The following is a 281,624-nucleotide window of genomic DNA, read 5'->3' on the forward strand; positions in this document are numbered from 1 at the left end:
TATATTCATGCAGGTGCCCATGGAAGACAGAAGAGGGCATCAGATGCCCTGGATCTGGAATCACAGGCGGTTTGGGCACTAGGGACAGAGCTCAACTCCTTCAAGAGCAGCCAGTAGTGCTCTTAGCGCTGAGCCATCTCTCCAGCCCCGTATTCCACTTTGGTTCCTTGCTACTCAAGTTCGGAATCATAGCAGCTGTGCCCCTGGTGGGCTGTGTGCCCCACAGCGTGTGTGGGAGACACGGCTGTACCGGAAGATCCTTGAACTGCAAAGCTTCCCTCCATCAGGACTCTAAACTGGATTCACTGAACTCATTTTCCTAAACAAATTGCTAAATCCTACTATATATGAAAACTGAATACATAGAGCAACATCGCATGATTGGCTGCAAAACTTGGGAAAATGATTAATGAAGTTTGGGTTTTCAAGATGGATTACTTTAATATACCAAACTCCTGCGAAGACCTGAAGACTTAAGAAAGAATTGTTAGATAGTCTCTCTCAGGTGGGCCTGCTGTTATAGTCTTGTAATACCAGCATCCTGAGAGGCGGTGGCGGGAGGATTGATTGCTACAAGTTCAGGGTCAGCCTGAGCTATATAGCTATATAGCTTGTGTATGTGTGTGTGTATGTATGTGTGTGTGTGTGTGAATTTCCCAACATGCACAAAACTGCAGAGACTAGTACACGAACCTCTACATGCCCACGAACCAGACTCAGTTTTTTACCACCATGGTCAAATGTGGTTTGTTCTCTTCTTCATCGTTAGCTGTGATTTATGTTGAATCAATCCTGTATATCTTAGTACTTGTACCTGCCAGCATTTCTTTATGTATGTCAAAATTTCAACATAGTCACCATGATATAAAACAGACAATTTTTTAGTTTTACAAAACTACTAGTGCTTGAATTCTATTATTTGATATATATTCTATTTTTCTTTTCTTTTCTTTTTCCTTTTGAGACGGGGTCTTCTTCTGTAGGCCTGGCTAGCCTGGAACTTGTTTTGCAGACCCAGGCGACCTCATACCTGTTGCGGTCTCCCTGTATTGTCCTCATGAGATTACAGGTGGACACCGCTACACCAGACTCATATTGTATTTTACATAATTTTCTTTTTCTCAATTCAGGGTTCAAACAAACTCCACACACCAACAATTTAACCAATGTTCCCTAAGTCTGTTTAAATGTATATATTCCTGTTGTTCTACTGCCTCCGACTCTTGCAATTTGTTGGCTGGAGAAACCTGATTATTCCATTAAAAAGAGGAGAAGGATTTTTTTTTAAACCTGCAGCAGGCAAGAACATATGGAGTCATTTCCAAAGGGCTTTCATTCAGGGGGCCTGCGCACATTCCTGAGCATGCTCAGTTAACACCATGGAGCCGACAATTGAACAGTTTGAACAATTAAAGTGGCAGACATGCTCAGTTTGCTGCATAGAGTTTAGCTGCAGATAAAGGGGGGAGGTTTGAAGGTGTGTTGGTATAGGAGTTTGTCCCCAAAGGTGCTTGGCTCACTTAATGGCTAACATTTCCTCCTCCCTCCAGCTCTCCCAGTTCTTTCTGTCTCCAAGCTTCTGGGACTCTCTGCTTCTTCCAGGGGGCTTGGCTCTTCAGAGCAGAAACTGGGAGCTACAGAGATAACAATGGGGACAAGGCTCTTAGCCACACATGGCTGGCCTTTGTCAGTTCCCTTGACAGTGGGCAGAGGCAGTAAATATGCTTGTTCTGTATGAACACCCACGCAATGCTTTATACAGCTATTATCCATTTGAATTTATGGTTACAGATTTTACTTAATATCTTGGATTCAACATTTGGATCTGTTTTGTATACCTTGGCTTTAATAGTGTCAACATAACGAATCTGGTTATTTCTTCTTCAGCTCTATTGAGGTATGATTTGGCAAATGAAAATTGTGTGTATTGGAGTGCGCAGTAGCATGACTTTAAGAAAACCTGTGTGTGTACATACTTGTGTGTGTGTAAGCGTGTATGTGTGCGTACCTGTCCATGCCACAGCAAGCGTGTAGAGATCTGAGCACAGCCTTGGGTGCTGGTCCCTGCCTCCCACCGTATTTGAGAAAGGATATTTTGTTCACTGCTGCATACACGGGGTTAGGTAGTCCGTGAGCATCATGTCTCCACCGCCCACCTCCCCCGTGAGCACTATATTATGGTGCACACTACCGTAGCTGCCTTTGTGTGTTCTGGGTTTGTTTTTTTAAACTCAGTTTCTCCTACTTTGGAGCCTTCTCTGCAGCCTAAGCCCGACATTTTGACTTTTATATGCCGTGAAATGATCAGCATGCCACCCCTCCCAATACTTCCATTTGTTTTCTTCTGATGGTAAGACTACTTGGATCTACTATTTTTAAAAGGGTTTTATTTTTATTTGTGTGTGTGTGTGTGTGTGTGTGTGTGTTTGCATGTACATGTAGGTGTCTGAGGAGGCCAGAAGAGGGCACTAGATGCCCCTGGAGCTAGCGTTACAGGGATCTGTGAGCCACCCAGTATGTGTGTTAGGAACTAAATTCAGGTCCTCTGCGATAGAAGGACATGCTTTTAACTGCTGAGCCATTTCTACAGTCCCTTGAGATCTACTTTGATCAAATTTAAGATAAACAATTTTTGTTATTAACTATAGTCATGATGCTGAACATAAAGCCTCCAGGGATTATGCTTTAATTTTATTCATATTTATGCATATTATTGGGAATATATGTATATGCACGCGCCTAAATATTGTCATTTACATTTTGCATGCATATATTATCTTTTTATACATACACTATTAATCATATTGGTATATATGCATGTGTGAAAATACAGTAACGATGTTCTTAGAGTTTGACCTTAATAACGTGATCCACTCAAGATACACAACTCAATTATCACATTTAAAAATCATTCAAAATAACTTCTCTCAGGGGAGGGCGAGGTGCATTGGTAGTTAAAAGTGATTGTGCCAAGCGTGATGACTTAAGTTTGATGCCTGGAACCCATGTGGTGGACAGGGTTTCTCTGTGGCTTTGGAGCCTGTCCTGGAACTAGCTCTTGTAGACCAGGCTGGCCTCAAACTCACAGAGATCCACCTGCCTTTGTCTCCTGAGTGCTGGGATTAAAGGTTTGTGCCGCCACCGCCCAGTTTAGCTCTTACATCTTAAATTTCTTTTAATCTATGGGTAAGGTTTCTGTGAGTCTTTCTCCTTCTGCAGCTACATGGCATCTTCTTGACTCCTCCTACTCTATCCATGTTTGGATGTCCCACCTGGCTTTATTGTGTTCTGCCATAGGCCAAAGCAGCTTTTTTTATTAACCAATGGTAATAAAACATATTCACAGTATACAGAGGGAAATCCCACATCTGTTTATTTATTTTATGACACTTTCATTTTTAAGGACTGCTTGAATTTTCTTAAAATTTATTTTATTTTCTGTTTTATAGTGATGAAAGTTCAATCAGCTATTCATTGAGCTTCCATCTGACTCTGAACTTGTCTTCTGCATGGCCCTTTCAGTGGCCCCGTTTGCATTGCCGCCGAGCCCTAATACACTAAACACGTATACATGTTTATAAGGTACGTTCCTTAGATCAAGCATGGATGTGAAGACACACATTCCACACCTTGCTTTTTTAGTTAGTGATATACCCAGGGGTCACTTCATGGTATCCGTTTTCTTCACAATCACCCGGAATCCCACGGTACAGACAGTCCGTTGATTATTAAACGATCTGCGCACACCCCGGCCTTTGGGCTGCAGTTATTTATGCGATGACTGATGTTGTTGACTGGACGGGATCTGGAACTATCTAGAAAGCAAGGCACGCCCAGGGACCAGTTAGCTTTAGGCATGCTCATGAAGGATTTTGTTTTATTTACGTTCTATTAAATGATGTTGGGAAGACCCATCTTCACTGTGGTGGTGTGGGGACCATGTTCTATTCTGGGGTCCTGAACTGTATGTATGCAACCAGGAAAGCGAGCAGAGCGCCAGCTCTTCTCTCTCCTGCGGCGTCTGGACCAGCAGCCTCGAGTGCCTGCCTCCTTGACATCCCTGCTGTGATGGACTTCGAATCGTGAGCAGGGCGAGCCTTTTTACCTTCAGTTTTGAGCAGGGTATTTTTTTGTCACACGAAAGGAAAAGAAACTAAGCGTGGCTGCCTGTCCACAGTGTGTCACGTTTTGGCGGATGTGCCTTGCGGATAGTTCCCCAGAAGCCACTGAGCTAGGTCAAAGGTCAGGCGCGCTGGCACCCGAGGGCCCCACTGCTCCACTTCACGGGCTATTTTGTGTACCACCCAGCAGTTTCTCATCATCCTTCATTTCCCACAGCAACACCGACAGATCATTTCTGCCGAGCAAATCCGTAAGCAATACTTCTCCTTTAACCCAAATGTCAGCTGGTCAGAGCAACCTCAGCAGAGCGTAGTTCCTGCCTGAGGCCAGGCTATGCTGACGATTCAGAACTGACACGTGCAGCAGCAGCAGCAGCAGACACAGTGTGAGTCTCTGGACGCGCCCCAAACCGTCAGAGGCGGCTTCCAAAGAATAATCTCTCTCACACTGGAACACGTTTCAGTGTCAGGACAAGAGGAATGCCAGCTCAGAGCAAGCCAAGTGCGGAACAATTTCGTTTCGGTACCCTGTTAGTCAAGGGGAGGAAGAATTCATAAGACCCCACTTCCATCCTGCAGAGCGCTCTCTCTCTCTCTCTCTCTCTCTCTCTCTCTCTCTCTCTCTCTCTCTCTCTCTCTCTCTCTCTCTCTCTCTTGTAAACTATTTATTTATGTTAAGCAATCTAAGCAAACCAGGCAGATGCCTGTAGCAGCATTGGAACGCAGTCTTTAGAAGGGGGCTGGCCTGAGAAGGTGGCTCGGAGGGGAATGGCATTTGCTGCTGAGTCTGATGGCCTGAGTTGGATCCCCAGGAACCGCATGGTGGAAGGAGAGAGAATAAACTCTCGCAGGTTGTCCTCTGGCTCCTGCAAGCACACCATGTTATGTACACTCCTGAACACAGGCGCATGTGCAGGCGCGTGTGCACACATACAATAGTACAGAAATAAATTAATACATACATACACAAATAAATTAGTGTAACCAATTAAAAGGTATTTCTGAGGAATTCCAGCGCAGAGCCAGACAACCTCAGACCCACTACCGATTCTTCCCCTTTTTCTCAGTCTTTTCAGTGCTGGGCAGAAAGCCCTGATCCCAGATAGCGCCAGGCCATACCTCCAGCCTTAGCTTTCCTGTGGGATGAGGTTGAGCAGGCTGTGCAATATTCAGGGTCTATTTGCATTTCTTCCTGTGGGCCATCTGTTCAGCCCTGCATTTTACTTTTCCAATAGAATTATGGAGGGTTTCCCCCCTCCTTGTTTCTCCTTATGTCTTAAGGGGATTAATTCTTTAGTCTAATTTGCTCATAATTTCCCCTATTTTGTCATTTTTATTTTTACTTTGCTTATAGTGCAGGCATTTATTTTTAAGTAGTCAAATTCACCAGTCGTTGCCTTTTGGTGTGCGTCTGCGTTTTAAATTATAATTAGCAAAACCTTCTGCGGGCTCAAGTTGTGGAGATAGTCTCCCAGCTTCCCTCCTGGTAGCTGCATTCTTCTGTCTTTTCTTAACATAGAAACCTTTGACTATTTGGATATCGTCGTATACAGCGTAAAAATGACAGTTAATTTTGTCTTTCCCTAGGTTACAATGCAATTATTTCAACAGCTGGTATTGAAACATCCACCTTTGTCCAGTGCAGTGAAAACTGAGGGGTTTGTACTCAAATTGGCATAAATGATTGGACCCATATTTGGATTCACTTGAGGGCCCATTGTTTTATGCCTATACCCGACAATACCATGGTACTTTATTTTAGAAGCCTTACATAGGTGTAATGGCTAACCTTGGTTGTCAACTTGATACACCTGGGAAGAGGGACCCTCATCAATGGAAATGCTGCTGTAAGACTGGCCTGTGGACATGTCTGTGGAGCATTTTCCTGACTGCTTATTGATATAAGAAGACCCAGCCCACTGTGGGCAGTGCCATCCCTAGGCAGGTGGGCAGTGCCATCCCTAGACAGGTGGGCGGTGCCATCCCTAGGCAGGTGGGTGGTGCCATCCCTAGGCAGGTGGGTGGTGCCATCCCTAGGCAGGTGGGTGGTCCCATCCCTAGGCAGGCAGGTGGTCCCATCCCTAGGCAGATGGGCCTGGGAGGTATAAGCAAAGCAGTCGAGCAGGAGCTGAGAAGTTAATAAGCAGCATTCCTCCATGACATCTGCTTCAAGCTCTGCCCTGAGTTCCTGCTCTGGCTTCCCTGATGATAGGCTGTAGCTTGTTAGATGAAAGGAGCCCTTATCGTCTCAAGATACTTTAGCTTATGATGTTTATCACAGCAACAAAGAGCAAGAGAAGACAATGTTTCAGTATGTGGTAAGAACCAGCCATTCTGTATCCCACTATTATTCTGACTGCTTTTACTGTTATCTCTGCTAAACAAACGGCACAATACCCTGTCTAGCTCTAAGAAAAAGTACTGTTGTATCTTTCACTAGGACATTGTGTAATTAAGTCCCCAAGGGTGGATGTTTCTATGGTGCTGTGTCTCCTATGAAGTCACATCTTTTCTCTTGCTCAAGTGCATCTCCATGTTTCTTGGAAGTGCTGTCTAGTGTTCTGCATGGTTCCGGAACACTTCTCTCCAAGTGCCGGTTTATTCATTGCTCCTTTTTGTTCTCTTTCTCCCACCATCTCCAAGAACTCGATCGGCCTGAGGACTATATGTGTAAAGGCCACTGCTCTGGGATGTTGACTTTATACTTGCTATTTTATTAGATTATCTTACCAATTGCAGACATTTTCAACTAAGTATTTTTTAGGGTTTTCCAAATGTATAAATATGTGATCTGAAAACAGGCATAGCTTTGCCTGTTTTTTAAAAAGTCTTAAGTTCTGATATTTTTCCTTATTGTGTCACAATTTTCTAAGCCACAAGATGAAAACAGTAATTGTTATTTATTTCATAATTTTATTGTGCACAAAGAGTGGTATAAAATATGGAAAATACTTGGAGTCATGCCTGGAATGCAATAAGCCCCTGACTAATATTGCAGTTATTTGAATATCTATGTTTATGTCTGAACTCGCTTCATAGAATTCGTGTTATAGAATTAAGAAATTCTTCCTAACACTAGACATTACATGCCTTTAATTTGGTATTATACTGCATTATGAAATCACTTTCTGATTAGTGTCTAGAAACTTTGATATTTAAGTGCTATCTTTGCAACATTTTATCATATTCACTTCTCTAATTTCCTGTTTATTAGATTTTTGGGGATGGGAAATGAGTAAATATGCAGTATTATTCAATTAGATCAGATATGTTTAAACAAACAAACATTTCACTAGCTTAGATGAAGAAATATTTTCAGATGTATAGTGAAAGACATGTATTTTAAAACTTTATTTCATGTCTAGAGGGTTTAGTGCTACAGGACTTTGGCCTCAGCTGTGTGGGAGCCTGAGGCAGGAGGATCATTTGAGCCCAGGACTGACAGATCAATCCAGGCACCATGACTGAACTGTGTCTCTTTAAAAGTCACTCCACAGCTAAGGTTTCAGGAAGCATTAATGAGTTCAGACAACAAGATAGGGGACTTGTTGTCTGTCTCTCAGGGACTCCGAAGGCTTAGCTTCAATATCCTGCTACCAAGCTGCACAATTGTGCTAATTATTCTACACTCTCATCAAGTTTATGATCAGTCTTAGTCACTGTATCACAGATGGGTATTTGATCTCGGTAATCTGTAAATATTGTAGGATTCACAATCCATCCATCCATCCATTAGCTGACCTGGGAATTCATCCATCCATCCATCCATTAGCTGACCTGGGAATTCATCCATCCATCCATCCATCCATCCATCCATCCATCCATCCATCCATTAGCTGACCTGGGAATTCATCCATCCATCCATCCATCCATCCATCCATTAGCTGACCTGGGAATTCATCCATCCATCCATTCATTAGCTGACCTGGTTCTTGTTCTTTTGCCCTGCTTTGTGCATAGTGATGGGTGACTGGGAATTGCCCCAGTGTGGTTTCTTCAGTTGTCCACAGTTACTGGATAATCTACATTAATGTAGGTGAAATGGCAGAGTCACAAACATACCAGATTATTCTAGAAAGTTGATAAAGAAGGAAGCCAGGTATGGTGGTGCACAGTTGTAATCTCAGTCCTTGGGAGGTAGAGGCAGGAAAAGCAGGAATTCAAGATCTTTCTTGACTACATATTGAGTTTGAGGTCATCCCAGGCTACTTGAAGCCCTGTTTCAAAATAAGAAAGAAAAGAAAAAAAGGAAAGAGGGAAGGAGGGAGAGAGAAGGGAGGAGGAGAAGGGAGGAGAGAGGAAAGAAAGAAGGAAGGTAGTGCTGATGTTATCACAATGCAACTAGAAATTTGGAAGTGCGGGGTACGATCCAGCTAGGGTGTATTTGGAGCCATCTCCATGATGAACACAATCAGCGGTAATTTAGTACCAAAGCTGAAACTGTAATTTAAAAATACCCCGTTCTTCTCACGGACCAACACTTTGCAGCCTTAGTTTACAGTTTCTTCTATCAAGAACGGGTGGGCAGCCTGTTGTGACTCACAGAAACTGTCTCTTTAAGAAATTAAGATTGGGCTGGTGAGATGGTGCAAGGCCAGTGACCCAAGTCTGAGCCTTGGGACCCATGTAAAGCAGCAGGAGAGAGAGCTGACTGCACAGCTCCGTCCTCTGACCCTCAGATACACCCCACGTCATAGTGCTCCTCCCCATCCCTTTCTCCCCAGCTCCCCCCTTTGTCTCTCTCTCACACACAAATAATAAAGTTACTTTAAGAGAATAAGGGCACCTTGTAAAGCAGGCTTACTCCATTCTGCTTTGTTAATTTGTTAGTTTGTGAGTTTTGAAAGAGCCATCTGTGGGCTATAACTCGAACAGTAGATTTTTCTTCCAAGTGTCTCACAAATTAAAGGATCCCAGGGTCCCAATCATAATGTCCCACAGGGTATGCTTAGTGTTAGAAATGGCTACATGTCTCAACTCGAGATGAGGACAAGAATAAGGCTAAAAGGAGAAATTCCTAGACTCGGGGTGTGCGAACTAGAAGTGCAAGCTGTGACTGAGTCCTTCACCACCAGCCTGGGGTCTCTCTGTCCCTGCTGGGCCTCTGTTTCTGGCCTGCAGAGTAGGATTGCTAGGGTTCAAGTCTGAAATGTTCCCCCACAGGCCCAAGGTCTGAATACCAAGTCCCTAGTGACAGTTTTGAAATTGTGGGACCTGGGTGGTGCAAGAAGTTGGAAGAGGTGAGCCTTTGAAAGCTGCCCTGTCCTGAGTCTGGCCTGGCTTCCTGTGAATACCATCAACCTGATTCTGATCTGGCTTCCTGTCCACACCATTGCCTGATTCTGATCTGGTTTCTGTCCACACCATTGCCTGATTCTTGTCTGGCTTCCTGTCCACACCATTACCTGCTTTTTGTCTGACTTCTTGTCCACACCATGCAAACTTTGCCTCTCACATCATGACAGTATGAGAGCTCTCTGAAATCCTGAGCTCAAGCAGCTCCTTTTCCCTTCAGTTGTTTCTCTCGGGTGTTTTGGTCACAGTGACACTACCATGACGAACACAAGGGAACAGGAGAGCTGTGCAGGCTGCGATGTGTCTGACTCATCCCTAAGCTAGGGACATGTAGAAGCGGGGCAGTCTTCTCATCCCTAGGAGGTATGTGGTATATTCTGCATTGTAGGGTAAAAAAATAATGACAATTATCTTAATGATAAGACAACAGTACAGAAGGCAAGAGTGTCAACACATAAAGTGAACATAGGTGAGGGCTCCTACTTAGATGGACAGTCATGTCCTCATTTGTTTATCCACAGGGATCATTTGACAGTCTGAACTGTCAGAGACAGATAGGGACTGGTCACCGTGGAAGCAAACAAAGAGCCTCAGCTTTCACGGTGTGTACCATCTCCCCTTTTCTCTCTCCCTCTCTCCAGCATCATAATCACCATCATCACCACCACCATTATCATTACCCTCATCACCACCATCATCATCATCATCATCATCATCATCACTACCACCATCATCACGATCATCATCAACACCGCTGTCACCACCACCATCATTATTACCATCACCATCACCACCATCACCATCACCACCATCGTCATCACCATCATCATCACCACTGTCACCACCACCATCATTATTACCATCACCATCATCACCATCACCACCATCATCATCATTATCATCATCATCATTTTGGTGCAGGGTTTCACTCTGTAACTGAAGCTAGACTAAAATTTGCTTTGCAACCCTAGTGGAACTCAGACTTGTGACAATCCTCTTGCCTCAGCTTCTAAAGTGCTGGGATCACAGCAGTCAACCAGCATGCCTGGCAGGCACCTGCCATTTCATAAAAGGTGCAGCAGCAGGCATGAGGACCATGAAGAAAGATAGATGTGGGGGTAGGGGAAGGCCTCTGGGAGAAGATGCTACATGTGCCACCCAGACTGGAAGATGTCAGGAGAGAGAGACCGAGGGGGGATGTCTGTTCCAGATGCTGGAGCTATGACCTGTGACCTGCCACTATGCATATGGACAGAAAACGGCCATGAAAATGGCACACGGATGGCTCAGGCTACAGTCAAGAGGACAGATTTTACTTACTGTAAAATCAGGGCAATTCTGTGGTTTCAGACTTAGAGTGATGATGTATTCGGGCTGGTGCATTTCTAAACAGGACCTTCATGGCTTTTGTGTGAGGCAAGGGTACAGACAGGGAGAAAAGACAAGGCACTTGGACAGAGAGAAGTTACAACTCACAGGTGTGACTCAGTGGAGGGAGAGAGCTAATTGAACACCAGCAGGACACACCCTTGACCTGTCAAAGCTGAAGTACGCAGGCCCCCTCAGTGGCCCACGGTTAGCAAAGGTTTCAGCTGGTGATGAGGGAAGGGTGAGCTGTATAAATGGGCGAAGGAAGGCAGCAGAGGTGGGCATTTGTGGGGAGGGGCTTCTATGTTGAGTAAAGAGCTGAAGACCACACAGGGTCAGGAAACCACATGACCACAAGGGTTTTCATGTGACTTCAGAGAGAGGGTCTTGGTGAATGCTTCATTTTCTTTAAAGATTTGTTTATTGTTTATTTATGTGTATGAGTGTTTTGTTTGCATTTAAGTATGTGCCTAGTGTCCACAGAGGCTAGAGAGGATACCAGATCCCCTGGAGCTAGTGTCATTAATAGCTGTAAGGTACCATATGGGTGTTAAAAACTAAACTGGAGTCTTCTGCAAGAGTAGCAAGTGCTTGTAACTGCTGAGATAGTTCTTCAGTCACAATCTTGCTTTTTTTTTCTTAAAACTTTGTCTCACTGTGAAACCTAGGCTGACTTTCAACTCTTCGTCCTCCTGCCCCAACCTCCCAAGTGCTGGGTTCTTACTTCCTGCATCCCCCTGAGCCTCCTCTCCATCTTTTTTTTTTCTCAAAAATGGTGTAATGTGAGACAACTCTGATATCTATCTTTAATTCTGGCTAACCCAATATCCTTGGCTTTTTTTTCATTCGTGTATGAAAAAGAGTCTTAAAATGTTATATTTCACAAGAAGGATGTAAGATTTCAGTGGAATGGAGTTTTGGAGATCTTAGAAGACAGCTAGATATACATCAGGCTACCACGTTGCTAGCTACTATCTCTACCACCACCCAAAACAACTTCATATCACAGCTACCATTACCACTACCATCATCACCACCACCATCAGCCACCACCTCCATCACCACCACCACCCCAACCACTACCACCACTACCATCAGCCACCACCTCCATCACCACCACCATCATCCCATTAGTGATGGTCAGAATAAAGGTCCTCTTTCAAAACTATGTCTTCTGATTCTTATCATGTGATCTGTTTTTTTAATCACATTTTAACTCATCAGGTGAGGTAGTGTCCAAGAGCTCAACAGTGTCCTATCAGCAATCAAATTTTTACTGTAAGACATTTATCACCCAGTGACTGCTGATGCCCAACAGCTAAAATGACAGCATTGACATGTGACCATTCTGTCGTCTTATTCCCATCCAGTAGATCAAAAGGCCTGAACGTGGGTGTTTAGCTTTTCAGAGCATTTGGGAACAAACCCATGGGGCCAGCATCTTACACGAGACCATATGAAAATGTTATTTATTTTTTCTTTCTCATGCTTGTAAATGCTGGATGTGTGTCCTCTGCTGTCCTGTTCCCAATCATTCTTCAACTTTTCTCTCTGAGGCAGGCCATGATTCTGAGGAGGGAAAGAAAAACCCACACCTGTATCAGAAGTCTGACTTCCACTAACCCTCAAATATAAAGCTTACAGTGCCATGAATTCAGACCAGTGAGAGATGTGGATGGAAGATTTTTCCCAGGACTTCAAGAGCTTCGTTTAGATTCGTGTTGGCAGAGGCCACTAATTCCTTCCCAGCTGTTCAGACTCAAAATAATCACACAGAAACTATCTTATTTGCAATACTGTTTGGCCAATATTTTAAGCATATTTTTAGCTAGCTGAAATCCTAAACTAACTCATCTCCATTAATCTGTGTATCACCATGTGGCTATGGCTTACCGGCAAGGTTCTGGTGGGCTCCGGTGGAGGCATCTGTCTCCTATGGCAGCTACATGACTTCTCACTGACTCTGTCTTCTCTCTCTCTCTCTCTCTCTCTCTCTCTCTCTCTCTCTCTCTCTCTCTCTCATATTCTCTTAAGCATTGGCTGAAAGTAGCTTTATTCATTAACCAATAAAAGCAACACAGATACAGGAGGATTCCCACACCAAATCCTCTTTGTTTTTCTTTCTTGTTTGGAATAGAGATACGATGAATAGACTCACAGTAGTCATTTAACTATTGTGAGGTGATCTTGAGGGTTAACCCACCCACGAGGAAGCGCCACACGGAGAAACAGGAGCATACAGTTCCAGAGTTGCTGTTCTGCAGGCCTCATACTAAAACAAACAAATAAGCAAAAATAAAGCCATGCATTAACGTACAGGTTTTCCTTGGACCTCTTAATCTTTTCTATCTATAAGCATTTTGCCCAAAGCCAGGCATGAAGACCTGTGTCTGTAATTCCCACATTCAAAATGCTAAGGCAGAAGGATATCATTTTGAAACCAGCCTGGGATATACAATGAGACTGCACCATCCCTGCCCCCAGACCAAAATCTGGTTCTTTTCCCATGGGACTAGTTAACACTAAAATTATTTTTTATAGAAAAGTATTTTTGTTTTATAATCAATAAATTTACCAATCCATACATTTATGTTAATAAACATATGACATCCACCCGAGATGTGATAAATGTGCTGACAAAGACTGTAATTCTTTTAGGCTGCATATAAACTGCCATTAGTCTCAATCACTCCGGTTCCATTATATTATACATCTGCACCCACAGGCTCCAGAGTGCAGAAATATTGCAAACACCTGAGCAGCATTCCTCTCAGATATTAGTGACATTATCTGCACTTCATATTTAGTGGGAACTGAGCCTAAAATATGTTCCTTTTAGGGCATCATGATTTTTTTAAAAGCCCCTCTTGCACTACAAAAAAAAATCCATTTTCAAATGATAAAGTACATTTTAGATGATTGTGCCAAAATGAGTCATTTTCTGTGGACTATATTACTATATATCAGAAATGTCAGGTTGAACCATCAACATCTGCCAGCACATCTCAAAAACACATTAGTAAAAAGTTATCGGCACACCTTCATTTCTTTATTTTTCTGTACTCTGTGGGCTTCTTAGAGCCATGGTCCTTTCTCAACTCCTGTGCTGTTCTTAACTCCCATCAAGGACCCGAGCCCTGAAGGAAGTAGAGGTGGAGGGGCTGTGATTAGCACCACCCCATTTCCAGGGAGCCCTCTGCCGGTTCATGGGGGTTATCTTTAACATTGAGAGAACGCCACTGCACTGTTTTCAGTTTGAACACCGCAAAGAGGTTAAGAAACTGTGTTTTCCACAAGTCACTGGCCTGCGAGAAATAAGCATTCATTCCGGAAAGCCTGGGGTTGCTTCTTGCAGTTGGATATGTAATGGGTCTACCGTCTTGTTTCTTTAATGCCTGTCAATAGAATACTCTTTTATTGATTTGTCCAGGAACACAGCAAAAATCATTGGCACTCTTTTTAATGCAAAAGTTTGAGCGGTTAAAAATAGAACACACAGGGCTGTCAAAGGACTGAGTGCGTCAAGGCACTAGTGGGTTAAGCCTGAGGATTTAAGTTCGAGTCCTGGGACCCCCATGGAGGAAGGAGAGAAATGGCTCCTTCAAGTTGTCCTCTGACCTGCACATGCATGCTGTGCCATATTCCCATCCACACACATACATAAGCACACTGAGTAAATAAATAAACAAATGAATACATAAATGAGTGAAAAACTAAAAAATATATATAGTGCATATCTTACCAAAAGGTAAAATATCAGAAAGAAAACTTTCTAAGCAAATAAAAAATACTAGCTTAAGATAATTCCATGAAAAAATGGAATAAAAAATTGTCCTTAAATGAATCTGATAGAGTGACCAAGGCTGGCGAAGGGAAGATTGAAGCAGAGAACTGAACCATGGGTGGTAGCGTGAGCTGCAAACCTCCACAGACAGCATTCTCCAGAGCAGGAACAGCAGGCAGAATGCCTTCTTGGCTTGTCCCAGAAGGACAATGAGAAGCAGGGCAATCTGAGCATTGAGAAAAGAAAAGCAGAAAACAAGGCAGAAGCCACCTGTCCTGTGATCCTGTCCTTTCTCAGGGCTTGGAGCGGGAAGACGTGTTCTGCTTTCTGAAGCGATGTTTTGACTGCACTGTGGGCAATGAATCAAAACAGAGGCCGACTGCAATCAGGGAAGCTATGAGGAGACTATCGCCACAATCAGGGACGTTATGGGGAGACGACTATTGCCTCAATCAGTTGGCAGAGAGACCAGGCCCTTTCAGATGGAGAAGCCGTGCACACCAGAGGCTTTACAGAGGGTTGGATCTCACATTTGTGCTGCTGGAATGCAGCCACTCCTGATTACACTCTGAAAGATGGGGTCTTTGTCTCTGTTTTCCAAGTGAGGATGTTGGAGCTGAGAGGTTCAACAGTCACACACAGAGTTACACAGTCGGGACATGCAGACGCAACACTGAGTGAGTTTATCCTTAAAGGGCGGTGCTCTTGGTGGCATAATCATGACTTTCAAGAAACTCAGTGCCAATTTTCATGGGAGGAATGGTGGGACCAAAGATAAGGGAGCATTTTGCTCCAGATCCTATTAAGTCTGCTAGAGTCTGAGACTTTATTTTGTCTGTGAACATTTCATGTGTTTGTATATGTGTGTGAATGTGTGTGCAGGTGTACTGGTGTGTGTGTGTGTGTGTGTGTGTGTGTGTGTGTGTGCGTGCATGTAGAGGACAGAAAATACATCAAGAGCATCTTCTGATCCCCACCCTACTTTTGAGATCGTCTTTCTCACTGACCTGGAATGTGCCAGCTAGGCTAGGCTGACTGGGAACGTCTGTTGGCTTCTGCCGCCCTCCATGTAGGAGGACAAGACTTGTAAAGGTTTTCCACATAGAGGTCTTCAGGCAGGCTGCACTGCATGGAGGAGAATTGCAGATTAAGAAGTCTTTGCTGCTATAGCTGTTGGTGGCTGTTGGGATCCTCATGTTTTGGGGGTTGGGGCAGTAAGAGGGAATGACACCTCACCCTTTGGAGTCCCTCACTTCAAACAGTTCTGCCAAGTGACCTGGGCGCGGAGCAGTCATTGATGACTTTGTATCCAGTTACATTCAAGGGAGCATTCAGGGTCATGACCAGGACTCCTCCACCCCAGACTTCCGGCTTTCTCCAGAGGGCGGCAGAATGACTATCATCGCAAAGTCGCTTCTTTGTCACTTCTTTGGAATTCATACACAATCCAACACAACGATTACACTGCCTTGCCAGGATGCAGGGTAACACAGAAGAAGGAAAGCAGGGCACTGGGGTGCTGTGGAATATTAGTTGAAGATGGGTTACCTTTGTTTACGTCGTGGAACATTTGTTTAATGGTGCAAAGATGGGTTGCATTCTTCTATGTTGCATTTGTTTGACTCTGTGAAGCTGTGTTACTTTGGCTGTCGGAAACACATGACTGGTCTAATAAAGAGCTGAATGTTCAATAGCAAGCAAGGCATAAGAAATAGAAGGGAACTGGCATGCAGAGAGAAAGAATAGGAGGAGAAACCTGGGAAGAGAAAATTGAGGAATGAAAAAGAAGGAGAGGAGGACGTCATGGGCCAACCACCCAGCTGTATAGCAAGCCACAGAGTAAGAAGCAAAGATATACAGAAACAGAGAAGGCTAAGAGCCCACAGGCAAAAGGTAGATGGGATAATTTAAGTTAAGAAAAGCTGGCAAGAATAAGCCAAGCTAAGGCTGGGCATTCATAAAAAAGCATGAGTCTCTGTGTACTTATATGGGAGCTGGGGGGTGTAGGCCCCCAAAGAGTAAAGAGTTAAAAGAGCCAAGGACACTGGTGTAAGTGTGAACATTCTATGCTGTAAGAGACAGTCAGTCTCTTGTTGGGCTCTGGAGAACTTCACACCTCTCCCACCACTTCACACCTCTCCCACCACACATTTCCTGACTCTGTGAACAGAAATGCTTTTCTGCTGATGAGTCAGTGGTTCAGCAACACGAAGGCTCCGGGCCAGCCTCCTTGAAATCCTTTCAACTCCCCTTCTACGCACAATACCATTGCCCTACAATTTTGCAAAGAATGAGAGAAATTGACTGCCCCTGTATCTTTCTCAATGCCAAGCTTTCTGCAGAAATTCAAATGCACTTTTCCAGAGGCCACTGGGGGAATTTCTACTGCCTTCTCAGTACCTGTGTGTGGGTCGCATGGGTGTTAATAGGTAGAGAGTCCTTTGTGTTTCCTAAGGGGCTCTGTTAGCCATAGGAATAGACAGAGGTTCTGTGTCTCAGCCCTTAGGGCTTTGATGATGGAACACCAGAAACTGCTTTGCTTAAAAAATGATGCATACCCATTTCTTGCTGTTCTGGAGACTTAAGTTCAAGTTTACAGCATCAGCCCATTTGGTATGGACTGAGAGCTTGCCTCCTGGCTCACGGATGGGCTTCTTGCTGTGTCCTCATTTGGTGGGGGTGGCAGCAAAAGAAACCAGTTTGTTTTGGAGGATGCTGATCCCTTTCATGAGCCTTGCTCTTGGAACCAATCATCTCTTACAGGCCCCTTAGAGTGATGTAATATCACTGTGGGGGTGGTCAGGATTTAACACAGGCATTTTGAATACGGACCTGGAAATCAGTATCCAGAGATTGGAGAACAAGGATATTGCGTGGGCTCAGCTGGCAGCACGCTTGTCCATGAACCTGAAGACCTGAGTTTGAGCTCCACGCTCATGTGAAAAATGTCAGGCATGGTGCTGTGTGCTTGTCATCAGAACACTGAAAAGAGAGAGACGGAGATCCTTGTGGCTTGCTGGCCAGCTAGGTTAGCCTCCCTGGGAAGTTTTGGGTTGGCAAAAGATACTGTCTCACGTGAACGGTGGATGATACTTAAGGAACAGGAACGATACTTGAAGTTGATTTGTAGCAAACAGTGTTTGGATCTTAATCTGTTTTCTGTTTCTGTTTTCAAACCTTTTCTGTGCACTACTCTGGCACACACACACACACACACACACACACACACACACACACCCATGAACATACACGCACAATTACGCACGCACAAGAAATGGTCCTTGGTGTGGGTATGCTTCTACCCCTGTCACCCTCTGGATTAGACAAGGTTCCTGAGAAAGAAGGATCATGGGATTGCTATGATCTCTAAGTCAGTGTGACTTTGGAGGCCATTGTCTCCCCAGGTAATGGTAAGGACAGCTCTGGGCTTCGATGCAGCATGGTGCGGTGTTAGATGTAGAACCTACCACTCAGCCTGGCTGAAGGGATCATTTTATAATCAGACTCACGATGTGTGCTCTCCAGAGTGCTCCCTGGCATATGACACCAGTGGCTCTGAGCAGGAGGCGGTAGAGAGAAAGCTGTCCCGAGTCTGGCACCTGCTGAGGACGTTCCAGACAATGAGACCTGGACATGGGAACATGGTGCAGGCTGTGTTTCTCAGTGGGTCCTGCAGCCTGTGTTCAGCTTGTGCTGTCCCATGGGTTTGGCCAATGCTGTCTCCTTCATTTCACTCATTGCCCCCACACTGGGAGTCATCGGTGGGGCGTTCTCTTATTCACACATGTTGTTCCTACTGAAGTCATCTTTTTGTTTGCCCCGCTTGAAACCTTGCTCAAAAACAAACAAGCAAACAAGAACCAAAACCAAAATGAAACAACAACAACAAAAAACCCACCTGGGTTCATACAAAAAAATGTACATTAATCAAAATGTCTGTGAAATTCTCAAGGGCTTTGTGTGTGCAGCAACTGCCGTCCTATTGAAATCACAGCGGCAACATTGAGAATTTATGGTTAGGCTTCAGATTTGTAATCATGGGATATTTTTCATGGAGATTTATTTTACGCTATTTGGTCTATATTCTTTTAAAGGTTTAAGAAACTCTAGTTGTGTTTTATATGCCCAACTCAGCTCATTTATCATACAGAATCCGTTACTGTGATTTCATTAGAGATCCTAACTGTACATAGGATAGGCATGTTTTTATGCGGATAAACTCTGTGTGTGCTTGCATATGTGCACAGGTGTTTGTATTCAAATGTATGTATGCCTGGGCATGCATACGTGTGTGTTTACATGTAGAAAATCTTTAAAAAGTATATACTTATATATGTATATTATGTGTATTTCATATATATGTATGTATGTGTATATATGAGTTCATATATATGTATGTATGAAATTAAGCTTGTGTGTTGGGGAAACTGGTTCATATTTCTCTGAGCTGGGCTGAGGAGAAGGCTCAGTAGGTAAAACGCTTTCTACACAAGTGTTCGGACTTGAGTTTGGATCTCCAGGACTCACGTGCATCTGTAATCCCAGTACTCTGTGGGGGGATTAAAAAACTGAGACAGGAGAATCCCCAGAGTCTCCTGGCCAGTTGGCCTGACATGCGCACTGGCAAATAACCAGAGGCTCTGTCTCAACAACATCCACCAGTGTCCTCTGGCCTGCACATGCTCACTGCCCCACAGACAACCCAGCGCTCACACACTGGAGCATACATATACACAGAAAGAAAAGCTCCTGGAGTCAATATTAACAGCTTAATAACAGGCCCCACACTGACAGTGGGGCTGGGTATAGCTGACCATTGGAGAGTCACTAGTTACAGCTAGCCATTGAAGACTCGCTGGTGGTAACTGACCACTGGAGAGTCTCTGGTTACAGCTAGCCATTGGAGAGTCTCTGGTTACAGCTAGCCATTGGAGAGTCGCTGGTTACAGCTAGCCATTGGAGTGTCGCTGGTTGTAGCTAGCCATTGGAGAGTCGCTGGTTGTAGCTGACCGTTGGAGAATCTCGAGTCCACACACTTGTCCCATTGTCACTTAGTAATAGTAATGTAGAATACATCTATTTTTACTAAATTCAGAGAATATTTCTACACTAAAAATTTTCAATTATTTTTCTTAGAATGCTTACCAAGGTCAAAAACATATTTCTGCATTTGTTTAATATTCAGCAATGTAATACATGTAAACACTGAAATTTTGGTCATTTTTACTCCCTCATTACCCTCGCTCATCCCTTCTCTCTTCTGTTAAAGCCATTCTTCTCAACAGGACCCTCCTTCTTTCTTGTCTTTTCCCCCTTGAGACACTGAGGGTAATTAAGGTTGCTTGGGTGAGCATGAGTTGGAAGTCAGTTACTACTGAGATGTGGGAAGCTAAGTGGGGGCTACAGCACTCAAGAAAATGGGAGAGCCCTCTCCACTCAGCTCCACTACTGGGGGAGCCCTATTCACTTAATTCCCACCACTGAGCTAGCACTATACACTCAGGCCCACTACTGAGGGAGCCCTATCCAGCCCTATCAGATCCACCTTGCCCAGCATGCTCTCCACTTTGACAAGTGGTTCAGCTCAGATATTCTTTTTTTTAGGAAAGCTGTTCTTCCCCGTCACTAAAAGTTTACAAGCGCCCACAATAGTGTTAGCAATGAACTCATTTAAACCATTGATCTGATGGTTCTACTCTGGGCAACTCTGGTCTACTCTTACTTAGAAGGAAATTTGGGGGTAGAATCAGAACCAAGGAGAATTAATGAGCTTCCAGACAAGCCCTTAAAAGCAAAAGAAGCAAAAGCTGGCATTAGGAATGATGTGTTCAACTTGAAGAGGCTATGGTAGGCAGGTAAGCAGAAGTCAACTCAAAGAAAGGAAGGGCAAGGCCTGCGGCTAATTGTAGCCATGCCCCACCTGAAATAGTTCAGATTCGAGAAGAAGTAAAAATAGCTAGAGCGTCTGTCTGCCACCCATGTGGCTGGCTGCTCTGACCCTTGACGAGAGTCCCCTGGGCGCCTTCCACGCGTTCTTTCAGTTACCAGCTGAAGAAGACCCTGGAGAGGAACTGTGGCTGATGTCATTGACACATGCATAGCAGAGCAAACTTCCCCCAGGAGGAGCCCCATAGTCAACATTTTGCTCTCTCTACGCATGTCTTGCCTCCAGGGTCCATCCAGGTGCACAACAGACACTAGCTAACCCTGCTCACTCTGCTCTGGCTTCGGAGAAGCCATGCAGCTCCTCAGCTCCACCACTGTAGCACACAAGGAGCCACAGGTGTTGCATCGACAGACCAACATGCCCCTGTTTCAGAAGCAAGCAAGGCTGGCTCCGCCCACTCCCCCTTGTGGTGCCGTGTGTGGTGTGCTGTGACTCTCCTGCCTGCTTTAAAATACCCATGATGTAGCTAGACTTTGAAGTTAGTTTTGTTCTGATCCCTGAATCCCAGATTTTGAGTGCTGTACTTATATACAAACTCTGCTACTGCGGACCCATCACATAGTGCTTTGTAATGATCTCAATAATAAATCTGTATTGAGTGATTAATACATTCTAGGGAGAGATCTGTATGTATGTATCTATCATCTATCTATCTATCTATCTATCTATCTATCTATCTATCTATCTATCTATCTATCATCTATCTATATATCAATTTGTGCATGTATGTATGTATCTATCATCTATCAATGTACCTGTGTATCAATGTATCCATCTGTCTGTCTATCTGTCTGTATATCTTTCTACTTACTCACCCACCTAGCTATCATCTATCTATCTATCTATCTACCAACCTACCTATCATCTATCTGTATCTATCTAGCTAATGCACGCTCATTACTGTCGTCATCATATCATCATTATCAGTCTGTATCCAATGATCTGTTCTTCCCATCTTGAAGAAAGGCACCTACCATTCAGGATCTACCACCAAAAGCTGAGTTTCTAGTGTACTAATCATGGGACCCCCCCCACTCCCCACTAAGGCTCATGAGACAGAGATGATCTTTGTAGCATTGGGAAAGTGTAGCACTTAAAGAGTGCATGCGTGAAGAGATTAGGGAAGCGGTTCAGAGGCACAGAGCAAGGGCTTATGGGTTGTCAGCTGCGGGGCCATTGACTTTCATAAAACTGAGCTGTCATCATTTGGGGGTGGATTTGAAATGATTTTTGGTGGTATGGACTCTAGTGAAAACAGTTACAATTTTTTTCCTCTTGAATTTTGATTCTAACATATCTTCTAGGCTGTAAGGAAGGCAGTCTTAATACACTTTGTTTGATATATGAAAATAACAATCAGATGGCCAGAGAGACAGACAGGTGTATCAGACTGTACAGGTGTGCCAGACATACACAGACTAAATGCATCACCCAGTCTCTGAGGTGGCTGAAGGGTAAGGTCAGGAGATTGACAATGACCTATCTGACTCCCCTTCGGACCTCCTTGTTAACAGGACCCTCTCAGGGCTTGTGCTCTGTGAACAACACAAGCTGAACACTTGCCAGCCTTCAAGTCTGCCCCTACTTTTAAATTGGGAAATTTCATTCCCTTTAGCTCTTCATTTGCTCCAGCCCCATTCTTCCTTCTTTAGGTAACAGGTTTAACCACTTAGGAAAGAACACCCACAAGGCCACACTCCTTGCCAGGTAAAGCACAGCCATTTAAGGTAATTGTTTCTAGTATTCTAGCTTCTAACCAAAAAGTCAGGTGTGCTTTTTCAGACAGGTTAATAAACTGAAATTTTCATTCTGATATGCCAGGACAGACTGACGGTTCCGTGAAAGCTAATGGGGAATCACAGCCTAGCTTAACCTTGCTGCTTGTGTTGACTCCAAGTTCAACCTTACAAAAGATTAAATGGAAGATCAAGAGAAAGGTGAGCCTTTGTCCCCATAAATCAGCACTCCGTGTTCTATAGCTTAGAGGACAGGGCGGCTGCAGTCACCTGTTCAAGGGGAACTGGAAGACTAAACTAGAGATTTCTAATTGGACAGCGTAGTGCTACCACTCAGCGACAGTCTGACCTGGGGAACGGGAGAGGCTGGCTTAGGTGGGTATAAAATCCTGAGAAGTGGATTCCATTCCCCTGTGTGTGTGTAGTTTGCCAAGGTGCCTTAGCTATGTGGTGATGCAGCAAAATAGCCAGTGTGTGGCTGGAAAGGTGTACTGGGCAGTTCCCGTCAACTTGATATAAGAACTACCTAGGAAGTCTTGACAATGATCTAGGCCACACCGTTCCCCAGGCAGAATGTTTTCAACAATGTAAAAGTGGAGAAGGTGAGCAAGCAAGGATTCTGACATTTATCTGCTCTCTGCTCTCGACTGTGATATGACACTGTAAGCTCCTGCCTTTACTTCTCCGCAGTGACTAACTGATCTGGATCTGGGAGCCTATAAACCCTTTTCTTTCTTACAGTGTTTTAGTTGGGGGAAAGATGCTTCACATAGAGTGGGAGCCATGCCACACAGCCGAAGATTGTTATTAACTGTGCATCCATCACCCAGCTAGTTACTGGGTTATCTGTTATCTCTTTCTTTCTTTCTTTCTTTCTTTCTTTCTTTCTTTCTTTCTTTCTTTCTTTCTTTCTTTCTTTCTTTCTTTCCTATCTATCTATCTATCTATCTTCTAAATACATATTGCCTATCTATCATCTATTTCCAACCTATTCATACCCATGTATTGTCTAGCATCTATGTATTATTTGTCATAACAGTATATGTATAGATTGGTGTCATTACTCTCCCTGTGGTTTGCAAGGAAGGCTCCCTTAGTGATGGGTTTCCCATAGAGTGTCTCTGTCCTTAGATAATACATGCCTGCACTGTACAGTGGGCAGTCCTAGCCAAACAGAAACTCGTGATCGTGTAGTTCTGGATGCCGGAGCATCTGCAGAGCCATGTTTTTACTGCAGCCCTCCTGTCTTTCCTAACTTCTGGGATTTGCTCACCTAGCACTCATTCTCTGGTATGTGTATCTCTCCAGTCTCTACCCCTTTCATATGTGTGGCATGTCTATACTTGTATGTGTATTTATGATCATACATGCAGTGAGACATCATGTCATCGTCCTGGAGCTCACTCATTAGGCTAGGCCGGCTAGCCAGTGAGTCGTAGGGATCCAACTGTCTCTACCTCCCTCCTCCTGAGATTGCAAGCATGTACCCCAGATGCAGCATCTTCCCACAGCTTATGGGAGTCAAACTTGAGTCCTCATGCTTGCAAGCCCTTGGTTGACCATAGCCCTACCTTTCTTTTTCCCCCTTAAAGTGTCTTCAAAGCTTCCATTAAAAATTCACATCGTTATTTATTCTCTTTTAATGTCTTCAGGAATTGTGGGTGACACCATTTGCTAGGGAGATTTCCAAATGCCTTCCCAGTGACGTTGTTTCTAAATGGTGTCACCTTGAGAGGTGCTGGGTCCAGAGTCTTGGGTACCATCAAGATCGCTTTTGCTGACATTTTCCATCTTCGACCTTTGGAAGCCGCAGAATAATCTCATCCCTGTGTATTTCAGCACATCATGTGACTCATAGAGGCAAACACGCAGTTCCCTTTTTATGACGGGCAATTTTAAGTAACAAATGGAAACAGAAATGTCCAAGTGGATGAGGAATGCAGCAAGTCTGAAACACTGCATCTGTTTGCTAAAAATAAGTGCTCCTTTAAATTTAGTGTCTGAGCGTGCCATGTATGCGATGCTGGAGGCCTCGGAACGCTATAAACAGTGTCATCATGAGACACACCAGCCTGGATGATATGAGAGAAATCTCCATAGTCTCTGAAAAACAGATCTTAGACACAAATAACACAATATTGCATCAGATTCCTTTCTTGAAATTTAAGATAATAACTGCACAATTAGAATGGCTCTAAGTGGACCTGACAGGAATTAAGTAAAAAGGTTATACACGGGAGGAGGGCCTACTAGACTCTTGCCTTTCTTGTCCAACACTGAGCTTCTTCATTGTTCCAATGCACAGTTTGTTACAATTTTCATAGTATTTGATAGCATTTAACAGATTTCACTCAACCAGGTAGTTTAAACCCAGAAAGATTATCAGAATAATTTTCTGGCCTTTGACTTAAGTTAGTGACTACCTACCATAATTTTCAATTCTTGCTATATAGCAGGAAAAAAAAAGCATTTAGTGGTGTACAATTTTCAATACAGGAAAAAACCCAGTAACATTCATCTGTGATGGTGTGTCAGCCTTCAAGGTGGAGTAAAAATAACCGCATAGAAAAAAAAATCAAGTTATCTATAAGGAAACAAAAATTATTTTAGACCCACCTCTGTTCTGGCAAAGCATGGAAGGATGTTTAGACGACTTTGACCATTACTAAGGACAGTTTTCAGGAAAAGATTGAATCATAATTTCTGCAGGAACTGATTTCAAATGATGCGTTGATGTTTTATTTCACAGGTAAGAGGATCCAGCTGATGTTGTAGTTCGTTCAGGACAGCACAGAGACGGGCTGGGGTATAGGGCTCTGGTAGAGCTCATGCCTCATGTTCTTAAAGTCACGTTCTTCTGGAGGCTTCTCCACAGATGGGAGGGATGACAGCGGAAACTATCAGATGGGATAGGTTTTGCCATCAGTTACCTACAGTGTACAACAAGGCAACATAGCTGGGAATCAAGGAACAGAGCTAGATCTCGAAACTCCAAAAGGATGCAGTGTGGCTGGTGAGATGCCTCGGCAGGCCAGAGCCCTGACCAGCAAGTCCGACATCAGCCTTCAATACCTGAAACCCACAGTGAAGGGAGAGGCGAGACTCCTGAGCCTTGTGTGCTCACCTCCACAGCATGTGCGCACAGACATTCATTGAACGTAGTGCAAAATGTTTAAATGTACTTGTGTGTGTGCATGGGCGTGCGTGTACTCACCAGTATGCATGCACACTCACACACCATGACACACAAGTGCAAATCAGAGAATAACCTGTAGGAGTCGGTTCTCCTCTTCTGCCATGTAGGTCCCAGGTATAGGACTCAGGACATCTGGCATCATAAGTGCCTCAACCTGCTGAATCATCGCACCAGACTCCAAAAAGAAAATGTGGTTAAGGACCCATAGGTGGCTCCGCGGTGAAGAGCACTTGCTGCTTTTGCAGAGGACCGGCAACCACCTGTCACTCCAGCTCCAGGGGACCCGATGCCTTCATCTGACTTGCGTGGGCATAGGCATACACGAGGCATTCTCTCTCTCTCTCTCTCTCTCTCTCTCTCTCTCTCTCTCTCTCTCCCTTTCATACACACACACACACACATACATAAATACAACTAAACTTAGAAAAAAGCAACTATTACCTTTATTCAGCTAAAATGCTAATGCAAGGCCCAGAATGTCCTCACTTCTATCAGGGACAGTTTTACTTCTTGTGGTTATTTAAATGGGCTGATGTGAGAGGAGAGTTTGAAGCTTACATGGGAAATCAAAGAAATATTTAAACTATATTAGTTTGGGTTAGATTCTCCCTGCAGAGTTTCTGCAAAAACAGACTGATTTTATTGCAGTATTTCTTTGGAAAGCCTGTGGAGTGCTTTATTTTATTTTACCAGAAGCCCAGGAGCACGTGGATTCCTTACGAACCTGATATTATATCCGTGATTGCCAGTGGTGTTAGAGATTTTTAAGGAAGACATTATTACAGCAGGGCTCTCATTTTACAGTGTAACCGTAACAACTTCGAGACTGTTGCCTTGTCATGGGAATACAATGAAAATAATTTAAACGTCCATCCAAGGAGGAAGAAGAAATAAAATGTTATTGTCATGTGATGGATTGTGATTCAGCGGTTTAATAAATTAGATCTACATATATTAGTCTGCCCGCATCTCTGCAGAAGAAAGACAGGGAGAAGGAGAGTCCTAATAGAAACTAACGATTTTAGATTTAACCGCATATACAGTTTGACTCTCATGAAGCATAGGGAAGGCACACACAAAATCACCTCTGTGTCTTCTCTTTAAGAGAGACGGGGTTGGAGGGGTTTTTAGCTTGACTGGTGTGATGCTTAATATCAGCGATCACCTTGGTGAGCTCTAGACTCACCTGTGAGACAGATTTCTGAGCATGTCTGGGAGGTTTATCTCGATTGGGTGAACTGCAGCAGGCAGGCTGCCCTGTAGTGAGAAGGCCGCTAGTTAGTTCCCGGCCACTCAGCCCCAAACTAACCACACAGAAACTGTATTAATTAAATCACTGCTTGGCCCCCATAGTTCTAGATTCTTACTGGATAACTCTTACATATTAATTTAACCCATTTCTATTAATATGTGTATGGCCACGTAGCTGTGGCATACTGGCTAAAGTTCCAGCATCTGTCTCCGGTGGGGCTATATGGTGTCTCTCTGACTCTGCCTTTCTTTCTCCCAGCATTCGGTTTAGTTTTCCACACCTACCTAAGTTCTGCCCTGCTATTGGTCCAAAGCAGTTTCTTTACTCATTAATGGTAATCACAGCATACAGAGGGAAATCCCACGTTACTGCCCACTGTGGGCAGCACCACTTCCAAGATGGGATCCTGGACTGTGTAAAAGGGAGGAGTGAACCGAGCACAAGCATGCATTTCTCTCTGCTTCTTCTGTGGGTGGACGGTGTGCCGATGGATGATGTGTGGATGGATGGTGTGTGGATGGACGGTGTGTGGATGGACAGTGTGCGGATGGACAGTGTGTGGATGGACTGTGTGTGTGGATGGACAGTGTGCGGATGGACAGTGTGTGGATAGACAGTGTGTGGATGGACTGTGTGTGTGGATGGACGGTGTGGATGGACTGTGTACCGATGGATTGTGTGTGGATGGACAGTGTGTGGGTGGATGGTGTGTGGATAGATGGTTTGAAAGGACTGTGTGTGGATGGACAATGTGTGGGTGGACGGTGTGTGGCTGCCTTGCACGCCTGCTGCTGTGGCTTCACCATTGTGACAGATGTCAGTACCTGATACCCGGACACTGTGAGTCAGAATAAACCATCCTTCCTTTAGTTGCTTTCATCAAGGTAATTTTTGAAAATGATTCAGGGCTGGGAAGATGACTCATTGGTTAAACGCATTTACTGCTCTTGCAGAGGATCCAGGTTCACTTCCTAGAACCTGCAAGGTAGCTCACAACTGTCCCTAATTCTAGTTCCAGAGGCTCCAGTGCCCTCTTCCAGCCTGCGTTGATTTCATTACTTATTATTATCCATTTAATTTATTTTTAATTAAATACATGTGCCTGCTTTTATCCCTGTTCACATTCAGTCTGGTACTCCAGCTCATAGGACGGGGCTTGCCACATTCAAGGTGATCCTTTTGTGTTCTGCAATAACACCTTACAGACGTGAGCAGAGGTTTGTAATCTGCATGGTTTTAAATCGTGTCAAGTTGGCAATACACAAGATCCATCACAGTTAGATAAAACACAACAAAAAGGTAGACAAGAAAATGACCACAATGTGGAGTCTAATGAGAAAGAAACATGACATCATAGAGCCCACATCTATGTTAAGGGCCACCAGGGAGAGGTGCACAGTGACCCCACAAAATGAGGCTGGAAAACACTGATGGTGTCAGGTCAGAGTTTCTGTGAAGAAAGGTTAATGGGGCTCCAATGTGTAAAAAAGGAGTTTGAGAAGAGTGAGATGACTCCTAACTGAACAAGGTAGAACATTTAAAAATGTCCCAGACCAGGCCCCGTAGTATAGCCCTGTGACTGTAGCTAGCTGTGGGGCTGAAGTAGGAGAACCACACGTTCAAGGATCATGTGGATTTCAGAGTGAGTTCAAGGCTAGCCTGGGCAGCCTAGAGACATTATCTCAAACTAAAACATACAAAGACAGGGACTGAAGGGCTTGGGGGGGGGGCTAAGTGACTGGGGGCCTGGAGGTCTGGGGGCTAGAGGGTTGAGGGCTGGGGGTATATCTTGATAGTGCATCACCTGCTTAGCACACATGGTCCTCTGGTTTCAATCAAAACCTGGCAAAATGAGGTAGAAAGAGATTGGGTGGGGGAGCAGGAGGAGAGGCTGAACGAAAGCGGTCCCGGTAGAAACCAGCTGATTGCAGCAACGCTCTCCCATCTGGCTGCAGCCCCCTCAGGAGGGGGCGGTTTTGCTGCTGTGCCTACACTGCAGATCCTACAGTGTGGCAGCTGGAAGGTGTCACAAAGCCAACCCTGCACACAGCAGTGTGCCTGCCACAGGCCTGCTATGGAGAAGGGTCAGGTGACCTCAGGACTACAGATAGGTCTGTGTGGTGGAACAGAAGGAGACATCCTGGGGAAGCCTTGTGCTGCCTGCTGTGGATGCAGGCCAAAGCAAGGGCCTTCATCAGCTGTCTCGTTATCACTGTGACAAAGTAGTTTAAACGGGTTGTTTTAGAGAGAACCGGGAGGCATTAGACTGACTGCTAGAAAGACAGACCGCTAGAGTGTCCATGGAGAGTGGACTTCTCATTGGTCAGGTGAGTGACCCTCCCATCATTAGTTCAGCTAAGAGACGCAGGCATGGTGCTCAAGTGGACGGAACTGGAAGCATAGAGGCCAGGGGCAGGCGTCTAAGGAATCTCTGAGGACTGTTGATAAACACTCGATGGCAGATTTGATGGCAGCGATGTAGAGGAAGGCAAACATCTGGATGCTTCCCACACTTTCTGAGTTGTGTGAGTAGCTGGATGACAGCAGAGGATGTGTATTTAATAGAAACTGACTATTGTCTAACTTGTTTTCTTTCTCTCCCTCTCCCTCTCTCTCTTCCTCCTTATCTCTTCTTTCTTCTTTCCCTCCACCCCCCCCCACTTGTTCTAACAAACAAGCTTCGAACTGGTCTTGCACACATCACATACAGAGGATGGCCTTGAGCTCCCAAACCTCTTTTCTCTCCCTCCTGAGTGTTTAGATCATGGGAATACACTATAGCATCTGGCTTATGGGGAATCGAGGGTCAGACCTAGAGCTTCGTGGATGCTGAGCCAGCACTCGGTTAAATGAGCTACACCCCAGCGTCACCAAAACCAACGCCTAATATAGTTTTTGCTTTTTAATTACAGAGGCAAAATGCAGTCAAATAGTCAGTTCTCCATCCCCCTCCCTGTAGCCAGGGGCTGCGACATATGTCAGAGGCACACATCAGAAACCTTATGGGGATATATTTGTTCTCAACTAAAAGGAGAGCAGCAACCTCTAAAATAAGAAGATGGATATTTATATCTGAGAAGCCATCAGAGAAAATAAAAGGATCATAAATACATTAAAGTAATAAAAATGAGAAAAAGAAAAGAGAAAAACAAATGAAACATATAGGAAACCAGGGTAATAGACCTAACAGCAAACACACGAGGAACCACAACCACATCACATTAAGACCATCTGAGCATGTTTATCTAGCCACTAACAGCATTAGCAAGCACACACAGAACAGAAATATCAAGGGAAAACCCCCAGACAATTGCACAGCGAGAGCCCGGAACTTCAATACTCTTCCTCCAATAGTCAATACAGCAAGCAGACAGAGAAACATTGACCTGGCCTCATATTTTAGAAGTCTGTCTCCAATAACAGCAAAAGGGACATTCTTCTCAAAGCCATATACGTTTCTATCAAGGCAAGACTGTATTTTGTGCCAGAAAATAGGTCTTAGTAAAGAAAATGTACTCAAAGATACAAAATATTCTCAACAGTAATGGGATTAAAGGAGAAACCAATAGCAGAAAAATACCTGGAAAATTTTCAAACCATGTAATCTCTGTGCCTCGTTTAAGGTTCAAAGAATAAATGGAAACAGAAAGCATTTTCAATTTAACATGAGAAAATGTAACATTTCAAACAGATTGGATAGCACTGCAATTCAGCAGTAATTACAGGAAAATCTACAATTCTGCAAGCTAATATCAAAAGAGAAGAAACAGGGCTGGAGAGATGGCTCAGGAGTTAATGACCATGGACTGCTCTTCCAGAGGACTTGGGTCTGATTCCCAGCACCCACGTGGAGGCTCACAACCATGTGTAACCCCAGTTCCAGGGGGTTCTGATGCCCTTTTCTGGCCTCTGTTGGCACTACATGTATTTAGTGCCTGCAGGCAAAACACCCATACACATAGAGTTAATTTAGAAAACCCTTTAAAAGCAGCCAGAAAGGAATATCTACAGGAGCTTAGCTTCCATGTTGAGAGAGGGAAAGGGGGAGAGGAGAGGGAGGAGAGAGGGACAGAGAGACAGTAAGACAGAGAAGAGAGAGAGGGAGTGGGAGGAGGGATACACAAGGGTAAGCTGAAGAAAGGAAGAGTAGAAATCAGTAAAACAGAGGGAAAGAACAATTTATCCTATCTCAAAGTAGAAATAATCTGAACTTCCATTAGTAGGAAGAAGAGCGAACACATTGTGGTATATCCATCTACTGGAATACTACTACACCATTAAAAAAGGAACTTTTACTACACAGCACTATGGGCCAGCATCAGAATGTTTAGATATACTGAACGGGCCTAGACAAGATGGAATGTCTTCATTCTATTCTATCCATGTAAAAAATTAGAACACTCACAAGTAACTTACAGACATGCAAGGCAGAGCAGCTGCTAGAGACCAGAGTTCTGAGTGAGACAAGGCTTCAGACAGAGGGGGATGGGTGAGCTCATTATATTCCTTATGGCAATAATTTACCAGCCTATAGTTAGGTAAAAATTAACAAATTTTATACTTTATATGTGTGTAGACTGGTTATGCTCATCATAAAGTTACTTTTTAAAACATTTGATTGCTACTTGATACAAAGAAGTGTCAAATGTGCTGTATTGTCTCCTGTGTGTGAAACGGGGCTGTGTATTAAGAATCTGAGTGTCTTGGAACCATAAGACACAGCAACAAATACTTTTGACCTGAGGCTCTGGTGGTCGGGACGTAACAGTGCCTTCTCCCAAGGGATGATGTTTAGAAGACAGAAGTTGTTTTCAGACGTGTCAAGATCAGGACATTCTGATGTCAAGCCTGATAGTAGGAGGACCCCAGTTCAAGGTCAGCCTGAACTACTACGAAATAAGTTGCAAGACAGCATAGATAACTTTCTCAAAGCAAAAAACACGAAATGGGCACTGGCCCAGAGTGTGTGAGGCCCCGAATTTATCCGCAGGCATTCAAAAGCAAGATGAAGTCATTCTGCTGAAGGCTGATATGAAACCCAGGGCTTTCCTAGCTTCTCACGATTCTTCTCTGACTGCCTCTGATCCACTCTCTACACCACATCCCATCTTCCTTTGCAACAGATACCCAACCAGAGGGTGCACCTCAGAAAGCCTGATTTCCTCCCGTGTTTGTGATAAAAATGGAACCAATATATATGTTGCTAGCTATAGCCTCGGATTCACAAAATTGGTGCCTGAAACTGCCGATGGGTCTGTATTATTATATTGTAAATGTAGCTGTTTATTTTTCCGTCTCCAAAATTGATTAACACAGAAATGAAATTTTGAAAAGAAAACCCTTGCAGACAGAATTTCATGGTATTTTTGAAGTGATTTTGAAATACTTATTCTTAATTGCTAACCCTCCTCAGAAGCAGGCTTGGTGCCATTGGACGAGTTTTTAGTCTTTGTGTGTGAGGAATGTGGATCCCAGCACTGGGCATCTAGTTAGTGTGAGGACTCAGGAATACTGGCAGAGGGCCCTGAGTGGGGCCTCGTACTCCCTGGAATACTGCGTCAAGTACGTTGGTCTGTTTCTGCACCAGGTTATGAGGTAGCAAGAAGCAAATGGCCTGCCCATCGTCACTTGGCTAGTGGGGGGATCATCCAGGCAATGTCTTGGCAAGATTGACTTCTAATCTTGCAACAACCTCTGGCTGTAGGCAGCAGCGTGAGGAATGTCAGTGGGGCAGCAAGCCTTTGCTGCCGACTTGGTTCTCCCTGCTCTCTTTCTTCTGTACTGGCCTAGATTTTTCTCAAGGCAGCTTTTCCATGAGCTACAGAAAGGAAGGCTCTCCTCACCAAAACAAACAAACAACCCAAAACACAGCCCAGAAGCTATCTGGGAGCACTTGTGGTCACAAGCCTGTTTCTCTCCGTCCTCCCATTATTGATGAAACAGAGCTCTCATGATCCAGTTGCCTGCCAGTGACCGATCAACTGTCTGGACACTTCAGCACAAGCGAGAGTATTTGGGGACCATCTCAATAGCTCTCCATCATGTCTCCATCAGTCTATCTGTGTCTTCTGGGAACCATTTCAATAGCTCACCATCATGTCTCCATCAGTCTATCTGTGTCTTCTGGAGACCATCCTCAATAGCTCACCATCATGTCTCCATCAGTCTGTTTGTGCCAATACAACACACACTGGTGAAGACCGGGCTTGCCAGTAATTTCTAAAACACCATGTCACTTCTGTCCTGTATAACCCCCCCCCCCCAACATGGAGGCATACTGCCACTGCCACTAAAGGTGTTCTGCTTGGAGACACCATGGCTCTGTGACTGGAACTAGGCTTCTCACCTTTCCTAATGCCATGACCCTTTAATATATAGTCCCTCATGTTGTGGTGACCCCAGACCATAAAATTATTTTTGCTGTTATTTTATGTACTGTAATTTTGCTATGGCTATAAATTGTAATGTAAATATATGATATGCTGCATGATCTTAGGAGACCCCTGTGAAAGGGTCGTTTGACCCCCCCCCCCCCGGTGGAGAACCACTGAACTAGAAGTTTCAAAATTCCTAAATTGATTCAGTAACCCCAGATGACTCAAGAAAGTTCCAAGTAAACCTCTAGCACTTTCCAAAACGAGAATCAAGTAGAGAGCAAAAGAAGAAAGTGAGGTGGAGAGAGATTTAGACCTAGAGCCACCTTGTGGATTCCAGTGCTGCCAGCCACCCTTGAGTCTCATGCCATTCATAGGAGTGCATTTTGGTTAGAATTACTGAGCCCATTCACAAGATCTGGCAGTAGGGGGCACAAGTGAGGTTCTAGGGCACACAACTTAAGGAGGCTCTCAATGTCAGAGCTGTGTGAGTAAAGAGCTGTCATTGAGAAGACTCTGAAAAGGCATACTTCTTTAAATCACATAAATCACTTCTGCAAGCTGTAGCCCCACACTGCCTGTAATAGCAAAGTATTTACTGAAAAGGAAGGGGCAGGTTCCAGAGAGAATCCAGACTGCAGTGCTGGTCTCTGACTCCCACAGGGACATCGTATGGGTAAGATGCAGAACCACCATTCACTAAAAGAGAAACTTCTTTTTTTTTTCTTGAAGATTTGTTTATTATGTATACTGTGTTCTGTCTGCATGTATGCCTGTTTATTATGTATACTGTGTTCTGTCTGCATGTATGCCTGCAGGTCAGAAGAGGGCATCAGATCTCATTACAGATGGTTGTGAGCCACCATGTGGTTGCTGGGAATTGAACTCAGGACCTCTGCAGAGCACCCAGTGCTCTTAACCTCTGAGCCATATTTCCAGCCACTGAAATAGAAACTTCTAACTGTAACATTTCAGAGCTAGACATTATCACCAGGTCAGCTGGCTCTCTGCTTCAGGACAGCTACAATGTAACAAGAACACATCCGCCTTGCTTCAGGGCAGATACAATGTAGCAAGAACACATCTGCCCTGCTTCAGGACAGATACAATGTAGCAAGAACAATCTGCCCTGCTTCAGGGCAGATACAATGTAGCAAGAGCAACTCCGCCCTACTTCAGGGCAGATACAATGTAGCAAGAACACATCCTCCCTACTTCAGGGCAGATACAATGTAGCAAGGACATACATGCCCTGCTTCAGGACAGATACAATGTAGCAAGAACATATAGGCAACTCTTGTTCTGTGTTTGCAATTGTCATTAATGCTAGGTGTCAATGCTAGGTGTTTTCCTCGGTTGCTTTCCATTTTATTATTTTTGATGATTTATTTATTATTTATTTTAATTTATGAGTATGAGGGTTAAGGCTAACATAACATGAGTTTATGTGCAACACATGAATGTAGGAGCCTGCAAAGGTCTGCAGAGGGAGTCAGGTGCCCTGAAACTGGAGTTATAGGCACTTGTGAGCTGCCTTACGGGTGTGGGGAACTGAACTCCTGTCCTCTGTAAGAGCAATAAGTGCTCTTAACCTCTGCGGCATCTACCCCTCCACCTCAATTTATTTATTTATTTATTTATTTATTTATTTATTTATTTATTTATTTTTGGGACACAGGGTCTCTCACTGATTTCCGGATTCCTCTGACTGGCTAGGCTGGCTACTGAGTCCCAGGTCTGCTAGTCTGTATACAGCCTCCCAGCAACAATGCCTATATACTTCCACTCCCTGCATTTCAGATTCTGGTGACCTGAACTCAGGCTCTCCTGCTTGCACAGCAATTGTTTACACACTGAGGCTTCTCCCCAGCCTCTATTCTTTCAGAGGCTTTTGGGCTTTTCCAGAACAAGCGATAGGCTCCCATAGGTTCGACACTTTCATTAAAGGCCACCGAACACCGAGGCTGAGGCTGTGTGGCACTTGTCCAACACCTTCACTAAAAATAACTTGAGCTTCCACCCACCCCCTGCTGCTCCCAGCCGAGTGTCACAGAAGCACACACAGCCTGCACTGGCAGGTGAGACAAGGCTAATGAAAGCCACTTGGGAGGAGTTTGCTCCTCACCAGGTCACCCCTCCACCAGCCTTCACTAAATAAAGACTGGTGACTTGGGAGTGACACCCAACCGGGTGGAAGAAGACCTGGGATAGCTCTGCTTTCCAGCTACGCTCTGCTCCGTCCCTGCCTTTCTGTAGTCAACAATGTCTGATCATGGCGGCTCACAACCATATATAATTCCAGTTCTGGGGACTCTGACACCTCCTTCTGTCCGCTGTGGGCACCAGGCGTGCACTTAGGACACACACATACATGCAGGCAGAACATTCATGCACATAGATAAAAAACAAAACACAAGTGTGTATACTGTGTGTGTGTGAAGTGCATGCTGAAGGATGGGTCATTCACAAGTGTCTTTCACCTGCACGTGTGTGCACATACTGATAAACCAAAGTTGTCAATAATCCATTAAATATCTAGGGATGGTGATACCGAGGAAATCAACTATAAGGACCAATTGGGAGCCTTCAGAGACATTGCGGGGGGGGGGGCACAGAAGACTTCTTACTTAAGCTTTCTTTCAAGCTAAGCTAGGAAAGATGAGGTTCTTCTGTGGAATGCATCAGAGGAAACATATTCCATCAGAGAGCTTTCAGCTAAGACAGTGTGCTTTGAAAGGCTGAGATGGGGGTGAGGATGTAGCTAGCTCACTGGGTGGAATGCTCACTGCCTAGCGTGCACGAAGCCCTGGGCTCCATCCCCAGCCCTGCGGGAACCAGGAGTGGTGACTCTGATCTATAATCCCAGCACTCAGAAGGTAGAGGAGGGAGAATTAGAAGTTCATGTTCATCCTTGTCTATAAGAGCAAGAACGAGGCTAGCCTGAGATACATGAGAGCCCACCACTAGACAGACAGACAAACAATACATACAAATGAGTAATTTTTTTTGAAAAGATTGAGAACTAGAAAAGAGTTTGACACGCTGAGAGAACTGCAGCCAAGGGAATGCTTCTTAAATGTAAGCCAATTAACTCTGACCAGCCAGCTGAAACCATATGCCACGTCCGGAGAAAACACCAGTCATCTAAGAACGAGGATGCAGGACTAGGAAGATGGCTCAGTAGGTTTAGTATAAGCACGAGGACCCAAGTTCAATCCGCAGTACCCACGTAAGAAACGCTGTGGTGGCACAAGCTTGTAACTCTGCTGCCAAGTGGGGACGCGCAGCTGCCTGGGGTTCACTGGCCCAGAAAAGATTGTCTCAAAGACAGACAAGCAACATGTGCAGCTCGCAAGGTCTCTGGCCTCCACGGGCATCTGCATCCATGTGAACATGTGGGCGCACGTGTACACACATGCGTACACACACACACACACACACACACGATCATACCTGCCCTGGGAGCAGAGGGCAAGCCCACTCAATTTAAAAACCAAAGGAAATACAGTGAAGGGAACCCATTTGTATGTTATAAAAATGAGTCTTACGTTGAAACTGAACCAAGAGCAGGAATTAAAATGCTATTTTTGATGTACGGTGGGCTTCTCTGGAGAGAAAGGAACGCCCATGTGATGCTGCACCTGGCAGCGTCTAGCTGTGCATGGTGAGTACCCAACAAGTCCGTAAGCACCACGGGATTCTGCATCTCTATGGGCACCACTGGACATTGCCTAGTCTATAGAAGAGTTAGGGGTTGCACTGTGATTGGCATACCCCAGTCATGTGTGTGTGTATGTATGTGATATCAGTTGGATTTCTTTTAACCAACCACTCAAAAGCATATACTGCATTCAATCTTGCAACTAAAAAAAATTATATGTTTCTCCCAATCTAGTCTGGCGTTTTCTAGTCTGCTTCGATTTTCCTGTCTTCCATACCTGTCTTTCTCATCGATGGTTTCTGTTACTGTGAGTCACTCACTTGAAGCTTCTTATGCATTGATTCGTCCTCTGTTCCTGTGACAGTGGAATTGGTGTGCAGGGGAAGGGTTGGACAGATGTCATTCTCAAGCACCTCTGTTTCACAGTGGCCATGGGCAGTACTGGCTAATAGTGCCAGCTCTTGTAAGCAGCCCTTCAAATGACTTCACCATTTTCTCCTCTTTGGGTGAAGGACACTTAACACATCATTTTTCCCCCGTAGAATGGAAACAAGGAGACAGAGCAGATGGTTTACAATATAGCAAAGTGCTTTCCCCACCCGCATACCTACGTTCTGGTTCTAACAGTTAGTCTCGATTCTATGACACATTCGTGGGTGAGTTCTCTCCTTTGACTGACTAATACCCATCAAACTAGAATGACTAAAATGAGATTTCCCACTGAGAAAAAAAAGTCAGTCCCATGTCGTCTTAGCGATGAGAGGATTGGACTGTCATCAGGCCTAATGTCCTGTGAGATAGAGGACTCTTCCTCCACGACTCCCACTGAAGGTCGCCCAGCTCAGTAGCCTGAACTGGGGTCACCTCTAATTACTGAGAACTGTCTAGCTTTTGAGTGAGGGAAGAGGATGTCCTACCTCGGAGATCAAGAAGCAGCCTTAAGCTTATATGACATGGGCCCTACATTGGTACTTTGCAACACTCAACCCACTGTCCCTGCAGTCCTGGCCCCTGTGGTGGCCAGCTGTGGGATGGTGGGCAAGTCCCCAGGGTGTGGCTCTTCTCAGCTCCAGGTTCTGCCAAACATAGTTGCTAAAACCTTGATTATTCTTAGCAATGCCCGGCAGGATGATGTTCAGAGAGTATCAGCAGTGGTCAGCTTAATGTTGCAGCTTTGCTTAAGAAAGGTCATGGGATCAGGAGCAGGACTCGAATCCTTCATATTCCCGTCCATCTTAGTGTTCTCGGAGTATTTACAATGTTTACTGGGGCAGCTGTATTGTCAAGTTATGGAGGTTTCCCTAGGAGCTTGGTAATCACACAAAGTGGCCACACCTTAAAGGGTTCAGGGAAGCTGAACTTAGTCGATGCATACAAAGGACAGAGCAGTGTGTGCTACATGCTAGCCACTTTAATAAAGTCCTAAGATTTATTGATCACCTACACAGGGCCAGGACAGACCAGTGGCAAGAATCAGCTCCTAGGAAACTTACAGCCCTAATGGGAAGGCAGACTTAAACAAGAGATAGGGACAATTGATGGAAGCCTAGGGCTTGACAGCAGGGAGTCCCTATGGTAGAGCTGCACACAAGCCTCAGAGATGGCTGAGGTCACAGGTAAACCGCTCAGCTCAGTCTCCCTGGATACAGACACACCCTTAATTAGCTCTTCTGGGGAAAAGATAGAGCTGAAGGGACAGGTTGGGGCACACACAGCTGGTTCAAGAGTCCGAAGTCTGCTCTCTAAAGACAGGCCAGGACTGGGAGCTTCGTCCCTGGGGGTCGCAGTAATGCGCTGGGAGGGCGGAGCGCGCTCTTGGGGAAAGGAGGTGGGATCAGCGCAGCTGGGGGCCAGGTGGGCGGAGGCCGCGGGAGGGGACACCGGTGCTCCTTCTTCTGGGCCGCCTCTGCTTCCTCCTTCCTCTTTTCCTCCTCCTTTCAGGTCCTCCTCCTCCTCCTTGGAGCAGCTCCTCCTCCTGGCAGGCTGCCACCCAGTCAGCTGACGCCGCGCTCCAGTCTCGCCTCCCCGCCACTCTCCCCCAAAGTGGCTGCTGGGCGCCGGCGGCCGCCCACTTTCAGGCTTTGGGGAGACAGGGAAGCGATGTGCGCCTTCTGACGTCCGGTCTCACTGCATCGCCTTGTCAACTTTCACTCCCTCACTCTCTGTCCTGACCCTCCCCACATCCCTCCTCGAAGCCACTCAGGGTGCTGTGCAGGCTCTGGGGGCAGCAGGGTTGCTGTCTGTCTGGGATGGCTTCCAATTTTAATGACATTGTGAAGCAGGGGTACGTGAGGATCCGGAGCAGACGCCTAGGGGTACGTATTCATCCTTCCTGTGCTCCCTGCTCGCGACTTCAGGGTCTGTGTCTGCAGCCAGCATCCCCGCGCTGGGGACTTGCCTTGTGCCGTGGCTCTTGCAGCCAACATCCCAGGCTACTGTGGCTGCGGCGCTAGCGCCAGCTTCTGGGTATGTCACGGAGCTATCTTTATCTCTCGGATGGCTTGACTTTCTAACGGTGGCCACCGGAGCCAGTTGACTTGGAATAAATATTTCCCGGTAGCCATGGGTGCTGTGTCTGGAAAGTCCGGCATGGTGCTGAGCCTGCCGGATGTCCCCTACCCGTGTCTCACTCGCGCCAACTTAACTTTTCCAGGGGGTGGATGGAGGCCAGGACAGAGGGCAGATGCCCTGAGGGGGATCAAGGACAGTGACTCTCCTGTCTCAGGGACTCTGCTCCCTGGCTCAGGTGTTAGCAGAGGTGGAGAGAGCTGGCCTTGGACAGGGCCAACTCCCTGGTACCAGGTCCCTACTCTTGAGCTTGGGCAGTGGGTTTCTGTATTTTAGAAACCACATTCTGAGTCCCATTGGAAAATCATTTCATGTGGAACATGGTGCAGGTGTAGAGATCCTGGAATAGGGGAAGGAAGGAAGGAAGGAAGGAAGGAAGGAAGGAAGGAAGGAAGGAAAGAAGGAAAAGAATCCCAGTGCCTCCCCTTTTAAGATTTCCTTTCCTTTCTCTTGTTGGGGGCACTTTAGGAGAAAACCATCCTGCCTTTCTTTGAGTTTTAAGTGATGGTACCATCTTTAGGGAGGAGAGGATACTGGAATATATAAACGTGTGTGTGTGTGTGGCCACATTTCTTCTTGCCATGTGTCAAATACTGTGGTTGTTTTTGTTGGTTTTCATTTCCCAGAGGCTGGGTTTGAAGCAGGAATGGGAAATAAGTTTACTGAGCAATGACGGCTGGTGTTAGTGCAAGTGTCAATGGCCCGGCTTAAGTGAGTGATCCATTGAGTATCTTTCTCCACAGATATGTGAAGTTCACTACCCTTCTTTTATTTGGTCTCTGGACTTTAAAAACATGTGCCTTTAATTTGATTGAGAATAAAAGAAATCTTCCAGTAGCAAACATTGCTGGAGAGGATTGACCGCTGGGGAGAAACATCCTGGATTGTTATAAAACACTGGCTCCCTTGGCTTGTTTCTTTTTTGCTTCTCCCCACCCCTTGCTGGTTACTCTGAGTAGTAAAGTTCTTGTGTCTGTGGCTGTTGTAAGTGCAAAACTGAGGAGAATGGTAACAGAACTAACTAACCTTACTGGTTTGGCTACAGTCTCGTTGATTCTCTCTGGGGCCCTCAGCTGAGTGACTTCCACGTGAAGCAGAAGAAATCCCAAGAGTATCATACTTTTTTATCATCTGGTGGGTAACCAAGTGTTACAGTTTTAAAGAGAGCCTTAGAGAGCCACATCCTAAGCTTGCATTTACTCCATCATGTCAATGGAAGGGATTGGGACTCGACATTCATTCCATGCTAGCAAGCATTCCAACAGGAAGAGGACATGCATTATTAATGCACAGGATATGAATTATTCATGAGGATCAGGGTTGACGCCAAATCCTGACAAGGGTGATTTATAGGAAAAACTGGTTTACATCACTTTCATGTCTTCTTCCTATATTCCTATAATTGACACAGTATAGTATTGTGGGCATGCCAACAAATTTTGGATGGATATTAGAGGCAAAAGGAGAGGAAACAGAGCCTAGTTTGCATTCGTTTTATATTTATAGTATTTTGGATAGTCCAGTTTCTCAAGATGGAGTCATTTGGGCTGTGTTTACTCAAATATACACAAGAATATTCATTGCATTATGATTTCACTCACAGAGAGAAAAGTTAGACCAAGACTGTGTAAAACAGGCCTTATTTGTCAACCTTGGTTCGACCAGTGGACCAGCCTGCTAAGATGATCTTTTGCTATAACTTACGAAGAAGGGCCGGTGACATTGTTGTCAGAACTGGGTGCCAACTAAAGTTTTAGTAGAATGATCCTTGCAAAGGTGGGAGCTTCTTGTGGGAAGTGACAGTGAGGTCCTGGTGTCCCAAGTCGGGCATGTTGATAGTGTTAAGCCAGGCTGTCTAGAGCCTGGATCAGTACTCGATGTGTGTTTTCTAGGCACTGTGTGCATCCCAGAGAGCTAGTCAGCAGGCAGAGAGTATATGTTGATACACCCAGGGACCATACAGTGAAGGATGACCTTGCAATCAGTAAACTAATATGACAATGGCTTTAATAAAGGAATCCAGACAAGCGTCTGCGGAGGAGAGTCATGTCTGGGAGTGCTTATAATTAAACAAGTAAACTGAATTTCATGGTAAGCAGCTGTTGTGTCAAAGAATGTCCCCAGGTTTGGGGAAAGATGTGATAACAAGATAGGAATGAATTCTGCTTGTTTGACTCATTAGGTCTACGACCTTTGACCTTCCTTGGCTTCAATTTTCCAATCTCTACAGTGTATGCTATTTAGATTAGAGATGGTCTGGGGACCATGAAATAAGACAATAATGTGCACGTGCAGAGAAAGTGCACGGCCTTGATTCTGATTGCAGTGCTATCTTTAATGTAATCAAAGACGAGTTAAGGCTGCCAGACGCATCTAAGGATCATTGATTTCCTTACTTTTCTTTACGATCATGTCCAAAGGCATATTTTATCATTATTACCATTTAAATTTAAATTTACTTTAATGAATACTTCAAAACGTGAAAGTGTCCATATTTCTGGTACCATGTTGTGCTTTGATTTATTTGTGGTTTAAATGTTTAAATCAGGGTAAATATCCTCATTCAGTGAAAATTTTTTTGTGGTGGAATCTGTTTAGCTATAGCTATTTCTTTCATTTGGATAATGTTCTTAGAAAATATATGCAAATAAATATGTATGTAATATAGTTTATAATGTAAATAAGACAGGAAGCTATAACTAGGCAATTTGTCAGTGTGCAGGAAGCAAGCTAACCTCTATGAGTGGGTCATAGACAAGGCACCTTCAATGAAAGTCCTAAACTTGGTCCTAAGCAATCACAGTAGGTGTTAACCTACTCTCAGAAAGCCAAATGAAATTCGGCTCATTTAATCGAGAGCTATCTGTGTCTTCACGTCTGTCCCTAGAGTCATCTGCGCTGGTTCCTCCAGGTCTCAGGCTGTGCCCTGGGTGCAATATTTGTTCAGGAATGTGGATGTTTCTATTTGGGGAGTTGATGGGGAGGAGGGGAACAGCTATCTATAATTACCTAATTCTCAAAAGATACTCGAGATTTCTTAGATGAGTGGAATAGGCGGTGTCTGCGTCATTAACCTGCTAAGTGTGTTATTTAGATGGATTACATTCAGATCTTCATTTGCTTTGTTTCTTTGCAATGGAGAGCGTTTTCTATCCATAATTATCCTGGCTGATCCACAGTGCAATTCTCAGAGCTTAAATTTAGACCTATTTTCTTTATGGACATGCAGTTCCTCAATGACTTAGTGTTTAAATAACCTTTCTTTCCCCATATCTAACAACTTATCAGCACAGACCACTTAAGCTCCGCTCTGGCCAGTTCTCTGTCTGCCCACCTCTCCAACGGACTGCCTAGGAGGTCGTAAGCTTATTGCACGCACAACCTTGATTGACTTACACATACTTGCTTCCGCTAACATTATCTTCATCTTAGCCACTAGGCAGTGTTTTGTGGTTGCTCTGGCAAAATCAATCCTAAGCCAGAAGCCAAGGAAATTGGACACCATGTCTCTTTTTCCCTTGTCTGGCATCACTACAGCCTGCCCATCAAGAGACCTTGTGGGCTAAGTCTTTGAGATCTATTTAGACTCTACCTCCTAACACCTGGTCGAAGCTCCATTCTTTCCTCTTTGTAGCATTGGAGTAGTTCCTACAGTATCCCCCGTCTTTATCTTCGTTCCATTCTGTGTTCCCTGCAGCTGAGCCCTCCACTGACCACCTTGTGTTTGTTCCTGCTCCTCTCTGCCCCTCATGCTGCTTCCCAGGTGTTCCCAGTTCCTTACTCCTGTGCTCCGCTCTCATCTTCTCAGTGAGACCTTTCCAAGTATTCTTGTTTTTCCCTCGCTGCATCTGTATCTGTAAACATTTTTCTTTTAAGTCTTACTACCCTGCACATTTTAGCCTGTCTATTACTTATTACTTGTGTCTCCCTCCCCCCCAGGACATGGGATTTCTCTCTCTACTCACTACAGCAGACGCTCAATGAAGACTTTAGAGAGAGTGGATTGAAGAAGGTTCCCGTGGCTGTTGCCTCTGATATAAGGGTGCATTAAAAATCCCAGCAGGATGACTAAGGCTTGGTGTGAGCTTTAAGATATTTACCAGCCTGATTGTTCCGTAAGAACAGAGACTCGATATCCACCTAACATGTGATCATCATAAGGGGCTCAACACAACACTTAGCACAGAGAAAACCCAATTAATATTTATTACCACTCTGTGTTCAGTCCTCCAATTACTGCTGGGAGAGATGGCGGCACTTGGGTCGTTATTATTTTCCTAGCCTTTACCACACTAAGTCTTCTCTTCAAAGCTATTGTTTAGGTGGAAGAACCCATTTAACGTCCAAGGGATAGTTTATGTACAAGCACAAATACCACTGGCCGCTGATGCTGGGGACAGAAGGAACATTTGCCTTTATACAATTTTCCACATTATTTGCATAAATGTCCATAATGCCTCCAAAGGAAATGCATTTCTCCTCCAAATGCCAGTTTAATGAACCTGCGGGGCCAGCAGGTTTTCCTCTTCATTTAGGTGTCTTGAAAAGCAGACAGGGAAGGGGCAGATTTTGGGGAAACGTATTTTTTTTCACCCCTTCATTTCCCAGTTTCACTTGGCCCACTATCCCACAAAGCATATTTCATTTAAGATTTTTAGATTTTGACTCACTTGTTATAGTGCCCAGATATATTTGATGATCTCTTACCACTGGGACCAAATCACAGAAGCAGCTCAGGGGACGGAGGATTTATTTTGGCTCCTGGCTCAGAGGCTGCAGTCCACAGTGGCAAGGGAGGTGCAGTAGCTAGGGTAGAGCAGCCTGTAGTAGCAGGAACACAAAAGAGGCAGCTTCAGGAAGCAAGGCACTCAGTCAGGAAGTGGCACTGGGCCTTCAGAGGCCACCCTGAGTGGCCTAATGCCAGTTGGCCGCATAGCCCCAAATGTTTTACAACCTCCGGAAGCAATGCTCCAAGCTGGGGCACGTGTCCTTACAAATGAGCCAGTGTAGGTGTTTCACATTTAAACTATAATAATTGAAAACTAAGGATCATCCCATGAAGATCATATACATAGATTAGGGTCACCTGATGACTTCTGATACGTATTGAGGCACCTTCCCAGGCAAATACAATATCCAGTAGGATCTGTGAAATAGTTTGCTCTCTACAGAACAGAGGGGCTTTGGGGTGTAGTTTGCCAGTCGTGAAATGAAAGTTCAGGTAGACTTTGTGTATGCAGTGTGGGGAAAATCCTCCAGTGTTCTGGATCCGTCATCTAACTCAGTTTTACTGCCACGATTTCCACATAAGGATAGCTTTCCAGCTGCCATCTCAGTCCTCATGAAAGATATGATTAATTGCGCATGTACTCGGCTTTTAATTTTCATCACCCAGATAGATTTAGCAATGAATGACCGATTTAATGGCTTTGTATGGAGACATAAACCAAGTTACTGATACAATGATATCCAGACATCTGCCAGCGTGTTTTTAAAATTATATCCATTAGGTGACGAGCAATATTTATTTTTAGGCGACCTTGCCATTTTCGACGAGGAGTAATTTGCCTTGGGTGCTTTAAGAATTTGTTTCCCATGGGAGAGGCATCTGTGCTCATTGTTATTTGTCAACTGTCCACGGAGTGCTCACCAGTGTTGTGTCTCCCTGTGAACTGCTTCAAACTGGACAGCTCGGTCATTGTCCTCTGCAAACTGACGGTCTGACTTAAAAGTTTGTGCCGTTAACTGGTCGTTTATCCATTCACAGTGTTCAAAGGTCAACTGCTGTGAATGACCAGTCAGCTATGGGTGGCCATGATAGCCAAAGATAGCCCCCATCCCCAAGGATAGACAGAGATAGCCCCGCTTTCCCCCACACGGGGAATGCAGGAGGCTGTGCTGGAGTTTCCTCTTACTCCACGATTTTGGCTCCAGTTGGATGGAGCTCAAACCTTTGGGGAGCCTGAGCCAGGAGAAGATGAGGTTGCCGTTCCCCTCCGCCCCCATTCCTGTGGGATTTAAAATGAAGTTGTGAATTTTGAAATGCCACGAGATGCGTGTGAGCGCAGGAATGAACATAGCTCCTCTCTCTAGCACGCGGCCGGGTGGTGTTTGGGTAAGGATTTGGAAGCTGCTTTGGGGAGCATTTGTGGGCCCTCCTACTTTACTAGAGTTCTAAGCCTCAGAGTCGGTGTGTGTTGTGCTCTTGATGGAGTTCTGGGCCAGCTTGAGGGGGATGAGATTTGGCAAACTTCTTTGCGGTGATGGGCCACACCTGTGAACCTTCCTGCCCTAGGCCAACCCCAGACCCTGTCCAAAAATAATCATGATCTCATTTGTTTTCAGTGGAGACTTTTATTTTTAGGTAATTGTAGACTCACATGAAGCTGTAAAGAATCAAGGTGGAACAACAAAAGTATATGCTCTACTATGTTTATAGCAGCATTGTTTGTAATAGCCAGAACCTGGAAACAACCTAGATGCCCTTCAATTGAAGAATGGATGAAGAAAGTATGGAATATATACATATTAGAGTACTACTCAGCAGTAAAAAACAAGGACTTCTTGAAGTTTGCAGGCAAATGGATGGAAATAGAAAACACCATCCCGAGTGAGGTAAGCCAGACCCCAAAAGAGGAACATGGGATGTTCTCACTCATATTTGGTTTCTAGCCATAAATAAAGGACATTGAACCTATAATTCGGGTTCTTAGAGAAGCTAAATAAGAAGGAGAACCCAAAGAAAATCATATAGGCATCCTCCTGAATATTAAACTTCATCAGGCGATGAAAGGAGACAGAGACAGAGACCCACATTGGAGCACCAGACTGAAATCTCAAGGTCCAAATCAGGAGCAGGAGGAGAGAGAGCACAAGCAAGGAACTCAGGACCACGAGGGGTGCACCCATACACTGAGACAATGGGGATGTTCTATCAGGAACTCACCAAGGCCAGCTGGCCTGTGTCTGAAAAAGCCTGGGTAAAAACCGGTCTCGCTGAACATAGCGGACAAGGAGGACTACTGAGACCTCAAGAACAATGGCAAGGGGTTTTTGATTCTACTGGACCTATTGGTTTCGTGGGAGCCTAGGCAGTTTCGTGGATGCTCACCTTACTAGACCTGGATGGAGGTGGGTGGTCCTTGGACTTCCCACAGGGCAGAGAACCCTGATTGCTTTTTGGGCTGACGAGGGAGGGGGACTTGACTGGGGGAGGGGGAGGGAAAGGGGAGGCGGCGGTGGGGAAGAGACAGAAATCTTTAATAAATAAATAAATAAATTTAAAAAAAAGAATCAAGGTGGAGAGCTGGGGAATTGACACAATGGTTAAAGGACCTTGCTTGTGAGAGTGAGGGCCTGAATTCAAATCCCCAGAACCTACAGGAGAAAGCCAGGCCTATGGTTTTCACGTGCATTTCTCTGAGCAGGAGTACTGGTGACTGCCTTGTCGTGTTCTTCTTTGCTATTTGTGTACATATGTAAGGAAAATGCCTGGGTTGTCTTTTCACCATTAGGTTTGGAGAGTTCTTCGTGTAGTCTAGATAAAAATGTCTTTTCAGATTTGTGGCTGGTGGATAGATTCTCACAGTCTGTAATGTCCCCGACATCTTCATAACCACGTATTTCTTTTCTTAATTTTATTTTGTGTGTGTATGTGTGCAGGGCGGGCTGGGAGAGGGAGAGAGGGAGAAAGCATTAGGAAGTCAGAGGACAGCTTGAAAGGGTCAGTTCTCTCCCTCCATCTCGCAGATTCAGGGCGGATCTCAGGTCCTCACAGAAAGTGCCTTCACACGATGAGTCATCTGCCCAGCCCATAGCGTGGTCTTTCCTAGGACAAGCTTTACCTTTCAGTGAAGGATAGAGCAAGGTTCCTGTTTGTGTGTGGATGTCTAGTTGTTCTAGGGCCATCTCTGAAGTTGCATCTTCTTCACTGGGTACTTCCTTGGGCCCATCCTTGAGTCTTCTGTTCTAGCCACTGTACTATAGACCTGCAATCATGCCATGGGGGCGTCTGTGTATGTCTGAGAGGTGGGCACACAGTGCAGCATAGCTCTTTTTATCAAAAATGGTTAGCTACTTCAGTTTCTTTATCTTTCGGTATCAACTTTAAAATAATGTCCACAAGCAGAAGGCTTACGGGGAGCAGTGCCTCGTCCTTCTGCATCTTCATCACCAAGTGCTCTTTTTTTCACTCGGATCTTTTCTTTGAGTCTCAATTTGGCCACTTACTGACACTGAAACCAATCATCCAATTTCTCTTCTTTTAAGCCTCTTCAGATACAAAAATAAGCATAGTAATATACTTCTCAATTTCTCAAAAAGAACCATATCTCTGTCTTACTCCAGGGCCTGGCTCATAGTCGGTGCTCAGCTAATACTCATTTACTGTTATTTGTCTACTTACTTATTTATTGACTTATTTATATCATGGGAATGGGTGCTTTGCCTGTGTGGATGTCTGTCTACTGCGTGTGCAAAACAGCACAGAAACCCTGGGATTTTACTCCAAAATATCTTTGATTTGTGTCCAACTCTAAATGATGGCTGATAACTCTTAGTTTATCCTTTATTTTGAATCCATAAAGTTACCTTATATTACAAAAAAGGGAGAAATGGATTCTGAGAAATAAAAAAAAAGAAAAAGAACAAAAGTAAGAAGAGAGAGGAGGGGAGAGAAAGTAGCTAATACTTTACACATCTGTGGTCAAGAAGTGTGTGACATGAATACAAGAAAAGGAGTCCCCCCTGCCTCCCCCGCCCTTACCCCCTCCCCACCCCTGCCCTTACCCTACCCCCAGCCCTGCAGATCTGCCTCACCTGCCAGGACAGCCAGACTCAGCAGATTCTTGCAAACTTGTACAGCATAGACAAACATAAAAGTGATGTGGGAGTCCCCTCTGTATGCTCTGAATACGATTGGTTGATTAATAAAGAAACTGCTTTGGACCTATAGCAGGGAAGAACTTAGGTAGGTGGGAAAAGTAAACTGAATGCTGTGAGAAAGGAGGCAGAGTTAGAGAGAAGAGACAGACATGAAGCTGTGGCCAGACACTTTGCTGGTAGGCCATGACCTTGTGGTGATGCACGGATTAATGGAGAGGGGTTAAACTAAGACGTAAGAGTTAGCCAATAAGAAGCTAGAGCTAATGGGCCAAGCAATGATTTAAATAATACAGTTTCTGTGTGATTATTTTGGGTCTGAGCTGCTGAGCAGCCAGGAAACAAACAAGCAGCCTCCTCCAACATAAAAGTTTGTTCGTATTTTTTGCCCTACATGTAGACTCTGTTCTTATGTCTGGTATATTATTCCCCTTCTACTTACATTGAAGCACTTTCCAAAAAGTTATGGGTGTATTTGGCTATAAATTAATTCTTCATTTCTTAGTTTTGTGTGTGTGCATATGCAGACACACGGGTGGGCATGTGCTATGGCATACCTGTGACAGTCAGAGGACAGCTTTGTGTTCTTAGTTATTTCCTTCCACTTCTCATGGGCTCTGAGATTTGAACTCAGTTCTTTAAGAGTGTGCTGCAAGCACTTTTACCCACTGAGCCATTTTGTCGGCCCCCTCTGCCCAATTTCTTTAATTAGTCCACTAATAATAGACATCTTCAGTTACTCTATTTTTCCCCCTAAGCCACAAAAGGTGGCGTGTTTGAGCACAGTGAGATGAGAAGCTAACAGAAAGCTGCTCTTACAAGCACATTTGCAGATTGTATGATTAGAGCCTAAGTTCTTCCAGACTGTACACTTTGTACCCATGACTGACTGTTAGTCCTTACTGACTAAAGCTATGTGGCTCAGGGTATGTTTCTCCCACAGCATGCCTGCGTGCACGCACACACACACACACACACACACACACACAATCACTCACTCACCCAGTTGCTCAGTCCATCAATCTCCTTTTTAAAAAGTACTTCAAAAAATTTCTGTGACACATTAACCATTTGAAGCTATAAATAGCCTCAGGGTCTCTCTATTGACAACCATACCAACAGCACATGTATAAAATATTTCCATCACTGTGGAGAGCTCTGTTGGACGACGCTGTCCTGCATCGTATCTGTATAGCATTGACGGCTGGCCTAAATGATATGTTTTGATGATTTCCGCTCCACTAGACTGTGAGCTCCACAGGGGCTCAGTGGGGTTCTCTCTAACTTCTCTATTCCCATGTAGTCATTCAGTAACACGTGGTTATGAAATTTGCTCCTTACTGTCCAGCAGGCCTTTACAGAAGGACCAACCACTACACGCTTTTACCCATGTTCTCCTCAGTATTCCCGTCGGGAAAGACTGGTCTCTCACCGTTATCACCTAGAAAGATTTAACCTTCCCCTGAGGCTGGCATCACACAGCCCACTGCCCAGCTGTGCAAGGGCAGACAGTGACTAGCCCTGGCTTACGGGGTGTGTATGACAGTGTGCCTCCAGGACACACATCTTCCGCTCTCCACAACCCCAGTCAGGAGCAACTCTGTGAGTGTATAAACTTAAGAGTGGGGTACAGGATCTCTGGAGACTTCAGTAGAGTGTTTGATAACTGACCCGTGCACCCCACTCTTTCCAAGGCACTATTTATTCTGAGAATGCTCAACAGTGCGTGTCTTCGCACACCAACCTGCTTTCCAAGATCAATCCCCAGCAGGCTGCTGAGTAGTTGAAATGCTTCTGCGGAGGCAGCAGGAGCACTCTCGGACTTCAGGACTGAGCTGCAAGTCTGTGGCTCCTCCCTGTATTTGACACAGGATTTTCACAACTGAAGTGATTCTGTCCCTCTGGATTCCCCTTGGCTGTTCAGTCCTTCTAATCTCTGTTGAAGGAATGCCCGGGAGAATGGGGCAGAGGAAGAATGGAGTGTTCCGTCGGGAAGAGTGGAGCATTCTCAAGGAATGAGGGTGGACAATGGGCAGGTAGATTGTTGTGCCAACTTGCATGTTAAGGGTTTCTGCTCTTCTAAAGGCTCCAGATGGCTTTCCTTGAGGAGCATCTTTTTGTTCAGATGGTAGGTGGGCTCATTTGATTGACTTTTACGTGAGGGAGGTGATGGTATCTCCTGTTCTGACCAGAAAGCCTCCAGCCAGATCATAATCTCAGAAGATTTAGATAGTTATCTGTTAATGGCTTTCTAAGCCCTTCAGAGCCTCACTTCTCCCGTGTGGCCCATTCTTTTGCCTGACCACAATCTTGCAGCCAGGTTTTTGTCTTCACATGTTGCTGATCATAAAGAAGAATCCATCCCCAATGGCCTCTGAACCTGCTATGAGTTAACTAGCTAGCAAGTAGTTCTGTAATTTTCATAAGATGGAAATAAAAGGGCTTATTTTATTTGCTGTGTTATTAAAACACACCAGTCTCTTTACCAGCTTTCTCTTTATTAAAATGATTAATTGTGTGTGTCATGACATGCTTGTGACATTGCAGGACAACCTCTGAGAGATGCTTCTCTCCTTCCACACGTGGATTCCAGGAATCACACTGGGGTCATCAGGTTCACAAGCAAACACCTTCCCATGGAGCCGGCTGACTGCCTGCCTTGCTGAGAGACTGAGGGCAAGAAGATGCTGTTGTTCATGGATTTAATTCCTTTTCCTCCTGGCAGGGCATTTGACTATTAAGTATGCCAGTCACTGAGATGAGAGAATTTGACTTGTTTTTCCTTTTCATAACTGTGGGTGATTTGGGTGACTCTGACATTCAGGCTTGAACTTTTCTACATCAGTAGGCAGCTGGATTTACAGAGGTACGCTGACCAGAATTATGTTTTGATATAGATTAAAGCCTTGGGTGGAAGTATCTCCTAGGCTACTGTGTGACCTTTTAGGGAGATTGGCTACTCTGTGCATAGCATAAATGAGTTCTTCCAGTATACGGAAATACAGTTCTGAAGTCAAACGCATTTCATCAAGAGAGTCACTCACAGGATCAAGTGTGTGACAGGGAACGGGATATCCTGTTGGCCTTTAATATTAAAGCTTAATTTTCAGATGAAGTTTTAATAATATAAAATGGAAAAAAAATTTGGTCTATTGCTCCAATATTAACTCAACAAATGGGTCGGTTTCCTGTGCGCTAAGGTCATATGTTTCAGAGCCTCTATAATTTTGATTTTAGATAAGTGTCAGGCATATGAATTCAAAAATAACGGTTCTCTTTTTATCTGCCTCAAGGTTCAAGCTGAAAAATACGCCAGCACATGATTCGAACGCTGGCAGAGGATATGGGAGCTATTTTTAAGGGCTCCCTACTCCTCTTTCACACACATGCCACAAAGATTTCACTGGGTTTCAGTGCCATGAGTTCAAGTTTTAAAGTCAAGGGGGAAGTACAGATCACTGGCAGAAATTGACATGGCTCAGAGAGATTCAATGTGAATTCTCCAGAAGCTGGAGCCAGGACCTTCTGACTTCTGTAGAGCTCCACAGTGGTTCTCAGGAACATTACACCACCATCATCATCATCACCATCACCATCATCACCATCACCACCATCATCATCACCATCACCATCACCATTATCACCATCATCATCACCATCATCATCACCATCAATTTGTGTGTGTGTTGTGCATGTGCATCCATGTATGTATGTGTGAGGGAGGCATGCCTGTACAGTGTGGGACGTGTGCAAACTAGACATGAACATTATATGTCTTTCTCTATTGCTCTCCTTTATGTCTTAGAGACAGGGTGTCTCACCAAACCTACAGTTCACCATTTTGGCCAGTGAGCCCCGGGATCTTCTTGAATTTACCTGGCAAATCCTGTAGCCCGAGGCAATGCCACCATGCATGACTTTCTGCTGTAATATGGTGACATGGTCATGCCTTTTCTTTATGTGTCTATTGGGACCTTGGACAAGGACAGGGCATGCTCATCTACATGTAAATTCTCCCATTTGTCACAGCCTTTGGATGTTTTCCTTAGCAGGAAAGGTAACGAGGCACCATAGTGTAGTTACTAAGTCTAAAACATGTTCCTATCTTGATGACTGAGACAAACCGTATCATTTTATATTTAGTGGCCTTGTTAATGTTGTTTTAATTAAGAGCACTGGTAGCTTGGGGTTTCAGCGACATCTCTGTCAATATCATAAATTGGCACAGTGAACCGTTTCTCTACATATTGTGTTCATCAAGGGAGCAATGGCTGAACCAGATTACATGGGGAGAAAAGCTAGGGTTTGAATTCATGTGCTTACATAGGCACATGTCACAGCCCAAGAGTATGCATGCATCTTCCATGCTAAGAATTATATAAACCTATGACACTAATGAAGTATTATTATTTTAGTACATTCTCTTTCTCCTAAATGTTAAAGGTCGATTACAATCGCGAGTAGCACATATGTAGAATATCACCAACGGCAGTATCTGCTAGAAAGCGTACAGCCTGTCTTCCATAGCTTTGGGGTCTTCATCCATGGAATCAACCATGAACCCAGAGACTGATTTGATATTGCACCTGTGCTGGAAGAGTGCAGATGTTTCTCATGTTGTTACTTACTAAACAATCTGGGATAGCAACTCTTTACACAGCGTTTGCATTTTGCTACATGCTGTCGTGCTGTGCATCATCCCGGGGTGATCTGAGGTACCCAGGGGGTTGTGCACAGGTTGGATACAAGTTCTGCATCATCTTTTTCTCAGGGTATGAGCATCCACAAATCTTGGTATCTATGTAGTATCTTACGACCCATCTGTTGTGGATACTGAGGAATAGCTGTGCTGTGTTCTATCATTTCCAAAGATGCTCACGTCATCTTTCAGATTGTGTTTACAATGTCTATGTTGGTTTGATAATTAAGACATTTAAATTGTCCCGCATGAGAAAGAGCATCGAGACTGTGCAACATAGACCATGCTTTGTACTGTTGACTTGGGATGGTGTGATTAGTGGCTAGAGAGTTTGGGTGTCTTCTATTTTGGGGACATACTATGTTAACTTGCCCTGGGGTCATAGCCATCTAAATCCCTGCCCATGCTGCCTGAAGGGATAAATATTAAAGTTTCAGACGAGAGTACTGGGGGTTGAGGAGACAGCTCACTTGCTAGCATGCTTACAGAGTGAGCATGAGACCCGGAGTTTGGATCCTGAGAACCCATATGAATGCTGCATCTGGAAGCCTGCCTGTAAATCCAGTCTCAGAAAAGGGAGACTGCAGAGCCCCAGAGCAATCTGGCTAATGAGACTAGCTGTGTCACCAAGCCCTGGGGTGGGTTGGGAGACCCTGGTTTTGGTGGGAGACCCTGGGTTGGATGGGAGACCCTGAGTTGAATGAGAGACCCTGGGTTAGTTTGAGAGACCTGGTTGGGCAGGAGACACTGGGTTAGGTTGAGAGACCCTGGGTTGGGTGAGATATTTTGCCTCAGTGAATAAGGTGAAGGATTGATCACAGTTGACTCTTGATTATTAATCTTGAGCCTCCACACATTCAAGCTCACACGTGCTTGTGTGCATATATACAAATTAGTGCCCCCCCACACGAAAATAGGAAAGGAATGAGAGAGAAAAGTATGGAATACAGGAAGGTATCAGAAGAAATACATACAATCTGAAAGTCATGGCTAAAGGGAGGAAGCCTCTCCTGCAAACTGGGTCCAGGGAGATGGGCAGATGAGCAGGACGTCTTTCTTCCCAGTGTGACTGACAGCTGCCTGCTTTTCAAATCCATTCTCTGCCACCCAAGAGAAAGGTCACAAAATTAAGAGAGAAATCTTCTAGACCAGTGACTTCTCCAAAAATCGAAATTCACTTGAGGGAGATGTATGTCTCCTTTGGAGGCATCATTGATGCTTATGTGAGATTCTACAGAACTTATAAAGACAAACACGTCGTCATCCCCCACCTCAGTGGCCAGCAATATACAGGAAGGCACTGCTTATACAGAAATGCCTTCCTGGTTGCAAGCGTGTTTTCCCAGCCTCATGGTGAAGCTGACATTTGCTGTGTCTGCATTCCTGGCCAAGTAATAGCACCAAGCCATCCTTATAATCCTCTTGTGTGTTTTAGACCTTAGTGTGAACTACGCATGTGCATGCAAATACAGTGTTTCGTAACATCCGTGACTTAGAACCTCTGTAAATTCTTTCATTCATTTAAGAATTTCATTATAGCCAGAGGAAAATTAAGAGCACACCTTGCAAGGGTGAGCAGAGGCATCTCCGGCACATGATAATCTACCTTAAATGATTCCTGTGAACACTCAGACTTTATTTATTCCAGAACTGGGAAGAAGACATATGGTATTGATTTATGAATTTCGAGCAAATTCCAATTCCTGAATGAATGCCACGAATGCAATTTGTTCATTAAGCTTGCAGATGACGGGGGCATTGGATTTGGCTTTGTGGCTTATGCCCTGCTGATCACACTGTCTGTGTGCGCACTGAAGGCTGGGAAGGTTCATTGGCAGAGCGTGCCCCTGGTCTGTACATCGTGGGCAGGCATTTCTGGGCTCTCTGTAGGGTATTCCTGACACTGTCAGAAACCACAGTAACCACAGAGATCAATTTCATAGTCACTCTGCCAGCACCCGGATTGTTCTAGTAGTTTATAATACCTAATGCAGTTACATCTGTTTGTGGAAACATAGATCCCATTCACTCATTCCCTCTTTATTCATTCATTCTTTCATTCATCCAGCATCCTTTGTTCCCTTTGCTCACTGAGGCGCTACTCTTTAAGCCTCAGATCTTGGTACCACAGATTACGCAGACTTGCAATAAACCATTAGCAGATGAATGGTGGGTGTTAGTTCCGTGACCTGCACTCATTTAACCAATCACCTTATTGTTTCTATAACAAATGATACTATTTCAAGAAGCATAATTATCCAGTTTTCATGGCTCTAAGTTATAAAGCTGAAAGCTTAAAAAAAGGTACACAGTGAAAAATGTTTTCTGTCATCTTTTTTTCAAAGAGCTACTCAGTTCCCTCCAAAGTAGCCCAAGCTGGTTTCCTGCACATCTTTCCAGACACATTTCTGACATATGACAATATATCCATACACATATATCTGTACATTTTTACATGTGTGTTGTGTGTATATTTCATTTTCTTCAGTGTCAAGTATTGTATATACCATTCTTTCTCTTTTTCACGTAAAGCGTCTTAAAAATCTCTCTACACAGAGATCAACCCCGACAGCTCTATGGGGTACAGAATTTAATTGTACTAAATAACCTATGCATTTTAAGTCTTTATGAATATTTTCATTTTTATTGAACACAGTATTGGAATAGGTATGTTTGTGCATGGTTTTTTCTTTTTTTATAACTGAAATCATGAGTTTGAAGGGAGTGACTTTTTATGGCTATTGGAAAATAGTTTTGAATGATAGTTTGATAATATTGATACAGAGTGTTGGGGACACCTCTGTCTCAATTTTGAAGAGAGATACAGGTGTGTGTGTTTGTGTATATCTGCACCCTAGCTTCTATAAGGAACCAATTGTGAAAAGAGACACATGTGTGTGTTCCTGTGTATGTCTGCACCCTCAATCCAGGCGTGTTCCTGTGTATGTCTGCACCCTCAATCCAGGTGTGTTCCTGTGCATGTCTGCACTCTAGATCCAGGTGTGTGTTCCTGTGTATGTCTGCACTCTAGATCCAGGTGTGTGTTCCTGTGTATGTCTGCACCTAGATCCAGGTGTGTGCTCCTCTGTATGTCTGCACCTGAGTTTGCACAAGGAACTGATAAACACAGAGCAGCTCAGTGAGAGACACTGGTACGGAGGTGGGAAATGAAGAAACGGGAACCAGACTGCAGATGGTTCTGAATTAATTTTTAATGTAGGGCTGTGTGACTCTACTTATTTTTAAAAACTTTCCTTTACTTTAATTAAAAAGTTAAAAATTAAAATATGAGTTACTGTTATACTGCCATTTTCAATATATGGTTTGAAAAAGTTTGTATTTTTTAAGGTTGGTATTGGGAAGATGATGTGGGATGTCCTTCTGTATATGTGTTTCTTTAATTGGTGGATGAATAAAGATGTTTTGGCCAATGGGTTAGTAGAGAAAAGTCAGTCGGGAAATCTGAACAGAGATAAAGGGAGAGAGTAGGCAAAATCAAAAAGATACCATGTATCCACTGAAGGAGAAAGATGCCAGAACATTACCAGTAAGCCACAGTCTTGTGGTGTTACATAAATTAATAGAAATGGGTTAGTTTAAGATGCAAGAGCTAGCTAGGAATATGCCTGAGCCATTGGCCAAACAATGTTGTAATTAATATAGTTTCTGTGTGATTATTTGGGTCTGGGTGGCCAGGAAATGAAAGCACAGTCTCTGTCTACAAAAGTAGAATATCACTTGTGAAAGTCAGGAAGCAGCCAAGCTGGGAATGGCCTGGTGGGTAAGAGTGCTTATCACACAAACGTGAGGACCTGAGTTCAATCCTCAATACTTACTTAAAAACCCAGGCTTGGCTGCTTAGTACTTGTAATCCTAGCACTGTGTGTATGTGGTGGGGTGTGGAGACAGGAGGATTCCCTGGAGCTTGCTGGCTGCCAGTCAGACTGCAGTGATAAGCCCCAGACTCAGTGAGAGACCTTGTCTCTAGGGGAGTGATGGACAGAGGCATAGAATACCTGGGATCTTTTGGTATCTGAATGTGGGTACATGTGTGTGTGTGTGCACACACCTGGCCATGAGACTCGAGCATTGATGACTCTACTTGTTTTTTATCCCTGCTTCTTCATGGATAATGAAAAAACAGCAACTTTCTCCTAATCTTCAATCACTCCCACAGCCCCTCGGGTTGTGTGACATCTACAGGTTGATTTTTTTCCACTTAAATGCTTTGCTTTAATTTATGATGGAATTTTGGTGCAGGACTCTTCCACAGCACCCTGGCGTTTTCCAGCCACTGACACTGTGCTGGGTGAGGTTCCCTTGGAGAAGCTGAGAGACTTGGAGATACTTAGTGGGGGAGTTTGGTTGGAGTGTAGGTAAAGTCTGGGTGGGGGATTGGCTTACAGAGTGTGGGAGGATGGGGATCATCTTACAGAGTCTAGATGTGCTAGTGTTTGGCCCAACATCGTAAGCACAGCTAGACCTCCAGAGGAGGGCTGGATGACTAACTGGAAACCCTGTAGATGGCTGCAAGCACCCACTTCTCAGAACCTCCAGCCCAACAGAAGACATCCTTCTGAGAGAGGGTGCTTGTCATTAGGGAGTGTAAGGGGTACCTGGCTCAACCTTCTTAGGGGCTGGAGCAGCTGCAGCTCTGCTATGGGGCCATGATAACCCAGTCACCAGGCAACGCAAATAACATCTGTGATGTGCACTGCAGGGACCTCTCCAACTGTGCAAACGGCGTGGTCACTTCTCTCCCATCTCCTGCATCTTATGAGATACTATGACCCATGCAGGGAAGCTGTTCCTTCAAAATGTGAAGCCCCACCTCTTTCACTGAGTGGATGGAAATGTAATCAATCACAGGAGAAAACTATAAAATTAAGTACAGCGGAAACCAAACTTTATGATTATATTCCAATTAGATGCATTGCTTGGTGAAGGTTCCAAGCTTAAGGTCTCCATTACTGAAAAAGAAGACTGGCAATGTTTGGGGAGGTTGGGGGCGCTTTTAAGTCACTTTCACCAAGTGGATGGACTGTTCTCCTTGGCTCTGCCCCAGGCTTGGCACTCATGGTGAGAGCCTGTGATTTATATATATGCTGTGTCTCTCCGCTGTGTGGAGTGTTGATTGGTCTCCTTGGCATCTTCATGTTTTGAGTGAAGGAAGGAGAAGGCAGAGATTAAGATGTTAGCAGGAGAGGGAAGATCAGAGCCCCGGGAGGTGAGACTGTCCCTCTTTGTACTCACCTGACAGAAGGCTTGGCTGGCTGCACATCAAAGACAAAGGCTGTCAACAGCGAAGACTCACAGGCTTTGAAGAAATGGGCGGGAAAGAAAAGCATGGCTTGGCTCATAGCGCTGAAGGGTTGTCGGCTCTCTTTGTATCTAGGAAAGCACTCGGGCAGGCTGCTGTGCAAATGTTATGGTTCTGAGTCTCTGGGCTCTGTGGAGGGAATTTGCTAGATCCTTCTCTGCCATACCTTCCCTAGTGTCACTGCATGAGGGGTCTTTGAGTCCTCTGAATCCTCGAGTTGGTGCTGCCCCTCTCTCTGGCCCACGGGTTGGAGTTGGTGCTGCCCCTCTCTCTGACCCACGGGTTGGAGTTGGCTCTGCAGTTCATCAGCACTTTGATTTGAGATAAGACACTGAGATCCTCTCACGATAGGATGTGATTTTTGCTGAATCAGGTGGTAGCGGTGAGAAACACTATGTCCCAAGAGCCAGCTACTCCCATCGACCCCTCCCCTGTGTGTGTTCCCAGGCAGACTTTCACTGTGTGCTGCAACACTCATTACATATTGTCTAGGAACTGCCTCTGTGCTGAATGCCCGTGGCAAACCCCTTTGCCCTACAGAATGGAGATGGTTGAGCCTGGAGTAAATGAGCTACTGCAGATACATTCGGGCCACATGCCTTTGTTGGCTGTCGTTTTGAGACACTGAGGAGAGAACTGCAGACAGAAACAGGGGCGGAATCCCTTGCTTTATAACAGTTACTGTCCTGGAGACAACTGTGGAAGCAAATAAAAGAGACGCAAATAATGTTAGGTCATTGCGCGCTGTGGAGATGGGGTGGTTAGTCTTGACTGTGCGCGTGACACGCCCAGGGTGGTCAGTTAAAGAATTGCTACTCTCAGATTGGCCTGTGGGGTGTTTCCGTGACTGCTATTGGATAGCAGAGGACTTAGCCCACTGTGGGCAGTGTCGTCTCTAGGCAGCTGGACCTAGACTGTGTAAAAAGACCATAGCTAAGCTAGCCAGAAGGAGCCAGCCAGGGAGCAGCATGCCTCAGGGGGTTCAGTCAAGCTCCTGTTTCAGTTGCTGCCCTGGCTTCCTTTCGTGATGGATGTAGCCTGTAAGGTAAATAAACCCTTTCCTCCCAAGTTGACTTTGGTCAGTGTTTTAGCACAGTGGGAGAGCCAACTAGGACGGGAGTAAAGACAAAAGAGGGAAAGAAGGCGTGTGAGTGCATGCGCACATGCACACACACATACACACAAACGCACACACATACACACAAACGCACACGCACATATACATATACACATGCATACGCACACGCATATACGCATGCATACACGCAACACACATACACACATATGCACGTGCACACATACATACACACATACATGCATACACACGCTCACATACATACACACATGTATACACACGCACACATACCTATACACACATACACACATGCACACACATGTGAATGTGCAGGAGTGAGGTAAGGTTTAAATTGGGGCGATGAGGGTCTCCCCCTTACTAAAAGAGTAACGTCTACATCTGCACAATGTCTAAAAGAAAGAGAAATGGAGACGTGTGGGAAGGTAAAGCACAGACATGGGGCTGAGGTGGGAGTGTCTGGACTGTGGAGGGCCAGATGGTAGGCCAGCAACCCTGCCTGAAGCAGAGTGTGTGGGGGGACCCTAGGAAGATGCTGTCTGTGGGGAGGGATTTCCTCAGCCATTGCGAGGATGTTGCTTTTTGTTCTCTGTGAGCAACAGGACGCTGGAGGATTCTGAGTGGGCAACTCAGGCACTGCAGAGTACATTTTAAAATGCCATTTTAAAGTTAAATATTTTGAGCACACCGCTGGCTCTCAGAAAGTCACAGTGGGGACTGAGAGTACCTGTAGTGGCCACCGCAGCACTCGTGACGGCTTGACCAAAGTTGTGGTGGTGGAGGCGGCCGGCAGGAGCCAGGTATGACATAGACTGTGTGTGAAAGCAAGCATACAGGCTTTCTTGGCAGGTGAAGAACACTTTGGGAAAGGCTTTGACTTGGTCAGCAGGAGGAATGTGACGGCCATCACTGACATGAGGACATGGAGGCAGGGTGCTCCTGAAGTGAGGGGGGGACAGTCCCCAGTGCATCACAGTAATTCAGAGACGCCTGTTCGACGCCTAGCTGGGAATGAGCAAACGAGGAACGGCAATGCTTGCCTTGTAGGAAATGCTCAGGTGAACTTCTGTCGTGGCTGATGCTAACGCCAAGGACTTCTCCTGTCAGTGGTTTGTGTGTCGGCACTAGAGATGAAATGCTGATTGCCCGGGACTTCCGGGGTGAAAGGGAAATGCCCGGCAGTGTGACCCCAGTGGATCACTGGCTGCCGGGGTCTAGACTGTAGTTTTTCTTTTGACATTTGTCATTTAAAGATGATGTAATCTTTATATATTCTTCAGTCTGATCATGTGAGTATGTGTATATGTATGTATGTGTGAGATTGTGCAGGTATGTGTGTACGTGTGGGGTTATGTTCACGTGTGTTCACGCATCTGTGTGTGAGTTGATGAGTGTGTTGGAGGTCAGAGGTCAACCTTGAGTGTCTGTCTTTATTTAAGGAAGGGCCTCTGGTTCCCTATTGGCTTGCTGATCCATGAGCCCCTGGGGATGCTCCTCCCTCTCTCTCTCCCCTGTAAGAGCACTGGAACTATGCATATCTATCACGTACTTCATCTGACTTATGTAGTTTCTGAGAGTCTGAACTTAGGTCCTTATGCTTGCATACCGATGCTTTATCTTCTGAACCATCTCCCCAGTCCCTTAATCTCTCTATGTTCTTGTCTTTCTCTATGAAGCAGGGCCATCAACATTATTTGCGTAGTGCAGCTTGGCACTCAGTCCACGTCAGCTCTTAGTATAAAAGATTCTATAACACTGTTTATTAGTTTCACAAGCATTTGCTGGCATCACACCACACCCCAGGAACTTCAGTAGCACTGACGATGGGATGTGCACACCACAGAAAGAGATCCCATCTTCATGAGCTTAGCAGGGCTGGAAGGAGGAGCAGATGGCGGTTAGCAGAGATGGAAATAGAGCTGAGCATTATATAGGCAATCAAAACGCTCGTTGTCCAGAACAGGAATGGCCGGGAGAAGCATAATGTGAAGCCACACACAGGAGCTGTGGCTGCAGCTTTAGATTCCTAGAAGCCACGTTATGAAACCAAAGTGAAATTAGTAAAATTTGCTTTAATAACATTTTTAATCGAGTGCAACCAAAATATTTTCATTTGAACATGTGAGAATTGTAAAAATGACTTGTAAAACATTTACATTCCCCCCCTCTAAGTCTTCACAGACCCCACGGGTGTTTTATTAATGGCTCGATTAGTGTTGCTGGGGACACTCGCCAGGTAAAGATCTATGTGACCTGTGGTTGGGGTGTTGGGCATCAGGGATCTCGGGTGACTCAGAGGATGCTTGCCAACCGAGCTATCTCTTCAGCCTTTAAAACTTTCATTTATTCTGGACACACTACCACCCATGCAGATGTACACACCAAAAGTTAAATTGTTTTTCTTTGTTTCTCTGAGCTCTGTTATGGGACAGACTCTGTAGGCAGAGTGGATTACCTCCAGAAATAAGCCTGGAGGTCTAGCGAAGCTTGGTGATGGGGCGGAAGCCTGAGACCCCCAGAGGGCTGCGTGCATAGGGAGGTGAGGGGTGTCCAAGCTGTTTCAAGGGTGCTGTGCAAGGCTGCTGGGAGGATCTCCATCTATTTCTGCATGTAATGAGGGGCTACGGGGAGGGGGGGTATGCAAGAGAGGGTGTCCAGTACTTTAGTCAGCTCCTTTCATTCATTTCCCCATCCTTCTTGCCTTTCACACCCCGAAGTGAGAACAAATGGATGATTTTGAAGCAAGATGGTGACGCAGACATTTATCACAGACCAGAATGGTCTCCTCTCCGTCCTTCCCATTTTCTCTAATTAAATTCTGTAAGTTGGAGGCATATGCCGGTAAAGGCCAAGCTTTAATCACAGAGAGAAATTTCCTTCAGGACAGACGGCTTGCCAGCTTTCCCTGACCCCAGTTGCCTCCTCTGCAGGAGACGAACAGTGCCCCGAGCCAATCTATTGAGCACGGTCCACTTCCACCGAGATCTGAAACCGTGCCTTCCTGGGAACTTTCCGCCAACAGTGCTTAAGATTCTCTTAAGATGACTGAGTTGTGTTTTCCTTTGTTTGCACTCTTTATTGGCTCCTCGTGTGAAACTCTCTGGAGAAGACTCTGCCTCCAGAAACAGAGCGGCTCGGTTTGCTGATGTGGGAGGGTTTGTCTTCTCCTTTCCTCGACAAAGAGAGTTAGCGGGGGCAGGGACTAGTTAACTATGAGCTTTCTGTCACACTTTCTGTTTGGTCCTGTAATACTTGTATGTCAAATGATGTATATTTGCATTTGAAAGTATTTAAAAGTTTCCTAAGTATGAGTGTTTCCCTGCGTGCATGCCTGTATACTACAGTGTTCAGTGTTTGTGGAGGCCAGAAGAGGGTATCTGGTCTCCTGGGACTAGAGTTACAGATGGTTATGAGCTGCCATGTGGGTGCTGGAAATGGAACTGGGGACCTCTGGAAGAGCAGTGTTCTCAAGTGATGTCTCATTTCTCATTTCTCTAGCCCCCCATTAATATCAATATCAATATCAATATATGTGTGTGTACATATATGCATGTATATATGTATATATGTACATATATATATCTCCATTGCCAATTCTAAACCTTGTACTTGTACAGATTTTAGTTTAATAAATTGAAAAAAAAAGAGAAAAAGCCATTTCATGTTAAATGTCTGGTGATGGTTATGGGTATTTTGTGGCTAATCTCACTGAACCAGCCAAAACTGTAAAGCTCAAACTTTGTCGAGTCCAAAATCTCGGCACATAATAATGACTAACTAGGAAAGCGGCAGATCTGAGGGAAACCACGGAGACATGGTAGAGAGCTTTTGCAGTGGGCTTACATGGCATCCCTGGCCTGGTTTCAGAGCGAACGTTTCAGTCTCTGATCTGTAGCCCATCCGGCCTCTCTGTTCTTGGCTTGCTTTCTCTTACATCACCCTGGGGGTCTTGCGTGGGATTGGAAGGCTGCCAGGATTTATGTGCTCAATGGGCTAGCGTTACTCCGTCTGCCCAGCCGTGAACATAGCATGCCTCCAGCCGCAGTTCCTTGATTCTACTCTGGGCCTCTGGAGTGGAGAGAGAGCAACTCTTCAAAGGGGAATGAGTCAGTGGGCTCAGCAAAACTTGATTAACTTCTCTGCCCTCTGTGCTCTGTAAGGCGAGGACAGAGTAGCATTGTGGCTAAACTCATGGTTACAATTTAGATTCCAAGAAGCCAGGCTTAGCTACCTGTCTTGAAGAAGCCAACAAAAACAGTTAAACTAATGGTAGAAAGCAGAAAAAGACTAATTCAATGTGGCCACAGTGAGAAGAGGGGCAGTGAGATACAGTGACCCCATCCAGTTCATTTTCAGGGCCCTAAAGTGAAATTAAAAGATACATAGAGAAGTCCTGGACAGTTGGCTCATCAGTTAGAGTATTTGTTGCTCTTACAGAGGACTTGGGTTTGATTCTCAGTACCCATATAGTGGTTCACAACCAACCATAACTCCAGTTCCAAGGGATCCAACAGGCATGGCGTGGTATATATACATGCATTTAGGCAAAACATTCATATACATAAGATGAAAATAAATAAACCTAATATATATATATTCTCTCTCTCTCTCTCTCTCTCTCTCTCTCTCTCTCTCTCTCTCTCTCTCTCTCCNTCTCTCTCTCTCTCTCTCTCTCTCTCTCTCTCTCTCTCTCTCTCTCTCTCTCTCGGCAGGGGTGTGCACACTTCTAAGCAGTCCTGGCCAAAGGTGTATTCCTGCTCACTATTGGGGTTCCCATTATTATAAGGGGTTCTGCTCTGGCTGACTACACTTTTGTTCCCAGCATGAGATTTCTGAGGGAACTCCAGTTTCTTGCGACCCATTGTTTTAATAGTCTGATAGCTAAAGTGTCTCTTTAGAATATATTCATTTCTGCCATTTGCAGCATCTATTCCAAAGGCAATCAAAGCTACTACACTTTGTTTTTTTTTGTTGTTGTTGTTTTATTGATTTTTTTGAGCTCTACATTTTTCTCTGCTCCTCCTCCCCCATTTCTTCCCTCCCCTTCAACCCTCTCCCAAGGTTCCCATGCTCCCAATTTACTCGGGAGATCTTGTCTTTTTCTACTTCCCATGTAGATTAGATCTATGTAAGCATCTCTTAGGATCCTCATTGTTGTCTAAGTTCTCTGGGATTGTGATTTGTGGGCTGGTTTTCTTTGCTTTATGTTTAAAAACCACTTATGAGTGAGTACATGTGATAATAGTCTTTCTGGGTCTGGGTTACCTCACTCAAAATGTTTTCTAGCTCCATCCATTTGTCTGCGAAATTCAAGATGTTGCTATTTTTTTCTTCTGTGTAGTACTCCATTGTGTAAATGTACCACATTTTCCTTATCCATTCTTCAGTCGAAGGGCATTTAAGTTGTTTACAGGTTTTGGCTTTGACAAACAAAACTGCTATGAACATAGTTGAGCACATGTCCTTGTGGCACGATTGAACATTTTTTGGATATATACCCAAAAGTGGTATTACTGGGTCTTGAAGAGGTTGTTTTCTAATTTTCTGAGAAATCACCACACTGACATCCAAAGGTGTTGTACCAGCTTACATTCCCACCAGCAATGCAGAAGTGTTCCCTTTCCTCATAACCTCTCCAGCATAAGTTGTCATCAGTGTTTTTGATCTTGGCCATTCTTACAGGTGTAAGATGGAATCTCAGAGTTGCTTTGATTTGCATTTTTCTGATGACTAAGGATGTTGAACATTTCCTTAAGTGTCTTTCAGACATTTGAGATTCCTCTGTTGAGAGTTCTCTGTTTAGATCTGTACTCCATTTTCACACTTTGACAGTGGCAGCCACAGTGACAGCCTCTCCAAACAGGGTGTTGTCTACAGTGCGGAGTCCAGTTAAGCACCCACCTTTGCTCTTTTATTTATCCTTTCCTTGACTCCAGGAGCTGGTAGCACCTCCTCCCAGCCTGAGGAAGCTCCCACGCCTCCTCCCCAAGGTCAACAGTGTTGAGTTAAGGACTTCTTAGCTCCATGACCTTGACCAAATGGCCTAACTCCTGGAGGCTGACGCTGACTCCTGGTTAAAATGCGATAATGGTAGGTTGTTTTAGAACTGCTGTGCTCGCTAAGTATGGTGGTGCTTGGTGTACAATAGGTGTTGCATAAACATCATTGGTGCTGTTTTGCTAATGTGTTTAGCACATTCGTGTTTGCTCACGAAGACTTTCTCTCATCAAAAGATGCAGCTGAAACAAATCAAGTAGAAAAAGTGAGGAGAGGGACAGAAGTTCCCAGCCCTAGCTGCGGGGGTGGGGTGAGGTGGAGTAGGAGAGTCCGTCTTCTTTAAAGACTATGGTTTGCACTTCCTTACTTTTAAAACTTATCCTTTATTCTCAGGCCAGAGCAGCATAACTCACTTCTATCAGCTGGGCCTCACACCACACGTGTTCCACAACCTCCCCAATCAGCGCTATTAGCTGGATATTACATGTCTGCTGGGGACATTTTACATCCAAATAGAACAGCTGGCAATGTCTTTGTTTTGTCCCAGGGTATATCAAGAGGATGTACCTGGAAGGGGGGCATCCTGGGACTGTGAGTCAATAAGCCACATTAATTACATTTCTGCTACATTTAGCTACGTACACATAATTCCTAGCAAGTAAAATACCGCAGAGGGTGGGTAACCGGCCTTCTTGGAGCATATGTGATCTGCCAAACAGTGTGCTACATGCTCTGTGTTCATTATTTCATGTCAGTTATTGTCACAAACGCATTGTCTATGCTTTTGCAGCACAATTTCTGTTACAAATGAGGAGTCTGAGGTGAAACCGTTATGGCTAATTTCCATCTCGCGGTTTCTGTTCTTGAGCAAGATATAGTTTACTTCTTATAATGAGTAAGTAAAATTGAGAGAAACTATAAGCTCAGCAAACAAATGCACACCAAAGCTTCTAGAAATGTGGAGAACTGCTTTCCAGCTCAGGAGAAGCCTGAGAGTAGAGTCAAGAGCGCAGATGTTTGCTCAAGTCCCATGTCACCAGTCTTTGAACTGGTCAGCATCTCCAGTTCACACTTGCCTCCAGGGTCAGCAGAGTCAACCCCAGCATGGACCATGATTCATCAGGCTGTGGACCAGTTACCTAGTGGTGGGAATGAGCTCACTGCTTCTGCCTCGTCTTCAGTTAGATCACTGGCAAGCCCTTTATTCCAGTTGGAATCATCATTCAGTGTAGAAGAAAGCAGTATTTTTATGTCAGAGAACCTGTGATGAAATTCCTAGTTGGGCGGTTTAGTCTCAGGACTTCCCTTCCAGGGAGTACAAATGACCGCTATCCTTAACCAACTGGGATGTTGTGTGTAGCTTAGAAACTGATGGGTGATTGACACAGCATCACAAATGGTACCAAGTCTGAATGACTGACACTTGGTGGTTGCTCAGAAATGGGATGTGGTTATTGGATATTTTACTCTACACAATCAAAAGCTCAAACATCTTAGGGTTATTAACTAGTACAGATGTAGGAAGAGGGCTAGGAGGGATTGCATGGCAATGGAGTCTTGCCCCATGGCAGTGAAGCAGGTGCTCCTTACATTGGTAATAGACTGTGCTCAGGCTTGTCAGTTTTTCCAGTTTTGGAAAGCAAAGTGGACATCGGATTTTATGTGAAATTTGATTTAAACCTTGTCTTAATGTTCTGAGGGTCATAAACTCCAAACATCCCCGGGGTGGGGGGGACGCTCTAAATACTTAGCCCTTAGAGTTATTCATTCAATGAACTGTGGCAAAGAGGTTGATGATAACTCAAAAGTGAACTACGCAAGGTTGGAAAAAAAAGCTTGGCAAAGGAAGAAGAAAGGAGGAAGTGGCGATTGAGGTTGTAGAGGAGTGGGCTGTTTCCAGCTATGTGGAAGGACTTTAAATAGCTGGTGACTGATTATTCCCTAGCTTCTTGAGAATATTACAAAGAAAATGAACTTCAGACATTGTAACATTTTGAAGAACCATGAGAAGGAATCATTCTGTTTTATACGAAAGTCTTATTTTGTAAAGTTAACTTCTTTCAAACGAGGGCAGGTGACTAGAAGAGGTGGGTTACCATGGGTTTAGATGACGTAGGAGTGACTCCACCCCCAGCTGAGATTTTGCAGTTGGGATTGCTTACTCAGTGGCTGCACCCAGCTCTTTGCACTTGCTCCTCACTGCAGGGTGCCATGGGCGATGATGACGTAAATGTGGGTGCTGATGGAGTGACAGGATCACTTCTGCCCCTCATCTGCCAGGACTGTTCCAGGACTTGGACACCTGGCTTGAAATGCAAGCCTCATGGTGGTGTTTCCCCCCGGGAAGTCATGTTTTCTGGCTTGACAGATGTTAACTTGACATATCTTTCCTCTTTTATTATTCTGAATAATTCTGTATGAGGCACAAGAATTCAGCCTGTCCACTGTCAGACGACGTCAAGTGTTCTTACAGTCTTTGGTCCTGACTTCGGCTTACAAATAGAGCAGGAATTCCAAGGGTTTCAGAAATGGCAGTCAAACCTTTTCATGCTAACTTGGGTTCAGGTGCACTTAAAAAAAATCAAAACTCAATAGGGTCTTAAATATTCTTTTTCCTTTTGCCAAAGAATTTGAAGTTATTTTAAAATATGTGGAGGGTTGCCTGGTAACGACGGTGTCATAGCTTTCTGAGAGAAGTTTTGTTTTTTCTTTTGCTGCTGAAGGGGAGTCAGGAAAGAGCATAGGAGACAAGGTTCCTGAAGAAATGAAGGAACAATCGAATGTCATTCTGGGACTGGAAGTCACCTAAGACTGCTGTTATAGAGGACATCTGATGTGAGGTCCCTGTCTGTCGCAAGGAGGAGTGTGCTCCAGTAACTCTGGGCCATGTTAATCTTAGCTCTGCTGAGTGTTTGAAGTGACAGAAAAACATTCTTTCCTCTTTCTCCTCCCTCCCTTTCCCCATCCATCCATCTATCCTTCCATCCTTTCTTCTTTCCTTTCTTCCTTAAAAGAATTGGTTATTTTATTTCATGTTCATGCATGTGTGCCTGCACGAGCAACTGTGAACCACATCCCTGTGCCTAGGAAGGTCAAAGAGGGCACTAAATGCCATAGGACTGTAGTTATGCATGGTTGTGAGTCACCATTTGGGCACTAGGAAATGAACCAGGATTCCCTGCAAGAGCCACATATGGCCTACTGCTGAGCCATCTCTCCAGTAGATCCCACTTCCTTAAAGGAACAGGCCACACAGTGTTCCATAAGTGTGTGCTGTGGGATGGTCTTTCTGTATGCTGTGAATATGTGTTGCTCTCATTGGTTGATAAATAAAGCTGCTTTGGCCTATGGCAAGGCAGGATAGAGCCAGGTGGGAAATCAAACCAGAGATACAAGAGAAGAGTAGAGTCTGGGAGATGCCATTTAGCCTCTGAGGAAGCAGAACATGTAGAAAATGAGGTAGCAAGCCATGAACTATGTGGTAAAACATTGTTTAAAAATGTGGGATAATTTAAATATAAGAGCTATCTAATAATAAGCCTGAGTCACCAGCCAAACATTTTATAAGTAATATTAAGTCTCTGAGTGGTTATTCATGAATTGGCACATGAGAGAAATCTCCAATTACAAGTGTGATTTCAGGCTTTCAATTTTTGATTAATTATTATTGATTTTCTTTCTTTTACTTTCTCCTCCTCCTTCTCCCCCTCCTCTTCCTCCTCCTCCTTTTCTTCTTCTTCCTCCTCCTTCTCCTCCTTTTTCTTCAGAAGGTCTTACTCTATTGCCTGGGGATGGTCTGGAATTTACTAGTAGCCCATTGTGGCCTTGAACTCAGTACAATCCCCCTGCTGCGACCTTCAGAGGTCTGAGATTAAAGGCTTGAACCACCCAACACCCAGCTTGTTTCCCTAAAGTGTTCCCTCCAAGGTAACTAAAGTCTCAGTCTTCTAGGAACAAAGGGCAATAAACCTTAAACACCCTACATTTTTTTTTTTCTTTTTAGGAGGTAATTTTCCAGGGCCTGGCTGATCTTGGAAGTTTTAGGCGCGTGCCCCAGGCAAAACAAATTTGAGGGAAGGCCAACTGCTGTCTCAGAGGGGAAAAACCTCATTCTTCTGAGGAGATGTTCACTGGAGTCTCAGAAGGGAATGCATCACTGGTCCAGCCCTTGGTATCTTTTGCTCTCTCTTGATATCTTCCCAGCTCTCTGCCCGGGAGGTGTCTCCTCACTCGTACTGGGAACATATGCTGCTCTGATATTTCATGATTACCCTTCATCCACAATTAATGTGTGGTTCATTCTCACCGCACAGGCTAAAGCAATATAGTAAATGGCAAGGCTGGTATCTCTCTGGATACCTACCTTTTAGCTTCTGTTCCTCCTTGGTGGTCATGTCCACTATCGGTTTACTTGATGTTTTTACAGAGGGTATTTAAGGATTGATATAAATGTGTATATCCCTAGAAATACAATCATTTGGACTATGTATTCTTTTTATCTGTTCAGAGACAGACTCGCTATGTAGCCCAGGGTGGTATAGAATGTGCAATCCTGCCTTAGACTGTAAGTCCACATCAACACTCTTGGCTTGGCATGTGCATTCTTTTTGTAAGGGGCAACCTTTATAGAATGTTCCAGAAGATTTTTTTTTTCGCTTTGTTTTGTCTTTGTTTTTCTACTTACAGAGGGAAATTGCATGTGTGCTCTATACTAGGGTAACTACTGCGTGATTGTAGTAGTGCAAAATTCAAAACAGTGCATAAGTCTGTGTCCCCATTATCTCTAATCGTCAACTTGACACAGTAGAGAGTCATCTGATAGATAATTAGAGAACTGTCTGGATCAGATTGACCTGCAGGCATGTCCAGGGGGATTGTCTTGGTTACTCGTTGATGTAACAGATATCCAGACCACTGTGAGTGGTGCCACCCCTAAGCAGGTGGTCTTGAGTTATATAAGAAAGCTAGGTTGAACCTGCACACAAACAAGAAAGCAGTCTTCCTCTCTGGTTTCTGCTTGCCCTTCCTTGAGTCCCTGCTACTGGGATGAACTGCTTGTTCATCCCAACTTCCGAGGACCAAAATTATCACACAGAAACTATATTAATTAAAACACTGCTTGGCCCATTAGCTCTAGCTTTTTATTGGCTAACTCTTACATATTAATTTAAGCCATTTCTATTAATCTGTATATCACCACGAGCTCGTGGCCTACCAGCAAAGTTTCAGCACGTCTATCTCCAGCGGTGGCTCCATGGCGTCTTTTTCCTCTGCCTTTCTTCTCCCAGTATTCAGTCCAGTTTTCCCCACCTACCTAAGTTCTGCCTTATCAACAGGCCAAGGCAGTTTCTTTATTCATTAACCAATAAAAGCAGCACATAGACTGAAGGACCTCCCACACCATCCTGCCCTGGCTTCCCTCAGCCAAATAAACCCTTTTCTCTCCTGTGTTGATTTTGGTCATGGACACAGAAAAGCAACTGGAACCATCTGTAAAAGAGGAGTTGTTAAATGACCATCAGCTAAGCTGATATCCAGGCATTTCCTCATCTTGGAGTGGCTCAATGATTTTTCAGTCGGGTGTCTTTTACTCATTTTGTCTCTCTCCTCCTTCTAAGAGCACTTGTGGTTACAGCAGACCTAACCAGACAACCCTGAACAGTCTCCACTCTAAGACCTTCAATCGAATCCCTGCTGTGGAGCATCTTTTATCATTGTTATTGCAAGACACAGCTCTTGTCCAAGTCAACAAGTCTGAGTCAGATATGAGTTGACCATAGCCTGGGAACAGACTCAAGTTGTCTTGAAGGCTTCCTTCCACTGTTGACACTGTCTGATGGGATCCTTAGCATCAGGATTGGTAGAAGGAACCTAGCTGTCCATTAAGTTAATACATTCCAAAAGTTTACCTAAATAGTCATAAAGATGTAGGTCAGATGCAGGTGTGGGTGATAAATGGTTATCAAGGGACTAAGAGTCACGAGGCTCAAGTCAGCCAGTTTGTCTGCAGAATGTTCACCACAGAAGTGGCTTTTCCAGGGAACTTTGTTTAATAACAGATAGAGTACCACCTTCACCCCTTCTAGAATTAGAACATGGATGCCTTTGAGGAGAACCTTTTCTTGCCTGTGACCACATAGCATGTTCATGACTCAACTGTCCTTTAAGATCTTACCACAGGAAGTCTCCTGCAGGTTTCACTTCGGAGACCAACGTAGGAAGCTGTAAGCAAGTATTCTCTCTTGACATTTCAGAAAGTTTGTTTCCTCACTGAGAAAAACAGTCATCTCTTGATTGGCAGCAGCCAAGGGTGAGAGTCCACAAAAGGGGATGCACAACAAGGTGAACTTGAGCATGATCTGCATCTCTAGGGGAGATCCTAGCTTCCCCCAAGCCCAGGCTAACCCTGAGAATCACCTGAACTGCTGCTAGCTTCTGGGTTTGTCCAGAGCAGGCTTGTTGCTGTCCTGTGGTGCTAAACTACATAAGGACCGCTTTGGCTGCTAGCAGCTCCCGATGCAACCCATCTTCCCGACTCTTCTCGCCCCTCACCCTCCATACGAACAGGGAAAGCATGAGGAGATGTGGCCACCATAGTAAAAAGTTCACTGTGATATGCCATGCACCTGTAGGCTAAAGGTGACAGCATCTCAGCATGCAGCTCTCATCTCTTCCCTGTGTGCGACTCTTTGAGAGGGTGGAAGTGTATGTGGTTATATAATCCCTTTAGAGCGAGGAGAGGAGGGAGCTACATTTAAATATGCATGCAGGGCACCATTGTCAGCCATGAATACATATTTCATTGGGGTAGAAATATCTATGGACGCGGTGATGATGCGGGGGCTGGTTTTGTTCAAATCGGGATTCTAATTCAGTCTTCAGAACAACTGAGCAGTGTTGTTTCAATGCTTGCCTCTTAGGAGATAGTATGGGTGTGTTCTGCAGCTCTGTCTTATTTATAGAGGCCTCTGCAGCAGATGGAGCGACACCAGTAAGGGAAGGAGCTGGGTTTAAATTTAACCCTTCGGAAGCACTCAGCTTCACTAGATGCGGTCTGATTTTCTTACATCTTACGAAGATCATACAGTTGCATTGGAGCCTGATCTTGCTGTTCTAACATTCTCATTAAGGCATTCTTCAGCCTCACAAAAATCCAAGTTCCTCCAGGAGAGGAGATGCTATCTGGCTAAGATGGTTTGATGCTCAATGTGTGCTCACACTAATTTAAGGTGAAGCTGAGCCATAAATGATGGGAACATTACTATAGATATGTATCCACTTATTCAGTCAAGTTATACATTCTGGAAGTTAATATTTTTTTTTTACTGGACTGGAACATATAGACTGTTCTCAAAGAACACGTGGCCTAGAGTAGACCCATGCCTTATCTAACACCGAGATCTTTATTGTTAGTTTTGAAACAGGGTCTCACATAGCCCAAGCCAATATATAGCTCAGGCTGGCCTTTAATTTATGACCCTCCTGCCTCAGTTTCCAAGTTCTGAGAGTAAGCCTTCATGTCCTACTTAACAATGATGTCTTTAACATTCTTGCACCATTCTGTACCGTTGTATTTAAAGCCATTTTTTTCCTCAGAGGTGGCTCTCTTTCCCCTAATTCTCTCCTGGTCTTGAAGGTTCCTCCTATTCTCTAACCTCTTATCAGTTCTAAATACTACTGCACCTCTGGAGTCGTGTGTTTATATAGTCTTCCAAGTTCTTAATACTTGAGAATTCCAGAACAATATCATGGTGTATAAAATCCCTAAAGAGTTAGCAGCATGTACTTGATTAAAATTTGAATTCCCAGCCATGTGTGTTATCTGCCCACGAGCATGAAGATTGGCGTCCTGACCCTTCCGTCTCTCGTCATCACTTGCTAGCACTGTGTTAACTCACTTGGGCTAACCTGGCCTCAATTTCTTTACTGAAATAAGAGGTAAGAGGTATGGGCCCTGACAGGTATCAAGTGTTACTTTGTTTATGCACAAAATGGGAGGTTGGTGTTTTGGCATGGTTTAGGCAGCATGAGAGAGAATATCTCATACTTACATAGGTTTAGCCTAAATTCTGGCTTTGCCATTCAGAAGCCTCTGTGGGGATTTTGGTATTCATTTTGTATCTCTGAGCTTTAATCTCTTTGCTGGTAAGACAGAGCAATCATAGCCTTTCCTGTACAGGACTGAGTACGTGGGGATGGCATTGAGACGCCCCTGTTGTCCGGATGGCTCTGTAATAATTGTAATGCACTCCCCCACTCCCTAATGTGTATGCTGCCATCGTGACCATCAAGGCGATGGTGTTGGGATATGGGGCTCTTGGGTGGTTCCTGGAGCAGAAAGGCCTTCGGAAACACATGGCAGTCCCCATGAAGGAGGCCCAGGGACTCTTTCTTACATGTGTCACACTTGCCAGTCCCCAGGGCTGTGAGAAGTAAATGGCACTTCTAGTAAACCATTCATCTGTGGCATCTGGTATGGCAGCCTGAGCAGACAGGTCCCCTCCCAGATCTTCGTGTGGAGCAGGTCCTCCAGTAGGCTGTCCCTGTGACTGTCCTCCTGACGTTCTTGGTGGCCCTCTGTGATGGCTGCTACCAGAATCCCACTTCACCCTGAGGAATTTGGGATCTAGTTCAAGTTCACCCAGGTAGGAGTTAACCTCCCTAGGTCTTCAGAGTAACCGGATAGGTTTTCAAAGATGATATATGTTGGGTAGAGCTTCTTTTGTTCCCATGTACGCCAACCTTCATTCCCCTATATGGAGGAGATGGATGCTCCAACAATTAAAAGAGATACAGTAGGGTCAGCAGTGAGATGGCCCAGGGGGTGAGGTTCTCGCCTCTAAGCCTGATAGCCCAACTTCAGTCCCTGAGACTCACATAGCAGAAGGAGAGAATTTACGTTCACAAGTTTGCTTCTGACCCACACAACCATGCTGTGGTGCTCTCAAATGAATAAGCGGACTAATGTGTTTGAAGAGGAGACAATGTGTATTGGATGCTTAGTGCCTGTTTCACAGAAAATGTTGGAAAAAATACTGGACACTTAGTATTAGATTTATGCCCTTTTTATCAATCAATCATCATTTTAAATGATTCTGTTTCTAATATTGTCTTTAAAATCCCCCCCCCGCGCCGCAAAATTTATGAAATGATCCATTCTTCTCTATAGGATACAAAATTTGCTGGTTACTATGTTGCAAACATGAGAGGATGACGATACTCTTTAGCATTCTCCTAGGCAGAAGCACATTCCTTGTGAGGGTCAGGGCTCAAGATTGAGTGTAACCCTTTCGGCAGATTTTTAAGACAGCTCGTTTGCACGTTGAAAAGATGTCAATAAATCTGCGACACCCTTGTGGGACTCAAATAGATGATATAGGTTTGTAACTGTATTCGAGAATTTGCCCCCTATGCTGCTAAATAACCAATTTCTGTTTTCCTATGGAACGAATACTTGTTTTGACTTCAAGGAGATGCGGCACCTCCAGAACTGCAGATTATCCATGGCCAGTCTGACCTGGAGCATCAGGAATGCCCTCATTTCATGTTCCCAGGAGACAACCTCCTTGAACATTTTTGTGTTGGGCACAGCGTCCTCGCGCTAGTGTGGTACACAGACCTGCCCACTGCGGCTACTTGGCCCGTGCTGTCATTGTACATTTGAGTTTTCATCTCTGCGCCTGTGTCGCCGGGCCTCTCTTCTTTCCGACGCCCTTGTTTGGAAGACATCTCCCTGAACTTCCCAGCCCACCTTCTTCCATCTCAGCCAAGGACAGCTCTCCCCTGCTGCACTGGGTCATGGCTTCGCGAGTCGTCACCTGACGGTTGAACATTGCCTTGTCTTGTTTCCTCACTTTCGCCATTGCTCAGTTTTCATCAAGATGATGTTTGAAGTCGTTAGAGTCCAGTCACCTGCTAAAGATGGCACACACTTCATATCATATTTAGAGTAAAATGTCATGTGGGGTTTGTGGGCTGCTTCTTAGGGCTCCTCTCCTATACGGTTCTTCTTCTGATCTGCTTTACCTCTTCCTGTCATAGCAGGTGCATTTGTCTCTGGTGACTCGTTACAAACTTTTCTCCTATTTAGGGCTGTCTCTCCTTCAATCATCTGGCTGCCTGGTTCAATAATGCCTAGCAGAAAACCTCTAGGTACACTCTCTGAAAGTGTGTGAGCCCTCTGCTGGCCCCTGTTCTCTGTCATCTGACTTCATGTCACTTATCACCCATTGTGTCCTTTTTAAGCACGTGTCTTCCGATGATAAACAAATGCTGTCCTGTAACAGGTAAACCTTCTGAAAGCTCTGGAGCCCTTAGTTCTGTTCTGATTCCGACCCTGGCTACCCCGACAGATCCTGCAAAGGAAGAGTTCTGTCCATCCTATATCAGATGGCAACAACCAATGGGGCTTCCAGGCTGCCCGTGCATCTGCTCGACTTCCTTCCAATGTGGGGGTATCTCTTGGTCCCCCTTTCAGGCTCAGGAGACACACTCAGTTCCTGGATGGTTAGAAAGGTCACAGCTCGAGAGTGGCTGAGTGGAATCGATGCTCAGGGCGAGGTCTGAAGAAGGGGCTTATAGAAGATGTCCCAAGTCCTTTTGGGGGTTCCACCTTGTGTGTTCACTAGCCCAGAAGCTTCTCAAATCCTGTCACTAAGAGTTTTGTAGAGGTATCATAATAGTGGCATAAGTGATTGTGTCATTGCTCACTGGTGATGAACTCGATCTCCATCCTTCTTCACCCAGAAAGGCGTGGCTGGGGCTGAGTGTGCCACCCCTCAAATGACAGAGCTGGGTTCTCTGATCACCAGGTGTCAGGTGAGGTTAGAAGGGGCTTGCTATCGGCAATGAGGGATGCTTTTAAATCTCCTGTCACTCAGGAAGTTCCAGGAGTTTTAGGAGCTCCGTACCAGGAGCTGGGGACAAAATGGGTTACGCAGCTCTTACCACATCCCACCAGTCTACCGGACCCTCGTTATACTGAGGTGTCTAGCGGTCATCTTTCTGCACCTTCTAATTAAGCCCCAGAGAAATGGATCGCTTCTTGAGTGTTCACCGCTCAGAACATCTGTTAACAGGCCCATAAATAAGGGAATAGACCACATCAGCAAATAAATGCATGGAGAGGTGGACACTAGTGACTCCATGCTCCTCGGGGACAGAGAGGAAGGGCAGGGCTGCTCCTGATGTCCACTCGGAGTTTTTACCCATGATGTCTTTTCTTCCCTTTCTGTACTGAGTTTGCCAGCCTCCTTAAAAACACATTTCCCCGGCAAGTCTGAAAGGGTTTTCCATTTTTTTTTTCAAAACAAGGCCACGAAGGCCATGGTTTCATCTCTGTTGAAATTACAGAAGTGTTCATCAGATGTTGCATTCAGACTTTCTGACTCGATGTGCGTTGATGATTTATCCGCAGGTTACAAATTAAATTAACTTGTAAGACACTGAGTGATTTCTCCATTCGGAGCTAATCCTGCCTGCAAGCATCATCAATCCAGGTTTTAAGCCCCCCTCCCCCACCAGTTCCATTGTTCCTTTCACTAAGGTTCGCTCTGCCCCATCTGTCTCCTGCACAAGAACAAAACAAGTTTCATTTTTAACCTTTCCCCTGCATACCTCTCCACTAGGCTTGACTGGGGTCAGATTTCAGGATCACCAGAATTGCCTCCTTCCCTTTTTTTTTCTCTCCTCACCTAAGGCTGCGGGATAGAGACTAGCTGTTTAGACAGAACCTTGCCTCCGAGGGGCTTTTCTCTCCATTGTGATGGGTCCCGGACAGCTTGGCACCAGCTCCACAGAACACTCTAACTAGTGAATATTCAGGGAAGAAATCTATTTGTGCCTTTGATCTGGAGCTGGCCACCTGGGGTGCTGGCTGCAGACTGAAAGGAAACTTGGAGGGCAGGAGTCCCCTGAAAAGGACTTTAGAAATCACAGTTGTCTCCTCAGAATTCAAACTTTCTTACTAAGGACTTCTGGTTTCATTATGAACCCAATAGATGCCAGGCAGAGAGCGAGAATGCGTGGTTATAAAGCACACAGAAAACCAACCTGAGAATACAAAAACGGCACCCAATTGCTGGAAGTTCCCTAGAGCTGGGTAATTAAATTAAATTGTGTTTTCCAGAAATACCTGGAGCGGCTCCATCTTCCAATAATAGACAGGTTTTTTCTTCCCCCTCACGCAAAACTATGTCTAAACTCTCAGAGGAAAAAAAAGCACCCAGTAGGGTTGTCTGTTATGGGAAAGCGGCTTGTCCTCCCTTTCTTTGTTAAATGCTATCCTGAAAGGCCAGGGCAATTCTGTATTCAGAAGCAGAGGCGCGTTAGGATCAATCGCTTGCCACAAACAGGTAATGCCTATGAAATAATGAGATTTGATGGAACAGAGACAGTGTTGACTGAGGCCCAGTCTGCCTGGTTTATTGTTTTGCTGAGCGGTGGCTCACAATAGTTAAGGCTTCTGTATCGCTCTGATAAGGACAGTAACATAATTGAACTTTAAGTGGAGGAAGAACCCACGGGGCTTCTCTTATTAATATTTCTCTGTAAAGTGGAAGGCCATCATGGCTTGAAGGAAGACACGCCTTTGGCCTGCATGTGATAGATGAAGGCTTCCTTATCTGAACAATTGCTGCCCTAGTTTTAATGGGCAGCCCCTGGATGTTTGCCTTAACATCTCTCATCTCTTTGTTTTGCTTATTTTTTTGTTGTCTTGCATCTTTTCTTCTTTTCATGTGCATTTGTATGCGGTGTGTGTCTGTGCATGCATGGACACACGTGTGCAGATTGACATGTGTGCACATGCCAGCCAAGGCTTGAGATTGACTAGGTGTGTCTTCCTTGGTCACTCTGCATCTTATTCTTCGAGGTAGAGTCTCACAGTTGAAGGCAGAGCTTACCAGCCACCTCTCTAGCCACAAGATGTCTTTGTTGTTGAATACATAACACACACACACACACACACACACACACACACACACACGGGTGTTTTGCTTGCATTACCTGTTTCTTAACCACTGAGTTATTTTTCAAGTCCTTGCAATGCATTTTGGGTCTTACAGTTCTTTCATTGCTTTCAGGAAACGCCCCAGCTACTTGCTCTTGTCTTGGTTATCACAGTAGCCATGCTAAGTTTAAGTACAAAATTAGCCCACTCAGACTGACACATTGTGTATGATATGACATCTGTGTATTTTGTTTTTAAAGTAGAAGAATCTTTCTCAGCTCTTGGTGAGCTTATCTTGGCGATCCAGTCTGCCAGATGTCTGACAGTCACCAAAGCCACCCACCCCAAGCAGTGGCTTCCAAGTAGGTGGTCTCTCCCTGAAGAAGAATAAGCATAGACCAAGATTCAGCAGAATGAATATAGATTTATTAAGGAAAAATAAGAAAGACTTGAGAACAAGAGGGCTTCCACGGGAGATACTGATCAGCTGCAGTGCCCAGTGGCCACTTGGGAGACTTGGGTGGAAATTCAATAGGAGACTGAGGTCAACTTTATTGAGATTGGTAGCTTTTGAAAGTATCATGGACTAAGCTGCTTCCAAGCTCAGCAGGAGACACGGTCATGTATTTCTTATTCTATGAAGGCGGTGGTTTTATAGACCACCAACCCTAGGCAGGTGGGCACCAACCCTGGAGAACCTTTCACATTCAAAGCAGGGCAACTACTTTCCACCTTTTGCAGACTGTGGTATCAAGTTATCTTGTATACGTGCATAAGCAGATTTGCGCTGTGTGCAGGTTTCAGGGTCGTACAGGCTCTTCTTTGCTTCTTTCTGTATTTGGTCATTTTCCTTGGGAATAGTGAGGCCTATTCACAGATACAGAGCCGCCACTCTCCTGACCCCTGCATAGTCAAAGATGACCTGGCTTTTCCTCAACTGTCCCCTATTAGCAAATATTTCAGTTGTATCGCCTCTTTTCCTATTTCAAATAGCCCTAGAATGGACACAGCCCTTCTGATGTGCTCAAGAAAACTTCAGTTTCTCTGAGCAGAACAGCTTGATCAGGTCTCCAGTTGCTTCTATGGAGGTGGTCTAAACCACATTTTCATCTGTTCTGAAAACCCTGATGCGACTTTCTTTCCAGTCCGAGTCTAACGAACGTCGTGACCTTCCCCCTGTAATTAGCTTATTTTTTATCATATGGAAAACATGGCTCATAGCTCATCAGGTCTGTATCATGCTGTTTGCTTACAGCCATGCTTGTGGCCCACCATGAATAAGTATTTAAAATGACATTACTGGTGTCTGTGTTAGTATCACTCCACTAATGCTCACGCAGTCATACATACTGTATAAACCTCACACTGAAGCGGAATGTTTGGGTTCAGATGAATCTTGAATGCACTCCCATCTGAGCTGTAGGACCTTCACATTCCGGAGGACCAGAAGATTCTAACTGCATTACAGCTTGGATGCCAGCCAGGGAAGCTTTGAATTCTGGTTGAAGTGAGAGCAACATTTGACACGTCGTGAGATTCCGAAGGATAAGCCGATACTAGGGTGGGCAGAAAGCGCCAGCTTTGCTTTGTTTCATAACGCGCGCCGGAGTACTGATTCATTCGGGGTCCGGAGTCATTCAATAGCTACCTGCTTCTCACCCCGCGGTAGGCGGATGGAAAAGGCAGAGCACTCGCCTCCCTCTCTCCTACAAAGTCACGGGGGCCCCGTGGTCCAATTAGTGTCTGGCAAAAAAAAAGCTCCTGCCTTCTTCACAGCCCTTCTGGAGGCAAGGGCAACTCCAGCCAGACTTTGTGGAGACTAGCTTCCAAGAAAGCACAAAGAAGGGATTTATATGGAGGCTGCTGGCTCTGCTCAGGGCGCTCTTTCTCCTTTGTGTCTCCAGGCCACTTGGGAGCTACGTCTCTGCCTATCCAAGGCCACTCAGTTACAATGAGGGAGCAGAGCCTGTGGCAGGCCTCACCCCTGGCAGCACCAAGTCTCCAGAGAGGCCATTATGCAGTCACTGTGGGGGCATAGCTTCTTTATGATGGGGGTAAGCGTCAGTGTTCTCCAAGTGCAGACTCGAGGGCCTCCCACACACGCAATCTCTACAGCAAATATTTATTGACTGCCTGCAGTATGAGCGGCACTAGGCTTGAGCTGGGAGAGGGCAATGAGGAATATAGACAGTTTTTATTCACTGTACAATGACGGCAGCTGACACTTATTGAACTAGTCAGTCACCTGACATTGTTCTAAGATGTTGTACCTATTGGGGCTTCTTTGAGTCTTACAGCCATGGAGGCAGGAACTATCAGAGCTATCCCAGAAAGGATAGAGAGGTGAGATAACTTGTGAGGTCCACACAGGATTTTTATTTATTTATTTTTGCTTATTGAAGACAAAATTTCTTTGTGTAGGTAGCCCTGGCCATCCTGGAAGTAGCTCTGTAGACTAGGCTGGCCTCAAACTCACAGAGACCTGCCTGTCTCTGCCTCCTGAGCACTGGGATTAAAGGCGTGCACCACCACTTATTTTATTTCATTGCCTGTGTATATGTGTATGATGTATGTGTTTGCATGTGTGCAGGCCTCTGTGCATCAGTGTGTTGAGGCCAGTTGATGTCCGACGTCTTCTTCAGTTGTTACCCGCTCTATTTACCAATAGGGTCTCTATGAACCCAGAGCTGGGTGACTCCACAGTTTTAGCTCACCAGCTTGTCCTGGGCATGCTCTGTCTCTACCTCTTCAGCACTGGGAGCCACCACCTGGCGTGGGGATCCGAACTCCAGTCCTCAGGTTTGTGTGGCTCTCAGCTATCTCCTGAACTCCAGCACATGGGTTTTACCAGCATTTGAGATGAGGCATGCTATGGTCTTGGCTTGTCTTGCATGCCTTCTCTGTGTGCTTGGACATGTGTTGACATAGGTGTGACAGGCAGAAAGCCCCGTCTTCAGGGGATGAAGAGGTAGCTTAGTTGGTAGAGTTTTGCCTAGCAAGCAGGCAACCTGAGGTTGATCCCTAGCATCACATAAACTGGGCTTGATGTCCTTTACGCGTAATCCAAGAATATGGGAGGTGGAGCGGGGAGGGTCAAAAGTTCAAGGTTATCTTTGCTGTGGAGTGAGTTGATACTTGTGACCTTATCTCCTCAAGGAGGGGAAAAAGGAGGAGGGTGAAGAGGAGGAGGCTGAGGAGGGCAGAGGAAGAACCTGATAGTAGGGAGGTTCCATGTGGGCCTGGTTCACAGCTTCTCTGAAGCCTTTTAGTTGCATGCAGACCTGAGCCTTCATATACCTGCTACTCCAATCTGTCATTTCCTTTCCTACTGACTGATCCTGACCCTGCCGCTTTCTCTCTTGTTTTCCAAATCTGGCTAAACATGGTGATGGGTGACTAAGTGAGCCAATAACAAAAAAGGTATTTTTGGGGGGCTGCCCCAAACTAAAACAAAAAATGTGTTTTGACCAGGACACTTTCCCATGATGGGTAAGGGGTGTTGCCTAATGTCCAATGCCACCTAGACAGGCCTAGCCGTGTAATTTATATAAAAGGGGAATCTGTAGGGCCCACAGGTCTACCCCTTCTCCTGGGGTTCATCTTGAGGACAATTTTTGGCCAAACATTTGTTGCAGTTTCCAGCTAAACATCTTGTTTGTTCCTGTGCTCCCTCTGTCCCCATGATGGTTAGCCATAGGTCCATTGTTTACTCCATCTTGAGCCTGGTAATTTTCCACCTGCCTGGAGGGTTTGCCATTGTGCAGCAGCTAGGTATATAAGGTTTTTCCTTAGTTTAAATAAACGACATTCGGCATTCTCTCCTCATGAATGACCCGTGTCTCTTAGGTGTTCCTTTAATCTCCAGGCCCTCGCCCGGCTCACAGACGGTACAGTAGCGCAAAACTGTACTGTAGAGAGTAACACAGACGTTACATCTGGGTGGCTGGCATTGACTTTTCTAGCCATTTTCCAGTTCAGACAAGATGCCAGCAGATGCTGAGGCCCGAGGCTTGAATGGCATTTCCTTTAGCTTTGTTGGAACCCCCTCGCCCAAACTAATTGCTGCCACCTGAGTTTGAAAAGTCTTTGAAGTTTTGAATATTTTCTCTGGGGACAGCAGGCAAGCCTTGACTCGGAAAGCGGAAAGCGAGCTGGTGTCTGTGTGAGCCTGACCTTCAAGCAGCCCCGGCCTTGTCGGAAGTGCTCCTTCATCCCGTTGTTTATTTTCCGAGGCTAGGAGTCTTGCTAGTGCCTCCCCAGGTAGACACACCTGTCGTCAGTGATTCCTCTTCCATCTGGGTTGCAGGCTTTAATTGAGAGGCGGCTGCTTTTGTTCATCATCTTCTTAGCCTCAATTTTAAGTATTTTAAGCCCTAAATTGCGGTGGTTCGTTTCTGTAATGAGGGTTGCCCTGTGGCCGCCAGTATATTTAACAACATTCCTGTCCTCCATCCACCAGGTGTCTGCTGTACCTCCCTCGTTGTCACATGCAGATATGTATTTAGACATTGTCTCTTGGCCCTGGAGGGCAGCATCTTCTGCTACTTAGGACTTCTGATCCAGTTACAAAAGGCATTTGTCCTCAGCTCTGTGCCATTCAGATGTATGGTAGCTCGCTATTTCTGTGGCTCTATTCTAAAACATTGGATGAAAAATTCCAGAAATGTAACCAAGACCGCTCTTTCATTCCCAGGTGCCCAGACCCAAATAATCGTACATGAATTATATTAATTGCAACACTGTTTGACTTATTAACTCGGGCGTCTTATTAACTAACTCTTACATCTTAAATTAACCCATTTCTATTCATCTGTATATTGCCATGAGGCTTTGGTAAGGTTCCGACGTTCAGGCGACTTTCTCCTTTGGCAGCTACATAGCATCTCCTTGACTCGGCCTACTCTCTCTCTATATCTCTTCCAGCCTGGCAATATTCTGCCCTGCCATAGGCTGATGCAGCTTCTTTATTAACCAATGGTAATAAAACATATTCATAGCATAAGAGGGGAATCCCATGTCCCAGAAATAAATAATTCATGAATTTTAAATTGTGCACTGACCCCAGTCATGAACAAGATCTTGCAAGGCCAGTGGGTATGCTCTGTTGCTGCCCAGAGCACATATCTTCCCTTGGTTGAACATACCCATGATGAACATACGACATGCTTATGAACCACTTCGTTCAGGTAGGCGCTGCCTAAAGCTTTCTTTTCTGTTGTTGCACAGAAAACCCCTGGCAAAGCAGCTGAATGGAGAAAGGGTGTATTTTAGTTCCTGGGTCAGGGTGGGGAAGCCAAAGCGGTCAGTCACATCACATCGACAATGAAGACCAGAGGATGATGAATACAGTGCTGTTCACTTCCTCTTCATGAGTATAGGATGGTGCCCCCCCGTAGTGGGCACACCTCTCCACACCAATGAACATAAGACATGCTCAGAGACTTGTCTTCCAGAAAATTCTAGATGCTTTCAAGTTGGTGGTGGAGACGAGCCATAGTGGTAACACATTCATGTCATCAACTCGGATGCCATGGTATGAAATTTCCTGCGCTCACATCACCCTTATTCCCCTTAATCATAGCCCCAAGAACAAGGGCAGTGATGTTGATACGAGACCTGCCAAAGGGAAGCTGTCAGGTGCTCTCCTTAGAGAGCATCTCACATTGTGCAGAAAGGCAGAACACTCTACAATCTTTTTAAGAAAAGATTTGTTTTTATGTATGTGTGTGTATGCATCTGTGTGTGTATTTGCACACATGTGAGTGTGGTGCTTATGGAATCCTGAAGAGGATCTTGCATCTCCTGGAGTTGGAGCTATAGGAGGTTGTAAACCACCTGACAGGTTCTGGAACTGAACTCCAGCCCTGGGGAAGAGCAGCAAGTGCTCCTAACCAGTGAGATATTGGTACCATCTGTGGTTGCTGACATCCGCTAAGAGTCTGAAATGTGACTCTCCACACACACAGTTGGGGCCTCAGGAGGTCTTTCATCTCTTTTGAGTTTTGAGGCAGTCTTTCTGGGTAGTCCAGGCCTGCACTGAGTTCACAGAGCTCCACTTGCCTCTGCCTCTAAAGCAGTAGGATTAGAGGTGTGCCACCTGACCTGGCTTAATGATGAACTGGATGATGCAACTACAAAGGCATTTCGTAGCATTTCGGTGATTCGGGATTATCCTTGTTGTGTCTGTACTGTAATCTCGCCATACCAGTAGTAATAATAATAAAGTGTTCAAATAAGAGACAAATAGGTAACCGGTAAAACAATGATCTTTGTTAAGAGCCCTACATCCTCCTTCTCCCCCCCCCCCGCTTTTTTTCCTACTCCATTCATTCCCTTTGCCTTTTGTTTTTTCGAGACATGGTCTCATGTATCCTGGGCTGGACTTGAACTTCCTATGTAGCTGAAGATGTCTTGAGCTGATCTTTTGACCTTGACCTGCTGAGTGCTGAGATTACAGGTGCATGCCAACACACCTGGCTGATTTGGCGTTGGAGTTAGCATCTGGGACATCATATATTCTGGGCTGGTACTGTACCAACTTAATAAAACTCCAGATTTTGAGCTGTATCTCTCTTAATATTAAATTTGTGTTGTAGAAAACTAGATTTTTATATTTTCAAGATTATTATTCAGTTGACTCTACAAGATATGTGGTTGCTTTCTCACATAAAAGCCAACAACAAAAGAAGGAAATTGTAGTCTTTGATTACTGTTGTAATTTTAGATAAAATATTCTCCCCAAATGCTGACGGCTGTTTGCAGGCAGTGATGGGCACATAGAGCGGTCAGGCTGTTGCCTCTTTGATTTCTGTCTCGTTCCATCTGTTCCACAAATAACTTGGTGAAACTTCCTTTTACTGTCAAAAATGAGGGAATCGCAAGAGAAAAGGACCAGTTTGCAGGGCTGGAGAGATGTTTCACTTGCACGTAGTACAAGAGTGAGCCCAGATCCCCTTGCTCCCATGGAGTAGCTAAACCCGGTTGTAATTCTAGCGCTATGGAGGAAAAGTCAAGAGGTTCTCTGGGCTTGGTGGCCAGCCAGTCTCATTCAGTTAGCAAGTTCCAGATTCAATGAGAGACCTTGTCTACGAAACATAAGGTAGTATATGACTGAGAAAGACACCCTCCATCAGCCTCTGGCCTCTGCACACATAAGCAAACATACATGAACATGTATTCCCCAACATGCATTAACACAATTATACCACTGATGAAGGATTCCCCTCTGTATGCTGTGAATATGTCTTATTGTCATTGGTTAATAAAGAAGATGCTTTGGCCTATGGCAGGGCAAAATAGAGCCAGGTGAAAAAACTAAACTGAATGCAGGGAGAAAGAAGGTGTAGTCAAAGAGAAACCATATAGCTGCCGAAGAAGAAAGATGCCGGAAGCTTACCAGTAGGCCACAGCCTTGTGACGAAATATAGATGAATAGAAATGGGCTTATTTAAGATGTAAAAGCTATCTAGGAATATGACTGAGTCATTGGCCAAACAATGTTGTAATTAATATAGTTTCTGTGTGATTATTTAGGTCTCGGTGGCTGGGGAACCAAAGTGTGATCTCTGCTTACACACCATACACACACGTATATAACCAGTAGCTAGAGGATTAACTTTAAAAAACCCAGGGTCACAAAGACTTTCCTTGGACTAAATGCTGGCAGCTTGAGCTCATGGACCAGGGCTTGACTTCATAGTGTGATAATTCTGTCTCTTTGTCACTGGTGTCCTGAGGACATAAAATGTTTTCAGCGTACAAGTCTTGGGAGAGTCGTAAATGAGGAAGTACATGTGCTACACACAGCTGACTGACTGTCGTTTAGGAGCAGGGGAGAGCTCCTGATGATGATGACAAAATAATGACAACGTTAATAATTGATGTGTCCACATATTTTAATTGCTTTGATGCTTAACGAGCAAAACAGAATCACCTTGAAGATGCTGTCCTTCCTCATTCCTTTGATGCATGTGTAAATTTCTTTAGGAAAACAATTGTTTATTTCAAAAGTTACATTGTTTACTTTTGTGTCCATAGGTGAGGTCAGTGGACAACCATGTGTGTTCCGGGAAACGAGAACACGGGCTGTCAGACTTGGCAGTCCACCGGGCCATCTTGCTCACCTAAGAATGGAGTTTTGTAGGTTTCCTTCCTGTAAATTGTCGGTGAGAACCCAGCTGTTCTTTGTGATCATGCAGGTTTTGTTCTCTTGAATTTTTGCAACCCATCACCTTTTTACCTTCCTGCCCTTTCCTGGCGGCATCTGTTCCTTGGGGAATTTGTTTTATTTATTTTTTTAAACAGTGTTTTCTCAACCGTGGAATTCATTTCTCTTCCTTTGTTGGAGAGTGACATTCTAATTTTCTATACCGAGCCCTCACACAGAATGGCCGTTCCTCGGAGCAGCTCCAGTAATGTGAACGCTTAGAATCTAAGCCGCGGTGACACTCTCCCTCTGAGATCATCGCAGTGGTTTGCTGTAGAGGAGGCCATTTCAAATGAAATCTCTGTGACTTGGGATTTTAACATTTTGCCACAGCAGCTAGGTGCTTCTAATGTTGTTAGATCTCATTTCTAATTACAGAAATATGCTTATTTCAGCATAACTGGGGTTTTGTTCAGGATGAAGTTCCCTGGCTTTAGAACAAAACCCACCGATGTTTGAGCATAGTCATATGGCAAATGGCTGCCATTGAGGAGGGCCATTTCCACAGTATAGAAGGCTTTCTCCATGGTCTTAGAAAGGGCACTTCACGGAGGGAACTTTTAAAGGATAAATGTGTTATATGGTCACTTGAGATGATGTTTCTTTTCGGTCCACGTCTCTCCGTGTGATTGAATGTTCGCATTCTCTGAGTCTCAGGCTTCTCCCGGCTGCTTGCTTTCTCTGCCCCCATTTTTGTAATTATATCAAAGCTTGCTTGGAAACGCCAGCTGCATCCCGAGGCTCTTGGACATCCGCAAGCATCGTTTATGAGATTCTGGGAATTTTGTGAGTTTGTAATATGGTATTTCATGATTCATTTATTTGTTTGTTGGTTCGTTTACTTAGCCACTCAGATATAGAGAAATGAGAGCGGGAAGCTCTTGAGGCCTTAAGCATTGACATGATTAAGAGAGGATGATGCGTGTTTTTATCCTCTAAGAAGGAGGTGGATAATGAGACTGCAGTTGGACCAGTAACCATGACTCCCGATGTTGATCTGAAATCACAGTGTTTAGACCTGGGGCGGCTGTAGATGAGGTTGGGGCGGTGTTTCTGAGAAGGTGACACTCTGGATGATGGAGATGCTCTATAGAGGCCAGTGGTTCTCAACCTTCCCAACACTGCGACCCTTTAACACAGTTCCTCATGTTGTGCTGACTCCCAGCTATAAAATTATTTTCATTGTTACTTCGTAACTGTAATTTCACAACTGTCATGAATCATAATGTAAATATCTGATATGCAGGATGGCCTTAGGTGACCCTTGTGAAAGGGTTGTTAGGCCCCCTAAAAAGTCACAACCCACAGGTTGAGAACTGCTGCTTTAGGGCCTCAGATACTTCTAGAATCATCCGCTCTAGTTTCAGGCACAGCTGTGTGAGGCAAATGTAGGCAAAGGTTACACAAGAAAAGGCCCATGAAAACATTCAGACTTCCACTGGCGGGCAGGGACAGTAACATGCCTCCCCTGGATCTTCCTTATGGCTGTACCAAGATGTTGTGCATAAATTGAGCTGAGGGGTCCCTGAAACATGGAGAGAATAAGATAGGCTGGTTTGTTCATGCTGCTGAAGATACCAACAGCTTCCAAATAGGCACAGACAGAAGGGATGTACCAACAAATGTATACTGATAAGGGAACAAGAAGCCAAGCAAGACAGATAGGGTAAGAACTGATCTGATCTAGCTGACCAAAACCAACTATGACCTGTGATAGCGGAGCAAGAACCCTGGTCTTCAATCTCTGTGAGACCATGATGAATTTTTCCAGCATCCCTCCAAGGTAGGGTCCATGAAGGCCACGTAGGGACCTGGGGCTGTCATCTCCTCCAGTTATTGATGAGCCTTCCCTACTGTAGTGTTTCTAGACACAACATGGGGAATCTGGATTTCTACCCAACCCAAACCAAAGAAGCACTCTCCTACAGGGGTGTGAGAGAAGACATAGTGGTGTCAGCATCACCCAAAAATGATGACAGTTCCCCATAGTGAGGAACTGGTAGCGTGAACACTATAAGGTCAGAAGGAACTCCCTTCCCTCCGCAGCAGTCACAAGGGCCTCCTTAAGCATCACCGAGTCTAAGAAAAAAAATACGATTTCTACATCAGCTATGAGGGACACACACACTTTCTGTCCATCAGTCATGGAGAGGCATGCTTTCTAACCGTGCCCTTTGCAGCCGTTTTAGAGAGATCTGGCTGAAACCAGTTTAAATAAGATCCAGAATCTTGTACTGATGTCCCAGTACAAAACCTGGTCTTTATATAAAGATCTTAACAAACACCAAGTGTGGAGGTGCATTCTTGTACCCCCAGTACTGCAGAAGTGAAGGCCAAGGGGTCAGAAGGTCAAAGTCATGCTTACATAGTGATATTTAAGGTCATTCTGCGCTACCTGAGATCCTGTCTCAGAAACCCAAAGGTTATCAACATTGAGATGGCAGAGATGAGTGGTGGTGGTGCCTGCCTTTAATCCCAGCACTCAGGAGACAGGCGCAGCTCTCTGTGAGTTCAAAGACAGTCTGGTCTGCAGAGCAAGTTCCAGGACAGCCAGGGCTACGTAGAGAAACCCTGTCTTGAAAAATAAACAAACAAACAAGAAGAAGAAGAAGAAAAAGAAGAAGAAGAAGAAGAAGAAGAAGAAGAGAGAATAGAATGATAGAATACCTGACAGATATTTTAAAAAACAATGATAAAAATGACCCAGTGAGAAACTGCAATCATACCAAACACATGGGAAAAATCAATAATCTCAGTAAGGAAGTGGAAATTTCTCTCAGAGAATTGAGACACAAAGAGGAACCAAAGAAAAGTTTAGACTGGAAAAACAAGTTCCTGGGGATGGAAAGCTGATGGATGCCTTAACAGCAGGGTGGGTGAATGGAAGAAGCACAGAAAGCAGAAATTATAGAACAGTTGAAACAAAGAGAACACAGATCTAAAAAATATCACAGCGCTCAGGGCTATAAAAAATTCATAATATTAGACTACCAAGGAGAGGAAATGGCTGGACAGGGTACCCACAAAACATGGTGGCGATGAAGAAATTTACCCTTCACATACTAAAAGAAAAGAAGCCATTGGTGCAGAATTTCATGTCTAGGGACGATAACCTCCAGGAACAAAGGGGAAGTTAAGATTTTGGCAGGTGGGGCAAATGAGAACTTGCCAGCAGCAGATCTCCCTCCAAAGAATAATTAATGGAAGGTTTCTAACTAGAAAAGAAACAATTTAAGGAGGGCTGGGCACATCAAAGGAGAAGACCTCAGTAAGGAAATACGTGGGTGGATTGAACTGATTTTTCTTTTCTGAGGTTTTAAAAGTTATCTTTGAAGGTTGAAGCAAAAACCATAACATTCCTTGATGTCGTTCTAAATGTTTACATAGGAAGTATTTAAGGCACGTGTAAACAGTTGAAGTAAAATGCCATTCAAGATCGTGAAGTTTATCCCAGGCAGACCATGACTTACTTTCATAAAAAGTATCTGTATGTCAATGTTGACAGAAGCTTTTTTTTTCATAGCATCTAGAAACTGGAGAGAAGCCAGAGGTCCTTGAGAGACTGAAAGGCAGCAAACTGTGACACACTGACACCTGGAAAACCATGACAGGGGGTTAGACTGAGTCAAATCCTCAAGGCCAAAGGATGCCTGCTGTGTAACTATGCTTAGACAAGGGTCACAAAATGTAGCCGTTGCTTGAAAGGCTAAGGGATGAGTGGTGCTGAGGAGTCACAAAAACACGGGGCCCAGAGGATGAGATGATGGCCATGAAGGGCTGGTAGGGCTGCTGGGGTGATGGGAAGCCCCACATGTGTGTCTCCTGGCTGGGATATTGTGCTAAGGGGTTTTGTTTGTTTGTTTATGCATGTGTGTGCCCTTGTGAGTTTATGTCTACCATGTACATACAGATACATGGAGGCCAGATGATGGCATCAGAGACCATGGAGTCTGAGCCTCTGGAGCTGGAGTCACACATAGTTGTGAGCTGCCTGATGTAGGTGCTGGGACCCAAACTCAGTTTGAATATCCTCAACTACTCCAGCCTCTGGTCTAAGATTTGCAAGGTATTCTTTCTAAAAGAAATTAGTGAAAGCTATGCAGGATTCCTCCAGGGTGATTTCTACTGTCATATATAAAGTCCACCATTTTCTTCAATGAAAATGGTTACTTAGGCCTGGAAAGATGGGAACTTGCCATGAAAGCACGGGGACTGAAGCTTGGATCCCCAAAACCCAAGGAAAATGCCCGGTGGACACGGCTACTGCCTATGATTCCAGTGCTGCCATGGCAGAGACTGGGAATCCCTGGATCTTTATTGGCACGCTCTGGGTTCAGTGAGAGACCCTGCCTCAATGAATAAAGTGGAGGGCAATATAGGTGTACTCCTGATATCAACCTTAGGCCTCCACATGCAAGTCTGTCCATATGCTTGTAAGTGCGCCCCACATATGTGTACACATAAGCCTGCACACTGCAGACATGCACACTAAAAATGACCAATAAAATGTTTTGCTAACTATCTTGGGATCTTGCTTATTTCAAGAGAACAGCCTTTTGTAGTCATTAGAGACCATACTCTTGTGTGATCACAAAACAACCCATGGCTTTACTGTTATGTGTGAATGATTCCAACCATAATCAACGGAGCCAGTTCAGACTAAAACGACTGACCACTAAATTGCCATCATTGTTGGTATTGATGAGAAGTGATGGCATTTTCTTGTTTGAAGTTGCTAAGCTTTGGGGTGATTTGTTATACAGCATTAGTTACCTAATTGTTGTAGAAATTCTGTCTATGACCCAAAGAATAGGAAAGTATCAGCCATAAGAACTAATAGGGAAGACAGTCTGGCGGTATATTCTTTCATCCTTGGTTATGGAACTGAGCATTTTGAGAGATATATCTTTGTGTCTACAGGGAGTTGTTGGGATTAAACTATGGATGTATGCTTGTTAGGCAAACACTCTCTCATTAAACTACATCCCCGACCTTCCTTTCATCTTTGTATTTTAAGACAGGTCCTCACTAAGTTGCTTGGGCTGGTCTTGACCTCACTTTGTAGTCTGAGTCAGCCTTGAATTTGTGATCCTTATGATTCAAGCCAAGGAGCATCGAGTCTAAAGCTCCAGCATTGAGCTACATCCCAGTCCGATCATTTTCTTTTTAAATGCCACCGTCCTCACTGGATGAGTTCTACCAAAGGACTGGGTCCTCAGAAGACATCTACAGTCATCCTCATGTGCCAGGGTTAGCAATGCATCCTGGGTAACTGGGGTTCTGTCGTCTCTGCACACTAGAAAGTGAACTCCGTGGGCTTTGCTTTGTATACTCATTTGTCCAGGGGTATGGTGCCTACCATATGGCTGATTCTTAGAAACACTTGCTGAATTGAGGGAATGAAAGAAAATGTATATGCTGTCTTTGCATGCGTACAGGTCACCACCCACATGGATATTCCAAGCTGCTAACCCTTCTGGATCACTTGCTGCATACTGCGCTGGATTATTAATACTTAAAAGGTGCTAAATCCCTTCATATAGGGGAGATAGTATTAGTAGTATATTATAAAAGTTGTCCTATCATCATCAATTTGATAGCCTAGAATCCCATGGGGAAAAAAATAGTCTTGGTTGGTTAATTGTCTTTATCAGGTTGGCCTGTTGACAGGTCTGTGGGGGATTGTCTTGGTTGTTAACTGCGGTAAGGGGGCCCAGTTCACTGTGGGTGGTACCATTCTCTAGGCAGGTGGACCTGGGCTCTGAGGAAGCTTGCTGAGCACAGAGAGCAACCCAGCAAGTAGCATTATTCTATGGGTTCTGCCTCCAGACTCCCTCTCCGATTTTCCTCCCCAAGTTGCTTCTGGTGAGAGTGTTCATCACAGTAGCAGTAAGCAGGCTAGAGCAATAGTTAAGTAAAATCTTGTATATATTGACTCATCTATGCAAGGTATGCATAACTGCCTATTTGTTACTCCTAAGATTAAGTTTATATAAAATTGAAATTAGATGGCTAATAGGTATGGCAAACACAAACTGAGTGTCTGACCCTCAGTGTATTTAGTATTCTACCAATATTACATGTTGTTGGTAACTCCATCTTTCCCTCCATTGGGAAAAACCATTTCTCTGTCTCTGTCTCTGTCTCTGTCTCTCTCTTCTGAGACAGAGTTTCTCTGTGAAACAGTCATGGCTTTCCTAGAATTTACTTCGTAGACTAGGCTGGCCTTGAACTCACAGAGATCCACCCTCCTCTGCCTCCCAGGTGCTGGGACTAAAGGCACGCACCACCACCACCCAGCTGGGAGTAAACATCTTAGAATCATCCTCGACTCTTTCTTTGCTCACATCTCATGTCCCATCCCATCAGCCAATCCTGCTGGTTACTTTTTGATGACATCTCCACATTCTCAGCAAGTCTGTGCCCTCCTCCACTTCCATCCACCCTGGTTGAAGTCACTTTACCCATTGCTTTTCTTATAAAGAACATCTGAAGCAGGGGAGAATTTGTTTTATGCCATTGTTTGAAGGTACAGCTTTCCCTAGCAAGGGAGATTCTACAGTAGGAGCAGCTGGTCGCAGGAGAATGACTCTGCTTGCTTCCATTGTGATGATGGATCAGGAAGCAGAAAGGGATTGACCTGGAAGTGGACCTGTGCTGTGACACACAAAGTTCTCCCCGCTTCCCAGGAACTCACTTCCTCCATCTAGGCCTCACCTCCTAAATGCTTCTCAACTTCTCAAAGTAGAGTTGTGAGCTGGGGGAGTTAAATGTTCAAGTACAGGAGTCTGTGAGGGACATTTCACATCCGAACTGTCGGACTTCCCCTCGGGTCTCATGTGATGTCTGCAGCAGCGTCCTAACTAGCTGTTGTACTTCTGCTAGTCCCCACACTGTGGTGCATTTAGCATGCTGGTTTATGTCACACCCAATCTGAACTTCTCCCTTCACTTTCTTTCTCACTCAAAAAGACCAAGGATGCTCAGTGCAACCCATGCCCATCACTTCCCTTTGATGCGCTCATCTCTGCCAGCACCTTGTCCAGCTGCCACCTTCTTCTAAGAGCTACTGTGACAGCTATTCCTGGTCTCCATACCTGCCACAGGTCACTTCCTTGGCTGACATTTCTTCATGGTTCCTAACCCCACAGGCTGTTCTCCCCATGCGCCTCCTTCTCCACTCTGTATGTCCGAGAACAGAAGGGAAAGAGCAAGCTGGACAATGTACACACATGATTTTCTTTCTTCATACTGGTCTGCTGTGCACCGACATACTGGTCTGCTGTGCACCGACATACTGGTCTGCTGTGCACCGACATACTGGTCTGCTGTGCACCAACCAGAGAATGGCTTCCTCTGTTCAACAGGAGTGAGCCGAGCAGTTCATGGTGGATATTAACGCCATAAAAGCTCTTTCCAAACAACATCTGACTATCATTATTAGCTTTCTGTTTTTATGGGACTGAGGATCCAGCCTGGGATCTCACCTCTGCGTGGTAGACAGGTGAGCTACATGCTGCTTTGGGTTGTACGAACAGCTCCACACTTAGATACATAAGTGAAGACTATACAATGAAGAAGGCTGAGAAATAAGTCACATGATAGGGAAGGCCAGTTTTGCAGGTTTGTATACCTTGTTACATCTTTGGATTTTCCTTAAAGGGGCTAGGAATCCGTGGAAGGGCTTTAGGCAGAACAAAGATGTGGTCACATGAGCGTCTAAAGATGCCCCAGCGCCTAGGCAGGAAGCAGATTAAAGAGGTTACACCGCAAACAAAGAACTCAGAACTGCAGACAGCGCTGGTGTAGGCTAGAGTGGCCGACTCCTGCAGAGAAATAAAGACCTTCTGGGCTTGGCTTACAGAGCAAAGTGCGCAGATTTTCTGTGTATTGTGTTAAAGAGGGCATTTTCACTTTTTAAAAAAGAAAGTGGTGTGTGTGTGTGTGTGTGTGTGTGTGTGTGTGCATGGTAGAGGTCTATGTTGTGTGTCTTCTTGTATTATCTACCTTATTTTTAAAGGTTTGTTTTACGTGTGTGTGAAAGACTCAGAGAGCTTATGAGTTTGCATGAATAACTGAATTAAACCTATTTACTAAATTAATATATATGATAACATATGAGTATTAATTTGGGGGTAAAAAACAGTGATTTCATTTTTGGGTGAACAGTTTTTTTTTCATTTAACTATTTTCTGATGCGTTTTCCATGCCTTTGGTACTGTTGGACGTTATCATTTTAACGATGGATTGTTTTCAGTTTGTAGGGAGGACATGGCTGAAGCAGCCGCCTGCATCCTTTGTGTGTTGCTACTGGTTGCTTCAGAGAACTCCATGCCTATGCGTTTGCATGTTTCTTGAATTGTTTTCTAGGGGCTGGGGAGTCCCAGAAGTTTCGTTTTTGGGTCAAAGCATAGGCATCACTGTGCGTCTAGAATGGCTGTGTTAATTTACCATTGGTCTGTGTTGCCACTGCTAATTTATTGCCTATGGGTGTTTTTTAAGTTTTTCAAATTCTCTTTACACACTTTGCTTTATGATTAACTACCTTATTATTTTGCTGATATTTTTCCTTGAGTGAGCTTAAACTGCTCCTTGATACCTACACTGCTGTTTTCTCCAAATTAGCATTTTCACTTAAAACCCAAATGGCACATATAGATGAAAAGAAATCCTGTTGTTTCTGTAATCATTTTTTTCCTTCATAAAATACACTGTCTTGGTTAGGGTGTCTGTCACTGTGAAGAGACACCATGGCCATAGCAACTCTTATAAAAGAAAACCCTTTAATTGGGCTGGCGTACATTTTCAGAGGTTTAGTCCGTTATCACTGTGGGATGTGGCGGCATGCAGGCAGACATGGTGCTGAAGAAGGAGCTGAGAGTCCTACATCTTGACTTACTGACACAGAAAGTAGACTGTCTCAATGGGTGTGGCTTGAGCATGTATGAGACCTCAAAGCCTATCTCCACTTTCTCCAACAAGCCGACACTTACTTCAACAAGGCCACACCTCCTAATAGTGTACTCCCTTTTGGGGCCATTTCTTTCAAACTATCACATACGACTTTCTGAACTGGCTCATTGTTCTGTAAAGTGGTGTTGGCAGCTGCCAACAAGTTAGGACAGGGGCAGTGCTGAAGAGCCCCCTCTGGTAAGCTTCAGGTACCAGCTTCTGAGGCTCCTCACTGGCGAGTTGGGAGGAACTGAGCTAGGATACTCCCAAGGCCCAACGTTCTGCAGTCCTCACAGGCCTGGACACTTACCTGTCCTGCTCTCTGAGGTGTGCTGGGCCAGTGCCATTCTGCTGTCACAGGAGAATGTGCAGTTACCGGCCAGCAGGACGGAAAGGACCTATTGCTTCGCTCACCCTGTCCCTGTGCCTGCCGGCTTACACTCCTCTCTCTTGATTTCCGCATTGTATGGGCCAATGACACCTCCTATAGATGTTGGGGAATCTTTAGACTTCAGCATTTTATCTGTCTCAGAGGGACAGAGGACCTGACTTTGGGAGGGTAGAGTCAGCTAGCGTGAAGGGCAGGGCACTCACAGTGAGTCCAAGTGATCAGTGTACCAGGAGTCTGTCAGCCTGGACTCTAAACTTGATTCCAGTTGAGAGTTAGGTGAGAGAGGATATGGACAGTGGAGGACTTGTCTGTGGTACTTCCCAAGTCATTAGCGATGCATACTTGGACTTTGAGATTTCTGCCAAGAACACTGAAGGACTGAAGGAAAACAAGATAGAGTATGGTGTCTTGTCAGCGCAAACACTTTTTACACACTTTAGAGTCCTGGATTAGTGTCCTTAGGACCTCAATTTCAGAAACTCCCTCTTAAGACTGAAGTTGATGCCAGTGAATTAAAATCAAAACTTGAGCTGCACACTGAAATAGATGAGCTGGGAAGCAGTGGTCCAGATGGAAGCACACACTATTGCAATGAGATGTCTCTGTTCAGAGCCCATAAACAAGATGCTCACTTCCTACAGGGACTTTGACCCTTTACACCCGGGGGTTTAACTTTCTTGGGAAATCCTGATGTCCATGTTAACAGTTCATTTTCCAGAGCACGGCAAACGAAGTTGGCTTCTGGCTTGTTTCGGGTAACTCCAGAGCTCAGGTAGATGCCTAAGTTCACCATTGCTGTGTCTCTGTCCTCATAATGCAGTGTGATACTTTTCATGCCTCAGCTTTGCCAGGGGGAGTCATTGAGATAATGCATTCAGAAGGCTCAGCTTCCTGCAATAGGTAGAGGAGAAATTCAGAGCCTGCTAGCTGTTGGCATTCATATTCTGATGGGGAAAAATACTTGGTTTGTTTTGGGGAACTTTCCAGAGATTGGGGAAGGGTAGGAGAAAAGAGACTTAAGTCGGGACTATGTGGCTGAGGTTATAGTGAGGATACTGCCTGGGGAAGAGAGAGTCGATCTGCATGTAGGAAATATGTGCTGGTAAGATGGAAGACATCCATGACCTACCTGCGTCCCTACATGCGGTGGGTGCTTTAGCCTCCTAAAACAGGAGAGTTATGAAAAATTCAATATCATCCCAAGGTTAAAGAGTGATGCCCACATTCCGAAGGAGGAGGCTATTTTCAATGGCATCTACATTGAGTGTGGGACAGCAATTCTAGCCTTAATATGGACACTAAAAATTTGGCGGAAGGGATTTAAGAAGCCTGAGGCTAACATTTTAATATAAGTTTAGTGAAGTAAGATTTTCCTTTTGGCAAAAGGGGGAATAAATGGGATTCTTACACGAGGCTTATCCGCCCCCACTGTGTCCCCAAGCAGGAACTTGTCAGATAGCTTTTTATGTTCATCAAAGATGGCCCAGAGCTAAGACTTGAAAAGTTCTATCACAGAGAGATTAGTAAATCAGACCGCTTACAACCCAAATGTGGCTCACTGCTTAAGTCTGTAAGTTGGGGCTGGAGCAAAGGCTCAGAAGTTTAAAGCAGTTGCTGCTCTTCCAGAGAAACCTGCCTTTGGTTGTCAGCACCCATGCTGTGCAGTTTACAAATGATCACCTCCCAATTAGGGGCTTTGAAGATGCTTCCAAAGGTTTGTCGTCTTCACATCTGGAATCTTAGTGGGCCTGTTAATCTCCATTGCTGTAGCTGTAGTGAAAGGTGCCTAAAAGAGTGTGAAAGAATGGCTGATCTTGATCGTGGTCCTGGAGGGCTCCATCCATGGGTGCTTGGCTCTCTGTCTCTGGGTCTGTGGTGAGAACAGAACATTATAGCGGTGGGATGGTGTCACAGAGGATGTTCACCTTATAGGGCCAGAAGGCAGGGAATTCAGGGATGGTCACACCATGGTGAACAAGAAGCAGGGTAGATCTCTAAAAGGCTGAAGCTGAGGCAAGACAGAACCTTTAAGGTCTCACTTCCTGCAGTTCAGGCCAACCGATGAATGTTTCCATCATCTCTCAATGATGGCATCAAATTGAGGATCCACAGGGCTTAATTCACTAATGGAGGTCAAGTCCTGATGTATCAGTCATTTCCCAGAAGCCCATTGGCTGGTAACCAAGGGCCCAGTGTGCAAACATGTGAGGCACACTTCATATTTCATCTGTAACATGGTGACTCCCATCTGTTTTCTTTTGAAGAAGTTTGGTAATGTCTGCTGACAACTCTAGTTGTTGTCCAGGGTGAGGAGGATGCCACCATGTTCTCATTTCCTGAATGACAAGTGTGTTTCAATCTCCTTTACAGTTAGCTTACAGCCAGGCTGCACTGAATTTATTTTCTGTTTAAGTTTTCATTAAAAAAATGATATATATGTATATGTCTCTGTGTTGGGTATGTGTGTATGGGTTCAGTTCCCAAGGAGGCCAAAAGAAGGTGTTGAATCCCTTGGAGCAGGAGATATAGACTGTTGTGAGCCACCTGATGTGGGCGCTGGGAACTGAACTCAGCTCCTCTGCAAGAGCAGCAGGTGCTCTTAACCACTGAGCAGTCCCTCCAGCTCCTGTGTATAACTTATACAACATTATTATTGCTGTTATATTGATATAGCATTGCACTTTTGTGCCTTAGTGTTTAATAAAATAAAGAGAGAGGCACGGAGCGAGAAACAAAAGCCGGCTAAGCTTCATACAGATGGGTCAAAGACAGTGCTCAATGGAGGTGCTGAAGCGGAGGGCTCTTCAGCTTGTATGCAACAGCTTCTGGAAGGGAGCCAGGCAAGCCCCGGTTTGCCTGAGAAGAAAGTGAACAGATCTCTGAAGTTAAAAATGCTCTCATTAAAAACAAGTGGGTCTGAAAAGTGAAGATATAATTAGGAAATTTAAGATATCCTTCTTTGGGAAAGTATCGTTTTCTTGCAGCCGGAGTATTTTATTTTTATTTTTACCTCTAGAATGTTCACTTCTGAGCCCATTTCAGAGGCATGTGCAGAAGCAGGAGGTTGCCAATAATAAGTAAGAAACCTTTTCCACACACTTGATTCGAACAAGCAAGTGACAGTCGTTGCCGCTGTAATTACAGTCCTTGGTGGCAGGACAATTTTAGGGAGCCAAGCGCCTCATCTGCTCTTCAGACTTAATCGGGATGTTGATGGGGCTCTTCTGCCAAAAGCAGCACCCAGAATGCTAATTTTCATAGGGGGGTCTCCACCCCGAAAAGGACTTTTGTGCACAAATCTTACCTGTCGCTTTAAATTGTCTTTTTATGGATATTGGGTGTTTTATTAGATTGTGATTTAATGACCAGAAGGAGAGGGTGCAGGGGTGAGGGCAAGGGAGGACTGGAGAAAAATGGAGATGACAGGCATTCGATTTAGATTGGGCTATAAACATTCTTACATTGCATTTAACAATTAAACGCTTTGTTTTGACTCAGGGTCTCACTATGTATCCCTTTTGGCCTAGAACTCCCTGTATAGATCAATGTATATAATATATGTATATATACATGTATGTTTATACACATACACATACACACACACACATTGAACTCACAGAGATTTGCTACCTCTTCCTCTCAGTACTGGGATCAAAGGTGTGTGCTAGCAGGCCTAGCAACATTTTTTGAGGTAAATACACACACACACACACACACACACACACACATTCAGTTGTAGATTTATGCTACACTAAGATTCGCTATCTTTTGCCTAGTTTTCCTGGCAAAATCCCCTCCCAAAATACAGAAAAATAAAAACAAGCTGCTGATAGTGATACAATGAAAATTCAGAGCAGTTCCTTACTACCAGAATCTATGGAGCCACACCGATTTCCCTTCACCTCTTGTGACTACTTCCAACAACCCCTGAAGTTGTCCCCTAGTCCTATGATTTTGTCCCATCAAGAATGTGGATAGAGAGGCTGGAGAGATGGCTCAGAGGTTAAGAGCACTGGCTGCGCTTCCAGAGGTCCTGAGTTCAATTCCCAGCAACCACATGGTGGCTTACAACCATCTGTACTGAGATCTGGCACCCTCCTTTGGTGTGCGGGCATACATCGAGGCAGAATGTTGTATACATAATAAATAAATAAATACTACTACTAATAATAATAATAATAAAGAATGTGGATAGAGATGCAGATGTAACTTACTGGTGGGACATTTGCTTGGCATGCACGAGGTGTCGGTTTCCAGCTGAGTGTAAAGTGTTGTAGTATGACTTGTGTTTTCTCTGTGTATGTGTGCATGTGTATAGTGTATGCACATGTGTGTGTGTACTGGTATGCATGTCTAAAGCCAGAGATCAGAGTTGGGTGCCCTTATCTGTCTCTGCCTTATGCTCTTGAGGAAAAGTTTTTCACTCAACTAGAGGGGAGGCAAGCAGCCAGCAAGCTCCAGAATCCTCCTCTCCTCACCTCCAACAGCACTGGCATTTCAGATCCCCCTGATGCCACACTCACATTTTACAGGATGCTGGGCATTTGAACGCTGGCCCTCATCCTTACACTGGAAGTGTGAAAGGGCCCTTGCCCAATGAGCCACCTTCCCAGTCTGCTTTGCTTTGTTTACTCAGCCTCCTCCTCTGGAAAGTGACTCCGGTTGTTGCACATAACAAGAGGGCATTGTTTTTATTGCTAAGCAGTAGTCCATGCTCTGGGTGTATTGTGGTTTAACCAGCTGCCCACCGAAGTCCGTGAGGTTCATCCTAGATTCCAGCTGTTCTAAACAAAACTGCTGTGGATGTACAATGTAGCTTGTTTTTTTGTGAATATATAAGTGCATATCTGTGTGATAAATTCCTACGAGTACAAGAGTTCAAAATGAGTAAAAAATGGTGGGTTTTTTATTTGTTTATTTAGTTTTTTTTTAGAACTGGAAATGTGTCTTAGGGGTAGGGGTAGTTGCTGCCATGCTTAAGGACCTGAGTTCAATTTCTGGAGCTTCAATAATTGAGGAGAGAACCAATTTCTGCAGGTCCCCTGACCTCCACATGTATATTCTGGCACATGTGTGCATGTGTACACACACACACACACACACAGAAATGGAGCAAGAGTACAGGTGTTGATCAGTTTTTATTTGTGTTTTTAAAGACAATCCCACCTTCTTTTCCACAGTGACTGAGCCATTTTAATCTCATTGTAAACATCAGTAGTGTGTTGCTTAGGAAATTCTTCGCATCCTGTTGAGGATTGATGGGGATGTTTTTGTTGTTTGTTATTGTCGTCCTTGTTATCTTACTTCAGCCAGCCTGACGGGTGTGCACTGATGGTCCTTCTGGGCTGCTTGAGTATCTGCTCTGGTGACATCTTTATATGTCCTCTGCTCATTTGGATTTTGTTTTTGTATTATTAGATCATTGGATATTTTCTTGTTGAGCAATGAATTATTGATCTCTTCCAGATACTGGCCTTGATCAAATGCATGCCATGCACATTCTTTCCCCAGTCTTTCTGGGCTTCTGTTTTCCTCCTTTAATGGGCTTTTTCACAGAGCAAACAGTTTTAATTTTGACGAAGCCCAGTCTTCCATCTTTGTATGTGCCAAGCTTCTGACATCAACTCCAAGTCCTTGGCGCAGACCTGGATCCCCAAGCATTTCAGTTTTGTAAAAGTTCTGGGCTAGAGAGATGGCTCACAACTAACTGCCTGTACCTCCAACTCCAGGGGGTTCAGTGCCCTCCTCACGCTCCTCTTCAGACACCAGCGCACACACGGCATATAATCATGCATATACATCCTGTACTCCCGTCTCTCCCCTTCCTGTACTCTCTTTCTCCCTCTCCCCTTCCTGTACTTTCTCCCTCCTCTCTCTCTGTATGTCCAATTGCTCCATACGGTTTGTTGAAAGGTGATTTTTTACTTTTTCAAGTTGCTGTTCCAATTTATCTTTGCCTTCTTATATTACTTAGAAGATTCAGTAACTATGAAAGATGACAGCTAATAGAACTGGCTTTGGCTGTACTAATCCTTCTGAGTATTTAAGAAGTAGGGAAGTTGTAGGACTGGGAGGGTGAGGACTCCATCAACAGAGCACTTGCTGTTCAAGGGTAACGGTGTGAATTCCATCCCCAGCTGCTGCAAAAATTGTGATGTGACCATAAAATTCTTCACATGCTGTGCTCAAAGGGGTACTTATAATCACAGTATCTGGGGTGGGGTGGAGGACAGAGAGAGGCAGATTCCCAAGACTCATTGGTTATCCAGTCTAGCATAATCTATGAGTTTTGGGTCATTTAGAAACTGTGTCTCAAAGAAAGTGTTTGACACCAGAGATTGCTATCCAGCCTCTACATGCACACACACACACGCACGCACGCACACACACGCACACACACACACGCACACACACACACCTGTACATACATGCACACATTAAAAAAATAAAAGAACAAATTCTGTTTAACTAAGATATTAAATTTTATTAAGCAAATAAAAACCCCAAACCTATTCTTATGACCCACAGCATATTGTTAACAATTGATGCTTCCTTTGTCTCTTCTTCATGCATTTTAGTATAATGATGGTCATGACATTGAGGTTTTATTAGGTCATTCCTGTAACACGTCACTAACATTTCTTTTTATTCTATTAGAAATTCCTTCTGATACTTGGTCCAAGTGAGCCACCAAAATTAGTTGCTCCTAGATTGTGTACGTAGTGCTACTGTGGCCTAATTTACTATAAAACATCATGTATCATGTCTATACTGAGGTAATGTCTAACATAATGATGATACAGTTTCTTGTATATGTGTAAGATGCACTATATGTGAGAGATGTATATATATCATGTATCAGAATATGTATCACACACTTGTATGATTACTATATGGCTGCCTTTACTTTTAGTGTCTTTTATTCTGTGGCGATTTCATATATGCACATAATACATCTTGATCACATCTATCCCCAGTCCTTCCTATTTCCTCCCCGACACCCTGCAGGATATCCTCACCACCGACCTTCATGCCCCTTCATTTTTACCCTCTGAGCCCAGTTAGTGCTGCATGCTAGACTGTTGACAGGTCTTGTTGGCTTGATCATGGCCAGGTCTCATGCAGGGGACCACAGTTGCTGTGCACTCGTCAGTGCCTCAGCCACGTCATGTCCAGAGGCCAGCCTTTCGCCGAGCTCCTCCATGGCTCAGTCTTTCCACCCCCTCTTCTGTGATGTTGCCTGAACCTTGTGGGGGCAGGGCAATTGATAGAGATGTCTTACTTGGGACTGAAAATGCAGCAGTCTCTTGTTTCTGCGTTGCTGTTCACTGAAGAGACACTTCTCTTGCCGAGGGTGAGAGAAGCTCAGATCTGAGTACAAATACAACATTTGGAAGCACGTTGACGACATGACCATTTAGGAAAACAATGGCAGAGGTTTCCTCCTAGAGTCTGTTATGTCTACTTGAACAAGTTGGGTTGAATTATCCATAAGGGAAGCATGATAACTTTGTCACTCCTTATTGCCAAATACTGAATAATTTCTAATTCTTGCTGTTATGAGTTACAATGTCCTACTGTGTATCTGGTGGCATCAGACCCCTCTTGACTCTATGTCCTGCTCTAAGTTTTGGAGAAGGGAGGAGTCATCTCAGCATCCCACCTGAAATGAGACAATGATGTAGTTAAGCCCCTGGGACAGACGGATAAACGGTATATAGCAAGATGCCTGACAGTTAGTAGCAAGCCCAGATTGCTCATTCTTCTGCCAGGTACTTGCGGATTTTTATTTCTGGAATTTTTCCTGAAATGTACTAGTGGTCCATATCAAAACATGGAGAAGTCCGCCCTCATGTACTTATTTATTGGATTCCAGTAATTGTCTGAAGCATACAGCTTGCCCATTTCCCCGAGACTCTCACTGTCCGGAACTAACGTTCATTTCTGGTGTGTGAGCCTTTCTCAGGTGAAAACACCGAAAGGAAATGTTTAAGTACAAATATCAGGAGCGACCAAGTCTGAAATGCTGAACTGTTGCTGCATTTCCTTCTAGATTTATCAACGATGCTGGTTGGTGTTCAAGAAAGCTTCAAGCAAGGGTCCAAAGAGACTGGAGAAGTTCTCAGACGAGCGTGCTGCGTACTTCAGGTGTTACCACAAGGTAAGAGCCTGTGGGTGCACCTTGCCAGACCATGACTTGGAAGGAGGTAACTTGCACTTACTGGGCAAACATCTAAATTATTGACCCATGTTCTGATTGTGTTTTTTATGTGAACAAAATATTGATAATGTAATATACTTACTGCTTATTTCAAAATGGTTAATGCCAGGCAGCAGTGGGGCACGTCTTTAATCCCAGCACTCGGGAGGCAGAGGCAGATGGATCTCTGAGCTTGAGGCCAGCCTGGTCTACAGAAGTTAGTTCTAGGACGGGCTCCAAAGCTATAGAGAAACCTTATCTTGAAAAAAAAAAACCAAAACAAAAAAATATTAATCTAAAACTGTTCCTGTGGTTCCTAGTCTTTTAAGGTTACTTTTCTTGATTCTTGAGAAATTCATGCATACATCTAATGAATATGGTCATATCTGTTTACCGCTGTAATTGGAGGCATGAACCTGGGGGAAGAGAGCCTAAAAATGAGGTAGACTATAGTCTCAAGCAATAGCCAGCTTTATTCAGAGCATCGGGAAGCTTATACTCTGAGGGTTAATAGAATCGCATGAGAAAGGTGTTCAATCACAAGGACAAGCCACACATGGCAAAGATGTGTTTTTCCATGGAGGCATATGAATAACAGCTGAAGTGAGCTCACACCTATCCGCTACACATGGGAGGAATGCAAAAGCCCTTTTCAAGAGCAATTCTGTGTTTTGAAGACACTGAAGCCGCAAGACTCTTGTGTTGTTTTCTTGACATTTTCTCACAAGCACTCAGAATTTTACAGGACTCCATTCCTGGACTGATAATATGCACCTCTATTTCCTCATCCACCTTCCCTCAAGTCACCCCTAACCCTTCATCCAACTTCACGTCTTCCTTCCTTCCTTCCTTCCTTCCTTCCTTCCTTCCTTCCTTCCTTCCTTCCTTCCTTCCTTCCTTCCTTCCTTCCCCCCCTGTCCTAATCCACCAAATCCAATTAATGCTGCACATTTGTACATGGCGTGGGAACATCCCCTAGAACATAGATAACTGGGCCTGTAAAACCAATTTATGTAAAACCAGTAGACTCATCAGTACTGAAACCTGGTTAGGTGGATGTAAGAAAAGGCTTTCTTTTTTTGTGCAGTTAGTATACAAGTCCTGTGCTGTCTTCCTTGTGCATGTTTAGTTTATATAAATATGGAATACAGTGGAGTGCCACTGACCCTGTATACTCTCTAAAGTCAAGCTCTGTGGTACCATTCTAAACTACTGGTACCCAACCAAGTGTTTCCACATGTATTTGTTGCATGCCAATTTACCCAGAAAATAATGCCAAAGGCATGACTTGATCTACTTACTCTGGAGACCTTACCTTCCAAGGTAGCTTTAGGTATCCAAAGTGGTATTTGGTTCATAATTTGGATACAAGCTATAGACCCGAGTTCTCTATTAAAAGTGTGGTTGTCCTCAGCTTGTCTTGAGAATCTCTCTTCACTCCCCTCTTCTCCAAGGTTCCTTGTGACCTTTATTGAAAGAATTCCAATGAGTCAGAGTATATTGCAGAAGACAGATGTGATTTATGACAGAGTGCAGTGAAGGGGCAATAATAGGCAGCGGGCCAGAGGGACCACTGTGATGGTTTACATCATAGGCAGGGCTTATACTATTCCCAAAGCCTCCATAACCGTTAGCGTTCCCTGAGGGATGCTTTCCTGTACTGGGGATAAGATTGTCCCCTGAAGATAGACAACTAACCCTTAAGAGAGAGACACTGGCCTGCCTTTGCTCTTTACTGTAAAGCCTGCACTAGCCGGTATTCCTGTGACCATCTCCATCATTCCGGAAGTCATGTCTCTAGGGCTAACTCCCCTCCTGTTGACCATGATCAGAGGTCTGTGATTTCAATTCCCGGTTTCCTAAGATGTTGATTAAGAGGGGTGGAGGTGTGTACCCCCACAGACCTTTATATCTGTCAGTGTCTGTTACCTAGGGATCACCTCAGAACCTCAACCAGGCTCTGCTTTATAATTCAACAGATATCTGTCCTATCTGATCACGGTATGTGACCACCCATGCCTTTCTAGCCTTCCTTGTGTGTATAAAGCTCCAAGTATTTCCAGGAATAATTCATTCTTTATGAGCCCCTACACTACCTTTCTGGGGTGTAGGAAAATCCAAGAGAAAGAGACTAGTAGGTTGTATTTTTTTTTCCAGAAGGCATGAGTGCACCTAACAGAAGGATACACCACTCTGTAGGGACCTTCCCAATCCTGTCCATCAGCGCAGGGTGAAAGCTCTGTGTTTGAAGTGTGTGGGTACTCTAGATACTTCCCACAGCCAGTGCTGACACTTCTGGGGACCAAGTGGCTGGACTAGTGGAGTCACACCACTTCCCTTAGCCAGTTCTTTCAGCAGCTTGTAGGATCTCAGCATTTGTGTTCCTACGGTCTGTGCAGCCTCCTACGTCAGTTTGTGCAATCTCATCTTCTTGTGCTCCGGGGCCCTTGGCTCCTGAGGTCTTCACACATCTCTACGTCTGTACTTTCCCTTTTCCCTGGAAGTCTGTTATTCCCACACAGCCCACTTCTTTACTTGGTTCAGGCATTATTCAAATTTCTTGTAGGTGATAGTTCTCCTTAACCCGTTTATTTAGGGAATCCTATCACGGCAGCACTCCTTTCCGGTTCTTCTTTCCCCATTTCATTAATGCTCACTACTGTGATGTTCCTCACTCGGTGCTTCCCCCTCCCACACAAACTAAGATCTACAGCGACAGCAGGCTTTGTGTGGATGATGGCAGGCACAGGAGGGCATGCGTCTCAGTTATTAGTGTCTAAGAAAGGACAGGCAACTTAGTACTTTTTAAGTGTTAAGAAAAAGAATGATCAAAAGAAGCATCTGAAGCCAAGAAAAGGAATTTTGATTGGAAGACATGGGTGGGCATGGTGATGGGACCAGAAAATTTCAGGACTTGGAAGTTTTAGAATGGATTTGAGCTCCATGTCCCTGGGCTAAAAAGGGTCCCTTGAGCATGACAGGGGATAGGGAGGCCGAGGACATACTCACTTGCCCTACTTTGGACTTCTACCTGCTGGCATGTGATTTAATGTGCAAATCTTTGGGGACTGGGTAAGCTGAGTTCTCTTTCATCTGTAATCATCATTAACCCAAGTTCAAAGCCTCGCACCGAGGAGGAATTATCTCCATTAAGCCTCCAAGCCCTTGATGACTTACTGTTGCCCATTCTTTCTCTTTACTCTTTCAGATCTGATGTGTTTAATATTAATCTCTTGAGGGCATATAAGTAATTCTGAGACGTGCATTTTTTATCTAAAGGCTGTGTAATTTATGAATCCCGATAAAAGAAAAATACCAAAGTTCTGAGTAGCACCCCGTGACCAGATTTCAGAATCTATTCCGATATAAAGAGGTCTCTAAGCGACACCAGCAAATGTGTGTTGTGCTCTTTGATCCACACAGACACGGCATGGAGTCTGGTAGCACAACTAGGGTGTTTGCGAGTGTGCATTTCACTGTCTAGAATGTTATTTCTTAAAATGCCAGAGTCGAATGTTTGAATCCTTTTGGAGTTTGAACATAAAAGTTGACTGTAGAATTTTAAACCTTAGTGCATGCTTCACTGAGTACATAGCTGAAGGTGTTAATGGAAAAGAAATGTATGACTACAAGACACACAGGGAAGAAATCATCTTTCACGTCTTAGCCTCCTTCCTGAAGTTCCCCTCAAGCATCCTGAGCTGCCAGAGATGCCGTGAAATTGATTAACTGTAATTGTGACAATGTGAAGACTCCAGTGGCTTTAGACGGGGCCCCTGCACTGCTGCTGAAATGCCAACTTCCTGTCTTTATTCAGGAAGGAAGGTGGCTGGCACTGGGCAGAAGGACACAGGGTTTCTTTCCATGCTTCACTTTGTGGAAAGTGGGGAGTGACCAGGACAGACCAAGGGTGGAAGGGACAGGTCGTCTGCTTGTTTGTGAGGCCTGGGTCCTGTTCTGGCTTTGTCTCTGTGTCTGCCATGCTGTACATCTCTTACGTAGTTGTTAGCCTCTCCTTCCCCTCCCCTCCCCTTTACCCCTCCGATCCCTACTTCCCCTCCCACCTCTCATTCTCCTCTCCTGCTCTCCCTCCCTCCTTCCTTCCTTCCTTCCTTCCTTCCTTCCTTCCTTCCTTCCTTCCTTCCTTCCTTCCTCCCTCCCTCCCTCCCTCCCTCCCTCCCTCCCTCCCTCTATTTCTCCCCTTCTTTCTTCTGTCTCTTTCCTTCTTTCTCTTTTCTTTCTTCTTTGTTCTTTCCCTGTCCTCTTCTCTCTTCTCCATTCCAAGAATTTCATACAACAAATAAATCTAATTCTCCCAACCCTGCCGGAACATGCTGCTCTTCTGTGTGTCCTCATTTTCCAGTGTCCCCTGGACTCACTTTTGGGTCAACAGAGAACAGTGAGGGCTGACGGCCCCACTGTAGCCACACACGTGAATGCTTAAGAACCATGACCTTCTGACTGCATGACTTTGCCATTTTATCAAACCCCTTTAGGCATACTGTTCTGCCTCATCCTCGTTACTGACTTGACCACTCTCGTGTTTCACTGGACTGAGGTCAGACTCTGTTCTTGGCGTTTGAGAAAATGGGCCTCTAGGTTCTCCACAGAGACCTAATGGCTAACGTTCTAAAAATCACGTCTCTGCAATCAATCTAATCTCTTGCTCTCCCTCTCTGTCTCCCTCTCTCCCTCTCTTGCTCTCTGTTCCCATGCCCCCTTCCCAATCTTCTCTGTATATATTTGTGTATACATATTTATATATGTATTACTTCTGTGGTAATGAATTGATGCTTTTATTTTCACTTAGTTTTCCTTCCTCTAAATACTTCCTCTTTTGATGTAGCTGGCTACAATGCCTTTTCCAAATCTCAGACAATATCCTAACCTTTTCTTTCAAAACTCAAGTATGCCCACTGTAGCTGTCCTATGGTCATGCAGGATATTACCGGCCAGGTCATGTTCTGGAAGTTTCCTTTCATGCAAGAGAGTGTGACTTCACATCTCCATAAGCTGAATGATCCTCATGTGCAGACGTGTTCTCCAGCTGGAAGTCCTTCCTGACTCACAGCTCTGTGTGTAAAGAGAGTAGGAGGGAAAGTTAACTGGGGTACAGCCCCTCATTTTACCGATTTGTAGGTGAGGGGATACATGTGCTGACGTTCCCTAGAGCATGCTGGGACTGAGTTAATTCTCTCTTCACCTGAGCTTGATTCCATTCTGCTCTTTATGGCAGAGGCAGCAAAGCACCCGGGATTCTCTCTCTTCATTTTCCTCTCCACTTCCAGCCTCTGGCCAAGTTTTCAGTCTTCCCTCTACGCAGAACCCCTACCTTTCCTGGTCCACGTGGAGAAAAGTGACGGTCTCTCACAATCCCTGCTTTGTGGGCTGCTTCCCTGTGGCTCTCTGAATCCAGTCTGAGTTAGCCTGATCAGGTGGGATCAGTTTGCACAGAGGCCCGGATACACTGAACACCATGCCTTACGCTCACGGTGTTGTGTTGGGAGACATTGCTTCCGTCCCTTCATCTTCACAATGCTTGAAGTTATGCTTTAAGGCTTTTATAAAATCACACGTCTTCTTTGGAATAAGTGTCAACAATTCTGAAAAGTTTATAATAAAACAGAAAGCAAAATCTGACCTTGGGCCCGCGTCTCTGTTTTCATAAAAATGACTAATAGATTAATAATAAATGCCTTTCAGACCATTTGCCCTATAAAATGTCTAGAAACCCATTTGCATACACGTGTAGATTGTAGTTTCCAAGGGAAAATAGGGCACGTCTCCTCCCTGGCGTTGTGTGTAGGAAGACTCCAAACCCAGCTTTCTCGTGCTTTTAGCATGTTGTGTTTAAGTTGTACTGACAATTCTTTTGATATTTAGAATATTCTGGCTTGTGACGTAAGTAGTATGGCAGCATTGGCCACACTAGTCCCCCTTTCCCTGCCTCTTGAATACAATGCTAAGCCGGTAATTTATAGTTATACTTCATTAATAGAACTCCGGAGTACGAACTACTCTTATTCCACTGCGATTCCTTCAACAAATTGATACACAGAAGAGTTTCTGATGTTTCATTGATAAGAATTCCATCCTCATGAAGAATTTGCATCTCCTTGGTGTAAAAACCATGCTAACTCCTGCCTTCATTTCTAGAATGGTTATCTGGGGGTCACACAACCACAGCTGGCTTATGAGGTACCCTGCACCCAGAATCTCCTCCCAACCACAGCGAGCTCATGCAAGTAACCCACACTGCAGAATCCGCTCATGCAGCTGCCTGCACCCAGAATCTCTTCTCCGAGCCTCAGATGCCTGTCGCATTCACAGTTCAGAAACCTCTGTAAAAAGAGACGCACAGAACAAATGGGTTTATTCCTGTTATTTCACAGTACACATAAAGACCACGCTTGGGGGAGACAGTTCAAATTTGTCACTCAGACAGGCGCAAGCCCAGTTTATTTTAAATGACCAAGGGCACAGGGGTATTTTTGGAGAGACAGAAAACCCACTAATACAGGGGTTGGGCTGCAACTGTCTAGACTTGTTCTTCCTTCAGAAGCTTTTTAGAAAGCTTTCGCCTAAAACCACTGTGTTCAGAGGCTCTGAGCAGAGACTTGTGAATGAACACAATGCTTTGTCCTCGGGACTTTGCATTCAACTTGAGCATGCCTCAGTGTGTTGGGTCCTTTCTGAACACTGTCTCTGCCTTTCAGCCATTCTTATTCCTATAGAAAAGGCTGTAGGAAAAAGTTAAAAAGTTTTAGAATGTGTTACATAAAACTCTTTTGGAATTTTTGAATAGAAGTGTTTATAAGAGTACCCTAAAATTTGAAGCACCATAATTATGTAGTAATATTAACTATAATTTAATTTAGTAGGTTACTTAGTAATACTTCGGGGCATGTGGTGGGTTGAGAAAGGGGTGGTTCATACTGTCTTCATTTTGAAGATGACCTACAAAAGCAAAAGGGGTTTGTGCCTCTCCATTTTCAGCAGGATAATGGCCTTCATTTTTCCCAAGAATGAAGGAATTTGAGGCTTCTGCAGAGATTTGCAATTTGCATACACAAAGTGAATTGCTCACTTAATTCATTCGGTCCCACAAGGGAAAAAATAATTAGGATTCAGCCAACAAAGGCAAGGCAGAAAATTGCCTTTTAGGCAGTGGTCTCATTTTCACTTGGTAAACATAAATAAATCATCGTCTGTAAATTACCATGAGTAGAAAACAGGCGAGATTAGAAGTCAGGTTCTGGTTTTCGAAATGGCTTCAGACTCTGCAGCACACACACACACACACACACACACACACACACACACACACACACACACCAGGACAGGGTTGGCTCTTCCCAGGCAGTGTCCACTAATGGTGTAATTCCGGCATGCATATCCCTGTTCCTCAAGGGACTATGCCTTAGAACATCCAATTGAGTAAATCTCCTGTTGAAACGCTAGATGAAATTTCAACCGTTTCTTCATCTAGTTGCAAAATAATCCATTTGGAAAATTGAATTGTGTAATTTGCGATTGTTTTCCAAGTTGCTATTGCAAAACCCTCTCAGCAGCAAATTAAACTTGGAAAGTATGGCCACTTTGCTAATTGCTGCCTGTTAAACATTTATTTCAATGAATGCCATCATTTATGATGAATAAGACATCTGGTCTGTAACTTTGAAACAGAGAAATTAATTTGCAGTCTATGTTGGGTTATTTTAAGTCGGGAGGCATATTTAAAGATTTGTCAGGGCTTTGGGAGAGTTGGTGTTTTTTCCCATGGACCCATGGGTAATGTGGGTACTCATCAGTTATTTCTTAAGTCTCTTCCTGCCTGTTCCCGAGACCACTCTAACTCAAGTGGAGATCTCAGTCACTCATTGGCCCATTGCCTGCTGGGCTCTCGTGGTGGCATTTCTTGTCCTCTGCTCTGATTCCTGCCCTCCCTAAGGTGAAGGCACAATAAATGGATAAATGGTCATTATAGCCACACACAGCTCCCACCTCATGCCATTTGTCATAGATTCCAATGGTCCTGGAGGCCCATTGCACTGGAAACCCCCGACCCACACAATAACCATTATAATACACACACGCACACAGACACGCCTATAATATACACACACACACACATACACACAGATACACACAGACAAACCTACAATATACACACAGACACATATACATCACCAACACATACACAGACACATACACACAGATCCCCCCCAGACACACAATACACACGCATATATAGACACACATACATATACACACAGACCCTACCTCAAACACATAACACACACAGACACACACACACATACACAGACACGTACACACACAGATCCTCCCACAGACACACATACACAGACACACAATACACACAGATATACATATATGGACCCCCACACCATATACACACAGAGACAAACAATACACACACATACACACACACATACACTTAACTCACATACACACACTGCCTTTCAGCTTCTGTGATAAAACACTGCCCTAAAGCAACTCGGGGGAGGTAAAGGTTAACCTCAGCTTACAGGTTATAGTGCAAGACTGACTAATATATTTTGCTTGGAAATCCATCTGTTTTCTTTGCCTGTTGAACCCCTGCCCATCCCCAAACTCCACCATGGGATCCCCTAGTCCTAACTGAAGAACGCTTGCTTTTTTGATGCTTTATATTTATCTGATGATGTGGGGAACTCAGCAGAGTGGGTGAGCTACTCATCAGCATTTGAATTTGTCTGTTCTTTACCAGTGTGGAGAGGAGTTAACATCCTCAGGCTCAACTTTCTTATCTAGTCAATATAAAAATGATGAAAGAATTGAAGGCTATATTGATATGAAGTAGTTATAACTCAATACTTGGTATATTGATTGGGAATCAGATAACTGTAGCTACAGACATTGTTATAAAGACTTCATTATATTGTCCCTTACAATACATAACAGATGGCCCCAGTCAAGGCTGAGAGTCCATTCCTTACTCTGGGAGCTTTGGGATCTTTGTAGGTACACTCCTGGACACCCCCTGCCGTGACTTTTGTCCACTCGCTTAGACTTGATCTATGTAGTTCTTGGGAGTCTGCCTGCCTGGAGTACAGTCCAGTGTTGCCGCCACTGGTTAGGAATAATCTAACCCTGAGCACCTTTTTTTTTTTTTTTTTTTTTTTGGTTTTTCGAGACAGGGTTTCTCTGTAGCTTTGGAGCCTGTCCTGGAACTCCCTTTGTAGACCAGGCTGGCTTCGAACTCACAGAGATCCGCCTGCCTCTGCCTCCTGAGTGCTGGAATTAAAGGCGTGCGCCACCAACGCCCGGCTCCCTGAGCACCTTATTAAAAATTGTATTATTGCACTATAAATTTTTCTCCACTCCCCTCTCTTCCTCCCTTCTCCCCTTCTGTTCTCTTCTATGTTTCCCATGCTTCTAGTTTGCTCAGGAGATCTTGTCTTCTTCTCCTCCCTATGTAGATCTATGAATGTCTCTCTTATGATCCTCTTTGTTATATAGGTTCTCTGGGATTATGGATTGCAGTATACAAAAACCACTTATGGATGTCTGTATGTTATATTTGTCTTTCTGAGTCTGGGTTATCTCACTCAATATGTTTTTTTTTTTTTTAGATCCATCTACTTGCTTGCAAATATCAAGATGTCATTACTTTTTACCACTGAGTAGTGCTCCATTGTGTAAATGTACCACATTTTCTTTATCCATTCCTGAGCACATTTTTGAGATGGCTGTCATTCTGCTTGTGTTCGCAGGATCCAAGGACAGTGTCCACCCCATGAGTCCTTCAGAACATTCTATTTCATATTGGTCCTGGTTAGTGTTCAGCACTGATATCACAAAGCTAAACTGGGTGGATGACCCTGCCACTGCTCTAGTGAGGGAGAGAAGGATGCAAAGAAATCTATAAAGAAAACAATCTCAGTGTTGGCGTACATGGCAAATGCCAGAGAGAAAGTGGTCAGGAAAGGGAGTGGCAAGGATGGGCAAAGAGGACCTTTTCATTTGTTTGTTTAAAACATAAATTTTATTGATCCCTTGGGAATTTCACACCACACACCTCAACCCCACTCATTTCCTAGTCCCTTGATATCTGCCCTTCATCCTGGCAGTGTCTGCCTGCAAATGAAAAGTTAAAAAATTAATTAACAAAAAGAAAATAAAAATCCACTTCACTCTTCCATCTTTCTACTCTCCATCATCTCTTCATTCATCTTAGTGGCCTTGGGAGCTGCAGTGTGTTGGAAGAGGCCACTAGTTAATTCCCAGATGCTTAGCCCCGAAATAATCACACAGAAACTGTATTATTTAAATTGCTGCTTGGCCCATTAGCTCTAGCTTCTTATTGGCTAACTCTTACATCTTAATTTAACCCATCTCCATTAATCTGTGCATCACCATGAGGTTGTGGCCTACCAGCAAAGTTTTAGCACTTCTGTCTCTGGCAGCAGCTCCATTACTTCTCTGTAATTCTGCCTCCTTTCTCCCAGCATTCTGTTTAGTTCCCCCCTCCCCGCCAGCTCTCTTTTCCTATAGCTCTGCTATAGGCCCAAAGCAGTTCCTTTATTAACCAATTGTATTCACAGCGTACAGAGGGGAATCCCACATCAGCAGTGTGTTGCGCAGTCTGCCCTCTTGTCCTTGTAATGAGTTGTCGGTCTGGTTCAAGGCCTCTGGCTTTTGCTATACTCTCACTGAAACTCCTCTTAGGTTTCCTGCTATTGCCTTGAGTCATGGAGATCCTGCAGCTCTGGTTCCACAGGGCCAGTTCTGTCCCTTCATGAACTCCAGTAGGTCATAGATAGAATAGATGTTGAGGTGGGCAAACTCAAAGAACTGGACATGGGCTTGGGTGGTAGCTGAGTTGGTCAATTTGGGCCTCTGCTGGAACCACCACCATCAGGCAAGGGACAGAGCTAGTTCTCCTGAACCCCTCTACCATTGGGGTTAGGTCTCTTGTGCCTGCTGTGAGGGGTGGGGATGTCTGTGGCTCTTGTTACTATCAAAGGCCGTGTGGATGCCAGAGAATGGGCTAACATCTAAGGCTATGTTGGTGTCTAAGGGTCATACTGCCACTGGATCCATGGTCCTGCTGCAGCTGGGGTCTGTGTTGATGTCCATGATCCACATTACCACGGCTGCAGGGGGAGGGGGTATGCAAACCATGCGTGTTGAAATCTGAAGGCCATGCTGAGCTGGCCCCACCCTTTGCTGGCCCCGAGAGACCTGGCTCTGCCCCTGGCTGGTTGCTTTAGCTAGACATCTGGCCCCACTCCACATAGGAGAGCGGCCCCCATGACACTGTCTCTGGGAGAGCTGAACCATGGTTTTAAATGGGGCAATCAGTGATGGTGCTGTTGAGGAGACACCGCGTGCAAACAGAGGGAGCATGGGAGTGTGCTGGGTCATGTGAGGGGTAGACAGAAGCAGAGGGCATAGGCTGGTCATTGGAGGTGCCTTGAATGATACCAGTTAGTTCTGTTTTCCAAGATAAGGTTATGCTTTCAAATGATGACATCCATCCTGTTGATTTCGTTCAGCTGGAGTTAGGTCTCTTCCAGACAATGACCTCTGATGATATGGCTGGGTTGTAGAGAGATGTGTAAGAATGTTCTGGAAGTTCCAGGAACTGCCCTTAGGTGCAGTTTTGCCACTGCCAGCAGTGAAAGAAGAGCCAGGCATTCCTCTGAGAGGAATCTGGGGAGTGTGGGAGGAAGGCCTGCTAGTGGGATGGAGCTTGAAACGAGGGAATCAGATTTTTTTCCTCAGCCTGCTTTTCAGGCAGTACCTTCCAGCACGATCGTACAGTGGAGCCAGAAAGCGTGCCACCGGCAAGGCAGCCTTCTGTTATTTCCTACATTGCTTCAGGAAAGGCAAGCTGGCCAGCCCACACCATCTGCCCAGAGTCTGGTGAAGGGAAGATGCGGCGATACAGGGCCTGGCTCATGCTGGAGCACAAAATTTATCGGATGGTTTGAGAAGCAGAGAATTACCTGTTTCCATCTCATTGGAAACGTAAGCTAAAGGGACCCTCCCATCCACCTGTACCTGCTTATCAATACGTTCTACATAGAAGAGCTTACGGTTGTGATCCGCTTGGGCTATGCTGGCTGGGATGGCCATAAGAGGTTCATGGTAGCTTAGAGTCCACGAATATGGTCCCCATCCTCAGCAGGCTACCTGTGCATGCATGCAGCCACCCATCCACCGGTACATACACACACACACACACACACACACACACACACACACACACACACACCACATCACCTGAGAACACACCAGCAAAAGCCTGAGGAGGAGGCCCATGTGTAGAGACGATTGTGTGATGGACATGTATGCCAGTGTACACGCAGACAGTGAAACTTGCTGACCTGATAAAATTTATTAGCTATGGCATGGTTTGAAACTTTAAAACATGGCTTTCTAGTGAGGCTCGCAAAAATTGGAATCTAAGTCTCCAAACTAACTTAACAAAAAGCATTGTGGTGTGGGGATAGGAAAAGTAGATTGGTTCAGTATTTATCTAGAGTGTGGCAATCACAGATACATCATTTAAGTTAGCAGGACAAGCCAGTGGGGTTGAAAGAACAGCGTTTGACTGCAGAGGCCTTCAGTGGAGACTGAGGGCATTTGTGGCAATGTGGTTGGAAATAGATGACCGAGTGATTGGGGGAGCATTTCCCAGATCCAACTGCAATTAAAAAAGTGTGTTAGTGTGGAGAGGAATGGTGGCTTTTTCCACATGATTAACATGTGACTTTCTCATGTAGGGATATGTGGCTTTCTTCCACACGTGTGTTTTTTGAGTCTGTGGCTTCAGCTGGACCACATTAGAAAGCATTCTGTTGTTTCTTGCCTGCGCTATGTACATAACATACCATGATGGGTATGTTGTCTCAAGCATGTATATCTATCTATCTATCTATCTATCTATCTATCTATCTATCTATCTATCTATCTATCTATCTATCATCTATGTATCATCTCTCTCTGTATCTTCTATTTATCTGTCTGTCTGTCTATCTATCTATCTATCTATCTTCTATTTGTCTGTCTATCTATCTATCTATCTATCCATCCATCCATTCATCTATCATCTACCTACCTACCTACCTACCTACCTACCTACCTACCTACCTACCTACTGACCTGTGCTTTGGAAACAGAGTATAACACTTTGTACACATGAAGCAAGTGCTCTACCACTGAGCTACATCTCCAGTGCCTGTCCAAAACTTTTAGATGTAGCTTCCATTATAGAAGAAGAGAGGCATTGTGGGAAAAATAAGTCTAGCACATGGAACATTTCATAAGAAGTCTGACATGATCTTTTCTGAAGGCAGGCATCATTTACTAAGTGTGGGAGACTCTTTGAAACTGAGAGGCCCAGAGATACAAGAACAAATGCCCTTTTCAAGTCCTTCCTGGGTCCTGCGCTGGGGTGATGCGTGTGGGCATAGATGCTGCGCTGAGAAGCAGCAGTACTTTCGGGAGCTTTATACATAAGATAGAAATTAAATAGCCCAAGGAGTTCTTGTCTGGTTTCTTAACTGTGAAGATAACAGTTCAGGGATGCGAACCTTGTTATTTGTACGAAATTCTTATTGGAGTTGTGGAGAGGATCCGGTGAATAGCTATAATTTACCTTCAAAGCCATCAGCTGCCAGTGGCTGTTTATATGAGCATCTGCTCACAAACTCACCTCACATCTGCCTGCAAAGGAAGAGAGGAAGCAAATAAAAGCCAGGTGGGAAAGGTTAATGCTGATTTAAAGCGGAGGACGCATGACCGTGTTTGTCTTTCAGGATGCTTGCTGAAATATTTGAAATAAATCTCTGCAAAAGAAACTGTAAATGAAAAGTCCCAGAAAAGTGAAAAAAAAAAAAAAAAGACCAGAAGGCAGAAAGCAGAGGAGACATTTTTCTTGCTCTGTAGACCAGGCTGGCCTCGAACTCAGAGAGATCCACCTACCTTTGCCTCCCGAGTGCTATGGTTAAAGATGTGCACCACCATGCCAGCAAACATTTCTTTTTAAGTAAAGGACTTGAAGGAGAAAGACTACAAGAGGATGTAATTCCTCAAACGGCTGTTTAAAGCACCACTTTAAATGCATTTAACAGCTTTAGGAAAGTGAATGCATTAGGTGTGGCATCAATACAATGCAACAGTATGTTTCTTAAAAATCAGCACTATGAGCCTTTATAACAGGCCCAAAATACAGGAACCAAGTGTGGGTGGAGTGCTCAGCCATGAACAGGACATTGATATCATCCCCATACCTACAATGAGGGGGTAAGGCCTGATAGAGCCGGGGCTGGGGAGGACAGAGACAATACAGTGTCTTCTGGACAAGAGAGGACCACTGTACTTATGAACTCAGAACAGCCATGGTGACCTGCATAAGACCTGGACAAGATCAGACCAGCAGACATCTAGCAGGGGATGAAGGTGGGATGGGGAAGTGGCTCATGAGATTCCGCTCCTAACTGAAGATGATTGATGATTGACGGATGCCGAGGGTGGAGATTAAGGTTTCTTTATGGGTGTGGATTGGGCCAAGTGTCAGTGGATGGCACCAGTTCTGTGGAAATGGGCATGCTAATAGTACTCAGTGGATTATGATAACGCTTGGATAAAGGATATTAAATTGAGAGGAGTCATGCAGAAGGAGTCAAGATGAATTGGAGCAGGGAGAATGGCAGGCACATGTGATAAAAATGTATCACATACATGCGTGAGATTCCTAATAAATTCTTAATAAAATTCTTAATAATATTGTATGTAAAAATGGGTTTGTGTTTGGGAAATAGTCACCAAAGCTCCTTATATGCATTTGACCGCATGACTTTTAAGAGATGAAAGATTGCAGAAGCCAAGGAGTACATATGGTGTGGTTGATTGCATTTACTTGTAGGGGCATTTTGTTTGTTTCCTTGTTTATTTGCTGTTTTAAAAGAAGACTAATGGATGGTGTTAAGGTCAGTGGGAAGTTCTGGCTGAGGAGAGATGATTATGTTCATCCATTGGTCTGGGTGCTGCCTATACAGGTATGTGTGCACACAGGTAAAGACTCAGAGGATTACAGTCGTGAGGTCCCTCACCCAAATTGTGATTGGTCCATGGACCTTTGCTAGACCTGACAGGGAGGATGTGATGTTTGTGGTGGCGGGGAGCTTTAAAAGCACAATGCTAAGTGTGTGCACATCAAAGAAAAGGCTGTTTAGAGACTGAACTCTCTTGCATACTTTAAGGAGGTGGATCGAGCTGACACATTTGTTCTTAAGTTTTCCTACTCCTGGGCAATGTGTTTCAAGTATTTTGTCACTGTGTTCACTGTTGGTGGCTTCTGGGGGTGGAGAGTGGGTTTTGTTTTAGGGGTGTGATCTCTTCAGATTGACCATGCTTCGTAGGATGGTCTCTGCATGTGCCCCGCCTCGGCAAGCAGCCTGCTGTCTGCTACTGAGCCGTATCCTGAGCTGGAGCGAACCTTTCTGAAGATGCATCTTAGAGCTTGAAGGCATTCCTTTACCATTCTGTCTCCCAAAGCATCTGCACTCTCGGTTGTGTCTAGCTGTTGACATCTTCAGATGTTACCCTGTTACCCACTTACTGTTTGTAAGAAGTGGATGCCGTGGGTCTGCAGTTCTGAGAAGTGGCCATTTCCAAGCCAGGAGCTCCAGTCTGAGTTCAGACCTACCTCTACCTGTGAAATGCTATCCACGTTACTTCTTGGTTCTCAGAACACCTATCTCTGTATTTTGTTTAACCGTGGTACTCAGGATGCTACATCCCTGAGGGAAAGGAGAGTCCCGTGGCAATCATCCAGCACTCTGTGGTGTGGTTGAATGACTGGGCTTCCTTCTGGGAAGTAGATATAGGATTGTCACTATTGAGATTAAAAGTAGAGTGGGATTCAGGTTTTCGTTTGCACACTGAGATTTCTTTTGGGAAAAATTTTTATTAAATTATTCAACGTCTAAAATAGAACTGATAACCGAAGTTTTAATGTAGCCCCTCATTACTGTGTATTTGAGTAGGGAATCCAGCCTCCTAAATAGAAGAAGCAATGGCATTACAAAATATTGGTGTGATATTTGAGAATAAAACTCTGAAAAGTCTTGGCAACAAGGAAACCAAATAGAGGCCATATAGCCACATCTGCTGTAGTGATAATTCAAACTCTGGGTGACTTACAGTGTGTGTTTATCTTTGCTTTGGTCCCATCAGGGATCTGGCCAGGGATCTGCTTGGCTGTGGGTAGCATGAGAACACCAGCATAGATTGACTCAGTTTTGAATCTACAGCCTGCTGAGACCTAGGGAGGAGGAGGAGGAGGTTTTCCCCGTGTTGGAGAGCTGGAACTCCAGAAAGAAGATAACTAATTACACAGGCATGCAAAGGTCCTATCGCACGTGGCTTAGCTCGCATGCTGTTGATTAATGCGCATTGGGTGGCCAAGTCTAAAGCCATTGGAAAACAGTTGGAAGGGTTTAGAAGGAGTCAACCACTATTGATAAATAATCCAGTCTGTGCCTGAAGAGAGAGTTTGATGTGAGCTGCAAAAATGTGCCTTTGGTTTTGTTTGAATGCTTCTCAATGTTAGAGAGAAAACTATTTTTGCACAACCATATCTTAGCCCTTCCTTGTACAACCTCCACATTCAGGCAAATATTTTAAGCATAGGAAAAGTTCCTATGCAGGTGTCAACTGAGTTTTCAACGAACCTCTGTCTTCTGTGAATTCCGATTTAGTTCCCGGTCATTCACCTCCTGGTTATTCAAAATCAAATGAAATGTAAGTCGATGTTGGACTTTTTAAAAGTAAACACCCAATTTACAGAGAAAATCAAACTTTTCAAATGTCTTCATATTGATGTTTCCAGCAAGTAGCATAGATGGTGCTGGTCTTTCTTGATCACTGCAGATTTGGGCTCCATTTCAAGAGCAGTATCTCTGGAGTTGATGACCTCAAATATATTTTGGAAAAAGAAGAGAAAGTTAAGGTATTAACAGTGTCTCATTATTAAATGCAACAGCCCAAAAACTAAGCAGAAATTACTTAAGGGTTCTCATTTTGCCTGCCAATTATTGTTTTAATATGAAGAATACTTGAAGTCTATAAATGTGTTTATATAACACTGATCTCAGAGTCTGCTACTATTCCCTCCCCCCATCCCCTGCAGTAATGACAGCTTTGTGCGGTCACTTTAGTGTCCCCTTTCTGTAACTGCTTTGTCTTGTAAGCCGCACTTACCAGATATTTCAGATTTGGGGCATGACGCTTGAAGTATCTTACTGTCTTTCACACATGGGAAATACAGTTGTGAAATGGACCCAATGTCCCCAAACAAGTGGTCCCATTGAGTGGTGACCCCTGGGATACAGCGGGAACTGGATTGTTGCTATGTGTCTGTGGAAACCCATTGGTTCCCATCCACCAAGGAGAACAGCTCTGAGTGATGGTCTCATCTCGGGGGTCACCCCTTGGGCTGTTGACTCAGGGGAACATAAATGACACAAGTCAGCTTTGTAATGGCCAAGCAAGACTAGCAGGGACAGTTTGGGGTTGTTTCCCTTCAAGTTTTATCACTTGTGGTTGATTGATTTTTTTTTTTTTTGGCACATCTGTATCACTTTGATGCTTATTTGTGTCATGTTATGCTTTAGAGAGTCAAAGCCTTTTCGATAACATATAAAAGAAAAAAATTATTACTGCCATTAATTGAAAATCAGCGTCATTTGCAATGAACTGAAATAAGCATTAAAAGTAAGATGAAGGGTTAGAACGATGGGTCAGAGATTAAAAATACTAGCTGCTCTTCTGAAGGACCCGGGTCTGGTTCCCAGCACCAACATGGCAGTCTGTAATTACAGTTCCAGGAAATCTGATACCCTCTTCTGGCACACACATGTGGCACACACGCAGACATACATGCAAGCGTGACACCCATACGTATCAAATGAAATTTAAATCTTAAAAAATGCAACGAAAAACATGATTTTCAGTTATGGCTTCTTAACTTTTTGTAGCGCCAGTGTTGTTTGGAATGCATATGTGGTAAAAAAACAAGCATAGGTACGCACAGACATAAAATACCAAATATCCTCTCAATTTTTTCCCCTCTTCTTAGGGTGTTAGAGATCAAACTCAAAGACTCATATATGTTGTGCTGCCAACCTGGCTTCAAAATATGTAGGGCACCGTGGTTAATTGCGTGTAAATTATATTATTGTACTGCAGATGGCTATAATTATTTACTTGTGCCTGGAAGTCTGCCCATTAAGCAGTCACTTACCGCTCTCCCCTTGCCCCATGCAACCACCATTGTGCTTTCTACCTGTGGCTGTTTTAGACTCCTCACCTAGGTAGATCCAGGTAGCACTGGTCTGCTGTGATGAGCGCCTTTCACATAGGACAGCATAACACGTCCAGTCTCTTTGTGTCACTGGACAAGGTTCCCCCTTTCTTTGCAGTGAGTAGCATTTTATGTATACACCACATATTCTCTATCCATTTATCTCATGATAGACACAGTCTGCCCTTTGCTGTTCTGCGCAGTGGTATCCTGGGCATAGAAATGGCAATACTGCTTCCTGATCGGTGTGGTTTGAAGGCAAAAAGTCCCCCACAGGTTTGTACATTTGAATAATTGGTCCCCAGCTGGTAGTGATTTGGGGGAACTGTGTGAACCTTAAGGAAGTGGGCCCCAGCAGGATGTTGGTTACTGTGGGGCAGGTGTTGAAGGTTATCAGTCTGTTTGACACTTGAGGTTCAAGCTCAACAATTCTGTCTTTAATTCCTTTGGATAGACACCCCAAAGTAGGTGTGCGGGGACATGGAAATTCAGTTTTCAATATTTGAAGGTCCCTATGTTTTCTATATGTGGCTGAATGATTTTGCATTTCTACCATTGAACCCATCTCTATCAAAACTTTTCAGCTTTCATTTTTATTTTAAATGACAGCCATTCTAATGAGCATGGTATCTCATTTTTTCCTCAATTAATTTGTATTTCCAGGATGACCAGTGACGTTGAGAGGGTTTATCTTTTCTTCTTTGCCTTTTGCCCACTTTTAACGTGGCTTCTATTGTTGGTATTGAGTTGTTAATGTTCTTCCTGTGTTTTAGACACTCATCCCTTGTCCGGTAGATAGTTCACCCACACTTTCTACCACATTAAAAGTTGAGTCTGGGGAGTCTGGGGTTGTTTCTGAGCCTACAGGTAAAATTCCCAGGTTTTCACCGCAGGACATACTTCTGGATACAAGTTCTCATATCCTGTTTTAATTATGTTGAGATGATTTCTTTCATTTCTTAGCTTGTTCACTTCTCTTCTTACCTATTGTGAGGGTATATTAGTTTTATCAAATGCTTCAATTATTTATCAAATATTCAATTATTTGTTGTGATGATTTTTTTCTGTTTATTATTGATCTGTTTTCTTATGATGAATCTTTCTTGAATTCCAGAAATAAATCCTATTTGAATAATGAATGTGTGAGATGTGATATTTTTGTTATGCTGCTCAAGTAGGTTTGCTAGTATTTTGTTGAAATTTTTACATCTATACCAACCAAGTACATTGACTTATATGTCTGTCTCCTTGTAATACTTTTGTGTAGTTTCAGAGTCAGGTCTCATAAAATTTACTCTGATTGTTCCTTCCTCTACAACTTTTGAAAGATCTTGAAAATTTATATCTCACTTAAATATTTTATAAAATTTACCAGTATAGTAATTTGGTGCTGGACGTTAGTTGTTAAAACATTTTCTATTTTTTTTCTTCATCCTTACCAGTGGTTATATTTCTGTACTAATTATATGTCCTCATATATACAAAGGTTAATTTTTCATAATTAACCTTTGTAATAAGTTTTGTATTTAACTATTTATTGGAACATCTTAAAGTCCCTTCTATTTCTGGTGTAGTGTTTCCTTTCATGGCTGGCCTTATCTATTTTAGCCTTCTTTTTTTCCCCGTGTTTAAGAATCTTCAATTTTGTTGACATCTTCTTAAAAGTCAACTCTTAGTTTCATTGATTTTTAAATTGCTTTTCTACTTACTACTGAATTTATTTCTACCATAATTTTTATAGCTTCCATCTGCTTAAGTTTGGGCTTAGTTTTTCCGTTTCCTTTTTTAGCTCCTTATGGTAAATGTTGGTGTGCATAGCAATGTCTCTTCTTTGAATGGCGCCACTGACACTGCCCTCTGTCCACTCAGTGCTGTCGTGGCTATGGCACACACACATGGTGTGGCTGTAGCACACACGTGTGCCATGGCTGTAGCACACACATATGTCATGGCTGTAGCACACATGTGTGGCGTGCTGTGCTCCCATTTTAATTTATCTAAAATGATATTTTTAAATTTTCCTTTTGATTTCATTTTTGAACAATTGTTTGTTTAAGAGCAGTGTTTCATTTCTACCTTTTTGGGAATTTTTATTCCTAAGCTTTCTGTCATCTATACTGACCTCAAACCCCTAGTGATCCTCCTGCCTCACCCTCCCAGTGGCTGGTATTAATCCTTAACTCACGGCCTGTTCTGGAGAACGTTCTGTTTAGTTCAGGATGTGTTTGGTGGAAACCTCTGTTGATATCTGTTAGTGCCTTTTGTTCTTCAGTGACACACAAGCACTCTGCTCCCTTAGGAATACTCTGTCTAGGGCTCTGTCCGTACTCTCCATTGAGAGGTACCTGTATCTATGATTGTGATGTGTTTGGGGGACTGATCCTTTATCATCCATCATGCAGTGTCTTTTATGTTTTGTAATTTTTCCGAGTCAAAGTCTGTTTTATATGATGTAAGTATGGCCATCCTCCCTCCCTTTTGCATATTCATCTTTATGGAATGCAGTTTTCAATCTCAGTTTATCTGTGTCCTTGAGTCTGAAGTGACTTTTTAATTTGGACTTTGTCCTTTAAGGCACACTGTGTGCTTTTGATCAGGGAGTTCAATATATTTACATTCAAAGTCACCGCCAACACATAAGGCTTAATCATCATTTTGTGTCTGTCTTGTGACTCTTTTGTCCTGGCTAACTTCTGCTGTCTTTGTCATTTGTTGAGAAGTTCTCTGTTGTTGCTGCTATGACATACTTCTTTCTGTCTTTTGTGTATCTCCTATGAGGTTGTGTGGGTGGATGGGTGTGTGTGCGTATGTGATGATGATGGGGCTTAAAGTATTTTGACTGAAATTCTCTTTATTTTACCCAATAACTTCAGTGATATTATTATGTAGCTCTTATATTTTTCAACTTCTGTTTTATAAAGCTAATGTTAAAATACATGTTTTTATATTATGTACACATTAATATATTTTATGCTTATAGTGTTCTCTGCATTTTTGCTTCTACACTAGAATTAATTATTAATACACCCTTGCATTATTGGAGCAGTATATATTTGTCTATCTATACCTTTATCAGCAAATTTCATACATTTATGTTTTGTTTAGTTTTCTTTCGATTGGAAAACCCCTTTAGCAAGGTAATTAGCAGTTAGCTCTTCAGCTTTTATATAAGCTTTATTTCCCCTTTAATTTTGGAGGATGGTTTTGCCAGATACCGAATTGTTGCTTTATAGTTTATTTATTCTTTTCATCTTGGGCTATAATATTTTATTCTTTTTCGATGTTGAGGAAACCTGCGATCTGGGGGTGGTCCAGCTTATTTTCCTCTTATTGACTTCAAAATTTTCTCTTTTCCATTAGTCCTTGAGATTATAATAGGGCTTTCTGTTGCAAAGTGTCCCGCTGTGCCTTTCTTTGTATCTAGACTAGTTAGCATCCATTGACCTTACTTGCTCATTTCCTTCTCTTTACACTGAGGGGGTTTGGTCAATTTTTCTTCAGATAAATTTTCAGTTCGTCGCGTTTTGCTTTCTGGAACTTTCTTAACTGAACACGTTGGTCTGGGTGATGGTGTCTCTCAAGCCGAATTGGATAATTTCAAATGACCCGTGTTGAAATTGATTACTCTATCTTCTCCGTCAAGTTTGTGCTGAGCTTCTGTTCCAGTGTGAGTCTCTGTGGCTGTGATAGAAAACTGGCCAAAGCAACCTGATTGAGGAAAATGTTTTCTTGGCGTCAAGTTTACAGTCCACCGTCAAGAAAAGACAGGACAAGACTCAAAGCAGGAACTTGAAGGTTGAACTTAAGCAGAGACCATAGAGAGTGCTGTTTCCTGGCTTACACATCTTGCTTCCTTATACAGCCCATGCTACCTATCCAGGGGTGGTACCCCCCCCTATTAATCATTCTCTAGGAAATCACCCCAATAGATTCACCCACAGGTCAGTCTGATGGAGGCAATTTAATTGATGAGGTTTTTACTCCCCAGGTGACTGTAGTTTGGCTCAAGGTGACAAAAGCTACTGTCCTGTCTTCACTGGTGAATGTCTCCATTCAATGATTATTTTCCAAGTCCCCAACATTTCTATCCATTCCTCGTTATCTTATTGTTATTTTCCCTTTGCCTCCTGAATCCCCTGCACCAGAACATTGAACACATGTAAGGTATTTATTTTTAGTAACTTAGCAGGTGATTCATATACCTCTGTTTCTTTAGCATCCATTTGCAGGGATGTAGTGTGCACCTCTGACTGGGGTCTATTTCTTTCCTTGCCTTGGAACTTCGTGTTGGGCTCAGCACCTTGGAGAAAACAGCCCCCCTCCCTGTGTCTTGACAGGCAGCCTTCAGATAGGGAATGACTTTCAGGCAGCCAGGCTAGAAATCCTGAGGGTCTTTCTGACCTTCTCCGTGGGTTCCTCCCCTGTGAACTTGTATGTGCAGATTCCAGCCTGAGAAGTGCTCAACTTTTTCGGTGCCTGCACCTGTGCACCTGTTCACACCTGTTGGCGTCTGACACCCACACTGAAGGTGCTTTGAAATGGGTGAGCCACCCCATTCTTCTGCTCGTGCTTTCTCTGGCCTCTCCACTCTGAGAGCCTGTGAGGCCCTGTTAGGGAGTGGAGTGGGCCAGACATCAGTGAACAGAATAAACTCTCCCCCTTTTACAACTGAATTCAAGTTGCAGCTCTCTGAGAAGGACACACAGGTGTCTTTTCCAACAAAGGGCCATTTCATTCAGGGTCCATGGATAAAACAGAGGGCCTAAGTCAGCCTTGTATCTCAAGGACAAAACCCAGCAGCCCCCTTCTGGGTCACATCCCAGCTTATGCAGATGTGTCCAAAATGATAAGACTAAACTTCAACCAAATAGAAGTATATAACTGCTGCTTGCTTAACCAATTAAGTTTGAGATTACCTGATTGCTCCTAAAACTACTCTCAATATCTGCTCTGTTGCCTTAACAAGTGGCTGGATGTGTGATTGGGGATATTCCCTGCATGCAAACATAATTTAGTCGTTGCCAAATGAGAGTAAATTTTCTTTCCCCAGAGGAATAAGGTATTTGCAGATGACCTCAGGATGTCTCTCCTGCGTTGAGAATCGCCGTGGATCCCCCCCACCCTAACTTGTAGCCACACTGAATAGTGAGAGGAAACCAGAACCAAGCGGCCTGGGTGGAGACCACACCACAGAACAAATGCACACAGAGTGGCTTCGTCCTCTAACTTTTCTTCCGTCCCCAGGGGGAATAATTACACATCCGTTAGAACAAGGAGTGTATCAGAAATGAGTCTTCCCGGCCTTAGGAGTTTGTAAAGGTTTTGGCAGATTGAAGCTAGATTTCTGTTAGGAAAGACTGTCAGGATAAACAGTATGGCTTTGGAATCAACGAGAAGTGTAGAGAATCCAGTGGGAGATAACTCCATTTGGGACCAGCTCTTAGGCTTAGTCATGGTGCTGTGGGCAGGAGCGAATGGGAAGCTGCCATGGGAATATGCTCCTCCTACTGAGATTCCAAAGGGGACATGTGGCTTACCTGTGGTCATAGCCTGAAGATGCTGGGCATTCCTGGCTTGCTCATAGTCTAGAGAGGCTGGCGCTGGTTACCTAGAGTGAGAAGATACTCGTCTGTGGAGGATCCCGCTGTCTGGTTTGGGGACCTTCGGCTGAGAACCCCTCTAATAACAACTGGTGGTCTCTTCCCTCGTTTCAGGGCTGCGATAGGAATCAGGCGATTTTTCACTTGTGTCTAAAGCCCTAGGCAAAAGTCTCATTCTGGGATGTATAGGGAAGAGAGGGAGGCGTGACCGACAGTTGTACTGACAGCACACACAACATGGAAAGGAGGCACAACAGCCAGCAATCAGGGCGCTATTTCACAAGAATTGGGCATGGATTGTGGCAGCCATGATGGAAGTACCAGAGTGTGGATGTGATTGGAAAGGGTCGAGGTCTAAGCTGTTTGCTGACAGGGGACTTCAAAACTCAGTGGCATGGGTTTACTCCACATGTAGGAGAATAACAGCTAATTTATGCAGTAATTTTAAAGGACACACATACCTGTATAGAGTGCATCTAGCTGACGCTGTATATCAGGCTTACCTTGATCAAAATGAATTAAAACATGAAATGGGTTATAAAATGCTAAATGTCCACATTCAAGATAGACCTACCCCCCCCCCTTTTCACACTTATTTTTGTTGCATCATTGTGGTATAAGATTCGCTCCTATTTTAGGAATAAATATATTAGTCTATGCATGCATGCGTGCATATTTCCATACCCTTCCCTGGACATGCATTTCCTGAAGAGGACCACATCCAGGCAGCTTTACGCTGTATGTTATTTGCATGCTGTGTTTTTCTACCACATGTCACAGAAGAAAGTGACCATAGGAGTCTTGGCTGGATAGGGGACAAGGGTGTGAGATGTTGTCCGAGCTGCTGGTTTTGCATAGCGGTCTGAGGAAGTTCTGTGGGCAGATGCAGGGTGTCTGTGAGGCTGGATTATTCTGGAATGGAATGCAGATGTGAAGGGCAAGAATTAAGGTAAAAGGTCGTAGGCAGTCCTTGTTGAATAAGTTGGTTTCTACCTCAGGGAAACTGGCTGTTTCTTATGTTCTGCCTACTTGGGCTCGGCCATCACGAGAGCCATTCCATGAGGCCTTTGGATCTCTGTTTCAATACTTTCTTCTTAAATCAATCAATTAATCAAACGAGCAATCAATCAATCAGTAAATGAGAGAAAGGAGAGAGAGAAAGAGAGAGAGAGAGAGAAAGAAAGAGAGAGAGAGAGAGAGAGAGAGAGAGAGAGAGAGAAAGAGAGAGAGAGAGTTTTTAGTCCCTTATAAAAGAATAGTAGATGAACCACCAAGCAGTTCATGGGTGAAGTTGTTCCACTCCAGGTCTCTGGACCCGGGGCAGGGCTCTGTGTGTTCTCCAGGAGCCCGCCAGGTAGCTCATCCCAACACCCTCCTCATTTGTGAACTTCTGGAGCATGTGAAGGGGCAGGAAATACAGATGCAAAGCTCCAGGCTCTCCATGACACAAGGCAAGAGTAGGATATTCAAGAGGAGTCCCAATGAGGGTCTAGTATAGACAGTGTAGCAGAAGAAGCGGATGCTTGAACCAGACAGATGACTCATTGCAATGAACTTGTAGAAGTAAAGATGTATGGACTAAAGGGTCTACTGTGTGACTCACTGGGCTGCACTACAGCTTTCTTCCCTAGATTTGATTTTTCTTATTTATTTATTTATTTATTTATTTATTTATTTATTTATTTATTTACTTATTTTTGTTTTTAGTTTTTAATTTTGTTTTTGGAGGTTGCAAGGGCAGAGGATGGAAGGGAGGGGATGGAGAGATGAGTAGGTTTGGGATGCATGATGGGAGGCCCACAAAGAATCAATAAAAGGTTAAAAAATGAAAAGATCAGAAGTTTCCTGAGCACAGATTGCAACTTGGTAGCCCGTGTCCTTACAGCATATTTTTATCCTTAGGAGCTTCTATGTTTCTTTACTTATGGAAGATTAAGTTCCCGGAGGGTACTAATGTTGACTGCCACCAAAACTAAACTCAGAATAAGTGCTAAGAACTAAAAAAAAAAAATGAATGAGTAGATGGATAGGAGACAAACTAAAGATTAGATAGTGTTGGTCACGGATGGGTGCAAGGAAGATGCTTAGGGAAGGGCCATGTTTCTTCTTCAGCTAAACTGAATGGTGTCCTCCTTGATACTGTTACATGCTGAAGAAATGATTTTATCTAATGACCAATACACAAAGGCTATACCACATATATAGTTAATTCAGCAGAGAACCCGATTAATATGAAAGTTCTTTTCTGCTGCAAAAGAACGAGATCCACAGCTCCCAAGACTTCTAAACGACTGGGCTGTGGTTTGAATGTGAAAATCCTCCATAGGCTCATGTGCTTTGACACTCGGTCCCCAGCTGATGGTGTCATTTGGAAAGGTTACTGACATTTAGAAGGTGAATCTTGCTGTAGGAAGTTCATCTCTCGGGGTGGGCTTTGGAGTTTGGCAGACAGACCATACTTCCTGTTATTTCTCTGATTTTGAGCTGCTAAAGCAATGTTGTGAGCTGGCCTCAGGCTCCATCCCTATCTTCCCTACCATGATAGACAGTAACCTTTCTGCAACCAGGAACCAAAATAAGCCTTTCTCACTTTAGTTGCTCCTGTCATGGCAATTGTCATAGCAACAGAAAGGAAGCTAATACAGACAGTGAAGAAAGTCACACTGAAGGCTAATGGAATGAGTCACACCACTGGTCGAGGCTCTGTGGCCAGTCTTCTCTGAGGTGACTTAAGGACTCTGTGGCAGTAGCCTTGGCTGTTTAGGAACAGGTCCGGAGCTCTATTGTTAAAAAGCAGTTATATCCAAGAAGACCCTGCGACCTTATCAAAACCCATCTTTGCGGCAAAAAAACGATTCATCCAGTGCGAAGTTTGTAAAAGGGACAGCGTTCGCCCATTCTGCCTCAGTGTTGTCATTTGTAGAAGATGAAAAAAAAAATAAATGCATTTCTGAAGGTCTCATGTGACAGAAAGGTGTCTGTGGATGGGAGATACCATAGTCTTTAGCATGTATGTTGAGCAAGGGTCAGTCATGAATTTGTCTAGACTGCAGCTCTTCTGGGAGTAAGGCATCTATGTATGTGAGTGGGGGTGTGGGGGGTGCGCATGCTCAGTGAAGTGTGGCTCTGAGCTTGGCATATGTGACTGCCTTGGAAGCCAGTTGTCCTTTGTCACGCGCAGTCCTGACCCTGCCTGCCCTGTGAACACTCACTCTCCTCCCTGGAGCCGTGAGCGGGGGCGGTGTCATTTTCCTTATTACCAAAACCAATTTCCAGAATGGGTAATTGTGTTCTGACTCATGCAGTTCCCCTGCATTTCCTGGCTGCTTCCGGTGACTTATGTCTTCCTCTTGGCTCCTTAATGGATATGTAATGAAGCAACATATCTCAAAGTCATGGCTGTGTTTCAGACTTCCCTTAAGTAATGTCTCAGTGGAGGGCCAGTCTAAAGGCTGGCACATGCATGCCCTACCTGCTTCCCCAAGGCAAGAAGCCATGTTAAAAAGACAAATACTTGCAGGCTGGGGGTGACTTCTGGAGGCTGAAGGCTTTCAAGTGGTGGCCCATGTTCGAGGTGAGACGAGAGTCCTCATCTGCCTGCTCCTTGTCTTATTTCTGCCAGTTTTTCAACAAACTTGGTTGTATGATTTTAATCTTTTTCAGCCTCAGTTTCCACCTATAAATATTGCTGATAATACTGGCACCTAGCTCTGAGACTTTGATGATGATTCCAACAGGCATGCTCTCCGGAAATGCTCAAGCCAGAATTTGACTTATGGGGAGGTTCGGTATGTGCTGCCCCGTGGTCTGGTCCTTTTTCTTTGATGCCATCCGTTGGGAAGTCATTGTCAAGTGAGTCAGGTCTCTCTGGGAGTTGGAGAGATAGGTATTATGACACATTATGACAGCGGAAAATCAGGTAGAGCTTCAAGTCCCATGTATGGCAGCTTAGGGAAGAAAATGACAAACTCACATGGGGGTCAGGGCAGTCTTCCCAGGAAAAGTAGACTTCTAAGGTAAATCTGTGGGCAAGTTTAGTCTTTTGCTCATGAACCTATATATTGAGTGACTACCCACCAGAGGACAAGATCTGTGTCATAAAACCCTCAATAGGGGCAGTGAGGGAGTGAAGAAATTGCACACAGATGCACAGGCTGTGTGGGATCAGGTAGGGGTTTTGGCTACCTCAGCACCTACAGCCTCATTGTGTCTAGTAACCACATCATTAGGGAAGGGGACAAGTTGGTCTGAAGGTCTCTTTAGGGGAGCAGTCTCAGGCTATAAACCTCTGGGAGGAGGAACTAGCTGCAGTTGCTAGTCTTTGTGTACCATGGTCACTCCTTTATAAACACTCATAATGGGACCCCTGAGAACTGTGGCAACCCCCTTGAGCCTGGCCCATATGGGGAACTGACTTTGCAAATGTCCCATGAGTTGGAAGCCTTGGAGTTCTGAGCAAGGTTTTGCTCATGTCAATGGTATATGTTCACTGGGATCTTAGCTCACTTAGGTCTTGCTCAGCTCCCTAAAGATGAGCTCTGTGTTAGACCTGGGAAACAATGATGAACTTAAGTACAGTGCCTGCCATATGGAGCTGACTCTCCTTAGGCAAGAGAAGAACTAAACCAGTCAGTCATGTAGCTGGTGGAGGGTCAAGAGGGAAGCCATGGAAGATACGTATTGGGTAGCCTTGGGAGTTTGAATATTGGGGTGGTGTTTCCAGGAGGGAACCAGTGAGTAACTGAGATCTAAATTAAGATTTGGGGATGATTGGAGGGCAGTAGCTGGAGAGGAGGCAAGGCTCTGGGCCTTGGAAGCCACACAATTTGTTCTTGAACAGAGTGGGGTCCAGCTTGGTTAGGCCATAGAAAGCTTGGAGACATGATGGAAGTGTATTGGAGAGTTAAGTGTGGAGGAGACACAGAGGGCTGTCATGGTCATTTGCACACCAGGATTTGTGTGTTCATGCCAAGTGTAACTGGAAATCTTGGAGGCCTTGACTTTCCTGCTTAAAAATGCCAGAATGAAACCTCGAGGTTGCAGAGACCATGCACTGTTTACACAGTGAATTCCTGGGGTTTAAAGGGAAGTAGGGAGACAAATAAATAATTATAGAAAGATGTCAGTGGCTTAGGTTGGGTTCTGGCACAAAAATAAACACACACACCAAATCAGCAGTTGTGTGTAGTGAGTGCCAAGGGGTTGCTGCTGGTGGAGGATAAGCCATATCCTGCGGAGTCTCTGGAGATACTGGTATGGCAAGCCTCTTAGGATCTCTGTGTGGCATTTCATGCTGATAAATTTGCATTTATACTATAAGAAGGGCCACTGGAGGTTAAGAAGCCGGGAAATGAAATGATCAGATTAATGTGCCCGTGGAGGGTGTTTATTTTTCTTCCTGGGTATTTCTTAAGTCAGGCATTTATTGAATCTAGGGTAATGGATGGGAGAGGTGGTCCAGCATCACTGCAGGCTAAGATTGATGGGAGGCTTATTCTTTTGTATAACATTTAAGGGGGTGTTAAGGGGAGTTTAAGCTTGCCACTGTGAAAGGCTTATTTATCTTGTAAATAAATACTCACCAAAAAGCCATGTAAGCCTTCCTCTCTGCAGGCCCCTCCAGGATGACAGGACCTCATCCTGGCAGGACTTCCCTTGTAGAAGCACCATGAATTAGCATCCTCTATGGCAGGGAGGGAGTTCTGTAAGTGCCAATAGCTAAGATTGTGAGAAAGGGAGGGCCACAATGTATAAGAGGACAACTTTGCTACTGATGTGAGCAGGGTGGTACTGTGTGGTCTTCTCATACTCTAAGACCAAGACCCATGATCTCCGAGGAGCTCAAGGTGAGTCCGAGAGGTTGAAACCAAGTTTGTGATGGGGTCTCTCTGAGTTGTGATATATGGCTTGACTCTTGAAGACGGGCATGATTTTTGAGATTCCAGACCCTTCCCCTCAGATGTGATAATTTAGTGATGGATTGGACCACCTTTCCTTACCTCCCATCCTTCTGATTCATGCTGAGCCTTCATTTCTGCAGATCTGTTCTATGAAGCGAGGCTCGCAGGCGATGGGCTCACTGCCCTCTGGGTCTCACCTCTGGGGATGTAGGTAGGAAGTGTTCATGCAGAGCATGTGACCAGACTTCTAAATCTTGATTTTTTTTTTCAGGTTACAGAACTCAACAATGTGAAAAATGTAGCCCGATTGCCAAAGGGCACCAAGAAACACGCTATAGGGATCTACTTCAATGATGACACCTCCAAGACCTTTGCTTGTGAATCAGGTTTGTTTGCGGCAAGTGGGGTAGGGGGCTTTGGCCTTTGATACCTATGTATGTGTGTGTATATATATCTTTTTTGTGGTCGCTGCCATTTCCGCAGATCTTGAGGCCGATGAGTGGTGTAAAGTTCTCCAGATGGAGTGTGTGGGGACCAGAATCAATGACATCAGCCTCGGAGAGCCTGACTTACTGGCTACGGGGGTGGAACGAGAGCAGAGTGGTACGTGTGTGAAGCCCTCACCTTCTGTCTCTCTCATAACCTGTCTCGCTCCCTTGTGATAAAGCACAAGGCATCTTCATTCTATATAGTTGTGAGTTAGGAAAATGGATGGAGAAGTGATTTCTAATAGCCCTCAATGTTAATATTGGAGTGAATGGCATCCTCCAGAGTTCTGGGATGTAGAAAAGAACCCACACTAATGGTTTCAGTCAGCGATTTTAAGGCCCACGCTGTGCATCCGCTGGATGGAAGGTGATTTGTGAACACCCAACTGTGACATTTCCAGAGGAGCCCCACCCCATGAGTATTAGGACCTCCCTCATTTTATAGATGGGGAAAGCCGGAACCTCAGAGAGCTAAACTTCTTGTTCCAAATGTAGTAGTTAGTGTCTGAATCCAGACTATGATCACGGGTCTCCATTTACAATGCACGAGTCTTAAAGTGGGATGACTTCCTCATTGCCTTCTCACTTAAAATATGTTTGAACACTTTCCAGTGTTTTTTAATAGAATTTAATCCCCCTGAATATTTCATCAAGTTTAAACCCACTTAAAAATCTGTGATGAGAAAAATTCAACCCTTGAGCCAACTCAGCACAACACACCATCTAGGAATAAATCCTTTAAAATAATAATGACCAAAATATTCATGAACATTTTAACAAAAATCAATGTTGATTCATAGTGTAAGCCTGGAAGAATTGCTCCATCTTCAAATAGCTGAACCTAACGACTGGGTTGATTGGATCCCAGGGTTCGGCTTCAAAGCCCGACTTGACCTATGGACACTTGTCCGAGTGGAAGCGGCTCTGGGTTGGCAAGATTGATGGCAGACAGGACAGAGGTGGAATTGCACTCTGCAAGCCATCTAGCTGCTAGTTAAGACTCTTCTCCCTCCCAGTGGAGCTGTGTCTTCATGACACCTTTATGGTCTTGCCCATGTTAAATGGATGGTACCAACCATGATATGTCACCATACCAGCTGTTGATCAGGACCTGGAGGCGCTGGCTAGGGCAGAGCAGCCTCTAGTGAGGCTGAGAACTGGAGCTACACAGGGTTGAAGCCATTTACCAAGGCCATCCACCCCAGCCTGGACCTTCCTTCTGTGGTTCACTCAGGCAGAGAAGAGGAAGCCAGGGCCTTGAGGGTACAGGCCAGCGCACGGAAAGCATGGCAGGGATTGATGGCTGCAATCCTTTAGAATGGCTGGCTCAGCCCTTAGCCTTCACACGTCTGTGTTTGTGGCACAGTAGAAACGCACAGAGTTGTGAGTCAAACTGAGAACGGTGCCTAAGGTTTCCTTTTTGCCTGCCAGCTTTGTGTGCTCGGGTTTTCTCCTGTTACATGCTCTTAAAAACCTCCACTGTTCTGTGGAAGCACTTTATAATCTGATTTTGGAGGAGTTCAAATCCGTGCACTTACAATGGTTTCTCACCGAATGCATGAGAGGCGAGCACTCTACCACCGACCTCTCTCCCGCCCCACTAATTTATTTTTATAGCGAATCAATTTGCCTCTAACAGAATCCATTAACCATGGTCTCTTTTACCTCTTACTTACTGAAAACAGTTTGATCCATGGTCCAGAACTCTCAAGGGGCACAGCTGTTTCACAATAGTTTCTAGAAAGCAAGCATCATTTGACTATTGACAGACAGTTCAGAATAAATTCAAAAGACTTAAATCGCAGGGGCCTAAGCCCGCTCATGTAGACAATCTTAATATTATTATTTGCTAAGTTCAAATAAAATATGGAAGTTTTGATGATTTTCTTATAAGATAACTAACCTAGACCATTCCTAATAGAAAATTGTTAGCATCACACTGTCCTGTTAGATGTTTGGAATCTACTCTAGGATGGATAGATAGAATTGTCTAGCAAATGTCATAATATTTTTGATCATATTTCACTTAGAGATGTTTGACTCTGTTAACTTTTTTTGTTAATGAAGTTTCTAAGTTGTAATAATAAAAACAGTGTAACTCTTCAGGGGAGATCTTCTCTATAGTTACCAGCTACAATTAGCTTCCATAGTTTCCATAATCTTGGTGACGTTGTCAACAGTCACTCCAGGAAACACATGGCTATCTCTTCCCAGAGTTGTCTATACAAAGTTCTTTGCTAAAACTCTTTTTAAGGATCTCCCTTGGCATCTTCACAGCTGTTGGTCAGCTAATTGCACGCTGTTTCTGTGAAGTGTGGATTCAATAATTTGGGGTACAGCTTTATTCGGTTGATTATAGAAACTGCAAACTGGTTAATGCTACTTTAGGATCACAGATCAGAAGCCCATTCTTGCGCTCCTGTACCTTTTGTGCATACAGAGGTGTAGGTGCAATTAACGTGTACTCAGCAGGGAAACTCTGATCTGAGTGCTTACATTGCTCTGGTCTTTTATCGGCATACTTTTTTATAATGATGAAAATTGAAAATGTCTAAAACTGATCTTTGCTCACGTCAGTAGTGTTTAGTGTGTGTCGACACGCAGAGTGTATCATTATGCCATAATAGGATCTGCATTTAAAATCTCATTTATAACCTTTATCTTCCTGAATGTTCCACCAAACCGTAGCATGTACCTATTTTTTAAAATGCTTCTGTATTCCTATGATGTCTTTGCTGTTTTATTCCTGGGGATTTTAGACTAACCTTTTGTTTTTCTCCCAGAGAGATTCAATGTGTATTTGATGCCATCTCCTAACTTAGATGTACATGGCGAATGTGCCTTGCAGATAACATATGAGTACATCTGTCTTTGGGACATCCAGAATCCCAGAGTCAAACTCATCTCTTGGCCGCTAAGTGCCCTGCGGCGGTATGGACGTGACACCACGTGGTTCACTTTTGAGGCAGGGAGGTAAGTGTGTGGCTTTTTATACATCTTTGTCCGGCTTCTGCTTCCCTTCTCCAGGTTCAGGACATGGAACTGGACCAGAAGTTTGCTTCAGAAAATTCATAAACTCTGGTCTAATGGAAAGATGATATAGCACGGTGTTCGGACAGCCAAATCCCCTCACTCCTAGGCAGGATTCTAACACTTCACAGATATGACATGAACTTTCATTCCTTGATTTGATGGCATGCCCCAAACTGAAACTGAGCTGATAAACCATACCATGGACTGGGTTAAGCTGAGTAGAGGCCTGCTCCCTGTTGTGTGAGCAGCTTCCTTGCTGTAATTCAAGGTTCACTACTGTATGTGAACTGGCAGGGTAGATCGTACATGCAAAGACGGATCCCCTACACTTTACAGGTTGCAGTCTGCTTACTATTTAACAAATGGCAGACATGCTGGAAGTGCTCGATTTTAAAGCTTGCTAGTTGCTCTTCCACTGAGCCCTTTCAGGGTTCCCCTTGCTCCTGTTAGAGGCAAATGTGGGAGTGGAGGGGATACAGGAGTGTAAGGCCGTCTATGTGTGCCTTAACATTACAGTGCAGTTGTAACAGCCAGGTTAGAGTATTGAAGGTCGTGGGTTAAATCTGATAGCTCTTTTACAGGGAGTGATATTGATTTAAAGGGGGAAACAGAAGTTCTGAACACTGCCCAAGCCTCTAACTCAAGTGAATAGGTGGAGAATAATGATCCCTCCCGGTCAGTTTACCTCATTTTAATCAGAGCCCGAGTATTTCCCAGGTACTTTTTGGGAAAATGATCAATTTGGTGTTTTCACAACATTCTAAAAAGATTGAAAAGTGTTTTGCTTCCACATACAGTCTTTTCGTTTATTATCTCCTCTCTCCCTCTCTCCCTCCCTGCTGCCCTCCCTCCATCTTTCCTTCCCTGCCTTCCTTTCTTGATTTCTTTCTTTTGGTTTTTGTTTTGTGGTTAGTTTTCTTGTTTTTGAAATGGTGTGTCATGTAACCCAAGCTACCCTCACACTTGAACTCTTGATCCTCCTGCCTCCAACTCCCAAGTAATAGGCAGAGAGATGTGTACCACAGACCTAGGCTTTTTTACTTTCAAAGATAGAGCAGGGAGTTGGCTACTCTCCTGGACAGCAAAGGTCATAGCATTAATAGATAAAACCTTCACATCTAGATGTGTGCTCCTTTATCTCAGTGGCCAGTCTATGATGTTTAAAGGAAAATCCTTATGGAAAACTCAGAGTTGCTTGGTTGGATAAATGTGCTTCCTCCTTTGAGACTTCTGAGCTTCTGTTAGGATGTGTGGAGCAGGGTGAGGGCCTGCAGAACACAGAAAGTGAGACACAAGGTAATGCCATACTACATGTTTTCTCCGAAAGGCAAATAAAGATGGATTTTTATCATTACCGTCAGGATGCTGGATAATAAGATCATTTGTGTTCCCCCAAGTGTGACGCTTTCATATCTGCCTTATTTTATTAGTAAAGATAATTTCCTCCACAGTTATTTTTGGATGTCTTCAAAACAAGGCAGTTTCATAATAACCAATAGTATACCGTGCTCAGTCCCTTGCAGAAGCAAGCAGGAGTGAGGCTCCCACCAGGCACACTGTTTTCACACTACAAATTGGAGGTTATGAAATAAAATTTCATTTCTTCTTCATACTGGATCTGAGAACAATGGGACCTAAGCTTCTATGGCTTGCCTGCTCATTGGATTACATAAATCTCATCTATTGGAGTGTTATTAAGAGTAAATAAAGACACATGGGAGAAACCTGGGGCAGAGCCTGGAAAACAGTAGGCAGTTGAAGTAGCCCAAAATGGCAAGGCAAAGACATTCACTGTCTGTCATGACTTAGACTGGAAGTAGCGATGGCTTCATGCATGGCTTGGTTCAGGGCTCAGCTGACAAAACTCAGAGAGTCTTGCTTCTTCTAGCTTGTCTACTCTCTGGATGCTTTGGTGACTTCTGGGATTTTTAAAGCCTTCCCATACATCAGTCAGTGGAAGACAGATGGATGACAGGCAGTATGTTGACTGTGTTAGCAATGTGAGACCCTGGCTCTCTCCTGAGCACGTCATACAAAGCTCACAGGATGGGAAAGGAATGGGAAAAGTCCCCCAAAGCACCGAGTGGGACTTGTTGCCTTTGAAAGGGGGAAACATGTGAGGTTTCAAAACAACAAAGTGTGTCCGTCATAGCATATACTTACTCCAAGTAAAAAAGGCCAAGAGGGGTTAGTGTGTGTGTGTGTGTGTGTGTGTGTTAAGAGATGCATTTGGAAGCCAGAAGAGGGCATTGTGTTAAGAGATGCATTTGGAAGCCAGAAGAGGGCATCGGATCCTCTGTAATTAGAGTAACAGGTGGTTGTGAGCAACCTGACGTGGGCACAAAGAACCAAACTCCCGTCTTCTTAAAGAGCAGCAAGCATTCTTAACCTTTGTGCCATCTCCGCAGCTCCTGTAGCACGCACTCTTGCTAGCATGCCAATTCTTGCTTATGAGGCTACCTCGGGGTCATGTTCAAGGACAGCTTCCATCAGAAGTCACGGATTTATGAAGATACCGTTAATTTGGTATTCTTCCTAAGCTATGTGCTCATGTATAAACTTATTAGCTTGAATTCAGTTTTGAGAACCCCCCCTTTGTGCTCTTTTGTAGTCTGGGCACATGGAACCAGAGCCTTCTACCTTTTCTCAGGCAGCTGTGGGGGTGGGGATTAGCCTGGTAGGACCTTCTATGTGTATTTCTGGCTTTCATCTCCTGGGATAAGTAGGTCTAACTCTACGGCCATGGTTTTTTTTTTTTTTTTTTTTTTTTTTTTGTGTCTCTTTCTTGAAGAGATTCAGAGCTGAAACATAAAACTTGTAATAAACTGCAACTGTACAAAGACTCGTCCCTGGCGATGAAAAGTAATAATTGACTTACTGGAGACCTGGGGATGCATGTTTCTTTTGTTTAAGGTGTTTGTCTTCAGCCTGCTGTCTGCTTCCCCTTCAGAGCCCTGACATCTCACTCGTGCAAACCAACCTGTCAGAGAGTTTTCCATGGGAAGACCCAACAGGCAGGACGTTCTCCAGGCAGCTTGGTTCCCATGGAGCCTTTCCAGAAGGGTTATTGTTTGGAGAAGGGTGGCAGGTGTCCAGTGAGCTTCGCTTTCATGTTTCAGGCTGGCTGCTGGGTTCACATACCTCAGTGTTGAGCTCTGCCTCACCTCCGACTGATTTAAATTAATACCCTGGGCTTTGCCTCTGCAGGAGTGAGAGAGGCTCAGGAGACCTTTGGCAGAACCTGCTAAATTATTTCCACACATGAATGCCTTTCTTTACTGACCAGAGAGGGAGAGCCACTCTCGTGCCTTTGGCATCATTTACAAAGAAATCTTGGGGATGCCAAGAAAGGTGAACGTTTGACTTCCACACACAAATGCTTCCCGTAAATTTATGCGAAGAGTTTTCACTTGGCTTTTAAGGCCATCTAAACAGACTTGGAGAAGAAACAGTAGCTTTTAACATAGTTCACACTAAATGCAGCCTGGCCAGTGAGGAGGTTTTCTGGCCGAGAAGCTGGACTCTCTTCTACCTGGGGTCTACGAGTAAAGCGGAAGCCGAGCTGCCGTCTCCTGCAGATACTCCACTTGTGCTCTTGCTTCCAGCCACTGCGCAGTCTCTAAAATCGGAATGTTTCAGGGATAGTTCCTTCTTTAGTCTCAAGAAAGAAAAAGTGCTGGAGAGATGGCTCAGTGGTTAAGAGCACTGGTTGCTCATCCAGAGGACCCGGGTTCAATTTCCAGCATCCACATGGCAGCTCACAATGGTTTGTATCTCCAGTTTCAGAGAATCTGGTACCCACACACAGACATACAGGCAGTCAAAACCACCAGTGCACATAAAATAAAAACAAATCATTAAAAAAGGTTTTTTTTTTCTTTAAAGAATTTAGGCAGAGCATCTCTTTTCTCACTATACTGAGTAGAGAAATTCACACAGAATGCTGGGTCTCACACAGACACTCAGGAGATTGGAATTCCTCTTACTCCACCAGAAAATGGAAAAGAAAGTGTCCTCATTTTCCTTCTGTCATGGTAAAATGCTCTGACCAAAAGTTGTCCCCAAGACTTCCCTTACTTTGGATCCCAAGTGTGAGTTCAGGCCAAGGTCTGGTGTCTTGTCCTCCCCCAGACATGTTCCGTCCCCACCGTCTCCAGTCACACTCGCATCCTTGATGTTGTTCTGGGATGTGGTCCCCACCTTTCCTCTGAGATGAAGATGCAATCTGAGACATCCTTCAAAGAGCATCCAAAGTAAAACCATGGGTAAAGAAAAGAGAAAGGAGGAAGGGGGTCACAAGATACCAAAATGCCTTCCTGTTCTTCCATGCATGAACCCCTGAGGAAGTTTTTCTCTCATGTTTTCTAAAGAGCTGACCAGCCTGCACTTCCTGCTGATTTATATAAAGCCATTAGTCAGTTTGATGTGTTTTTATTTTTATTGCCTCGGGCCTTTCACCATTATACTGTTTGTCAAGGCCTAGAGTAACATTTTAATGTTGAGACGCTCTTCGTGAAACAGCTCAAAGCCAATCAGTCAGGCAAAGCGAGCGGGAAGGAAGGGCTTGTGTGCCAGGCTTAGGAGAGGCTGGAGGGAATTGCATGAGAAGGCCAGCTTTTGTCCATCCTCCCCTCTGTGGGCCATGTGGTACAGATAAAGGGCACACACTCTTAAGCAACCAGAAGACAATCCCAACATTTAAACCAGAGGCCTTACGTCTGTTCTGAGAGTTCACATGGATCTTATCTCTTTATCGCACAGTGGGAAACCTCTTGGCCATCTCTGGTAGATCAAGCCGTTTTGGCCCTTACAGCACAAGCTATAAATAATGGAACAGGTTGCTGACATCTCCTATCAGCTTTACATAGCAATCAAAATTTCTTACTTGTCTTAAATGATGAGAAGCAGCTAAGCTATTGGATTTCTCTGTATATATAAATACCTAACTAGCCTACTGCAGGCTAAAAATCTTAAAAAAAAGAAATTTGCTTCCTATTAGCCATGTTTTGCCCCTCTGTGTGCCCTAGGGGGTCCAAATAGAAAATCTGTTTCTTTCCCTGAGCTACGATGGTGGGGATATGACTCCTGTTTCTTTCTATAGGTGGTAAGTGGTGACTGTGATGGTGTCTGTGGCAGTGGTGTGTGTGTGTGTGTGTGTCTGCAATCATTGGCTTCAGGTGAGTGTTGGGAGAGAATGCTTGATGCTATAGTCATTTTGTTTTCCTTTGTTTTTGGTCATAGTATTTGAGAGATCTAAATGATGTCATTAAAGAAAGGATCTGCATTATGCCTTTTAGACCAAACACTCATTGTGACACCCAGCTGTAGACCCAGCATTCATCGTGACACACACACATAGACCCAGTGCTCATCATGACACACACATAGACCTAGTGCTCAACATGACACACACATAGACCCAGTGCTCAACATGACACACACATAGACTCAGTGCTCAACATGACACACACATAGACCCAGTGCTCATCCTGACACACACATAGACCTAGTGCTCATCATGACACACACACATACACCCAGTGCTCATTGTGACGCACAGCTGTAGAGCCAGCGGTCAGGTGGTGCAGGCAGGTAGGTCAGCAGTTTAAGCCCTTCCTCAGGTACATACTGGGTTGGAGGACTGAATAGGATGAAGACATCCTATCTCAAAACAAACAAGTAAAACTCCAGGCATTGTCCAAAGGGTGATTGTGTTAGGAGTTGTTCTTGCTAGTTAGTGAGTCCGTATGTACAGGAAACACTGCCATGCAAGCATCACATGCTGAGAGAGGGAGGACAGCATTGCCATGTTAATAGATTTGTGATGGACTCATGTAGCAATAGATGAATGTATTTGGTCAGAATCTAAACTATACTTCTTACTGTGAGTTTTTGTCAAAACAAAACGAGGCTTTAAGGGCCCCTGGAGCACCAGGACTAAGAAGTGTGCCTTCAAACTTGGCTGCTCCTCAGCCACCCTCTAGACAGTTCTGAGTAACAGGGGACTTCTTGGCCTCAAGGGACAGGGCAGTCATTTAGGTAAGTCGATGAGCAGTGACCTCTATCTTAAGAGAAACAGCAGGTGATTTTTTTTCCCCTTAAAGAATCAGTTAAGGTTCATTCTTCGTCTTAATAAATTCACGTAATTTGTTAGAGAAAGGATGTGGAAAAATTACAAAGCCTTGTAGCAAAAGGTGGTTTCAAGATTATATGATAACTTACATTCAAAAGAGGAAAGATCCGGGTTTCAAATGGCATAAGATGTCTTCATGAAATAAACTTAGTTGAAGAATGTTTTGAATCTTAGCTTTAGTACTTTTTTGGATGAAATTTAAGCTAGGCCGTGTTAGGCATTATTTTGGCCCCACCACATGGGCCAAAATAATGCCTGACATGGCTTAGCTTAAATTTCTGGTATTGGGTCAACTATGAAAAATTAAACTGGGGTACGTACATCTTTCTTGTTTTATGGCATTAATTGTACCTACTGGACAAGAGTATAAAGCAACAATAGCTTGGACTGGAAACTTCCTTAGCTTCTTTATTGTGTTATATAGTTTTTCAGACATGAGCAAAACTCAGGCATTAAGTAAAGCAGTGTTCATGCTAAAAGCAAGAAATTCTGAAGCAGAAAGAGAGGATTTTAGATAGTTAGTGCCTTTAGAACAAGCAATCACACACGGCTCTTACTATTCTCGTATATGCATACTGGAACGCTTTTCAGGGTTGCTGTGCATGCTCTTATTTAAACTCTTTAAAATACTGGTAGCAGTGGCTGGAGGGATGGCTCAGTAGTCAGGAGTACTGGCTGCTCTTATAGAGGACTCAGGTTTGATTCTGAGAACGCACACGATGGCTCTTGACAGCCCTTAACTCCAGTTCCCGGGGATTTGGTGTCCTCTTCTGACCTCCAAGGGCACTAGCCGTGCATGTGATGCACAGATATACTTGTAAACAAAGCACTTATACATATAAGAAATATTTTAAAATTAAAATTACTTGTAGTAATTAAATAAATATGTATATACACACATATAAAATATATACAATTAAAAAGAATTTGTTTTGTGCTTGTCTAATGGTGCCGGGCAGCTCCCTTTATCAGTTACTTTCTGGATTTTTATGGTCTGGGCTGGATATATCCCTCTTTTCATTGTTTGACCTTGGTTCCCAAACCCGTAAACATTGTTTTCCTTGAAGAATTTTCCACATGCCCCATACATTAACTCAGCAGAGTCCTGCTCCTTAAGGAAGGTGATGGGTTGCATCCAGCAGGTTGGCAGGAACCCGGATCAACATTTGCGATGGGGTTTGGGAAATGAAGGAATCCTTAGGGCTGTCACCTGTGGGGGGAAGGTAGAATAGCATTGAAGAAAGACAGAACCCCGTTCTCACCCTGGAACTCACAGCCCATGTGGTGAGTTTCTGCTGGAAGATGGGGTGGGAGGAGGGATCGGTGCCACAGGGTCCCCTTTGGAGAGTGGCATTAAACTGAGGATGGAGAAACATTCCTTATTGCCTACGTTAATTGTAATAAAAAACAAAACAAGATACCCTTCAGTCCTTATCAGCCAGGAGTGTTGCTTCCCTCCCTGCTATTATAACAATTCACTGGACACTGCCCATTTTGGTAAGGTTAATTTTATGTAGCCAACGTGAACAGGAGCTCTAATGACATTGAGAATAAATGGACTCAAGCTCTTGGGACATTGCCAGGTGTGGTGGCATTCCTGTAATCCCAGCACTCAGGAGACAAACACAGAGGGGCTGTTGCAACTTCGAGGTCAACTTGGGCTACCTAGATTCTAGACCAGCCAGGGCCGCATAGCCAAGACCCCTTGTCAAAAATAAATGAGGGAATCTTGGCACGCCAAACGTTCTGAGAGCTGGGTTTCCAGAAGTTCTGTGTTTTTGTCTTCACAGGATGTGTGAGACTGGCGAAGGGCTATTTATCTTTCAAACACGAGACGGCGAGGCCATCTACCAGAAGGTCCATTCTGCTGCCTTGGCCATAGCTGACCAGCATGAGCGCCTGCTACAGAGCGTGAAAAACTCGATGGTATGTTTGGGATGTTTTCTTGCTGCCTAGCACATGCTACTACAGAGTGTAGTCTGGGAATGTACACGCCGAACAACAGGGTCCACTTTACATAGGCAGTCGGTTTGTTTCTTTACTTAACATCGTAGGCCACGGATTGAATGCTGTCCCTAGAATGCTCAATGCGGCCAACTGATAAACCGTCCGCTTTATCATTAGCCGTCACCCATGGGTATTTGCATTTGTGGTGTACGGTCTGGAGGAAGCTCACTGACAGCTGCCCTTCCGGTTTCAAATGGGTGAGTTTATCGAGTGTGTCGTAAGCATAAGTCAGGAGCAAACAGAAAAAAGCAGGTAGAGAGAAGCAGCAGAAAAGTGCAAACTATCACGTCAGGTACGTACACCATCCACAGAGAAGACCGGGGTAACCTGCCTGAGAGCAAGCAAAGGTAGGGAAATCAAACTGGAGCATCCTGCATCCTGCATGCAGCAGAAATCACTTGGGAAATCCCATTTGGGGCATCCAGCTGAGCCTTTTCTCTCCGTGGATGAGGTTCTGTTCCGATTTCTACCTCTGGCGTTTTTACAAACGGGATTAATAAACAAGTCGCGATGTCTGTCGGGTATGGTTTTTGTCTTTTAACTGTTCCTCAAGAACACAATGAGCTCTTAGCTGCTTGTTCTTTCCCTCTCTCCATAAGAGAATGGGGGGCGGTCACCGGACAGGGTGTTTTAGAGGACACTTTGAGATAAACATGCCTGGGACTGACTAGGACGGGACTTTCTCCATGAGCTTAGGCAGCAGGGGACAGCGCATCAATGTCATTTATGTTATAGCATTAAAACCACAAGAGTGTATCAACATCAATAGACTCGGCTATGCGGCTTGCCTGCCTGCCTCTGCGTATCTGTGCACAACTATTTCCAGCCTAGAAAATCTGAATGAGAGAAGGCCGAGGGGAAACTGGGGAGGAATATTCCAGGCTCGAATGAGGGATTTGAGCCGCCGTGTGATATAGCGTGTAGTGAGTAACCACAGGCAACGAGTTGCGGTGTGACTAAAAGCTTTCTGAGCCAAAGCCCGAGACAGCACACAGAGCCATGCATCCGCTGTTGTATGAAGATGCCATGACGTGAGTTACATGTATGTGTTTGAAACACCTCTCTTTTGCATTGCACACTGCTAGGGACTCTGACTTAAAGAAGCTATCATGATTCTTCAGTATCTTATAGAAGGAGAAGAAGCATTTCTAGAAATCTTAAGATATTTATTTATTTGGTTGTTTGTTTGTTTTTTTAATTTGAGACAAGGTCTCTCTATGAAGCCCTGCCTGTCCTGGAGCTCACTATGTAGACCAGGCTAGCCTCCAGCTGACAGAGATCTACCTGCCTGTGTCTTCCAAGTGCTGGGATTACAGGCAAAGCCTGGCTCTTTTGTTTTTATTTTTAAATTATGTGTGTACATATATATTTCTGCATGTGGGAACATGTGTATGATCGTAGCAGGTATCCATGGATGCCAGGAGAGGGCGTCAGGTACCCTGGAGCTGGAGTTATGGGCAATGTGAATAGCCCAACATAGGTACTAGATGAAGAGGACTGTCTTACCACTGAGTCATCTCTCCAGACCCAAATATCAAGAAATCTTAAACAGAAACACAAAATATTATAAACGTGCCTTGAAGACACCAATAACACAAGGAGGAGCTCATTTGGCATGATAAGATTCAGGGAATTTGATTATGGTTTGAAATGTGGATGTAACTTTGTTTTCGGAGTGGCCTTCCCGGGGCCAGAGTTCACTGTGGAAAAAGGGGGGAGAGAATCTGGGCTGAGTTGCACCTTCTGGAGCAGAGTTGGATGTATGAGCACAAGTGCATTTCAGAGGTGGTTGGGGACCTACATGCTGTGGGGCCTGGTGGCAATGAAGGGGGTGGGAGAGCCAGCCTGTGCAGGAGAGGATTTGCCAGGCTCTTGATTAAACATTATTCTGGCGTAGCTGTGAGGATGTTTCTGCATGAGATGATATTTTAATTGGTAATTTGCGGAAGCAAATTTGCATTCTGGGGTGTTAGAGAGCTTCATTCTACTGGATGGGGTCCTGGACAGCTTAAAGGAGAAAGAGTCCCCTCTCTTTGCATGATGGTCTTGAGCATGCACACTGATCTTCTGCTGTCTTCAAACTCAGACTTGAAGTCACACCATCAGTGCTTCTGGACGTCAGGCCTTCATATGACAGCTCAAGACCCCTTCATCTTCCTGACAATCTCTCTCCCTCCCTCCTCTCTCCTCATCCTCACCTCTCTCCTTTTCTTTTCTCCTTTCCTCCCTCCTTCCTTCCCCTCCTTCTCTCCCTCTCCCCGCCCCCTCTCTCCTCATCTCTCCCTGATTAATCTAACCAGCATGGAGGAGGCACAGATAATGCAGACACGGGCCACCACTGTCATTGTGCTCATGAGTGCGGCCTTGTAGCCAAGCCTGGTTCCAACACCAGCACTACACCATCCCAGCTCTGTGGAGTGGAGCAAAGTTCTAGCTTCTCCTAAGCTCCAGTTTTCTGCTTCCCAGAATGAGAAGAGCAGTAAAAATTACGTTTACATGAGATCTGCTCACAGCACATGTGACACGGCCCACTGCTGAGTAGGTCCTTTGCTTCAGGCCGATCTCAACAACAGCTGCATCTTACACCATTCATCTGTCCATCTGTCTGTCTGTCTGTCTGAGTCGAGGCAACCTAAAGACAGCATTTGGAAGGAGCAGAGAGGGATGAAGTGTGATGGTTTAGATCACAGACGACTGGAAGGATCTACAGGAAGAGCCACGTTTGCTACAAAAACCTTGCATTAGTGAAGGGCTTCAGACAAAGGTACATTGACCAGAGACAGCAAGGCCTCTCGCTCCAGCCACACAGCAAGATACCCATTGCCAACTGTTGGGTGTAGAGCTTCTGGTGTTTTAGCTCATAGGTATAACAAGCAGAATTGTATTGAACACATGACTTACAGTTAGCTTTTAAAAAGAGAACACCTTTGATTGTTGGTCCTCACTGTCCGTCTCGCTTGAGGTAGGGTTTCTTGTTTGTGGATGCATGCATCAGAATAGCTGGACCGGGAACTTCTGAGGCAGTCTCCTGAATCCAGCTCCCTATTCCTGTAAGAACGCTGGGATGACAGACTTTTTCCACTGCACACGATTTTCCATGGAGTCTGGGGAATCAAACTCAGGTCCTTATGGTATTACAGAACAAGTGCTCACTGAACTGTCTCCCTGGCCCACTGCTGTCTTTTTGAAAAAGCCCTATACAGCATCCATGTTTTTATATAGCAAGCACTTGCTGCATGGTTACATAGTACTGCACTATATGGATATTCCATTAATTTCTAGAACTATGCTTTAGGGACTGAGAGCTGGCTCAATAGTTAAGAATACCGGCCGCTCTTCTAGAGGACCTGGTTTCCATTCCCAGAACCCACATAGGGGTCACAACTATCTGAAACTCTAGTTCCAGGGGATTTGATAACCTCTTCTGGCCTTTATGGGCGCTAGGCATGCAAATGGTGCACAGACATACATATAGGTAAAAACCCTGTCCGCATAAAATAAAAAACATATTTAAAGCCATGGTCCGGTGCAGCACTCTGTCTGCACTGGCGATCACTTAGTGTCGACTCTTAAAGTTTAAATATTGTAACAGACTTGGTTTTGGTTCCAAACGACCTTCCAACGCAACTTTCTTTCGGCACAGACAGGCTCACAGTATGTCTGTCTGTCTTTATACTTACCAATTCTATGTGTGGCAGTAAGGACAATGCAGCGGATGGACAGAAGGATAAATGACAGGCGGAGAAACTGGTAGCTGCAAAGCAGAACTCAAGTTGCTTCAGCCCAAGTGGGGAGCATGCCCCTGCCCCGGACTTGGCTGCCTTCCCATTAGATGCTTGTCAGGTCCTAAGGAAGTTTTGGTGAGATTACCTTATTTGAAAAGCCTTAATTAGCATAAATTGGTTCTGGAAAGGCAGGCAGGGATGTGCGCGTACATGTTTCCCCATTTTCTGTCTCCTCATTATTTCCGCTAAAATTAATCAGGGATATGAGTAATTCATTCAGATCATCCCTCTGAAAATTTAACTAGAAAATAATGTCATTTGCCCTTCATTTGCGGCGCGCCTCGCGAGTTCTAGGAAAGACGTGCCGTTTTAAGGCGAGCGCTTCCTGTTGCAGATGAAATGAGTGAGTGTCCAGATGGGAGCTGCCAAGTGACATTGCAGCTACGCTGGGGACCGTGGAAAGCCAAACACCAGCATATTTTCATCAGAACCTGATTAGGGGAGCAAAGACACCCGTGATACAGTGAACCGGAGAGAGACCACACCTGGCCTGAGGGCGGAGCCACACAGAACCAACACTATTCTCTCCTAGCACTGACCTTTGCCCCCACTGCTGGTCTGCTTCTGAAGAAGCCATGGTTTTAACTGGAAGGGGTGGTGACAGTCACCTCTCGCCATAGTTCGGAAATCCCAACTGTCTGTTCATGGGTGGTGTTGTAAAGCCCCAGCAACTGACCCCGGAGTGATGCTACACCGTACGGCCAGTGGAGACCCACTCTAGTTGGAAACTATAGCCTTGAGAAAGTGTCTGGGTCATCTCAGTGACCCCAGACCCCAGAGTTTGTCAAGAGGAGACTGTGGATGGGCTAGCAGTAATAGCTTTTGTGGTAGACTAACTTAGGACACTCCAGTGATATCCACGCTTTAAAACCCCAAACTGGTCATTTAACCAGCTTATCTCTAGTGTCTTAGAGGGGAAAGGGCTTCTCAGTGATGGCCAGGTTGAGGACCTTGAGATGGGAAGAGTGCTTGGACTAGCCAAGTGGGGCCAAAGTCATCTCAAGGAGCTGGGTGGAGAAAAATGTAGCAGGTGGCATAAGAAGAGCAGAGGGGAACAAAGAAACTCAAGATGGTACTTGGTTGACTTTAAAGGGGCAGCCAGGGCATGACTGAGGGCGTGGGAGTGTCCTGGAAGCTAGAGAAAGCACGGAGACTGTCCTCAAAGCTTACAGAAGAACCAACCATGAAAACTGTAGGGTAAAAGGGCCAACTAGAGCAGGAAACCATCCAGTCACTAAGCACGCTGACTCTGAACCCAGAGCCAGTGAGAGAAACACCCTGCATCTGAGACTCAAGCAGGGAAAGAACCATCTTTATCCCTGGACCCAGGAGCAAAGTAACAATGCCCTGTCTCTGGAAACAGTGCCAAAGAAACACACTTTGCCTCTAGAATGAGAGCCAGAAAAAGAAATATGCCCTGATCCTAAGATAAGAGTCAAAAGGCTAAAAAGGACCAGTGAAGAAAACAGTTTGGCTATGAAGTCAGAGCCATCTCTGCCCCTAACTAAACTAACCAGTTATCACTGAGCAGGAAAAACTAACCAATCCCTCTGCTCCCTGGAAAAACTCCGCCCCTAAGAAGCCCTATGTAAGCCTTTCTGCTTGTTCAGTTAGAGGCTGGCCACTTTCCTGGACTCCTCCTTCCCAAATAAATCTTTCTCAAAAGAGTCTGGGTGACAGCCTTCATTCGCAGAATAGAAGAACCTAGCTGGGACGTCCCTTAGGGACGGAGCTATAAAACCTTGCTGAGATACTCCCTTGGTGGGGCTGAGCAAGATGGAGCAGAACAGAAGAACCTTGCTGGGTGGCTTACCACAGGGGTGGGAGTGAGGGGTGGGGGAGTCGGGCTGAGCAAGGCTGAGCAGAGAAAGTTAACAACTTTTCCCTGGAGCAGGAGGAGATTGCTACATTTCTGCAGGGGTTTCCTCTCTAGCAGAGCTTTAGCAAAAGAAGTAATATCTTTGGCCAGAGAAGAAGCCAATAGCTCTGCTGGGACGTTCCCTTAAGGGAACAGACCAGAGCTCAGCTGTAGTGGCTCTCCAGGAGAAGAGCAGGGTTGCTATAGCCTGTGGGGAGACAATACCCCACTGCACACCAGCTTCAGGTAGCCTGGCTTTCTGAAGTCAGGACACCTTTCCTCCAGGGCTGAGTGGTCCTATTGCACGTTCCAGCCTCCAGAGCTGTCCTATTGTGACTCCACCCTCTCCAGAGCTGTCCTATTGTGACTCTACCCCCCCCCCCCCAGAGCTGTCCTATAGTGACTCCACACTCTCCAGAGCTGTTATATTGCAGCTCTAAGTATAGCCCGGCTTCCTGATAAGTCAGGATATCCTTGCAATTCCAGAGCTATTATACATTCCCCCATAAAAAGATCTTGAATTTCACCTGGAGAAGTTGACTTCAGTCTTAGGCCTCCAGAACAGAAATGGTTTTAAGGCATCAATTTGTGTCAGTTGGCTACCATAGCCACAGAATTCAGATGCCCAATGACATCACTGAGGATAGAAGGATGGTGTATTGCTTTTCTATTCTGTGACCCGTAACATTTCAGGAGAACTGTATGTATTTTTGAATCCTCCGAATGACCCCTGGGTTGAAGGCACAGGGTCAGCAGCTTAGAGGAATAAACTGACTCACAACGACTCATGCTGTGGGCATAGATGGGCACATCTCTCAACCCCCATCAGAGAAGCATCTCTTTGTGGTCAGTGGTAGTTAAGGCAGAGGCCCACAGCTGATCAAGGTGCAGATAAGCACCTTGGAGTGCTCAGCCCTAAATGGGCATCTTGCTTACACCTGCCCCTCCCAAGGCTTGGGAATCATCATGGGAGAGGTCCAGGAAGATCACAAGAGCCAGAGGCAGTGGTGACTATAAGAAAAAGATGATGTTTTCAGGAAGCATCGGGGCAGTTGTGAGAGCATGCACAGCCTAGAGCAAATCCCAGAACAGAGAGGGGGCGGAGACTCAAAGATCCACCCTTAGTGAGGAATTATTGGCAACTGATAGACACTGGGACAGGGGGAGTTATTATTACTATTATTCTGTTATTACTGTTTTTAAGAGCGTGACCTAGGAGGCAAGGTCACCCATGTTCCCGATAATGGCTACACAGCCAGGATAACATGGGCAGCACACAATGGACCTGATGAATTTTTAAAGATAAAGAAGACACAAAATTGGGTGGGTGGAGAAAAGGGGGTGGGCCTGGGAGGAGTTGGGTGACAAGGTGAATATGATAAAATTACAATGAAATTCTCTAAGAATTAATAAAAATATTAAGGCTCTGAGTTGGAACAGGCTTCTGGGATGCTCCCACCCTGCACTGCACAGTTCTGTGGCAAACCTCTAGGCGCGTTTTCTTGCTCTTTGGGAGTTGAGGTGACCATGGTTCTGAACATTCCAAATGAAGAGCCGATGTGTGAAAATGAAAAGGTCTCACCCCAAACTCCATTCTCTGTATTATGAGGGACAGGGAAAGGCTCAGGCCACTGTGACCACGCAGTTCAAAATGACGAACAGTGCCCAGTTGTGCCTGCCATCTGCAGACAGATGCGGACCTTCTGTTCTCTGAAGCAGCTCCGCTCTCGGTGGTCAGACTTGGCCAGGAGACTTCCTGCTCACACTGTGGCCAGGTGCTGTCTAATCTGGATTAGTAAGTGAGTCGTCTTCTATGGCTGCCTAACAAGATGCCAGCGCTCAGGTGCCGTGATACAGCACACAGACATGTTCATTGGGGTTGCCGGGGATGGGGCACAGGGCACACATGTACCGTCTCAGTGTGAGTGGACTTAGGGCTGAGTTAGCTGGGCCCCTGGGCCTGTCTTCTCTAAGCACCACAGTAATTCATTCACTCATTCATTCATTCATTCATTCCCAATCTCTTGTTTATTCATTGTTTATTGAGGGCCTGTAGTGGTGAGGTGAGCAGGCCTGCTTTACATCCCGTCAGGCTCCCGCACGGCTAGCTTTACACCCAAAATAACAACACACAAATTGTATTCATTTAAACACTGCCTGGCCCATTAGTTTCAGCCTCTTATTGACTAACTGTCACATCTTGATTAACCCGTTTCTAATAATCTGTGTAGCATCACGAGGTGGTGGCTTACAGGGAAAGATTCTAACCTACGTCCATCTTGGGCCGGAGCTTCATCGCGTCTGCCTCATTGCCTTCTTCCCAGCATTCTATTCTATTTACTCAGCCTACCTAATTTTCTGTCCTATCAAAGGGCCAAGGCAGTTTCTTTATTAACCAATGAAAGTAAAACATAGACAGATGACCCTCCATCAAGGACCTACTATGCGGTGTTGTGGCATACAGATTATGAGGTCAGATAGTCAGTGAGTCCTATGGTCCCTTGGGACCAACACTAGATGAGATTGCTTCATTTATTCATCCTGGAATAAATAAATTACCCCCTACTGCTGCGCATTTGAAAGAAATTCAAGGCGACCAAATTATTCGCCTGCATCAGTGGGGGCTGAGTGTCATTGGAGCCAGGCATTCTGGGCAGTTTGTCTGGTTCTGACTCCCCTATGCTCCCTCTTCACTATCTGAAGTATTAAAACTCCAGCTGGTCAGTGTTTGCATATCTGAATCATATCATGTCCAAATCTCCCTTAATATTAGAGCACCTCCCCCAAACCACTGCACACAAGGGTGACAAAAAAGAGGTCTGGGAAGGCGCCTCAGGCGGCAAAATGCTTGACTTACAGGCTTGAGGACGGGAGGTTCATCTCCAAAGCCTACATTCAGAACCAGAATCCCAGTGTACTGGGACAGGTGTGGGGAGACAGGGACAGGTGGGATCCTAGACCTTGGTGGCCCGCCAGCCTAGCATATTTAGCAAAGTCCAGGCCAGGGAAAGAACTGTCTTTTTAAAAGGTGGGTTGTACGAGAGAATGACACTGGAGACTGTCCTCTGACCTCCACACACACGTGCATGTACACGCATGGCATCCTTGGTCTCACACACATCCTCTCTCACACACATGAGCACAGGTACATACATGCAAACTGGGTTTTAAAAAATCTGAATATATTTATAGAAAATTGGGTACCATATGCCTTATAGTTCTTCTGCACCTTCATGTTTTTCAAATTCAGTACATTCCTGCCCATCATCTGAGGTGGTTAGACTAGGATGACTGAATGACGTCGCTCTCAGCCTCCAGCTGCCTTGCTGGGGAAGCGGCAGAGCTCTTGTGAGCAACTGGGGACCTCCCTGCCGCAGTCAGATATTTTTGCCAACTCTCAGATCTGTGTCTGTGATAAAGTCTAATTTTGGAATGGGGAGTGGCAGCCTGTGGAAGCTCCTCATTCCATAAGGAGACCTGTCATTCCAGAATTCCCTTCAGGGCGTGAGCCCCAGGGTGGAAATGGCCTGCTACTTAGCAGAGCTTTTTAGGGACCACAGAGTGGGCTCAGTTCAGGGTAACATTAAAGTCTTCTGATGGCCTCTCCCACACAAGCTGAATCCTTCATGACATGCAGGCTTGAGCCTAAAATTGGAAATGGCTTTTCACACTTTGTTTTTGGTTGTTGTTTAATGGATTGACTTATGGGCAACCGTAGTTTCTCAGATAAAATTTTCTAGTGAATTTATAGAATGTAAATGATATCTCCCACAACTCTTGAAACCAAATCAATTTATATTTAGTATAATTACAAAAGCATTTTGTTACATATTATATATACCTATATACATAATAAGTATATATGTATATAATATGCATATATATAGAGAGGGGAGCAAGGGGGGTTTAAAAACCCATGCAATCAGCTTGGTTGACATTGCAGACACTGAAGTAGATGTTGGGGTGGATTTTCTGTGTGTGAACCCCTTTCTCATACTCTGCACCCCCCACTGTCCTCGCCTTGCCCTCCCCTCCCCAGATCAGATTTACCTCTTCTATTTATGGATTCTGGTTAAGCGTGTTAACTTTAACATGCTGCTTAAAGCAATTATCACCTTTTTTTCTCTCCCAAATTAAAATCTTTTTATATCCTGACATACTAATTATACAAAAAAAAAACTGTATAAAATTTCTGCCAACTACCTGCTGAGCAGCATGGCAGATATGTCTTAAGAAGAACATACCCTAAAACTAAACTGAAAAAAAAATCTTCTGCATCTATATCTGGATGTGGTGGCTCGTATGTGTAATTTAATACTGGGGAGGCTGATGAAAGAGGGTCATGAGTTTGAGGTCAACCTGGGGCTACCTAGTGAATTCAAAACCAGTCTGTGCTTCATAGTGAGACCTTGTTTCAACAAACAAAAATGTTTCGCATCTTTAAACAGTTTGAAATTTAGAAAAGGTGCTTCGATTGGAGACATTAAAGATGTGGAAGGCAGGTAGTCCTGGGCTGCATAAGGAAGCTACCTAAGCAGGAGCAGGGGAGGCAGCCAGCGGGCAGTGGTCCTGTGTGGCTTCTGCCCTGGCTTCCCACAGTGATGGACTGCGACCCTGAAGTCTAAGTCAAATATCTCCTTTCCTCGCTACAAATGCTCTATGTCCAAGTGTTTTATCACAGCAGCAGAAAGGCAACAAAGTATCATTGGCCTAAGATTGAGAGGGAAGTTGTTCCGGGTGTGGTGCTCCATGAGGGGCCAAGAGCATCTTCCTGAAGCACCTTATGCCTGAGCTGCGTTTTAGGAGGTTAGCTTCATTCCTTGACTGCTGGTGGGAATGATGGCATCTGTGACATTCATTGAGAATTTACAGTGTGTAAGGAACTGTTCCAAGAACTAGACCTCTATTAAAATTTAATCTTTACCATGGTCATAGGTATGCACAGTACTACTATCTGCTTTTAGGTCTCAGGGTTTGAAGTGTGGATACACATCTTGGTAGTGATGGAACCCTGATTTAAACTGAGTGACTACAGTCTCCAGCGCACACCTGGGGCCCTGCTTTATGCATACTTGGCTAAAGTTTAAAAAAAAAAACCAGAATCGAGACATACAAGTTCAACATGAGTTCCTTAGAGATCAATAGAAGATATATGGATTTACCCCATCTTTTAAAATAAATATTTAAGGGTCTGCAGTGATAGTGCAGAACTGGATGCTCTTGGGGAGGACCTAGGTTCAGTTCCCTGTACTCACATGGTGGCTTACAACCTCCATAACTCCTGTTTCAGGGGAGCCTGTGCCCTCTTCTGGCCCCCATGGGTACTGCACACACATGGTACATGCAGGTAAACACATACACATAAAATAAAAATCAGTGAATCTTTTTTTTAAGTAAATAGCTAAGACAGACAAGTTAATTCAGATATGGTACGTATTGATGAAACGTATGGTTCTTGCTTAAATTTTCTGTGACTTGTGTCTTATACACACACACACACACACACACACACACATGCCCCATTGTGTGAGCATTTCTTTTTCAGCCCCCTTAGAATCAGAAGGATTTGGAACACACACACTGGTGTTCCACAGCTGTAAGTACCTATGACCATATCTTTGTTCATCTCGTGTGTATACTTCTCCAGCAAAAGAAACAGTTAGCAGTAGCTTATATCTTTGTCCTTAGACTCAAAACCTGGCTCTCAGCACTTAGGAGGTAGCTCCATAGGCAGGTGCTATTCAGGAGGCTTGAGGATGATAAGACAAACACAGGTCCTACCCTGTACCCTTGCTCTTTTGAATTTGTTCACCTGAGAGCAGAGACTTGTGGGTGCAATGGATAGATACCCCAGACAGGCCTGTAATATGGCTTTCACAATAATGTCAATCACAGTAAAGTTCAAGATGGGAATGGTGATGAGGACACAGTAAAGATGAATGGAATCATCTCCTTGTAGTTCTTAATCTTTTTTTGAGACATCGATAATAAACAATTTCTTTGCACTCCTCTCTAAAGGGCTAAATAGTAAAAATATCTCAGGTCTTGAGAGTAGTGAGTGCTGTCTCTTGTTGCTATCCCTTGTCTAGTTCCTCCTTTCCTTTTTTTACTTTATTCTAAGTTAGTTTATTTATTGAGTATGCAAAATGCACTTGCTACAACATTCTTGTGGAGGTCAAGTTACTGGAGTTGGTTTTCTTTCCTTAACATATACATCAGACTTAGGTCATTAGGTTTGGTGGTGTGGTGGTTTGAAAGAAAATGGCCCCCAAAGGGAGTGTCACTATTAGGAAGTGTGGCCTTGTTGAAGGAAGTGTGTTACTATGGGGGTGGGCTTTGAGGTCTCTTTTTCTCAAGCTTCCCTCAGTATGACAATCAGTCAGTTTCCAATTGCCTGCGAGATGAGGCACTCTCAGCTCTGGCACCGTGTGTGTGCATGCCAATGGGGTCCCCTTCATGATCACAATGAACTGAACCTCTAAGACAGTACGTGAGCTTCCCTCAATTCAATGTTTTCTTTATAAGAGTTGTCATGGTCATGGTCTCTCTCTTCACAGCAATAAAAATTCTAAGAGAGGTGGCAAGAGCTTTACCCACTGAGTCATCTAGTTCCTCCCTTTTAAATTTTAAACACATAAAACCTATTCTTAAAATACTGAGATTTCACTTGCAGGCTATAAATCCCTGACCTGACCCCAGCTCTGAGCCTTGGTTCTTGGGCATTAAATAAAAATGTACTTATTTAGTAAATCCTTCCTCTCCAACCCTTGTTTACGCTGCTAAGAGTTTTCCGAAGGCAAAAGCAAACATCTCAAATACCTGTTAGTTAAATCTGAGGCCCCAGAGGACTTAATCAGAATCCATCATGGTAGAGATACCAAAGGTATCATTCTAGACACTCCGTTCAGAAGAAGTCCTAGCTTACGGGTGCCCCGATGGGAAAAGGCTCTATCTTTCATAGCTTTGGGACGTGACCAGCAACTGATTGCCAGAATACCATGGATGAGGCCTTCGGAGTTGGAGCTCAGTTGGTTGTCACCAGCTATCAAGATTTCACATTCTGGGGGTTCAGGGCATCTGTAGAACTGGAAATTGGCCACTTAATGGGTTTCTAGCTGAGTATTTACCAATCTGCCCAAGCATGAAATGCAAGTTCTGTTCCACTAGGAAGCCATCCTGGAAGGTGTGATGCTATCATCTGGCTTCAGTACAGGCAGCAAGGAAACGCTGATTGATGTCTCCAGTGGCAGACTGGGTTGCTGGAGCTTGGACAGAGCTCTCTGAGCTGGCATATACAGGCCAGTTTTTGTTTGATCCACCAAGTGTTGGCTCAGATAATGCTGATTTTTACTAGCATCGTCACCAGTGTTTAGATTGGAGAAATCCACAAGAAACAGAGATCGCTATGTTTTACAAAGTCAGAATGTCTGATGAACACTGGGTCTGTCAGAACTAAGACTTAAGAGTATCTTTAATTGCCATTGAAATGGTGAGGGATCCTTAGCTTTTCACTGTTATTATTTATTGTTGCTTCAATAACCTGGATCTTTTGCTCTCATAAGCAGCATGTATGATCCCTCATTCAAATTTACAACACCTTGTTTAAAGGGAATAATTCATCTTTTTTGTCCATTGTGAATTTTTTTGTAGCTTGTTCATTTTCTTAATATCTTTTTGCATTGAAGGTTGTGGTTATTAATTTAATAGCACAGACTTTGTTCTTTCTGGGAAGTGTCAGACTATATCAAGAATTTACGCCAGACAACAAGAAGTGTGTGCATGCATGTGTGCCTGTGTGTGTGTGTGAATAGTAGCTTAATCACTGACAGCAGTTAGCTGGGTGCTCTTCTTTGAGGGAAAAAAAAAACAGGACTTTTGTAGTCTTCAACTCACAATATAAAACAATATGATAATCTTCTAAAGGTCCTGTTAGGTCTGATCAAAATGATAACCACAGAAATTGAGTTCTAAATGGAAATACTTTTGAGAATTGCCTCCATCAAGAAAAGGATTGGGAGTGGGGTTGGAGAGGTGGCTCAGTGGTTAAGAGCACTTGTTCTTTCAGGGGACTTGAGGTCAAGTCCCGCACCCATACAGTGGTTTATAGCCATGTATACTCTAGTTCCAATGGATCCAATGCCATCTTTTGACCTACACAGGCATCAGGGCGGCACACATAGTGCACAGACATACATGCAAGCAAAGCATTTATGCACATAGACGAAATAATGTTAAAAATGTATTTAAAGATAACAGGGTAGGCTGAGGAGATGGCTCAGTGGATGAAGCACTTACCACATAAGCTTGAGGACCATGCTACAAGATGGTCAGGACCCATGGAAAAGCCAGATGGGCATGGTGGCCTGCCTGTGACCCCAGTACACAGGAGGTAGAGGAGGAGAGGATCCTTGGAGCATGCTGGCTAGCTGGACTAGGCAGAGCTGTCAAGTTCCAGGTTCTCTGGAAGACTCTGTCTCAATATATAAGGTGGTGACGAAAGCCACTCAGTATCAACTACATGCTTCCATATGAGAGTGCACATACATAGACACGTGCCCACACACATGACAACATATATGTACATATGAAAAAAGTATAATGTTTGGTCAAGTAGTGAATAGGACCTAAATGAAAATGAAGGTCCTTGTTAATGAGCTATAAGGATTTTCATGGGCAGCTTCTGAGCATCAAATCCAGCCTGCGGCCTTGTATCTTGTGTGTGCACAAAGTTGACCCCAGTCAAAGCTCTGCCTATACAATAAAGTGCACATAAAGAGGATGTAGCTGGGACAAACTGGGATGTGCAGTTACTCCAAACTGTGGGTTCTCTTTGAGCACCTGATTTATTTACTAGGGACACTTCATAATAACTGGAGATCAATTTTGATTGTCAGTACTTGCGATCCAAAGCACAGCCTGCGGAGTGCGTGCCTGGGTTACTGTTGATGTCCTCCAATGCACACAGAGAGAAGAACCTGGTTCCAAGGGCCCAAGATTGTCTTCCCTGAAGATGGAACTCCAGGTGGCTGTGAACCACAGGTGCTGACTTGGTCTTGTGTCTTCCCCAAAGAGGTACCCACTTTTAACAACCGTGCAACCCTTCCAGTCTTGATAGATGCACTAACTTTAGAAGCCTTCCGTTAAAAACACTGGCCGATGCGCAAATCCACAAACCTCTAATTGCCAAGGACAAGGTCCCATTTCTCTGTCAGGAACTCGGTGTATGCAACAAGACTCAGTGTTTTGTTGGATGGGCAAAATATTACGTTAGAAACAGAAAAAAAAAAAGAAGGAAGAAGAATAAACAACCCCGCTAAATAAAGCTAGATACCAAATTTACTTTCTCCCAATGCCCCTGAAAGGGTGAGGCTCTAGCAGGTCTGCTTTAAAAGGTGTGGGATGCCCGGTCCCTAATGATGCCTCCTCCAAAGGGCAGGTGGGGAAAGTTTCTTCAGTCAGCAGGCAAACAGTTTCCCGAAATCAAGGGAGCAATGGCTGTGTTTTATGCATGCGGTTGAGGACTCATATGGCTCTGAATAAATTGATGTGAATCACTTTCATTCCCCATGAAAATAACCATTGGAGTGCATCTGGTGCGTGGCAGAGAGCGCCACTTGGCAATTTGGCCCAAAATGGTTGATTTCACAAGCAGTCTGCTTGTCAGAGCTGGAAGCCACAATGGAGACTTTGTCTCAGTCAGCTTCCTGCTCACCAGGTCATGTGTCCTGGGCAAGGTTTATCTTTTCTTATTTTTTTAAAGCAGGAAATAAACCAACCAACCTTCTTTCCTTCCTTCCTTGCTTTCTTCCTTCCTCCCTCCCTCCCTCCCTCCCTTACTCCCCATCCCTTCTTTCCTCCTTCCTTCCTTCCTTCCTTCCTTCCTTCCTTCCTTCCTTCCTTCCTTCCTTCCTCATTCCCTCCCTCCCTCCCTTCCTCTCCCTTCCTTCTTCCCTCTCTCCTCCCTTCCATCCTCATCTTCTCGCCCTTCCCTTCCCTCCTTTCTTTTTTTCTCCCTTTCCTTCTTTACTTTTCTGTGCCTTTGTGGGCATATATATCCACAGGCCTGGGCGGCATGCGTGTGAGCATATGTGTCGAGGCAGATGTCAGTCTTGACTATCCTTCCTCATGCACTGACCACCTTGGTTATTTTTGTTGTTGTTTTGTTTGGGTGGGGCCTCTTCATTGGCCTGGAGCTCCTCAGTCCACCCTGGGTTGTCCAGTTGCCCGGGATCTGCCTGCTCCTTCCTTTTCGGCATGGAGATTAAAGGCATGCCCCTTCATGCTATTTTCTTCCATGGCTTTCTTTTTCAGTTAAGTTCTGGGATCAAGCTCATCTCCTGCATGTGAGCCCATGCTTTAAAGGCCGATGTCTCTCCAGCCCTCTCCAATTCCCCCTCCTTCACCTCTCCTTCCCTTCCCTCCTTCCAAATATTGTATTTTCTAGACAGTTCAATAAGGGCTTATGACATCTTTGGAGCCTCTTGAGGATAAGAACATCCTTGTTTTCACTTCAAGTGCCACAAGAGGAGGTGCGAAGGCATCTCCTGTGGTGGTTTCCACTGAGCATGGTCAGAGGTGTAACCGGGATTCAGTACTCTGTGAAGAGCGTGATCCCATTACGAGCCAGGAAAGAAGAGCCTGTGTTTGCTGATAGAGAGTTTCAGGCTGGAAGCAGGTTCCCTAGGCAATGAGGCGCATGAGTCCTCATGGCTTGTTCCTAAGACAGCAGGAATAGCCCGATCTCTCAGCAGCTGACATTGTTGGCCAGTTGCCATTTCTCTAAGCTTTGAAAATGGAATTCAGATTCCTGCTGTGCAATCATCTTTTAGGGTCTTCATGATATCCTCAGGATAGTGTGTGTGTGGGTGTGCACTGTGTATGTGTAGTGTGTGTACAGTGTGTATTTAGTGTGTGTGCAGTGTATGTAGTGTGTGTAGCAAGTGTGCAGTGTATGTAGTGTGTGTGTATACAGCAGGACAACCTCAGATGACACCCTCAGTAATGCCGCCACCCACCTCCTTTGAGATAGGGTCTCTCATCAGCCTGGCGCTTACTAGGCAAGACTAGTTGGTCAGTGATAATCCTATCATCTTCCCTTAAGCACTATGAGCCACCACAGCCCACAGTCTGCATGGATTCTGTGGATCAAACTCGGGTCTCCATGCACTTGAGATACGTACTTTACTGACAGAGGCATCGCCCCGGTCCAGTTTCAGGATCTATGAAAGAGGGACAAGATCATGGGATAAACTGTAGCTCTGGCATCGGGGGCCATCTCTTCAATCCTGACTGTACCTTCATCTACCCATTGTGATATCTTCAAACAAGTTATTCCCTTGTACTTGCCTCCCACACTCTAAAGTAGGTGATGTGCTTTGATGTGAAATGTCCCCAAAGGTTCACATGTTTGACTGTTTGGTCCCAGCTGAGGACCCTGTTTGGTCAGTTGTGAAACCGTTAGGGGGTGGAGCCTGCATAGTGAAGGCAATCTCACTGGGCCTAGAGTCTTTGAAGGTAATAACTCAGTCTTGTTCTCAGTTTTGTTCTCCGCTCTCTGATCCACCCAGTATGTGAGGTGGTCTACCATCTATTTTTCCTGCCCTGGATTGAGTCGCTTCTGCTACCATGCCTCTGTGCTGTGATAGATACACTCACCAAGACTGTCAAAATGACGAGAAACACAAGGGGTACAGAGTGACATCAGTATGTACCTGGTTAGGTGCAATGATTCTCTGAGTAGTGCTATCCAAGTCCTAGTAAATTAAAAAAAAAAAAAAAACAGCCTAAGCTGTCTATACTGAATAGTAGTACCCTACTATTCTCTCCCCTCATCTGGGGGCCGGGATGTAGCTAGTGGGTAGAATGTTTGCCCAGCATATAGGAGCCCTGTGCTCAACTCCCAGCACTACCTAAGACTGGGCATGCTGGGAAAGCAAACGATAGAATATCTCTCCAGATTACTGAAGCGTTCACATTTGGTCAGTTCCTTCATCAAGCACTTAGCATACACTTCCTCTATATTAAGTGCCTACTATGTGCCTGGAATCCCGAAGGCACTAGGTTTAAAAGTGTGCCCTAGAGACCTTTGCTCTCTGGAAGGAGAGTACTGCTCCAGAGGGAACATACTGTTCTTTGTAGAGAAAGCAGTGCCTGCCATTGTGGAAACAGACCATGGCACGGCTGATGCTGGGCTTGCAGCCGCCTGTCATGCACAGAGGAGCAGAGAAATGGTCTTTTATTGAAAGTCAGGCTTTCAGCCCCAGTGCAGTGCCTGCCCAGAGTAAAGAAATGCGTACTTTGAGTGGGTGAATGAACTGTGGCTCTCAGAGTGCAGAATCCACGCATAGAGCTGGGGCTGGGGGAGGGAGCAGCAGGCAGAACACTGGGCCAGACAGCTCGCTTGGCCAGAGTGGTGATTAGAGCCGGAGCAAGCGGTTCCAGCTGGTTCTCTGCTGCAAGCCTGCACGCGTTCTCCCTCTCTCCATTTTCTCAACCCTTCTCGGAGTGAGGGGCTGGTTTTTAAATCTCATTTAATGCATTTTACATAAACACGTGCATGTAAAATTTAACTAACTGCAAAATGATGATCGTATGCACGCTCAGTCCTACATTTTCTTTCTTCCTGTTATTTGCCTGGGTCTCGTTTTCCACACTCTTCCTTGATTAGAAACTCCTGAATCTTGTTAAGGAACACACATGTAGCCAGGATTAATGGCGCAGGGTTGTAGCCCCAAGTTCTTGGGAGAGTGGGGCCAATGTGCTCTCCTCAAACATGGAGAGCTGAGCCGGAGCTGCAGAGAGCTCGGGCTTCACGCTTTAATACACTTTCCAGGGCTGAAAGCCCACAGGAAGACGCAGGATTCCTTCTGTGCGCACATCGTTGAGTAGGCGGCAGAGTGCCAGCTTGGGCAGTTTCCCACTTGGTTAAATACAGTGATACGTGCCAGTGCTTGCCGGCATACTGTCCGTCAATGTTCATGATGTTTTGTGTGCTTAGGGAATCAAGAGCAGGTTGGGCATTTTCTCATTGCCAAGCTCTTGGTCCTTCCTGCTAGTGCCCCTTAGCACCTAAGCCGGCAGAGGGAGGAGAGAGCCCCGAAGAGTCGGTATGCTCATCTCTGCCTCTTGCCATCTCTCCACTGACCCCTATTCTCAACCACCATGTGGTTGCCACACAAAGACGGGAAGATTGTTTAGCATTATCTGCGTTTCCTGGGTTCCAGAATTGCTTGCTGTCGCTTAGACCAGCAGTTAACATCTGTATTTATTGAATGACCCTGCCTCTTCAGGGGGAAGAACCTGGAAGAAAGCAGTAAGGGTATTTATCTCAGCCCACAATGCCAGACCCAACTCTATGATATGCATTAGTGATAGCCTATGGCACACGTGAGTGAGAATCTGCTAGGGAATTGGACGAGCATCAGAAATGTAGGTTCGTCGGCTATGATACAAGAGCACACACTTGGTTTCCAGTGCCTGTTAAAGAAAACCCCTTGTGTGAGACTCTTGGTTTATTTGAGGTTGGCCATTTGGTCTGGATTCTGCAGAAGTAAACTGATATTTAAGATCCAGTTCCAAACCCAGAGATAAGTGAGGCTCCCCTTCCAGATTAGACTTGAGAATATGTTTGGATTCCTTGAGAACCCGGTTGTAGCAGCTTTGAACTTCTGGTTTTATTTGCTAGTGTTCTGTGGAGGAGAGTGGATGGCAGGGATGGAAATGGCATGGGGGGGGGAGGTTGGCACACTGCCGTGCCATGTGGGATGCAAAGGCATCTTGTCCTTTGATGTCCTTTTCTCTTGTCCTCTGAAGCCCTTTCCTGGGAGCAGGACCAGGAGCAGGACTCTTCTTCCTGGGAGTGAGACAGTCCCTACTGGGCCCTCAGTGTGTTATTCAGGGTTATCAAGTCCTTTCAGCCAGGAAACCGGATGGCGTACATGTGGGCAAGGGCAGGATTTATTCCAAGATACGTTCATTTCAGTTCAGACACGCGTAAAATATGGATAATGCCGAAGAACGTGCCCCCCCCCAGTGTATCTCCTCGCATCTCTCCCATGTTTAGTTACCTCCCACAGCTCACTGGCCTTAGGTTTCTTAATAAATTAATTCATCCCACAAATGTGAGACTGTCTGAGTACCTGCAGGGGATACACTCAAAGATTCTAACACCCCCTGAGAGCTATCTGATGCCATTGCCAGGGACTAACTCTCTCTCTCTCTCTCTCTCTCTCTCTCTCTCTCTCTCTCTCTATATATATATATATATATATATGTGTGTGTCTGTGTCTGTGTACATCTATACATATATATGCATACATATACACACATATACATATATACACATATACGTATGTATATATACAATATGTATATGTACATGTGTGTATGGATAGATGATAGGTAGATGATAGATAGATAGATAGATAGATAGATAGATAGATAGAAGGATAGACAGACAGATTGCTGTTATGAACACACATTTAGCATTTAGGAAGCACAGAGTATGGCTATACAGTATTTAAATTCATTCCGGTGACAAACTGTCACTTGTAGCCTAGGTAGTAATTTGCTACTCCTTACCTTCAAATTCATTTTCTGTAATTTCCTGAAGACTCACCTCTTTTCTTGTTGATGATTATAGATTCGTCTATTGCACAGTAACCTGAAGGTGAGCTCTTTAAGAACAAAAATGAAATCACCAACTCATTGCTTTTGTGATATAGCGGCAACATTTAAAAGTAATTTTTGAGTCAGCCGAAAACCATTTTAATGTACTGATTAAAATTAAAGTTTAAACCCATTTGAAAATCGGTCAAATTGGAACAATCATCTCTATATTGACTCTCTGAATGAAAACGGGGTGGGGGGTGGAATCAGCAAGAAAAGAGGTGCTAGAAAGGAGAGCAGGTCATGTGAAAATCCAGTGTCTCATCTGCTAAGTAAAAATGGTTATACAACAGCAGCTAATTTACTGTGCTAGGTGTGGGCTGTGGTGTAAGCACAGGACACAAGAGTGTTCAAAAGTGATAGGACAAGTATGTGCTGAATAACATGCACCTGCCATAACTGCACCTCTTTATCATCTGTTTTGTATCACACATGTGCTATGCACACACATTTTATTTCGTTCTTAACCATATGTATGCATGTGTGTCTCTGCGGGGGATGCACAGGCACTTGCAGTTGGCCAGGGAGGCCAGAAGAAAGTGTTGGATCCCCTGGAGCTTGAGTGACAGGCAATTGTTGGCTGCTCAACATGGGTGCTAGCAAAAGAACTTTATATGTATATGAGTGTTTGACTGAATGTATGTTTGTGTGCCTGGAGAGGCCAGAAGAGGGCAGAATATCCCCTGGGTCTTGAGTCAGACAGTTATGAGTTGTCATGTGGTTGCTAGGAATTGAGCCCAGAACCTCTGGAACAGCAACCAGAGCCATCTCCTTAGCTCTTATATATTCACCTTTTACAAAAGAAAGACAATAATAACCCAGCATGTTCACAGGCTTTATTTATCTCTTTTTGTTGTTTGCTTGCAGGTGATTTAAAATCTGTCTTAGATGTGTTCCTAAACATGACAGAAATAGAGCAATTGTGTGAAAGAACACAATATATCGCAAGTCTTAGGAACAGGCCATGAATATCACAAATATTGGAATACTCTCCCCTTCTCACTGCCAGGAAAAAGAGTTTCCCATCCAAAGACTGAGTTGTCTTTGAGTATATAAAGACTTTTTGGGGTAGGAATGGAATCTAAGCATGCTGCAATGTCTTAAGTTCACTTCCGTTTCTGCAAATTGTTCTGTAAGTACACCAAGAGCTTCAGAAACGTTTTAGTCTATCTGTTCTATTCTGTTTTTGTAGCCTGTGTCTGTTGCTGTGACTGAATCCTGATCAAAAGTAACTTGGGGGGAAGAAAAGGTTTATTTGGCTTACAGGTTATAATCCATCACTGAGGGAAGCTCAGAGCAGGGATCTGCAGGCAGTGGTTGAAGCAACGGCCACGAAGGAGCAAGGTTTACTTGTGCACTCCTGGCTCATATTCACCTACTTTTTCTTATACAGTTCAGGCCACCTGCCTAGGGATTGAACACCCACAGTAGGCTGGGCCCTGCTATGTCAATCAGCAATCCAAAAATTCTATACAGGCTAATTTGATGGAGGCAATTACTCAGCTGAGGTTCCCTGTCCCTGCATGCGTCAGTTTGACAACAGAACTAACCAGGGCAGGGGGAGTGGAGTTAGAGGGATAAATGGGAGAGAATCTCATTGTGTCCTGGATAAGAAAATGCATGGAAAAGAGACACCAATGGCCAGAACAGGGAGTTCCCAGAGATCTGTACAGCTAAGTATGAAAGAAGAAAAGGGGATATCTGAGAGTTGTTCTTCTTTTCCTTCCTCCCACTCCCCTCCCTCCTTTCCTCCCGTCTCCCTCCCTTCCTCTCTCAGACTGTTGTCTCATCTTACTCAACTTTGCTATAGTTTATGTTTAAAATGTCTGGAAGCTTTGTTATAAACCCACATGCACACATGCACACACACATGATACAGACACATACATGCACAGCACATGCACACATAGTGGAGGTTGTAATCAGCATTGCATAAGCTTGGATGAGGATGTATCTCAGTTGGCAGAGTACCTCTTGAGCATGAAGAAAGCCATGGGCTTGATCTCAGCACCATATAAACCAGGTGTGGTAGGTAGCACATGCCTGTAACCTCGGCACTTAGGAGGTAGAGGCAAGAGGACCAGGAGTTCAAGGTCATGCTTAACCACATAGTGAGTTTGAGGCCACCATGAGACTCTGTCTTAAAAGAAGAAATGGAGGGCCTCTTCCGGGGACGGTGCTTAGAGGCACTCAGGATGGTCCAGCGTTTGACATACCGTCGTAGGCTCTCCTACAACACAGCCTCCAACAAAACTAGGCTGTCTCGAACCCCTGGCAACAGGATTGTTTACCTTTACACCAAGAAGGTTGGAAAAGCACCTAAGTCAGCGTGCGGTGTGTGCCCAGGCCGACTCCGAGGGGTTCGTGCTGTGAGACTGAAAGTCCTCATGAGATTGTCGAAGACAAAGAAGCATGTCAGCCGGGCCTATGGTGGCTCCATGTGTGCCAAGTGTGTCCGTGACAGGATCAAGCGGGCTTTCCTTATTGAGGAGCAGAAAATTGTTGTGAAAGTGTTGAAGGCACAAGTGCAGAGTCAGAAAGCGAAATAAACGTGCGGATTTTTTAATAAAGGTCAAGGCTTGGTCAAAAAAAAAAAAGAAGAAATGGAGGGAGCAAGGGATATAAGAAAGAAAGAATGAAAGAAAGAACAAAAAGAAGAAAAAGAATTATGTAAACTTTGGGGGTCTCTTAGTTGGAAAACGTGTACAGGTACAGATACGGCTCCTGACTCATTTGAGTCCTCCTGTCCAACAGTATCCAGGTCTTATCCTTTCTGGACGAAGTTGAACTGATGGACAATGATGATATTAATATTGTTTAAAATGCATTGGTCACTGCCAGAGTCCTGTTTGGGTTTCTTCTGGCTGCAACCAAGGGAAGTCAGTTAATATAATAAGGATGATTTCAGGACCTTGAGTCAGAAGGGGTCGCCGAGGTGATGACACACATTTGCTTCTGTGTAGGCGCAGACCAAGGTTACAACATGACCTGTGTTCCCTTGGACTGACTGCAGCAGGCTTGACTGCTGGCCTTGCTGTTCCATTGTAAATAGAGGTTTCTCTGTCCAGCCCCATTCTACAGCCACTTTAAAATAATTACACAGAGGCTTAATATTAATTTCAGACTGTTTGGCTGATAACTCAGGCTTATTACTAACTAGTTCTTACAATTAATCCATATCTATCAATTTATGTATTGCCATGGGGCTAGAGCTTTTACTGGTCTGCTTGCATTTTGCTGGCTCATGTCTCCTCGACTCTGCCCTTCTTTCTCCCTGTATCTCTATTTGGCTTCCCCACTATCTATATTCTGTCTGACTATAGGCCAGATCAGCTTTATCATCAACCAGTGAGAGCAGTGGATATTCACAGCGTACAAGAGGATTATCCAACAGCGTTTCAATTCACCAAATACAGCTCGTCTGCATAAGCAGAGGGATTGGGGAGCCAGGCAATATGGGGGCAGGATTACAGCTAAGGCTTCTGCCACCATTCACCTCTGGGCTCAGATTCACAAAAGGCAAGGGGACTGAGTTCCTGTCAGTAAGATGGAAGGAAGAATCCAGAGTCCAAAAATGTTGGCGGGTTGTGGAGTGGGGAGGTCAGCTGCCATTACCTTCCAGGTCGTATGGGTGCTGAGTAGCCTGATCATTAGAACATTTTCTCTCTCAGGAGGCTGATAGGATTTTCTTAGTATAGGAGGAGACCTTGGGATACAGCCCCTTCTTGACTACAAGCATTGGGAGGATTCTTAATGGCTTCGCTAAGGCATTATCACTAATCTTTCATAACCTGACCAACAACCACTCAGGTCTCCAGAGAAGACGTGTCTAACCCAGGGCCTGTGGGCTGCATACTGTAAACATCTGTAAAACCTTATGAGATTGTATTTCTTCAGCTTTCTTTTCTTGGAGGTAACTTGGTTGTACTATACTCTAGTCTGAACATTACAGATGGCAAGGTCATGTCATGGTGTCAGATGGTGAGACAGTGTTTAGGCTCTTGGTGTCTTTGAGGCTGCTTGATGGGAGGCTAAGCACCAACCCACAGTCTTGTGCTTCTTTAGCAACTTGTATGGTAGGCACAGCTAATGGAGTTGTGACTTTGGTGGCAGCTTCCTTGAGACAGGAACATATTGTATCATCTCTGTATGCACAGCATAGGCGCACACCCCTTAAAGCTATGTAGTTAGTCACTTTATATTCAGAACTGTTATTGACTCCAGAACAGTCCCGTCTCCTAAGGAAACCCCGTGTCCTTTGTGCACCAGGCATATCTACTTCCCCCAGGGACTCACCTCTCCTGAGAATTTCATATAAATGGAAATATAGAAATATGATGTGATTTATAGTTGTTTCTTTCATCAAATACAATTATTTTGGGTTTACACATGTGATCATCTGCATTGTCTGCTTTTGTTTTTTATGACAGTCTCATAATTTAAAAGTTTATTTATTTTATTTTATGTGTATGGGTGCTTTCCCTGCCTGTATATTCAAAAGGGCACCATATCCCACTGTACTGGAGTTACAGATCGTTGTGAGCTACCATGTGTACTGGGAACTGAACCCAGGTCCTCTACAAGAGCAGCCTGTGCTCTTAACCGCTGAGCCACCTATCCAGCCTCTACTGATAATTTTGTTGTTTTGTTTATGGTTTATTGACTGCATGGAACGTGGGACAAGAGATCTGGAAGAACAGGGAATTCTTCCTGGCAGCTTGGTACCTTTAGTACATTCAAAACACCATGGTTGCCTTGAGTAGTTCAGAGCACCGCCCAGCATCAGGGCTCTCTTCGACTGGTTTAGAAATAGCCCTTCATGCTTTCCTGTGGCATAAGGGATGCTGGGGTGTGGGAGTGCCAAGTTGGTGCATGATTGACTTTAGGAAGCTTTGTCTCCCCTGCCCGACGGGATCTTGTCCTAACTCTGCTGAATAGATGCGCAGAGCTGAAGTCGCCTTCTACCTGCCTGCCCTAAATGACTGCACGCATGCTCATAGCACCTCACCTGAATGGCAAAATAAAATAGAGCGTGAGTGTGATGTCCCCACCCCAGCCAGTGACAGCCCTTTTCATTTAACCTAAACCCAGTGTGCCTCATGAGTTCAGTATTCAGGAACACTACCCTCTCGCTTGCTGGGATTCCTGGGATTTAGTTTTGAAAACTCTTCCTCGGTATACGCTTCATCCATTTGCACATCTGTTTCTTCTTTCATCTATCACACAATCACTCAGCCCCTGAAGTCCCCAGCTGGGTGCTACAGACCCTAAAATTAAAGCTATCCTCCCTATTTCCCAGGAATCTGTGGTCTGCGTTAGGCTTCAGACCACTTGACGTGTGCTAGCGAAAGGATGAAACAACCAGAGCAAGACCAGATCGCTGAGGGAGGTCGGATTGCCTAACCCTGTGGAGGGAAGAGGAGATCCAGGAGGGCACATGGGCATCGAGGAGCCAAGAGATGGGGAGGACCCTCAGGCTTAAGAGCACTTGTGATAGCGTCCGGTCGTGGGTGGAAGTGGCTGGACTGAGTGTTGTAGGTGGGGAGGGTACGGGACGTGAGTGAGTCTAAGTGAGCCGACAACACCCCCTCTAAGAAGCTGCTCTGTTTGTTTGGAGACACTTGGCTCTTTGACTGGTTAATTTGGGAGCCTGGACTGGTTCTTCCAACTTGGATACTTCATGATTGACTTATCCACTGTATATACACGGAAGGAGTGCCATTTCCTTCTGGCTGTTGTTTCTTATAGACAGCAGGAAGCGTGTGCTAGAAGAGATGGGTATACGTGCACGGCTCAGTTAGGGTATACAGCTCATTCCCTCTCTCACTGTGTCTCCCTTCCCGTGGAGCTCAGGTGCACTGGGTAAGTTAGAGAAAGATCTCTAATAGTGTTGAGGCTGGGCAGCTTTGCACAGGACTTTTCTCTAAAGAAGGGAAGTCAGTTGTGGCTGAGACAAAGCCCTTTGATGACTACTTCAGACAATAGTGCTTGACAAATGGGGGATGAGCAAGGAACAGGGCTACCCAGGAGAGGAATGTGCCCACACCAGGCAATCTTGAGCATGTGGACACCCATCCACTGGTGCCTGCCTTTGGAAATATTGCTTCTGCCATTATCATCTGGACCTCCTCATTCTAACTGTGTGGCTAGTGTCAAGCCGGCACTCTAAAATCTCCCAGGAATTGGCCCTCTGGTCATGTCTGCTGGAGTGTTAACTTTATTGTATTGAGGTGGGGAGGTCTGCCCACTGTGGGCGACACCATTCCCTGGGCAAGGATCCTGGAGACTATAAAAAGGAGAACGTGAGCCAAGCCGCAACAGCCTTCATATCCCTGCTTCCCCACTGTGAATTTGGTGTGACCAGCCATGTCAAGTCCTGCCTCCCTGACTTCTCCACACTATTGGTATATATCTTGCATTATGAGCTAAAGTAAACACTTTCTTCCTTAAGCTGTGTATTTGTATCACGGCAACAAGAAAACTAAGACCTGACATTTCCAAGCAATGTTTTTTTTTTTTTTCTGTGTTCTGTAGCCCCTTGTAAACCTGGTACAGCCTTTATGGACTGCCCAAGCTGGGCCTCACTGTACAGTGACTGTGTCTGCACATGAGCATATGGCTCTGAGTGGCCTTCCTCTAACCTGATGCTTCCATGCTTTTGTGGATGGATGTCTTCTGGGAATGCCATTGTCCCATCCTAGCAGAAATTCTTTTTGTTTTGCAATGCTGGAGGTGATTCTTACTTTTTAATGTGCAAGTATTAGAGAGACGGTCAAAATCAGCCACACGATACAAGAGTATGTGAGTGTCTTATAAAGGAGAAGGCTCTGATTCTCTCCATCCACCCAAAGGCAACCCTGCACTACGGCTGCTAATTGGTATTCCTGTCAGTCATGCACATGGTTACTGACAGCTGATGTGGAAGGTCCGCCTCCGTGAGCTACAGTGACTGGCGGAAGCATGGAGGAACAAGGGAGCCTTCCCCTCTCAAACGGTCTCCAAGTGACTTCCAGAATCTTCTCCTCTTTAAAAGACCATTCAGTTGTTTTACATTGTCCAGCACACAAACCCTTTCTTGTCTTTTTTCTCCAAGGTCAGTTTTTTTTTTAAATGATTCTTTCCTAGAATTGGGTATTCTTCTAAAGGGTCAATGGGGGAATAAGAAGCCAGGCTTTGTGCTGTTCTCTACAAAACATGATACCAGTGTCACTTCATTCTTGTCGTTAAATAAATAAGCTTTCTAAAAATACCGCCAGATTGTGCTGGGCCATCTAAATATATTTGCAATACTGTGGCAAATAATTTGAAATGACTGCTATTTCCCAAGGTTTTCTTTTATATTGAAATTTTTATTATATTAAATGTAATCTTATGTTAGACAATCAAATCACCAGGGTGTCCTCTCCATTCATCTTTTTCCTTTCTTCATCTCTCAGTTTGCATGCAAATGAGGTTGAATGTCACCAGATGCCACTGGTCAACAGTTGAGTTTTCTTTCTCTTTTCTTTCTGGGGGACTTCTGTTGAGGTCTGAAAAGGCCACAGAAGCTTCATCCAGGCTTAGTGCTCATCCTTCTCACCTTTTGATCTCAGAGTCAGAGTCCATTTTTAGGGAAAACTGCCCCCATGAAGCCCTGTGCTTTCTAATGCCATGTGGGGACATATTTTGGTAACTATGCTGTTATGACAGGGACCAGAAATTCAATCCAGCAACAGTAAAGCAACATATGTAAATTAAATTATCTTTGAGTGATTGCTTGTCTTTTTTGCAAGTTAAGTCTCATCAGCTGCAATGAGTTTTGATCTCCTGGGTGTGAAACTTAATATAATTTGGTTTTATTGAATGTACCGACATTATGTTTGAAGTCACTTAGGCTGAAGGCATACATACAGAGAGTACCTTAATTTTTTAAAAAAAATGCAGATAACCATCACTCTTAGCAGCAGGCTGACATCATTGTTACCACCATCATAATTCCATCACCACCATCTTCATGACCATCATCATATGACCACCGTCTTCATGACCATCAATATTATGACCACCATCATCATGACCACTATCTTCATGACTACCATCTTCATGATCACCATCATATGACCACTGTCATCATGACCACTATCCTCATGACCACCGTCTTCATGACCATCATCATTATGACCACTGTCTTCACAACCACCATCATTATGACCACTGTCTTCATGACTACCATCTTCATGACCACCATAACATGACCACTATCTTCATGACCATCATCATTATGACCACTGCCATCATTATCACCATCATCACTGTCTCACTGTCATCACAGTCTTCATTGCCACTATTCATCACCATCGTTGTCATTACGGTTGCCACCACCACTACCACCATCACCACTACCACCATCACCACTACCATCACCACCACCACCATCATCACCACCATCATCATTATCACCATCCTCTCTGCCTCTTTCCCTATGCTTAGTTTTTCCTAGGCAAGGACGGTGTGTGAGGATGGCTTCACATCACGCACTTCTTTTTGTGCATGTGGTTCTAACTGCTTTTCTCTGAAGTTTCCCTCCTATGTGGCCAGCCCCCTGCTGTGGCAGAGCCAGAGCGGACTGGGTTTCTCTTAAGATCCTGGACTCTTGTGCTGTGCTGGCCTTTCTGCTCTCTCAGTACCTAGAACAGAAGACAGTTGAGCGAAGGAGCCTTGGACAAGCAAATGGGTTGCTTTGTTTTCTTACACTGCCAATGGATCGTCCAACTCAAACCAGCTTGAGTCAAGAAACTGCCTAGGCTCAGGCGAGAGAGCAATCTGGGGTTGGCCTCTGGGACCCTGTGAGGCTTGTCTAGCCCTCGCTCTCTCTGCATCTGTTCACCCTCACCTCCTTTGTTCCTCCAAGACAGTCTCTGCTTCTCTTTCTCCCTCCCTGAGAAGGTGCCTTCCGCCAGCAGCTATTCCTTGCACACCTACTATGTGTTGGGAATTATTCTCCACCCAGAGGATCAAGCAACTAAAATAATTGCCGCAAATCCTTAGCTCACCTCTATTGATTGGTCCATAAAAATTTTAATAGACTAAATTTTAAATTTTATTTTAAAAAAATTAAAATTTTATTTTTAAAAATTTAAATTTTATTTTTAAAATTTTATTTTTAAAAATTTAAATTTAAAAGCCCAGGGGACTATGTCATTTTGGCTGCCTGGCTTGGGTGACCCATTAACCCCAGAATGGGTGAGAAGGTCACCTGCTGAGGACTAGAGGGGTTGAGCTGAGCAGGAGTGTGGCCCTTAAAGGGAAGTCGGTGTTGCCAACGGGATGGAGCGCAGAACTGTGAAGCAGGCAAAGCCGGAGACTGCCCACTACCGTGAATGATCCTCCATGTGTGGACAGCTGGTTCTGCCGCGTGTCTCTCTCACCCATTCACTCAGGTCTCCTCTCTCTTCTCTTTGATCACAGCTCCAGATGAAGATGAGTGAGCGGGCCGCCTCGCTGAACACCGTGGTACCCCTGCCCCGCAGTGCCTACTGGCAGCACATCACGAGGCAGCATAGCACAGGGCAGCTGTACCACCTGCAAGGTAAGCGGGCCCAGCACCTGCAGTGAGGGCGGGGCGGGAGTCGTGCCCGGCTGCTCCGAGGAGGGGCTGGTTAAGCTGTTGTCTGTTATCATGTTACCTCCCAAGTTGAGGACCTCCTCCGAGGCCTAGGATGCTGGATGTTTCATCTTTCTGGATGTCTGATCCCCACAGGTTTGCATCTATTACGATGTTCTCAGGAATTTGTCTAAAATATTGATTCTTGGGCCCCTGGCCACAGCAGTCCTGGGACCTGAGGTACCAGAAAGTGGCTCAGCAACCCGTCTATTTAGGGACCCCCATGGAGAGTCTGGCCAAGGGCTAGAGGCGAGAGCCTGGAAGCAGCCCTCTGGGATCAAGACTAACGTGTCAGCGTTACTAGGGAATCGCTAGTACAACTTTCCAGGACTTTGCCCAGACATTCTAAAATGGGAGGGGGTGAGGACTCCTCCAGCCTATAGCTTGAACAAGGCCCCAGGTGCTTCTCCTGAGCACTCTTGGTAGGGACCTTTGCTTCAGGACCCTTGGGCAGGGCAGGGGAGCCAGGCTTCACTTAGATCCCACCCATTCCTCTCAAGAAAGAAATCCTGTGAAGTAAGGCATTGATTGGTCTGCTCACCAGAAGATCACGAGACCTCCCAGTTTAACACTGGACTTAAGACCTTTCTTGTTCCTGTAAATATGCCCTCTGACGTTTTACAGCGAGGAAATTAGCTTGCTCATCTCACCGATACTTAAGCTGATTAAGAAACCTGTGTGGCGCATCCTTGCTGCAGGGCTTGGATGGTATCTCAGCCCCTGCCCTGGAAAGGTCTCATGCTGGACTGATCCTCGGTTCTTGGACTCGTCTCTGTTTCTGTGACAAATACCCTACCAAGAGAAACATGGGGGCGGGGTGTCATTGTAAATGACAGTTCCAAGCTGTGGTCTACTTAAGGGAAGTAAAGACAGGAACTCAAGCAGTTGGTCAGCATAGATCTACAGTCAAGAGCAGAGAGAAGACACAGTGATCGCACTCTGAACTTCATTGTTTAATCATGTAGCTACGTTATTAGTATTGACTGTGCTTCTGGGAAGCACTCTGTCCAGAAGGGCAGGCTTGTCATAGCTGGTTTTTCCTATTGTCTTCTGTGTCTTACGTAGGGTCACCATCATTATTGAAAGGTGGAATGTGAGAAAACCTGGGAGTCTTCTTTCTTCCTGAGGCAGGGTCTCATGTAGCCCAGGCTAGCTTCAAACTCCTTGTGTCGTCACGAAGGACCTTGAACTTCTGATGCTTTTGGCTCCATAGCCTCATTTCCGGGATTGGGATACCCATGCCTGAGGGATGGAACCCAGGGTTTTGTGTATGACAGGCAAGCAGCCTGACAATTGAACCACTTCCCCAAGCCCTGTCCAGTCTTCATGACTCCCTGTTCTCCCTGCAGTGTTCACTACCTGGGACCTGAGTGCCTGGATGAACAGACAGGGGGAGGGGCTGACTGCTCAAATCCCCCACATCTACGGAGTTCAAGCTGAAGTTTCCTGGCGTCTCTAGAGGTCAATCTAAGAATCACACAAACCTGGGAAGGATTTAGCTCACTGGTTTGGGAAAAACAAGCCTCACTTTCTAAAATTTAGGCCTAGAGTGCCCCCTGCTGGTAAGCGTGGGAATAGAGTTTTATTATCAGAGGCTCCGTCTGGGAGTGTTAGCTTTGACTTGTGTGCTACATTCAGGGAGGTATACTCAATTCATCTTCTCAGCACCTACCACAGTTTCCAGTTTTCCTCTAGGAACAGTCTTCTATGATCAGAATAATACAAAGCCAATGCATGAAGGCCCCTTTAACATACAATCTGGGAGAAAGCCATGAAAGAGGAGCTGGCGTTTTGGCTTCTCATCCACTACACACTCATGACCCAGTGGCTGTTTATTGCAGCACATATATACTTTATGCTAGCGCCAAGCTGGGTGGCAGGCGTGCCCGGGGCCCCTGCCCAGGCGTGTATCTCCCGCAGGCAGCTTGCCATGGAATGAAGAGTCATGAATGACAACTCAGTAGACACTGGCTTCAAAGCTGGCAGCCGTGAGTGTAACAGAGAGTGTGTTTACACTCTCTCTACAGAGTCTTCACACAACGTGAGGCATAGTTATTGGCTACGTGAGGGTCTTGTTTAGATCAGGGAGCTGTTGGAATCCATGGTATTTACCCCCAAAAATTTAAATCCAGAAGAGACAGCCATACAGAGGGTTAGGGAGATAAAGAAAAGAACTTCTTCCTAGCCAGATCAGCAAAGGCAAAGGTCCCGAGACAGAAATGAGCAGGTTTTGGGGGGCACATGAAGAGAGGGCTTGGATGATGGGAGCCAGTGGTCAAGATTTGCCGGCACGTGAGGAGTTGAGGGTGCTGAGCACAGCTGTGCTGGACTCGACTGCTATTTTAATTCTAATGCCGCAGAGAAAAAGGAGCTCCGAGAAGCAGCCTGAAGGTGTCACACCGAGCTGCAGGGTGTCTGGCTTCTGCTGGAGCCTCTCTTGCGCGCCCCAGTTTCCTTTCTATTATTCACATTGGCCAGCTCCACCCTTCCCGCGTCAAAGCCTTTCGTTGCTCCGGGATTTTTCAGAATGCCCCGCCCCCGCCAGAACTTATTGGGAGACAGAAAAACAATTTAGAGAAGGAGACACAGGGTGCTGTGGTCACTCCTCAGACAGTAAACCCGATTATGGCGCTGTGGGTGTGTCTCTGTTGGAATCTACCCTATAGCCTTATTTTCATTTTTCTGTCGGGGACCTCCATGGCTAAAGGTGACGAGAGTGGCCCATCCTCACCTTCATCCTCTCTGTTGTAAAGAACTGAGGATTGGGGACCCACAGCGGTCAATTCTTGCTGAGGATCCTGGGACTGTTAGTGGAGCAATGGGCAAGGGACCCGTGTTCTGAGCCCCTGGCTGTTTCATTACAGGATCCTTAGCAGTGAGAAGAGACCCTGGCCCAGTGTGAGTCAGAGGCCCCCATGCAGAGATCAGAGTGCCCAGTGGGCCTGAGTGCAGCCTGTTCAGGCTCCTGTCCATTCCTAGGAGGGTAGATTGTTGGAGCCCGGGCTAGGCTGGGGAATCTGTGTTGTTTTCTGCATATGCATGCTGACCCTCCTACAGACACTGTGTGCAGCTAGGAGAGATGCTGCAGACTAGGTCCTGCGCCCTGGGGAAAGATGACAAGTCAGGCTTCCAACTCATGTCTTCAGGATTGTGGGGGACCTGAAGTGAGTGAGGTGGGACAAAATAGAAGGTGGGACCTTTGTCAAGGTCACATGCGGTAAGAAATTCATCTGAGAGCGGGCTGAGGCCACCCCCAGTCAGCCATGCTGTGGCAGGCCAGAGTGTCCTGGGCTCAGGTGTGGACTCAGGGCCCGGTGCTACCTTTCCATCATCTCTCGTGGGCTGCATGTGCACAGAGGGGGTAGAAAGCTCTCCAGCTTTTTTCCTGTCCCTATGCCAAACCCAGATTTCAAGTCCGTTTAGCCACTGGCCTTCTCCTGCCCCATGTGGTTGGCAACAGTTTTTCTGGAAACTTATGGAGTTTAAGGAGTTGCTTGTGGATTTTCCCTGGATACCATGTCCAGGCTGTCTGTTCTCTGCAGGAAATTGATACCAAATTGTAATAAAGACATGCCAGGATGATTAGTTATAGAACCTCCAGTGGATACTATGCTTCCTTATTGCAGTGTAGGCATCACAAAGAGACTGGAAAACATGTTCCAATTGCCTGGGAACAGAGAAAGGATTCCTGGTCTCTACTGTGGGTCGGGAATTGGGTTTGGGTTCAGATTTGAGACTTGCAAGTGTCTAAACCATTGTATCTCTTTTTGATAAACATTTGGGTGTGTGTATGTATGCGAGTGTTTGTGTGTGTGCATGCGTGTGTGTGTGTGTGTGTGTGTGTGTGTGTGAGACATTTGCAATGGCGGCACGAATGTGAAGAGGTCAGAGGACATCTTTTGGGATTTTCCCTGTCATTCCACCATGCTGAGAATTGAACTCAAGATCCTCAGGCTTGGAGGCAGTTTCCCAAGAAGCCATTTCACTGGCCCCAGGCCCTTGGTTCTCTTTAGATCTGTTTTAATTTGGGGCTGTGATTCAGGTAACTTGGCAAACTTTTACCGTCACAAAGACCTCACAGTTCTCTTACTTCTCAGTAGAACCGGGTGGAACAATTGTGTTCCCTTTCATCTTGTAGGAGAGGGAAACCATTTATGTGTGTCATTACCTATGTTTCTACCTGGGTACAGGGTCAGAGGGGACAGGGTGAGGGGAAGGGTAAAGGGAAGGGGTGAGGCCTAAGGACTCAGGCTGGGCTGATCGTCAGCTGAAAGCCTTGGAGCCGCCTGGCACCGGCAATCTTGTCTTCTTGGCTCCGCGGTTCAGAACAACGTGGTTTTGAATGTGTTCCCCCTCTGTGTGACCACCTGCTTAGCCAGGTGAAATGCTCCATTGTGTCACCCGTCACCAGCAGGTGGCAGCAAAGCATCTTGGTTTTCTATCATGGCTATCAGGCTGGATAAACTTTGGGTCCTCCCAGGTCCCTTCCAGCCCAGGCTGATCCCTGATTTTCTTTATTATGCGTCACAGGAATTCCTAGGCTCGCCCATGGTGTTCCATTGTGGTTGCTTTGGTGCTGTTGGCATCCAGTTAGTCTTACTCTCTGCCCTGTATAGAGGAACTGGGCCAATTTCTGTGCTAACTGGAAAGGGGAGCGTTTTGACTTGTTCACGTGGCTGGAAACTGGACTTGAAGTAGAGAAAGTTAAAGAAGTCTTAACAATGACCTAAGAAAAAGCATGATATGGTCTCATTTCGAGTCAGGTTTGCAAAAAGCACCTGCATCAAAAGTCCCCTCAGTCTCGGCATGTCTCTCTCATTCCCGCTGAGAACCAGGACGCTACTGCACACGAACATTTAAGGACTAACGTAGTTACTACTAACAGACTGCCCACAGGCAGCTGACTGCAAAGGCCAAATGCAAATGATATGTTAATCACACACACCCTAGTGATGCTTATTTGCATATCACTATAAGTGACCTTAGGAAACCGTCCCCAAGAAAGAATTCTGGTAAACAGAATCAATTGTGTTACTAGCCAATAGGATCACCGGCTTTCCTGAGCGATAACGGTTTCTTCTTTCTAATTCTTTTTGTAAAAGATGTCACCAGCCCTCTGAAGCTTCATCGGACAGAGACTTTTCCCACCTACCGGTCTGAGCACTGACAGCAACTGCCAAGAGCTGTTAGTATGTCTGTGCTGCGCCAGCCACAGACCCTGCAGGAGGACACAGAGGGACAGCCCGGGAGAGAGCAGAATGAGGAAGAGCGGCTTCGCGTCCTGCTAATGTGTGTGGCCATGGGAAATGCTACAATACAACATATGTAGATATATATTTTTTTCCCTCCTGTTTTTCTTTTTTTAAAGACACGGTCCTAGCCTCGCCAAAACATGCTGGATAATATTGACCCACCCGGTGTTTACAGTTGGACGGAAGGAGTCAGCGTCACTGCTGCAGACTGATTTTCTATTGTAGACAAGCCCCCACCCCCACCCCTTGCGCATCTCTGAGTCTGTCCTTTTGTGGAGTTGTGCTATTTTCTTTGTAAATGTTTCAGCTGTATGACAGTCGATATTGACAATAAAATGCCTCTTCATCATTGGTTATCTCTTCACACACTATCCCTCAGTGACTGAGGCTTGTGTGTGGCTCTGGTGCATCCACGAACTCCTATTTGGCTGTATTTTCAATGAGTTAAATCAGCATTTTCACTGATTCTTCTTGCTAAAGAGTCCTTTCAAAGGACCCTTTAATATTCTTCCTAAGGCGACAGTCCCTCATACTCCTTAATGCCCCTCCACTCAAAAGCCTTTCTTTGGAGTAGAATGTTGGTTTAAGGCATTTTAAAATAAGCAACGGTTGCTATGCATGTGGTCCTTGGGTTCTGGTGATAATTTTCTCTATCCTTGGTGTTTCTGGAGGGGGGGGCTGCAGTGGGGACAGAGGTCTGCGTTGTGTTTGATGCAGGTGGGCACAGCTGTTCGCTCATTCATTAAGCTGGTCTAGAATCTATGAGTTCCCAGAACTCTGCTGGACTCTGGGGATGTGAGCTCCAGGACTCAGGTTCTGTTGTCAAGAACTTTACTTCCAGAGGAGGGCATCAAGGAAACAAAGATGTAATTAGAGAACTAAGTGGCACCTGCCCCAGGGGTCTCCAAGCACGATGGGCTTCTAGAGAAAAGGTCATCCTGTTCCCCAGGCTGTGTCCCTGGGGAGATGCCAGAGGGAATTGAATCTTGTAAGTATTTGAAGCTATGTTCCTGCAAGGCTGGACAAGCAAGCAAGGACACCCCGCCACCACGGCTCTATCCAATAACAGTTGCCAGTAAAATACAAAGCAAGATTCCTAATTGAACTTCCAGTAAGCAGGGCTTTTATGCTGGAAGTGGGGTCCAAATACCATGTGGGACCAGGTTATGTTTTACAGTGTCCATTTTATATCTAAAATTCAAATTGACCTTGATGGTCTGTGTGTTCCTTTTCTGAGTCTGACAACTACAATGTCCAGTTTTCGAGCTGTGCCTGACACACAGCCTGCACCCCTGATAGATGTGTGTCAGATGGACAGATAGAAAGAGAAGGACAGATGGAAATAGAAGCTTGGCATATCTCGGGATGGGATTCTTTCTACACGGGAAGAGTATTTACCTCGCATGCATGCTGTTCCACATCAGGACTCTCTGAAGTTATTATTTTTTAAGGGAAAAAATAACTAACTAGAATATCAGAAAATTGTAGAGGCCCCCACAGGAGCCTTAAAAATACCATTAATGTTTGAGCCTTTCTAGAAGGGTGCAAAGGGGAGACGGACACCAAATATAACCCAGTGTCTTTGACCTTGTTAAAAATCCAGCCCTGCTCAGGTAAACCTGCTGTGTGGGAGAGAGCTGGGATCCCAAGGACACTACTGGTCTGGGCTTTTCTCGGGAGGTTGAGAGATCTCAGGAGAGAGTATTGAGTTCAGCTAACAATGTGTGGATCAGGGCCACAGAGGTTGCTTGGTGCTGAGGGCCTCCCCAGAATGCATCTGTACATTCTCTATGTTCTCTGCACATTTTTGTGTTCTCTGCATGTTCTCTGGGTTCTCCACATGTTCTCTGGGTTCTCTGCATGTTTTCTGCATGTTCTCTGGGTTCTCTACATGTTCTCTGCACTTTTTATGGGTTCTCTACATGTTCTCTGCATGTTCTCTGGGTTTTCTGCATGTTCTCTGGGTTCTTTGCATGTTCTCTGCATGTTCTCTGGGTTCTTTGCATGTTCTCTGCACATTCTCTGTGTTCTCTGCACATTCAATGTGTTCTCTATGTTCTCTGGGCTCTGTGCAGCCTTTTGTCATGTCATGTTTGCTCTTCCTTTTCCCGGATGTATCCATCTTCATCCCTGAAAAATGTGGTTTGCCATGTACATTTAGTGCCTCTCTTACTGCTCTTTTTTTTTTCTAACTATACCTGGCTTTTCTTTTCTTTTCCTTTGCTTTTCAGTCAGTCTCATAAGCGATTCTCCCAGATTCCCTTGGCCTTGGCAGACAATGAGGAGATTAAGTTGAGAAGCAGATAAAGGAAAGGGAATGAAAGAAATAATTATAATTTTAATGAAGTTGAAATTGCCAAAGCAAGTCTTAAGCTAATGCCGTGCAGAGAAGTGGTACTGAACAGTTAGCAGCAAGCGAGGTCTCTCTGGAGATCTTCAGGGAAAGAACTGTGGATAAGAAAGGGACTTTGGTTAGGGCACTCTGGCCCTGGCTCCTATTGTAAGCATTTTAGTCCTTTTGGGTTGTTTACTTCCTCCAGCAGCTCGGTGAAGTACATATAGTTAGCATCCCCACTTTCCTGCATCCTGGCACACAGTCTCAAGCAGTGTCCTTAAACTAACCAGATCCGTAATCACCTACCTTGAAAGCAGAGACACACAGACAAAAACGAAGTACTAGACAGAATGGCTTGCATTTCTGGACTTCAATCGGGTACTAAGTGTTAGTTTAGACTCACTGGTGGCCACGCCTGTTACACACACCAGGTTACTATGTGCATTGCGCTCCTGAATTTAGAAGCCTAATTCCTGGGCTTAAAGTATTTAAGTCAGTTGTTCAGGAAACCAGGAAAAGACGCTAAAACTAATGTGCATTTATATGAAGGGATATTCTGTTACTGCGGAAGCACATTAGAGAGGAGATACAGTTTGTGTGTGCGTGCGTGTGATACGAGTGGGGTGCGTGGACACAGATGGTGGGGCCAGAACGGGTGGTGTCTTCTCCCACCATTATGACTTTACTGCCTTGAGACAGGGGTCTCTCACTCTACCAGAAGCTCGTGGGACCTGTCTTCTCTGACCCCAGTGACCTGTCTTCTCTGACCCCAGTGCTGGGTTACAGGCACGCACAACTACACCTAGCTTTTTATATATCTTCTAGGGATTCAAACTCAGGTCTTTACATTTGTAGACCAAGCACTTCTGCCAGCTGAACCATCTCCCCATCCCCAAGGTTCCAACTTTTAGAGAAATCTTTCCTTAGAGCTAGAACACACACACACACACACACACACACACGTGTTGAGGTTTTCATCGTCACGTTTATTTCCCTTTCCTAATGAGGTGCTGGGATCTGCAGATTGAATTTTGGGGTGGAGGTCTGACCGTTCATGCTGGCTCATTTCAACGCAACCTCCTTGAATCATTTGTTCTGATTTGGTCCAGCTGGTGACCACTTAGCTGAATCTGTGAGAAAGGAAGGTGCTGCCGTTCACACTGTCTCCATTGCCAGGACATTCATTCAGTGGATGGAGGTGGAGCCCAAATCTACCCTTTGGACTCCCATCTCCAGATAATCCCAATGCACTTAGTAAATGTTACCAAACCTTCTCAAAGGAACCTGAATGGGCGACTGAAATGGTGAGGGCTTGTCAGCATCAGATAAACTTAGCCTCAAAGGCCACCAGCTAGAGTTTCATTGAAGACACTCACGGGGTTGGGGGGGGGGGAAGGGTGAGATCAGCTGGATATATACGAAGTCTGATCTGAGGACCCAGGGAAGAGCCCCCAGATTCCTCTCTAGCCAGGAGCACTGAGAATTTCCTCACCCAGGTCCCGAGATGACAGTGTGTACAGCTGCACACAGGCCAGGAAGATGTGTGGTGGCTACGGCTCTCCAAGTGTCACCTGCGTGGCATTTTCCGTACCTTTGCAGTGTTTGTTGCCATAACAACTAATAAGGAGACTTGCTTTGGCTCTCTTTGATGCCCCAAGATGCCTGAAGTGCAAAGCTGCCTGCGCTGCTCTTTTCTGAAAGAGAAAACCCAGGAGAAGCTTCTGGAGGGAGCGCAGCTGGGAAAGGCAGGCTGAGGAGGTGAGGATCGCATTACTGCTGAGGAAGGTGTTGAGCCACCACTAGCCATCAAAGCCTGCAGGTCCCCTCCCTTCCTCCACCCCTGAATGCAGCAGTAAGCTCTTTGCCTTTGGTTCTTGGTGGTACCGGCTTCCTCTGCTTCCCAGAGCGGGTGTAGCTGAGGTTCACAGATACTGCGGGATGTATTTTTGCTCCACATGTTGCCAAGACTTCATTGCTCCTGCTTGAAGATCTGTGGCATTTTCATGTTTGCATTGCTCACACTAGAAACCCTACAGGGCCAAGGACCCTGCTTTATCAGCTGGTTGGGCATTTATTTTCTCAGTATTTACTCCCTAGCCCCGACAGGAGCACGAATGAGGTATGAAGTTTGTGAAGTCCAAGCTCCAATGCCAGGAAAGGAGGAGGATCAAATGAGAACTGGATTTGAAGAGATTTCCAGGAGCTAAGGAGAACGAAGACATCCTTTATTCACCAGCACACAGAAGATGCCCATTGACATATGTGAGTCACACACACACTCACAAAACCACACACAGGCTCAGTCCCCTGAGCTTAAAGATACATACACAAACACACATAATCATACACAGGTTGAGTCCCCTGACCTTGAAGGCACACACACACACACACACACACACACACATGCACACACAACCACACAAAGGCTGAGACCTCTGACTTTAAAGTCGTATTTGTATAGAGAAATCCACAAAACTTCATTTTGCCAGAATAATTATGCAACAGATTTCATCGCAGTATATTTTGGGGGTCCCTGGAAATTCAGTCTCAGCAATTTTGTGCTAACATGATGTTCCATGTCAGTCATGTTTTTGTGGGGCCTACGGCAGCCTGGCCACTCATGTGGGGCCCAGGCCATGTGGGGCCCAGGGCAGCCAGGCAGCCCTGGATTCCAGGAAAAGCCATACGCCTGTACTGTCTAGGAACAGACCATCCAAAGGACATTTCTAACGTTCCAACCATTGTAGACAGGATCATCTGCCAGCACACACTCACGGATTTTCACCAGGACACTCCTAGACAAATGTCAGCCAATCAAGGGTCCTGAACCTTAGAAGTCCCTCACCCCCACCTTTGCTACTTTAAAAACCCAACCCTGACTGATCTCGGGACTCTCTGACCACTCCAGTACATTGAACACACAGAGTCCAAGCTTGCAAACTTGGGTAAGAATAAAGGCTCTTTGCTTTTACAGACAGGACTCAGTTGCCTGGTTGGTTTTGGGGTTACTCTGTGATCCGGGCATAACAGTTTTAGCTGACTCATACCCGATGTTAAATGGCAGTCATGTTTTAGCTGACTCATACCTGATACTCAAACCTGTACCATGTTGTCTAAACATAAACTTGTCCCTGTGACCATCTGTACTCAACAGAGGTCCCGATAGGAAGGATCTGCAAACTCCTAGGCCAGCCTGCAAGGTGCTTTCCTAATAAAAGTTTTCTTGGCACGCAGCCATGCTTGCTTATTTAGGCAACGTGCACAGAAAGCTGCAGCAGGATGCCCTTGGACTCTAGATGGGGACTCTTGGTACTCTATGCTCACAGCAGAGACCTTAGCCTACAAAATCCTTATCTTCATCTACTTTGTCCAAAGTGACTAGTCATCTGCTAAGGATAACTCCAGACCACCATGGATTGACAACTGTAAGTGTGTAGCGCTGGCATTCATACCTTGGGGGTGGCTAGCAGCTCTCTGCTAGGACTTGGGACCCACTAACCAAGAGGAAGATCATGTCTGGCACTGGAAACCTAGCTAAATACCCAGAGATAGTGAAGTCGTGGGTCTTAAAAGAGATTCTACATTCCTCAGTAACCTAAGGCAGCATAATCCCTGTTGGAGGGAAGACCACTTGTTTCCTGGCCACCTGGCAGTTTAGATCTGAAATAATCACCCAGAAACGATATTATTTAAATCACTGCTTGACCCATTAGCTCTAACTTCTTATCGGCTAACTCTTATAGCTTAACTTAAGCCATCTCCATTAATCTGTGCATCATCACGAGGTCATGGCCTACCAGCAAAGTTTCAGTGCATTTGTCTCCAGTGGCTCCATGGCTTCTCTTTGACTCCACCTCCTTTCTCCCAGCATTCAGTTTAGTTTTTTCTGCCTACCTAAGTTCTGCCCTATCAACAGGCCAAGGCAGTTTCTTTATTCATTAATGGTAATCACAGCATACAGAGGGGACTCCCACATCAAATCCCTAACTATAAATATTTGGTCTTATATCCACAGATAAGTATACTTCTAGCCTCTCATTATGGAAGCTTCTTTTGCAACAGACGGAGACCATTCCAGAAAAACACAATAAAAATACAGAATTGTGGAGCTCAGTCACAATGCATATATTTACAAAACACCCCTGCCCCTAAGGCTCAGGGAACATTGCAGAAGAGGGTGGACAGATTGTAAGAGTCCAGGAAGCTTGCTATGAGACTGTATCTCCTAGTAATGTCAGACTACACCCTAAGCAGCATCACTGACTAACATGAGTTGAATAAGGACATTGACAGACTTGCCCAAGTGAACAGGGCAAGCTCATGAGGCCTTTACCCAGCACAAAGAACCACAGGTAACTAAGAAATGCCGAGAGTCAGAGAAATAATCTTTCCCAGGCAAGAGCACACCAATTGGTTACCCAGTACCGATGGTCAGCCCTCAGAGCACACATGTAAGTAACTTTATACAGACTGAGCAGGGTACGTTTATTTAGGAATGCATATGTATGTATGTACTCACAACAATTAGCGGGAACAGGCGCCATGGATTTGAAAGAGAATACGGAGGAGTAGCTGGAGAGGTTGGAGGGAGAAAATAGGAAGGGGGAAATGACATGGCTGCGTTATCTCCAAAGTAAAACAAATGAAATAGAATATGACCCAACGGACTTAATTGGCACCGGAAAGGATGCTACACCAGACACGGTGTGGCTAATAAAAAGGCGGTGGCGGACCACAGGGAGCTCAAGACACATTTGCTTCCGGATCTCCAATATTACGAGGCTCTACCACCATGGCATTCTAGTCAAGCCGCCTAGAGAATCTTCAACACAGGAGTGGAATTTCCGGGTAAGTTCAGCTTTCAGAGCCCAGATTTACCGTAAGCCGTGTCCGGGCTGGGTCTCAGGAGTCCTGAACTGGTCCTGGGATAGACTGGCTCCTTAAGGCTAAAGCAAGTTCCAGGGAGCAATGGGCCCTGTTTCTTCCTTTCAGTCAATCATTTTCATGCTCCTGTGGGCGTGTCCCACCTGGGACCCATCTTCACTTTTTATCATTTTCTGCCCAACCATTTATTAATTGACCTCAGCTGATGACAGAAACCAGGTAGCTCCTGTTTTTCAGAGGTGCCTCAAACCAGCTGAAGTGACACTCCCCAAAGCACTTATTTCCTTCATCGCTGGGCTTCTTTGAGAGCCCTGGGAAGCAGAGAAAGGCAGAGGAGCTTTTGGTGATCAAAGGGAGCTGGCCCCCAACTTTAGCTGCTATGCAAATTTCCAGCCCGACGTCTGCAGGACACTTTGAAGATAAGAATCACAGACTCTCACAGGAGGCTTCAATGGGACTTCCGATGACTCTATGGTGTACAAGCCAAGGAAGAAAAGAGCAGGGAAGGATAGCAGAAGCCTCTCTCCGAAGGCTTAAAAGCCAGCTGCTATCTCTGGTCCTCTCTTGCCAGGGGGATATACAGGTTAGGAGCAGGCAGGTCAGAGAGGGGCCAGTTGGGATTTCCCTTGTTGCATTCCAGAAAATGTCCTTTAAGGTTTTTGGGGTGTGTAGTGTGTGTGTGTGTGTGTGTGTGTGTGTGTGTGTGCTTGCATGCACCTTTTGGTATATGTTGAATCAAACTGAAGCAGGATAGAGAAATAGGGATCCACTTTCCCTTAGACCAAGGTTGAGAGCATTTCTCTTTCTAACGAACCCCAACTCCTCCTCCTTCTCTTCCTCCTCCTCCTTCTTTTTAAAAGATTTATTCATTTTTATATACATTGGTCTGTGTGAAGGTGTCCTCAGGTCCTCTGGAGCTGGAGTTTCAGACAGTTGTGGGCTGCCATGTGGGAGCTGGGAACTGAACCCAGGTCCTTAGGAAGAATAGCCAATGCTTTTAATCCCTGAGCCATCTCTCCAGCCTTCTCTGAGTCTGCTTCTTACAGGCTCATCCCCAAATTCTTTTCTGTCTCAAAGCCAGGGATCTGGGTTTGGCCTAGTTGGGGGGTTCACTAAAAGACTGGAGGAACACCTCAGGCCTTTGAGGTGTGCTTCTCTCCCCAATACCACCGCCAACTAGCCCACCTTTGCTTCATGGCCTTGGAGCCTTTACAGTGCATGAACCTCACAGTACCTGACACAGGCTGCTCAGCTCTAGTTGCAGTTCCCGGGAGCCAATTGCCTGGTGGTGATTGTTGCTGAATCAATAGCTTTAACTAGTTAGGGATGGGTCCTCGAGGGCAGATGTCTTTGACCTCAGAGGCGGTCATTAGAGGGTACTGTGTAAGCTGCCTTCATTGCCACAGGCTTGCTAACTGCCCTCAGGCAGCGCTCACAGAAGCAGTGGCAATTGCAGGGAGCAGGCAGGGAATGGGGAATATTCTAGTACTGAGATAGAGCTGAGGCTCTCCTGAGGGAGTCAAGGTGTGAAGGCCTTAGGAGCAGGGCAGAAGTGGCAACTTTAAACTTTCAGATACGAGCATTTCAGCATCTTTGAACCACGCCCACTCCTTGGTACAAAAGTGAACCAGAGGGGCTGAAGCTTCAAGTTGAATGGCAAGCTAAAATATAGATGAAGGACCGTCCATACAGCTAGCCATCCCTTCCGGAGCAAAAGCTAAGGAAAGCTAAATGGTGAGCCTGGGATCATAAATCTGCCTAGCTCTCTACCATCTGGAACATCCTTCCTGAGTTTGCGGCTACAAGAAACAATTTTCGCTGACGCAAAATGAAGACGAACAGTAATAAAATACAGTTGATTATTTCTTGCTCTCTCGGCCGGGAAGGAGAAACACAGTTGCTGCTGCCAAGGTTTACATCCTGCTGGGCAGACCGCCTTCCACAGGCTCCTCAGTGAACCAAGATTGGAGGCCCCTGTTTGGGTTTTCTCTTCCAGTGTTCTCACCTGGACCCTCCAAGGTGTAGCTTTATAATAATCCATGATTCATATCTCTCCCTTACCCTTCCTTTGAGAGGGTGCTCTAGAGGAGTGATCCTAACGTTAGGCTGTCTTTCTCTCCCAAGGACTCAGGTAAGTCTCCAGTTCACGGCAGCAGCTTTAGTTGGGGGGAGACTCCCGGCTGTGTGTGGGGGAAAAAAGGTAGCTGGGAATCTAAAGGCTGAATCAGGGACACGGGAGTCCACAGACACTGGGAGATAGCATTTGTCTAGCTAGGGAATTTATTTGAACCTAGACCATTGTTAATACCTCGAACTGTGGGTCCAAGGGTCCCCAAATTTTCATGGCTTTTGCTTTCGTGTTTCTGTTTTATTAGGTATAAGAACTCAGGATGTGCAGAATTTTCCATTTTATAAGTGTTAGAAGCAGATACAAAGAGAATCTTGTGCAGTTGTAATTTTTCGGAGACTGAGGACAGGAAAAATTATGTCTGGGGGCAAAGTTATTGGGAGGCCTTACGTTAAACCTCTGCGGTTAAATTGAGTTGCTACCAAGACCATTGGTTATACAGATTGTACAGTGGCCATTAATGTTATTCTGAGAGACTGGGAGAGGTGGCACCCAGGGCTCCCATGACTCCTGGGTGGGGGAGGGGCAGGGGAATCTTCAGTTTCCTTTGCTCTTTTCATCAATTCATATTTTGCATTCCCCACTTTCACTGATCTACTCTGAGACTTTAAAGTGCTGGGGCCTGAATTTATCTTCTTTAGCTGACAGCGTGGGAAGTTTTATCATAGACCTGACAGTCCAGTAAATGCCTTTGCCCAGATTTTATGAATAAATGGAGAATGAGCTGGAACTTGACTGCGGCTATCTGGATGCACCGAACATCCCGCAACCTTGGTCTCTTCGTGAAGGTCCCTGCAATCAGTTTCTGTTTTTTTCTTATTCATCACCCTTCATACAGAAACCCAAACTAATATGAAATTGCTTTTGTGCTGTAACATTATTTGATATGTAATCTCTAATATCTGTCAAAACCTGCAAGATATATTCAGGTGGTAGAAGCAGATTGGATCCAACACTTAAGCAGTGACAAATAACTGTGGATGACAGGCGACTCAGAATGAGAGAGAGAGAGAGAGAGAGAGAGAGAGAGAGAGAGAGAGAGAGAATATGAACATCAAGGGGAATAGAAAAACACTTTTCTTGGTGTGAGTCATTTCCCTGGAGGTCCATGCAGCCATAGACTGTGGGATTTGTAGATGGACGATGGGACATGTAGTCACATTCTGTGGCCCATGGAATCACAGACTGTGGTCTATGCCCTCACAGGCTCAGGCTATGCAGTCACAGGCTCTAGGCCATGCAGTCACAGGCTTTGGGTCAAGTGGGTCCATGTGTCTGGTTGAATCTTACCTTCTGCTGCTTATTATAGCTCTAATAAGAAACCCTAAGCATTTGTACCTCAACTCTCCCTTCCTTATAATCTATAAAGTCAATTCATAACCCTGTGTGGTTGTGACCGCCACATGATGAATATCTCTGGCAAGAGACATTCATTGATTCTTTAAACCATGGGTGAGAAGAAATTATGGGTTGTAACACACACACACACACACACACACACACACACATTGAAATAAGACAGAAAGTACCAGAGTGATTCACACTGAGGATGAGTATTCCTTGTGGTATTTTGGCGCTAGGTGAGTGTATGTGTTTCTGGAAGCATTCTGTATTTCTCATTATATGTCATACATTTTTGGAAAGAGCCCCAAATGCCCCTTGTTGACTGTACTTAGGGTATCAATTGATGTTCTTATTTCTGTGATGACATACCTGAAAAGGAACAACTTCAGGGAAGAAAGGTCTATTTTGGTTCACAGTTTTGGGGGGCATCTACTGTAGGGATAAGGCATTAATTACTACAACCTGCCCTACAACAGTGTGTGAGGTCACTGGGATCCCTTACCTACTCATGTCTTGCTGAAGGAAGCAGAAAGTAAACAGGAAACACGGCCAGACTGTTGAACCTCAAGTCTAACCTGCCCACAGTGACCTACTTCCTCTGTCTCCTGAGGCTTCAGCTGCCTCCCCAGACAGCCCTGCTGGAAACCTCATGTTCAGGCACAGAAACCTAGAGGGGAAATTTCATATCCACACACTGTAATTCTAGAATAGTCTTGGACATGAATGAGCTTAGACTGTTGGTAAGAATGGGAAGAGAAAATATAGGGAGAAGAGTAACTAAGCCACCCCTCCTCGATTGACTTGCTCCAGTCCTGCGTGGGACATCCCAAGTCAGAGGAGACTGAAAGTGACAGTTGGATGTGAAGGAACCCAAGTAATGTGGCTAAGAAAGCGGACTTTGGCATCACACCAGATTCTAGTCCCCACCCCGTTATTTAGACTCCTTGGCCTTATTTAACCTGGCCTCTTGACCTCTCTGATGGCCGAGTCCACTTCAGCTAGTGCTAACCATGATTCCAGCTTCACAGAGTCTCAGTAAACAGGGTCCCTCTACTCAGCCAGGACTGGCAATTTGGCTTGGCTTATCTTTGTGGTAGCGGCTGTCCTGTGTATGGTAAGCTGTTAGCAGACTCTCTGGTCTTTTTGCTACCAAACGCTAGTGACAATTTTTCCTCCCACAGGGACAACCAGATGGCCTGTGTGTTGGGGGGCACACAGAAAAGAAAATGCCCCTGCCCATAAATGACCTCCTCTTCCCACAGCTGTTCAATGAAGATCAAATGCGTATAAGGGACATAGATAGCCTGTTGAGGGATGGCGTGGGCAGCGTCAGTTCAAGCAGCTGAAGGGCCTCAGTGTGCAGCTTCAGCACCCTCAGGGTAGACTGAAGAAGTGATGTTGAATCTCAGAACCAATCTTGTGTTCCGCAGCCAGGCTGCCTGGTGTTGACTCTGTGCTGTGCCCCTTCTAACTCAGGACTCCATAGTGAGTTATGCAAACACCCTGGCCCTGTTTGCTAACTTAGAAAACAAGACTAGAAACCGTCCCTCCATTTCAGAGCTTCTGTGAAGATGGTAGCGTAACACACGGAGTGCTGAGGGCCATGCCTGGAGCCGTTATCACTCAGGGAGTGTGAGTCTTGCTTCACAACACGGATACTGATTTAAATAGACCATGAGCCAATGCCGTGAGTGTAAGCCTCACTATGATCCGTTCACCCTGCATCTCTTGGTTTAGCATGGAAAAATCCCATAAAACACTCAGTCCTAGGCTAACTGGTACTGCTGGGCACACACCACAGGACCTGCAGAGTGGTGACTGTCTGAGTTTGTCAGTGACATAGTCCATAGTTGGCATGTGATAAACATTGGCTCTAGCCTTGGTGCATTTGTGTATGTGTGTGTGTGTGTGTGTGTGTGCAGGTGCTGTGAAAATGGGAGCAGGGAACAAGTTTGGGTGTTGCTCCTCAGGTGTTGTCTATTTTGAGAAAAGGTCTCTCACTGGTCTGGAATTTACCAAGCAGCCTAAGCTGGCCAGTTGGTTAGTGAGCCCCAGGGGTACTGATGGCTCAAGTACATATCATGTCTGGCATTTTTTTTTTAAAAAAAAGATGGGCCTTGTTGTTCGCAGTTCCCCAAGCTTGAAAGGCAAGCACATTGCAGAGTGAAACATCTCCCCATCCCCTGACAACTCCATGTGATTACGAACAATATTTCTCAGTAGAAAGCATTCAAGCCAAGCCGATCCTGCAATGTGAGAAGCAGCCATGGTCTGGGCTCCAGGCTCAGCACAGCACCAAGAGGCATGCTCAGCCTGGGGTCGGACTTGCACAAAGCTTTCTGTTGAGAGAGAAATACTTAAGGTCAAGCTTAGCCAGCTGGTAAGACTTAGCCAAAGGAGATGTCAACCACACACCTTTTAAAAATTGACCTAGAAAACAGTTTCAGAGTCTTGTGCTAGACAATAAGTTATTTATATAAATAAATGCGGCCTGCAGAAATAGGCACTGTGGATAGGGTTTTCTTATCAAGTGGATGATGTCATGTTTGTCTTCCAGTTTTCTCAGCGGTCAGGATGGTTTGAATGATCTCAGTAGGCTCACCTGAGCTCTCTCAGCCTCCTGCTAGCCTGAAAATGACCTGACCTTAAGTAGTTCTGTGATAGTTTCAATCCTGCCTTGGAACCAGAGATTCATTTTGTCTTGCTAACTTACAGTGGGGTTGGAGCTGACAATCATCACTGTCTGCATTAACTCCATCTTCTCCTTAGATTTTTCCTTAGAAATAACCCCAATTTTGTTTTGGGAAAGCAATGATTCTATTTGAAAATAGTTTGCTAGATTCTTTGAAGTGTGATGGAGAGAGTTATGGCCAATGAGATGTGTGCAGAAGTCCCTGGAGAAGCCTCCTCAGTAAGATGAACCTCTAGAGGCAGACATCTATCTTTCGTTCTCCTTCATCTTGTATAGGATGCAGATGGATCTTCCCTGTCACATTCAGCTTCCTGTTGCTTAGGATTCGGGAGGATCATCCCTGACACACCCTCCTTCATCTTCTGTAGGATGCAGGTGGTTGTCTGGAAGTGGAGTGCCTTGTTTTTACGGGGCACAAAGGTTCTTGGTAAAAATGCCAGAGAGAAAGTTAGAAGGACCTTGGATCCTTCATGACTCCCCATGAGTAGTTATGCCAACATGCATGCCTAGGTAAGGACTTATTGTGTAAAAGATCCTCTTGCTCTCAGGAGATGGCTGTGTAATCATTAAGACCAGAACTGAGATCCCCAGAACCCTTGTGAATGCTGGGTAGGTGTGGTGGCCCACCTGCAATTCCAGCATCAGAAGGCATGAGATGGGAGCTCCTCAAAGCAGATTGTAGCTAATGTAGCACTTCCTTCCAGCCCCCTACCTGATATTCCTGCTCCCAACCCCACCTGCTCCAAGTCTACCCATAAATTCTCCAGGGAGATCCTTGTGTGTACCCTTAACCCTTTGTCTTAGGGTTTCTATTGCTGTGAAGAGACACCATGGCCATGGGAAAACATTTAATTAGGTGACTTACAGTTCAGAGGTTCAGTCCATTATTATCATGGTGGAACATGGTGGCATGCATGCAGACATGGTACTGGAGAAGGTAACAGAAAGCAGACTGATACTGGGTGTGGCTTGAGCACAGGAGACCTCAACGCCCTCCCCTACAGTGACACAGTTCCTCAACAAGGCCACACTTACTCCAACAAAGTCATACCCCTTAATAGTACCACTCCTTATGAGTTTATGTGGGCTAATCGCATTCAAACTACCATAGCCCTCTTTGTTACTTATCCTTTCTGGGTCTCACCACAACAACACTTATAAAGGAAGATATTTAATTAGGTGGCTTACAGGTTCAGAAGTTTACTCCATTATTGTCATGTCGGGAAGCATGGCAGGAAGCAGGTAGACATGGTGCTGGAGAAGGAGCCAGGAGTTTTGCATCTGGATCAGCAGGCAGCAGGAAGAGAGAGTGACATTGGGCCTGGCTTGAGCTTCTGAAACCTCAAAGCCCACTTCCAGTGACACACTTCCTCCAACAAATCCACACCTACTCCAATGAGGCTCTATGTCCTAAATCTTTCAAATAATGCCATTCCCTATGAGCCTATAGCGGGCCACTTTCTTTCAAACCACCAGGCGCCAAGCATAGTCTTGATTGATCCAGTGGGCATTTCTTTCACTTCCAGTTATATGATATAATATTCATGTATTGTCAGAAGAACAAACACGTCTTAGATTATATTTCTCACACTAATGCAAACACATAATGAATAAAATTTTAATGCCTTTTCTCACAGAATGGGAACTGGGAAGCCCATGTTTTGTAAGCTATGAAGGTCACTTTTTCATTTCAAAAGGAATTTTTCTTATTTCTTCTTGTTCATTTTTCTCTCCACAGTTTTCCATCTGTGGATAAAAGGATATACACCTGCACTTAAAAGGAGAGAGGCGGGGGGAGAAAGAGTAGATTCAATGCACATGTGGGGCCCAATGTCTGGCACATACTTGGTTCCCAGGAGACTGTTTTCATATCTCTCACTTCAGCTGTGTGCCCCCAGCCCCCTGCACAATACACTCTTCCCCCACTTTGCTGGAGAACACTGGAATTATGAAAGCAGCTTCCCTGCAGAATGGAGTCCGCTATCATCTGCAGAAGCTATCATTTCTACCTGAATTTAATTAAGACCCAGGGCTCCCTTTCCAGCCATTACAGCGCTATCTTGGCCTCTCTCTTCTAATGATTTCCTTCTGTAGAACTGTTTGTAAAACTCGTGCTCCAAACACAACAAGCAGAGCACTTGGCACCGCTATTAATTCAAAGACCCAATTAGCCAGCTCTCATTGGAAGAATCATCACAATTTCAGGCCGGCCCGAGTTTTCTGTTGTATGGAATTTTTCCCCAGACTTACGGTAACTCCTTTATATATTCGTGAGGGAAGAAAGCCATTGGTTATTAGAAAACTGTGTATTTACTCACTATATTACACTGTACCACATCAGAAGGCGTGGGGATTCTGTAGTATGTTATAAAACTGTCAAATATAATTTATATGTAAATATCCCATGCAAAGGGTTCCTTGTATATATTTTTTTCTACTTCACACAGAAGATACCCACAGAGTGAGCCAAGACAGGCAGAATGATAGATCCCACAGCAACGAGAAAACACATGTGTGCAAAGTTGCCGGAGGAAAGATGAAAAAACTTCCCTTGGATCAACGTACTTAGATTCTGTCTAAGAAATATGAGGGTTTCTCTTCTCTGGGAGACAGAGACGTGTGGCCCATCCCCTCTGGTGCTAAATATGCTCATTCCCTACCTGTTTCCCCATGCCTGCGATGGAAGTTAACAGAGGCATTGCAGAAATACGTGCCAGGAGGAGGAATTCGTAGGCAAAGATGTCTATGGAAGAGAGGGGAGCAGTGTTGCTGGGGAGGTGTGAGTTTGTTGAGAGGAGTAGACAGAGATGAATTCAGGGTTGAAAACTGCAAGCCAGAGACAGAGAGGTGACAATTCAGAGAGCATCTAGCCTGTCCCTGACCAGGTTCATATCAAGCAGTGTGAGAGAACTGGGTGGATCTTCCGCTCCTCCCCGTGAAGGAGTTATTCATGGATGACTGTGGTTATTCCCTTCCTGACTCCTCTGCCAGAACTTTGCATGCAGTGTTGGGACTGCGTCATCCCCAAGACGAGATGCAGAAGGTGCAATGAGGTGCTCACCCGCTGGACTCACGTTGGTTAACCTGCCTGACGGGGATGATGCCCTGGGTGCTGGGAAAGGATAAACGCAGAAATTGCCTTCATCTCAGTATCCATGGCAGCCACGATCATCAATCACAACTTTGTTTCCTGGGCACTTTAGATGAAATCTGAGGTCCTTATCATGGTGCTCACCAAGTCCCACACAATCTGACTCCTGGACATTCCCTGCCTTTACTATGTCTCTTACGTCCTCACTCCTGCTTTATCCCTCAACTTTCTCACATCTCCTATGTTGGGTCTGTGCTCTTCCTTACTGCTCCAGGTGTGTTCTGTCAGGACTGGTGCTCTGTCTGTTTTGGTCTCTGTCTCTGCCTGAGACCTTTTCCACCTCTTCTAACTCAACACCCCTGGCATGCTCATATGAATTCTAACCTGATGCTCAACTTCAAAATTCTGTACTGCTCTTGTAGAAGACCTGAGTTCTGTTCCCAGCACCTAGGTCAAGTGACTCACAATTGTTTTTAATTCCAGCTTTTGAGGCCTTCACAAGTACCTGCACCCAAGCACACATACCCACATACACACAATTACAAGTAAAATAAGCCTTAAGAAAATAAAACTTAAAATAAATCTACACCAATCATATTCTAATCTATGACTTTCTGTTCCCATACTTTTTCTATATTGTGTTGATCTTTTCTAGCATATTACAAAATTCTGTTCAGTTTAATAACTTTGGCTTATTGTGGTTCTCCTTTCTATAATATAAGTTTTATGAGGGCAAAGATCTTTGTTTCATTTACTGACCTTAAGCACCCAGGGAAGTATCCTATACAAAGGAGGAATTTAGTAAATATTTAATTGGAACAGACAGAAAACAGTGCAAAAAATTCTAGGCTTACATGTGTGCTAATATGTGCATGTATTTATATAGATACACATATGTAGGTCTGTGAATAGTAAGTACATGTGTTCACACATGCACCAGCAATTCAAAAGTTCAGCCTACCAAATTTGTAAATAAGTATGACTATCAGGATTATGGGATTTGCGGTAAATTGAATTTGTTTTACCAATGTCGGTTCATGTTGCCTAATCTATGTACAGAATAAACAAATAGTCTTATAATCTCTAAAAAATACTTACAAAATAGTAGGCCTTTTGGAATATTTACTCAGACTTGATTTCATCAGACTGGTTGAATCAGGCAGTAGAATTGGCTTGCTTTTTTTTTTTTTTGAGACAGTTAATTGGGGTTTTGTGAGAAAGTCTCCTTGGGGAAATCAGTTCAATGAGCTCTGTGGGGCTCTGAGGTCTGGGAGCTTCTGGGCATGGAGGACATACCAAGTCTCCATGGCCTTCCTGATCCTGCATTGAGCATGCTCTTGAATTGGAGCCCCTGTGAGCACCAGACCAAGTCAAATTAACTTGCATCTGTCTCCTTTTTAGCTAAATATCACACATTTTAGCTTATTTGGAATTATTAAAATTTATTTTTGTGCTATTATTTATATGGCTACCACATATTTTTATTTTCTTGCTTAGAAATTCAGACAAGTGCATTATTAAAAATGCAGACACAGGGCTGCAGAAATGACTCAGGGGTGAGGAGGACATACTGATGCTGCAGAAGACCCTGGTCAGTTTCCAGCATCCACACAGGGACTCATAATTGCTTCTTACCCCAGTTCAGAGCCTGCATCCTGTAGTGTATACAAACTCATACAGGCACACACATAAAATTTTTTAAAAATATTTTTAAAATGAGACATAAATGAACAAAAATTAATAAGAATGAAACAATGAAGTTTCCAACCAATAGATATATCTATGTTTAATACTTTTGCAATTTCATTTGTTATTTCTATTCATGTGCAGATCCAATTTTATTTAAAATATCATTCAATAATCTTTTTAAAAATTGTTGACAGTGGTTTCTGTCCCGCCTGGTCCCACAGCCGTTAAGTCCCAAGGAAATACAGAGAGAACTACATTTATTTATTAGCTCAGGCTTTGTATTAACTCTTACATCCTATATTAACTCATACTTCTTGCCTGTGTTAGCCATGCAGCTTGGTACCTTTTTATCAGCGAGGCATTCTCATCTTGCTTTCTCTGCATCTGGGTGACAACTAAAGACTGAGCCTTTCCTCTTCTCAGAATTCTCCTGTTCTCATTGCCCCATCTCTACTTCCTCCCTGATACTGGCCAATCAGCGTTTTATTAAAATACAAGTAACAAATCTTTCCAGGGTACAAGACCATTGTTCCATAGCAAAACATGAAGAAGAATTTTTAGATTACTGAAAATTCTAAAATTCATGCTTTATTCAGTTCTTATATTTTATTATGTGGGTTTTACACAAAGCAGTCTCTGTTCCAAACTGCAACATTTAGGTGTTTTTGCAAACTGTCTCCTGGTATAAATGAGGTTTCAATGACAATTCATGAATGCATATCTTCTGTTGTTAAAATCCTAGAAGGGAAGTCACTGAATCGAGGGCGTATGTCACTGTGACTGTTTTCAGAAATAGTTCAATAAATCTATGGTCTTTAAGCTTATTTTCACTATGCCCACTTGAGTGTTTCCTTGCTCTGAATGAATATTACCATCAAGAAAAATAGATTTTTTTCCCTTAAGAGATGAATCTTGAAATCCTTCCTGTAGATACTAGAATGAATAATCCAACTATGACCCTTCATGAATCATGCTGCATTTTTGGTGGGGGGAAGAGACAGTTCTTTATGTGCCCAAGAGCTACATCATCCTATTAGGAAGGGGCATTTGAGGATAAACTGCAACAACCTCCTTTCTTCATTAAGGAACTTATTAGACTGTGAGTCAACTCCCCAGCTCTGTCTTCTTGGACACCTGATGAAGCTCAGAGGTCAACTCTATTACTAGACATCACTGACCAGATCAAATCTCCCACCCAGTCAAGACACGTGTAGGTCTTGGAGCAGCCATGGGTGAGCCATAGTCGTGTGGTAGGGAGCAGCATCTTAGGGTGCTTCTGTGTGTGAGGAGGCTGACCATGAAGCATGTGTCTTGAGTGGAACCTGGGCTCCCACAAAGAGAAGAACATCTGCCTCCAGCTTTTCCTGTTGTCTGGAGAGAGCCAGGGGTGTCCAGGAGCTGTGTTATGAATCTCCACACTTAATTGGTACCCCAAAGATGATCCCAGTAGTGTTACAGTTATCAGGACCAGTGCTAAGTCTGTTACTTAAGTAACAGAGCTCAAGCCTTACTGTCTTTTCTTGTCTAACGGGGGCAGTAATGGTATACATTTGCTGGTTATGAGGGTGCAAGGAGGCAGACACAAGAACAGACTTAGATCCCAGTTCATAGTGTAAGTAGCAGTTGTACACACACACACACACACACACACACACACACACACACACAAAGGATGCTATAAGTTTACTCTCAATTGGCATAGTTCTTGTCTAGTATGCCTGGGCTCTGTATTCAATCTCTAGTGCCAAATAACAAGGTATTATGGCTCATGCCTATGTTCCAGCACTTAGGAGATAGAGGAGGCGGGAGGATCAAATGTTCACGGTCACCCTTGACATAGTTTGAGATCAAGGTCCAGCATGTACTAGATGAGTCCCTGTTAAAAAAAAAGAAAGAAATGGAAAAAGAAAGAATAAGCTGGAGTTATCTCATACCATAAAAATTTTTACCTTGCAAGCAAAAAGTCCCAAGTTTGCTCTCCAGAATCCACATAAAAATGCAGGGTGTAATAGTGTAATTCCAGCACTGGGATAATGAATACTTGGGCTCTGAGGCTCTCTGGCCAATCCAGCCTGCATAGTGAGCTGTAGGCTATAGAGAGATCCTGTCTTCAAAAGAGGAAGGATGCTGATGGCACCTAGAAAAGAGGACTGAGAGTTGTCCTCTGACCTCCATATGCAAACAGACATACATGCATGTGTTCCAGTCCTCATAGACACACACATGCACACAGACATAGACAAAGAAGAGTAACGAGATGGTACAGTGAGAGCTGCGAAGTCAATCTGCCCTCAAAGGACTCTGGTTGGCTGATGCTGTCCTGCCACCCACCAGAATTTTCTATCCTTGTGTTAGAAATGACTTTGTTTCATAACATGGAATGTTAGAATTACTTCTATAAAACTAGAAATGATTATTTTGGTATAAAAGAAAACAATACAGCAGAAAACATAGATTTTTTTAAAAAAATTGGATTAATATAAATGATAGTGTTACAGTTTGCAAAAAATCCAAAACTTGATATTTTTTGAGATTACAAAAATTGTTACAGCTGGCTCAAAGTGGCACATACCTTTAATCCCAGTACTTTTGAAAACAAGCAAACAAAATTGTTACTTAAAAATTCCACACCAATATATATTGCATGTGGAGAATTGCACCTCCCCCATACCCTCATATTCTCTCTTTTATCAATTCCTCCATTCTCCTGTTAGTCCTAAAAGTAATTTCATATCTACTTTCATGATTCCAGTCACCAATACCAACAACCAAGAATTGGGACCTTGTAACATTAAAATGCCCCTGCACTGTCCAGCAGAGGAGGCAAAGTGAGAAGACAATCCATGGGACCTCTCCTAGCCATACTTCTGACAGTAAATTTATATGTAAAATATGCAAATAACTAAAAAAAACTAAACAACAGAATAATTATACAAACCAACCAACCAGTGGCCCAATACACTGGACAGTTCCAAAAATATGGAACAGAGATGGTCAATACACATCTGGACTTCTTGGTAAGTCAAGGGTGCCCTTTGGTTTGGTAGTAGAGAACCGCTGACGGTGGAGCTTGGTTTAATTTCAAAGATTTGTTGGCTGTGTTGCATGGATTTTCTAGACATCCCAGATAGGTTTCATTTTAGGAGCACAATCAGACACAGGGAAAGAGCAGAAAGAGAGGAAGGAGATGAAGGGCTGGAGAGAACCTCAATCAATGATACAACATATTCAGGCAAAGCATCTCTCAGCCTTCATTGTAACTTGGAGCAAATACCAAGTGTATGATCATTTCATTGATAGGAGACCAGAGAGACAGATAACACAAATTCTCCAGCACCTCTTGGTTGGTAAGATATGATTTCCTAGCTCTCTGGACTGGAGAATTCAGGGGAGGCTCCATGTGCTTCCTGCGCAGCTCCTGCAGGTCTTTATGGAACTGTTCTTCTCTACTGAGTGGAATGGGATGCACAGGTACAGTGCCCCAAAGACTGCAGAGTCCACAAAGCTAATGGTAAGTTCCCCAGGCCTGGGACTCTAAGAAAGCCTGCACATACACCAGCAGGAAAGGGTGATCTTGGCTTTGTTTCTTGGAGGCTCGAAATAGTGCAGAATAATGCAAGTGCTTCAGCTGCTCCAAGCTTGAGTCTCCCCATGATGCCTTTGGGTCTCTTTGACTTGCTTAAGGCCCCACCAATCAGTATCAATGTACACTATGATGACTTCTCTAGGTACCATTCTTGTAGCCTAAGTGGTGTCTTGACTGTTAGTAGGCTTTGCTTATAAAAATGATTGTTCTTGCCTTTGGAGCAGAGAGAGCTGCCTCTGAAGTGTTTTTAAACTGCTACCAAGTTCAGATGCTCTAGGCAAGTCCTATGCCTGGCATGTTTTTTCTGCTATGAAAAGAATCTTTTATGTTCTTAACATCACCTGGCCAAGCCTGCATCATTGTTCATGCTCCCTTGATTCCCAAGACTGTCTTAGGGTTCATTTGCTGTGGGCCCTATGAATCCCATCTCTTTGACTGGACTGGGATCATGTCTGCATTATTTATCCCTAAATCTGCTTTATTTCCAATAACATCTGAAGAACAGACAACACAGAGTTGAAACTCTCCCTTTGGAAAAATTTAGCTATTCTCACAAAACTTTGGGAAGACACCGCAAAGCTAATCAAGCAGACGGCATAGAGGTCACCACATAAAAGTTCCTCTCAGTGCTTTAGTCCAGCAGGAACCTTCATCTCTACTGTGAAACTTTGCCTTGGGAAATTCAGGCAGCCTTTGGATGCTTCCAGCATTTGTGATCTTCTGTCACATCACATGTCAAGTTAGCATTTTGGAAGATGAAACTATAGATGATATGCTGAGAGATGTAGATGGATGATGGTGCGTGGGTGTATGCATGAGTTGATGGATGGATAGATTGATGGGAGTGTAGATAAATGGGTGGATGAATAGACGGTAGGTAGATGTATGCATGGGTGGATGTATATGGATACATGGAGAGGCACATGGATGTATGGATGTCTGGACGCATCAATGGGTGCATTGATGGTTGGATTTATGTATGCTTGGATAGACTTGTGACTAGATTGGTCAGTGCTTGGCTGCCTGGTAGAAGAGATGGGTAGATTCAATGGCTGGATATGTTTTATTGAGGAAATTATCTGGACTAGGCCCTACAGGGAAAATGGTGGGAATAAAACAAATTCTTCCCTTCTAAAAGATACATTCTAAGAGAAAAGGCTGACATTTAAATAAATAGGCATTTAATACAATGCCAGTTGCAATTACTGCCACACTTCAAGCCAGGTAGAGTAGTCAGGCTGGCAAAGATGAGAGGGGAAAAACTCCTTTACATAGACTAGGAGAAAAGGACTTTGCTGAGATCTGAATAAAATGAAGGAGGGAGCAATGTGAACATCTTAAAGAACAGGCTCTTAAAGAGGGAGCAGAGCAAAGGCTCTGGGGTAGGAAGGCATGGGGTGGGGTACTTGGCAAAGAGGCAAAGATCAAGTCCAGCTTCTGGAAGGCTTTGAAGGTCACATGAGATGTTAATCACCCCTTCTAGGGTAAATAGGAAGCCACAGAGGGGAGCAAGATGCTGTGGACCCCTGTTCTGTGGAGAGAAGCCTCCAGAGGAGGATGGAGGTGCAGACATCAGTGAAGAGGTGATCTACCACCAAGGAGGACATTTGTCTCCTCAGCCTGCATCTCTCTTCTGGAAGGTCCCAGATAGATAGCCATCCTTGTCCACAGAAGAGGGATGTGTTTCTGACCTGACACTGGCTCTCTGTTGGTATGACTGTGATAAGCTCCATTCTAAGATGAGAGCGGGGTTCCAGTGAGAAGGCAGTGGGGTTCCAGTGAGGTAACAGTGGGGTTCCAGTGAGAAGGCAGTGGGGTTCCAGTGAGGTAACAGTGGGGTTCCAGTGAGAAGGCAGTGGGATTCCAGTGAGGTAACAGTGGGGTTCCAGTGAGAAGGCAGTGGGTTTCCAGTAAGAAGGCAGTGGGTTTCCAGTGAGAAGGCAGTGGGTTTCCAGTGAGAAGGCAGTGGGTTTCCAGTGAGAAGACAGTGGGTTTTTAGTGAAAAGGCAGTGGGTTTTCAGTGAGAAGGCAGTGGGTTTTCAGTGAGGTAACAGTGGATATTATACTTCTAACTCCCCTTCCAGTAAAATTTATCTCTTCTCTGGGTATAACATGGCTGAATTGGTGGATTGACCCATCTTAGCTGCAGCGGTCTGATTAATAGTCACCAAAGGTAATAGGTATTTGAACAAGTTTAATAACAAAACCAGACTCACAAAACCAAGGTTCCAGCGGAGTACCCGGCGGAGACAGGAGAGGAAGGGAAGGGGCGCGCAGCCTCTGCCCGCCCAATATATCAGTAAATATACGCCTGAGGGCAGCCCGCCCCCAAGGGGAGGGCTTATCCCTACACTTAGCTACTACCATTTGGTTGGTACTGGGTCCAGGAGTCCTTGGCTGGAGCACCGAGGAACTGTCCTTGCCACTGCTGACCCAGATGTTTCATTTCTTCATTTCTCATTGTCTCCTGAGAACCAACATTTCTTCTGATTCTTTGGAATAGTTAGGCTACAGAAAATTTCAACAAGCCTGGAGATCCCCATTTCTGATCATTACCTCCAAAGGGTTATAGTTTTATGATGTGGGATTTACTTCTGTATGCTGTGAATACCACTGGTTAATAAAGGAACTGTCTTGGGCCTGTGCAGGAAATAGAGGTAGGTGGGGAAGACTAAACTGAATGCTGGGAGAAAGGAGGCAGAGTTAGAAAGAAGCCATGGAGCCACTGGAGACAGATGCACTGAAACTTTTCTGATAGGCCATGACTTCGTGGTGATGCACAGACTAATGGAAGTGGGTTAAACTAAGATGTAAGAGTTAGCAAATAAGAAGGTAGAGCTAATGGACCAAACAGTGAATTAAATAATATGGTTTCTGTGTGATTATTTCAGGGCTGAGCAGCCTGAAATGAATAAGCACCCTCCTTATGATAGTTTTAAGTCAAAAGAGTTTGACCGTTCATTAGCGCTTGTAATTTGCTTCAATAAATGACATAGCTCTAAAAGGTTAATCTCCAACTCTGAAAGTCAAAATGGAAGTTGATTCTACTTTGACCAGTTAGTTTTCTGTTTCTTCCCTTCTAGACAGGTGGTGGGTGGATAACTGAATGTTATTGCCTTCCCAGCAGAGTTATCCTGAGTAGAGCTGGGCGCGTGGTCATGTGCAAGGGGAGGGCCTGTGGAATAATCCTTTTGTTTTGTTTTTCAAGACAGGGTTTCTCTGTCTTGTAGTGTAGCACTAGCTGTCCTGGAACTAGCTCTTGTAGACCAGGCTGTCCTTGAACTCACAGAGATCTGCCTGCCTCTGCCTCCCAGGTGCTGGGATTAAAGGCGTGTGCCACGCCACCACGTGTGCCAGATGTCAAATGATCCTTTTGTACACCTTGAAGATGTGTTACTTTCATTGGTTTAATAGAGAGCTAGCTGGTCAATGGCTTGGCAGGAAAGGGTTAGGTGGGAGAGACAGACGGGAAGAACACTGGGAAGGAGGGCCGAGTCACCAGGAGATGCCGAGAGAAGGAAGATGAACATGCCGTGTTAAAGAAAGGTACTCAGCCACATGGTAGAGCGTAGATAAGAAATATGGGTGAATTTAAGTAGTAAGAGCTAGTTAGTAACAAGCCTAGGTGGTGGCACAAGCATTTATAATTAATAATAAGTTTCCAGGTCATTTATTAGGGAGCCAGAGGTCTCAAGGAAAAACTCTGCCTACTGGATTGCCATGTGGCCACCCTTGTTTCTCATATGACCAACCTTGTTTTTCATGTGGCCACCCTTGTTCCTCATGTGACCACCATTAAGAAGCACATGAAAATGGGATATTGTGTTCCTTTGTTGTCCCGGTGATCCTCTAATGAGGTAGGCAGAACACTTGGTACTAAGTAACTGTCAAAATCCAAGTCAATAGCAGCAAGAAGATTGGACTTCCTGGAGGTCACATCCAAGGAAGACTAGAGTTGTGGGAAAACAAAGGGCTTCTAAGAGACTCAGTCTCCCTGGAGCCAACTATATATTAGAGACTCAGAAAGGTCAGCAAGTAATTTGAAATCTGAGCTCCTTCCATTATCTATAGTACTCTGGCTGCCCACAGCTGACCTCCAGGGTCAGGGTTAGATTTTTAAGTTCTTTCTCCGTTGTTTCAATAAATTGCAGTAAGAACAGTGTCCACCAGGTGGCGATGTTTTCATTTGGAAAAAATGGAGAGGGCCTTAACTTTGTTAAAGGATATTGCCTGGATTCTCCGATCTCTGCCTAAGCTTGGCTTGATAGCTAATAAAGGGAAAAGGGCTTACACAGTTTTCCTTTTTAAAATTTATCTTGTGATACTATCTACAGTTTCTGCCATGCCAAGCCTGTGATATTTATTTCGGCTGCAGTGGCAATGCAAACTGCACACATGAAGGAACATCTATATTATTCGAGGCATCTTCTCCAGTCAGAGCCGTGCAGAAAGAGCCCAACAGAAGGAAGCCTGCATTACTAGATGGCCAGGAACTACACCGGGACAGAGGGAAAGGCATATGCCTTACCTTGCTTCTCCCGGCTTCCCAGGATCCATGGGTTCAGATCTGCTGCTGCAGACATGTTTGTGAGAAATCCAGCATGGAGCCATTTCTAAAAGATTTATTGTTCCAGCCTGTCCGTCCGGAGGTGCTCAGCCCAAGAGCACACACCTAGAGGAGAATGGCTTCCCCAGAAGAATTTTGGTCAGGAATAGACACAGGGGTGGGATGGGCTTGAGGAAGGTGGGGGGGGGGGGGAAACAGTATAGCCTAGAGGCAGGTTTTATTGTTTTTATCCTTATTTTTGTTTACTTTCTTTGGTGTGTATGTGTGTCTGTGTGTTCATGTGGTTTATTTTATGCGTGTGTATATGTGTGTTTGTGTGTGTATGGTGTGTGTAGTGTGTTTTATGTGTGTGTTGTCTGTGTATGTGTGGGTAGTATGGTGTCTGTGTGTGGTGTGATGTGTGTGTTGTGAGTGTGTTGTGTGTGTGGTATGTGTGTGTGGCATGTATCTGTATGTCTGTGTGTGTTCAAGTGAGTGCACTTACTTCTGGAGGTCAGAGGCAAATCTATGCTGTTGTCCTTTAGGCTCTGGCCACCTTAGTTTTTGAGATGGGGTTTCCCACTCACCACTGAACCTAGGCTGGCTGCCAGTGAGCCTCAGAAGTCCTCTTGTCTCTGCCCCCCCCCCCATGTCAGGGTTTCAGGGATGAACCTCCATGCTCAGTTTATTTTTTATCTGAGTTCAGTGGGTCAAATTCAGGACCTCGGGCTCACACAGTAGGCACTTTCTGGACCAAGCCTCCTCATCTTATCTGTCTGAGAAGCAGGCTTTAAAATACCCCATTTTTTTTTTTTTGAGTGAGGCATGCATGGTGATCCTGTACCGATTTTCTCAACTCTGAAATGACAATGGGGAAGACATTCGGTTCATTAGGAGAACGTTGTCAACCCAAGCTGCACTGTCACCGTGGTTCATGCTGTAAAAATGATTATTTCCTTTTTCCTTTCTTCCCTGTCTCCTCTGCGCGCTCAGGCACTGCTCTGGCCCCTTCTGGAAGGCGACTTAATGAGCCCGAGCCCTCCTCCTCACTCGGCTCCTCTCAGTACTGTCCTTGTGTGTGCCAAGTTCCTGCCTCATTCTGACCTCTTCCTGCACCTAGGAATCAATGGGGATGTGGTTAGCCAGGGAGGAGAGGGCACCGGGGAGCCCCAGGAAAGGCCGGAGAAACGGGGAGGTAGATGGCGCTTTTCAAGATAAAGGCAATCCTCATCTCTCAGTCAGCCAGTTCTTCCCTGTCCACCCAAGGCAAAGGCAAAATCCGGCCTTGAACACAAGGTTGACAGAGCCAGTGTAGACCCAGTGTGTGAGGCTGGAATAGACGTGGTGTTCCACACGTGTTGGCTCTTGCTGTAGCTTGTAATTGTTAACACCGGGGTCTCGGGGCTGGGGAGATGACTCCATCTTGCTTACTGTACATATATGAGGACCTGAGCTCTATTCCAGGAGTCCTTATCACAGCTGGGTACTGTGCCTGTGCCTGTAATCTCAGTGCTGGAAAAGCAGAGTCAAAAGGGGCTTGCCGGCCGGTCGGTCCAACAGCGAGGTTCCATTCTAGTTTCTTCTTGTGATTTGAATCAGCCCTGTACAGGGCACCCGCCAAGCAGGGCTCTGTTGGGGTGCTCTGAGAAACAGAGAACAAAGAAATGATTTGAGCAGTGCCTTCAGTGACATCACCCGCGTCCCTCAATTCTGCTCTCCTCCAATTGCCTGCTCCAACCTACTTCCACATTGCAGCTAGCGGAGGCATTCCCCAAGTGCTTCAACGGTAAAAGGCCCCTGTGGCTGTGATCTCAGGTCTTCCTTGGTGCGGCCTGTGTTCAGCCTCACGGGTATCCGTTCCTCACTCACTGTTTCCTCTAGGGGGCAGGCTGATTGCTTCTCAGCCCAGGGTGCTCCACCCTGTGGCTCCTCCTCTTGCTGAGGCCATCCTGGTAGCCAAGTGACAAATAGAGATGAAGCAGTCATTCCTCGGAGCTGTGCTCCTTCACCCGTGAGCTATGTGTGTGTGTGGTTTCTGTTTTCTGGTTTTAAAGAATTGTGGACTTTCCATTTACGGAAACTGCTCCAGCAATATAGCAAATAACAGGGAACTTGTTCCCAAGGTCTCTTTCCTCCACAGCGCCGCACCGAAGAGTTATCCACACACACCGTCAAACTCAGTCTTGGTGGTAAATCTACAGGCTTGTGCAGTTATTGCCGGAACCCACAGTTGGATCATTTTCTTTATACTCAGGATCCCTTGCGCCCATTTGTGATCCTTCCTGTCCCCACATCCAACTAGACAAGCACAGCTTGGCTCTCTTCCTCTCTGGATTTGTCTAGTGGGACATCTTGTTTGGACCGAATCACTCCTAACAGGCCTTTTATGACTCTTCCTTTGCACCTAGCAGGTTGCTATTTGTCAGTGCATACATATTTGTGTTTTATGCATGTGCATAGGTGTGTGTGTGTGTGTGTGTACACATTGCATGAGTGTGCATGTGTGGTGTATGGGAGTGTGTGTGTCTGTATATATGTGTATCTGTATGTGTGTGTCTGTTTAGGTGTGTGTGTATGTGTGCATATCATATTTGCATGTTGTGCATTTGTGGAGGTCAGAGGCCAATGTTAGATGACTTCCTTCAGTCGTCTCTACTGAACGAGGTCTCTGGCTGAACCTGAAGTGTGTTGATTCATTTGGGCTGGCTGCCAGGTACGGTTGAGAGCTCCTCCTATCTCTCCCCACGCTAGGGCTACACACAGGTGCTGCCGATGCTAGCGTGTTGGTGGGTTTTGGTGAGCTCAACTCAGGTCTTCATGCTACCTGGCAAGCGCCTTATCGACTGAGCAAGCTCTTGAGCCCTTGACACATTCTGTTGAGGGGCTTCTGTATCATGGCATGGTTTGGTGGATTGACCTCTAGAGACACTGAACACAGGGACTGGAATATTTGTTTACGACAGAGCAAAGCAAGTCCACTATGTGCCAGAGGCTGATGACTCGTCTTTGAACAGGCAAAACCTTTCTTTGCCACAACTTACATTTATTTTTTCAGGGAACTAGTTCAAAAGCAAGTTAATAGACAAACATAAAAGCAATTGTCAGTATGGCCAGTGTTATAGCTATAAGAAGCCAGGAAGAAAGCACAGGGCGGTCGTCTAGGCTTTGCTTGGCTTGGGAGTGGTTGTACCTTAAGGGGCTGCTGGGAGACAGAAAGAAATGTTTGCTTTGTCTAAAGGAGCTGTTTTGTTTGCTGTGACAAACACCTTGACAGAAAACAATGTAGGGACAAAGGGTTTATTTGGTGTGCAATTCCAGGATACAGTCCATCTTCCTGGGGAAGTAAAGGCAGTAACTCAGAGGCAACCACCATCAAAAGAAGGGAGAGAATAAGTTCATGTTGGCCTACTTTCATCTTTGCTTGTTTGTACCCCACTCTCTCCTTGCTTATATAATTTAAGACCCCTTGCCTCTGAAATTGTGTTGCCCACAGTGGGTTGAGTCTTCCTACAATTATCAACAATCAAGACAACTTTCCGCAGGCCTACCCAAAAGCCAGTCTGATTGAGATAACTTCTCAATAAGATGCTTATTTCAGGTTACTCTAGGTTACATCGAGTTGAAATTAACCAGCGCAGGTGGCTAACCCTCTGAGTGGTTCCCCTGGGCAACTTACCAACAGCCACACCACGAGTCTTAACCCCAGCATGGAAAACTCATGAAAATCTGCATGTCTGAAACATAACCCAGGCCAGAATCTCACCCGAGTCACTCATTTGTATCTAACACAGTGTCAGAGAGGGACTGGCTTCCTGAGAGACTTCTGAAGAATTTGTGAACCTCGTGAGGTCATAGCTTGGTACCTAGCCCAGTTGTTCTCAGAGAGACTTCCTCCAGCGGCAGATAGGAACAGACAGAGACCCACAGACAAACATTAGGAGCTCAGGAAACCCCATGGAAGAGATGGGAGGAAGGATTGTAGAAGCCAGAGGGGTTGAGGACACCAGGAGACCATGTTCCACAGAATCAGCTAAGCAGGGCTCATAGGGACTCACAGAGACTGAAGCGGCAATCAGGGACCCTGTAGGGTCTACAATTGGTCCTCTGTGTGTATGTCATGGTTGCCTAGCTTGGGGTTTTCATGGGACTCCTAACAGCAGGAGTGGGGATGTTTCTGGCTGACTCCTACTGGGTTGCATCGTTCAGCCTTGATATGAGAGTTTGTGCCTAGACTTATTGCATCTTGTTATGCCGTGTTCGGTTGATATCTCTGGGAGGCCCGTTCTTTTCTGCAGGGCAATGGAGGAGCAGTAGATCTGGGGGAGAGTGGACATTTCAGGGGGACTGGGAGAAATAGAGGGAGGGGAGGCTGTAGCCAGGATGTAGTTAATGACAGAATTTTAAAAATTAATAAAAAAGATAATTAACAGAATAGGAGAGATGGTTCAGTAGCTAAGAGTCCTTGCTGCTCTTGCAGAGGACTGGGATTTGATTCCCAGCACCCATGTGACATCTGTAACTCAAGCTCCAGGGGACCTGGCACCCTTTCCTGGGCTCCATGAGACATCCATTTAGGATAAACATTCATACACTTAAATTAAAAATATGAAAAATGTAGTTCATCATTATGGACATTCCTCTTGCTCAGTATTAAGATGTTGTAATCCATAATATGAATGAACCACCATGCTGATATCCCCTTAGGTTATTTAAAGCTGTTTTCATTATAAACGAGACTGCCACGGATTTCCTGATTACATATCAGCATATAGAATATGTATATGTTGCCGCTTCATTTTAATACTCCAGAGTTCCCAAGTATGTCTGTGTTGTTTTTCTTTCATTACATAAATGGTTACTATGGATGTAGCCACTGATAAGTAGATGATTTCGTCATTCCTGTGGGAGTGAGAACAGCTATGCTGCTTGCCCCGCGCAGGGACTCACAAAACTGCAATCAAAGAACCCGGAGGGATGCTCTCTTTCTGTAAGACTTTCCAGGGACCCATCCGCTCTCAGCTCACTCACGTGGATGCCGTATCTGCTTTGGTTTAGCTGTGAGCCTAGGGAACCCATTTTCTTGTTGGCTTTCGGGCCCAGGGATGCTTTCAGTTCACAGATGTTGCCATGGTCCTCTTTGTTGCAGCCTCTCCCTCCAGAAGATCCCCAGTCAGGTTCCTTACTTCTTCAGTATGAACCAGAAGAGCCCAGAGCAATACCCAGCAATGGGAAGCTGAGGCAAGAGGTTACCAGGTTCCAGGCCTGGGTACCTAAGGAGATTGTCTTAAAACAAGCAAACAAAGTGAGCCTGAAGCTGTTAGGAGGGAGTCTTATGAGCACTATGTACTCATCCAACCCTTCTGTCATAGTCTGTTGGTCAGAAGGGAGTCGCCTCCATCTGGCAGTATTCAGGAGGAAGACATTATATGAGTCTGACTTGTGGGGACCTCTTTCAGGGATTCCTACAAGGGTTTCTAGAGTAAAGTAACCACCAGCCTAGATCTTACCAGATGTTGGCAAGCAGTAGAACTCAGGGGCTGCCAATTCTGCCTCCCACCAGCAGTGGGAGGGATGGGGGGAGTCTTGCTCCTACAGCTCACTGGGTCCTGCATGTCAATGTAACTGTCTCATTAATTAGACAGTTATGGTTTATTTATGAGATTTGATTTTGTTGATACAGAATAATCACATGTTCACTAATAAGCTGTGAGTAACCGCATTTGGCATGGACTAGAGTCGGAGAAGTCTAAAGCCAGATGTGGTTTGATTTACAGTGTGGTCACTGGGGATTTCTCAACATTCCCAAGTCTCAGTTTCCTTCTCTATAACACAAGGTAAAAATGACAATAATCTTTTTTTGTCTCTTTTTTCTTTTTATTGTTTTTATTGAGATATACATTTTTTCACTCCCCTCTTTTTCTCCCCCTTCCTTTCTACTCTTTCTTGTGATTCCCATGCTCCCAATTTACTCAGGAGATTTTATCTTTTTCTCCTTCCTATATAGATCCATGTGTGTCCCTCTTAGGGTCTTCTTGTTGTCTAGAGTTGTGAACCGTAGGTTGGTTTTTTTTTTGGTTTATGCATAAGAGCCCCTTATGAGTGAGTACATATTATATTTGCCTTTCTGAATCTAGGTTATCTCACTCAATATGGTTTTTTCTAGATCCATCCATTTGCATGCAAATTTCAAGATGTCATTATTTTTTCTTCTGCTGTGCAGTACTCTATTGTGTAAATATACCACATTTTCTTTATCCATTATTCAGTTGAGGGACATCTAGGCTATTTACAGGTTCTTGTTGACTGAGCTTTCTGTTCTGCTTGGTCGTGCAGCCATTCACTCCCAAAGAAAACACATAGAGGTCTACATTAATCATAAACTGGTTGGCCTATTAGCTCAGGCTTTTTATTAACTTACATCTTACATTAACCCATAATTCTTGTCTGTGTCAGCCATGTGTCTTGGTTCCTTTATCAGCGAGGCCCTCTCATCTTGCTTCCTCTGTATCTAGGTGATGACTGCAGACTGAGCCTTTCCTATTCCCAGAATTATTCTGTTCTTGTTGTCCTGACTCTATTTCCTGCCTGGTCACCCCGCCTATACTTTCTGCCTGGCTACAGGCCAATCAGTATTTTATTAAAACAATACAATATAAGTGACAGGGTACAAGACCATTGCCTCCCATAGCAGATGCCAGCTATTACAAAGAAAGCGGCAATGAACATAGTTGAGCACATGTCCTTGTGATTAGTGAACGTAACAACTAGGAGACAAGCAAGAGCCACCCTGTGCAGTGGGAAGGGAAGTTTCAGATGCTGCCTCTAAAATCTGTGTTCTTTCTATTTCCAGATGCTATCCCCCCTCACCCTGAGCTCCCCACAGTCAAGCTGGACAGAGAGTAAAGATATAAATTAGAATATAACATGAGAGATGATTATCCTTCCCACTAGAGCAGATAATTGAAGATGGGCTGCAATAGATAGCATGCATTCTGCTTCCAAATTTCAGACTGCAGTAGTGCAACTCACCAGGCCCGGAGTGGCCCCTGAGATACAGTTCATCCCCCCTGTGTCTAGATGGCTCTGCTTAGTTTTTTTTTTTTTCCTAAGTTTCCATATCAGAGAAGCCATCTGGGACCAGAAGGCAAATGGTAAACATTAATTGAATGATTTTCAATTTGTCTTTTCTGAACTGTCTTTCGTTTTCACATTGCTTTCTTCCCTGGTACGGGTCTCTGGGCATCAAAGGGAAAATATGTGCATGTTGCTTATATGAGTTCTGCTGGAGCTTGGGGAAGCAGCGGCCACCACCGCGTGGTGATAATGCATTAATAATTTGCGATAAACCCCCAAATGGCAATATACTCCCCACATGACTTCTAAAAGCTCCTACAATCACAGAATAATTTATAAATATGATCAATCATTCAATATTCCAATTACCGAAGGCAAGACACATGAAGACATTTGAGGGAAATTAAAATTCTCGCCAGGCTCTGAGCAGTTATTAGTTGTCTGTGCCGGTGTTCAAGCGAGAGATGTGTCGGGGACTGTTTGTACATACCAGCCAGCATAATTGGCTTCCTGCTTCTCTCCGCAGCCCCGCAAATTTGCTGAAGGTCTCCCCCATCTCCAGCCACCTTTTCCTTACACCAACCCGGCTATGCCGCCACCAGCCTGTGGAGACAACATGAGCTGACCACTCACTACTGCCTGCAGCAGTAGAGGGGCTCTTCTCTAGGGAAGCCTGTTTCTCCTGCTCTCGGTGCTCCCCAGTCGCCCATAGTTCTCTGTCTACAGCTGAGTCCCAGTGAGCTTTGCCCCTTCCCTGTTAGGATGTCCATGGGTATGCACGTATATATGTAATAGCAATTAAAGAAAAAGAGGCCATGAATTTGACAGAGAGCCAGGGGTCCTGCATGGAAGGGGCTGGAAAGGTTGTAAGAAGGAAGGGGACAGAGAGGATAAGAGAGTTATTATAACTTTAAAACAATTAAACATTATTCAGACATTAGTGAACACGTCATCCAGGCTCTGTTCGCAGAGCTCTCTTGGGTGCAGGGTTAGCTGTTGTGTGTTGGCTCCCCCTGCCCTCAGGACTCTCCAGTCTTCTCTACAGTTGTACAAACTTCTCACTGCTCTGGGAACATAATTGTCCTGTGGATTTGGCCCTCTGGAAGGGTAGCAGCAAGAACTCTTAACTGCTAAGCCATCTTCCCCGTCCCATCCACCTGGCACAGCGTGAACAGGCAGATTCCCTCTGTTGATACATCTCAGCATGTCGAACCTTAGCAAAATGGACGTGTCATTCAGGAACCTTGAAACGTTCAGTAGGTGACATTGGCTCCTTTCCAGAAGGAAAGCCCTGTTTCAGACCTAGAGATTTTTCTTTCTAAGAGTGAGAATAAGCCAGGAGCCTTTCTCACAGTCAGCAAGTCCAAGGTCATACGTGTGGTGTGGGAGAGAGGAGTGTGCACGTGACAGTGTCCCTTGTGTGCAAAGGGTCACGGAGAGAGAGCTGATGTCACTCAAGCATGAACCTTACACTTGCCTCTACAGAGTGTCTGCGTGTGTGCATGCGAATGCATGTGCAGGCCAGAACTCAACCTCCTACATTGTTTCTGAGGTGCCAGACTCCTTGCGTTCTGAGACAGGGTCTCCATCACTGACCTGGAGCTCCCTGAGGAGCCCAGGCTATCCTGTGAGTATACTTCATGGATCTGTCTGTCTTTGCCTCCTTAGCTCTGGGGTTACAAGTGTGACCCACTACCTAACTCAGGTCTTTTACTTGGCTTCTGGGAGACTGAATTCAAATTCTCCTGCTCAGTGAATAATTACCACACCTCTGAGCCATCTCCCCAGGCCCTAAATTACACACACACACACACACACACACACACACACACACACACACACAGTATAAATTTAGAAAGTTTCTTTTAAAGCTGGCATTGTGGCATGGGAGAGATGTCTCAGTGGTAAAGCACACTGGTTGCTCTTGAAGGGGACCTGTTAAGCTCCCAGCACCAACATGGCGACTCACAGCCTTCAGTAACTCTAGCTCTAGGGGGTCCCGCGCCCTCTTTAGACCTTCACAGACATTGGATGCATGCAGTGCAGAGACGTACACTTGTCCACGTAGAGTAAAAATAAACTAATTTTTAAAAACCAAGATTTGTAAGCAAATGAAATATGAACTCAGGGCATGGCAAGAGGCTACAGGCCGCACAACCTTTTAATATTCATTTCCTCTCTGCCCTCTTTAATCAAAAATCTCCCCTTTAGGCTGGAGCCATGTGCACACACTTCCGTGCTCACTGGTTTTTGTTGACCGAACATACACTAGGGTCAGCTAGGAAGAGGAACCTCAGTTGAGGAATCGCCTCCATAGGGTTAGGTTGGCTTGTAGACTGGGGAAACTGGGATTGATGACGGGCATGGGAGGGCCCAGCCCATGGTGGGCGGTGCCATCTCTGAGTGGGTAGTCCCGGGCAGTATAAGATAGCAGACTGCGCAAGCCTTATGACAAGTCAGTACATGTATCCCTCCATGGTCTCTGCTTCAGGTTCTGTCTCAAGGTTCCTGCCCTATTTGAGCTTCTGCCTTGGCATCTCTGGATGCTCAAGTATGATCAGGAAGGCAACCTTCTCCTCTTCATGTTGCTTTTGGCTAGTGTTTTATCATCGCAGTAACAGAAACCTGACAAAGGCCCGTATACTGGGAAAATTCAAGATACAGCTGTGAAATCAAAATAGTGGGTCAGGCTATGAGGAGGTGGTAGACTCTGTAATGTCCTGGAGTGTGGATGTTTTTGACTTTGTAAGCCGCGTGGTTTCTCCCACATGGTTTGGTGTGCTGCAGTAGCACAAAGCACACCGAGGCTGTCGATAAATGACCTGCTTGGCTTTGTCCCAGCAGAACTGGATGGCAGATGCTGAAAATCAAGCTGCGTGCAGTTCTTACGTCACACAGTGTTTGGCACTTTTATTTTCTTTTTAAACATGTACGGATACCAACATATATTTGTTATTGGTCCTATAGAGACACGTCATTGCCAAATTTGGTCTGAGGGCCACAGTTTGATAATGCTAAAATTCAGAGTCCATTTAATTATAGTTAATGGACTGATACCATCCTTTCTACTAAAAACAGAACAATACAGAGATATGGCTAAGAAAATACATTCCACAACAGATGGCGCTGGCCGAGGGAAGGATCAGATTTGGAGACAAACTTGTAACACATTTTCTTTAAAAAATGATAAATTGTCACTTCTGGGAAACACGGAGCAGAATGTTGGAGATCAACCAGTTGAAACAGTGGAACACAATATTAAATAAGCATCTGCACTACGAGTTTATCACTCTCGAGTGCAAGTGAACAAAAGTAAATATCAAACTTTTAAAAGAGCGGCAAATTCTATTATTAAGACAGGTGGCATACATGGACATGGTTGGAGATTTTAATAAAATAGTTGGCAAAATTTTCAGCCTATACTGTTGAAACAAGTTCACTAAATAATGTGTAATTATTACATACAGGATTGTGGTTTCTTTACTAATGACCCACTGTCAATAGTGGCTCTATAACAGGTGGACGGTATCAGGTAAGTCCCCTGCCTTTATCATGGATTATTAACATGGTTGCTCAAATGCAGCGTTTAAAATTGCCTGCTGCTGCTGGTCCACTCAAATACTGAAGCTATATTTAAGTTTTCTGGTGAATGAGTATAGCAAGGGCCTCTAAAGGAGCTGCATTAAAAATACCTCAGATTATGAAATTATGGACCCACTCCCCAATAAAAAGACCATCCAAAGTGGATATACTGTGAAAACAAAGGTCCAGCTACTCTATGCTAATGTAAACTACTTTACTGACAAGTGTGAGTGACAAAATATGATCTTCATCCCTTTCTCTCTCTCTCTCTCTCTCTCTCTCTCTCTCTCTCTCTCTCTCTCCCTCCCTTCCTCCTTACGACAGACTCACAATTAACCATCAGTTTGCCATTTGTCCCTGAAGATGAGCGTTGTGACCCCCTTTCTCTTGTTCTAACTCTGACTGCAGTCAGGGACACGGCTGGGGGAAGGAAGCCAGGTCTGATAGTGACTTGGGGATTTTCTTCACCAATTGGTGACTTAGAAACACAGTCTTGGCAACCCTTTCTCCTTGTGAGAGCATGTCTTGGGGCAGCTTGGATAGCTCAAACTTTCATAAGTCGCTGCTCTGCTCCTAACGGGCCGTCTGCGGTTCTGAGTGTTTCGTCGGGCCCTCCGTCTGTATATTGAATTGTCCAAGACGTCAATGTAGCAGGCAATAGAGCTCGACAGCACACGTCATACTGTGGGTGCTGGTCAGAATGTTAAGCAACTGATGGTCTTGTCCTGGAGTTCTTTATAACTCCCGGGCGTTCTATGCAAGCCACCCCATCTCTCTGGAGCCAAAGATGATACGAGAAGTGATGATTGTTGGAGAAAAAAGGCTCTGCGAACTGGCCCAGTTGCCTTCAGGTTGGGCAGAGAGCTCTTGGGGCGCAGCTTTCCTGAGCTGTCATTCATGCTGCTGTTGGCTTTTCAGTGATGCTGCCATCTTTGAGTTCTCCCCAGGCTGTGGGTAACCCCTCATCCATAATATCCCCCTAGGCAATACAAGGTAGCTCTGGCTCGCTAGGCTAGGCTTGAATAGATGGTTTCCCTGGTCTGTATTAGGTGCCATGTCTAGGGTGAGTGGAGTTTGTTCTTTTCTGTTCTCCTCCTGGACCCCCTTTTGTGCTTCCTCTTCTGAATACCTGCATCAGCTGCTTTGTACCATGCATCATACAGTGAACTCATGGAAGCAGAGACATATGCTGTGTCTGTCTGCCAGATGCATCCAGATGTCTGTATGGAAAACACACAAGAGGCATTTGACAACATTTTGAAATGATGCAGTAGCTCTGGTTTGCAATACTTGATTCTACTCCAGAGAGCATTTTCCTCCTTTCTACCTGAGTCTGGTGGTCCTTACTGCCCTATCTCGCACCTCTGCTTCTCTGTGCACACTGGTCGTTCAGGATGTGTGCTTTGTGTCTGTGTGTGTTGGTGAGATTGTCCCAGATGACAGACCCAGCGTTATTCTTGTGTGCAATCTGAGAACCCTCTGTCCAATACAACAGCGTTAACTAAAGTTGTGCACAGTACACCAACACTCAGCATGGAAGCTGACTAAAGAGCTGTTGTTACCATACAATCAACTCCAGCTCCGAGAAACAGCACCAAATCCCCCCTCCTAAAGCAAAGGATGCACTTGCCAGGGCTGCTCATGTGGGTTTCTCCTCTGATCTCTTATGTTGTCCACGTGGCCTTATCAGTCCCCAGGCTACTGAGGTCATGCTTGGGGTCCCATCCTCCTGAAGACTCAGCCAGGGTTCAGATGTGGGAACAGACTGTGTCATGTGTACCAGTTTCCCTCTGCTAATCAGATCATCCATATTTTATACTTACCAACTGCTTGGAATGTCTTTGTTGGGAAGAAGTTTCTCATCGGAAGGAGTCCGGGTGATGCTGAAAGTCATCTTTTACAATTTAGGCACGCAGTGGGAAGATTTATAATGTATTTTCTTTTTGACTCCTTCCAGCTGCCTGGAGCAAGCATTCATCTTCCATTTCCTTTAATGGGATCTGACTTGTGACATCATGTTCGGAGAGGCTGCAGTTTAATGGTTGAGTTTTCTCTCCAGCATACATGCATTATGCAGAGGCTCCAGGACTCCTTCTATTTCGTTCCACTGTTTGGACTGCTGATGCCAACTACATGGAGGGCTTCCTTCTCTTACGACCTCATCATGAGTACGCATAAAAAAACACCCCACACGGCGTACATTCTGGGGCTTGGCTTCCACACGTGTGGCTTGTTCTTACACTCAAGTCCAGCACTCAGACACCAATAGCATTTATCTTCATTACATCTCTGAAGCGGAAGCTCAGGCCAGGTGTTTGCAATCTGCATATTCATTTTGAGGAAAGCTATCCTCTAATCTGAGATTTCCAGAATTTTGGTGTTTAAAGTTTGAAACCCTTTACCCAAAAATGTTGAGCTCGGGTGTGAAACAAGATGATACTGTGCCTGGCAGAGAATTGTAACTTATCACCTGCCTCCCGGGGGAGTTCCAGAAGGACTGACCATATGAAGGACAAACCGAGACTATTGGAGCGAAAGGTCCTGAGCAAAGTGGCCTTCAGAACATGCCACGATGGTGAGGCATGGGTCTGAAGTGGAGCATCTGATCCTCACTCGAAAGGTAGGGGTTAAGTTCCCCTGACTTTAGGGAGTGAGGATGACGTGTATGAGCATATTGGCTGAGACTTCCATCCCTCACTTGTTCTAATGTAGACACACCACTACGTCTTTACTCATTCCCAGAAAGAAAATCACCAGTGCAAAGCCTGAAGTTGTTTCCCCTGCTCCATAATGCAGGCCACTCACCATGCTGAATACAGCTTATTTGGGGCCAAGAGGTTCATTTTAGAATGCAGAGCTTAGGTCAAGGTTCACGCTGGCCTCAGCACAGCCATGCTATCCACAGAATAGCCTCTGCTTCTGTGACTTCCTTTGGTAGGACTGAGATGGGCTGCTTAGCATCCACGTGGTGCACCAAACAGGCCTGCTGCCTACTCATCCGTGGTTCCCTCCCAGCAATGGCAAACTGGCGGCAGCACAGGCATACGGATCGTCTAGGCAGGAAGAACAACTTTGCTTCATCCTTTACTGCAGGATTTCTTAAAGCTAGTCTGTATTCCTGTGTGTGTGTGTGTGTGTGTGTGTGTGTGTGCGTGTGTGTGTGTGTGTGTGGCGGGTGTGGCGGGTGTGTATAAGAGGGGAGGCAGGGAGCCAAGGTGAACATCAGATGGTCATCATAAATAATCACTCTATACTGTTTAAAAGACAATGTCTCACTGACTCTGGGAGTCTTCCGAATGAGCTCCTGTCTGGGTTTACAAGAGTGTGGTGCTGAGCCTGTCTGCTTACACGGCTGCTATTGAATCAATGTTCATGCTGGAGCAGTAAACACCTTACCGACTGCTTCATCTTCTCAGCACGCATTCCTTCTTTACCTGTGGCTGTGGCTTGTAAAATGTGGTGTGATGCCACTGGCTGGATCCCTCCATCCAGGTAGCAGAAAGTGAGAAAAACTATGTTCCACCCAGCAGCCTGTACTCTTGTCGAATGATGGCATTTGGTCTCTGTTTTGTACATATTACCTGCTGAGCTGTGGCCTCTGTACAGTGTGTCTCTACTTCAAGAAAGTTCCTTTCTTCTGTTTAAGCCATCCAGACTGTGACGGTTTGTTATGGCCATCAGAGAAAGCTAACACAGCCTCTTTTGCTGATGTTCAGTCATTCCTACTAATATTGGGGTAACTGTCTTAAATATGTACAGTGTGTGCGCGTGTCTTGTCATAACCTTATGTTTTCTGAACATTTTGATTTTCCAATAGAGCCACCTGCTAAAAAAAAGTAGTGATTGCATTTTACCTTTATTGACAGCACAGCAGAAGCCAGGACTGGTTAGATGGCTCAGTGGTTTAAGAGTGCCAGGCAGTGGTGGTACATGTTTTAAATCCCAACACTTGGGAGGTAGAGGCAGGCAGATCTCTGTGAGTTTAAGGCCAGCCTGGTTTAAAAGAGCTAGTTCCAGGACAGCTAGTGCTGTTACACAGAGAAACTCTGTCTCGAAAACAGAAAACAACAAACAAACAGAAAAAAGAGTAGGGGACCTAAGGTCAGTTCTTAGCATCCATGTCAGGTGTCAGGTCACCTGTGACTCCAGTCCAGGGCATCTGAAGCCCTCATTGGGCCTCCACAGGCCTCACACGCACATGCTTGTACATACATGCACACATACATAGACACAAACAATAAAACAAAGCTGTAATAAAAAGACATTAGAACCCATGATAAAGGAGAGGAGTTAACTTACAACAGGTCAAAGTTCAGAGAATAAGCTTCGATAGGGTGTTCAGCCAGACTTGGGACTTATGTATCACCTGCCCCCTCAAGGCGCAGCTACTATCATGGGAGACAGGACAGAAATACCTTAGGAACCAGTCATTGGGGAGAACTAGGGAGAAGTGGTGCCATTGGGCATCAAAAGAGCACCGTAGGTCATGAACTCATAGCGCCTGTGGTTGCCTGCACAAGCCAGGTAATGCTCTAGCATAGAGGGGAAGGGGCTCACAAGCCTCCACCCCTAAAGGAGGAACTAAGGGAAGCTGATAGCATTGGAAGGATGGAGGCTCAGTTTTATTTAAGGGTGTGGCTCCTGTTAGATTAACCACACTCTAGCGGCCAGCCCCACATCCCCAAAGTATATGGACAACAGAAATTGGACTTAATAAGTTATTAAATACTACTAATAAAAAGGACACAGAGTTGAGTGGGGGGTGGGATTATATCTGGGAGGAGCTGGAGGGAGAAATGGGGGTGAATATGATCAGAACACATGGTTTGAACTTCTCAAACACTTAATAAAATGTGTTTTGAAAGAATAGGAGTTCCTACTCGACCTCTGTGCTGAAGTGGTGTAGTTAATATCTGTTCATATTAACGTAGAGACTCAGAGAATGGCAGCGTGTTCTGTTTCCTGAACTTCATTTATGAAGCATGTTTTGGTCAGAAAGAACAAATTAAATAAAGCTACTATCTGAAAAACCTGATTCTTGAATTTAAATTCAAAAACACATTCAGCCACACATTAAATAAAACATTATACACAGTGTGGTTAGGCAAAAACAGCAAATTAGTCCTTTGATTTCATTTTTCGTCTTTCATTTCCATGGTAGAACTTGTTTCTAAGATGTAACAGGGCTTGGTAAGGACACACCCTCTAGTTCCTTTCTCCTTATCCCAGAAGCTAGGCCACACCCAACCAAAACTTTCCCTCCCTCTCTCCCTCTCTCTTCCTCTTCTTCTCTCTCCCTCTTCTTCCCTCTCCCCTCTCCCTCCCCTTTTCCTTTCTCCCTCTCTCTTTTTCTCCATCTTTTCCCCTCCTTCTCCCTCTCTCTTTCCTCCTCCTCCTCCTCCTCCTCCTCCTCCTCCTCCTCCTCCTCCTCCCCACCTCCCCCTTCCTTTCCCTTCCCCACCCCCACCTGGACAGAGTTAAACTGTGCTGTGACTTTCCAGCACCCACAAAGAGCTCAGCTGACTCCATCCCAGTTGTGAGCAGGCACAGCCTCCCTCACCATCTTTAAATTAAAACTTTGCTTCTCTCTATGGCGTTCTCACCTTGTAACATATAGTATGCAGTCAAGGCACCCTTCCTACCTGCCCCAGATGTGTAAGACTTAGAGGCTTCCTCTGGTTTATGAAATTGAAAATAAGGCATGCTGTTCCCCAAATGTTCCATGATTGTTGTCTATGGCCATTGGGTGGTGTCTTGCCTGATATCTCAGAAAACTCCTTCTCCATCCAGTCTGTGAGGTGGTTTGGATGTGTCTGAGCACTTGATCCCTACACAGTAGTGCTGTTAGCAAAGGAGGCAGAACCTTTAGGAGGCTGGAGGAGGTGGGTCACTGCGGGAGGGAAATGAAGGTGATCAGACCTTTAGGCTTAATAGCTGCCCCTTCCTGTTTGTTTCTACTTCCTGACTACAGGTGCAGTGTGACCAGCCAGCCTCTGCCACCAGGCTTTCCCCTTCATGGAGGACAGCATCAGCCTCCTAAATTGCTTCTTTGTCAGTTTTGTTGTAGCAACAGGAAGTGAAATGAATTCAGCTGGGTGGATACAATCTATCCAATCTCTGGAAATTTAAACAGAGTAAAAGGCAAGACCCCCCCACCCCCCACTTGGAGTTGGGTGCTTCAACTTAAATTCACCCTGCCTGTAGATTACATTTTATACTTTTAGCCCTCCTTTCTAAGGCTTTTGAACCCACACTGAATGACATGACTTATTCCCCCAGGTCTCTGTCTTTCAGAGTGTCTTACTTAATTAGGGTTACTATTGCTTTGATGAAATACAGTGACCAAAAACAACTCAGGAAGGAAAGAGTTTATTTGGCTTACACTTCTTCATCACTGGTCTTTGAAGGAAGCCAGTACAGAAACTCAAGCAGAGCAGGAACTTGGAGGCAGGAGCTGATGCAGAGGCCATGGATTGCTCGGTATGCTTTCTTATAACATCCAGGACCAGCAGCGCAGGGGTGGTACCACCTACAATGGGCTGGGCCCTCTGCCATCTATCACCAATGAATAAAATGCCCTTTGGCCTTTTCTCACAGCCTGATCTTATGGAGGCTCAACTGAGGCTCCTTCCTTTCAGATGACTCTAGCTTGTGTCAAATTGACTTAGAGGGAGCTAGCACAGGGGGTAGAAGGTGCAAGTTCTCAGCCACCCTAGCGCAGAGATGCCAAGCTCCCTGATACCTCTCTTCTCTCGTTTGTTTCAAAGCATTTAAGCCACTGCTTCTCAGGACCTTTATCCAGAATTCAAATAAATCTCTGGATGTACACAGAGTTTCTTTCTCTTTAAGATTTGCAGACTCTTGATAAGATTGTGTCTTTCTCTTCAACGCCCTTAAGGATACGATCAGCTTTCCTTTATTCCAAGGCTGAAACAGTTAAAGATTGAACCTCAAAGTCACAAAAATGTCCGAGTCAGTTTTGACAAAGTCCTTCATGTAGCTTCTGCCCATCTGCTTATGGCAGGGGGAAATATTTGAATGAGAATTGTAAAACCAGACCCCAGAACTATCATTTTCTGATCCTGCTGCCTTTGACTCAGGGAATGGTTGCCTTCTCTCGTGTGGCTTCTTGTATTGTCCAAGTGAAGAAAATATCTTTAGCTGACACAATGAAAAATACATTTTTAATACTGCTTCCCTGACAAACAAAACCATCTTGTCTCAGTTACTGGGGCTATTCTGGGTACCTGTATTTGCTCCTACAATTTGTGTAGCCTCACCCCACCCCACCCACCCCTGAAAGAAACTGTCAGGTGCGTGCAGTTTATGCCTGGCGTACGTGGGCACTGCTGCTGTGGTCCAGCCAGTGTGGAGCAGCAGTACGGCATGTGCCAGTCATAAGAAGTGAACTCGGAGCTCTATACATTCTCGCCAGCTTCATAAATTCCAGGCAGCAGATGGACTTGCCACTTTTGCCTTCTGCCACATAGCACCAGTTCAATAAAGAGACACAGATGGATCTTTCTACCCTGATATCTGGAATCCAGGCTTTGTGGATGTATCTCTGGAAACTTCCAGTGTCAAGAGACCCGTCTTGCACAGATCTGACCATTTAGAATCCAGACGCTTTGAACAATTGGTAAACAACTGGGGTTCCTTTCAACTCTCTGTCCAGTGCAACTGTCAGGTTCCATCCTCTCTCCTGCTCTTGATTTCTTACACACGTAACCTGTAGATGCCCAGGGCTCCAGGCGGGTCATGTGGATCAGCTTTGCCCCAGGAAGACACTAAGCAAATCCCAGAAAAGTGAAGCTAGCCATGGTTGGCTGTTTCCCAGTTCAGCTGAGAAGAACAGATAGCTTGGGTCCTATGTTAACAAACAAATGGTTAAGGGATTGGAAGAGAAATGGTCTTAAATTACCATAGGCTGTAAATATTGTATGTTTTTCTTCTATGTGTGTGCATGTGTGTGAGGGTGTGTGTTGTGTGGAGGGTGTTTGCATGTGGACATATGTGCACATGTATGCAGAGGCCAGAGGTCAACCATGAGTGTCCTTTCTCAGGTCCTATGCACCATCTGTCTTGAGATGGAGTCTCTAGCTGAGCTGGTACTCACCCACGAGGCTAGACGGCCCAGCCAGGGAGCCAGGATCTCCTTCTACCTTCTCAGCACAGAGGTGCTACCACATTCAGCTCTTTTTTTTCCCCTTGCTTTTTCCAGACAGGCTTTCTCTGTTGCTTTGGAGCCTGTCCTGGAACTCACTCTGTAGACCAGGCTGGTCTTGAACTCACAGAGATCCACCTGTGTCTGCCTCCCAAGAGCTGGGACTGGAGGTATGTGCCGCCACCGCTGGGCATCCAGCTCTTTATGTAGGTGCTAGGGATTGAATTCAGCACTTTAATGCTTGCTCACCAAGTGCTTTTGGGACCAAGCACCTCCCCAGACCTTTGTTTCTTCTAAATGGCGAATATTTGTCCAGTAAGGATTCACTCCAGAGAAGGCTGTGAAGGAGACTTTATTAATGAAACTCTGAACTTGTCAGTACACAAGCTGGGTAACTTGGCCTCAGACAGACTGACAGTGACACCGGAGATTGTTCTAAATGCGTCCCTGCTTCTTAAGGAATCTACTCTGCCTGAGACAACTTTGAGTAATTTTTTTGTGGCATCTTAGAAGAACCCAAAGGGCACAGCAAGCTGCTTCTACACCTTCTGCTTTCTAGAGCTGGAACTCTAATTGTGAGCACTTAGCCTGAGCAGAAGGAAGTAAGCGAGCCCAGCTGCAGGGCAGAGCGAGGGGTGAGTTCGCATGTGGTGAAGGCAGGCTTTATCTCTCTCCGCACACACAGAAAGCCTAAGTAGACCTGAGTGGTTGCTTTGGGGGACGCTGCCAACCAGTGCTGACACTGAGGGTCCTGCTCACACAGACTCCAGTGTTTTCGCCTATGGGAGAATTTCCTGTGCTAATTGGTATTCTGGTAAAAAAGATTTGCTGAGTCCAAGGGCTCATACCTCCAGATAGCATAGGCGACTCCTGATGGGGTATGGTATTTCTCTGTGGAAACCTAGAGCCTCTCAGAGTGGCTGGAGGGGACAGAGAAAACTTGTATTTTGTTTTAAAAAGTAGGCTGGAAACTGTGACAAAGATGAACACATTCCAAAGCGTCTTAGGCCAAGGCAAACCTGTGCTGATGCTTTGTTTGTGCTCTAACAAGTAAAGCTTGTCTGGCCATCAGGGTGTGGAGTTAGCCACTAGTTAACCACAGAGGCCAGGCAGTGGTGGCACACTCCTTTAGTCCCAGCACCTAGGAGAAGGCAACAGGAAGTGATGTGGCTGGGTGGAGAGAGGAAGTGATAAGGCAGGACAGAGAAAGCTTGCCCCTTTTTCAATTGAGAAGCTGGTGAGGCAAGAGGTCACTGTAGCTCGTTCCTTTGTCTCTTTGATCTTTCAGCATTTACCCCCATAGCTGACTCTGAGGTTTTATTGTTAAGACCAATTAGAATTTGTGCTACAGTGGCAGAGAATGTGGCAGAGTGGATGAGTTGGACCATGCCAAACCCTTTACCAAATATCAAGGTGTTAGCTTCAAGAGACAAGGGCCCTAGCCCAGATGCTGCTTCAGGATCTTCCTGGCTGCCAGGCTCAGCAGGTTGGGTGTGGTAACAGTACCTCATCCCCCAACTGTACAAGAGGAGAAGGGACATAGCGAGGTGCTTAGAATGCTGTTTGTTACATAGGTCCCATAGAGGAAATGAGGTTCCTGTTTGTGACTGCTCTTGTGACCAGTGCGGCGCTCAGAATGACCTTCTCTGGGCATCTCATCCATTGATACATCTTGGGGATGCCTCATTGATTCTGTGCTGATGCTCTCCGCCTTAGTCCATAACAAAATAAACACGGGTAAATATGTATCGCTAAAGCCACACGTGTCCCATTACATAAATGGTTCTGTTGCATGAATGTATTTTAACAGGAGAATTGTGTACTGACCATTCCTTGCAAGAGCAGGTGATAATGAAATGTAGCACCATGCTTGGATGACGCTATCATGCTGAAGGTGTGTATTATCACTTTTATAATGATAATACAACATATAACAGTAGCATGTCTACTGTCCTTGAATGTTTCTTCTTTTGAGTTATTTATTACACGTGTGAGAGGAAAAAGATGTTACGAATTTGATATATTAAATATTTTATAAAATACCAAACAAATTTTAAAACATATGTCTATAAGTTGGTTACATACACACATATTTAATGTATAAGTATATATGATATATATACATACATATATATATATTTAGATATTTGTGTTCACCTGGAATCTCTACTCAGCTCTATTTTCTCTCCAGAGAACCAACCAAAAGCCCAGTTCCTCATTCTTGGCAGCTGGTGGCTCCTCCCTTGAAGCTGCCAGCTGCCCGATTGTTGGACACCAACTCAACTTGCGGAGGGCATGTTGTCAGGGTATTTAATCTCTCTCCTTTAGATCAGCCATGTGATTTTCTCCTGCCCCCTGGATCTCTGGGATCTAGAGGAGTCACCCGGAAGCTGCTTTGCCCAGAGCAAACCTGGTCTTTCACTTTTTAATTTAGCTTGATCTGGTTTACTGCATCGGTGGAGAAACTTATTATCGGGATACAGAAAACTTATTAACATGTACATATATTCATGTATATATATAACCGTAAATACACATGTATTATATATTCGTGTATGTTTTATATGTAAAGTATTTAAAATAGAGAAAATAACAGAGAATAGTGTTTGTCATACAGAAATGGAGTTTCTTGTTTAAACTGTGTGTGTGTCTGTGTGTACGTGTGTCTGTGTGTTTGTATATATGTGTATCTGTGTGTTTGTGTGTACATGTGTCTGTGTATCTGTGTATCTGTGTGTTTGTGTGTCCATGTGTCTGTGTGTTTGTGTGTCCATGTGTCTGTGTGTTTGTGTGTGGTGTGTGGGGCACGTGGGAGTAAAAGCCAAAGCACAATGTGGGTGCCCTTTTCAGGAGTCAGTCATCTTTGTTTGAGACAGGGCCCTCATGGCCTGGGAGCAGCCAGGTAGGGATGCTGGCTGTACACCTCAGCAGTCTGCCTGTCTCCACTTCCCCAGTGCTGAGATTGCAAATGCACACCGCCCTGCCCGGCTTTTGTGTGAGGATTTGGGGGATTGAACTGAGCTCTCCTGTGCCCTTTCCCCACTGGGCTCTCTCCCCAGCCCAGTTCTTCACAGCTCCAGAGAGAGACAAGATGCTTTAGAAATCTTTGTTTCTTATCTATTCATTTCTACCTGCCATGGTTTCGGGCTTTCAGTAAGGCAAATTTGCTAATTTGGGGCTGCTGTGTGTCTTTGAAAGCCACCATTTTAGTATGGTACATGGGCCAATTTTAATAATTTAAAAATATTTAATTTTAGTTATGTATATGCGCGCGTGTGTGTGTGTGCATCTTTGTGTGGATATGTGAATGTGGATGTAGGTACCCACAGAGGCCAGAAGAGGGCACCAGCTTCGGCAGCTGAAGGGTGGTTGTGAGCCATCTGGTGTGGGTGCTAGCAGCTGAACTCAGGTTCTCTCAGAGATCAGCAAGCTTTCTCAACCCCTGATCCATCTCCTCAGTCCCCAATTATAGAGTTTTTTAAAAGCATCATTATCATATTTCCCTGACAATTTCCCTGGAAATGCAGACATTTTCCACTTATTTTCTTGCACTCATCCATACTGAAGACAACCGTGCTTATTTGGTCTCCATGCAGCGGGGCTGTAAGGGGAATATATCAGGAATGCACCATGCATCTCTTGCTAGACCCTTGGGAAAGTGGCTTCTTTTCTTGCAAACAGAAAAGGCTCAGTGCTCATGCTGAGCGCAAGTCCTTAGCTCAGATTAGAGCTGCCCCAGAGCAGTGCAGAAGCTGTGAATGCCAGGGCTGGAATTCCGTGTTTCACTTCTAGACTGATTCTGAAGTCTCATTTGTCGGTCCTAACTTCTTGACATTGAAACACATACCGTTACTACCCAATGTTCACATTTTTCAAATTAATTCTTAAATTTATCTTTCATACCAACCAGGTTCCCTTCCCTCCTCTCCTCCTGTTCCCTGCCCCACCTCCGTTCTACCCTCCCCCCAGCCACTCCTCCTCTGTTCAGAAGTGAGCAGGCCTCCCATGGGAATCAGCAAAGCATGGCATATCAGTTGAGGCAGGATTTACTCATCAGACAGCAGCTGAGACTAACCAAGAGTGGGCAGATGAATGCAGAGTGCCAGGCGGTGTATCACCGTCTGTAGCTAGGGAGCAGGGCAGGCTGTGGATTGAAAGTTCTTGTGTTCAACGGTGCCCAACCCAAGAAAGGAGCTGTTTTTAAATCAACCTGGGGAGAAGAGAAAAATATCCAATCAGAACAGAGAAACAAGCATGCTTCAGAGTGGCTGCTTGAAAAGATGACAACTGGTTTAGTGTCAAAAAATATCCTCCCACCAGCTGAGCTGTTTGTATTAATTACGGAATATGCTTCAGAGTAAAACAGCAAAATGCCAGAGTGCAGGTGGCCCGTGGCCTCACATCTGGCTTTCAGAAAAACAACACAGACGTGAGTGTGAAACACGTGGAAACAGCAAAGTGTAGCGTGGAAGTTCTGCAGTCATCCATAACATCTGAAGGTTACAGTCTCTAAAATTATGTGTTTTCTATCTCTGGCAGTTTCACCCCAAGGTCAGTTTTGTAAGTCCCGAGGGCAACCTGGGGCTAATTCCTTCCCAGCCCTTTCTGCAGCAAAGTGGCTCCAGGTGTGGCCCTTTCATCCCAGGAGGACCTTTGCTGATGGGGTGTGCTGTGGGTTATTGACATCAATAGGGGAGAGGCATTTCCAAGGGGCAGGGAAAAGCCACCCACTGCCACTTATTCTTCAGGACCCCCGACCCTGTGATGATCCTGCAAGATTTGACAGGATAGGAGTTTAGGTTTGGATGAAAGGATTTCCAAACAAAGAGAATTTGGCCCGGCAGCTTTAGCTTGAGAAAAGGCATTTGGATTTAGCATCTGTAAATCAGGTTTCCATAACAGAATCCATAGCAATGAAGTTTATTTCCACAAAAAAGGTGTGTGTGTGTGTGTGTGTGTGTGTGTGTGTGTGTGTGTGTGTAGCTATTAAATAAATCAGGAGCAAAAACTAGTGAGTGGATTCAAATGCATAACAGTAGGCAATGGGAAAATATGTTTACTTGATTTTTAAAAAGCTGCATCAGAAAGGGTGTGGACTTCTTAAAGGGGCAGATTGTGGAAAGAACTCACTCTGCTCTAGTGCTCCCGCTTCCCCAGGACATTTGAAAGCTTTATCTCAGGCTTTACTGCAGCCCTGTGTCAGGCACAGCCAGAAGCCTTGGGAGCGTCAATCATTCTCTGGAGTCAGTGTGTCTCCCTGTGTCTTCCAGTGTCCTTCCGTTCCATCGCTGCACAGAGCCCACAGGAGTGCCTGAAAACTCACTCCGGTTGCCTGCTGAGTAAGTAAACACTCCCTCAATGGCACAAACCTTTTAGTGAATAAAACAATCAGACAATAGTCCTAACACAAGTTGACAGTTTGAGCTGGAAATTCACACCTATGAATCCCCCAGGTGTCCGTCCCTTGGCGACCAAGTAGCACCTTATAAACCACACACACACAATTCCATGGGGATTTGAGCCACAGGACTCAGGAGTAATTTGGATTTCCAATTTCAACAGTTTTAGCCATTGACCCCTGACCCTGAGTGACAGTGCTGTGTTCTACAAGACTCCACATGGCCTTGTAGTGTCATCTGTGGCTCTCAAACCCTACAGACTTCCAAGAAACAGGATCACTTTTCTCTTTGTTGAAACAGGCTCCACAGAGTACCTGGCTAACCTAAGTTATTAAACACATTATGAGATGTTGGATTTATATGTATCATTCTGAATTAATATCACAGGAATGTTGCAATTGCTATTTTATTACAATTTTCATTCATTTTCAGCAATTTTTGGTTCCAAGTAATAGAGACTTAATGGGACTTGATGATGTTTTAGAAAAATGTGTGTGCCTGTTTCTTTTAGAGTGTGTGGGCACACGAAGGTAGGTGTGTGTGTGTGTGTGTGTGTGTGTGTGTGTGTGTGTACACTGTCTCTGAGTCTGTAGTTATTTGGGGTCTTAGAGGCAGGGATTAGAAGAACTGGAAATGAGAAGCTATGAATTCAGCAACGAAAATCATTCCCTGTATCTCTCAGGTGTGTTTCCATGGAGGTAATTTATTCTTTGTTTTCATAACTCAGCCCATAACTGTTTTTCCATACACATGGCAGGGACCGTCCATGCCGAATGCAAGTGGCACACAGGTTCCCGTTGTTGTTTAGCTTCTCTGTCCTCATAGCATCACATCAGACACATGTACCAGTGAGCATTTGCAGTGCTGGCTCACGGGTCGGTGGCAGAACTCCTGGGGTGATGTCTTAAGTGGCTGAAACAGTTTGGAGGTTCTCTCCATAGACCTTCCGTTTGACCTGGTAATCTGGCTTCTGGGTTCGTGTCCAGAGGCTGTTCATGTTCATGTGTGGATGAGAGTGCATTCCCCAGTTGACTGCAGTGCTGTTCACATTAGCCCAGGTCCAGGGATCAATTTCAGTGTCCATCAGTGGATGAATGAACAAAGGACATAGGCTGTGTCTATATACACAAGAATACTGTTTGGATATTTTTAAAAAAATCCCAGGGCTGGAAAGATGGACTCAGCTGTTAAGAGCACTTGCTGCTCTTGCAGAAGACCTGGCTTCGGTTCCTAGTACCCACGTCAGAAAACGCACAAGTGCCTGTAACTCGGCAACAAGGGCTCCGATGCTCCCTTTCAGCGTGGATGAACCTACAGGACAATATGTTAAGTACAAGAAAGTAGGATCATGTAATATAAATTATATATGGAATATGAATAAATAGAAACCATAAAATAGAATCATACTTGCTGGAGACCAGGAGTAGGAAGACTCAAATGGTCAAACCTTTATCTGGGAAGGACGGGTAAGTTCAAGAGATAGTTTGTATGCCAGCGTTATATAGACATAATGCCACACTATGTATTTGAAAATTGCTGAGAATAGATTTTATATGCTCACCATAACAACCCTAAAGAATTTGTCAGCCATTCTACAATACACATGTCAAAGCATGTTATATACCATACATAAAAATAATTCTTGTCAGCCAGAAAAGGGAAAAATATATTTTAAAAAGTTAAACCAAGCAGAGAAAGAGAAGAAGAAAAAAGGAACAGACACATTGATCCTCCATAGAGTCTTCATGTGTAGCACCCAAGTGAATCTCTTGAAGCCAACAGCTAATGGGGCTGGACTTCCTCTCCAGTGACTTTGAGGACATGGTGGCATGGGTTTTTGGAGAGGAGCCTCTGAGGCAATAACTTAGGGCAAGTTGCCCATTGGGTGAGTGAGGAGGGGCAAAAAGAACCCAGTGCTCAAGGCTCTGGTCCACCCCCTGCCCCGCTCCCATTTCCCTGCATAGATTTTGTTTGATGACATTTAAAAGGTTCTGTTAAGATTGGTCCCTTCATGTTTCCTAAATATCCCAAGCTGGCAAAACTGTTGTTTAGAACTTTCTCCTGTATCAGGATGGTGGTGGTAGTGGCAAACTATGATATGAAAACATAATGAAAGGCATGAATTTTTCATTCGATGCTTAGATTTGCACTTCGACATGAAAGCTTACCGGCAGTGAGTACACGGAGAGTCATATGTCCCCTTCGTCTTTTGCACATGAGCGCCTATGGCAGTGAGAGCTGCCATGCCGGAACATGGGGACGTCGTCACAATAGTTCTTGTCGCGTGGATTCTCAGTAGAGCTGTTCGTGAAGAGACTTAGTAAATTATGAGATTTTGTAGTTATGGGATTAAATATACTTAGGGATTGCCTTGCATTAATTAATTGAGATAAAAAATCAAGAAATTAAAAAGAGTACATGTGGTTTAGACACAGAAAGAAAGTAGGTAAAGTCAAGAGTCTTCACTGTCTCTTGGTGATTCACGAAGCGCATCAGAGGTTCCAGGGGAAATTCAAGAGTTTGCCTCAATTATGAGAGCCCCTCCTCCATCCCTTTTTACTCATAATCATGAGAAATACAGCATACAAATTAAGTTAGCTGTAATTCCATTGAGCAATGAGTATTCTCACTAGCACTGCTCAGGAGAAACATTGGGAGACATTTGAGGGACATTTGGGTGGAGGAGGCAGGATGGCAAATAGTAATAGATTATAAATTTAAGAGTTTTTTTCAGAGATAAGTCTTCATGGTATAAGGGGATGGTTTTGCTATTTTGTCAATATTTTGATAGGGAAGTGGGGAATTTTTTTTCTTTTTGAGATAGGGTCTTACTATGTAGCTCTGGCTGACCTGGAACTCACTATGTAGACAAGGCTGTCCTGACACTCACAGAGATGCAAATGCCTCTGCCTCAAGTGCTGAGATTAAAGGTGTAGTATTCCACATACCACTGAATATTTATTTATTTTTATTTTCTATGTATAAGTGTTTTGCCTGTGTGAATATGCAGTGCTAGTATAGACCACAAGAGGGCAATGGATCCCCTGTTACTAGAGTTACAGATAGATGTGGGTGCTGAGAACTGAACCCAGGTCCTTTGGAGGAGCAGAAAGTGGTTTGGAACACTGAGGCATTTCCCCAGCCCCCAAGATGGGAATAGATTTTTAGGGTGGCTTGAATTTTTTGTATGGTGGCCATTTCTACCAGAATTTGTTCTCTTCCCTGCCTTTAATTATTGTGATGGAGGCCTAAATCTTACAAAACAGTTGCTATAAACGCAATTGGGAAAACGAAGGCCAAATATATTGGATCCATTATACAAAGAGTGGCAATTAGCCTTGACACTGCCCATAGTTTTACAGATGAAATGATCTCACTGAGTCTGTAGAGCGAATCCCGCTATTCTTTATCTCTGGGACAATGAACTTCACTGCCATGCATGGATTCTTCCAAGTAACAACATAATGTGTTTGAAATCTAAGAGCTACTGCCTGAATTTGAGTGCCACCTTCCATGTGTCTCCTGCTTTGGATTTTCCAATTTCTTAAGAGAGTTCTTGAGGGGGAACGGTTCTGGTTTCCAGTCCTTGCTACAACCAAGTGATATGTTCAACTATATGCTTCTCATAATTATTGTTATACTTTTTCCCAAAAAATTTTTATGTATATGCATGCATACATCTTTGTACATGTACCACACTTGTATGAGAGCCCACAGAGGCCAGAGGAGAGCTTCAAATCCTTTGAAACTGGAGAATTATAGGTGATTATGAGCCTTGTGACATGGGTCTTGGGACCAGGATTCAGATACTTATGACCGAGTACATGACTCCTAGCCGCTAATCCAGCCCTCCAGCCCCAGCCCCAGCCCCATTATTTCCTTAAAAAAACAAAACAATGGAAATGGGCTCCCATGATATAGAAACCCCCCATTTGATTCAAAGAGCTCACGAAAATAGTACAGTCATTGGCTGTTTTGGGTTTAAATAATTTTTTTCTATTGTAGATTTTGTTTTAAAATAAGTTCATTTTTCTGTGTTTTGAACTAGAATAGGAATAAACTTTGAATTATTTTTGAGAAATCAATAACTAAACCAAATCACTTACAGATGTCCACATTCTTAGTAGAAATTAGATTCAAATATCAAGTTTTACTATTAACAAACACACAAGCAATTTGCATAATGTTTTTGCTCATTTGGTTTTAATGTTGAGAAGATAAACTTTCATAACAGAATCTGTTTAATACTGTGCTTGGTAAAAAAAATTGCTGAGCCGGGCAGTGGTGGCACACACCTTTAATCCCAGCACTCGGGAGGCAGAGGTAGGCAGATCTCTGAGTTCGAGGCCAGCCTGGTCTACAAGAGCTAGTTCCAGGACAGGAACCAAAAGCTACAGAGAAACCCTGTCTCAGAAATCAAAAAAAAAAATGCTGAAAATGCAGCTAAGCAAACAACTTCTTGAGTTATTTAATATTATTATCGTTTTTTGGGGACATGGCAGAACTGTTTAGTGATATTTGAAAAGAGACTAGACAAGGCATAACCATCTCCTGACATCCCAGATGTTTTAAAGTAAGAAGTTCTGTTATAGTGGTTTGAATAAGAATGACCCTCCCAGGCTCCATGTTTGCATGCTTAGTCATCAGGGAGTGGCACTATTTAGAAGGATCAGGAGGTGTGGCCTTGTTGGAGGAAGTGTGTCACTGGAGATGGGCTTTGAGGTTTCTGAAGCCCAAGCCTGGCCCAGTGCCTCTTCCTGCTGCCTGAGGATCCAGATGCAGGACTCTCAGCTACTTCTCCGGCATCACATCTGCCTGCATGCTGCCAGGCTCTCTGCCATGATGACAGTGGACTAAACCTTGGAAACTGTAAGCAAGCTCCGATTAAATTCTTTCTTTTACAAGAGTTGACTTGGTTATGGTGTCTCTTCACAAGAGGTTTTTGTTTCTTCTTAGTCCTAAGAGCATATTACCCATTTTCTAGATATTTTTATATCTTTGCTAATTACTTGAAGAAAATTGCTGCATGTCAGCACTATTGGCTTGTTTAAAAAGTCCCTGAACAAATAATTAAAGAAATCAATATTTAAAGAAAAATTATACATTAAAGATGTGGTTAAAGATTATAAGGAATGTTGTTAAGGAATATTTGGGATGTTAAATGAAAATGTGAGACAATTCTAAATGATTGTAGGAAAGCCAAAGGCAGCATCTACGTAAACCGAATGATCATATCATTTGGGGCAGGGATAAAATCACCCAGATGAAACGCTACTAAAGAGACATAAAGTCTGAGAAAGGCCAACATAAATCAGATTTAAGGCCAGAAGGGACCTGATGTGTCAGGAGATGAGAGAGTTGAAGAACAGAGCCTCAGGGGCTGTGTGAGAGTTGGAGGATCGTGGGGGTGGGTAAGCGTGAGTCAGAACTCGATCCCATAGACAGGGCCAAGAGCATGTTACATCTCCTAAGAAGAGCAGGGAAATGGTGTGGTTTCCTTAGCCAAGGCGGGGCATTGTTTTGTTGTATTTTGTCTTACTTTAAGATACGCATGCTAATTGAGAATGGTGGGAGGATAGGCTGAATGCCATCACCGCCTGAGGCCACTGATGTTCGGAGAGCCCGGTGTTTCTGCAGCCTCCTCAAGAGCAAACCCTCCTGTAACCACTTGACAGAAGCTGCCTTTGCTCTGTTCTCATCACTCCACTCTCAACCTGGCTCCCCTGCCGAGAGGAAGTTAATGACAGACCCTTTCTCTGACCCTAGTTGTATTCTTCCAGCCTTTCCTGTCAGGCCAGACACGATACTGTGCTCCTTAGGTTTTACACAGTTGAGGTCTGAGGGGAGCCACAGCTACACAAACAAATGCAACAACTTGAGGAAGGGCTTCTTTTCGGACAGGTACCGCGGCAGCTGCACGAGGTGACTGGTCAAATTACATTTGCCATCGGGGAATAAAAAGTAGAAAGGAATTATGGCTGGAGAATAGACCCCAAGGTCTACCTCCCGGTGTCCCATGGTCTACCTTCCAGTGGCCCACGGTCTACCTCCTGGTGGCCCATGGTCTACCTCCCTCCTGGTGGCTCACAGTTTACCTCACAGTGGCTCTCTTCTTCCAGTGAAGCACTATCCCTGTAAGATTCTACAACCTCACAACACAGAGCCATTACTGGGGACCACATGTTCAAAGACATGAGCCTGTAGGGGCACATTTCACACCTAAGCCACAGCCCTCTGACTCTAATAAGTAAAGAGGTCCCGGGTGCATGCCTTATGGGGCACATGTGAACCGAAGCAGCCAGCACAGGGTCTACAGAGGTCTGCACCAGACAGGCTCTCTGCATGCAGGCCACAGCTTTTAGCTTGGGATTTTTGTGGGTCTCCAAAGTGTGAGAATGAGTGGATTTCTGGCCCTTGTGCCTACTCTTGGGACTTTTTTCTTTTCGGGTTACTATGCCTAATTTCAGTGTGATTTTTTTCCCCTTAACTTCTTTATATTTTATTTAGTCATGCTTGGTCGTTATCTCTTAGAAACCTGTTATTTTCCAACGAGTGAGAGAAAGGGAGTGGATCTGGAAGGGAAGGGAGGTGGAGAGGATCTTGGAGGAGTAGAGGGAAGGAAAACTATAATCAAGATATAGTGTATGAGAAAAGGATCTATTTTCAATAAAAATGATCCATAGGCTCAAGTAGCATAAAAAGATTGTGCTCACACCCTCCCATCTCTGTCTCTATCTCGAGGTCTCTGTATTTCTGTTAGGTGCTGGATTCCTCTTAGCCAGTCTTTGTCCCTGTGGTGGCTTCCATTTCCTAGTCTACAATCTGACCAAGCTATCACTTTCCCAAAAGTTACAACCAAAGTCCCCAAATTGGTTTCATCTGATTGCAACTGCCATCGGAATAGAAGTTTCTGATTGGCCAGGGCTGAGTCATGACTAATGGAATGGAAGTTACTGATTGGTCAAGGCCAGGTCATGGGATTTATCATTTTTCCTCCACTCAGCTGCCAGAACTGGCTGAGTTCTACCCTCAACACGTGACTCAGAGAGGAAGAGCAGCCATCACTTAAAGGACCCTCGCTTTCCAAGAATGAGTGAAGAGTAGCCAACCTTAGAGATGCTCCCTGACGGGCTCTAGGAGCAGATGCTTGTCTCTTTGTCCTTGGTGGTGCAGTATCTAGCTCTGCCTGGATCTTGCTGGGAAATGAAATATGTCTCACATAAGCACGTTCTCTGTTTTCCTAGTGGATGCCATTAACTGAAATTTGATCATCATTGGATTGTTGCAGAAACAAGATGGGATGGACTGTTGTGTTTGAGTTCTTCAGCCTAACATAAGGAATTTCATCTGCTGAATCACTGAAATAAAAAAAATAATTGACCAGCAGGAGTAGTTAGTGGGAGAGCAAACACTCTGAGAGCCAGATCCAGTCTGACTCCAGAATCTTCTACTCACTGCCCTGACCTCTAGCCAGCACAGTTGGAAATTGTGATCAAAATCAAGATATCACCACCAAACAGGCATCGGAGTGGAAATGACCTTTATTTTGAATATATGAATTAAAGAAGAAAACGAAATTTAGCAACCTTGAGACAGGAAACACCAGCCCTGTGCCCCTAGGAACACACACTCTTTCAAGCCTGGACTTTGCAGTGTCCTCCTGATCCCTCAGGTCCAGCTCTGAGCTCGAGACTCTTTGAGTTTAACTTTTTCTCAGGCTCTGGAAAGTGTTTCAGGATCCCAGGCACGGAGCCTGCAATCACAGGTTCAAACTCAGCCACCCTCTACCTGTGCCTTTCGGTGAAGGGGTCATGCTCCTGAATCCGTTTCGACTGTAAAAAGAGGATATTTATGATTCTTAATTTGCAGCAGAGTTTTAAACGTTCTGTAGGATAATGCAATGCCTAGCACAGGCTCTGGCTTCTGAGAATTCAGCATCATCTGTATCTATTTCAGAACTTCATCACTTTCTCCTCAAACCTCAGGACGAACCAGCCCACTAACGGCTGCAAATTTGAAACAGGTTGCATCTTTCTTGTTTTTACATCCCTTGAGAAAGGGGCCAGTAGACAGAAATCAGCAATATCAAGACCCCCCACACCCAAAGGCTAGAGAAAGGCAAGAGCAGTCAACCAGCCCTGTTGTTCCACGAGCAGAGACAGGGCTTCAGCCGATCTGATTAGGCTCCTCACTAGCTTGAGCACCTGGAGTGTAAGGGCAGAAGTGACAAGGGAATGCCTTTTCATCCCTTTTCCCCACATAGTTTCCATTGCAGAATGATAATACGCATCACTATCATTACCTGCCCCAATGGATGCCAGCCCAGAGGCTGATCTCCCCGGCTCTAACTGATACTTGTTTAGGGAACACATTTAAAATACCATCACTGTTTTCCATCCACCCGACTTGCCTAATTATGGTTTGTGGAGGCTCACGCTGAAGTCTGTGTGAGTTTCTTCAATGTACCCTGTCAGTGCTGGAGCAAATCAGCCCAGAGAGCTGTTGGCATGAGGATCACAGCAGACTGGGCTACAGGACAAAGAGACATCACTGTTTGCATACAGATAACTCAGCTTGATTGTAAGCAGCAAAATCTATGCTCTTTTGCCAGGATACTCAAATATTTGACTAAACGTTTTGTTTTGCCAGAAAAAAAAATGGAGTCAGTAAATCCTCCAGGGGACACCCTACCCTGCCAAATGACAAGTTTATTGATGAAAGAGGGAAATAGGTAGTATCTGTCAGTCTGGAATCTTCTTGTGTTATCTGAAAAAATACCTTAGGGCATTGTCTTAGAGTTAGTATTGCTGTGAAGAGACACAGTGACCATGGTGACTCTTATAAAGGAGAAAGATCTAATTGGGACTGACTTACAGTTCAGGGGTTCAGTCCATTATCATCATGGCAGGACATGGCACTGTGCAGGCAGATGTGGTGCTGGAAAAGTAGCTGAGAGTTCAATATCTGGATTCACAGGCAATCGGAAGTGACAGTGACATCCTGGTCAAGCTTGAGTTTCTGCGAACTCAAAGTCCACTCCCTTGTGGCACATCTCCTCCAACAAAGCCACACCTATTCAAACAGCCACACCCCCTAATAGTGCCACTCCCTGTGGGCCTATGGGGGTCATTTTTAATCCCATCACCAGAGGCATTAGGAGAAAAGACGAGACATCTGTATAACTTCTCCTGTGCTCTCCTGACATGAGATGTCTGTGTTTTTATAAATAAGTATGCTTGACAGTCAGCACTTACATTTTAATCCTGGAAGTATGGGATTCAAGTAGGATTTTTTCCCTTCTCATAGTGCTTCGATCTTCCCCAGTTTTTTTTGCCATTACATTACTGTGTGGTAAACCTCTCTTCTTCTCTGTATCTGTCGCTCATTGGTAAGTAATGTCTGAAGAACCTTGATTTAATTCCTGTGATGATTTGAATTAAAGGGAGCGGCACTATTAGGAGGTATGGCCTTGTTTGGGGAAGTGTGTCACTGTGGGGGTGGGTATTGAGGCCTCATATGCTCAAGGTATGCCCAATGAGACCGTTGCTTCCTGCTGCCTGTGGATCAAGATGTAGAACTCTCAGCTCCTCTCCAGCACCGTGTCTGCCTGTAGAAACCCTAACTAAGAGAGTTCTAAACATTTACCTAGCTTTGTTTTATGGTTGCAATGCTATCTTGTGATCTGTTGGTAGATAGGTGGATTAGAGGAATGTCTCTGAGTGTGTCTCTATGTCACTTTGTTTCTGGATCTTTCTCTCTTCACAACACATATATTTACACATATATAGGTATACATATAATATTTAGCTAACTATTTATATAGCTGAATTTACAGACCTGGTATATATGTGCATGCATGTGTGTGTGTGTGTGTGTGTGTGTGTGTGTGTGAGGTAAACTGACACAAACATAGATTCCTGTGTAAGTATTTTGCCGCTGCTATGTGTCACTTTCTTCACATATGTCTCTGTAAATAAAGACATCATTGTGTATCTCCTCTTACACTTATACGTCCGTGAGAAGAGAAGGAGGAAGGAATGTTTCCACACAAGAAAATTGAACTGTTTGCCTGGGTCTTTGCTTCCTCGTTTTTCTGGGGTGCTGGAATTTGAGTGCATACCTGCCTGTATCAGCAGGTTGAATTTTGTGAAAACAGTCACTGTGGCTTTTATAAATATAAGCTACATTATTTTTGGAGCTTACCTGGAACAAGGAATAGAAGTCAATGATGAAGTATTTGTTTCCTTCTAGTTCCTTCAAGACTATGTCAAGGGTAAAATTCAGTTTGATTTCAGAAATATTTTCAACTCTTTATAAAACAAGAAATCACAATTTCGTGTAATGAAGGAGTTTGTAGTGATGCCCTGTTACCTGTGTAGACTGCACAAAGACTCCACCAAGTGAGTTAGCATACCTAATCCTTCTACTCATTCTGTTTTATGGTTTCAGTCTCAAACTCTTTCTATCCTATCTTCACTTAATCCTATTTTCATTTTATCATTGAGGACTGAGCTCAGGTGGCTTCCAAGATCTGAATAGCAATATGTCTAAACAAGGGAGAGAAATAGAGGAGAGAAAGAGAGGGAAGGGAGGAAGGAGGAGGAAGAGATGGCTTTTTTTTTTCTAGTTGGTGTCAGACAATACCAGGCTTTGGGTTGGTTTGTGATAGTTTAGAATCCAACTGTAAAGAGTCATTAAGAAATAATGAGTGTGGAGTGAATGGAAGGACGTGCTTCCTTGTTTGTTATAACCCTCTGCTGGTCAGGAGCAGGATCCCCCTCCTGGCTTTTAATAAACAATTCTCTGGTGGCAGATGCTCTCCCTCAGAGGACCAATGCGTGCCTCACCGCCATGCCTTGGCTTACTCTCCCCTCTCTCACCACTGTGCTGGCACAGTCTGGAGATTCATTTAAATCAGATCCACATGCGGCACCCACAGTCTTCCTTCATCCTGTAGCTGGAAATATTCCCATCATGTCTTCTTCAGATGTTATTAAACCGGTAAGCCTTCTACTTCCCACATTTCCTTGTGCCTGCCTGCTCATGTTTCCCAAGGACAGTCCCATGGCCAGTCCTCTTCGTTGCAAAGACCTATACCTGGCCAAGGTATAGGATGTGCTGAGTGGTCACTGATCACAGCTATATGTTATATTAGGGGGTGCAGGCAATTGAGAAGCTAATTGAGTCATTGGGTGGGGGAGCATCACCACTTTGCAGCAACTAACTTTCAGCTTTTGAAACCTTCAAGTTCCTAGCATATAAAATAGGCAAATAAGTAAAATAATACAAAATTCCTACACATAAAAGAGTCAAGAAGCCAAACATCATGGTTGTTGTTTCATGGTGGTTTCCTACTGTCCAGTAAGGAGGGTACTTTCTTTTAAAGATGTGAGTGCGTGCATGCGTGTGTATATGTGTGTGTTTGTGTGTCACATGTGTGTGGGTATTCTCAGAGGCCAAAAGAGAGCATGGGATCCCATGGAACTGGAGTTACAGGCAGTTGTGAGCCACTATGTGCATGCTGGGAACTGAACTCAGGACCTCTACAAAAGCAGCCAGTGCTTTCGACCATTGAGCCATCTCTGCAGCCTGCCCCAAGGGGTACCGGCTTACACTGAACACGAACTGATCTTCCCTGAGTATGAGTATCCCGGGCTTCCTGGAGAAGATGGAGCTGTTGGGAGAGAGGGAAGGGCGCAGCTAGCTCAGTCTGGAATAGCTCCTGGTTTTGCCTTACTTAGTATTCCTGGTGCTGAAGTCTCTGGCCCAGAAGTTAAGTGAGTCCTGTGGTTAACGGGCCTACAGAGCTGAAGGCTGATGGCTGGGGCTGGAGTGTCCATCATCCCCGGACACCGTCCCTCGATCGTAGCCTCTCGCTTTGTTTTCTTGCTCCTAAAACTTCTCCTCAGCTTCTTTTATCCCCTTTCCTCTCTGTCATAAGATGACTCCCCAAACACCTGAGGGCGTCGTCACACTCCTCGGTGTTCATTATCCACCTGTGCCCTCAGCCGAAGATATTTATTTCCTGCAGACTGCAGTCTGCAAGCAAGACAATAAACTCTGAGACGTGTTACACGGCAGAGCAATCTAAACTGTATTTCTCTCTCACCGGCAGCTCGGAGACCTTGGCATTTGTATTTCCCACCTCCAGCCCCCAGGCTTTCTGTTTCTCAAAAGCAAAGATACTGGTGACCATTGCTCATGCTGCCCCGTTTCCTGGACCATGGGATTTTCCAACTGTCACTTGATGGTCACAGCAAAATTACGTACAAATGAATGAGATTTGTGGTGGCGATGACTGATTTTGAGCCAAAGATGCTTAGCAAGAAATGGTCAGAAAACTGTAACCCCAGAAAACTGGGAATACTCGAATTTGTCATCTTTTTACACCTCTTGGTCTTCTCATAAAGTGAGAGCTTAAAGAATGGGTCAAGGTTTTTTTTTTTTTTTTTTTTTTTTTTTTTTTTTTTTTTTTTTTTTGCATCTAAGTGAGATCATCTCAGAGACTTGATTGCACAATTTGCCTTTCATCCGTAGATGTTAAAACAGGGATTTCTCCCAGTTATTTTATTTTGCGGTCACTAATTTTCTGCGTAATTGATCAATAAAGAAATGTCTTAATTCTAAAGGCACTTTAATGTTTCAGTATTCATATGATCAAGTGAAAGGAGAGACTAAAGACGGCAAAGAGAAGCACGAACAAGGGAAAGCAACGCTGAACTCATCTGCTCTTCTTGCCATTCATTTCTCAGAATATCCGCCTCATGCTTTATTCAATACAAATTTTGGCTGGTGATAGTATTTACTATACATGCTTGGTAGTTGCAGTAAAATGCTCACCGAGAATGAGAAAATAATGCCAATAATTTCCCTGGGAATGTGAGTCTGTTTGTCACTTGTGATCATTTTCAGGTGCACGCGACATAAAATCTACTACGGAGGATTAGCCAAATGGACATTTATTTTCCCGCTATTCTAAGAGGACTGAGGAAGAAGCCCAAGAGAGAAATGGTAGTGTTGCAATTCTATTCCGGCTCCAGGTTTCAACTGACACCTATGCAGAGCTCCACTGTGCTCTCCCTAGCGTGCAGCTTTCTTCCACTGCTGCAATATAGCAGTGCGGGTGTCATGCACCGATGACTGTCATTGCATTGTGGGCAGAATGAAGAGCAGAGGGCACAATGCAGGGCAAGCCTAACCTACCCCTTCGAGATGTTTAATTAATCATCAATCATTTAAGGAAAGTATAATCTTACCATGAAGGCGTATGCCATAGAATGGCACTTAGATTTTACAAAGGAGGAATTAGTTACAGGTTTAGCTTTTCTGTAAGAAAAGTTAAGGCAACGTGTCATTCTCCTAAGTGGAGGTGAACAGCGGAACCTGAGGGTAACTAATCCTGCCTGTTTTCCCAACAAAATCAATGTGGTGCCGGGCAGTCATGTCTGAGCAGGCCTTTGATATGCTATATCTAATCAAAAGCAGAATAATAGTAAAGTGATTTCATAAGGGATGTGGAAAGGTTTTCAGGCTTTTATGAGAAAGAGAGAGAGAACATGTGTACTCCAGACTTTGTGTGGGGAGAGGGAAGGGAGGGAGCAGTTTAGGAAGGGAGGTAGGAATTTACAGTTGGTTCTAACTCTCTTAGATCAGTGTAGGGATACAGTTTCCTGGACCCGTGTTCCGTTCCAGTGACTGACAAGGTGGAGCTGGTTGCTTTCCTGTGTTTCTGCCTCAGTCTCCCAAGCTGTAAAATGGGGATCCAGCTAAATCGACTTCGTGAGGGGGTTGCGATAAAGATGTTCACACGTAGTTTTGTCAAACACTTTCAGACAAGCTAAACAGTCCCTTTTTGGACAGACTCCATGGAGCCTGGGGCTCATAGACGTCTCAAGGCATCTTTCATCAGATCTTCTATGTCAATGCACTACAGTTGGGAGGCCCAGCCTTTCTTTATCATCAGTAATCAATAAAAGCATCTCGGTTGAGCTAAAGCAGTTTTGCTCAGACAGCTCTACTTGCTAGTTACATATCTGTATAAAATGCTATCTCTAGCCAGCCCGTTAAAAGACCCAGTGCCTGGACTGGGCAATCCCTCCCACCAACTGTCTCCTGATTAGGAATTGCCTTCTAATGGAGTTGGTTTTTACAATGACCAGGGGCACCTGCTCTTACGCTATGGGCCATACTCTGCTTAACAGTGGCTTGCTCTCCTTCAGTAGGAATAAACTGCCGCTCTGGTATTGGCTTTGGTCTTCTGAGAATTCTAACTATTGCTGTGTGCGCTGCAGGGCTTCATTATCTTGGGAACCATGAGGAGCGGGCATCACTGTATCTGGAGGCTCTATGTGGATAGTTTCTTAGGTGACTTCCCTGAAGCCGGTCTACTTTTCTGTGTCTTCAGGCCATTTCAGCGGATTTATAAATTAGGCAATTAGCTTCCGTGGGAGCAGGTGCTTAGAATCTAAGTCCAGATCCACTGTTTGTGAGTTAAAGACCTCGGGCAAGCTCTCCGAACTCTGTTTTCCAAGCTCTAAGTTATAATGGGATCTCTTCAGTAGATCTTAGTATACTCAGGACTAAGGAGACACCCAGTGAACCATCTCTCCAGCCCACAGATGTCTAGATGTTTTATGCAAAGCTTAAACAAACTTTAAACAAGATTTCAAGCCTGCTACCCAGAAGGTTTCTTTGGTTTATCCTCTTTATTGTTTTTCTCATTTTTTTTCCAGTGGAAACTGTGCCTTGAAATTTGAATCTGGATCTTTTCCCAGGCTAGCCCTATGCGGTCGGGTCCTCTCCCGGGATGAGGGACAGCGACAAGCTATAAATCCCAGCTAGCCTCTAGGTCACACACACGGACCAAAGACAGATGATGCCACAGTGAGCTGCAGTTCCCAGCCAGTCCTAAGGTCACATATGAGGACCTTGAGCTGGGACACTCACCATGAACACTAGTAGGTCGTCTGTATTATAATGTGCTTCCTAATGGCAGGTTTATCTGGAAGTAACGGCATCATAAGATGACATATGGACTGTGGTTCGGTGGTAGGGTGTGAATCCTGAATTTGATCCACAGCACCACAAAAAATAAACAACAACAGCAAACACAGGTTTTCTCTTTCATTTGGAGGTCATTCTTTTGAAGCAGCAATATGTCTTTTGGGCCTCCTGTAGGGAAACATTTCTCTGCATATTTGAAAGGGGACTGTCTTAGTCACCATTCTGTTGCCGTGATAAAACACCATGACCAAAGTAACTTAGAGAAGGAAGGGTTTCTTTGGGCGCGTGGTTCCAGGGGGATAAGTGTGCATGATGGCAGAGCCAGAGACAAGGCAGCTGGGGCACAAAGAAAAGAGCTCACATCTTGAAACACAAGTAGGAAGCAGAGAGGGGGAGCTGAGAATAGTGCCTGCCCTCAGTGACATTCTTCCTCCAGCTAACCAACACCTCTTGAACTTACGAAAACAGCACCACCAAGTGGGGACCAATGTTCAGTCACCTGAGACTGTGGGGGACATCCCCATTCAGACCACCATTGGGGCCTGGTGAAAAGCCAATAAATGAGATACATAAAACACCTAAAAGGGAATTCTAGTCATCTTGCCTGTACAGTAACGTTCTTATTCTTTGGGTGAACTAGAATTTCACCTTTCTCTCTCTGCTCCGTGTTCTTACGAGAGTCAGCTGAGAGTTCAAGAGGTCCTTGAAATATTCCTGTGCTCCAGAAGTTATAAATTTAAATTAATTCACATGTCTTTCTTTCTTCCTAATTTAAGTGACTCGGAGAGATTTCATATCTGTGTTAAAACGCTGCTTGCCTTTTCTCATGTATTTTCATAGCAAAATCCATTATTGATCTTGAATGAGACTGAGTATATTAGAAAGCCAGATGGTTTTTTGTTCTGTTTCAAACATCAAGTGCTCATTTTTCCACACTCTCATTGAACAACAAATAACACAGAAGGGGTACTATGTTCACAAAATGTTTACTTAATACGCGGGGAAAGTGTTCTTAGAAAATTAGAGCAAAAGCTGCCTGCAGATAGGTAAAGTGAGAAGTGGTTTTTAATAACGCCCACCGCACTGGGGCTCTTCCCTGGCTGTATGTTTTCACTGTGTCTCTGTAGACTTACAGAAGATGAGCTCTTCGTCCACAAAAGTGCGAGCAGCTTCGTGTACTTAAGACAAAGTTACAGAAAATGCACTTGACTTCAATCACTCCTGAGACTTCAGGTTCTGGGGTAGTGGATCCAAGGGCATCTCTGCATTATGACCTGGAATCCAGAATTTGGGTTTGGGGAGCAGTGACTGAAAGGTCTATCTGTAGCCACCAGAAGGAGCTAGAAAATATACTGTGCCCTCTAACTTCCCAGATTCCCTCATCTCTTCCTTTCTTCCTTCCTATCCTCCTTTCTTTTCTCCCCCCTTTTCTCCTCCCTCCCTCCTTCCTTCTGACAATTCCTTCTTCTGTCCATTTGCCCTCCCCTCTTTCTTCCCTATCTCCTTCTCTCCTTCCCTCACTTTCTTGTGTTTTGTTTGTTTGTTTTAATTCTGGACAGGGTAGGCTGAATTCAAATTCCCTGTTTATCCAAAAATGACCTTGAATCCCTGGTCCTCCTGCCCCTGCCTCACCAGTGCCACCACGCCTATATTCTTGCAGAACTCAATGCAACCATAAGGCAGCACTACTCTGACTCAAAAAGCAAACACCCAAATCTTTTAGCAGGTACAACATGTTGTCAACAGGGTAATTTTATTTTTCATAAGATTGTTTTCAGAATCAATGTTGTGAAGAACCTAAGTCCACCTAATTGGTTCATACAGGAGCTCTCCTGCATCCCTGAACAGCAGGACAGTGATGACTGTGTAACCTGATTGGGTCATACAGGAGCTCTTCTGTATCCCTTGACCTGTACAGTAGTGAGATGGTGGGTGATTGACAACTGTATAATCTTTAGGCATGCATCAAAGCATCACCTGGTACCTCCATGTGTACAGTTGTGATTGGTCAATGTAGGCACCCAGGTTTTAGAGCTTGTCTTTATTTGTTCTTTGAGGAAACGCCACACTGACTTCCATCATGGTGACACCAGCTTCCATCCCCACCAGCTGTGTCAAAGGTTTCCTTCCCCATATGTCCCTACCCTCTGTTGTCACTTAAGAGAAAGTATTGTTACAATAATAAGAAGCATTATTATAATATTATTTTATATGTATGTATATAAGTTCACCATGTGTGTGCCTTGAAAAAAAATGTTTAGGTCTGGCAGAGTAAGTCAGTGGTTGAGGACTCACCAAACACATTTGAGGCCTGGTTTCAACCTCAGTACCACAAAGAAAAGCAAGGAGGCAGGAAAAAAAAAGTAGGGAGGGAGGGATAGACCGAAAGAGAAAGAGAGAGAGAGGGAGACAGGGAGGAGGGAGAAAAGGAAATGTTTAAAGTCACACCTAGGTCAATACCACTTTGCTTCTCTGAACAAATATTGCGACTCCAGGTCAGCAAATATCCAGAGATTATTCTCAAATAGCTACCCTGATAAGGGAAACTTTACAAAATGGTTTTCAGTGTCACTGAGAACAATACTTTATTCACAGCGATTGTAACACAGGATAACACACAGATAGGTTCACTCCTTTCTAAATTGGCAATGCCAAATGCTCTTTATTAAGTTAAAACATTTTCGCCAAACATCTTAGTGCATAAATTATTGATTGGCTCATTTTACCAATTTCCTATGGCAGAAATGACTGCTTCTCATCTGTAGGCAGAGGATAACTATCCCTCTTTTTCCTGGACAAAGCCATTCCTGGTTTGTCAGTTGTCCTCTCACAGTTAATGTCCTGTGATCCTGTGTAAAGGGACACTGGCTCAGTATGCCGTGTTTTAAGTCCTGGGCACAGACGGGCTGGAAGATTGTAGCGTCCCTAGAGATTCATGAGGACTCTGAAAGTAAAACATTTTAGCGCTATTTTTTCCCAAATGTTTCTTAAACCCCCAACTTTCCACTGTTCATTTTCCATCTCCATTTCTGAAAGGTTTGGAACCATCAATGTGTTAATCACTTGAGGTAAAAACTAAATAGTAACATCTTCCCCAAGACTCTTCCGAGATAAATTTGAAATCTGAGTGTTTTGTCCAGGTATTAATTTATGATAGATATTTTTCTGCTTCAGGTTTAAATGCTCCACTCTCTAGAGCAGCAATGACTGAAAACTTGGGAGGCTTAACTGAAAATTTTTGGATAGGAGAAGCATGTTTGCTTAGCTTCCTACAAATCTGTTTTCAAAAGACAACCTGAAGAACACCACAAATGCCTGGCATGGTTAAGTTCAGGCTTCATGTAAAACCTTAGAGGATTTTCACTGTAGCACAACCTCTATATTCACCCCAATTGCTTATTACTATTCCAAATAGTCATCTTTAATGCCATTCCTGATGGACAGCCAAAGAAGACCGATGACAACCTCTGTTCAGCATGATCGTAAATCAGCCATGGGTGTTTGCACACAGCTTACAATACCCGTGGGGCAGGCTCTCTGATAGCGTGGTGTTTGTGACTATGTCCCTTGTAACCATGAGAGTGTGTGTGCTTGTGTGTGTGTGTGAGAGAGAGAGAGAGACAGAGAGAGAGAGAGAGAGAGAGAGAGAGAGGTTTACCTCCCTAGTTACTTTTTATTGCTGTGATAAAAACACAGTTACCAAGGCAATTATAAAAGAAAGCATTCAGTTGGGCTCCTGGTTTCAGAGGGTGGGAGTCCATGATGGTGGAGCCAAAGTATGTCAGGAGGAACAGCTGAGAATTCATGTCTGGATCCACAAACCAGAGGCAGAGACGCTGGGAACCGTGTGAGTCTTTTGAAACTTCAAAGCCCACTCCCAGTGACACAGATCACCAATAAAGCTGCACCTCCTAATCTTTCCCAAACAGTTCCACCAACTGGGGACCACACATTCAAACTTCTGAGCCTATGGAGGCCATTTTCATTCAAGCCAGCTACATTTCCTTTACACACACACACACACACACACACACACACACACACACACACCACTAAAAGCATGGGGTTTGCATGACAGAACTGTTGCACTTCAGAGCATGCAAAGAAAGAAAAGAAAAGAAAAAAAAAGAAAAGCAAGAGACATAATCTCAGAACAAACTGGAGAAAATGTTTGTCAGTCAATTGCCTGTGATTTGTAAGCAGAATCCTAAGAATAGAAAGGTACCCTCTGCACAGATGAAGGATGTGGGCAGGTATCTTCCCAAAGAGATGCGGATAATCAGCAAACAAATGAAAAGTGCTCAGCCTCATAGGGAAGTAGGAAATATGCATCAATGGGCCACTGAGGTGGCTCAGTGGGTAAGGATGCTTGCTACCAAGACCGAGGACCTGAGTTCAACACCTGGAACCCACATGGCAGACGAAGAGCACAGACAACTGCAAACTGTCTTCTGACACACACGCACGCACACACACACACGCACACACATGTGCACACACAAAGACACATGCACACACAGGCGCACACATCCATGCACACAGACACACACAAGCATGCACACACAGATACACACATGCACACATTCAGACACACACATGCACACACAGATACACACATGCACACACTCACAGACACACACATGCACACACGTACACACACATGCATGCATATACCTGTTTACAGAATCACATGCTCATAAACACAAATAAATAAAAAATGTGTAAAGAATACACGTCACAACCATAGAAAACACTGCCTCTCTAGAATACATACTGGTGCCCTCAGAAGTAACAGGCCTGTCCAAGAATGGAGTTCGGTTTCTGACCTCCAGGATCAAGAGAATGGAGAACCTTATTGCTTAAGCTGCCTGTTTTAAGGTATACAATGGGCATCCTTAGGGGAGTGTGAACATACCTCATTAAAAATAATGTTTTAAACAAAACCCACAGTTCTCAGAGGACCCTAGCAAAGCCTCCTTATGCCTGGCATATAACATAAAGTTAATCACCTTTGTCTTTTTCTTCACTCACTGTTTTGAAATAATTTCAGGCTCACAGAAGAGCCATAGAAGACTCCCATTCCTGAGTTTGTATAGGAAACAAACACAAGAAGCCTATGAAAGATGGGGGGGGAAGAATAGTAATCATATGTATTACATATGGGACAAAGATTGACAAGCTGGAGAGTTCCTGTTGTTTCTGTACAAACCAAGATAGAAAACGTTAAGCAGCTACCGCCAGGACAACCGGACAATCATACAAGCAAATGTATGCGTAAGCACAGACTTTACATCTCTCTCCCAAATTCATTACAAAACTCAATAATACACTTAAATTTAAATTGCAAAAACTAAAATTTCTGAAAGGAATGTGAGGAAATGTATGTGGTCTTGAGACTGGTGATGAATTTTCAGACACAGGGTTGAAAGCACAATTTATGTAAGAAAGACTTGATGGATGGGTTTAATTAAAACGAAATGCTTCTGCTCTGTGAAAGTCACTTATAAGGGAAGCTAAGAGGAGCCATGGGCTGAAGTATATGTTTACAAGGCACATGCCCAATGGCAGACTTGCATCCTAAATATACAAAGAACTCTGGAACCTCAACAATAAGCCAGTGTCTGTGTGTGATTTCATCTTGCCTCCATTGCCAACTTATCAACTGTTCTCCTATCGGCACTTTTTAGGGGTTGCCTTAGAGTTTTCAACACAATTAAACCCACTGTCCTCACCAATCCACCACCTCTTTAAGCTCCTGAGCCCGCCCTCTGTCTTTCAGTGCTGGCTGCTGTTTCCTCCCACTTCTGTGACCGGGTTATCTATAAGTGGATACTATTACTATTTTAAAATGAGGGATCTTTAATTAGGAGAATGAGAGGTTTAACACTGCCTTTGCTCACTCTGCCTTTGAAGTCCCCTTCCTTGGAGCAGCCGCCTTTGTACCTTTACTTCTCCTTGAGAGATTTCTCTATCCTTTAAAATTTCTTCCTTTCGGGGGCTGGAGAGATGGCTCAGTGGTTAAGAGCACTGGCTGCTCTTCCAGAGATCCTGAGTTCAAATCCCAGCAACCACATGGTGGCTCACAAACATCTGTAATGAGATCTGGCGCCCTCCTCTGGCGTGTGGGCATACATGGAGGCAGAACGTTGTATACATAATAAAGAAATAAATCTTAAAAAAAATTCTTCCTTTCAGGACACCGTGGGGACAACTTCTCTGGAGCATCTGCTTATTTGAGAAATGTTTTATCACTTCCTTGAGTGTGAAGGAGAATTTCACTGGTCTCTAAAATTTCATTTTAATCCCCAACATGTTAAATAAGGATTCTGCCAGATGTGGTGGTGCACGCCTTTAATCCCAGCACCTGGGAGGCACAGGAAGGCGGAGCTTTGTGAATTCAAGGCTAGTATGTCTTCATGGTGAGTTATAGCCTGATCTATGTCGTAAGTTTAAATATGGATTTTGATGAGAAATCCACTGGAGGTTCTGTTTTCATTCTGTGTGTGTGTGCATGTGTGAATGTGTATATGTGTACACATGTGTACTTTTGTGTGTATGTGGATGTATATATATATGTATGCATGTGTGTATGTCTGTGTGTGTGTGTGTGTGTGTGTGTGTGTGTGCATGTGCACCACCCATACTCATAAACATGAGTGTAGATTTCCATGGAGGCCAGAGGAATGTTAGATCCTTTTGAAATGACGCACACACAAACACAGAGGCATGCACACAAACACACACACAGACACACATGCTAAGCTGATTGATTTCCTCCCTGACCTATATGTAGTTTATGAATGAATCCATCAAAGGCATCCTTCCTGTGTTTTATTTTCCTTTGTTTTATATTTTGGGGAAGTATCACATACAGCACACATTGGCTTCGTAATTACTTTGCGGAAAAGGGTGGTCTTGAACTCTTGATCTTTTTGCCTCCATATCCCCAGTGTTGAGATGGCAGGTCCTGGTTTAAGGTCATTAGTACTTAATGTTCTTTTAATCATTTCTTTCTATTCTTCCTTGAGGTTTATACCTCTCTGTCCGTGAATCCCGGCTTCCCTTCAGTGTTGATTACTTCTTCCCTTAGATGCCTTAGCCTGTTAATCATGCTATTTTCAAGTCTCTGTCTGATAGTTTAACATCTGTGTCGTAGTTGAGTGTGGTTCTAATGCTCGCTCTGGTTTCCTTTGTCTATCCAGACAGCTGGTTTTATTTCCCTTTAATATGAATTTAGATATTTTTTTAAACAAATAGCCAGGTTTATTGTGTTTGCTAATGGCAGCCCCAGTCAATAGGTCCTCGGTGGAAGATTACTTTTATTAGTCTCCCTATGAGTTGAGCTGTGTTTAATTTTTAATGTATCTCTATATCCCAGTCTTCAAATTCTCAGAATTTCCCATGCCTCCATCCTTTGCTTAGGAATCCCTGGGCTGTGCTTTCCTGAGAAATGCTGCCCCTGGTTGTGATCCTAAAGTGTTGGGGAAGCAGCGGTCTCAAATCTTGGGAATCAGTTTCTGCCTGTATCTTTATGCTGTGACCTTCCCAAGTGCTTTTTCAGGATTCCATCTCCTTTCATGAAAGGGGATGAAGGTATTTGTGGCAGGAGAGGGTGGAAATCTTCCTTCCCTCCTAGGCTGGGGAGGAGGTGATAGCTGGTCCTGAGGGTGAGTCACCTGCTCTTCTCCCTGAGACATGAGTTTCCGCACGGGAACTAGGGAGGTAAGAACCACACAGTTCTAGGTGCCTCTAAGACTGGGGTTTATCGGTGTTTCCACCCTCAGACTAGCATAAACTCAGCTACCAAAATGTGATCAAAGCTGCTTTCCAAAGGCATCTATCAGGTTATGGCTCAAGTCTGGTCAGCTCTAAGCAGGCAGAGCACAGCCAAGGCTTTCTGGATTCTTCTGTATTTGTATGAGGAGGGCAGCGGTTTACTCTCTTTGAACTCACTGTTTGGATAGAGCTAAGAAACACTATTCATTTTCTGTTGATTTGGCAGTCTTGCTGTAAGGATAGATGGACTCTTTCCAAGGTCTTTGTTTGCCAGTAGAGGTTCTTAACTGATTTTCGTAAGTATGTGAAAAGGGTTCGCTGGAGGTACAACAACAACCAGATATCCACAATAAATAAAAATACCTTGATCAATGTCTCACAACTCAACACACAAAAGACTCAGGTGGATTATGGACTTTCAGAAGAATGTGGAGTCAAAGCTTTAAACTCCATGTCACAGCAAACATCTCAGTCTTAACACACAGCGAATGGAGAAAGCAATGTGTTTGCACCTCATCAAAATTAGCAGTATTTCCTTCAATGGTGCCTGCTGAGTTGAAGAGACGACACCTCTAGGAAACACTGCTTGCAATACAGCTATCCAATAGGAGAGCAGCGTTAGGAAGACATGCAGGCGCTGTGATAAGGCGCCATGGTCAAGTAAACGGACTGGACAGAAGAGGGGAGGGGTTTATGTGGAGCTTATGGTTCCAGGGGGTCAGGAGTTTATCGCTGCCATTGTGGGAAGCATGGCGGCAGGCGAGCAAGTAGACCCTGGGACAGCTAAGACCTCATCTCACGCTCGACAAACCGGAAGCAGAGGAGGCATACACGGAACGTTGGAGGCTTTTGAAACCTCAGCGACATACACCCTCCAGCCAGGCTACACCCGCTAGTCCCTTTTGAAGCAGTCACCATCTCAGAACCAAATATTCAAATGTCAGAGGATTATGGGGAACAACGATAAAATACAAACGTGTAGTTATAAGTGTATTAGTATAGATATGCCTGAAGGAAGATGCTGACTATATCTAAATAAATACAAGAATAAGTATGTAAAATTGGGCGCCAGGAAATTCAGATTTAAATTATAAGTGAGAACAATTTCTGCAGAATTATGATGAATTCAAGAAGGGCAACCCTAGGAGCTGACAGCCCACAAGTTTCTGTCACAATAGGGATGGAGCTTAGAGTCGTTATGGGGGATTAAGGGACAGTGAGTGCAGATGGGTGCAGGTATCAGAGGGCAGTAGGGAGTATGTTGGCATGGAAACAGCCTCCATCCTGACTGCATCAGTGCCGGTCTCCAGGCTGGGTTATCCACACCATTGTTTTGTAAGCTAACAGTGTAGGGGGAAACTGGGTCAAGCATGCAGGAGATAATTTATGTACTATTTTTTGCAACTGCCTATGAACATATTATTATCTTAAAATAGAAATTTAACATTAGAAAAGAGGCAAAAAACAGAAGGACTGTTTCCCATATACTTGAATCCCATAAGTGTTAATATTTTATTACCCTTCCTTCCTTCCTTCCTTCCTTCCTTCCTTCCTTCCTTCCTTCCTTCCTTCTTTCCTTTTTTCTTACTTTATTTAGTGTTTGTGTACATGTGTGTGAGCTTTCATACCATGGTGTGTGTATGTAGGTCAAAGGACAAACTTAGGGGAGTTTCTATTTTTCTTCTGCTATGTGGATTCCAAGGATTGGGTTCAGGCTATCAGGCTCATCAACAAGTACCTTCTCCTGCTGAGGTCCCTGCTAGCCCTTTATCATTCTCTTGTTTGATGATCCTTGTATATATGCGTGCATATATACATCCATTATACATATACCTACTCTTGTAGTATGTACATACATATACATGGTAGTTATATTTTACTCTCTCAAGTGTTTGGGAATAGCAAACACAATGCCACTTCCCTTATAGCTATCTCAGTATATTGATGCTAAAGAAAAACAAACAAACACACAAAACCAAGAATTTTTCTCTTACATGACTGGTCTGCAAGACGTGAGAACATGGGATTAACAAGAGTGGTGCCCTTATCTAACTCAGTAGTTCTCAACTTTCCTGGTGCTGTGACCCTTTAATACAGTTCCTCGTGTTGAAGTGACGACCAACCTTAAGGCTATTTTGTTGTTACTTCACTGTAACTTTGTTTGTTATAAATCATAATATAAATGTCTTATATGCAGGGTATCTGATATGCAAACCCCAAAGGAGTCAAGACCCACAGGTTGAGAGCCGCTACTCTGAGACCCCCAGTTGTTTTAATTTTATACTTTCCTAATCCAATCTAGAATTCTGCTTGGCATTTCTTTGCCATTTCTATTGAACCCCCTTCTGCCTGGATGAATCTATCCAACCTGCCTTGCCTTTCAGGGCCTTGGTATTTCCACGGAGCACAAGCTAAGGTACCTGTGTGCTCCTCACTTTTGGGTTGATGGCAATTCCCTTGTGAGACAGTTGGTTTCAATTATCAACTTGACCCAGCCCAGCATCACCTTAAAAGGATATGTCAATAAGAGATCCTAAGATCAGGTTGGTCTACAGGCTTGTGTGTCTGTTTGTTTCAGTTGCCCTAGTTGATGTGAGAAGAGCCAGCCTGGGCTTGGGCTCTGGACTGCATGAGGGTGGATAAAGTTAACAGAATACAAACCACATGTGTGTATTCTCTGTGCTCTGGGCCAGCTGTCCTGAGCTCTGATTGCTGTGATTACAACCTGGAACTGTGAGCTGGAAGAATCTTTCTCCCTCAACTTGCCTTTTGCTGATATTTCAACAATGAGGACACTAGGGCCCGCAGGATAGTGACAGGCTGTGTACCCGTGGTAAGGATGGCGCAGAGCAAGGGTGAATCCTGAGCCTGCCTCCAACTGCTCTCAGAGGCTTTTTAGCAGAGATCTGCCAGCTGTGATTACAGTTTCCCCAGTGTCAGCATGTATTCTTAGCTGCTCTTCTGCAAAGACTTGCTTAAAAGATGAGCGCCGATTGGTTAGTTTGGAACGCTGCTTTGTAATGCTGGATGGGATCCTAGAAGGAGAAAAACTGCCCTTGTGACGTGTCCAGCCTGGGGTTTCCCAGGAAAAGAGGTCTTATCAGCTCATACTGGCTAGTGAAGGAGAGTCAGGAAGGCTGGAGTGGTCGCCAGGGACAGTGCCGTGCAGCGCCTCTAGGCTGTGCTGAGTGTTTATATATCAAACTCTAATTCCAGTTCAGTTTAAACTTAAATGTAAACACTCTCCCTACGCACACACACAAACACACAAAGTAAAAGTAGAAGGAATGTGATAGCAGAGTGGGGAACTAGGCGGTGATGGGAAAAAGGACACATGTTTCATGTAGAAGGAGGACTATCTTGAGGGAGGAGGGTAATTAACAAGATGGAGGGGGGTCGGGGAGGGCAGTAGCATGCATATGAGGTACAATATGACAATGAATATCTCATAAGACCACTTATCATGCACGCTAACCAAAATTAGAAAATCAAACACAGGAATGGTGGGATGAAACACGTTCTGTAGAAAAACCATTCAGGTTGCATGAAGAAGAGATCCGAGGCTGGGGAAGCAGCTTGCATCTTACATCCATCTTGTTCATCTTTTTATTTGTGGTGTGTGATGTGATATGAAGTCTAATTCTTACTGTGTAAATAATTCCTTTTCTCAGTATCGCTTGACTTTGAAAACTAGCCCGTTATGTTTTGACTTCTACCGTGAAAGAACACATATAGATATTCCCTAAAGCATAGATTAAGTATTTATTGTACTCCAGTCTCTACTTTAGTGGCAGTGATTCAGAAGATAATAAAATGTACAAAATCCCCAGCCTTTGTGAGACAGGGGGCATAGTATTTGTTTTAGAAAAACTGGATTCACTGATATGAGCTTCTAAAGGTTTCCTAAAGACTAATTGATCCATGCAGCTGTATGTGTCTATTCATATTTTTGTAATTTGTTCATAATATTCTACGTATGCAATTGTATGTTTATAGTTATACTTTACAGATTAAAATGCTGTAACTTATTACCAAAGCAAACAACTCTATTGAAAACTGCAACACATAATATTTTAAGCATCAAAGCAATTTGAAATTTTCAGTTTAATTTGCATATTTTATTTTATATTGTTTCTCTTTTATTTAGTATAGTTCTATCCTATCCTATTCTATTCTATTCTATTCTATTCTATTCTATTCTATTCTATTCTATTCTATTCTATTCTATTCTCCTCAGATGTTTTGTTTTGTTTTGAGATTAAGGTCTCATACAGCCCTGGCTGACCTTCAACTCACTATGTCACTGAGGATGAGTTTGGACTTTCAATCCTCCTGTCTCCACTTCCAAGCACTGGGGTCATGGACATGGGCCACCATATCCAGTGTATGGAGTGCTGGGGAAGGAGCCCATGGCGCTGGACATGCAAGGCCAGCACTCTACCATCTGAGCTGCAGCCCCACCCCTCTCCAAAGAAAGAGTCTTGTAAGATAGTTTTAATTCCCCTCTAATCTTTTATTTCTGTAGTACAGTTCAGCCAATCCCATTTTCTAGTTAAAACAGAATGATTTGAACAAGGTGAATCATTCATTAGCAAAGGGATTGATTTTCCTTCCTTCACGAATGCAGGGTGTCATCGAGTGATCTCACAGATAATTCGCCCAAAATGAGGAATCTATAGAGAGAAATGGGAGAAGAAATGAGACAAATGATTAGGTGAAGAAGGAACTCTTTGTAGGAGGACAGTGTCCCCATCACCCGTGAGGGTTAACCGTCAACTTGACGGAATCTAGAACAACTCCTATAAGGAAGGGTTCTGGGCACGCCTGTGGGAGTCTATTTTGATTGCATTTATTGGAGTGGGGAGACACACCCGTCCCTGCACATTCCGTGGGGGCAATATGCCTATCTCCCACAGGTGGCAGTAGAGAGGAAGAAACAAGTTCAGGCACAGGATGAGCCGTCCGAGTTCCCAGCACATCAGCTGGCGTGTACTGACCATGAGGGCTGATGGTGACCTTGGTGATGATGGAGTCAGTGCTCTAAGGTCCCAGTGTTCATTTCAGAGCTGCCCTCTGCAAAGTCTGCAGTAAGTCACATTTCCAGCAGAGTGTAGGGGCAATCGTTTGTCTCCACTGATGCTGGGAATTGGGTCCTGCAAGCCTTCAATGACTCAAACTAAAAAATCAGAGATCTGTTCAATGACGATTTATTGAGCAATTAAACCCAGGCAGTTTGCTTTGTTCAATACCATGGAACAGCAGTGAGTTAGACTCTGTGCCTTGTCTAATGAAGCCTAGTGTGGTCTTCTGCACAACGGTTTATACAGATGCTAAGTCCCTACCTCCTTCTTCTCTCTGGCTCCTCTCCTCCCTTCCCTTTGTTTCTCATCTTCTCTTCTTCTTTTTCTCTCTCTCTCCTAAACCATCCACTCCTCTATTTCTTTTCTCTTTCCTCTTCTTTCCCCCTCTTAAGTAACATATTTATTTAGTTAAATGGTGATTCAAGAAAAATAAAATTTTATGTAACTAAATTATACTCCCCAAATAAATTTGTTCGAATTACAAAATGGAGGTACATCCTGCCAAGATCAAATCCAGTGAAGAAGAGTGGAGATCCATAGAAAACCCCAGTGTTCACTTGTATTGACCCAGCTTTAATCAAATACTTGTCCCTGAATGTTTTCATTAGCACAGTCCTGTAGTTGAGAAGGAAGCTTCCTTCTGACCTTGTTCACTGAAAAAGATATCCTTAGCCACCATTGGTGGATAGATAGAAGAAGAAAAAATGCTGAGGAGACAGGATACAATCATTTTAAAAAAGATTTATTTTATTTTTATTTATCTGTGTTGTGTGCATGTCTTTCTGGGGTTTGTGTGCATGAGTGGAGTTGTCAATAGAGGTCAGAAGAGGGCACTGGAGATACAGGTGTTGGGAGCTGCCTAAGTTCGATATTGGGACCCAAACTCTGGTTCACTGGAAGAGCAGCAAGCACTCCTAACCACTGACCACCTCTCCAGCCTCTCATCATATATTCTGAGTTAAATTTCTATAGAAAAATAATCCAGCAACCTTTTAACTGAGCCACATGATAAGATCAGTGGTATTTCACACTACAATGTCTCCGTTTTTGGAACATCCGTTTTCCAAAATTAATAAGCCACAGAATTGGCCTGGAGACATGCTGGGGAGGAAATTTAATGATGTTTTTCAATGCGACACCTGTAGATTGTTTTCCCCACCGTCCTGCGACAGAGAATATTATATACAAACCAGGTTGTGATTTTGTGGCCAGCCAGAGACAGGCAGTGCTACATCAATTAAGATCTCCCCTGGACTATAGAGGACACACTCAATGCACCTTGGCAGGCAAGTGAATCAATTTTCTGCCTCAGTGGGCCAAGGCACAAGGAACTGCTTCTGACATAAATGAAATTCATGGCCAACATTCTTCCTATTCCTCCTCCAAATATTTGCATTTTGTAATGTTTCTGACTTCAGTGAATTGTTTTGTTTGTTTTTGGCCCATCAAAGTCCATTTATTAATAAACTGTTTCTTCAAGTCACGGTTAACACAAAAGAGGTGATGTTGTATGCTTCACGCCCCTCCTTTTGGGTAGCGACAGCCCAGAACCTGACTGGGAGGCAGCAGGAGAGACAGCAACCAACAGCAGAAAGAAGTACGATCATTTGACTGCCTCCCCTCCATCTGCCTGTGACCTCAGCTGGATACATACTCAAACTTCTATTCTCAAGAGTGAGTAGGAAGAGCAAGACACAGGGAGGCATTGAGAAAAGCTGAGGTCTTTTCTAAGAAAAAGGGATAGGGAATAGATGGTACACATGGCAAAGTATAAAGAGCTGTAACTAGGTAATTCAAGGCATCCAGTGTTAGCAGGTCAACTCAAATTTCTAACAAGAAAACAAACAGCATAAAGAAGTAATATATTTGCTAAGAAGCTGTAGCGGATGGTGGGCACTCAAAGAGGTGTAGACTGGGCTGGGGAAGAGTTGGGGGCTGGACTAGAACTGCCGTCCTTTGTGTCACTCAGGGTTTGACCTACGGAAGGCTGGACAAGTGACTTGCTGAATAGTTTTTTTTTCTGTAAAATGGGTGTAAACAAACCTTAGTTGTTAAATGATTATTTTTTAAGCACTGAGGCGTGTTTCCAGGGCTCTATACATGCTAGGCAGGAGCTCAACATAGAAGTCACAGGTTTTAAAGTCCCTTTAAATTTTATTCTGAGATAAGGCCTGCCATGTTGGTCTTTAAACTTTATTTTGAGACAGCTTGCTAGGCTGCCAAATAGAGCTATTTTAAGGTCTTCCAATGGGCTTTAAAAACTGCTCTAGACAAAGCTAAGCACTTTCTGGAGTTCAAAGAAAGTTGTGCTTCCTAGAACCTGTAATTAATAGCTTAGGGAAGTACAAACCATCAGCTACTCACAGTCATTCATGTGTGTGATGCTTCACGCAGATAATAAAGTCCACATAGCTGAACAGAATAGGGTAACCCGAGAGAAGTCTCAGCTTTGGTCAGCACCACCCAAACTCCATGGCTGGGATGTTTAGACAGTGTAGAGGGAGGCGAAGAAGGTACGTGGAAGTTAAGGGGACACTCCCTGTGATGGATAGTTTCTGAAATCTCACTATCTGTGAAATCACAGTAATGCAGGTGACTTGTGACTCCATGGCCCATGGCTTTTGTGGCTCAAGAGTCTCAGCGCTATTTGGCTGGGTCTTCTGCAAAGCTGCAGCAGAAGTGTTAACCTGGCTGGAGACCTGCTGCCAAGCACTACCGTGGAAGGCTTCGTTTCCAAATTTATGCCTTAGGCAGAACATCTTTGGTAGTTTGGGGTACCGTGAACTCCAGCTTTTTGCTGTGTATCACTTGAAGGTTACTCAAGTTCCTCGAGACTTCTCATGCCTGTCTACCATGTTTGTTTTCCAATACGACTATTCCCTACGTACGTTCCAATACGACGACATACAGCTTACATGGCAGGATGAATGCAACCTTTTTTGGAACATGATCCACTCAATCATGGGCCAGCTTGGGCTAAGCATTCTGATATTTTTATTTAAAAAAATGACTGCAATGAGCAGTGAGTTATTGGGGCCCACAAGTCAGAAAGAATCAAACATGAGGAGAAGAAGGAAGAGTGTGTAAGCCAGTGAGTATTGCATCCTCTAGAACCTTCACAGACTCTCAAAGGAACCTCGGTGGTGCCTGTAGAAACAGCTAACAACAGGTCACTCCAAATCAAAGTTCCTATGATGCATGAATATAGGGTATTATTTCATATAATAGCCCCAAGTTGGTGCAGCTTCAAGCTCCTCTAATTCAGAAACAAGCTGCTGCTCTAAAGGACCCAGATCATTTGTGACCTTGGCTTTGTCAGTATCGACATCCATCTCATTTCCCTTGTGGTCCCTCAATGCTGGCAGTGGCTTCCGGGCACTCATCATTGTCCAGGAATAAAAAAAAAAAAGTTCTTGCCTTTTCCCTGCATTTCTTTATTGATGAGCTAAGAAATGTTTTGAAAAAAAATCAGGCAGTGGATTTCATTGAACAGAATTCAGTCTCCATCACTTTTCCAGTCAATCAAGGGAGGGGGATAGTACAGCAGTAATTGAATTAAACAAGCCAGTACTTACATGGCCGTGTCATTTTCTTAGACTGAAAATAATGAGTACTGAATAAAATTGGAGCCTGACATGGGCTCTGCCTGCATGGATGTGGCTGTATGACTGAAGTATGCATTCTGGCATTTGCCAAAGGTGACAGTCTGAGTTAAACAACCGCCCTTAAAGTATGTATGTAAATTTGAAGGACTCCTAACAAAAGCTGTTGATGTCAGATATAGGCTAAACCATGGCCCAGGCATAGACCAACATTGGTAAGCCCAAGCAACTTTCTCTGTCAAGCGGGCATTTTCTTGGACATTCATGAGATTTAAATGTGGACTGATTTTCCTAGTGTCTCCCAAATGCCTGATGATGCTCACTGGATGGTATTCTGTGAAGACGGCAAGATGGGAATTTCCCTTATTACTGTCTTGAGTCATCTCATAGTGATGTCTCGTGGAGTCATCCAAAAGAATGAATAAAATAACAAAGATAGATTTTTAAAGAGTTTTCTCAAGGTTCTTACCCACTTTGCTGGGCTCTTCTTTCAGACAAAGAATACACCTGTAGCATTCATGTCTTGGATAAGATGGTATTTCTTCTCTGTTTAAAGCCTTTATAGTGCTTTTTCAAATCACCAATATGAGTTCAACACAAACACCCTTGCCAGAATCAAGGTCGTTTTTTACTTTTATACGTACTATTTCTCCCTTGACAGTCTCATCTCCCAAATCAAGTGCCATGGGCGATTGTTTGTTTATGGTGTCTCTACATCTTCCTCTCTCAGGCAGGTCCAGTTTCCGAAAGATCATAAAATATTTGACCGTGGTTGGTGGCTGAAGTTCTCTCAGAAGTCAGTTGTGAAGTTTAATTAAAGATATTGGAGAACTACTTTTTTTTGTTGGTTGATATTTGCCCAGGATAATGGAGAAATTTTATATGAATGACTATTGAGCATTAAAAAAAATAAATAAAGTAAAAAGCTCCATGTCCATAAGCGAGTAATCTCCAGGGGCTGTGTGAGATGCTGAACATAAAGACCTATTCATGAGCAAATCTGTCAGTTAGTTAAGCAGGAGTGACAGCCGGGAGCAGAGGAGATCTGGGAGAGTGGAAGCTGAGCCGGGCGAGGAGGCAGGCAGCGGCACTCCAGGGAAGAGCCCGTTTGCTTAGAACCCATTTTATGCACATGACACAAACCTTACTCAAATGAGACTGAGCAGAAAAATACACATCGATTCTTGTGTACTTCCTTGAATCAAAAGGTTCAAATGGAGCTGCTGTCCAGTCCAGTTTCTCTCCTTCCCTCTCTTTGCTCCTCTTTCCTCACTATGCTTTCTTCTCATGCTAGCTGTGCGGATTCGCTTTGCTTATCAGCTTGGAGCAATGTAGATTATCTGGTAAGAGCGTGTCAGTGAGGTAGTCTCCGGATTTTGTTGTACTGTGGGCACGTCTGTAGAGAATCATCCTGACTCCTGGGAAGAGCTAGCCACTGTGAGCAGCATCATTCCCTAGACAGGGGGACACTGAGCTGTATAGGAATGGAGAAAAAGCTGAGCCCTGGCATGCATGCATGATTCATTGCTCTCTGATCTTGACTGTGAATTGGTTGTGGCTGGTTCCCTAACACTCCTGCCTCTGTGACTTCCGTGCTATGATGGATTGTAACCTGGAACTGAGAGCTAAATAAACCCTTTCTTCCCTAAGTTACTTTCTGTTAGAATATTTTGTCAGAGAATCAGGAAAAGAACTAGGTCCCCCCCCCCAGCTTTTGTTAATACGGTGGCAATGAACTGTTGGCCTCTTCTATGCTTCCCTGGATTTTTTTTCAACAGTTGAGGTAATAAAAATATCAAAAAAGGTACAGCCATGAAACATTACAGATTGTGTAGCTATAACAGCACACATAGCTTTCTTGTGGTCCTGGTGGCTGGTGCATCCAAGATCTGCATGCTGGCTGATTAGATCTCTCGGGCTCCACAGCACCGAGAGGAAACCCACTGATCATTGAATGCATGCCCAAGGAGGAAGCCAAAAGAGGCATCAGGGACTCTGCCTCACATGGCAATGCACAGGAGTCTGTATGAGCTTCATGTAGACATATGACTTTCACGGTGCTAACTCTACCACAGTGAAGACACACTCAGGAACTCAACTTTCTTCCATGGGCACCACTTATAAACAGCATAAAATGCAAGACTAGGGCTCCAACATATGGATTCGCAGAATATGGAGGGAGCACAAGTGCCTATCATGAATACATGTATCTGTATACACACATGTGCCGTGCTTTGCTCAGACAGTTCCGCAAAAATCTGAGGACCAGCTCTTCTCTGGCTCTGATGCGTGGGCAGGTGAAGTGAAGGTAAAAAGCGACACACCAGCCAGGTTCAAGGTCAATGTCTCATGGGAGGAGAGACCTGAAAGTGATGGTGGCCTGATCTGCTTTTCTCTGAGCTCTGGCTGCTTGTGGCATAGACAGCATCGCTGGGACTCTGGTGGCTCAGGGACTCAGACCTGTGAGGAGAAGGGTCTCTTCAGTTCTGAGAGGACTCGGGTAAGCTACTCAGGAGGCAGTGGTGGAAGGTTGCCTGACCTGTGCCCTTGAGAATCCTGGAGTTCCAAAGGATGGCCCACCAAGCTTGGAATGTACTCTCAAGGTGAAAGACCTCCAAGGTGGCCCTGGGAACCCTTGTGACCCTTGAGTTTTCTGTGATGTCAAACAGATGGCTACACACTTAGAAGCACAGCATGGCATCCGTTTGCCCTTTGGCAGTTCTGTAGTTTATGACTTCTGGTGCATATAGGGAGGGGTACAATAGCCCCCATTGACGCTTAGCAGAAATATTTCTCTAGGAGAAAAGACAGATTAATCCTTTCAGATCAACTATGTATATCTCATGCATACATGGGAGCCATTAAGATCAAGTCTCCAAGAGGTTTAGATGTTGTCTTCATCAATAAGGAGTACATTTTAAGAAACAAGACAGGGCCATGCATGATGGTGCAAGCCTTTAATCCCAGCACTCGGGAGGCAGAGGTATGTGACTCTCTGTGAGTTCAAGGTCAGCCTAGTCTACCATGAGAGTTCCAGGACAACTAGGACTGTTACACAGAGAAATACTGTCTTGGGAAACCAAAAATAAATAAATAAATAAATAAATAAATAAATAAATAAATAAATAAATAAAATAAAATAAAAAGGAAAGAAAGAAAAAAGGACAGGGTAAAATATCCAGACTTTGGGACTCTAATTTGGGGGAAGCACATAATAGCAGAGAAAAGTTAGCTAGTAGAGCTTCCTACACCAGTCTTGTGCTCTGCCTCCAGACTTTTAAGGTTCAAACATTCTTCTCCTTGTAGTCTTTTCCATCCACAACACTCCTGCTCCTACTGCTTGGTGAAACCCTGCCTGTAAGAGACTTATCTGTTCAGTCCAGGCACACCTAGGGACCTGGCACTTGGTTGCCACCACCTGTGCCATATCTGAGTGTAATATCACCACAGGCTAAAACCCAGCATCTTTACCAAAGATTATATAGGGTACAACCACCAGAGAGCCTAGAAACCACAATGCATACAGTAGAACTCTGTCTACCCTACCCAGCAGCAGAGAGTCTGATGTACAAAATACTAAAAGGACAGACTCCATGTTCCCTGGGGTTCTCAACTTGTAGATCATGACTCTTTGGGTATCAAATGACCCTTTCATGGGGGTCATCCAAGAACACCAGAAAACACAGGTATTTAGGTTATGATTCATAATAGTAGAATTTAGTAAATACTGTAGTCATGAAGTAGCAATAGAAACAATTTTATGGAAGGATATTAAAGGTCACAGCATTAGGAAGGTTGAGGACCACTGCCCTACAAGTACAGGCTCCATGTTCCATGCACATACAGAAGACACTCTGATGTTTCCTTTTGCTGAGTCTGTTTTTTCAATCTTACACACATCTAAATGCCACCAAAGCCTGGAAGGAGTCATATTTCACAGGCAAGCTGATTTTTCTTCTTATGCAAACCATTTTCTGCGGGCAAACTTCTTGGTGGTTCATTCTATAATTCGGAGGAAAATAAGTCAAATTCATGTATGACAGAATGCCACTGAAATGACATCTATTATAAAGGGCTCCCTGGAGGCACATCATTCAGTAGGGTGATGACAAAGATCCCATCCCAGGAGTCTAGATGGGCATTCCCTTTGCTCTCTGGCGTGTGAGCAAACAGGCTCCATTAGTGTTGTCAATCTCTGGTCAATGCTTATGTCTGGAAACATCCTACGTGCTTCCCAGACCCTTCACTCGTATAAGCAAAGTGCCTCCAGCCTCCTTAGCTCCTCCCCCTTGCCATTGTTTATCAATTTATCATTCCATCTTGAGATACTCATCAGTTTAATCCTGCTTGTACTATTGTGCCCATACACATAAGATAAACCCCTAATGCTGACTTACATTTTTAGAGCAACATGCTTAGACTTTTAACTAACTATTTTAATCTTAGCTTCTATCGGGTTTTAGCCCTTTAGTCAGACCCCCAAAAGTACAAAACAGCCAAGAGAGTTTATAAAGAGTGGTGAGAGGAGATGTCTGTGAGGAAGAAACACTGAACCAAAGGAAGAGGGGCATCTTCAACACAAACACAACTAAGCAAAACAAAGGGATACACCCCCACCTATTCTTACATGCAGAATGAGATAGAAAAGACACTTGATAACTCTTGTCCATGTCTGAACCCCTTGGTAGAAACTCACTCTTCTTCAGTGAGGGGGATTTGATGGATATTCGTGGTTGTCAACTTGACTACATCTGGAATGATCTGCAATCCAGAAATGGAGGGCATACCTGTGAGTAATTTTTTTGCTTGGTTTGAGGTGGGTGAATCCACTTCTAGATGGAACCTTTGAGGTGGGACGATACAAGCCTCTGATCCAGATCTTGAGGCAGGAAAACACTGATATTAATTTTAATTCAGATCTTAAGGCAAGAAAACCCACCTCTAATCTGGGCCATGCCTTCTGCTGAGTGTCCCTATAAGGACATGGAAGAAGGAAGCTGTTGCTCTTTGCCTGCTTGCCCTCATCTTGCTGGTGAGTCCAGTCCTTCACTGGCATTAGAGCCTGCTTCTTTGGAATTACAATGTTCCCTGAAGACCAAGTGAGACAGCTATCTTTAAGGCCTAAGCAACCACTAGATACTTGAAATGTATGCTCATAGCCCACCAATGTTGGATCAGTTGGATCATAGCCTGTAAGTGATTTTAATAAATCCCCCTCCTATATATTTGGGAAGAGAGATTAATTCTGTAAGTTCTGCATTCCCAGAGAACGGAAATGTGCCTCTGAATGCAATAAAGGCTCCCGCTGGGACCTTCTGGCCACATTATTTTTTTATTCATTTTCTTTCCCCCTCACTTTTGTTACATGCTCCAATCAGCTTGAAAACTGAGATTATGATGTAGCCAGCTCACTCCTGGAATATTCTGTCGTGTCAAGACCCATAAGCTGTGTGCCCCAGAGTCGGGAGGGGAGAGAGGATGACGATGCCATGTTTGGGTTTTTGATGGTCTTAATGGGACGATATGATACAAAAAGAAATGGGAAAAGAGAAAGATGCCCAACTCCTAATGAAAATACATTCTCATAAGCCTAAGACGCCCCATGAAAATATGCAGCCGTGCATTCTGTTCTAATAATAAATATGGAAGGTCAACGTTACTGCTACTGTAAGCAGCGTGGCTATTTTTGGAAAATCAGGGAAAGTCTGGTGAAAATTCTTTTATATGATTGCGTGTTTTAGCTACAGGATCCTGGTGGGAACCTACTGTGCATTTAGCTTTAATTTCTCTGGTAAGTGAAGGTATTAAACACATTTTCAAGTGCTTATTAGCCATTTATGTCTCTTTCATTTCTTAAAGAGCAAGCCAAGTGTTAATGAAAATGAGATGCAGGTGTAGATGGAGGGGACTTGAAAGCGAGTTGAACATTGATGTCTTGTGAAGTTTATTGAACAGTTTTTTCTGTATTTTTATTAATTTTTCATTTATTTTAAATACCGACCACAGTTTCCCCTCTCTTCTCTCCTCCTGCCTCCCTACCTCCCATTTACCTCCTCCTCATCCACTCCTCCTCTGTCTCCATCCAGAAAGGGGCAAGCCTCCCATGAGCACGAACAATGCACAGTACATCAGGTTGAGACAGGACCAAGCTCCTCTCCCTGCATCAAGGCTAGGCAATGTAATTCAGCATGGGAAACAGGTTCCCAAAAGCCTGCTAAGCACACCAGGGACAGATCCTGATCTCACTACTAGGAGCCTCACAGACCGACCAAGCTACATAACAGTCACACACATGCAGAGGGCCTAGGTCGGTTTCATGGAGGCTCCCTAATTGTTGGTCCAGAGTCCATGTGCTCCCATGAGCTCAGGTCAGCTGTCTCTGTGGGTTCCTATGTCATGACCTTGACCCCTCGGCTCCTACAATACCTTTTCCCTTTCTTCAGCATGACTCCCAGAGCTCAGCCCCATGCTTGGCTGTAGATCTCTGCATCTGCTTCCATTAAGTACTAGATAAAGGCTCTCTGATGACAATTAGGGTAGTCACCAATCTGATTACAGGAGACAGCCAGTTCAGACATCTTCTCCACTATTGCTAAGAGTCTTATCTTGGGACACCCTTGTGGATTTTTGTGAGTTTCCCTGGCACGAGATTTCTCACTAACCCAAAATGACCCCTCATCAAGATGCCTCTTTCATTACACTGCCCCAACCCATCCGTCCCACACCTAGCCCACCCAACCAAATCCCCTGTGTTCCCATCCCCCATCTCAACCAACACCTCTGCCCCAGCATAACCAGATTTTTCCTATTTCCCCTTCTGAGGGAAAACCATGCCCCCCCCCCCCCTTGTTATAGAGTCTCTCTGGGGCTGTGGATTGCAGGTTGGTTATCCTATATTTTACTTTGAATACCCACTTATGAGTGAGTGCATATGATGTCTGCCTTTCTGGGTCTGGGTTACCTCACTCAGAACAATTTTTTCTAGGTCCTTCCATTTTCCTGCAAATTTCATGAGGGCCTTGTTTTAAAAGCTGAATGATATTCCATTGTTTAAATGTACTACATTTTCTTTATCCATTCATCAATTGAGAGTCTTCTAGGTTGTTTCCAGACTCTGGTTGTTATGGATAATGCTGCTATGAATATCATTGAACAAGTGTCTTTGGGGTGTGGTTGAGCAAGCTTTGGGTATTTTAGAGATCAGTTGTTGGTGCACAGAAGAGTTCCACAGTAGCCCCAAATGGAGTATAACAGAGGTTTATTTATCTGGAGATAAACTCACAGTAAGAGTGGTGATCTGCAGTCTTATGTGAGTGCTGGGAACTGGAAGTGAATCCAGCAGCCAAGAGATCCTAGGACAATTTTCATCTGCATTTGTAGCACATGAGACCATGCTCAATGTGGACCCGTATCTTAAAGGCTATTGGCTGAAGAAATTTCAGCAGCACCTCCCCCTTTCGTCTAAATAAGAGAGTTCTAAGCCTAATACAAAACCATATACAATAAGAACAAATATCCACAGAAAAGAAAAGGCAAAAACATATATAAAAATTCGATTTACAACCAGCATGAACAACAACAAGCAAGAAACATAAGCTAAATGTTCCAATAGTTATCCTATGCTAAGGAGTCTAAGTCTTAAATTAAAAATGACCTGGCCAAGTCATGAGAGGAATTTATTTAGTCGTCAACCCCATAAAAGACCTGAGAAGAGAAATAATACTACTTGCATTAGCAGAAAGTGAAATCAAGCAACTTCCAAAAGGTGTAAGAATCGACAGAGACAACCTGGGCAATCACTCTAAGTTTCATTTGCAACATTGAGGCAACCAACTTTGGCTAAGGCCTAGAGTAACTGACAGATCATTTTCAGAGGCAGGAAAATTTGGACAACTGTCTTACCCTATCTTGGCAAGTTTTGGCTATCTTTTTGCTTGTATTCAGCTTGTCCAGTCTGGACACCATGCCTTTTGTCAGTGGTCAAAGCATGGGCAGTTCTTTGCCAAAAGGCCAGTTTTGTCAAGAAGAAAACAAGCTCCAAGTGGAGTGTCTTTGGTGCCCAACATCATTTTGGGAATAGATCAGTGATGCCAGGAGCAATCATGTCTCACATCAACAGAATTCTAAGTTATTTAAATGCTATATTCTACAGTTCTTCTAAGTGTTTGAAGATCCTATCTATACAAAATATAATCTCTATGGATCTAAAGGACCTGATTGGTCTAACTATGAGTATGACAAATGTGGATGACTACTGAACTGTAATTCTTAATAACTATATAGCTTAAAGATTAAAGCTTCATGTTAAAATGTTAAACAATATTTAAACAAATGTGAAATAAATGAGGACAATGACCTCAAAATGTAAACAATATATAAATGTCTTGATAAAAGATAGAAATGTATAGTGCAATATGATAAATAAATCCTAAGATTGCATAAATATACAAAATATCTTAAGCAAAGGTAGAAACATGCATGCATAAAATATGACAAAATAACTTTGCACAGGCACACAAATATTGTAAACAGAAATAGGAGCATATTCAATATAACAAATATAATTTGAATTTGTTTCAATATACAAGAATCTATACCTCTGTAAATTGTTGTCTATAAATAATAGCTCACAAGTAATAATGTAATTTACCTATTTTCCCATCTCATCCAAATCCCCTTTATTAAATCAAAAGAGATCCTTGAGCTTACTTCATTTCCACTGCAACCCTGTGCCATTTATAACCAATCCCTAATATATATCCCTAACTCTGAAAACAAACTTTATTGGAAGAGAGTACGTCATCTTCTGGAATTACTTCCAACTGTCATGGGGCAATGTTATTTCTGTGGAATCCTGTAAAACTAAAATGATGGTTAAGTTTCAAGATTGTTGACTGGTATAATTGCAAATAGGCTCTGAGTATTTGATAGGGGTTTTCTGAAGTTCTGCCAGAATATTGTAAGAAGGTTCACCATATGAGCTATCCAAGCTGGAGTCATCCTGAGCAGTTTGCAACCCCAAACTGATCTTAAAGTGGTGCTATAAACATAATGACATCATATCAACCAAGTGGAATTATTGTTGTGGGGCCCCATCTTCTACCTGGAAACTTCAAAGATTACTACAAGAAAATTATTGTGCATTGTGGAAAACTTAAACATTATTCATATAAACATATATTCAGCAAGAGGTACCATAGAGACAAAAATAAGTATGGGGAAAAGTAAATTTTTGTAAAAGCAGAGTTTTGATAATAGTAATACCTAGATTTTTATCTTCCTTCTGTCCTATACCAGGTGGCTCCTGATATTAGAGCAACTTTTTCTTTTAAAAATTTGCTTGGACTTAGAGAAGGATTCCAATTCAAAAGCCAGCTTTGAAATTTAATAAACGATGCCTGCTATTATATGTATGATTAGGTATTGATATCTTACCATGCAGAGAATATTGGAGTCATAAGTTAGATTTCTCTTTGCTTGGTGATTCTTTCTGGATAACTATCTTTTCTTTAGACATTGAGCTGTCCAATATCTCTCAACTTTTTGAAGATAGGTATTTTCCAGCAAAGACAAGAACAGAACCCTACCCCAACCCTTATAAGGTTTCCTGATAGGTTTTCTGTAGCATTGTCACTTCTGTGGATGAGCTGTCATTTCTCTTTATCAATAGGTTTCTATTTTTCAAACTGAGTTTTTATTAATTTTGATGGTATCCATAGCTTTCCTTATCATGTGGAAATAAGAGTGAAACCCCTTCCCCAATGTAGCACATCTCCTGGTTTCCATTCTGAGGTCAACATATTCTTGAAATACACTGGCTGATTTAACTCCAAAGATTTTTTGTTATCCAATATCTCTCTGTGGCCATTGTTCCTTTCTCATTAGAATTAAAAAAATTCAAGGTTAATAAGGCATTATGCTTTCTATTTCTGGGGATATTTTTATCCCTTTCTGTTTGATTAACATATATTTTATAGTTTGATTTAATCTGGCTATAACTGCTTGACCTGTAGGATTGTGTGGTATACCTGTAGTATGTTTTATATTATAACAAGCAAAAAACTGTTTCATTTCATTAGAGACATATGCGGAATCACAATCTGTTTTTATTTGTGCAGGTATACCCATGATGGCCATAACTTCTAGTAAATGTGTGATTACCAAATCAGCCTTTTTCTAATTCAAAGCAGTTGCTCATTGAAAACCTGAATAGGCATCAATTGTGATATATATATATATATATATATTAATTTTCCAAACTCTAAGAAGTGGAACACATCCATCTGCCAGATTTCATTCCTTTGAGTACCCTTTGGGTTATTTCCTACAGGTAGCAGTGTTTGGTTATATAAAGAGCAAGGAAGACATCTCTTTATAAAGCTTGCAGCCATGTAGTAGAAAACTCCTTTTTAAAAACTTTGCTACTGACATAATGTTTTTTACAAAATTCTGAGGCCTTCAACACATTTCCAATCAATAATCAATCAATTCCTGCATTACCTTGTACTAGAGGACCTGGCAGACACATATAGAATTGGATGTGTGACATATAAGGGAGGGACAAAGCCTATTCCTGATTATATCTTAAACCCGAATAAATAATAAGGCCATTCTGTATCATCTGGCATAAATTCAGTGGTTTCAATATGCAAAACAACTCTTTCTGCATATTGAGAATCAGTAACTATATTGATAGGTTCTTTAAAATACCTTAGTAACATGAGAATAGCATGTAATTCTGACTTTTGGACAGAATTATAAGGACTTTGTTCTGCTTGACTTAAATATTCTGATTTGTAACCTGCCTTTCCTGATTTATTTGCATTAGTGTATATATAGAATGTAGGGGCTTCAGTTATTGGCATGTCACATACAATTCAGGGAAGGATCCAAGTAGCTTTATTTATACAATTAATTCTATCACTTTTGGGGTAGTTGCTTTTAATCTTTCCCAAAAAATTAGTATAAGCTCTTTGCTATAGTTCATTGTCTTCCAATAATTTTTTAATTTCATCACTAGTAAATGGTACTGTAGTCTCTGTTAGGTCTATTCTTGCTAATTGATGAAGTCCCAATTTTCCTTTTGTAATTAATTTAGGGCCATTTCCCACATACGATTTTAATTTTTTATTCAGTTTATGTGATTAAAAAGATCCATTCTAAGATAATATCATCCCTCCATTAAAATTCCTGTACGGGAATATTTGGAGTGTAATATGACTAGAATACACTTAAGATTTGGATTCACATGATCCACATGTGCCTCCTGTAATTTCTCTTCAATGAAAGACAATTCTTTCTCAGCTTCAGCTGTTAATTCCCTGGGACTACTTAAGTCTTTGTCAACATTTATGGTTTTGTTTAAATGAATTATTAGATCAGGTGTTAGCCCAGAAGTGGGCCATAGATTGGAAATGTCTCCTAGAAATCTTTGAAAGTCATTAATAGTCTACAATCAGTCTCTCCTAATTCATATCTTTTGTGTTCTAATTGATATTCTCATCCTTAGATATTATTTGGCTGGCATATATATTGCCTTCCTGGAGGGATGGTCTATCTGCTAGCTTATAACTTTTTAAAATCAGATTTTAATTGTCAATTTCAACAGTGTGAATTCTTTCAGATAATCTCTCAGTACCCCTTTGTAAGGTTTCATAACACATTGGCTGATGGGGAACTGTCTTCAGTCAATAACCTTTGAGAGGCTGGACCAGGTTGGAGGTGGCCTTGGGAACCAAAAGATGCAGGCTCTAATGCCTGTTTTCTCTCTCTCTCTCTCTTCTGGATACTGAATTCAGTTCCTGTTCTCTATTTATGCAGAGGACTGTAATCTGCGAGTCCCCCTTAAATAAAGAACCCCTTATTGTACTTAATTCTGAGTAAGTGTGGGATTAATTTATGCATGTTCTCCTTTAATTGGCATGGATTGAACTTTGCCTGTCAAATTGAGGTTATCATTTTCAATAGTATGAGTTCTTTCAGTTAAAGACTGTATTCTTCCTAAAAGTTTCCCATTCTTGACTCTGTTATCAAACCATTTCTTTAAGGATATTATATCAAAGCTAATAGCTGCCATGATCACAAAAATATAAATATAAGGTAGTTCATACAGCTCTTGCAGAATTCCGTCCATAGTTGAAACAAAAAGGTTGTCAAATTCCTGGATGGTGATATTGTCTGCAATTATTTTGGGGTTGTTTTTCAATTTTCAAGCTTGTTTATTTACTTATTAATTAAGTTAGCTTACCTCTTATAGTTTTCAGAAAATTGTTGTAGGAATAATAACTTCGATTGACCAGCAGGTGTCACAGTTGTGGCAGTAAGACAGGTCCTCCTAGATCAGTACTGAGATACCTGAAACTTAATTACTAATAAATTTAGTTAATTACTTAAGAGCAGCATAGCCATATACGGAGAAGGTTTGAGTTGGGCAGAAAAAGAGCCGGGAGCTTTCAGGCAATTGTGAGCCCAGTGGTTACTAGCTGAAGCTCAGGCCAGTCATTTGCATATCCGAACTGAGAATGCAAGCCCCAAGAGCCTCTGTTCCCAAGAAGGCCTGGCAGAAGCCAGAGAAGCCACAGGGGAGTTTTGGCAAAAAGGGGGGTGGAGGAGCAGTAAGTCAGCTGCTTAGGAGGCAGGACCTAGCATGTAGGGGCATGGCAGCGGGAAATTGCCAAGTCATTGTGTGGTGGGCCAGCCAAACATTATGCAGCTGTGTACCAGTGCCGTAGTTCAGCTGCATGAGGTGGGAGAAGGCCGCAGACAGGAGTTTGGGCAGGGCTCAGCAATGGCGTGGACTCTGGCCATGTTGGGAATCTATTTGTTGGCATACAAAAGCGTTCCACAATAGCTCAAAATGGAGTATAACGAAACGAAGGTTTATTTATCTGGGGATAAACTCGCAGAAGGGCGATCTGCAGTCCTTGGCATGTGCTGGGAACTGAAGCTGAATCCAAGAGACCTGTACACACTTTTCTTCCACATTTATAGTACATGAGACCATGCCCAAAGTGGGCTGGTGTCTTAAAGGCTATTGACTGAAGGAGTTCCCACAGCAATCAGTTCTCTGCTAGATGTGGGGTGGGTGAAGATCTTTTTCCTTTCTGTAGGCTGTCATTTTGTCTTTTTGACAGTGTTCTTTGCCTTACCAAAGCTTTTCAGTTTTAGGAGGTTATATTTATTAATTGTTGATCTCAGTGTCTTTGCTGAGATTGTTTGTTTATTTATTCCATTATGGGATGAGGCCTGAGCAAGCCATGACACAAGTGTAGAGTTAGAGGTCAGCTTTCAGTCCTCTCTTTCTACTATGTGGGTTCTGGGAATGTAACTCAAGTTGCCAGATTTGGTGGCTTTTACCTTGTGGTCTGTCTTGCTGCCCCTGAACTGTTTTTAACTAGACTGTACAGTTTAAAATATTGACTTGTTTTAAATCTTTATACATTCTATGTTAAAGTGTTATACATGGCCAATAGAAGTACTGAGCAAGCTTTAAAACAAGAACCATAGAAGTCTTATTGCTTTTATCTATTAGTGTTGCATAACCTGGATATTTATATGAATGATTAAGGAAACTCAATCCACAGTTCATAGTAAAAAGATCAATTTAAGGTCTATTGTGGCTATGAATCTAGAAAAGATTACCTTGATGGTTCTGATGCATTTATAAGGACTTACACGAGAAACAAAAAGTCATTAACAAGAAAGAAAAATAATTGTTAAACTCTTAATCTAGTTTTTAAAATTTAGTTTATGTAATTGACTAGATTTTTCCTCAGGTTCTTATCTCTTTTTTCGATGTGACATACAGAGGTTTATGTTTATATTTTTCTAAATTTATTTCTGAGCATTTCACGTGTTTTGATGGTATTGTTATTAGTAGTTCCTAAATTTACTTTCTTTTTTTTTTTTTGTAACACACAAAACACATATTTCAAACTTGAAATTGTACCTAGCGCGTAGGCACTTGATTTCTTCCCTGCACTTTGTCCCTCCCTGCAGGGAGCAGTCGCTGTTAATTGTAGCATTTCTCTAGTGAGGTGATTTCAACCTTGCAGCACACAGTGGGTATGGGAGCACGATTCCAGGCAAAGGGCACTTTTTAAACATTGCATTCAGTTCCCCAATTGCCAACACATCTGCTGAGCTCAGGGAAGTTACTACACCAGTCAGGGGCAGGACCTTTCAGATAAATTCCAGGAGTCTCGGGTACCTTAAAGGAGCATTGTTAATGAGGCCTGGGGATGAATAAAACATCACATCTTCCATCACCTCGCTCAGCCCGCGTGGGATTGCGCGTACTTTGACCACGCTCATCATTCTTTAATGGCAGCTTGTTAACATTTAGATGATCATTTTGTGGCCTAGCCAGGTAGCATGCTGGCAGGAGACAAAGGGAGCACCTGTATTAAAGACAGGCAGCGGTCCTCCTGACTGGAATATAGAACCTGTTTGGACTTGGTTTGGACTAATCACTCAGCAAAGCAAAATTTCCTCTGTTTCTCAGAGCCCGGGATATTTCTTTCTAACAAAGTCAGTTCAGTTTCCAGTTACTATACGGTTCCGAGCATACAAATTGGGTTCCAAAGTAAAATAAAAGTTAAAATCAAATGATAGAATATTGAAATCTAAAGTCTGCTGCACAGGCCACCACCACCACTACCACCACTATTATCACCATCAATGCCACAGTGTCACAATCACCACGACTGCCACTCCCACCTTCTCCACCACCATCACCACGATTACTGCCACATCCCCTACCATTGTTGCCACCCCTCTCACCACTCCACTATCACCACCATCACCACCACCACCATCATCATCACCACCATCAGCATCACCACCATTACCATCATCATCACTACCATCATCACCAATATCTTCATCATCACTACCACCACCATTAGCAGCAGCAGCAGCAGAAACAGCACCAAGTTATCAGAAGTATAAAACAACAGGCCTGAGTCCGGAGCTGCTGAACCAGAAGCAACATTCTAATACAACCGTCAGTTAATCTGAATGCACTTAACATTGCAGCAGAGCCTGCACAGAATGTTTGTTCCCGAATTTAGCTGAGGAACCACAGGAGCAGCCCACTGAGAGCCTGCACGTTCCCAGAGTTTGCTGAGATCTTCCTGAACCCCAAAGATACTTTTCCCATAAGTTTAGAAGGGATTCAGGTACTTGAATTGTTAATAAGACCTTCCAGTAACTTGAATGCATATAGTTTTGAATTGCCTTAGAAAGAGCTGGTTGCTATGGGATATGTGGGAATGTTCAGCAAGAGGAACAGGAAAAGAACAGAGATGGAAATAATTTCTACTGTGGTTTGAGACTGGAAATATATTTGTGCTTGAATGTTAAGTGTTTCATAAATACATGTGTATGTATGTATTATATATATTACACATGTATAATAATCTTGGCTGTTGACACACCGGGATAGGGGCCCTTAAATGAGAAGTTGCCTCCATCAGGTTGTCCAGTGGGCGTTTCTGTGAAACACTTTTTTGATTACTAATTGATGTAGGTGGGCCTAGCCAACGGTGGCCAGTACATTCCTAGGCATGAGAGCCTGGGCTTTATAAGAAAGGAAACTGAGCTTGAGCTGGGGAGAATCAGCCAGTGAGCAGCATTGCTCCTGCCCCCACATCAAGCTCCTGCCTTGAGTTCTTACCCTGATGGCTATAGCATGTAAGATGAAATAAGGCCTTATCTCTCTAAGTTGCTTTTGGTACTGATGTTTATCACAACAATGGAAAGTGATCTAGAACATACATATACATATGTAATAAAGTTATGCATTCAGATATATGTGTACACAGTATGTACGCATACAGGTGTGCTATTTCTACTTGGCCATTGGCCATTAATCAGCATTAGCAATCAGCAATATACATTGAGAGCCTGCTGAGTGCTAAGTACTATTAAGCCCCTTTATTAATTCATTTTTTAACCGTGGTAATAGAGAGTATTCCCATTCAAAATGCTAATAATCACAGGAATGTATAGCTATATATAATTCATATATGCTCTGCATACAAATATGCTTCTGTTGATGATGGTGATTGCAACACCACAGCAAAGAGAAGTTTTTTTAAAGCGATTTTAGTTCATGCCATTAAATGTGGCTCATATGTAATTTTTGTTTGGTATTTTAAAAATTGATTTTAGTAGCTCTGCAACAATTAAAGATCTTTTGGTGTGAACCACTTAAATTAGTTCCTATGCATATGGTGATGACAAGAGCATTTGTATTGACGACAGGGCAGGCCATAGAGGAGCTAATCCTTGGCTCCCAGATTGCATGTCTTTGTACAGACTTCTGGGCTTCTTAAGGATGGGAAAAATTATCCTAACTGATTTTGTACCTTTGGCCTTGGATGCCACCTCATCCATCATAACTGACAGTTAAACTGAACAAATTTTGATTCTGCCCAGTTAATTCTTGGCTTCTAGCATTGGGTGAAGAAAGAAGCGAGCCATTAAGAGAATAACTATTGCTAGGTTTGGGTTACACAGTCAAACCCTGTGCACACAAGGTTCACCTGGCATCCTTGTTAAATGCAGATTCCAACTCAGTTACAGGTGTGGGATCTTCCAACCCTAATATAACGAGGGATGCCACTGATGCTGGTTCAGTCATTGTTTGACAAACACTTGAGAGAAGAAAGAGCTTAATTTATAGCCCATCACCGGCACCCACATTCCTGAGCTTAGAGTTGAGGCAGCTGCATTATTTAGTGTATTTTTTACTGAGCACCCACTTGGCAACAGTTAATGGTCCAGGCACTAGAAGCAGTGCACACAACCTTGCCATTTACCTGCTAGGTTTGGTTGTCTAATAACCTCTTTAATTATGGGACTAGAGTCCTTTCCCACAGGCTTGCAGGGGATGAAATGAGTTTATGCAAATGAACCACCCAAGATGCTGCCTGGCGTGCAGTAAGTGCTCGGTATATTATTCTTTCTGAGGACTTATGTTCAGACTCCCTCAAATGACACGAAGGTTCTCCAGGGCTGGCCTTGATGTTGGCAATATGATAACCAGCTGGGAATCAATGAGGGAGAGTAAATCAAGGTTTCCATGAATAATACATTAGGTTAATATTATGCAGTATAATGGGGAGCTGACTACATATAATTTAAAGGGGCTGAGTGACATTTTGGAGTAAATTCTTGGTCATGAATCAAAATCTATGATCTCCAAATCTTCAATTTTCCATTGATGCTTTTTGAAATTCTATCCAAGATTCCCATAACTCATATCCCACTTCCTATAAAGTAGGTAGTATGGAATTAACTCCCGTGGAAACTATTAAAACACTTAATAATTCAATTCACCAAATATTTATGGAATATCTACAAGGCAGAATTTCCCAGTGGGAACATCAATAATTTAAGTTGTCATCTGTGTTGAAAGGACTTTGATGATGTCAGGGAAATGAGAGTTGTATTTCTTCATTTGTTTTACTCATTGATTTATCACAAACTTATCAAGTGAAGTGAAGAGGGGCCAAGAAACCCTGTTGCTACTGGCTCTTTTTATCAGCTGAGGATGGTTGTATACCTCTAATTTAGCACTTGGGAGTCTGAGACAAGATTGGAAATTTCAGGCTAGCCTGGGCTACATAGAAAGATGAGGTTGAAAGCAAAACAGAAGAAGGAAAGAAGAAGGGAAGGAGGGAAAGAGTAGAGAGAGAGGGAAGGAGGAAGGAAAAGAAGGAAGACAGACTTAGTCTATTCCTTAGTCTCTTTGAGAAGGGGTTGATGTGGGATTTCCCTCTGTATCCTGTGATTGTCATTAATTAATAAATAAAGAAACTGCTTTGGACCTAAAGCAGGGCAGAACTTAGCTAAGCGGGGAACACTGAACTGAATGATGGGTGGAAGAAGGCAGAATCAGAGAGAAGCCGTGGAGCCACCGCCGGAGACAGATGTTCTGGAACCTTGCTGGTAGGCCATGATCTTGTAGTGATGCACAGATTAATGGAGATGGGTTAAATTAACATGTAAGTGCTACTTAATGGGCTAAACTATTAGAAGCATGCAAGACAGTCCATACCTGTAGGAACATGGAAGACAATGAGGGTGACTTGAACTGTGACAGGCCAAGTCAAGAGGTTTCAAAGGGGAAGAATGTTAGTATGCTACCTAGAGACCAGTCTTGTGATATTTTGGTAAAGAATGTGGCTGCTTTTTGCCCTTGTCTGAAAAGTTTGCCTGAAGCTGAGGTAAAGATTAGTTCCCTTGGCAGAGGAAATCTCAAAACAAACTAGTGTAGACTCTGCCATGTGGTTACTAGTGTTAACTCTAATGAATATTTATAATTAAAAAGAGCAAGATGAAGATGGAAAGTTACGAAATGTACAATTTGAGGAGAAAGGGGTCGCCAGGAAGTGGAATAGAGCTAAATCCTGTGTTTAAAGATAAAACAATGAAACATGATAAAATATAGATGAATAGAAATGGGTTAATTTAAGTCATAAGAGTTAGTTAAAGATGTCTGAGAAATAGGTCAAATGGTTTGTAATTAATATTAAGCCTCTGAATGTTTGTTTTCAAAGCAGCTACAGGACCAGGCGGGGGGAAAAGCCTCTGTTTACAATTGATTCCCATCTTCCTGAGGAACCATCATACTGATTTCCACAGAGGCCGAACATGTTTGCATTCTCTCAGCAATGGATGCGTGTTTCCCTTATTCTTTTTTAACTCAGAGAGATGGGGTTTCTCTGTGTAGCCCTGGCTGTCCTAGAACTTGCTTTGTAGACCAAGCTGGCCTTGGACTCACAGAGATTGGCCTGCCTCTGCCTCCTAAGTGCTGGGATTAAAGGCGTGAGCCATCATGGCCAGGCTCCCCCTACTTTTCTTTTTTTTTAAATATAATTTTTTATTAAAAAAAAGAATTCCGCCTCC

At 44.3% G+C, this 281,624-nt stretch overlaps 2 protein-coding genes across 2 annotated transcripts; both read left to right on the forward strand.

The window, feature by feature from the left end:
* The first annotated feature begins 38,734 nt into the window (after nucleotides 1-38,734).
* Nucleotides 38,735-181,065, forward strand: Dok5 (docking protein 5). The gene is made up of 8 exons (XM_050153088.1): nucleotides 38,735-39,049; nucleotides 103,842-103,949; nucleotides 134,139-134,253; nucleotides 134,351-134,470; nucleotides 137,139-137,328; nucleotides 145,312-145,447; nucleotides 175,286-175,406; nucleotides 180,584-181,065. Exons 1-8 carry the CDS (start codon nucleotides 38,984-38,986, stop codon nucleotides 180,646-180,648), a joined length of 921 nt encoding a protein of 306 aa, XP_050009045.1. The 5' UTR covers nucleotides 38,735-38,983; the 3' UTR covers nucleotides 180,649-181,065.
* LOC126508106 (60S ribosomal protein L34-like) lies at nucleotides 168,004-168,426 on the forward strand. Its single transcript, XM_050153089.1, has one exon. It carries the CDS (start codon nucleotides 168,034-168,036, stop codon nucleotides 168,385-168,387), a length of 354 nt encoding a protein of 117 aa, XP_050009046.1. The 5' UTR covers nucleotides 168,004-168,033; the 3' UTR covers nucleotides 168,388-168,426.
* Nucleotides 181,066-281,624: the final 100,559 nt, after the last annotated feature.

The sequence above is a fragment of the Alexandromys fortis genome, unplaced genomic scaffold (assembly GCF_014885135.2).
Source record: "Alexandromys fortis isolate MF-2015 unplaced genomic scaffold, M_Fortis_MF-2015_v1.1 scaffold_81, whole genome shotgun sequence".
Classification (NCBI taxonomy): Eukaryota; Metazoa; Chordata; class Mammalia; order Rodentia; family Cricetidae; genus Alexandromys; species Alexandromys fortis.

Excerpts from the sequence above, each read along its gene's own strand:
- Dok5 (XM_050153088.1), top strand. The coding sequence starts at position 38,984 with ATGGCTTCCAATTTTAATGACATTGTGAAGCAGGGGTACGTGAGGATC. Across the intron at positions 39,050-103,841 it reads TCCGGAGCAGACGCCTAGGG|ATTTATCAACGATGCTGGTT; the intron begins GTACGTATTCAT and ends ATTTCCTTCTAG. Across the intron at positions 103,950-134,138 it reads ACTTCAGGTGTTACCACAAG|GTTACAGAACTCAACAATGT; the intron begins GTAAGAGCCTGT and ends TTTTTTTTTCAG.
- LOC126508106 (XM_050153089.1), top strand. The coding sequence starts at position 168,034 with ATGGTCCAGCGTTTGACATACCGTCGTAGGCTCTCCTACAACACAGCC.